A 268498-nucleotide genomic window follows, 5' to 3' on the forward strand; every position below is an offset into this window, starting at 1 on the left:
TTCCCCATTGACTTTCATTATTGGCGGATTTTGACTGATGATCGTCCATTGCATCTGTATTTGTGCGGATCCGCCAAAATTTTGGCGTCCGCTGAGATCACCGAACGGACCATGCAACGTTTTTTTGCTGTCCGGATCCGCATTTTCCCCTTTTAACCCTGAATGAAGTCTCGCTGCTGGATGAAAATTCTCTCTCTCTCTCTCTCTCTCTCTCTCCTTACCTGCCTCCTCAATTTCTCACCCGATCTCCAGCGCCATTTCTCACACCGCGCACTCTTCCACATCTCGCATCGCGTGATCTCCTCCCTCATGCTCTCGCATCGCGCGATATGAACGCTCACCGCTGATGCCCGCTCTCTTCCGGATGCCACTACATCCGCCGGTATTACTTTTGGATTTTTTTTTTTCTTTTTTCCCCAGGCGCGGTTCCTTTAAATTTTTACCATCGGCGGATCCGTACATCCGCCGATCCGCTGTCCCCCGTTTCTGTCAGTCCGCCTGCGGATCAGTTTTACACTATTTTAGCGGATTTAGACTGACAGAAAAAACTGATGTCTGAAACAGGCCTAAAGCGTCACCGATTTTGTGACGCAGCAGCGATATCGCTCGCAATATCACTACATGTGATACTTACCTCCGACCGGCTCCCCCGCTGGCTATCGCTGAACGCGCGAGATCATCCACGTCCATTTCTCGTCGTCGGCTTCCTGCTGGCGCCAACGAGCGAGCTATGGACGCGGGCAGAAGACGGCGGTCATGGCTTCGTCTGAAAGGTAAGTACGATCGCCGAGCATCGCTACATCGCTGGTGAGATCTGCCTGTGTGGCAGCTCACTAGCGACCATTTAGCGATGCACCAGCGATCCTGACCGGGTTGTATCGTGGTTGGGATCGCTGATGCATCGCTAAATGTAAAGGGGCCTTAAGGCAAGCAGAAATAGCCGCAACCTGGAATCTGATGGTACTAGGTTTAAGTCTTCTGTCAAATCCATCCTGCAAAAATTCCAAGATCTGTGGGATGGATGGTTCCCCAGAGTTGATGGATCTCATTGAGCACCAAGAGGAAAAGATTTTCTTTATCCCTGCGTAGGACCTCTTTGTTGCATCACTCGTAGAGTGCGGTAGCATATCCAACACCCTATTAGAAAAACCCTTAGTTTTCTGTATGGGGCGGTCAACCTCCATGCTGTCAGATTGAGAGGTATCAGGGTCTAACACAGTACCAGCCCCTGAGAAATCAGGTTCTGTTGGAGGGGGAGCTTCCAGAACTGGCCCTGGCTCATTGTCATGAGGAGAGTGAACCACCATCTCTTTGGCCAGAATGGTAGAATGACTATGACAGACACTTGATCCGGCCAGATATTCATCAATACCCTTGGAATCATGGAATTTGGTGGATAAATGTAGCTAGTCTGAAACTCCATGGCGTCTACCGCCATTGGTTTGTCCTCCAGATATAGGGAAAGAAATTCACAGTATGGCATTCTCCCTGGTCGCCATCAGGTTGATTTCTGGGTGACTCCACCTTAGTGAAATCAGTCTGAACACCTCTGGATTCAGTGACCATTATCCCAGAATAGATTCCGACTGAGTCTGTCGGCGAGGATATTCTGCTTCCCTCGGATATGAGTATGCGATAACCTGGTTACCGTTGACTCGGCCCACTGAAAAATTTGAGCCACCTCTGCCATGAGAGGGGGAGATCTTGTGCCGCCCTGCTTGTTTATGTAGCACACACAGGCCATATTGTTGGTGCGGACCATCACCGCTTGACCCATCAGGGAATCTGAAGTTTTGAAGAGCAAGGTAAATGGCTCTTAGCTACCTTACATTGGAAGCCATGAGGCATTTGGTACTGGACCAAGCTCCTGCGATGGTACTGCTTCCTAAGTGGGCTCCCCAACCTGTTCCTGAGGTGTCTGTCATTAGAATTATCCAGGCTGGTTCTTCCAGACTCATGCTGTCCGGAGCATGTTGCCACCAAGAGAGGGTTTGTCTCTTTGCCGTGGAAAGGACATGCATGGCATCCAAGTTGGAAAGATTTTTGTCCTATGCCCTTAGGACTTCCATCTGAAGGGTTCTCATGTGGGCTAAGGCCCAAGGAACAGCGGAAATTAATACCCCTAAATACATCATGAGATTACTTTGCGACTCTGAGAGAAAACGTGCTCCTTTGAGAATACACGTCTTCCTATGGGGGTAGAAAGATACAATTTCATCTCGAGAGAATTGATTACAAGCCCCAATAAGGATTTGGAGGTGTCCGAGAACAGATCCTACTTCTCCGTATTTATTATCCAGCTGAGGTCCGTAAGAAGGTCCAGGGTAATCTGTAGGTTCTCCAGAAGGAAAGGGCGAAATTCTGCAAGAATCAGCCAATCATCCAGATATGGAATTACTTGTATCCCCTGAATACGGAGCCTGGATATCAGCGTCGATAACACCTTGGCAAGGACATAGGGTGCAGTTGTTATACCAAAGGGAAGAACCATGAACTGTAAGTGTTGAAGGTTTCCATTGAGGGTGACTGCATTTCTTAAGTACTGTTTCTTCTGTGTGAGGGAAGTATCGGTGTATAAAAATATGCATCTTTCAAATCTATAGACGCCATAAGATCGCCTCTCTCCAGAAAGAATCTGATGGACTTGATAGTTTCCATCCTGAACCTTTCCTTTTGAATGAACTGATTTATATACCTGAGATCGATTATCAGACTCCACTTGCCTGATTGTTTCGGAACCAGAAAGACAGGTGAGTATATGTCTCTTCCAACCTGGCACGTTGTAACAGGTTCCAAGGCTGATAGATTTAAATCTCTGTAACTCCTTCTCTAGAATCTTCTGCCTGGAGGGAGGAAGAGTTTTGGACACCGAATATCTTTCTTGGGGATAAGAAATGAAAGGAATAATATAACCATTCTCTATAATTTTGATCACCCAGGTGTCTTTTATTAAATCTTTCCAGTTTTGCAAGAAAAGTATCAACCTTCCCCCACTGGTAACTTTTTGGCGTCAGAAGTGTTTTTTGATTGCTCTGTGGTTCCTATAAGCTCCCTGATGGGAAGACGCTGTTCCCCTCTTCTTCCACCATTCTGGTATCTTTCTGTAAATCTAGGTGGTTAAGTACAGGGTTGATCCCAACGGGACGAGGCGAAGCCACAAAAGGACCATCTTTGAGGAAATGACTTACCTTTGTTATCGGCTAGGTTCTCCATAATTGAATTGAACTTCTGCCTGAACAACCTTCCTGGAGAATATTTCAGATTACAGAGATGGTATTTGGAAGATACTTCACATTACCCTGGCTTAAGCCACAACGCTCTCCTCCCCAGAGTGGACAGGGCTATAGTCTTAGCCGCCAACTTTATCATCTGTTCCGAAGCATCACACAGAAAATCCACAGCTAGGTTCATATAATTAAACCCTTTAAGTAGATCTTGTCTGGAGACCCCGGACTCAATATCCTCTTCCAGTCTGGATAGCCACCATCTAAGGGCCCTAGAGGTTTTATGGGCTGAGATCCCAACGGAGGACTGTGCAACTGCCGAGGAATAAAATCTCTTCAAGGAGACCTCAATTCTCCGGTCCATAGGATCTTTAAGACTTGCAGCATCTCCGGAAGGAAAAAGTCTTTCTGGACAATCTAGCGATTGCTGTATCTACCTTAGGAGGAGACGCCCAGTCCTTAGACTGAAAAATATTCAGAATTGAGAGTCCTCAGTGGTTGATACCTTTTAACGGCTTACTGAAAAGATGGTAACAAATTGCAAGCTTTCGAGACTACTCAGGTCTCTTCATCAGGTATTGACTAATACAAAATCTGAAGAATCACATATTTATGCACAACACAGCACAAAAAAAATGCAATAGATAAGACAAGTGACGTGAAGCAGAATTATCATTATGGGAGAGGGATAGACATAAATATTGGAACAGTTCACAGATGAGGAGTCTGGATGTTTTATTGTCCTCTAATTGAGGTCTATTTCTATGTTGTGATGCCCCCACAAGGTCTTAGGAGAAAATTCCTTAATTGATGTAAAAAGACATAAATCCATGTGACACATTCATTCCAGCATTGTGTGTGTCAAAGGTCATCATGAGTTTGTACTCGCAGACTCTTCTGTCTCTCTGAGATGTGAAGTTACCTTTCAATACCAGTAATTTCATGTCCATGGTGCTGTGACCACCATGAAATTACTGGTATTGAAAGGTAACTTCACATCACAGAGATGAGGAATAGACACTTAAAATACAGAATTTCACATTATAATATGAAACAAGAACAGCGCTATCCCCCTCTATAACCTGAAAAGTCCACATTCTTGGAGGCACAAAATATCCCCTGGTTTCTCTGCAAGGTCCTTTTAAGATGGCAGTTTGTCTTGTAGTGTCCATGAAAACTCAGAATATTTAGGGAAAATATTAAAAATATGAATTATAAAATAGATATGGTGATACACAGCGATCAGAAAAGTCCATAAAAAATACATTCAGATCGTATTTGAGGAAATTTAGATTTTAGACATTTTCATTATATCTGTGAACTTGATCACAACGTCCGTTTCAACAAAGGGTGATGAACCCACTATCTGAATCCAGAGTCTTTGCCAGCACTTGGAATTTATTGGGAGGAGGTGGGACGGGCGGTAGATCAAAAATTTGCGCAAAAGGCAAGGATTTCATGTCGTCATCACAATTAGCTGGGTCAGTTTTAAATCTTTTAAGTTTCTTGCGGACTGTCTCTCATCCATCCAGATTTGCCTGTGGTTTAAAATCAGGGTCAGATTGTACAAATGGATCCCCAGTAGTTTCAGAACTACCAGTTTTGGGAAGGAAAGGAGGGGTGTTGCGAGTTCATTCTCTGGCTCACCAGTTGTGAGTTCCCCTTCTGGACTCCCTCTGGTGGTGACGGGAGGTGGTGCGGCTGGTTTGATCGGTGGAGATCTGCCACCTGAGAATGAGGATGACAATTGGATCTCAGGATTCTCAGATTGGATTTAAGACAGCCAACGCCCTATTCAGTTGCTGTTGATTCCTTCTGGCTTGTCAGCTCTTGGTTTTCAGCTCTGTTCCAGTCATCTAAAGCTAAGTTTTTCTGCTAATGTTCACACTTAATTTAGTTGGTCTATTCAGTTTTTTGTGTAGTCTGCCAGCCCCGTCTGGGGGCTGAGCTGAATTTACACTCTTATTTACCAGTATTTTGCCAATTGGCTTTTTGTCCCTTACTAGTTCGGTCTCTTTTTGCTCTGTCTCAGAATATTTCAGAGTGCTGATATAGTGGGAGAAGTCTAGTGACTTCAGGGTTAATTTTGCTATCAGAAGTGTTGGACATTATTTTTCTAGGGTTTTTTGCAGGTTGCAGTTTCTTCCCTTTCCTTTCCTGTCTAGTTAGTTTGGGCCCCATCATTTGCTCAGCCTATTTTCCTGCCTGTGTTTGTGCCTTCATCTTGTTTCACCGTCAATCCATGTGTGGGGGCTATCTATTCCTTTGGGGTCTGCTCTGGGGCAGTTAGTTTTTCCTTTTCCTGCTTTAGGCTTATTGTAAACTTTTGTGGTAACAACATAACAAACGTTGACCCCACACAATGATGTATGTATCTTTAAAATTTTTTATAAACTTTATTAAACATAAAAATACGACATGACATACAAATATACACAGTAGAAGTGCTGGAACACAAAATAGAAAAGGGACTTCAGTCCATGGAATCTCACATTACGGCATCAAAAATAACCACCCACCAAAGGGGGGTTATACAAGAGGGACAAAAGCCACTATTATTGTATCATCATTATCAAAATCAGATTACATGTATAAAGATACAACGTTGTAGTTATTTATAAGATTGCACCAAAACCGCAATTAATTGAGGCCAAATTGCCCACAATAGAATATCAAACTACACAAATTAGACCGCATAAACCCTATGGTGCCCCCTATAGCATAACCCCCATCGGAGGCCAGTTGTACACACATAGATAATGGCTAAACTCTTCCATACCAGAATATGCCGGTGGAGATGCCTGGACGTCCCTCTGCCCCGACGCGCGTTTCGCACTGCTTCTTCGGGAGGCAAAAAAACTCTTCAGGAAATCTATAAAACAAAGCTGCACAGAATCATGGGGATATTAGTGCTGATTTTCTTGTGCATGAACAGAAAAACACTAAGATTTTTAAATCCTCAGAAAAATTTACAATTCATTGTACATAATACACCTCAGCTGCTGCAGAACCTCATAATACACCTCAGCTGCTGCAGAACCTCATAATACACACTCAGCTGCTGCAGAACCTCATAATACACCTCGGATGAAACTTATAATACACGTTGGTGACTCCTGCTCCAGTGACCTCCGGTGTGCGAGCTGATAAAGTGTTCTCCCCACTTCCTCCCTGCATAGACATCTCTATGTACACATGGTTCCTAGTGATGACTGTGCAGGGAGGAAGTGGGAAGAGCACATTATCAGAGCGCACACCGGAGGTCACAGTGACTCGCCGGCGCCTGTGAAGAAGATCCCTGAATGCAGCACCCATAGAAGAGAGGATGAGGTCTGTATTTCTGGGGGAGTGCAGGGCGCAGGCGCAGGATTCCGGGGCCATAACTGACCCTGATGGGAGGGGGTAGTATTACACTGAGGACAGGGGGCAGGGATTTCTACCAGCACCACACGCCCCGGAGCCTGGAAGAAATGATTAACAAAGAATATAACATTTCTCATCAACAAGACCATTAGTATGAGGCAGACAGGTAGGACTAGTGTAACATTTCTATCACCTGTATGCCCATTGTGAGGGGTTGACACGCTTATCTCTTTTTCCAGGTAGACACAGGAACACTTTGGTAGTGAAACACCTGCTGGTTTATTAACCCCTTAATGACCTCTGCTTTTTTTGGTTTTGCGTTTTCGTTTTTCGCTCCCCTTCTTCCCAGAGCCATAACGTTTTTTATCCTTCCATCAATATGGCCATACGATGGCTTATTTTTTTTGCCGGTACAGAGGGCTGTTCACTTTCTTAGGGGGGGGACACCGCAAAACTTACTGGTCCCAAATATATGGAAAGAACAATCTGCACATTGTGAGTAGAGACCAGAACATGTCTGACCCTCTTTTCCTCACTCGCTATTCTTCCTCCCAGGTTTACGGTTAGGCTGGACCCACAGCGATCAACACATTTTCTTGGTTGTGCAGCACTCCTGTACATGCAAGCATAGTGAGAAGACATCACAACTCACAGCCTAGCCATCCAGATACGGAGAGAAAGCCATAAAATATTGAAAAAATGGTACAGATAGTGTGTGATGGCGCAGCGGGGAGGAAGACTATTGAGTGAGGAAGAGCGCTTCATATATGTTTTTTCAGGGCATCATGGTGATGTGAAGTGCGTTCGATATGGTTCTAATCACATTTCTTGGAGAAGTTTGCTGAAGCTGGTAAATTCATATTTTGGTCATCTGTATTCATTACCGCTTTTACATTTTTACACACACACCCTCACACACCTTTTCTGACCCTAGCTAGGGCTAGAGTTGGGCCAAGGTACAGGATCAGATAAAGGGCTAGTGACAGAGTATAAGTATCGTCTTTGTGGCAGTATTGCAATACGAAATTCATATGTAAAACTGATTAGTTGTCATCAGGACCCCCAGCATATGAACAGCCACTACACAATGTATGGAGTTGTGTTGTTCCAGCTCAGGACACTGAATGAATTCTGCTACCATGGACCTGCTAACATCCGACCTCTAGGGGTGTCTGTTGTCGGACCCCCAACTGATCTAAAATTGATTTCCTGATTTAATAGGTCATCAATATCTTCATTCCTGGACCTTCTATTTTACGGCTTAACATGCATAGGCAAATCAATCAAGTCAGTCCTGGATCATCATCCTGAGATGTCTACGACAAGAACCGGACAGTTACAGCGAGGAGCGGAGGATCTGGAGAGGTAAGCGATAAGGTGAATATAAGGATTTTGTTTTTTATATTTTCATGCCCCTTAATGGTTCTGCAAAATAACAGGCCAGACATTTTACTAAAGCAGTAACAAAAAAAAATCTACATTTTGGTGAATGTGGATCTTAGTAAAATTTGAGTAGTATTCCACTAGAATTTATTCTCTCATCTCTAGTGTGTAGGTACAATTTGTAAATGTTAAAAACTTGTAGGTAGTTACAATCAGCATAAAAATTTTTTTATAATTTTTATTTTAAGTTCTTATATAGATTTGGGGAATCTGTAGTTTTCTCCAGTCTGATAACAGTCCCAGTGCTTCATGTTGTCCGTTTTATTAGGTGTATTTAGACTTCTACTGACAGATGTGTCACACTGAAGTCTCGTAAAATATTACTTCCACTCTCTTCACTTATTCATAGATCAGGAAACTCTCTGTTCCAACTTTCACTGCTTTAACAGTTCTGATGCTCTTCCACTTGGTGCCCAGGATGTCAATGGCGCGGATACTTGCCTCATGCACCACTGGATTATATATCTTAGAATTGAGTCTTCTCAACCCTATAAACACGTCAGATAATGCTGACGGATAGAGTTCTTCATAGGATAACGCGTCTCTTATCATAGTGAGGTGTTTCATGACAGCGTCTACCTTATCTGCCCTATACGGCCTAATATATTCAATGCTGTGGATCATCATCCTCACAAGAAGGGCAGGTTCCTTTTTCCCGAGCTGTTCATATATTTTGTAGGCTTTTTCGCCATCAGCACATAACAGCTCTTGAACGTTCTTACATCCGATGTAAGGAAGACAATGCAGCAAGGCTGCAATACCGGATGCCTTATCCTGCTGGTTTTTACTGTGTAACTTTATCAGTAACTCAGGTAGGAATGTCCTGACGTGGCGGCTGAAGCCTCTCTTGTCCCTGTTGCAGTTCTTGGCGAGATCTGCAAATAGTGAAGTGGAGTATGTCCGAACCAGCGGGTTTGGGTGGTTTAGGTAGTCAGTACAACGCTGGACAATTCTCTCAAATTTACTGCCAAGTTTTGATCTTTTCAGCAGGGTAACAAACTTTGACATTGCTTTTAGGGATTCGATGACCACTTTTAGCTTCTGACGACCCACTAGTTTACTGTAAAGGCAGCGATAGATGAGGTCTTTCAGTTGATGCACCTGTCTTGGTGCACCTTTACAGGCATTTCCCATAGCTTCTATGGCATGACAGACCTCAAGCTCATCCGAGCTGTCCATCTTTGAAGCCATTAATAAGATTAAATCTTTTGCCATTTTCTCCTCCAGGAGCTCAGGATGATGGAGTAACAGCTCCGAGAAGATCATGACACTGATGAGTCTGCTCTTTCTGACTGCAGATCTCATTGCTATAAGCAGGTAATGGATGATCTTTCTTCTTTCCTCATCAGTTAAGACACATGTAATGTAACGGCACATCCCAGCCTGGGTTGTGTCTGTGTCATGGAGGACATCAGCGTCATCCAGGTGATTTATGAACCCATAGCTAGGGTGCAGGAGATGACAATAAAAATCAAAGCCAGCAGGTGGTCCAGCTTGATGTTGTGTAGGGGCAATCAAGTCATCCACTGTCAGTATATTTTGCGCTGCACTTCTCTCTTTCCAACCTGTGATGGTTTTGGTGGAAATGAGATCCAATGTCTTCAGCGCGCTGCTCTGTGGATGCTCCTCAACGCTTTCCAAGCGCTCCATGACGTCTACGAAGCGATACACAGCAATATTGGCCAGGAGCGTCATAGCGGCACCAGTTATTCCCTGATGTTTCTCACTTTCTGCTTTCAGCATGTGTTGATAGGTCTTATCAATGAGCTCATTAGACAGAAAGTTGTCAGCGTCCGCTCTGGCAGATGTCATGGTCGACAAGAACAGGATGACATTCACCAAATCCTGTCCATCCAGATCATGCAGATGATTTATTAGCATGCTGGTCATGGTCTTCATTTTTTCAGGCTCATATGATGTGACAATGCCTGGAATAGTGTCCTCCAGGAGTGGGACAACAAGCAGGTCCAACACGGCCAACAGGCCTTTATCCTGATCGCTGGATGCCATGCTGGAAGGCTTCATCATATAATCAGAAGAGCAAATCTGCCAAAAATGGAATATGATGTTAGAGGAAATGTCATGTAATGGAATTAATACTCATTATAATTAACAGTAATTTATTATTTCTACAATATAAATACAAATAATAATTATATTTCACATTACAGATGTTGTTTTAGATTCAAACTTCAATAATTTCTTACACTGATGTGTAATGGCAGAAGGCACAATACAATGTCCCAGGGCTTGGATACAGAGAACCTGGTGTTTTTATCTACATCTGTGGAGAACAGATGAGGATGCAGCCACCGCCATATTGGAAACATGCTGTTCACCTACTTAAGGCTAGTTTCACACTTGCTTTTTTTGCAGCGCGTTTTTCCCGCAAAAAAACACATTGAAAAAACGCATACAAAAGCATACAACTGCTGCGTTTTTTTCAAGCATTTTTATGAGCATACATGAAAAAAACGCAGCGTTTTTATGCGTTTGTATGCGTTTTTAGTGCGTTTTTACCGCGTTTGCGTTTTTTTCCAACATTAGGTGGCCCCTCACACTAACCCAAACCATGACTTTACTAACCCTAACCCTAACCCTAACCCTGACCCTAACCCTAACCCTGACCCTAACCCTTAACCAAACCATACTTAACCCTAACCCAAACCCTAAACCCTAACTAACCCTAACCCTGACCCTAACCCTAACCCTGACCCTAACCCTAACCCTGACCCTAACCCTTAACCAAACCATACTTAACCCTAACTAACCTTAACCCTAACCCTAACCCTGACCCTAACCCTTAACCAAACCATACTTAACCCTAACTAACCTTAACCCTAACCCTAACCCTGACCCTAACCCTTAACCAAACCATACTTAACCCTGACCCTAACCCTAACCCTGACCCTAACCCTTAACCAAACCATACTTAACCCTAACCCTGACCCTAACCCTGACCCTAACCCTTAACCAAACCATACTTAACCCTAACCCTGACCCTAACCCCAACCCTAACCCTGACCCTGACCCTTAACCAAACCATACTTAACCCTAACCCTGACCCTAACCCTAACCCTGACCCTAACCCTTAACCAAACCATGCTTAACCCTGACCCTAACCCCAACCCTAACCCTGACCCTTAACCAAACCATACTTAACCCTAACCCTGACCCTAACCCTAACCCTGACCCTAACCCTTAACCAAACCATACTTAACCCTAACCCTGACCCTAACCCTGACCCTAACCCTTAACCAAACCATACTTAACCCTAACCCTGACCCTAACCCCAACCCTAACCCTGACCCTGACCCTTAACCAAACCATACTTAACCCTGACCCTAACCCCAACCCTGACCCTAACCCTAACCCTAAACCCCCTTAACTAACCCTAACTCTAACCCAAACCCCTAAATTCCATGGTTAACCAAAAAAAACGCATGTGCAAAAAAACGCATACATGAGCATGCCAGTGCGCATGTATGCGCATCCATAGGCTATAATGGCCATTTTTAGCGCAAAACGTGCGCATATGTGCGCATGCGCTTTTTTGCAGGGCCAAAAAATGCAACATGCTGCGTCTGGAAAATACAAACGCACACCCCAAAAAAACGCAGCGCATGAAAATCGCATACATGCGCTTACCAGCGCGCAGGTATGCGCACCCATGTTAAATATAGGGGAAAAAACGCATGCGCACATATGCGTTTTTTTCCAGCGCAAAAAAACGCAAATGTGAAACCAGCCTAAGGGAGGACACCACCCGTCAGTAGTTTCTGATCTGCTGTTTATCACTTTTTGGTGAATCTTAGGAAAATCCATCAAAATGATGAGCTCATTGCTTTGTATTAGCCGAATAATCCGGCAAATTCAGCCTCTTATTAATTGTCCCCATAGCTGCTCCTGTTGGGAATAAACGGCACAAATCCGTCTTCCTCAGCACAGTGATTTCACAAATTAGGAGGGAAAGGAGGAGGAAGCACAGAAACATTGTCCTGCAAGATTCTAGCAGGTATACTAGCTTATACCAGAGGTGGATTCACAGCTATAATGCTCAGTACTGCTATATAGAGAGGGGGAAATAAGTTATTGATCCCTTGCTGATTTTGTAAGTTTGCCCACTGACAAAGACATGAGCAGTCTATACTTTTAATGGTAGCTTAATTTTAACATTCAGAGATAGAATATCAAAAATAAAATCCAAAAAAATCACATTGTATAAATTACATAAATATATTTGCATTTTGCAGTGAGAAATAAGTATTTCATCCCCTACCAACCGTTAAATGTTTTGGCTAATACAGACCAGTTACATGCTCCTAATCAAGTCATTACCTGCATTAAAGGTAGCTGTCTTACATAGTCACCTTTATAAAAGACTCCTGTCCACAGACTCAATTAATCAGTCAGACTCTAACCTCTACAACATGGGCAAGACCAAAGAGCTTTCTAAGGATGTGATGGACAAGATCATACACCTGCACAAAGCTCGAATGGGCTACAAAACCATACGTAAGATGCTGGGTGAGAAGGAGACAACTGTTTGTGCAATAGTAAAAAAATGGAAGAAATGCAAAATGACTGTCAATCGACATCGATCTGGGGCACCATGCAAAATCTCACCTCGTGGGGTATCCTTGATCATGTGGAAGGTGAGAGATCAGCCTAAAACCACATGGAGGGACTTTGTTAATGATCTCAAGGCAGCTGGGACCACAGTCACCAAGAAAACCATTGGTAACACATTACGGCATAAAGGTTTAAATTCCTGCAGTGCCCACAAGGTCCCCCTGCTCAAGAAGGCACATGTGCAGGCCCGTCTCAAGTTTGCCAATGAACACCTGGATGACTCTGAGTGATTGGGAGAAGGTGCTGTGGTCAGATGAGACAAAAATTTAGCTCTTTGGCATTAACTCAACTCACTGTGTTTGAAGGAAGAGAAATGCTGCCTGTGACCCAAAGAACACCTTCCCCACTGTCAAGCATGGAGGTGGAAACATTATGTTTTGGGGGTGTTTCTCTGCTAAGGGCACATGGGTACTTCACCGCATCAATGGGAAAATGGATGAATCCATGTGCCATAAAGTCCTGAGTGACAACCTCCTTCCCTCTGCCAGTACATTAAAAATGGGTTGTGGCTGGGTCTTCCAGCAAGACAATGACCCAAAACATACAGCCAAGGCAACAAAGGAATGGCTCAAAAAGTAGCACATTAAGGTCATGGAGTGGCCTAGCCAGTCTCCAGACCTTAATCCCATAGAAAACATATGGAGGGAGATGAAGCTACAAGTTGCCAAGTGACAGCCTCAAAGTCTTAATGATTTAACGATCATCTGCAAAGAGGAATGGATCAAAATTCCCCCTGACATGTGCGCAAACCTCATCATCAACTACAAAAAACGTCTGACTGCTGTGCTTGCCAACAAGGGTTTTGCCACCAAGTATTAAGTCTTGTTTGCCAGAGGGATCAAATGCTTATTTCCCCCATTGTAATTTCCTCCATGCCTCTGTGCTACCTGGGCAAAGAGCTAAAATACTTTTTGTGTGGGAGACACTGATTCAAAGACAATTTCAAATTAGAGATAGTGACTGTAGGGTGAAAACTGGAGAACAATGGAAAATACCATGAAAGCCATAATGGCCGGAAATAGTGATATTCCTCACATCCTGTTCACACATTACAACTTATGCTTAAATGACACATAAAAGTATCATTACCCTCTAACTACTTTACTCTTCTAGTTGATCCAAGAAATGTGATGTCAATAGTAATGCTACAGAATTCAGCTGGGATCTTGGTAATACACAGGGATCTTCTTGTCAAGATTTCAGCTCTGTAATCGTTTATCAACCCTAAAATGAGCAATCGATCCGTCAGATTTTATCCTTTTATTTTTAGGCAGGAAATGTTTGTTATAACCTCAGAATACTTACAGTAATAGCTGGTGAATTCCCGATGGAAATGAGATTTCTAATCCAAAACAAAGTTTAAACTTGGAGCTTTCAACGCTCCACAAGTAAAACTTTGAGAACCTTCCAGCAGTAGAGCGTTATTCCACCTACAATGTAAGGAACAGATTAGTTTTCACCAGTTCTGTGTGTACAGCGATGGTATACCCGATCACCACAAACCTCGTAATTCACACAGGTTTTATTTCACATCTAAACCAAATAATGCTCAGCTTTAGGCCACGTTCACACGCTCAGTGTTTGGTCAGTATTTTACAGCAGTAAGAAATGCCTCAATGGCCATCAGACACCCGACAATCAGCCAACAAGTAGCCGATTGATACTGGATAAATGCGGCAGGTTGTCCGGTGCAATCCTGGCCTAACTCAGTGGTCGGTGCCGACAGCCGTGGTCCGGCCTCCTCCACTTATATAATTACTGTAAGAAGAAGGACCCCGGAGCCGGCACCTCCGCCATTATACTCACTCTAAAGATGTCCGGCTCTGCTGAGTCCTGTACACGCTGAAGTTCTCTTCTCAGCTTCTGTAGGTGGTGACTGACGTCCCCTCTGTGGTCCTGGACCAGACAGAGTCAGGAGGGAGATCTGAAGGGGATGAGAAAACATTGGAGCCATGTTACATGGTGCCATAATCCCTGGTGCAGCTCGCTATGCCCCATACAGGTAGAGCGCTGGCTGCCATTATTATTACTAGTATTTATCTCTAAAGGGAACCTGTTACCTGATTCCTGCTGCCCGAGCCACGGGACCGTGAATTGCAGCAAGGTACATTATGTAGTATAAGAGCAAGCCGGGAACCATCGCCGGAGACATGACTAGTCCAGCACTGCACCGAGCTGTCTGCTTCCAGCTCTGCAGCTAGTGATTGACAGGTCTCTCCCTTGCATGTACATAAGGAAAGACCTGATAATCACCTGCTGGGGTGCTGGGAAGAGCCAGTCAGGTGCAGTGCTGCACTAGTCATGTCTCCAGCTATGGTCCCTGGCTAGCTGGAGTGTTTCAGAGAATAATATACCTTGTTGCAATTGTGCTGCCATCTGTGATTCATGCTGGCTGTGACTCAGGCAGCATGAATCAGGTGCCAGGGGTTGTCCGGTCTTAAACTTGAAGTTGGCAGTCACTCTATGTGATGGAGACTTATGAATTCTCCCATCACACGCACTGCGCGCTCTGCGGATTCTCCGGTGCCCGGAGCGGGGGGTCATGTGCTTCAATGTCTGTGATTTGCCACATTCCGACTAGACTGTATCTGACCTCAGTTGCATAAATCGAGGCTGCGACCATCTAGTCGGCTCGTGACCTCATGTCTGCAAATCACATCATTGTGGTCACCGCCGGAGAATCATAGAGAGACTGCAGACTTGTAGCTCAAGACCAGACAACCCCTTTAATTCCAGAGCGCTGCACATGTGAAGAGGGATTACATATATACATACAGTACAGCGAGAGCTGGAAGCACCTTTCCTCATTATCCCCCTGGTAAATAGCGGAGGGCGCATCTTACACATTATTACCCCCTACCCCACGTAAATAACTGGGGGCCATCAGCGTCCCCCCGTGTAAATAGCTGGACGCCCTTTCTGCACATTACCCCCCTCCCACCTTATAATGTGCATCTATCTATCACCCCTCCCCATGTAAGCAGATGGGGGCACATTTTGCATTATTGCCCCCTCCGTTGAACATGTGGTAAATGTTCTTTATTATCTATTTGTGAGCTATGACTACTGGTTTATGGCAGAAAAAGTCTAATTTTAGAAAATAATTAAAAAGGAAAAATAAGAAAGTCATGTCTGTTCAAAAAAGTGGAGAAAAAATAAAAATCGAAAAACTAAAATTGGCCTCCATCAAATGTTTTTCTTTTTTTTTTACATATGAGAAGTAAAAATGAATATTCTGACCAAGAACGGATGAAAAACAGACCGAGCGCACAGAGGAAGAGACAGACGAGGGAAAAATGGCGTCTAATGTTGGCCCAATCCTGACATTGAGATTTGCTCCCTGGTTTTCTATCGGTGATTCCTACTTTTATCACTGAGGACTGGATTTGTTTCATGATTTGCAAATAAAAAACAAAATTCACGAAAACGGTTTATCTGTTGTATTGTGCCATGATTTGTGCCGGACGAGTTATTCATCTCTAGGGGCAGTTGTGAATCTCCTTTATCGGCGTAACAATAAAAAAACAAAAATGTCAAAATTCCGTTTTTTTTTGGCCACCGCAACATTGTAATAAAATTCAATAAGTGGTGATGAAAACATCGTATCTGCCCCAACATGGTATCACTAAAATATCAGCACAGGGCGCAAAAAAATAATCCATTACTCAGCCCCAAATCATGAGAAAAACATTACGGGTGTTGTGCATGGGGGGCAAACTGCAGCCATCTTACTGTATATATGGGGCAAACTGCAGCCATCTTACTGTATATATGGGGGCAAACTGCAGCCATCCTACTGTATATATGGGGGCAAACTGCAGCCATCTTACTGTATATATGGGGGAAACTGCAGCCATCCTACTGTATATATGGGGCAAACTGCAGCCATCTTACTGTATATATGGGGGGAAACTGCGGCCATCCTACTGTATATATGGGGCAAACTGCAGCCATCTTACTGTATATATGGGGGCAAACTGCAGCCATCCTACTGTATATATGGGGGAAACTGCTGCCATCTTACTGTATATATGGGGGAAACTGCGGCCATCCTACTGTATATATGGGGGAAACTGCGGCCATCCTACTGTATATATGGGGGAAACTGCAGCCATCCTACTGTATATATGGGGGAAACTGCAGCCTTCCTACTGTATATATGGGGGAAACTGCGGCCATCCTACTGTATATATGGGGGAAACTGCTGCCATCCTACTGTATATATGGGGGAAACTGCGGCCATCCTACTGTATATATGGGGGAAACTGCGGCCATCCTACTGTATATATGGGGGAAACTGCGGCCATCCTACTGTATATATGGGGGAAACTGCGGCCATCCTACTGTATATATGGGGGAAACTGCGGCCATCCTACTGTTTATATGGGGGAAACTGCGGCCATCCTACTGTATATATGGGGCAAACTGCTGCCATCCTACTGTATATATGGGGCAAACTGCTGCCATCCTACTGTATATATGGGGGAAACTGCTGCCATCTTACTGTATATATGGGGGCAAACTGCAGCCATCCTACTGTATATATGGGGGAAACTGCTGCCATCCTACTGTATATATGGGGGAAACTGCGGCCATCCTACTGTATATATGGGGGAAACTGCGGCCATCCTACTGTATATATGGGGGAAACTGCGGCCATCCTACTGTATATATGGGGGAAACTGCGGCCATCCTACTGTATATATGGGGGAAACTGCGGTCATCCTACTGTATATATGGGGGAAACTGCGGCCATCCTACTGTTTATATGGGGGAAACTGCGGCCATCCTACTGTATATATGGGGCAAACTGCTGCCATCCTACTGTATATATGGGGGAAACTGCGGCCATCCTACTGTATATATGGGGGAAACTGCTGCCATCTTACTGTATATATGGGGGCAAACTGCAGCCATCCTACTGTATATATGGGGCAAACTGCTGCCATCCTACTGTATATATGGGGGAAACTGCGGCCATCCTACTGTATATATGGGGGAAACTGCGGCCATCCTACTGTATATATGGGGGAAACTGCTGCCATCTTACTGTATATATGGGGGCAAACTGCAGCCATCCTACTGTATATATGGGGGAAACTGCGGCCATCCTACTTTATATATGGGGCAAACTGCAGCCATCTTACTGTATATATGGGGGGCAAACTGCAGCCATCTTACTGTATATATGGGGGGCAAACTGCAGCCATCCTACTGTATATATGGGGGGAAACTGCAGCCATCTTACTGTATATATGGGGGCAAACTGTGGCCATCCTACTGTATATATGGGGGGAAACTGCGGCCATCCTACTGTATATATGGGGCAAACTGCTGCCATCTTACTGTATATATGGGGGAAACTGCAGCCATCCTACTGTATATATGGGGGAAACTGCGGCCATCCTACTGTATATATGGGGAAAACTGCGGCCATCCTACTGTATATATGGGGGAAACTGCGGCCATCCTACTGTATATATGGGGAAAACTGCAGCCATCCTACTGTATATATGGGGGAAACTGCGGCCATCTTACTGTATATATGGGGGAAACTGCAGCCATCCTACTGTATATATGGGGGAAACTGCTGCCATCCTACTGTATATATGGGGGAAACTGCGGCCATCCTACTGTATATATGGGGGAAACTGCGGCCATCCTACTTTATATATGGGGGAAACTGCGGCCATACTACTGTATATATGGGGGAAACTGCTGCCATCCTACTGTATATATGGGGGAAACTGCAGCCATCTTACTGTATATATGGGGGAAACTGCGGCCATCCTACTGTATATATGGGGGAAACTGCGGCCATCCTACTGTATATATGGGGCAAACTGCTGCCATCCTACTGTATATATGGGGGAAACTGCGGCCATCCTACTGTATATATGGGGGAAACTGCTGCCATCTTACTGTATATATGGGGGAAACAGCAGCCATCCTACTGTATATATGGGGGAAACTGCTGCCATCCTACTGTATATATGGGGGAAACTGCGGCCATCCTACTGTATATATGGGGGAAACTGCGGCCATCCTACTGTATATATGGGGGACACTGCTGCCATCTTACTGTATATATGGGGGGGAAACTGAGGCCATCTTACTGTATATATGGGGGCAAACTGCAGCCATCTTACTGTATATATGGGGGGGAAACTGCAGCCATCCTACTGTATATATGGGGGCAAACTGCAGCCATCTTACTGTATATATGGGGGGCAAACTGCAGCCATCTTACTGTATATATGGGGGGCAAACTGCAGCCATCCTACTGTATATATGGGGGGAAACTGCAGCCATCTTACTGTATATATGGGGGCAAACTGTGGCCATCCTACTGTATATATGGGGGGAAACTGCGGCCATCCTACTGTATATATGGGGCAAACTGCTGCCATCTTACTGTATATATGGGGGAAACTGCAGCCATCCTACTGTATATATGGGGGAAACTGCGGCCATCCTACTGTATATATGGGGAAAACTGCGGCCATCCTACTGTATATATGGGGGAAACTGCGGCCATCCTACTGTATATATGGGGAAAACTGCAGCCATCCTACTGTATATATGGGGGAAACTGCGGCCATCTTACTGTATATATGGGGGAAACTGCAGCCATCCTACTGTATATATGGGGGAAACTGCTGCCATCCTACTGTATATATGGGGGAAACTGCGGCCATCCTACTGTATATATGGGGGAAACTGCGGCCATCCTACTTTATATATGGGGGAAACTGCGGCCATACTACTGTATATATGGGGGAAACTGCTGCCATCCTACTGTATATATGGGGGAAACTGCAGCCATCTTACTGTATATATGGGGGAAACTGCGGCCATCCTACTGTATATATGGGGGAAACTGCGGCCATCCTACTGTATATATGGGGCAAACTGCTGCCATCCTACTGTATATATGGGGGAAACTGCGGCCATCCTACTGTATATATGGGGGAAACTGCTGCCATCTTACTGTATATATGGGGGAAACAGCAGCCATCCTACTGTATATATGGGGGAAACTGCTGCCATCCTACTGTATATATGGGGGAAACTGCGGCCATCCTACTGTATATATGGGGGAAACTGCGGCCATCCTACTGTATATATGGGGGACACTGCTGCCATCTTACTGTATATATGGGGGGGAAACTGAGGCCATCTTACTGTATATATGGGGGCAAACTGCAGCCATCTTACTGTATATATGGGGGGGAAACTGCAGCCATCCTACTGTATATATGGGGGCAAACTGCAGCCATCTTACTGTATATATGGGGGGAACTGCGGCCATCTTACTGTATATATGGGGGAAACTGCGGCCATCCTACTGTATTTATGGGGGAAACTGCAGCCATCCTACTGTATATATGGGGGAAACTGCTGCCATCCTACTGTATATATGGGGGAACTGCTGCCATCCTACTGTATATATGGGGGAACTGCTGCCATGCTTAATAGCTGTCTACAAATATCTAAAGGGCTGTCACATTGTAGAAGGATCAACTTTATTCTCATTTGCACAAGGAAAGACTAGAAGCAATGGGATTAAGCTGAATGGGAGGAGACACAGATTAGATATTAGAAAAAACTTTTTGACAGTTAGAGTGATCAATGAGTGGAACAGGCTGCCACGAGAAGTGGTGAGTTCTCCTTCCATGGAAGTCTTCAAACAGAGGCTGGACAGACATCTAACTGGGATGATTTAGCGAATCCTGCTTTGAGCAGGGGGTTGGACCAGATGGCCCAGGAGGTCCCTTCCAACTCTACGATTCTATGATTCTATGATTCTATCCTAGTGTATATATGGGGAGAAACTGCGGCCATCCTACTGTATATATGGGGGAAACTGCTGCCATCCTACTGTATATATGGGGAGAAACTGCGGCCATCCAACTGTATATATTGGGGAACTGCTGCCATCCAACTGTATATATGGGGGGACTGCGGCCATCCTACTGTATATATGGGGGAACTGCTGCCATCCTACTGTATATATGGGGAGAAACTGCGGCCATCCAACTGTATATATGGGGGAACTGCTGCCATCCTACTGTATATATGGGGAGAAACTGCAGCCATCCTACTGTATATATGGGGCAAACTGCTGCCATCCTACTGTATATATGGAGGAAACTGCTGCCATCCTACTGTATATATGGGGGAAACTGCGGCCATCCAACTGTATATATGGGGGAACTGCTGCCATCCTACTGTATATATGGGGAGAAACTGCGGCCATCCAACTGTATATATGGGGGAACTGCTGCCATCCTACTGTATATATGGGGAGAAACTGCGGCCATCCAACTGTATATATGGGGGAACTGCTGCCATCCTACTGTATTTATGGGGGAAACTGCTACCATCCTACTGTATATATGGGGGAAACTGCTGCCATCCTACTGTATATATGGGGGAACTGCTGCCATCCTACTGTATATATGGGGCAAACTGCTGCCATCCTACTGTATATATGGAGGAAACTGCTGCCATCCTACTGTATATATGGGGGAAACTGCGGCCATCCAACTGTATATATGGGGGGGAACTTCTGCCATCCTACTGTATATAAGGGGGACAAAATGCTGCCATCCTACTGTATATATGGGGGGAAACTGCTACCATCCTACTGTATATATGGGGAGAAACTGCGGCCATCCAACTGTATATATGGGGGAACTGCTGCCATCCAACTGTATATATGTGGAGAAACTGCGGCCATCCTACTGTATATATGGGGGAAACTGCGGCCATCCTACTGTATATATGGGGGAAACTGCTGCCATCCTACTGTATATATGGGGGGGTACTTCTGCCATCCTACTGTATATATGGAGGAAACTGCGGCCATCCTACTGTATATATGGGGGAAACTGCTGCCATCCTACTGTATATATGGGGGGGAACTTCTGCCATCCTACTGTATATAAGGGGGGCAAACTGCTGCCATCCTACTGTATAAATGGGGGGAAACTGCTGCCATCCTACTGTATATATGGGGGAAACTGCAGCCATCTTACTGTATATATGGGGGGAAACTGCAGCCATCCTACTGTATATATGGGGGAAACTGCTGCCATCCTACTGTATATATTGGGGAAACTGCTGCCATCCTACTGTATATATGGGGGAACTGCTGCCATCCTACTGTATATATGGGGGGGCAAACTGCGGCCATCCTACTGTATATATGGGGGGCAAACTGCTGCCATCCTACTGTATATATGGGGGAAACTGCTGCCATCCTACTGTATATATGGGGGAAACTGCGGCCATCCTACTGTACATATGGGGGGAAACTGCGGTCATCCTACTGTATATATGGGGGGCAAACTGCGGCCATCCTACTGTATTTATGGGGGAAACTGCTACCATCCTACTGTATATATGGGGAAACTGCTGCCATCCTACTGTATTTATGGGGGAAACTGCAGCCATCCTACTGTATATATGGGGGGAAACTGCGGTCATCCTACTGTATATATGGGGGGCAAACTGCGGCCATCCTACTGTATTTATGGGGGAAACTGCTACCATCCTACTGTATATATGGGAAAAATGCTGCCATCCTACTGTATATATGGGGGGAAACTGCTGCCATCCTACTGTATATATGGGGAGAAACTGCGGCCATCCTACTGTATATATGGGGGAAACTGCTGCCATCCTACTGTATATATTGAGGAAACTGCAGCCATCCTACTGTATATATGGGGGAAACTGCTGCCATCCTACTGTATATATGGGGGGAAACTGCGGTCATCCTACTGTATATATGGGGGGCAAACTGCGGCCATCCTACTGTATTTATGGGGGAAACTGCTACCATCCTACTGTATATATGGGGAAAATGCTGCCATCCAACTGTATATATGGGGGAACTGCTGCCATCCTACTGTATATATGTGGAGAAACTGCGGCCATCCTACTGTATATATGGGGGAAACTGCTGCCATCCTACTGTATATATTGAGGAAACTGCAGCCATCCTACTGTATATATGGGGGAAACTGCTGCCATCCTACTGTACATATGGGGGAAACTGCTGCCATCCTACTGTATATATGGCGGAAACTGCGGCCATCCTACTGTATATATGGGGGAAACTGCTGCCATCCTACTGTATATATGGGGGGGAACTTCTGCCATCCTACTGTATATATGGGGGAAACTGCTGCCATCCTACTGTATATATGGGGGGAAACTGCTGCCATCCTACTGTATATATGGGGGAAACTGCAGCCATCTTACTGTATATATGGGGGGAAACTGCAGCCATCCTACTGTATATATGGGGGAAACTGCTGCCATCCTACTGTATATATTGGGGAAACTGCTGCCATCCTACTGTATATATGGGGGAAACTGCTGCCATCCTACTGTATATATGGGGGGCAAACTGCGGCCATCCTACTGTATATATGGGGGAAACTGCTGCCATCCTACTGTATATATGGGGGGCAAACTGCTGCCATCCTACTGTATATATGGGGGAAACTGCTGCCATCCTACTGTATATATGGGGGAAACTGCGGCCATCCTACTGTATATATGGGGGGAAACTGCGGTCATCCTACTGTATATATGGGGGGAAACTGCTGCCATCCTACTGTATTTATGGGGGAAACTGCTACCATCCTACTGTATATATGGGGAAACTGCTGCCATCCTACTGTATATATGGGGGAACTGCTGCCATCCTACTGTATAAATGGGTAGAAACTGCGACCATCCTACTGTATATATGGGGGAACTGCTGCCATCCTACTGTATATATGGGGAGAAACTGTGGCCATCCTACTTTATATATGGGGGGTGAAACTGCGGCCATCCTACTGTATATATGGAGGAAACTGCTGCCATCCTACTGTATATATGGGGGAAACTACTGCCATCCTACTGTATATATGGGGGAACTGCTGCCATCCTACTGTATATATGGGGGAAACTGCTGCCATCCTACTGTATATATGGGGGAAACTGCTGCCATCCTACTGTATATATGGGGGAAACTGCTGCCATCCTACTTTATATATGGGGGAAACTGCGGCCATCCAACTGTATATATGGGGGAACTGCTGCCATCCTACTGTATATATGGAGGAAACTGCTGCCATCCTACTGTATATATGGGGGAAACTGCTGCCATCCTACTGTATATATGGGGGAACTGCTGCCATCCTACTTTATATATGGGGGAACTGCTGCCATCCTACTGTATATATGGGGGAAACTGCGTCCATCCAACTGTATATATGGGGGAACTGCTGCCATCCTACTGTATATATGGGGAGAAACTGCGGCCATCCTACTGTATATATGGGGGGCAAACTGCGGCCATCCTACTGTATATATGGGGGGCAAACTGCTGCCATCCTACTGTATATATGGGGGAAACTGCTGCCATCCTACTGTATATATGGGGGGAAACTGCGGTCATCCTACTGTATATATGGGGGGCAAACTGCGGCCATCCTACTGTATATATGGGGGAAACTGCTGCCATCCTACTGTATATATGGGGGGAAACTGCTGCCATCCTACTGTATATATGGGGGGCAAACTGCTGCCATCCTACTGTATATATGGGGGAAACTGCGGCCATCCTACTGTATATATGGGGGGAAACTGCGGTCATCCTACTGTATATATGGGGGGCAAACTGCGGCCATCCTACTGTATTTATGGGGGAAACTGCTACCATCCTACTGTATATATGGGGAAACTGCTGCCATCCTACTGTATATATGGGGGAACTGCTGCCATCCTACTGTATATATGGGTAGAAACTGCGACCATCCTACTGTATATATGGGGGAACTGCTGCCATCCTACTGTATATATGGTGAAACTGCGGCCATCCTACTGTATATATGGAGGAAACTGCTGCCATCCTACTGTATATATGGGGGAAACTGCTGCCATCCTACTGTATATATGGGGGAACTGCTGCCATCCTACTGTATATATGGGGGAAACTGCTGCCATCCTACTGTATATATGGGGGAAACTGCTGCCATCCTACTGTATATATGGGGGAAACTGCTGCCACCCTACTTTATATATGGGGGAAACTGCGGCCATCCAACTGTATATATGGGGGAACTGCTGCCATCCTACTGTATATATGGAGGAAACTGCTGCCATCCTACTGTATATATGGGGGAAACTGCTGCCATCCTACTATATATGGGGGAACTGCTGCCATCCTACTTTATATATGGGGGAAACTGCGGCCATCCAACAGTATATATGGGGGAACTGCTGCCATCCTACTGTATATATGGGGGGCAAACTGCGGCCATCCTACTGTATATATGGGGGGCAAACTGCTGCCATCCTACTGTATATATGGGGGAAACTGCTGCCATCCTACTGTATATATGGGGGAAACTGCGGCCATCCTACTGTATATATGGGGGAAACTGCGGCCATCCTACTGTATATATGGGGGGAAACTGCGGTCATCCTACTGTATATATGGGGGGCAAACTGCGGCCATCCTACTGTATTTATGGGGGAAACTGCTACCATCCTACTGTATATATGGGGAAACTGCTGCCATCCTACTGTATTTATGGGGGAAACTGCAGCCATCCTATTGTATATATGGGGGGAAACTGCGGTCATCCTACTGTATATATGGGGGGCAAACTGCGGCCATCCTACTGTATTTATGGGGGAAACTGCTACCATCCTACTGTATATATGGGGAAAATGCTGCCATCCTACTGTATATATGGGGGGAAACTGCTGCCATCCTACTGTATATATGGGGAGAAACTGCGGCCATCCAACTGTATATATGGGGGAACTGCTGCCATCCTACTGTATATATGTGGAGAAACTGCGGCCATCCTACTGTATATATGGGGGAAACTGCTGCCATCCTACTGTATATATTGAGGAAACTGCAGCCATCCTACTGTATATATGGGGGAAACTGCTGCCATCCTACTGTATATATGGGGGGGAACTTCTGCCATCCTACTGTATATATGGGGGGCAAACTGCTGACATCCTACTGTATATATGGGGGAAACTGCGGCCATCCTACTGTATATATGGGGGAAACTGCTGCCATCCTACTGTATATATGGTGGGGAACTTCTGCCATCCTACTGTATATAAGGGGGGCAAACTGCTGCCATCCTACTGTATATATGGGGGGAAACTGCTGCCATCCTACTGTATATATGGGGGGAAACTGCAGCCATCCTAATGTATATGGGGGAAACTGCTGCCATCCTACTGTATATATGGGGGAAACTGCTGCCATCCTACTGTATATATTGGGGAAACTGCTGCCATCCTACTGTATATATGGGGGAAACTGCTGCCATCCTACTGTATATATGGGGGGCAAACTGCGGCCATCCTACTGTATATATGGGGGGCAAACTGCTGCCATCCTACTGTATATATGGGGGAAACTGCTGCCATCCTACTGTATATATGGGGGAAACTGCGGCCATCCTACTGTATATATGGGGGGAAACTGCGGTCATCCTACTGTATATATGGGGGGCAAACTGCGGCCATCCTACTGTATTTATGGGGGAAACTGCTACCATCCTACTGTATATATGGGGAAACTGCTGCCATCCTACTGTATATATGGGGGAACTGCTGCCATCCTACTGTATATATGGGTAGAAACTGCGACCATCCTACTGTATATATGGGGGAACTGCTGCCATCCTACTGTATATATGGGGAGAAACTGTGGCCATCCTACTTTATATATGGGGGGTGAAACTGCGGCCATCCTACTGTATATATGGAGGAAACTGCTGCCATCCTACTGTATATATGGGGGAAACTGCTGCCATCCTACTGTATATATGGGGGAACTGCTGCCATCCTACTGTATATATGGGGGAAACTGCTGCCATCCTACTGTATATATGGGGGAAACTGCTGCCATCCTACTGTATATATGGGGGAAACTGCTGCCATCCTACTGTATATATGGGGAAACTGCTGCCATCCTACTGTATATATGGGGGAAACTGCTGCCATCCTACTGTATATATGGGGGAACTGCTGCCATCCTACTGTATATATGGGGGAAACTGCTGCCATCCTACTGTATACATGGGGGAAACTGCTGCCATCCTACTGTATATATGGGGGAAACTGCTGCCATCCTACTTTATATATGGGGGAAACTGCGGCCATCCAACTGTATATATGGGGGAACTGCTGCCATCCTACTGTATATATGGAGGAAACTGCGGCCATCCAACTGTATATATGGGGGAACTGCGGCCATCCTACTGTATATATGGAGGAAACTGCTGCCATCCTACTGTATATATGGGGGAAACTGCTGCCATCCTACTGTATATATGGGGGAACTGCTGCCATCCTACTGTATATATGGGGGAACTGCTGCCATCCTACTGTATATATGGGGGAAACTGCTGCCATCCTACTGTATATATGGGGAGAACTGCTGCCATCCTACTGTATATATGGGGGAAACTGCTGCCATCCTACTGTATATATGGGGGAAACTGCTGCCATCCTACTGTATATATGGGGGAACTGCTGCCATCCTACTGTATATATGGGGGAAACTGCTGCCATCCTACTGTATACATGGGGGAAACTGCTGCCATCCTACTGTATATATGGGGGAAACTGCTGCCATCCTACTTTATATATGGGGGAAACTGCGGCCATCCAACTGTATATATGGGGGAACTGCTGCCATCCTACTGTATATATGGAGGAAACTGCTGCCGTCCTACTGTATATATGGGGGAAACTGCTGCCATCCTACTGTATATATGGGGGAACTGCTGCCATCCTACTTTATATATGGGGGAAACTGCGGCCATCCAACTGTATATATGGGGGAACTGCTGCCATCCTACTGTATATATGGGGGAAACTGCGGCCATCCAACTATATATATGGGGGAACTGCTGCCATCCTACTGTATATATGGGGAGAAACTGCGGCCATCCAACTGTATATATGGGGGAACTGCTGCCATCCTACTGTATATATGGGGCAAACTGCTGCCATCCTACTGTATATATGGAGGAAACTGCTGCCATCCTACTGTATATATGGGGGAAACTGCTGCCATCCTACTGTATATATGGGGGGCAAACTGCGGCCATCCTACTGTAAATATGGGGGGCAAACTGCTGCCATCCTACTGTATATATGGGGGAAACTGCTGCCATCCTACTGTATATATGGGGGAAACTGCGGCCATCCTACTGTATATATGGGGGGAAACTGCGGTCATCCTACTGTATATATGGGGGGCAAACTGCGGCCATCCTACTGTATTTATGGGGGAAACTGCTACCATCCTACTGTATATATGGGGGAACTGCTGCCATCCTACTGTATATATGGGTAGAAACTGCGACCATCCTACTGTATATATGGGGGAACTGCTTCCATCCTACTGTATATATGGGGAGAAACTGTGGCCATCCTACTTTATATATGGGGGGTGAAACTGCGGCCATCCTACTGTATATATGGAGGAAACTGCTGCCATCCTACTGTATATATGGGGGAAACTGCTGCCATCCTACTGTATATATGGGGGAACTGCTGCCATCCTACTGTATATATGGGGGAAACTGCTGCCATCCTACTGTATATATGGGGGAAACTGCTGCCATCCTACTGTATATATGGGGGAAACTGCTGCCATCCTACTTTATATATGGGGGAAACTGCGGCCATCCAACTGTATATATGGGGGAACTGCTGCCATCCTACTGTATATATGGAGGAAACTGCTGCCATCCTACGGTATATATGGGGGAAACTGCGGCCATCCTACTGTATATATGGGGGAACTGCTGCCATCCTACTTTATATATGGGGGAAACTGCGGCCATCCAACTGTATATATGGGGGAACTGCTGCCATCCTACTGTATATATGGGGAAACTGCGGCCATCCAACTGTATATATGGGGGAACTGCTGCCATCCTACTGTATATATGGGGAGAAACTGCGGCCATCCAACTGTATATATGGGGGAACTGCTGCCATCCTACTGTATATATGGGGAGAAACTGCGGCCATCCTACTGTATATATGGGGCAAACTGCTGCCATCCTACTGTATATATGGAGGAAACTGCTGCCATCCTACTGTATATATGGGGGAAACTGCTGCCATCCTACTGTATATATGGGGGAACTGCTGCCATCCTACTGTATATATGGGGGAACTGCTGCCATGCTTAATAGCTGTCTACAAATATCTAAAGGGCTGTCACATTGTAGAAGGATCAACTTTATTCTCATTTGCACAAGGAAAGACTAGAAGCAATGGGATGAAGCTGAATGGGAGGAGACACAGATTAGATATTAGAAAAAACTTTTTGACAGTTAGAGTGATCAATGAGTGGAACAGGCTGCCACGAGAAGTGGTGAGTTCTCCTTCCATGGAAGTCTTCAAACAGAGGCTGGACAGACATCTAACTGGGATGATTTAGCGAATCCTGCTTTGAGCAGGGGGTTGGACCAGATGGCCCAGGAGGTCCCTTCCAACTCTACGATTCTATGATTCTATGATTCTATGATTCTATCCTAGTGTATATATGGGGAGAAACTGCGGCCATCCTACTGTATATATGGGGGAAACTGCTGCCATCCTACTGTATATATGGGGAGAAACTGCGGCCATCCAACTGTATATATTGGGGAACTGCTGCCATCCAACTGTATATATGGGGGGACTGCGGCCATCCTACTGTATATATGGGGGAACTGCTGCCATCCTACTGTATATATGGGGAGAAACTGCGGCCATCCAACTGTATATATGGGGGAACTGCTGCCATCCTACTGTATATATGGGGAGAAACTGCAGCCATCCTACTGTATATATGGGGCAAACTGCTGCCATCCTACTGTATATATGGAGGAAACTGCTGCCATCCTACTGTATATATGGGGGAAACTGCGGCCATCCAACTGTATATATGGGGGAACTGCTGCCATCCTACTGTATATATGGGGAGAAACTGCGGCCATCCAACTGTATATATGGGGGAACTGCTGCCATCCTACTGTATATATGGGGAGAAACTGCGGCCATCCAACTGTATATATGGGGGAACTGCTGCCATCCTACTGTATTTATGGGGGAAACTGCTACCATCCTACTGTATATATGGGGGAAACTGCTGCCATCCTACTGTATATATGGGGGAACTGCTGCCATCCTACTGTATATATGGGGCAAACTGCTGCCATCCTACTGTATATATGGAGGAAACTGCTGCCATCCTACTGTATATATGGGGGAAACTGCGGCCATCCAACTGTATATATGGGGGGAACTTCTGCCATCCTACTGTATATAAGGGGGACAAAATGCTGCCATCCTACTGTATATATGGGGAGAAACTGCGGCCATCCAACTGTATATATGGGGGAACTGCTGCCATCCAACTGTATATATGTGGAGAAACTGCGGCCATCCTACTGTATATATGGGGGAAACTGCGGCCATCCTACTGTATATATGGGGGAAACTGCTGCCATCCTACTGTATATATGGGGGGGTACTTCTGCCATCCTACTGTATATATGGAGGAAACTGCGGCCATCCTACTGTATATATGGGGGAAACTGCTGCCATCCTACTGTATATATGGGGGGAACTTCTGCCATCCTACTGTATATAAGGGGGGCAAACTGCTGCCATCCTACTGTATATATGGGGGGAAACTGCTGCCATCCTACTGTATATATGGGGGAAACTGCAGCCATCTTACTATATATATGGGGGGAAACTGCAGCCATCCTACTGTATATATGGGGGAAACTGCTGCCATCCTACTGTATATATTGGGGAAACTGCTGCCATCCTACTGTATATATGGGGGAACTGCTGCCATCCTACTGTATATATGGGGGGGCAAACTGCGGCCATCCTACTGTATATATGGGGGGCAAACTGCTGCCATTCTACTGTATATATGGGGGAAACTGCTGCCATCCTACTGTATATATGGGGGAAACTGCGGCCATCCTACTGTATATATGGGGGGAAACTGCGGTCATCCTACTGTATATATGGGGGAAACTGCTACCATCCTACTGTATATATGGGGAAACTGCTGCCATCCTACTGTATTTATGGGGGAAACTGCAGCCATCCTACTGTATATATGGGGGGAAACTGCGGTCATCCTACTGTATATATGGGGGGCAAACTGCGGCCATCCTACTGTATTTATGGGGGAAACTGCTACCATCCTACTGTATATATGGGAAAAATGCTGCCATCCTACTGTATATATGGGGGGAAACTGCTGCCATCCTACTGTATATATGGGGAGAAACTGCGGCCATCCTACTGTATATATGGGGGAAACTGCTGCCATCCTACTGTATATATTGAGGAAACTGCAGCCATCCTACTGTATATATGGGGGAAACTGCTGCCATCCTACTGTATATATGGGGGGAAACTGCGGTCATCCTACTGTATATATGGGGGGCAAACTGCGGCCATCCTACTGTATTTATGGGGGAAACTGCTACCATCCTACTGTATATATGGGGAAAATGCTGCCATCCAACTGTATATATGGGGGAACTGCTGCCATCCTACTGTATATATGTGGAGAAACTGCGGCCATCCTACTGTATATATGGGGGAAACTGCTGCCATCCTACTGTATATATTGAGGAAACTGCAGCCATCCTACTGTATATATGTGGGAAACTGCTGCCATCCTACTGTATATATGGGGGGGAACTTCTGCCATCCTACTGTATATATGGCGGAAACTGCGGCCATCCTACTGTATATATGGGGGAAACTGCTGCCATCCTACTGTATATATGGGGGGGAACTTCTGCCATCCTACTGTATATATGGGGGAAACTACTGCCATCCTACTGTATATATGGGGGGAAACTGCTGCCATCCTACTGTATATATGGGGGAAACTGCAGCCATCTTACTGTATATATGGGGGGAAACTGCAGCCATCCTACTGTATATATGGGGGAAACTGCTGCCATCCTACTGTATATATTGGGGAAACTGCTGCCATCCTACTGTATATATGGGGGAAACTGCTGCCATCCTACTGTATATATGGGGGGCAAACTGCGGCCATCCTACTGTATATATGGGGGAAACTGCTGCCATCCTACTGTATATATGGGGGGCAAACTGCTGCCATCCTACTGTATATATGGGGGAAACTGCTGCCATCCTACTGTATATATGGGGGAAACTGCGGCCATCCTACTGTATATATGGGGGGAAACTGCGGTCATCCTACTGTATATATGGGGGGAAACTGCTGCCATCCTACTGTATTTATGGGGGAAACTGCTACCATCCTACTGTATATATGGGGAAACTGCTGCCATCCTACTGTATATATGGGGGAACTGCTGCCATCCTACTGTATAAATGGGTAGAAACTGCGACCATCCTACTGTATATATGGGGGAACTGCTGCCATCCTACTGTATATATGGGGAGAAACTGTGGCCATCCTACTTTATATATGGGGGGTGAAACTGCGGCCATCCTACTGTATATATGGAGGAAACTGCTGCCATCCTACTGTATATATGGGGGAAACTACTGCCATCCTACTGTATATATGGGGGAACTGCTGCCATCCTACTGTATATATGGGGGAAACTGCTGCCATCCTACTGTATATATGGGGGAAACTGCTGCCATCCTACTGTATATATGGGGGAAACTGCTGCCATCCTACTTTATATATGGGGGAAACTGCGGCCATCCAACTGTATATATGGGGGAACTGCTTCCATCCTACTGTATATATGGAGGAAACTGCTGCCATCCTACTGTATATATGGGGGAAACTGCTGCCATCCTACTATATATATGGGGGAACTGCTGCCATCCTACTTTATATATGGGGGAAACTGCGGCCATCCAACTGTATATATGGGGGAACTGCTGCCATCCTACTGTATATATGGGGGAAACTGCGGCCATCCAACTGTATATATGGGGGAACTGCTGCCATCCTACTGTATATATGGGGAGAAACTGCGGCCATCCTACTGTATATATGGGGCAAACTGCTGCCATCCTACTGTATATATGGAGGAAACTGCTGCCATCCTACTGTATATATGGGGGAAACTGCTGCCATCCTACTGTATATATCGGGGGCAAACTGCGGCCATCCTACTGTATATATGGGGGGCAAACTGCTGCCATCCTACTGTATATATGGGGGAAACTGCTGCCATCCTACTGTATATATGGGGGGAAACTGCGGTCATCCTACTGTATATATGGGGGGCAAACTGCGGCCATCCTACTGTATATATGGGGGAAACTGCTGCCATCCTACTGTATATATGGGGGGAAACTGCTGCCATCCTACTGTATATATGGGGGGCAAACTGCTGCCATCCTACTGTATATATGGGGGAAACTGCGGCCATCCTACTGTATATATGGGGGGAAACTGCGGTCATCCTACTGTATATATGGGGGGCAAACTGCGGCCATCCTACTGTATTTATGGGGGAAACTGCTACCATCCTACTGTATATATGGGGAAACTGCTGCCATCCTACTGTATATATGGGGGAACTGCTGCCATCCTACTGTATATATGGGTAGAAACTGCGACCATCCTACTGTATATATGGGGGAACTGCTGCCATCCTACTGTATATATGGGGAGAAACTGTGGCCATCCTACTTTATATATGGGGGGTGAAACTGCGGCCATCCTACTGTATATATGGAGGAAACTGCTGCCATCCTACTGTATATATGGGGGAAACTGCTGCCATCCTACTGTATATATGGGGGAACTGCTGCCATCCTACTGTATATATGGGGGAAACTGCTGCCATCCTACTGTATATATGGGGGAAACTGCTGCCATCCTACTGTATATATGGGGGAAACTGCTGCCATCCTACTTTATATATGGGGGAAACTGCGGCCATCCAACTGTATATATGGGGGAACTGCTGCCATCCTACTGTATATAAGGAGGAAACTGCTGCCATCCTACTGTATATATGGGGGAAACTGCTGCCATCCTACTATATATGGGGGAACTGCTGCCATCCTACTTTATATATGGGGGAAACTGCGGCCATCCAACAGTATATATGGGGGAACTGCTGCCATCCTACTGTATATATGGGGGGCAAACTGCGGCCATCCTACTGTATATATGGGGGGCAAACTGCTGCCATCCTACTGTATATATGGGGGAAACTGCTGCCATCCTACTGTATATATGGGGGAAACTGCGGCCATCCTACTGTATATATGGGGGAAACTGCGGCCATCCTACTGTATATATGGGGGGAAACTGCGGTCATCCTACTGTATATATGGGGGACAAACTGCGGCCATCCTACTGTATTTATGGGGGAAACTGCTACCATCCTACTGTATATATGGGGAAACTGCTGCCATCCTACTGTATTTATGGGGGAAACTGCAGCCATCCTATTGTATATATGGGGGGAAACTGCGGTCATCCTACTGTATATATGGGGGGCAAACTGCGGCCATCCTACTGTATTTATGGGGGAAACTGCTACCATCCTACTGTATATATGGGGAAAATGCTGCCATCCTACTGTATATATGGGGGGAAACTGCTGCCATCCTACTGTATATATGGGGAGAAACTGCGGCCATCCAACTGTATATATGGGGGAACTGCTGCCATCCTACTGTATATATGGGGGAAACTGCTGCCATCCTACTGTATATATTGAGGAAACTGCAGCCATCCTACTGTATATATGGGGGAAACTGCTGCCATCCTACTGTATATATGGGGGGGAACTTCTGCCATCCTACTGTATATATGGGGGGCAAACTGCTGACATCCTACTGTATATATGGGGGAAACTGCGGCCATCCTACTGTATATATGGGGGAAACTGCTGCCATCCTACTGTATATATGGTGGGGAACTTCTGCCATCCTACTGTATATAAGGGGGGCAAACTGCTGCCATCCTACTGTATATATGGGGGGAAACTGCTGCCATCCTACAGTATATATGGGGGGAAACTGCAGCCATCCTAATGTATATGGGGGAAACTGCTGCCATCCTACTGTATATATGGGGGAAACTGCTGCCATCCTACTGTATATATTGGGGAAACTGCTGCCATCCTACTGTATATATGGGGGAAACTGCTGCCATCCTACTGTATATATGGGGGGCAAACTGCGGCCATCCTACTGTATATATGGGGGGCAAACTGCTGCCATCCTACTGTATATATGGGGGAAACTGCTGCCATCCTACTGTATATATGGGGGAAACTGCGGCCATCCTACTGTATATATGGGGGGAAACTGCGGTCATCCTACTGTATATATGGGGGGCAAACTGCGGCCATCCTACTGTATTTATGGGGGAAACTGCTACCATCCTACTGTATATATGGGGAAACTGCTGCCATCCTACTGTATATATGGGGGAACTGCTGCCATCCTACTGTATATATGGGTAGAAACTGCGACCATCCTACTGTATATATGGGGGAACTGCTGCCATCCTACTGTATATATGGGGAGAAACTGTGGCCATCCTACTTTATATATGGGGGGTGAAACTGCGGCCATCCTACTGTATATATGGAGGAAACTGCTGCCATCCTACTGTATATATGGGGGAAACTGCTGCCATCCTACTGTATATATGGGGGAACTGCTGCCATCCTACTGTATATATGGGGGAAACTGCTGCCATCCTACTGTATACATGGGGGAAACTGCTGCCATCCTACTGTATATATGGGGGAAACTGCTGCCATCCTACTGTATATATGGGGGAAACTGCTGCCATCCTACTTTATATATGGGGGAAACTGCGGCCATCCAACTGTATATATGGGGGAACTGCTGCCATCCTACTGTTATATGGAGGAAACTGCTGCCGTCCTACTGTATATATGGGGGAAACTGCTGCCATCCTACTGTATATATGGGGGAACTGCTGCCATCCTACTTTATATATGGGGGAAACTGCGGCCATCCAACTGTATATATGGGGGAACTGCTGCCATCCTACTGTATATATGGGGGAAACTGCGGCCATCCAACTGTATATATGGGGGAACTGCTGCCATCCTACTGTATATATGGGGAGAAACTGCGGCCATCCAACTGTATATATGGGGGAACTGCTGCCATCCTACTGTATATATGGGGAGAAACTGCGGCCATCCTACTGTATATATGGGGCAAACTGCTGCCATCCTACTGTATATATGGAGGAAACTGCTGCCATCCTACTGTATATATGGGGGAAACTGCTGCCATCCTACTGTATATATGGGGGGCAAACTGTGGCCATCCTACTGTATATATGGGGGGCAAACTGCTGCCATCCTACTGTATATATGGGGGAAACTGCTGCCATCCTACTGTATATATGGGGGAAACTGCGGCCATCCTACTGTATATATGGGGGGAAACTGCGGTCATCCTACTGTATATATGGGGGGCAAACTGCGGCCATCCTACTGTATTTATGGGGGAAACTGCTACCATCCTACTGTATATATGGGGGAACTGCTGCCATCCTACTGTATATATGGGTAGAAACTGCGACCATCCTACTGTATATATGGGGGAACTGCTGCCATCCTACTGTATATATGGGGAGAAACTGTGGCCATCCTACTTTATATATGGGGGGTGAAACTGCGGCCATCCTACTGTATATATGGAGGAAACTGCTGCCATCCTACTGTATATATGGGGGAAACTGCTGCCATCCTACTGTATATATGGGGGAACTGCTGCCATCCTACTGTATATATGGGGGAAACTGCTGCCATCCTACTGTATATATGGGGGAAACTGCTGCCATCCTACTGTATATATGGGGGAAACTGCTGCCATCCTACTTTATATATGGGGGAAACTGCGGCCATCCAACTGTATATATGGGGGAACTGCTGCCATCCTACTGTATATATGGAGTAAACTGCTGCCATCCTACTGTATATATGGGGGAAACTGCTGCCATCCTACTGTATATATGGGGGAACTGCTGCCATCCTACTTTATATATGGGGGAAACTGCGGCCATCCAACTGTATATATGGGGGAACTGCTGCCATCCTACTGTATATATGGGGAAACTGCGGCCATCCAACTGTATATATGGGGGAACTGCTGCCATCCTACTGTATATATGGGGAGAAACTGCGGCCATCCAACTGTATATATGGGGGAACTGCTGCCATCCTACTGTATATATGGGGAGAAACTGCGGCCATCCTACTGTATATATGGGGCAAACTGCTGCCATCCTACTGTATATATGGGGGAAACTGCTGCCATCCTACTGTATATATGGAGGAAACTGCTGCCATCCTACTGTATATATGGGGGAAACTGCTGCCATCCTACTGTATATATGGGGGAAACTGCGGCCATCCTACTGTATATATGGGGGAAACTGCGGCCATCCTACTGTATATATGGAGGAAACTGCTGCCATCCTACTGTATATATGGAGGAAACTGCTGCCATCCTACTGTATATATGGGGCAAACTGCTGCCATCCTACTGTATATATGGGGGAAACTGCGGCCATCCTACTGTATATATGGAGGAAACTGCTGCCATCCTACTGTATATATGGGGGAAACTGCTGCCATCCTACTGTATATATGGGGGGAACTTCTGCCATCCTACTGTATATAAGGGGGGCAAACTGCTGCCATCCTACTGTATATATGGGGGAAACTGCTGCCATCCTACTGTATATATGGGGGGGAACTTCTGCCATCCTACTGTATATATGGGGGAAACTGCTGCCATCCTACTGTATATATGGGGGAAACTGCTGCCATCCTACTGTATATATGGGGAGAAACTGTGGCCATCCTACTTTATATATGGGGGGTGAAACTGCGGCCATCCTACTGTATATATGGAGGAAACTGCTGCCATCCTACTGTATATATGGGGGAAACTGCTGCCATCCTACTGTATATATGGGGGAACTGCTGCCATCCTACTGTATATATGGGGGAAACTGCTGCCATCCTACTGTATATATGGGGGAAACTGCTGCCATCCTACTGTATATATGGGGGAAACTGCTGCCATCCTACTTTATATATGGGGGAAACTGCGGCCATCCAACTGTATATATGGGGGAACTGCTGCCATCCTACTGTATATATGGAGGAAACTGCTGCCATCCTACTGTATATATGGGGGAAACTGCTGCCATCCTACTGTATATATGGGGGAACTGCTGCCATCCTACTTTATATATGGGGGAAACTGCGGCCATCCAACTGTATATATGGGGGAAACTGCGGCCATCCAACTGTATATATGGGGGAACTGCTGCCATCCTACTGTATATATGGGGAGAAACTGCGGCCATCCTACTTTATATATGGGGCAAACTGCAGCCATCTTACTGTATATATGGGGAAACTGCTGCCATCTTACTGTATATATGGGTGCAAATTGCAGCCATCCTACTGTATATATGGGGGGAACTGCGGCCCTCCAACTGTATATATGGGGGGGAACTTCTGCCATCCTACTGTATATAAGGGGGACAAAATGCTGCCATCCTACTGTATATATGGGGGGAAACTGCTGCCATCCTACTGTATATATGGGGAGAAACTGCGGCCATCCAACTGTATATATGGGGGAACTGCTGCCATCCTACTGTATATATGTGGAGAAACTGCGGCCATCCTACTGTATATATGGGGGAAACTGCGGCCATCCTACTGTATATATGGGGGAAACTGCTGCCATCCTACTGTATATATGGGGGGGAACTTCTGCCATCCTACTGTATATATGTGGAGAAACTGCGGCCATCCTACTGTATATATGGGGGAAACTGCGGCCATCCAACTGTATATATGGGGGAACTGCTGCCATCCTACTGTATATATGTGGAGAAACTGCGGCCATCCTACTGTATATATGGGGCAAACTGCTGCCATCCTACTGTATATATGGGGGGAAACTGCTGCCATCCTACTGTATATATGGGGGAAACTGCAGCCATCTTACTGTATATATGGGGAGAAACTGCAGCCATCCTACTGTATATATGGGGGAAACTGCTGCCATCCTACTGTATATATTGGGGAAACTGCTGCCATCCTACTGTATATATGGGGGAAACTGCTGCCATCCTACTGTATATATGGGGGGGCAAACTGCGGCCATCCTACTGTATATATGGGGGGCAAACTGATGCCATCCTACTGTATATATGGGGGAAACTGCTGCCATCCTACTGTATATATGGGGGAAACTGCGGCCATCCTACTGTATATATGGGGGGAAACTGCGGTCATCCTACTGTATATATGGGGGGCAAACTGCGGCCATCCTACTGTATTTATGGGGGAAACTGCTACCATCCTACTGTATATATGGGGAAACTGCTGCCATCCTACTGTATTTATGGGGGAAACTGCAGCCATCCTACTGTATATATGGGGGGAAACTGCGGTCATCCTACTGTGTATATGGGGGGCAAACTGCGGCCATCCTACTGTATTTATGGGGGAAACTGCTACCATCCTACTGTATATATGGGGAAAATGCTGCCATCCTACTGTATATATGGGGGGAAACTGCTGCCATCCTACTGTATATATGGGGAGAAACTGCGGCCTCCAACTGTATATATGGGGGAACTGCTGCCATCCTACTGTATATATGGGGGAAACTGCTGCCATCCTACTGTATATATGGGGGAAACTGCTGCCATCCTACTGTATATATGGGGGAACTGCTGCCATCCTACTTTATATATGGGGGAAACTGCGGCCATCCAACTGTATATATGGGGGAACTGCTGCCATCCTACTGTATATATGGGGAAACTGCGGCCATCCAACTGTATATATGGGGGAACTGCTGCCATCCTACTGTATATATGGGGAGAAACTGCGGCCATCCAACTGTATATATGGGGGAACTGCTGCCATCCTACTGTATATATGGGGAGAAACTGCGGCCATCCTGCTGTATATATGGGGGAAACTGCTGCCATCCTACTGTATATATGGGGGGAACTTCTGCCATCCTACTGTATATATGGAGGAAACTGCTGCCATCCTACTGTATATATGGGGGAAACTGCTGCCATCCTACTGTATATATGGGGGAAACTGCTGCCATCCTACTGTATATATGGGGGGAACTTCTGCCATCCTACTGTATATATGGAGGAAACTGCTGCCATCCTACTGTATATATGGAGGAAACTGCTGCCATCCTACTGTATATATGGGGGAAACTGCTGCCATCCTACTGTATATATGGGGGGAACTTCTGCCATCCTACTGTATATAAGGGGGGCAAACTGCTGCCATCCTACTGTATATATGGGGGAAACTGCTGCCATCCTACTGTATATATGGGGGGGAACTTCTGCCATCCTACTGTATATATGGGGGAAACTGCTGCCATCCTACTGTATATATGGGGGAAACTGCTGCCATCCTACTGTATATATGGGGAGAAACTGTGGCCATCCTACTTTATATATGGGGGGTGAAACTGCGGCCATCCTACTGTATATATGGAGGAAACTGCTGCCATCCTACTGTATATATGGGGGAAACTGCTGCCATCCTACTGTATATATGGGGGAACTGCTGCCATCCTACTGTATATATGGGGGAAACTGCTGCCATCCTACTGTATATATGGGGGAAACTGCTGCCATCCTACTGTATATATGGGGGAAACTGCTGCCATCCTACTTTATATATGGGGGAAACTGCGGCCATCCAACTGTATATATGGGGGAACTGCTGCCATCCTACTGTATATATGAAGGAAACTGCTGCCATCCTACTGTATATATGGGGGAAACTGCTGCCATCCTACTGTATATATGGGGAACTGCTGCCATCCTACTTTATATATGGGGGAAACTGCGGCCATCCAACTGTATATATGGGGGAACTGCTGCCATCCTACTGTATATATGGGGGAAACTGCGGCCATCCAACTGTATATATGGGGGAACTGCTGCCATCCTACTGTATATATGGGGAGAAACTGCGGCCATCCTACTTTATATATGGGGCAAACTGCAGCCATCTTACTGTATATATGGGGAAACTGCTGCCATCTTACTGTATATATGGGGGCAAACTGCAGCCATCCTACTGTATATATGGGGGGAACTGCGGCCCTCCAACTGTTTATATGGGGGGGAACTTCTGCCATCCTACTGTATATAAGGGGGGACAAAATGCTGCCATCCTACTGTATATATGGGGGGAAACTGCTGCCATCCTACTGTATATATGGGGAGAAACTGCGGCCATCCAACTGTATATATGGGGGAACTGCTGCCATCCTACTGTATATATGTGGAGAAACTGCGGCCATCCTACTGTATATATGGGGGAAACTGCGGCCATCCTACTGTATATATGGGGGAAACTGCTGCCATCCTACTGTATATATGGGGGGGAACTTCTGCCATCCTACTGTATATAAGGGGGGCAAACTGCTGCCATCCTACTGTATATATGGGGGGAAACTGCTGCCATCCTACTGTATATATGGGGGAAACTGCAGCCATCTTACTGTATATATGGGGAGAAACTGCAGCCATCCTACTGTATATATGGGGGAAACTGCTGCCATCCTACTGTATATATTGGGGAAACTGCTGCCATCCTACTGTATATATGGGGGAAACTGCTGCCATCCTACTGTATATATGGGGGGGGCAAACTGCGGCCATCCTACTGTATATATGGGGGGCAAACTGCTGCCATCCTACTGTATATATGGGGGAAACTGCTGCCATCCTACTGTATATATGGGGGAAACTGCGGCCATCCTACTGTATATATGGGGGGAAACTGCGGTCATCCTACTGTATATATGGGGGGCAAACTGCGGCCATCCTACTGTATTTATGGGGGAAACTGCTACCATCCTACTGTATATATGGGGAAACTGCTGCCATCCTACTGTATTTATGGGGGAAACTGCAGCCATCCTACTGTATATATGGGGGGAAACTGCGGTCATCCTACTGTATATATGGGGGGCAAACTGCGGCCATCCTACTGTATTTATGGGGGAAACTGCTACCATCCTACTGTATATATGGGGAAAATGCTGCCATCCTACTGTATATATGGGGGGAAACTGCTGCCATCCTACTGTATATATGGGGAGAAACTGCGGCCATCCAACTGTATATATGGGGGAACTGCTGCCATCCTACTGTATATATGTGGAGAAACTGCGGCCATCCTACTGTATATATGGGGGAAACTGCTGCCATCCTACTGTATATATTGAGGAAACTGCAGCCATCCTACTGTATATATGGGGGAAACTGCTGCCATCCTACTGTATATATGGGGGGGAACTTCTGCCATCCTACTGTATATATGGCGGAAACTGCGGCCATCCTACTCTATATATGGGGGAAACTGCTGCCATCCTACTGTATATATGGGGGGGAACTTCTGCCATCCTAATGTATATATGGGGGAAACTGCTGCCATCCTACTGTATATATGGGGGGAAACTGCTGCCATCCTACTGTATATATGGGGGAAACTGCAGCCATCTTACTGTATATATGGGGGGAAACTGCAGCCATCCTACTGTATATATGGGGGAAACTGCTGCCATCCTACTGTATATATTGCGGAAACTGCTGCCATCCTACTGTATATATGGGGGAAACTGCTGCCATCCTACTGTATATATGGGGGGCAAACTGCGGCCATCCTACTGTATATACGGGGGAAACTGCTGCCATCTTACTGTATATATGGGGGAAACTGCAGCCATCCTACTGTATATATGGGGGAAACTGCAGCCTTCCTACTGTATATATGGGGGAAACTGCGGCCATCCTACTGTATATATGGGGGAAACTGCGGCCATCCTACTGTATATATGGGGGAAACTGCGGCCATCCTACTGTATATATGGGGGAAACTGCGGCCATCCTACTGTATATATGGGGGAAGCTGCGGCCATCCTACTGTATATATGGGGGAAACTGCGGCCATCCTACTGTATATATGGGGGAAACTGCGGCCATCCTACTGTTTATATGGGGGAAACTGCGGCCATCCTACTGTATATATGGGGCAAACTGCTGCCATCCTACTGTTTATATGGGGGAAACTGCGGCCATCCTACTGTATATATGGGGGAAACTGCTGCCATCTTACTGTATATATGGGGGCAAACTGCAGCCATCCTACTGTATATATGGGGGAAACTGCTGCCATCCTACTGTATATATGGGGGAAACTGCGGCCATCCTACTGTATATATGGGGGAAACTGCGGCCATCCTACTGTATATATGGGGGAAACTGCGGCCATCCTACTGTATATATGGGGGAAACTGCGGCCATCTTACTGTATATATGGGGGGAAACTGCGGCCATCCTACTGTATATATGGGTGAAACTGCGGCCATCCTACTGTATATATGGGGCAAACTGCTGCCATCCTACTGTATATATGGGGGAAACTGTGGCCATCCTACTGTATATATGGGGGAAACTGCTGCCATCTTACTGTATATATGGGGGCAAACTGCAGCCATCCTACTGTATATATGGGGGAAACTGCTGCCATCCTACTGTATATATGGGGGAAACTGCGGCCATCCTACTGTATATATGGGGGAAACTGCTGCCATCTTACTGTATATATGGGGGCAAACTGCAGCCATCCTACTGTATATATGGGGGAAACTGCGGCCATCCTACTATATATGGGGCAAACTGCAGCCATCTTACTGTATATATGGGGGGCAAACTGCAGCCATCTTACTGTATATATGGGGGGCAAACTGCAGCCATCCTACTGTATATATGGGGGGAAACTGCAGCCATCTTACTGTATATATGGGGGCAAACTGCGGCCATCCTACTGTATATATGGGGGGAAACTGCGGCCATCCTACTGTATATATGGGGGAAACTGCGGCCATCCTACTGTATATATGGGGGGAAACTGCGGCCATCCTACTGTATATATGGGGCAAACTGCTGCCATCTTACTGTATATATGGGGGAAACTGCAGCCATCCTACTGTATATATGGGGGAAACTGCGGCCATCCTACTGTATATATGGGGAAAACTGTGGCCATCCTACTGTATATATGGGGGAAACTGCGGCCATCCTACTGTATATATGGGGGAAACTGCGGCCATCCTACTGTATATATGGGGGAAACTGCGGCCATCCTACTGTATATATGGGGGAAACTGCGGCCATCCTACTGTATATATGGGGGAAACTGCGGCCATCCTACTGTATATATGGGGGAAACTGCTGCCATCCTACTGTATATATGGGGGAAACTGCAGCCATCTTACTGTATATATGGGGGAAACTGCAGCCATCCTACTGTATATATGGGGGAAACTGCGGCCATCCTACTGTATATATGGGGAAACTGCAGCCATCCTACTGTATATATGGGGGAAACTGCAGCCTTCCTACTGTATATATGGGGGAAACTGCGGCCATCCTACTGTATATATGGGGGAAACTGCTGCCATCCTACTGTATATATGGGGGAAACTGCGGCCATCCTACTGTATATATGGGGGAAACTGCGGCCATCCTACTGTATATATGGGGGAAACTGCGGCCATCCTACTGTATATATGGGGGAAACTGCGGCCATCTTACTGTATATATGGGGGAAACTGCGGCCATCCTACTGTATATATGGGGGAAACTGCGGCCATCCTACTGTATATATGGGGGAAACTGCGGCCATCCTACTGTATATATGGGGGAAACTGCGGCCATCCTACTGTATATATGGGGGAAACTGCGGCCATCTTACTGTATATATGGGGGAAACTGCAGCCATCCTACTGTATATATGGGGGAAACTGCAGCCTTCCTACTGTATATATGGGGGAAACTGCGGCCATCCTACTGTATATATGGGGGAAACTGCTGCCATCCTACTGTATATATGGGGGAAACTGCGGCCATCCTACTGTATATATGGGGGAAACTGCGGCCATCCTACTGTATATATGGGGGAAACTGCGGCCATCCTACTGTATATATGGGGGAAACTGCGGCCATCTTACTGTATATATGGGGGAAACTGCGGCCATCCTACTGTATATATGGGGGAAACTGCGGCCATCCTACTGTATATATGGGGGAAACTGCGGCCATCCTACTGTATATATGGGGGAAACTGCGGCCATCCTACTGTATATATGGGGGAAACTGCGGCCATCCTACTGTATATATGGGGGAAACTGCGGCCATCTTACTGTATATATGGGGGAAACTGCGGCCATCCTACTGTATATATGGGGGAAACTGCGGCCATCCTACTGTATATATGGGGGAAACTGCGGCCATCCTACTGTATATATGGGGCAAACTGCTGCCATCCTACTGTATATATGGGGGAAACTGCGGCCATCCTACTGTATATATGGGGGAAACTGCTGTCATCTTACTGTATATATGGGGGCAAACTGCAGCCATCCTACTGTATATATGGGGAAACTGCTGCCATCCTACTGTATATATGGGGGAAACTGCGGCCATCCTACTGTATATATGGGGGAAACTGCCGCCATCCTACTGTATATATGGGGGAAACTGCTGCCATCTTACTGTATATATGCGGGGAAACTGAGGCCATCTTACTGTATATATGGGGGACAAACTGCAGCCATCTTACTGTATATATGGGGGGGAACTGCAGCCATCCTACTGTATATATGGGGGCAAACTGCAGCCATCTTACTGTATATATGGGGGGAGCTGCGGCCATCTTACTGTATATATGGGGGAAACTGCGGCCATCCTACTCTATTTATGGGGGAAACTGCAGCCATCCTACTGTATATATGGGGGAAACTGCTGCCATCCTACTGTATATAACGGGGGAAACTGCGCCATCCTACTGTATATATCGGGGGAAACTGCGGCCATCCTACTGTATATATGGGGGGGAAACTGCGGCCATCCTACTGTATATATGGGGGGGAACTGTGGCCATCCTACTGTATATATTGGGGGAAACTGCGGCCATCCTACTGTATATATGGGGGGCAAACTGTGGCCATCCTACTGTATATATGGGGGAAACTGCTGCCATCATACTGTATATATGGGGGGAACTGCGGCCATCCTACTGTATATATGGGGGCAAACTGCGGCCATCCTACTGTATATATGGGGGCAAACTGCGGCCATCCTACTGTATATATGGGGGAAACTGCAGCCATCCTACTGTATATATGGGAGGGGGAACTGCTGCCATTCTACTGTATATATGGGGGCAAACTGCGGCCATCCTACTGTATATATGGGGGCAAACTGCGGCCATCCTACTGTATATATGGGGGGCAAACTGCGGCCATCCTACTGTATATATGGGGGGGCAAACTTCGGCCATCCTACTGTATATATGGGGCAAACTGCGGCCATCCTACTGTATATATGGGGAGAAACTGCAGCCATCCTACTGTATATATGGGGGAACTGCTGCCATCCTACTGTATATATGGGGGAAACTGCTACCATCCTACTGTATATATGGGGGAAACTGCTGCCATCCTACTGTATATATGGGGGAACTGCTGCCATCCTACTGTATATATGGGGAGAAACTGCGGCCATCCAACTGTATATATGGGGGAACTGCTGCCATCCTACTGTATATATGGGGAGAAACTGCGGCCATCCTACTGTATATATGGGGGAAACTGCTGCCATCCTACTGTATATATGGGGGAACTGCTGCCATCCTACTGTATATATGGGGAGAAACTGCGGCCATCCAACTGTATATATGGGGGAACTGCTTCCATCCAACTGTATATATGGGGGGACTGCGGCCATCCTACTGTATATATGGGGGAACTGCGGCCATCCTACTGTATATATGGGGAGAAACTGCGGCCATCCAACTGTATATATGGGGGAACTGCTGCCATCCTACTGTATATATGGGGAGAAACTGCAGCCATCCTACTGTATATATGGGGGAAACTGCGGCCATCCTACTGTATATATGGGGAAAACTGCGGCCATCCTACTGTATATATGGGGGAAACTGCGGCCATCCTACTGTATATATGGGGGAAACTGCGGCCATCCTACTGTATATATGGGGGAAACTGCTGCCATCCTACTGTATATATGGGGGAAACTGCGGCCATCCTACTGTATATATGGGGGAAACTGCGGCCATCCTACTGTATATATGGGGGAAACTGCGGCCATCCTACTGTATATATGGGGGAAACTGCGGCCATCCTACTGTATATATGGGGGAAACTGCAGCCATCTTACTGTATATATGGGGGAAACTGCGGCCATCCTACTGTATATATGGGGGAAACTGCAGCCATCCTACTGTATATATGGGGGAAACTGCTGCCATCCTACTGTATATATGGGGGAAACTGCGGCCATCCTACTGTATATATGGGGGAAACTGCGGCCATCCTACTGTATATATGGGGGAAACTGCGGCCATCCTACTGTATATATGGGGGAAACTGCGGCCATCCTGTTGTATATATGGGGGAAACTGCGGCCATCCTACTGTATATATGGGGGAAACTGCGGCCATCCTACTGTATATATGGGGCAAACTGCTGCCATCCTACTGTATATATGGGGGAAACTACGGCCATCCTACTGTATATATGGGGGAAACTGCTGCCATCTTACTGTATATATGGGGAAACAGCAGCCATCCTACTGTATATATGGGGGAAACTGCTGCCATCTTACTGTATATATGGGGCAAACAGCAGCCATCCTACTGTATATATGGGGGAAACTGCTGCCATCCTACTGTATATATGGGGGAAACTGCGGCCATCCTACTGTATATATGGGGGAAACTGCGGCCATCCTACTGTATATATGGGGGAAACTGCTGCCATCTTACTGTATATATGGGGGGGAAACTGAGGCCATCTTACTGTATATATGGGGGGCAAACTGCAGCCATCTTACTGTATATATGGGGGGGAAACTGCAGCCATCCTACTGTATATATGGGGGCAAACTGCAGCCATCTTACTGTATATATGGGGGGAACTGCGGCCATCTTACTGTATATATGGGGGAAACTGCGGCCATCCTACTGTATTTATGGGGGAAACTGCAGCCATCCTACTGTATATATGGGGGAAACTGCTGCCATCCTACTGTATATATGGGGGAAACTGCTGCCATCCTACTGTATATATCGGGGGAATCTGCGGCCATCCTACTGTATATATGGGGGAAACTGCTGCCATCCTACTGTATATATGGGGGGGAACCTCTGCCATCCTACTGTATATATGGCGGAAACTGCGGCCATCCTACTCTATATATGGGGGAAACTGGTGCCATCCTACTGTATATATGGGGGGGAACTTCTGCCATCCTAATGTATATATGGGGGAAACTGCTGCCATCCTACTGTATATATGGGGGGAAACTGCTGCCATCCTACTGTATATATGGGGGAAACTGCAGCCATCTTACTGTATATATGGGGGGAAACTGCAGCCATCCTACTGTATATATGGGGGAAACTGCTGCCATCCTACTGTATATATTGGGGAAACTGCTGCCATCCTACTGTATATATGGGGGAAACTGCTGCCATCCTACTGTATATATGGGGGGCAAACTGCGGCCATCCTACTGTATATATGGGGGAAACTGCTGCCATCTTACTGTATATATGGGGGAAACTGCAGCCATCCTACTGTATATATGGGGGAAACTGCAGCCTTCCTACTGTATATATGGGGGAAACTGCGGCCATCCTACTGTATATATGGGGGAAACTGCGGCCATCCTACTGTATATATGGGGGAAACTGCGGCCATCCTACTGTATATATGGGGGAAACTGCGGCCATCCTACTGTATATATGGGGGAAACTGCGGCCATCCTACTGTATATATGGGGGAAGCTGCGGCCATCCTACTGTATATATGGGGGAAACTGCGGCCATCCTACTGTATATATGGGGGAAACTGCGGCCATCCTACTGTTTATATGGGGGAAACTGCGGCCATCCTACTGTATATATGGGGCAAACTGCTGCCATCCTACTGTTTATATGGGGGAAACTGCGGCCATCCTACTGTATATATGGGGGAAACTGCTGCCATCTTACTGTATATATGGGGGCAAACTGCAGCCATCCTACTGTATATATGGGGGAAACTGCTGCCATCCTACTGTATATATGGGGGAAACTGCGGCCATCCTACTGTATATATGGGGGAAACTGCGGCCATCCTACTGTATATATGGGGGAAACTGCGGCCATCCTACTGTATATATGGGGGAAACTGCGGCCATCTTACTGTATATATGGGGGGAAACTGCGGTCATCCTACTGTATATATGGGGGAAACTGCGGCCATCCTACTGTATATATGGGGCAAACTGCTGCCATCCTACTGTATATATGGGGGAAACTGTGGCCATCCTACTGTATATATGGGGGAAACTGCTGCCATCTTACTGTATATATGGGGGCAAACTGCAGCCATCCTACTGTATATATGGGGGAAACTGCTGCCATCCTACTGTATATATGGGGGAAACTGCGGCCATCCTACTGTATATATGGGGGAAACTGCTGCCATCTTACTGTATATATGGGGGCAAACTGCAGCCATCCTACTGTATATATGGGGGAAACTGCGGCCATCCTACTATATATGGGGCAAACTGCAGCCATCTTACTGTATATATGGGGGGCAAACTGCAGCCATCTTACTGTATATATGGGGGTAAAACTGCAGCCATCCTACTGTATATATGGGGGGAAACTGCAGCCATCTTACTGTATATATGGGGGCAAACTGCGGCCATCCTACTGTATATATGGGGGGAAACTGCGGCCATCCTACTGTATATATGGGGGAAACTGCGGCCATCCTACTGTATATATGGGGGGAAACTGCGGCCATCCTACTGTATATATGGGGCAAACTGCTGCCATCTTACTGTATATATGGGGGAAACTGCAGCCATCCTACTGTATATATGGGGGAAACTGCGGCCATCCTACTGTATATATGGGGAAAACTGCGGCCATCCTACTGTATATATGGGGAAACTGCGGCCATCCTACTGTATATATGGGGGAAACTGCGGCCATCCTACTGTATATATGGGGGAAACTGCGGCCATCCTACTGTATATATGGGGGAAACTGCGGCCATCCTACTGTATATATGGGGGAAACTGCGGCCATCCTACTGTATATATGGGGGAAACTGCTGCCATCCTACTGTATATATGGGTGAAACTGCAGCCATCTTACTGTATATATGGGGGAAACTGCAGCCATCCTACTGTATATATGGGGGAAACTGCGGCCATCCTACTGTATATATGGGGAAACTGCTGCCATCCTACTGTATATATGGGGGAAACTGCTACCATCCTACTGTATATATCGGGGAACTGCTGCCATCCTACTGTATATATGGGGAGAAACTGCGGCCATCCAACTGTATATATGGGGGAACTGCTGCCATCCTACTGTATATATGGGGAGAAACTGCGGCCATCCTACTGTATATATGGGGGAAACTGCTGCCATCCTACTGTATATATGGGGGAACTGCTGCCATCCTACTGTATATATGGGGAGAAACTGCGGCCATCCAACTGTATATATGGGGGAACTGCTTCCATCCAACTGTATATATGGGGGGACTGCGGCCATCCTACTGTATATATGGGGGAACTGCGGCCATCCTACTGTATATATGGGGGAAACTGCGGCCATCCTACTGTATATATGGGGGAAACTGCTGCCATGCTACTGTATATATGGGGGAAACTGCGGCCATCCTACTGTATATATGGGGGAAACTGCGGCCATCCTACTGTATATATGGGGGAAACTGCGGCCATCCTACTGTATATATGGGGGAAACTGCGGCCATCCTACTGTATATATGGGGGAAACTGCAGCCATCTTACTGTATATATGGGGGAAACTGCGGCCATCCTACTGTATATATGGGGGAACTGCAGCCATCCTACTGTATATATGGGGGAAACTGCTGCCATCCTACTGTATATATGGGGGAAACTGCGGCCATCCTACTGTATATATGGGGGAAACTGCGGCCATCCTACTGTATATATGGGGGAAACTGCGGCCATCCTACTGTATATATGGGGGAAACTGCGGCCATCCTGTTGTATATATGGGGGAAACTGCGGCCATCCTACTGTATATATGGGGGAAACTGCGGCCATCCTACTGTATATATGGGGCAAACTGCTGCCATCCTACTGTATATATGGGGGAAACTGCGGCCATCCTACTGTATATATGGGGGAAACTGCTGCCATCTTACTGTATATATGGGGAAACAGCAGCCATCCTACTGTATATATGGGGGAAACTGCTGCCATCTTACTGTATATATGGGGCAAACAGCAGCCATCCTACTGTATATATGGGGGAAACTGCTGCCATCCTACTGTATATATGGGGGAAACTGCGGCCATCCTACTGTATATATGGGGGAAACTGCGGCCATCCTACTGTATATATGGGGGAAACTGCTGCCATCTTACTGTATATATGGGGGGGAAACTGAGGCCATCTTACTGTATATATGGGGGGCAAACTGCAGCCATCTTACTGTATATATGGGGGGGAAACTGCAGCCATCCTACTGTATATATGGGGGCAAACTGCAGCCATCTTACTGTATATATGGGGGGAACTGCGGCCATCTTACTGTATATATGGGGGAAACTGCGGCCATCCTACTGTATTTATGGGGGAAACTGCAGCCATCCTACTGTATATATGGGGGAAACTGCTGCCATCCTACTGTATATATGGGGGAAACTGCTGCCATCCTACTGTATATATCGGGGGAATCTGCGGCCATCCTACTGTATATATGGGGGGGAAACTGCGGCCATCCTACTGTATATATGGGGGAACTGCTGCCATGCTTAATAGCTGTCTACAAATATCTAAAGGGCTGTCACATTGTAGAAGGATCAACTTTATTCTCATTTGCACAAGGAAAGACTAGAAGCAATGGGATGAAGCTGAATGGGAGGAGACACAGATTAGATATTAGAAAAAACTTTTTGACAGTTAGAGTGATCAATGAGTGGAACAGGCTGCCACGAGAAGTGGTGAGTTCTCCTTCCATGGAAGTCTTCAAACAGAGGCTGGACAGACATCTAACTGGGATGATTTAGCGAATCCTGCTTTGAGCAGGGGGTTGGACCAGATGGCCCAGGAGGTCCCTTCCAACTCTACGATTCTATGATTCTATGATTCTATCCTAGTGTATATATGGGGAGAAACTGCGGCCATCCTACTGTATATATGGGGGGAACTGCTGCCATCCTACTGTATATATGGGGAGAAACTGCGGCCATCCAACTATATATTGGGGAACTGCTGCCATCCAACTGTATATATGGGGGGACTGCGGCCATCCTACTGTATATATGGGGGAACTGCTGCCATCCTACTGTATATATGGGGAGAAACTGCGGCCATCCAACTGTATATATGGGGGAACTGCTGCCATCCTACTGTATATATGGGGAGAAACTGCTGCCATCCTACTGTATATATGGGGCAAACTGCTGCCATCCTACTGTATATATGGAGGAAACTGCTGCCATCCTACTGTATATATGGGGGAACTGCTGCCATCCTACTGTATATATGGGGAGAAACTGCGGCCATCCAACTGTATATATGGGGGAACTGCTGCCATCCTACTGTATATATGGGGAGAAACTGCGGCCATCCAACTGTATATATGGGGGAACTGCTGCCATCCTACTGTATATATGGGGAGAAACTGCGGCCATCCAACTGTATATATGGGGGAACTGCTGCCATCCTACTGTATTTATGGGGGAAACTGCTACCATCCTACTGTATATATGGGGGAAACTGCTGCCATCCTACTGTATATATGGGGGAAACTGCTGCCATCCTACTGTATATATGGGGGAAACTGCTGCCATCCTACTGTATATATGGGGGAAACTGCTGCCATCCTACTGTATATATGGAGGAAACTGCTGCCATCCTACTGTATATATGGAGGAAACTGCTGCCATCCTACTGTATATATGGAGGAAACTGCTGCCATCCTACTGTATATATGGGGGAAACTGCGGCCATCCAACTGTATATATGGGGGGGAACTTCTGCCATCCTACTGTATATAAGGGGGACAAAATGCTGCCATCCTACTGTATATATGGGGGGAAACTGCTGCCATCCCACTGTATATATGGGGAGAAACTGCGGCCATCCAACTGTATTTATGGGGGAACTGCTGCCATCCTACTGTATATATGTGGAGAAACTGCGGCCATCCTACTGTATATATGGGGGAAACTGCTGCCATCCTACTGTATATATGGGGGAAACTGCTGCCATCCTACTGTATATATGGGGGAAACTGCGGCCATCCTACTGTATATATGGGGGAAACTGCGGCCATCCTACTGTATATATGGGGGAAACTGCGGCCATCCTACTGTATATATGGGGGGGAACTTCTGCCATCCTACTGTATATATGGAGGAAACTGCGGCCATCCTACTGTATATATGGGGGAAACTGCTGCCATCCTACTGTATATATGGGGGGGAACTTCTGACATCCTACTGTATATAAGGGGGGCAAACTGCTGCCATCCTACTGTATATATGGGGGGAAACTGCTGCCATCCTACTGTATATATGGGGGAAACTGCAGCCATCTTACTGTATATATGGGGGAAACTGCTGCCATCCTACTGTATATATTGGGGAAACTGCTGCCATCCTACTGTATATATGGGGAAACTGCTGCCATCCTACTGTATATATCGGGGGAAACTGCGGCCATCCTACTGTATATATGGGGGGGAAACTGCGGCCATCCTACTGTATATATGGGGGCAAACTGCAGCCATCCTACTGTATATATGGGGGAAACTGCTGCCATCCTACTGTATATATGGGGGAAACTGCGGCCATCCTACTGTATATATGGGGGAAACTGCTGCCATCTTACTGTATATATGGGGGCAAACTGCAGCCATCCTACTGTATATATGGGGGAAACTGCGGCCATCCTACTATATATGGGGCAAACTGCAGCCATCTTACTGTATATATGGGGGGCAAACTGCAGCCATCTTACTGTATATATGGGGGGCAAACTGCAGCCATCCTACTGTATATATGGGGGGAAACTGCAGCCATCTTACTGTATATATGGGGGCAAACTGCGGCCATCCTACTGTATATATGGGGGCAAACTGCAGCCATCTTACTGTATATATGGGGGGGAAACTGCAGCCATCCTACTGTATATATGGGGGCAAACTGCAGCCATCTTACTGTATATATGGGGGGAACTGCGGCCATCTTACTGTATATATGGGGGAAACTGCGGCCATCCTACTGTATTTATGGGGGAAACTGCAGCCATCCTACTGTATATATGGGGGAAACTGCTGCCATCCTACTGTATATATGGGGGAAACTGCTGCCATCCTACTGTATATATCGGGGGAATCTGCGGCCATCCTACTGTATATATGGGGGGGAAACTGCGGCCATCCTACTGTATATATGGGGGAACTGCTGCCATGCTTAATAGCTGTCTACAAATATCTAAAGGGCTGTCACATTGTAGAAGGATCAACTTTATTCTCATTTGCACAAGGAAAGACTAGAAGCAATGGGATGAAGCTGAATGGGAGGAGACACAGATTAGATATTAGAAAAAACTTTTTGACAGTTAGAGTGATCAATGAGTGGAACAGGCTGCCACGAGAAGTGGTGAGTTCTCCTTCCATGGAAGTCTTCAAACAGAGGCTGGACAGACATCTAACTGGGATGATTTAGCGAATCCTGCTTTGAGCAGGGGGTTGGACCAGATGGCCCAGGAGGTCCCTTCCAACTCTACGATTCTATGATTCTATGATTCTATCCTAGTGTATATATGGGGAGAAACTGCGGCCATCCTACTGTATATATGGGGGGAACTGCTGCCATCCTACTGTATATATGGGGAGAAACTGCGGCCATCCAACTATATATTGGGGAACTGCTGCCATCCAACTGTATATATGGGGGGACTGCGGCCATCATACTGTATATATGGGGGAACTGCTGCCATCCTACTGTATATATGGGGAGAAACTGCGGCCATCCAACTGTATATATGGGGGAACTGCTGCCATCCTACTGTATATATGGGGAGAAACTGCTGCCATCCTACTGTATATATGGGGCAAACTGCTGCCATCCTACTGTATATATGGAGGAAACTGCTGCCATCCTACTGTATATATGGGGGAACTGCTGCCATCCTACTGTATATATGGGGAGAAACTGCGGCCATCCAACTGTATATATGGGGGAACTGCTGCCATCCTACTGTATATATGGGGAGAAACTGCGGCCATCCAACTGTATATATGGGGGAACTGCTGCCATCCTACTGTATATATGGGGAGAAACTGCGGCCATCCAACTGTATATATGGGGGAACTGCTGCCATCCTACTGTATTTATGGGGGAAACTGCTACCATCCTACTGTATATATGGGGGAAACTGCTGCCATCCTACTGTATATATGGGGGAAACTGCTGCCATCCTACTGTATATATGGGGGAAACTGCTGCCATCCTACTGTATATATGGGGGAAACTGCTGCCATCCTACTGTATATATGGAGGAAACTGCTGCCATCCTACTGTATATATGGAGGAAACTGCTGCCATCCTACTGTATATATGGAGGAAACTGCTGCCATCCTACTGTATATATGGGGGAAACTGCGGCCATCCAACTGTATATATGGGGGGGAACTTCTGCCATCCTACTGTATATAAGGGGGACAAAATGCTGCCATCCTACTGTATATATGGGGGGAAACTGCTGCCATCCCACTGTATATATGGGGAGAAACTGCGGCCATCCAACTGTATTTATGGGGGAACTGCTGCCATCCTACTGTATATATGTGGAGAAACTGCGGCCATCCTACTGTATATATGGGGGAAACTGCTGCCATCCTACTGTATATATGGGGGAAACTGCTGCCATCCTACTGTATATATGGGGGAAACTGCGGCCATCCTACTGTATATATGGGGGAAACTGCGGCCATCCTACTGTATATATGGGGGAAACTGCGGCCATCCTACTGTATATATGGGGGGGAACTTCTGCCATCCTACTGTATATATGGAGGAAACTGCGGCCATCCTACTGTATATATGGGGGAAACTGCTGCCATCCTACTGTATATATGGGGGGGAACTTCTGACATCCTACTGTATATAAGGGGGGCAAACTGCTGCCATCCTACTGTATATATGGGGGGAAACTGCTGCCATCCTACTGTATATATGGGGGAAACTGCAGCCATCTTACTGTATATATGGGGGAAACTGCTGCCATCCTACTGTATATATTGGGGAAACTGCTGCCATCCTACTGTATATATGGGGAAACTGCTGCCATCCTACTGTATATATCGGGGGAAACTGCGGCCATCCTACTGTATATATGGGGGGGAAACTGCGGCCATCCTACTGTATATATGGGGGGAAACTGCGGCCATCCTACTGTATATATGGGGGCAAACTGCGGCCATCCTACTGTATATATGGGGGAAACTGCAGCCATCCTACTGTATATATGGGAGGGGGAACTGCTGCCATCCTACTGTATATATGGGGGCAAACTGCGGCCATCCTACTGTATATATGGGGGGCAAACTGCGGCCATCCTACTGTATATATGGGGGCAAACTGCGGCCATCCTACTGTATATATGGGGGCAAACTGCGGCCATCCTACTGTATATATGGGGGAAACTGCTGCCATCCTACTGTATATATGGGGGAACTGCTGCCATCCTACTGTATATATGGGGAGAAACTGCGGCCATCCAACTGTATATATGGGGGAACTGCTGCCATCCTACTGTATATATGGGGAGAAACTGCAGCCATCCTACTGTATATATGGGGCAAACTGCTGCCATCCTACTGTATATATGGGGGAAACTGCTGCCATCCTACTGTATATATGGGGGAAACTGCGGCCATTCAACTGTATATATGGGGGAACTGCTGCCATCCTACTGTATATATGGGGAGAAACTGCGGCCATCCAACTGTATATATGGGGGAACTGCTGCCATCCTACTGTATATATGGGGAGAAACTGCAGCCATCCTACTGTATATATGGGGCAAACTGCTGCCATCCTACTGTATATATGGAGGAAACTGCTGCCATCCTACTGTATATATGGGGAGAAACTGCGGCCATCCAACTGTATATATGGGGGCACTGCTGCCATCCTACTGTATTTATGGGGGGGAACTTCTGCCATCCTACTGTATATATGGAGGAAACTGCGGCCATCCTACTGTATATATGGAGGAAACTGCGGCCATCCTACTGTATATATGGGGAGAAACTGCGGCCATCCTACTGTATATATGGGGCAAACTGCTGCCATCCTACTGTATATATGGGGAAACTGCTGCCATCCTACTGTATATATGGGGGGGAACTTCTGCCATCCTACTGTATATATGGAGGAAACTGCGGCCATCCTACTGTATATATGGGGGAAACTGCTGCCATCCTACTGTATATATGGGGGGGAACTTCTGCCATCCTACTGTATATAAGGGGGGCAAACTGCTGCCATCCTGCTGTATATATGGGGGGAAACTGCTGCCATCCTACTGTATATATGGGGGAAACTGCAGCCATCTTACTGTATATATGGGGGGAAACTGCTGCCATCCTATTGTATATATGGGGGAAACTGTTGCCATCCTACTGTATATATGGGGGAAACTGCGGCCATCCTATTGTATATATGGGGGAAACTGCGGCCATCCTACTGTATATATGGGGGAAACTGCGGCCATCCTACTGTATATATGGGGGGAAACTGCGGTCATCCTACTGTATATATGGGGGAAAACTGCGGTCATCCTACTGTATATATGGGGGGCAAACTGCGGCCATCCTACTGTATATATGGGGGAAATTGCGGCCATCCTACTGTATATATGGGGGGCAAACTGCGGCCATCCTACTGTATTTATGGGGGAAACTGCTACCATCCTACTGTATATGTGGGGGAACTGCTGCCATCCTACTGTATATATGGGTAGAAACTGCGACCATCCTACTGTATATATGGGGGAACTGCTGCCATCCTACTGTATATATGGGGAGAAACTGTGGCCATCCTACTTTATATATGGGGGTGAAACTGCGGCCATCCTACTGTATATATGGGGGAAACTGCTGCCATCCTAATGTATATATGGGGGAACTGCTGCCATCCTACTGTATATATGGAGGAAACTGCTGCCATCCTACTGTATATATGGAGGAAACTGCTGCCATCCTACTGTATATATGGAGGAAACTGCTGCCATCCTACTGTATATATGGGGGAAACTGCTGCCATCCTACTGTATATATGGGGGAACTGCTGCCATCCTACTTTATATATGGGGGAAACTGCGGCCATCCAAGTGTATATATGGGGGAACTGCTGCCATCCTACTGTATATATATGGGGGAAACTGCGGCCATCCAACTGTATATATGGGGGAACTGCTGCCATCCTACTGTATATATGGGGAGAAACTGCGGCCATCCTACTGATTATATGGGGCAAACTGCTGCCATCCTACTGTATATATGGAGGAAACTGCTGCCATCCTACTGTATATATGGGGGAAACTGCTGCATCCTACTGTATATATGGGGGGGAACTTCTGCCATCCTACTGTATATAAGGGGGGCAAACTGCTGCCATCCTACTGTATATATGGGGGAAACTGCTGCCATCCTACTGTATATATGGGGGGGAACTTCTGCCATCCTACTGTATATATGGGGGCAAACTGCAGCCATCTTACTGTATATATGGGGGGAAACTGCGGCCATCCTACTGTATATATGGGGGGCAAACTGCGGCCATCCTACTGTATATATGGGGGGCAAACTACAGCCATCATACTGTATATATGGGGGGGAAACTGCTGCCATCCTACTGTATATATGGGGCAAACTGCTGCCATCCTACTGTATATATGGGGCAAACTGCTGCCATCCTACTGTATATATGGGGCAAACTGCTGCCATCCTACTGTATATATGGGGCAAACTGCGGCCATCCTACTGTATATATGGGAGGGGGAACTGCTGCCATCCTACTGTATATATGGGGGGAAACTGCTGCCATCTTACTGTATATATGGGGGGAAACTGCGGCCATCATACTGTATATACGGGAGGGGAACTGCTGCCATCCTACTGTATATGTGAGGGGCAAACTGCGGCCATCCTACTGTATATATGGGGCAAACTGCAGCCATCTTACTGTATATATGGGGGAAACTGCTGCCATCTTACTGTATATACAGTATGGGGGAAAACTGCGGCCATCCTACTGTATATATGGGGGGCAAACTGCGGCCATCCTACTGTATATATGGGGGAAACTGCTGCAATCCTACTGTATATATGGTGGCAAACTGCTGCCATCCTACTGTATATATGGGGGGAAACTGCTGCCATCCTACTGTATATATGGGGGGCAAACTGCGGCCATCTTACTGTATATATGGGGGAAACTGCGGCCATCCTACTGTATATATGGGGGAAACTGCGGCCATCCTACTGTATATATGGGAGGGGGAACTGCTGCCATCCTACTGTATATATGGGGGGCAAACTGCTGCCATCCTACTGTATATATGGGGGAAACTGCGGCCATCCAACTGTATATATGGGGGGGAACTTCTGCCATCCTACTGTATATAAGGGGGACAAAATGCTGCCATCCTACTGTATATATGGGGGGAAACTGCTGCCATCCTACTGTATATATGGGGAGAAACTGCGGCCATCCAACTGTATATATGGGGGAACTGCTGCCATCCTACTGTATATATGTGGAGAAACTGCGGCCATCCTACTGTATATATGGGGGAAACTGCGGCCATCCTACTGTATATATGGGGGAAACTGCTGCCATCCTACTGTATATATGGGGGAAACTGCGGCCATCCTACTGTATATATGGGGGAAACTGCGGCCATCCTACTGTATATATGGGGGAAACTGCGGCCATCCTACTGTATATATGGGGGGGAACTTCTGCCATCCTACTGTATATATGGAGGAAACTGCGGCCATCCTACTGTATATATGGGGGAAACTGCTGCCATCCTACTGTATATATGGGGGGGAACTGCTGCCATCCTACTGTATATATGGGGGAAACTGCTGCCATCCTACTGTATATATGGGGGAAACTGCGGCCATCCTACTGTATATATGGGGGGAAACTGCGGTCATCCTACTGTATATATGGGGGGCAAACTGCGGCCATCCTACTGTATTTATGGGGGAAACTGCTACCATCCTACTGTATATATGGGGAAACTGCTGCCATCCTACTGTATTTATGGGGGAAACTGCAGCCATCCTACTGTATATATGGGGGGAAACTGCGGTCATCCTACTGTATATATGGGGGGCAAACTGCGGCCATCCTACTGTATTTATGGGGGAAACTGCTACCATCCTACTGTATATATGGGGAAAATGCTGCCATCCTACTGTATATATGGGGGGAAACTGCTGCCATCCTACTGTATATATGGGGAGAAACTGCGGCCATCCAACTGTATATATGGGGGAACTGCTGCCATCCTACTGTATATATGGGGGAAACTGCTGCCATCCTACTGTATATATGGGGGAAACAGCTGCCATCCTACTGTATATATGGGGGAACTGCTGCCATCCTACTTTATATATGGGGGAAACTGCGGCCATCCAACTGTATATATGGGGGAACTGCTGCCATCCTACTGTATATATGGGGAAACTGCGGCCATCCAACTGTATATATGGGGGAACTGCTGCCATCCTACTGTATATATGGGGAGAAACTGCGGCCGTCCAACTGTATATATGGGGGAACTGCTGCCATCCTACTGTATATATGGGGAGAAACTGCGGCCATCCTACTGTATATATGGGGCAAACTGCTGCCATCCTACTGTATATATGGAGGAAACTGCTGCCATCCTACTGTATATATGGGGGGAACTTCTGCCATCCTACTGTATATAAGGGGGGCAAACTGCTGCCATCCTACTGTATATATGGGGGAAACTGCTGCCATCCTACTGTATATATGGGGGGGAACTTCTGCCATCCTACTGTATATATGGGGGAAACTGCTGCCATCCTACTGTATATATGGGGGAAACTGCTGCCATCCTACTGTATATATGGGGAGAAACTGTGGCCATCCTACTTTATATATGGGGGGTGAAACTGCGGCCATCCTACTGTATATATGGAGGAAACTGCTGCCATCCTACTGTATATATGGGGGAAACTGCTGCCATCCTACTGTATATATGGGGGAACTGCTGCCATCCTACTGTATATATGGGGGAAACTGCTGCCATCCTACTGTATATATGGGGGAAACTGCTGCCATCCTACTGTATATATGGGGGAAGCTGCTGCCATCCTACTTTATATATGGGGGAAACTGCGGCCATCCAACTGTATATATGGGGGAACTGCTGCCATCCTACTGTATATATGAAGGAAACTGCTGCCATCCTACTGTATATATGGGGGAAACTGCTGCCATCCTACTGTATATATGGGGAACTGCTGCCATCCTACTTTATATATGGGGGAAACTGCGGCCATCCTACTGTATATATGGGGGAACTGCTGCCATCCTACTGTATATATGGGGGAAACTGCGGCCATCCAACTGTATATATGGGGGAACTGCTGCCATCCTACTGTATATATGGGGGAAACTGCGGCCATCCAACTGTATATATGGGGGAACTGCTGCCATCCTACTTTATATATGGGGGAAACTGCGGCCATCCAACTGTATATATGGGGGAACTGCTGCCATCCTACTGTATATATGGGGGAAACTGCGGCCATCCAACTGTATATATGGGGGAACTGCTGCCATCCTACTGTATATATGGGGAGAAACTGCGGCCATCCTACTTTATATATGGGGCAAACTGCAGCCATCTTACTGTGTATATGGGGAAACTGCTGCCATCTTACTGTATATATGGGGGCAAACTGCAGCCATCCTACTGTATATATGGGGGGAACTGCGGCCCTCCAACTGTATATATGGGGGGGAACTTCTGCCATCCTACTGTATATAAGGGGGACAAAATGCTGCCATCCTACTGTATATATGGGGGGAAACTGCTGCCATCCTACTGTATATATGGGGAGAAACTGCGGCCATCCAACTGTATATATGGGGGAACTGCTGCCATCCTACTGTATATATGTGGAGAAACTGCGGCCATCCTACTGTATATATGGGGGAAACTGCGGCCATCCTACTGTATATATGGGGGAAACTGCTGCCATCCTACTGTATATATGGGGGGGAACTTCTGCCATCCTGCTGTATATAAGGGGGGCAAACTGCTGCCATCCTACTGTATATATGGGGGGAAACTGCTGCCATCCTACTGTATATATGGGGGAAACTGCAGCCATCTTACTGTATATATGGGGAGAAACTGCAGCCATCCTACTGTATATATGGGGGAAACTGCTGCCATCCTACTGTATATATTGGGGAAACTGCTGCCATCCTACTGTATATATGGGGGAAACTGCTGCCATCCTACTGTATATATGGGGGGGGCAAACTGCGGCCATCCTACTGTATATATGGGGGGCAAACTGCTGCCATCCTACTGTATATATGGGGGAAACTGCTGCCATCCTACTGTATATATGGGGGAAACTGCGGCCATCCTACTGTATATATGGGGGGAAACTGCGGTCATCCTACTGTATATATGGGGGGCAAACTGCGGCCATCCTACTGTATTTATGGGGGAAACTGCTACCATCCTACTGTATATATGGGGAAACTGCTGCCATCCTACTGTATTTATGGGGGAAACTGCAGCCATCCTACTGTATATATGGGGGGAAACTGCGGTCATCCTACTGTATATATGGGGGGCAAACTGCGGCCATCCTACTGTATTTATGGGGGAAACTGCTACCATCCTACTGTATATATGGGGAAAATGCTGCCATCCTACTGTATATATGGGGGGAAACTGCTGCCATCCTACTGTATATATGGGGAGAAACTGCGGCCATCCAACTGTATATATGGGGGAACTGCTGCCATCCTACTGTATATATGTGGAGAAACTGCGGCCATCCTACTGTATATATGGGGGAAACTGCTGCCATCCTACTGTATATATTGAGGAAACTGCAGCCATCCTACTGTATATATGGGGGAAACTGCTGCCATCCTACTGTATATATGGGGGGGAACTTCTGCCATCCTACTGTATATATGGCGGAAACTGCGGCCATCCTACTCTATATATGTGGGAAACTGCTGCCATCCTACTGTATATATGGGGGGGAACTTCTGCCATCCTAATGTATATATGGGGGAAACTGCTGCCATCCTACTGTATATATGGGGGGAAACTGCTGCCATCCTACTGTATATATGGGGGAAACTGCAGCCATCTTACTGTATATATGGGGGGAAACTGCAGCCATCCTACTGTATATATGGGGGAAACTGCTGCCATCCTACTGTATATATTGGGGAAACTGCTGCCATCCTACTGTATATATGGGGGAAACTGCTGCCATCCTACTGTATATATGGGGGGCAAACTGCGGCCATCCTACTGTATATATGGGGGAAACTGCTGCCATCTTACTGTATATATGGGGGAAACTGCAGCCATCCTACTGTATATATGGGGGAAACTGCAGCCTTCCTACTGTATATATGGGGGAAACTGCGGCCATCCTACTGTATATATTGGGGAAACTGCGGCCATCCTACTGTATATATGGGGGAAACTGCGGCCATCCTACTGTATATATGGGGGGGAAACTACGGCCATCCTACTGTATATATGGGGGGAAACTGCGGCCATCCTACTGTATATATGGGGGCAAACTGCGGCCATCCTACTGTATATATGGGGGAAACTGCAGCCATCCTACTGTATATATGGGAGGGGGAACTGCTGCCATCCTACTGTATATATGGGGGCAAACTGCGGCCATCCTACTGTATATATGGGGGGCAAACTGCGGCCATCCTACTGTATATATGGGGGCAAACTGCGGCCATCCTACTGTATATATGGGGGCAAACTGCGGCCATCCTACTGTATATATGGGGGAAACTGCTGCCATCCTACTGTATATATGGGGGAACTGCTGCCATCCTACTGTATATATGGGGAGAAACTGCGGCCATCCAACTGTATATATGGGGGAACTGCTGCCATCCTACTGTATATATGGGGAGAAACTGCAGCCATCCTACTGTATATATGGGGCAAACTGCTGCCATCCTACTGTATATATGGGGGAAACTGCTGCCATCCTACTGTATATATGGGGGAAACTGCTGCCATCCTACTGTATATATGGGGGAACTGCTGCCATCCTACTGTATATATGGGGAGAAACTGCGGCCATCCAACTGTATATATGGGGGAACTGCTGCCATCCTACTGTATATATGGGGAGAAACTGCAGCCATCCTACTGTATATATGGGGCAAACTGCTGCCATCCTACTGTATATATGGAGGAAACTGCTGCCATCCTACTGTATATATGGGGAGAAACTGCGGCCATCCAACTGTATATATGGGGGAACTGCTGCCATCCTACTGTATTTATGGGGGGGAACTTCTGCCATCCTACTGTATATATGGAGGAAACTGCGGCCATCCTACTGTATATATGGAGGAAACTGCGGCCATCCTACTGTATATATGGGGAGAAACTGCGGCCATCCTACTGTATATATGGGGCAAACTGCTGCCATCCTACTGTATATATGGGGAAACTGCTGCCATCCTACTGTATATATGGGGGGGAACTTCTGCCATCCTACTGTATATATGGAGGAAACTGCGGCCATCCTACTGTATATATGGGGGAAACTGCTGCCATCCTACTGTATATATGGGGGGAACTTCTGCCATCCTACTGTATATAAGGGGGGCAAACTGCTGCCATCCTGCTGTATATATGGGGGGAAACTGCTGCCATCCTACTGTATATATGGGGGAAACTGCAGCCATCTTACTGTATATATGGGGGGAAACTGCTGCCATCCTATTGTATATATGGGGGAAACTGTTGCCATCCTACTGTATATATGGGGGAAACTGCGGCCATCCTATTGTATATATGGGGGAAACTGCGGACATCCTACTGTATATATGGGGGAAACTGCGGCCATCCTACTGTATATATGGGGGGAAACTGCGGTCATCCTACTGTATTTATGGGGGGAAACTGCGGTCATCCTACTGTATATATGGGGGGCAAACTGCGGCCATCCTACTGTATATATGGGGGAAACTGCGGCCATCCTACTGTATATATGGGGGGCAAACTGCGGCCATCCTACTGTATTTATGGGGGAAACTGCTACCATCCTACTGTATATGTGGGGGAACTGCTGCCATCCTACTGTATATATGGGTAGAAACTGCGACCATCCTACTGTATATATGGGGGAACTGCTGCCATCCTACTGTATATATGGGGAGAAACTGTGGCCATCCTACTTTATATATGGGGGTGAAACTGCGGCCATCCTACTGTATATATGGGGGAAACTGCTGCCATCCTAATGTATATATGGGGGAACTGCTGCCATCCTACTGTATATATGGAGGAAACTGCTGCCATCCTACTGTATATATGGAGGAAACTGCTGCCATCCTACTGTATATATGGAGGAAACTGCTGCCATCCTACTGTATATATGGGGGAAACTGCTGCCATCCTACTGTATATATGGGGGAACTGCTGCCATCCTACTTTATATATGGGGGAAACTGCGGCCATCCAAGTGTATATATGGGGGAACTGCTGCCATCCTACTGTATATATGGGGGAAACTGCGGCCATCCAACTGTATATATGGGGGAACTGCTGCCATCCTACTGTATATATGGGGAGAAACTGCGGCCATCCTACTGATTATATGGGGCAAACTGCTGCCATCCTACTGTATATATGGAGGAAACTGCTGCCATCCTACTGTATATATGGGGGAAACTGCTGCATCCTACTGTATATATGGGGGGGAACTTCTGCCATCCTACTGTATATAAGGGGGGCAAACTGCTGCCATCCTACTGTATATATGGGGGAAACTGCTGCCATCCTACTGTATATATGGGGGGGAACTTCTGCCATCCTACTGTATATATGGGGGCAAACTGCAGCCATCTTACTGTATATATGGGGGGAAACTGCGGCCATCCTACTGTATATATGGGGGGCAAACTGCGGCCATCCTACTGTATATATGGGGGGCAAACTACAGCCATCATACTGTATATATGGGGGGGAAACTGCTGCCATCCTACTGTATATATGGGGCAAACTGCTGCCATCCTACTGTATATATGGGGCAAACTGCTGCCATCCTACTGTATATATGGGGCAAACTGCTGCCATCCTACTGTATATATGGGGCAAACTGCGGCCATCCTACTGTATATATGGGAGGGGGAACTGCTGCCATCCTACTGTATATATGGGGGGAAACTGCTGCCATCTTACTGTATATATGGGGGGAAACTGCGGCCATCATACTGTATATACGGGAGGGGAACTGCTGCCATCCTACTGTATATGTGAGGGGCAAACTGCGGCCATCCTACTGTATATATGGGGCAAACTGCAGCCATCTTACTGTATATATGGGGGAAACTGCTGCCATCTTACTGTATATACAGTATGGGGGAAAACTGCGGCCATCCTACTGTATATATGGGGGGCAAACTGCGGCCATCCTACTGTATATATGGGGGAAACTGCTGCCATCCTACTGTATATATGGTGGCAAACTGCTGCCATCCTACTGTATATATGGGGGGAAACTGCTGCCATCCTACTGTATATATGGGGGGGAAACTGCGGTCATCCTACTGTATATATGGGGGGCAAACTGCGGCCATCCTACTGTATATATGGGGGAAACTGCGGCCATCCTACTGTATATATGGGGGGCAAACTGCGGCCATCCTACTGTATTTATGGGGGAAACTTCTACCATCCTACTGTATATGTGGGTGAACTGCTGCCATCCTACTGTATATATGGGTAGAAACTGCGACCATCCTACTGTATATATGGGGGAACTGCTGCCATCCTACTGTATATATGGGGAGAAACTGTGGCCATCCTACTTTATATATGGGGGTGAAACTGCGGCCATCCTACTGTATATATGGGGGAAACTGCTGCCATCCTAATGTATATATGGGGGAACTGCTGCCATCCTACTGTATATATGGAGGAAACTGCTGCCATCCTACTGTATATATGGAGGAAACTGCTGCCATCCTACTGTATATATGGGGGAACTGCTGCCATCCTACTTTATATATGCGGGAAACTGCGGCCATCCAAGTGTATATATGGGGGAACTGCTGCCATCCTACTGTATATATGGGGGAAACTGCGGCCATCCAACTGTATATATGGGGGAACTGCTGCCATCCTATTGTATATATGGGGAGAAACTGCGGCCATCCAACTGTATATATGGGGGAACTGCTGCCATCCTACTGTATATATGGGGAGAAACTGCGGCCATCCTACTGATTATATGGGGCAAACTGCTGCCATCCTACTGTATATATGGAGGAAACTGCTGCCATCCTACTGTATATATGGGGGAAACTGCTGCATCCTACTGTATATATGGGGGGGAACTTCTGCCATCCTACTGTATATAAGGGGGGCAAACTGCTGCCATCCTACTGTATATATGGGGGAAACTGCTGCCATCCTACTGTATATATGGGGGGGAACTTCTGCCATCCTACTGTATATATGGGGGAAACTGTGGCCATCCTACTGTATATATGGGGGAAACTGCGGCCATCATACTGTATATATGGGAGGAAACTGCTGCCATCCTACTGTATATAAGGGGGGCAAACTGCGGCCATCCTACTGTATATATGGGGAGAAACTGCGGCCATCATACTGTATATATGGGGGGGAAACTGCGGCCATCTTTCTGTATATATGGGGCAAACTGCGGCCATCCTACTGTATATATGGGGGGCAAACTACAGCCATCATACTGTATATATGGGGGGGAAACTGCTGCCATCCTACTGTATATATGGGGCAAACTGCTGCCATCCTACTGTATATATGGGGCAAACTGCTGCCATCCTACTGTATATATGGGGCAAATTGCGGCCATCCTACTGTATATATGGGAGGGGGAACTGCTGCCATCCTACTGTATATATGGGGGGAAACTGCTGCCATCTTACTGTATATATGGGGGGAAACTGCGGCCATCATACTGTATATACGGGAGGGGAACTGCTGCCATCCTACTGTATATGTGAGGGGCAAACTGCGGCCATCCTACTGTATATATGGGGCAAACTGCAGCCATCTTACTGTATATATGGGGGAAACTGCTGCCATCTTACTGTATATACAGTATGGGGGAAAACTGCGGCCATCCTACTGTATATATGGGGGGCAAACTGCGGCCATCCTACTGTATATATGGGGGAAACTGCTGCCATCCTACTGTATATATGGGGGGAAACTGCTGCCATCCTACTGTATATATGGGGGGAAACTGCTGCCATCCTACTGTATATATGGGGGGCAAACTGCGGCCATCTTACTGTATATATGGGGGAAACTGCGGCCATCCTACTGTATATATGGGGGAAACTGCGGCCATCCTACTGTATATATGGGAGGGGGAACTGCTGCCATCCTACTGTATATATGGGGGGCAAACTGCGGCCATCCTACTGTATATATGGGGGAAACTGCTGCCATCCTACTGTATATATGGTGGCAAACTGCTGCCATCCTACTGTATATATGGGGGGAAACTGCTGCCATCCTACTGTATATATGGGGGGCAAACTGCGGCCATCTTACTGTATATATGGGGGAAACTGCGGCCATCCTACTGTATATATGGGGGAAACTGCGGCCATCCTACTGTATATATGGGAGGGGGAACTGCTGCCATCCTACTGTATATATGGGGGGCAAACTGCTGCCATCCTACTGTATATATGGGGGAAACTGCTGCCATCCTACTTTATATATGGGGGGTGAAATTGCGGCCATCCTACTTTATATATGGGGCAAACTGCTGCCATCCTACTGTATATATGGGAGGGGGAACTGCTGCCATCCTACTGTATATATGGGGGGCAAACTGCTGCCATCCTACTGTATATATGCGGGAAACTGCTGCCATCCTACTGTATATATGGGGGAAACTGTGGCCATCCTACTGTATATATGGGGGGAAACTGCGGCCATCATACTGTATATATGGGGGGAAACTGCTGCCATCCTACTGTATATATGGGGGAAACTGCTGCCATCCTACTGTATATATGGGGGAAACTGTGGCCATCCTACTGTATATATGGGGGAAACTGCGGCCATCATACTGTATATATGGGAGGAAACTGCTGCCATCCTACTGTATATAAGGGGGGCAAACTGCGGCCATCCTACTGTATATATGGGGAGAAACTGCGGCCATCATACTGTATATATGGGGGGGAAACTGCGGCCATCTTTCTGTATATATGGGGGAAACTGCTGCCATCCTACTGTATATATGGTGGCAAACTGCTGCCATCTTACTGTATATATGGGGGGAAACTGCTGCCATCCTACTGTATATATGGGGGGAAACTGCGCCCATCATACTGTATATATGGTAGGGGGAACTGCTGCCATCCCACTGTATATATGGGGGGCAAACTGCTGCCATCCTACTGTATATATGGGGGGTGAAACTGCTGCCATCATTCTGTATATATGGGGCTGGGGCCATCATACTGTATATACGGGGGTAACTGCGGACATCATACTGTATATATGAACGGGCTGAGGGGCCATAATACTGTATATGGGGGCTGGGGCCATACTATGTATATGGGGTGGAACTGGGACCACCATACTGTATATATGGGGGCTGGGGCCATCATACTATATACAGTATATGAGTGAACTGGGGTCATCATACTATATATATATATATATATATATATATATATATGAGAACTGGGGCCATCATATATATGGGGTGAGCTGGGTATATCTTACTATATATATGGGGAGAACTGGTACCTCCATACTATATATATGGGGCTGTGGGACCATCATACTTTATATATGAGGGAACTGGGACCATCCTACTATATACATGGGGGCCATCAATTTATTTGGTGCAGTGGGGACCTTTATACTATATTTACAGGGCAGTGGGGCCATCATACTATACTATTGAAACTAGAAGTGTCCATACACTATATAAAAAGGCACATCTGACCTAAAACGGGAAAGGTTTATTCTGATTTCATGTCAGATAGAGAAAAACATGCAGATTTTTATTTTTATACAGTATATAGTGGATATAAACTTCTGGTTTCAACTGTATACACATAGGGGGCAGTGGGGATTTCATACTATATACAGGGAGCAGTGGGGACCTTCATACTATATATAGGGGGCAGTGGGGACCTTCATACTATATTTAGGGGCAATGAGAATATCTTATTTTATATAGGGGGTATGTAGCCATTTTACTATATATAAGGGCTTTGGGGACCACCATATTGTATTTAGTGGTATGTAGGGCCTTCATTCTGTATATTCAGAGCTTTGTGGGCACTCAGTGGACATTATTTGTTATAAATGGGGAGATTGTTAGTTTTGATAGGGGCACTCAGGTTCCATTATTTTTTTCTTAGGGCTCGGTTCTGCTCACAAATCTCTGTAGTAAGCTCGGTTCTGTTCCCATATCTCTGTAGTATGCTCCATTCTGTTTCCATATCTCTGTAGTAAGCTCCGTTCTTTTCCCATTTCTCTGTGGTAAGCTCGGTTCTGCTCCCATATCTCTGTAGTAAGCTCGGTTCTGCTCCCATATCTCTGTAGTATGCTCCATTCTGTTTCCATATCTCTGTAGTAAGCTCCGTTCTTTTCCCATATCTCTGTAGTAAGCTCAGTTCTGCTCCCATATCTCTGTAGTAAGTTCGGTTCTGCTCCCATATCTCTGTAGTATGCTCCATTCTGCTCCTATATTTCTGTAGTAAGCTCTGTTCTGCTCCCATATCTCTGTAGTAAGCTCGGTTCTGCTCCCATATCTCTGTAGTAAGCTCCTTTCTGTTCCCATATCTCTGTAGTATGCTCCATTCTGTTTCCATATCTCTGTAGTAAGCTCCGTTCTCTTCCCATATCTCTGTAGTAAGCTTGGTTCTGCTCCCATATCTCTGTAGTAAGCTCGGTTCTGCTCCTATATCTCTGTAGTAAGTTCGGTTCTGCTCCCATATCTCTGTAGTAAGTTCGGTTCTGCTCCCATATCTCTGTAGTATGCTCGGTTCTGCTCCTATATTTCTGTAGTAAGCTCGGTTCTGCTCCCATATCTCTGTTGTAAGCTCCTTTCTGTTCCCATATCTCTGTAGTATGCTCCATTCTGTTTCCATATCTCTGTAGTAAGCTCCGTTCTTTTCCCATATCTCTGTAGTATGCTCCATTCTGCTCCCATATCTCTGTAGTAAGCCCGGTTCTCCTCCCATATCTGTGGAGTAAGCTCAGTTCTGCTTCCATATCTCTGCAGTAAGCTCGGTTCTGCTCCCACATTTCTATAGTAAGCTCAGTTCTGCTCCCATAGCTCTGTAGTAAGCTCTGCTTTGCTCCTTTATTTCTGTAGTAAGCTCCACTCTTTTCCCATATCTCTGTAGTAAGCTCGGTTCTGCTCCCATATCTCTGTAGTAAGCTCGGTTCTGCTCCCATATCTCTGTAGTAAGCTCGGTTCTGCTCCCATCTCTGTAGTAAGCTCGGTTCTGCTCCCACATTTCTATAGTAAGCTCAGTTCTGCTCCCATATCTCTGTAGTAAGCTCGGTTCTGCTCCCATATCTCTGTAGTAAGCTCGGTTCTGCTCCCACATTTCTATAGTAAGTTCGGTTCTGCTCCCATAGCTCTGTAGTAAGCTCCGCTTTGCTCCTATATTTCTGTAGTAAGCTCTGTTCTTTTCCCATATCTCTGTAGTAAGCTCAGTTCTGCTCCCATATCTCTGTAGTAAGCTCCAGTTAGTTTCCTTAAGCTTGGTTCTGGTCTCATGTCTATGTAGGGATTAAGCTTTCTTCTGTTACAGTATCCATATATATGCAGCCAGCTCCGTTATGTTCCCATATCTATGTACCAGCCTGTTATTAAAGCCTGTTATCTCTGCTTCTTTAATGCAGCGGCTAGAGATAAGCAGGGCAAAAGCACCGCAACTGGAGGGCCACTGCCTTGTGATTGCCCCCCAGGCTGAAAAGTGCAAGCCTGCCCCTGGAGCACATTAACCCAGCAAGGGACCCAGGATGGGACACATTATACCAGGATAATGCCCATTAACACAGGAACAGGACCAGGATGGGGCACATTATTCCAGGAAGGATACCAGGATGAAGAATATTATGCCAGGAAGGAGTCCAAGGATGGGGAACATTATCCCTTTAAGGGGCCAGGATGGAGTACATTATCCCAGGAAGGTGACCAGGATGGGGAACACTATTACTTGAGCAGGATGGATTATTTATTACTTTAAGGGGTCCAGGATGGCGATTATTATTACACGATGGGGAGTATTATTACATGTGAGAGCAAACAGGGATATCTTTATAGGATATAGAATGCAACAAGGGCCCATACATCTGACCAACAAGCAGTTGGGGGCGCAGGTTCTAATTAAGCTAAGAACTTGATAGCATCCTCTCCCACCAACCCCAAAAATAAACCCTCCCCTGATTTCATGATAAGGGCTCATACTCACTTGAGAGAAATCTCGGATGAGACTCGCCAATGCAAGTCAATGGGTGCGAGAAAAAAAATGGACAGCACTCGCTCCATGTGTCCTTTGAAAAGCTGGCAATTCATATGCGGCTATACAGTAAAATCACGCTGACATGTTATAATACAAAAGATAGAAAATATATATATATATATATATATATATATATATATATATATATATATATATATATATATACACACACACCTATTCTATCTATCGATACTGTGATACACCACACACATTATATATATATATATATAATTTTTTTTTAATTTTTTTCATAGAGAGATACATAGTATAAAAGCCAGTAATTCACTTGTCGGCTTTTGTGAAAACATTGCAGAGGCAGACAGGATAGGAGACATGGTTTACATACTGTAACCCATTGCAGAACAGTTGTATTTGTATATGTCAGTGACTAATAGTGTTAGTAGTATGTGTGTGTAAAATTTGGGACCTGTATGTGTGTAATAAAAGAATGTATTCACAGGAAAAAATTGTGTGGGCTCCAATTTTCTGCGCCAGAGAGGGAAAGCCAGTGACAGAGGGCAGATATTAATAGCCTAAGAAGGGACCATAGTTATTGGATTGGTAGTTTAATAAAGATGGGAAACCAGTGTGTTTAATTATTTCCTTAAAAGACTTTATTCTTAATGTGTTTGTGTTTTTTTTAACCCTTTCATACTATAAGATTAATAATGAATAGGTATCTTATTGACACCTCTTCATTATTAACCGGGCTTAGCAAGGTGACATTAACCTCTTATTACCCCATATGCCACCACTACAGGGCAATGGGAAGAAAGAGGCTAAGTGCCAGAATTGGCGCATCTTACAGATGCGACTTTTCTGAGGTGGCTGGGGGCAGATGTTTTTAGCCAGGATGGGCCAAAAACAATGGTCCCTTTCTAGGCTATTAATATCTGCCCTTGGTCACTGGCTTTCCCTGTTTGGCGGAGAAAATTGCGCAGAAGCCCATGCAATTTTTTTCTGTGATTATATTCTTTAATTTAACACCTACAGATCCAAAATTTACACAAACACACTAATAAAATTAGTAGTCACTGACATATATAAAACTCCTTCATATGCAATGGTTTACTACATGTAAACCATGACTCCCATCCTGTCGCCTTCTGCAATTATTTTACAAAAGCCAACAAATGAAATAATGGCTATTCTGCCATCTCTCTCTCAAATATTATATATTTATTACACACCTATACTATGTGTATATATCTTGTCTATCCATTCCATTCAAACTTATTCTATTTTTTACTGTACTGCAAGTAATACGGATGTTCTGTGGGGGGAGGGGAAATCGCACAGAAATCGCATTACACTTGCATAACACTCGTCTGTTTTTTCGGTCTGGAAATCGGACCGTTATTTTTCTTGCAAATGGGTATGAGCCCCGAGACCCTGATACCATCTTCTCCAAAACCCTAATTCCTTATGATGTTATGAGGGACTTATAATGATGGGAGCTTGGTGGAGCTTCACACATACACTGCACCAAATCTGCTGCTGTGTGAAGACATCAGTGACACAGAGCTGTCTCATTTACACAGCAGAGGCTTTGTCACAGAACAGATTACATCAGTGACTGCCATCCCCTGTGCAGATTAGAAGCTGCAGACCCCCATCACTGGCCATCACACAGTCTGTTCTCACTGCTGCCAGCAGCCGAGCCCAATCACTGCCAGCCCAAGCCCCATCACTGCAAGCAGCCTGGGACACTGAGGGAAGGAATCACAGATAATGAGTGAGTTATGTATTGTAATCATGGAGTGGCCCAGAATACAGGACGATTTTCCCTCCTCACTAGAGTTTCACTTTCCATAGATCACTGTTCAGTGTGTGTCTGGGGAGGAGCAGCTAGGTGGTTCTGCTCTCTGCACTGAGGCTGGTAGAGGGGGAGTATTTGTTACTGTGTGAGGAGGGCTTGTTCATGTGGACGGGGAGGGCCTGTTGCTATGGAGGGTGGGGTTGTTGCTATAGAGGGCAGGTTTTTAGTAGAGTAGGAGGAAACGAACAGCTCACTAGCGACCACTTAGCGATGCACCAGCGATCCATATCGTTGTCGGGATCGCAGATGCATCGCTTAGTGTAACGGTACCCTTAGCCACAATTTAAGTCCCCCAACAAGATGAAATGAAATCTGCCAGGAAAAAGTTAGGTTTCTCAAAGTTTTACACTCATTCTTTTTTTATTCAAACTCATCTCACTGAAAGAAAAAAAGAAAAAAAAAAACCATCGTAGAAATCAAACAAATCTACAACAGAACAATGTAGCATCAAGGATGGAAATAGACAACATTTACATGATGTAAAAGCAATATAATGCCCCATATTGTGACAACATATCTCAAACAGAAATGAAGTTATAAATATGGGACTGTTTACCTAGAATGGGCTTTTCAAGTTACTTCTATATTGAACAGTTATTGGGGAGAGGTGGGATGAGGCATTAGATAAAATATTTGCCCACTGGGAAAGGATCCCACATCATCAACACAACTAGCTGGGTCTACTTTAAATCTTCTGTTTCTTGAGGACCGTGTCCATCTGTCCAGATTTGCCTCTGGTGATAAATCAGAGGCACATTGTACAGACGTATCCCCGGTGGTTTCAGAGCTACCAATTTCAGGCAGAAAAGGAAGGTTGCTCATACTCCCGAGCAAACTGGAGGTGGCAAAATCCTTTTTTCTGTGCCGTCTCAGAGAGGCTGTGGTCCATAGATTCTGGCAGTAAGGTCTCCAGAAGTTTAGATAACTCTGCCTCTGGCATGATGGAGACGGGACATCGCCAGTTTTCTCTGGTGTATTGGAAACTTGAAGATGATCCTCAGATTGAGGTAGGAGATCTCCAGTCGCTGTCATCTGGGTATCAGGTTGGGTTCATTACGGTGATGCTGGAATGATGAGGTTGTTGGTATTTACTACTGTCTGTACTTCAGCTTTGCGTCTGCTGGCAGGATTCTTCTGGGGTTGTGGAACAGAGTGAGCCAACTGGTCGAGTGCCTGGCCCTTTGTCAACTCCATAACTGGTTCAGACATTGCAACTGTCCTCTGAGGTGACCAGGAAAATTGTGCCTCTTTCGGATCTGGCTGCATCACTGTCTGCCCAGCCCAATACCTTGGCATTCCGCATTTGTGGCAGCAACTATGTCGGGACCAGGAGTCCTGGGTGTGACTGAACTGAAAGCACGATCGACAATAATTTGATTGATTTCCCATTGAGAATATTAAACCTATTTCTCAATTTTGTCCCTTCTCTGACCAAACTGCAATATCTTTTTAGGAAGGCCAACTCTACAGAAGGATTATAGACGTAGATGGTCACTGGCTTTTCGACCATAGCAAAAATAGGCATGATGCTGCAAGTCTTCATCTGTGGGAGATCACTCATATCCCTGCACTTTTGGAAATCGTTCTGGTAATGTCCACTTGTCTCAAAAGAAACTTTATGAAGCCCTTGACCAGTATTTATCTTGAAAGAAAAAAAAAAAAGCTTCCATGAGAAAAGTCTCCAGTTCAAATATTCTATTGAAGTCCAGTTTAACCAGTAAACAAATGTTACTTACACCTGAGGCCTTGACACCAGCCATGATGAAATTTTAATAAACTCTTACCACCTGGGGAGATCTACCTTGTAGATCATTGCACCTCCCCTCCCAGGCAAGTATTTCACATAATGCATCACAATGGCAATGGCGATGGCCGGACAGCCTGAATGGTGTCTTGTGTGAAACTTCCCTTAGATGCCTTCACCTAATGGATTTTTTTAACCAGTTTCCCATAACACTAACAAAAGTCAGGAGACTGTCCTTTTTATATCCTGAGAAAATTAATTTCAGCTTTCTTCACATACTTTTGTTTTCCTGGTTACATATGACCCCCCACATGTACTATAAACTCCACTGAATGTGGTGTGGAAACTGCACCTTGAATGCCCATCAATTCTGCTCCATTTTGACTCACCCTTAGGGCACATAACTATTTGCGAAAAAAATAACAGTCCGATTTTCGGACCGAAAATGCTATGCGAGTGTCATGCGAGTGTAATGGGAACATCCGTATGACATGCATATGCAATGCGATTTTAACATAAGCTTTTACATACAGCAGTTCTCTGTTAAATCTTATATTAAAATAGCATTGTAAAAAAAACTGTACACAGTTTTAAAACAAATATCTCTATATCACGATTCTGCAGCACAGGACTAGGGTAAGAGGGGGGAAAACTGACCCTGCACTATGACTAGGCTGAAACCCTACAGTGGAGTGGGTGACCCATTCCTTGTGAATAGACCCACCGACGATCCTAGGTTAATGTGGCGCCCCTGAGGCTTCAGTCGCCACAGAGGTACTGCACCTTCTCCTAAGGTGTAGTGCCCCACCATCCAGGTAAGGTGGGAACTCCTGACCACGCTCCACACCTGCACCCCACACACAGGATAGTTCAGCAGGGGACCCATCCATGCTTTATGCTGGAAAGGTCATAGGGTGCCTTTTGTGGTCCCTGACTTCGTAACACGAGTAGTGCTGGGGAGGCGGGTGGAGTTAGATATAAAAGAGTGGGAAGAGTGACAGTTAGGAGTTAGTTGGTTAGAGGAGAGAGAAGAGAGAAGATGGGTGTCTGAAGGACGTGCTGCAGCAGGTCCCAGTGATTTGGGCTGCTGGCACGAGAAAGACCAGAGAAAGAGACTGATAAGATTGATAACCTAACCTTCCATAAGAGAGAGAGAACAGATCGGAACGAAGGAGAACAGAAGTACGGTGGGAAGTAGGTTGAGAAAGAGAAAGAACCCTTCCAGTCCAGCGAGCGCAAAGGCCGGGGCCGGGTCCCCGAGGTTGATTGGATCTTTATGTCCGGCAACAGACACCGGAGGAGTAGTGAGCCGCTAACGCCTTGCTCCCATCATAGACTTGGGGCACAACAGCAAATGAGTAGAGAGCCGGGACGTAGAGTGGAGTCCCCGAAGCAGGCTACAGCTGTCTGTCATACAAGTAAAGACTAGGAACACCTAGAGAGAGGCATTCCAGGGTAACTAAGTACTGGAGTGCTTCGCATCTAAAGGCGCTTTGGAGGAGTCGTTCAGAAAGGTACATGTTGGCGGAGTGTGGAACGGAGAATCCTATCCTGCCTGGAGGTTAGCTGGAGCCCTGACCTGGAGAACACAGTACAGAGGCAGGCAGTGGTGTGAACTGCAAACCGTGAGTAAAGCTTTGGAACCGCATACTCTGGTGTCCTCCAGTTATTCCAGCACCGCCACATCTGGGTAACAACATCCATACCATTCTGCGCCTCTCCTCATCCATTGCACCTACACTGCCCTGGGACTACAGCTCCACCTGTGGGGAGCTACACCATCTTTGCTGCACTACACCATCAGTCCTAGTGGATCTGCAAGCAGCGTTGGCTTAACACCTTACTTGCCAAACACCACGGGTGGCGTCACGAGCTATTCATATAAACTCTAACACCATTAACATCACCGCCATTGATATTGGCCGCCCAGGGACACGGATTGGGTAACCGCTGCTGTGACAGATTCCCGCCTTGACACCGGCCCGGTACCGAGTAAACCCCTCTGCCCTGGGCGAGCGTGGGCGACCCATTAATCTCCAGCGAAGACCTATAGATAGGGGGAGAGATCTAAGGACTGGGTACACAAACGGGTCACCTCCTAATAGAAAACAAAGAGAAGGCTGCAGAAACAAACTGAAAACATAAACTAAGACTAGCAGAACCAGAGATCCCAGCATGGCACTAATTAAACACATAGAAGGCAAAGCAAAGCTCTAAGCCAGAATACAAGCAGAATAACTGTTGTCCAGCAGGGAATGGGAGACAGGTGCAGGTTAATAAAGGGTGATACAATCACCTGACCCAAGACAAACCCAGTACCAGGGGAAAAAGACCAGCAGCCAGAACACTAAGAAAATGGCGGATAGTCACAAACTGAACAGATTCTAACAATATATAGCAGAATAGCCGTGAAGTCATTTGTTGGCTAGGTAAAATAATTGCAGAAGCCGACAGAATAGGAGACATGGTTTACATATAGTAAACCATTGCATATCAGGGAGATTTATATGCACTACCGTTCAAAAGTTTAGGGTCACTTAGAAATTTCCTTATTTTTGAAAGAAAAGCACAGTTTTTTCCAATGAAGCTAACATTAAATGATTCAGAAATACACTCTGTACATTGTTAATGTGGTAAATGACTATTCTAGCTGCAAACGTCTGGTTTGCAATGCAATATCTTCATAGGTGTATAGAGGCCCATTTCCAACAACCATCACTCCAGTGTTCTTATGGTACTTTGTGTTTGCTAACTGTGTAAGAAGGCTAATGGATGGTTAGAATACCCTTGAAAACCCTTGTGAAAGTATGTTAGCACAGCTGAAAACAGTTTGGCTGATTGGAGAAGCTATAAACCTGACCTTCCTTAGAGCTAGTTGAGAATCTGGAGCATTACATTTGTTGGTTCCATTAAACTCTCAAAATGGCCAGAAAAAAAGAACTTTCATGTGAAACTCGACAGTCTATTCTTGTTCTTAGAAATGAAGGCTATTCCATGCGAGAAGTTGCCAAGAATCTGAAGATTTCCTACAACGGTGTGTACTACTCCCTTCAGAGGAGAGCATAAACAAGCAGGCTCTAACCAGAGTAGAAAGAGAAGTGGGAGACTCCGCTGCACAACTGAGCAACAAGACAGGTACATTAGAGTCTGTAGTTTGAGAACTCTACGCCTCACAGGTCATTAACTGGCAGCTTCATTAAATAGTACATGCAAAACGTCAGTGTCAACGTCTACAGTAAAGAGGCGACTCCGGGATGCTGGCCTTCATGGCAGAGTGGCAAAGAAAAAGCCATATCTGAGACTGGCTAATAAAAGTAAAAGATTAATATGGGCAAAGCACATCTCCAAATTATGCAAGAGTTATTTATTTTTGTTTGGATCTTCATCTCCTGAGCCATCTCCTGCCCCCCCGTGCCTGACAGCCCCTTTCTGCCCCTCGTGATCACCCCCCAGCACCCCTGATCACCCCCCAGCACCCCTGATCACCCCCCTGCTGCTGCCGGCTCCTCAGCTGCCTCCTGTTCCTGACAGCCCCCTCCTGCCCCCGGTGATCGCCGCTCAGCCCCAGTGATCACCCCCATCAACCCCTGCCCCCCTGATTAACCCCTGCGCCCCTGATTAACCCCTGCTGCTGCAGGTTTTTATTTCCATCTTCATCTCCTGAGCCACCTCCTGCCCCCCAGTGCCTGACAGCCCCCTTCTGCCCCTGATGATCATCCCCCAGCACCCCTGATCACCTCCCAGCACCCCTGATCCCCTGATCACCCCCCAGCACCCCTGATCACCCCTCCTGCTGCTGCCGCTAGTTCCATCTCCACTTGCATCTCCTCAGCCCCCTCCTGCCCCCCGCGAGCCTGACTGTCCCCTCCTGCCCCCCCCGCATGCCTGACAGTCCGCTCCTGCCCCCCCACGCACCTGACAGCCCCCTCCTGCCCACGCACGCCTGACAGCCTCCTCCTGACAGCCCCTTCCTCCAGTAAAAAGTTTCACCAAACACTCGCACATACACATGCACACGTACACTATAATAAAGCTTTTTTACACACGCACACACACCACACGCACAATGTCCCGCTCATCCCAGTTATCCCAGTCCCAAAGGGTCTACTCAGTTGAGGAGGCATATGAAGTTATTGCCTCCGAAACTGATAGGGAGGATGAGGACCCCACCTTTCTCTATTTCTCCCACTCTTCCTCCTCCAGCGACACAGACTTACCACCACCGAGATGTTGCAGGACGCGAAATCGTCTGGAGCCCAGGGAGGAAGAGTCAGAGGCCTTAGAGGAAGTGTTGGAGGCCTTGGGAGGAAGTCCCACAGCCAAGTGTGAGTTTCCCCCAACCTAATGCTAGTCACACCCAACCTAGCACTAGTGCTCCCTCCTAGACCCCCATCCCTGAAAATTTTGCTCCACGGATTCCCGATTTCGTTCCCCAATCAGGAATCCAGTTTGAGACTGCCAGCTTCAGGGAAATAGACTTTTTCAAAGTCTACTTCTCGGAGTCAATCGTCGGTCTCATGGTGGAACAAACAAACTTGTACGCCCAGCAATTTTTTGCACAAAACCCAGTTTCATCATTTTCTGCTTGGAGTCCCGCTGACTCTGTAGAAATGATAAAATATTGGGGACTGATCCTTCACATGGGGATTGTGAAGAAACCAGAAATTCGCCAATACTGGAGTACTGATATTTTATATCAAACTCCAGTATTTGGCATGGTTATGACTCAAACGTTTTGAGGAGATTCATACATTTCTTCATTTCAGGGACAACACTGAAAGCCTTCCCCACGATGACCCGAATTTTGATAGACTGTTTAAAATTCGGCCAGTCGTCGAACACTTCAGCAACAAGTTTGCTGAAGTGTACATTCCCGAAAGGGAAATTTGTGTGGATGGATCCCTCATCCACTTCAAAGGGAGGCTTCAGTTCCGTCAGTACCTGCCCAGCAAAAGGGCAAGGTACGGGATAAAACTCTACAAGCTGTGTGAGAGTACCTCAGGGTACACTCTCAGCTTTAGAGTTTACTAAGGAAAGGACAGTAGGATCCAGCCCCCAGAATGTCCACCTGCTCTGGGGGTGAGTGGGAAAATAGTGTGGGATTTGGTCCACCCTCTGCTTGATAAAGGTTATCATCTGTACGTTGATAACTTTTATACAAGCATCACACTATTTCAATCCCTCTCTGCCAGAGCTACCGTCGCTTGCGGTACCGTGCGCAGAAACCAGAGGGGTCTCCCTTTGCTGCTAATTTAGCAGCCTCTCCGAAAGGGTGAGAGCCGAGCCCAATGTAGCGGCAACACGCTTGTGGTCAAGTTCAAAGACAAAAGAGACGTCTTTTTCTGGACCACAATCCATGGTCCCGGCACCACGGCCACCACCGTTCGAGGTACCCCAGCACAGGTCCACAAACCGGACTGTGCCCTGGCGTACAACCATCACATTGGGGGGGGGGGGGGGGGGGGGGAGTTGATCTTTCTGATCAAGTCCTCCAGGCCTATAGTGCCATGAGGAAGGCGAATCTGTGGTACAAAAAACTGGCTGTGCACATCAAACAAATGGCACTGCATAACGCATGCGTGCTATCACGATGTGCAGGCCAGACCCAATCCTTCCTTGAGTTCCAGGAGGCGGTGATAAAGGCCACGATTTTTGGAGAGGAGGACGGGTACTCCAATGTTTAGGCACACAGGGGCTCTCCAAACACGACATGGTGTCCGCTAATTATTGGAGCTAATTTTCCATTCAAAAAGTCAAATGGCGCTCCTTCCCTTCAGGGCCCTGCCATGCGCCCAAACAGTGGTTTATGACGACATATGAGGTATCAGTGTACTCAGGAGAAATTGCCCAACAAATTTTAGGATCCATTTTATCCTGTTACCCATGTGAAAATGAAAAAAATCGATGCTAAAAAAAAATGTTGGAAAAATTAAAATGTCCATTTTTTCCTTCCATGTTGCTTTAGTTCCTGTGAAGCACCTGAAGGGTTAATAATCCTCTTGAATGTAGTTTTGATCCCTCAGTGACTTCAAATGTGAGGTGGTCCCTAAAAAAAAATGAGTTTGTAAATTTTGTTGTAAAAATGAGAAATTGCTGGTCAAATTTTAACCCTTATAACTTCTAACAAAAAAAATTTTGCTTCCAAAATTGTGCTGATGTAAAGTAGACATGTGGGAAATATTATTTATTAACTATTTTGTGTCATATAACTCTCTGGTTTAACTGAATAAAAATTCAAAATTTGAAAATTGCGAAATTTTTAAAATTTTCGCCAAATTTCCGTTTTTTTTTACAAATAAACGCAAAAAGTATCGACCTAAATTTACCACTAACATGAAGCCCAATATGTCATGAAAAAACAATCTCAGAATCGCTAGGATGCGTTGAAGCGTTCCTGAGTTATTAGCTCATAAAGGGACAATGGTCATAATTGTAAAAAATGGCCTGGTCATTAAGGTCAAAATAGGCTGGGTCATGAAGGGGTTAATCCAGTACTATGAAAGCGTCAAAAATCAGGGGGCTCTTAAACAGCACATTGAGCATATTAATGAATTAGAATAGAAATGTGAAGATTTTGAGAACGGATCCCGCAGAGGTAACTTGCGCATACGAGGCCAGCCTGAGGATATTTCAGCCCTTAAAGACATGGCCACCACGCTTTTTGCTCATCCCACAAATAGATCCAGCTCTACTGCATGTAACTAGGATTCACAGGGCTGTGGGAAGGCCCCGATCAGACACTAACCCTAGAGATGTCATCAGTGTCGGACTGGGGTGACAAGGGCCCACCAGTAAGATTGACATTGGGGGGGCCCACTTTTCATCTGCATACAAATATTGCTCTACTCTCGTTCCCAAATGTACCTATATCTCTCTATAATAATAAACTGGGTAGTTTGGTTAATGAAGGAGATGCTGCTTTTTTATACACAGTGAATCAAGTGAATTACGCCAAGCACTGCCCATATGGTGGGGTTGGGGGCCCAGATCTGCACAGGCGCCCACCGGGGGATTCCCCTGTTACCCTATGGGCCAGTCCGGGCCTGGATGTCATCCTTAAACTACATTATGAGGAATCTCAGGACTTGATCTTAATGGCGACGAGGGCTTTCCACGTTGCCCGGGCTACAAAATACAGTTTGTATCTTTGCAGACATAGCACCTGCTACTCTCTCTAGGAGGAGAAATTTACTGCTGCCTTACAAGCTGCCCAGATTAAATATCAGTAGGGATTCCCTTTTGCTTTACTCTTTTCTACAAATAAGGCTACTTTCACAATAGCTTTTTTTGCGCTGCGCTTCGTGCGCACAAAGCGCTGCGCAAAAAAACGCTAATGTGAAACCAGCCTAATAAAACCTATATTTGCAGGTCATTAGAAGAAGGCAAGCTTGCCTTAAACCAAGCTGGTATCCCAGAGCCGGATGTCCCTCAATCACTGCCACCTGAACAATCAAGGCCTACGAGAGAATGGACAGAAGTCCGCACGTCAAGACGTCAGCACTCATGCTACTTGATCTACATCGAATAGCATATGGCTCTCTCGGGTGAAAACTATCCTCTTGGTTCCTAAGGACTTTCATGAGCTCAATGTAGCCTACAGGTTTTGGACATCTTGGTTACTGGTTATTTCCGTTATGCTTTAATAGTCTAACCCAGTGGTCCTCCGCCTTTTTGACCTTGAGCGCCACATTCAGCTTAGAGAGGGTCGTTAGCCACATCCAGCTCCCACCCCCTTCAAAGTAATGTCAACCAAAACCCCCATTACAGGTATAATGATAACCAAAGATTTTCCACAGAAATCACTCCAAAGCAGTACACTGAGATCCAGGGGTTCCCACAACACCCCCATTCAGTATTCTCCCATCAAGGACTCCCAGCACATTGTCACATCCAGCTTTGAGCACCTCCTCTATAGGTAGTATCATCCTCCAGCGTACCACACCTAAAACATCTCTAAACCCTTAAGACCAGTAAATGTGCATCCAGATCAGCTCTTCTGTGCAGGTCTACTCAAAAATTCACCATTTTGAGATGTACTCTTCATACCTGTTTGCTAGACTTGGACCTAATGCACCAAGCTGGCAGACAGTTGCGAGCCACAATTCATGGGACCGCGAGCCACATGTGGCTCCCAAGCTACAGGGTAGGGGCCCCTGGTCTAACCCATGGCGCACTTTTCCCTTATGGAGGCCGCATAAGGGTACATTGCCATGGATGACTAGCTAAGATCTATAGCAGATGACTCGCACGGGTCATTTTTGAATGTTAGCAGTTTTGGCTGTTTTGATCCGTTTATAATAATACACGCCAATTGTATTTGATTTTACTCTGTACTAGCTGAAGAGCCCGGTGCTGCCCAGGCATAGTAACTACGGTTAGTTACAACAAATTATAATAATTATATCTATATATATAAAACTGAGTATAGAGCCCCGCCCACTCCGCATAGCCACATTCACTATAATATCCCTCATCATCCCATCAGCCAGAGCCTCCAGACTACTACCCCTAATATCCCACATCATCCCATCAGCCAGAGCCACCGGACTACTGCCCCTAATATCCCACATCATCCCATCAGCCAGAGCCACCGGACTACTACCCCTAATATCCCACATCATCCCGTCAGCCAGAGCTACCGGACTACTACCCATTATATCCCACATCATCCCATCAGCCAGAGCCACCGGACTACTACCCCTAATATCCCACATCATCCCATCAGCCAGAGCCACCGGACTACTACCCCTAATATCCGACATCATCCCATCAGCCAGAGCCACCGGACTACTACCCCTAATATCCCACATCATCCCATCAGCCAGAGCCACCGGACTACTACCCCTAATATCCCACATCATCCCGTCAGCCAGAGCCACCGGACTACTACCCCTAATATCCCACATCATCCCATCAGCCAGAGCCACCGGACTACTACCCCTAATATCCCACATCATCCCATCAGCCAGAGCCACCGGACTACTACCACTAATATCCCACATCATCCTGTCAGCCAGAGTTCCGGACTACTACCCATAATATCCTGGCTGGCTTGGAAATTTAATATAAGCTGGGGCTTTTCTTGCATGGTTAATACATGTTGCCTAACTATAGTGAATTTTGGATTGCTCTCGTTAATAAGGGCTTCCAGATCACTATGTAAACTGGGCTTGTAGCCCATTTAATGTTACTGGTTTATTATTTGTTATGTGTCTTTGTCTGCTCTCCCACGTCTTTCACAATTGTTTCCTCACATGGACATTTAAACTCGTATTTATCATATTCAAGGCTGTCTTACGTAGGTTAGCTCAAGACTTCAGTTCCACATCCATGGGGAGAATACATGGGGTGCGTTACTGCCTAGCATTACAAGTTTAACCAAACGTGTAGGGTCTTATCACATAATGTCAGGGGTTTTAATTCCTCTTTAACACACAAGAAGGCCTTTTTGGAGTATCGAAAACATAATCCTGACATTCTTTGCCTCCAAGAGACCCATTTTTCTAACTCTTCGTGTCCGAAGTATTTTGACTCCACCTATTCTTGTTTTTTTTATATCCACCTGGGAACGCAAGACGAGAGGTGTAGCTATTTTCCTTACGTTACAGCCCGTAAGGTCTTACGCAGACCAAGAGGTTAGATTCTTTATTCTACAGGGGGTATTACAGGGACAGAATATTTGTATCGTGAATAGTTATCTTCCAGCATCAGCCCAACTCTCAGTTTTTAAGTTGATACTATCAAAACTCAACACGCTCTCATTCCATCACCTGATCTGGTGTGGCGATTTCAATTTTACTATTAACCCAACCTCAGATAGTAGTGCTGTGAGGCGCTCTGACATTGCTAAAGCAGAGAGGAAGAAAATCCTTAGCCTCGTGAGAGAGAACCGTTTAGCGGACCTGTGGAGGGAATTGAACGGGATGTCAAGGGGTTACACATACTTCTCTCCAGTACATAAAACATCCTCTAGAATTGATCAATTGACAACAGCTACCTCGCTCCCAGCAGTTCTACATACACGCCATGTACCCTCCGCGTGGTCAGATCATGGCGCGATTATTTCAGTCTTCGACTTCAAAGTCCAGGCTGTATAGATGGAGAATAAATGAGTCTTTATTGGCAGACCCGGTTAATATTACTTTTATTGAGGAAAATTTAGCTAACTTTTTTTAAATCAATGCAGTGAAGTCTTCACCTGGAGTGATTTGGCCAACACATAAAAAATACATTATTGGCACCTTGATCAAGTTAGTGGCCAATAAAAAAAAAAAGAAAAAAGGGACTGAGCTTCAGACTAGTTTGGAAATTAAACTTTTAAAACTAGAATTAGCAAACCAACTCTCTACATCTCCGTACTTAACTAAACAAATTCAAGATACAAAATTACAATTAGACGCAATCCTTACCACCAAGACTGAGAGACCCAACTTGGACTAAAGCCACATTTTATAAGCAGGCTAATAAACCCAAAAAGATATTGGCTTGTAAACTTAGAAAGAGAGCGACACTCAATATCATATCTTCCATAAAAAACCCTAATGGACAGATTTTGGCACACCCTGACGTCATTTATAATACTTTTCATGAATACTACTATCAGAACTTGTTCTCCGCCCCACAACCTCCCCCTCCTCTACTACTGAAGTCTATCCTCCGCAGCCTCCACCTGCCCAAGATTACTGAATCCACGGCACAGCAACTTCAATTAGACATTTCAGAAGAAATAGTTGCAACAGTTAAAAAATGAAAAAGAGGAAAGGCGCCCGGACCTGACGGTCTTACAGCACTTTATTATAAAAAAATTTAGTGAGACGCTTATACCATATATCAAAAGCTTCGGCAATTTGTTTCTAAATGGTTCGCAAGTACCCCCTGAATTTTATGTGGCGCACGTAACCGTAATCCCCAAACCCAAGAGATATCATCTACTAACAAAAAACCATAGACATATATCTTTGTTAAGTGTTGACTTAACATTTTTTACATCTATCATAACTGATAGAGAAGTATTTTGTTAATTTTATCTCATTTACCCGGGTCAGGTTGGCTTTATACCAACGAGACAGGCGCCAGATAATATAAGGCGGGCGTTAAATATCATTCACACAGCTAATCTCCACCGAAAGAGTCTTTTATTGTTGGCCGTGGACATTGAAAAAGCTTTCGACACACTATGTTGGTATCTTTTTACAGTCCTATCTGAATTCGGGTTCTCCCCTAAACTTATCACGTGTCTCAAATTGCTTTATGATAGGTCCGTGGTTTATTTAAAACTCCCATCAACACATCCTACTTCTTTAAATATTCAGAGAGGAACTAGGCAGGGCTGCCCTCTGTCTCCAGCTCTTTTTGCACTTGCAATGGAACCTGTAGCTGAGGCCATAAGTAGAAATCAAAACATATTGGGCCCTGAAGATCTGGGAGACCAATACAAGGTTAGCCTCTTCGCAGGTTATCTCCTCCTGACGCTAATTAGCCCTCATATTACACTCCCGCACCTATTCTCTCTTCTCCATGAATTTGAGGCAATCTCTGCCCTAAAAATAAATAGACAAATCTGAAGCATTATTTATTAATTCTCCAAAAGAGGGGCAAAACAACAACCTCACAATTTGGGTACTCAAGCAAAGAATATTATCTAACTTATCTGGCGATCAACTTAAGGGTCAATGGGAAGACTCTGTTCAAATGGAATTATACTCCATTGATTCAGGGTTTTCAAGCCGATCTAAATAGATGGTCATTCTCAAAGCTATCTTGGCTTGGTAGGTTGCATGCAATAAAAATGGTGTCATTACCTCGCTTTCTTTATCTCGTTAGATCCCTTCCGGTTATAATATCAACCAGAACGGTTTCCCATATACACTCGATAGTGTCCAAATTCCTATGGAAAGGAAAAAAAAAAAAACGTGGAAAGAAGGGGGAATATCTTTGCCTAATTTTGCACTTTACTATAAGTCTGCACAGATTGCTCAACTAAGCAATACTTGTTCATACAACAGTAAACCCAGATGGGTTCTCTTAGAATCCTTTCTCTCTAGGCCATCATTGCTATCAGGCCTAATGTGGTCTACAGAACGGTTCCCGTAAGGTCTGGTAGCTATGGCGCCCTTTATAGTTCACTCATTACTCCTCTGGAGGAAAGTGCGCTTTACATATAAGCTGCAATCTAATCCCTCCCCTCTGACTACTATATTGCACAATCCTATGTTTCAACCAGGCCTCAAATCACAATTTTTTTCATGGTGGACATTGAAAGGAATTTATATACTTCAGCACCTCTGCTCCCCATTCAATGTCTTACTTGATAGACAGGAATTTGTTCAAAAATATGAGCCCCCAGTCAGAGAAGCCATGCATATAAATCAGATATTCCACTTTGTCAAGCAAATTCTCCCAAACAAAACCCCTCTCCAGGCAGCGAGTTTTGAAAAAAAGTGTTTAAACGACCTGTTGGGAAAGGGAAAAATCTCACTGATTTATTCTATCACTAGTCCACCACATGCTGATAGAAAATTGCAATACACGTTACAATAGGAAGAGGTTCTAGGATTTAACATGTCAATAGATGAATAATACCACAGTTGTGATACACTGTCAAAAGGAAGTCACCAAGCGTCCCTTGTAGAGACCTCCTTAAACGTTCTTCCTAGAGCATACTACGTTCCAGACAAAATTCATAGCATCTAGCCAAGTGTTTCTGGTGAATGCTTTAGAGGATGCAGGGTATCGAGTGACATGAAACACATCTGGTGGCCTTGTACAGTTGTATCTGACCTATGGCAACGCCTAATGAAGCAAATTTTTGGTAGATCGATTGACTTAAAACCCTCTGCCTTTCTGTTGGGAACTAGACTTTCGCGATTTTCAAAAAACTCTCACAAGCATGTAAATTATTTGTCTATGGCCACCAAGATCCATATCATGGCGAAGTGGTAAACTCCCACACTATCGATATTTTTGATTGAACATCATGTTATATGAGCAAATAGAAGTAACTAGAACTGATATGTGGGACTCCTTCTTTGAAGTGTGGAACCCTTGGATTGGACTAAGCTTAAAAGCTCAATTGGACCTGGCTTTGCGGTTATCCCCTTAGTGATTCGAGGTCTGGAGATGGGTACATTCCGGATTAATACATAACCTTGAGGTCACTGGCTCTATATTTGTGATGGAACAGAATAACATACGGTATTATACTCTCCCTGAACTGGTTTGTGGTAATATTACTGTAACTTTATAACTAGTGATGGGCAAGTAGCATTGTTGCTCGGGTAATCTCTGAGTATTTTGGCGTGCTCGGAGATCTAGTTTTTGTCTCAGCTGCATGATTTGCGGCTACTAGACAAGCTGAATACATGTGGAAATTCCCTAACAAACAGGCATTCCTCACATGTATTCAGCCTGTCTAGCAGTCGCAAATCATACAGCCAAGATGACGAAAACTAAATCTCTGAGCACGCCAAAATACTCAGAGGACACCTGAGCATGCTCGGAAAAACCCGAGCAACGAGTATACTCACTAATCACTATTTATAACCCATGTGTAACTAGATTTGGAATTATTGTGATCCTGACCCTGTAGGTGTTGAACACCATTTATAGATGCAATGCATAATGTGGATTGCCTATTCATATTCCTGGTGTCCTACCCTCCACCTACCCTGGTTTTGTTTTCCCTTTTGATAAACAGTGATTGATATTAGATCGCTGTGATAATATGTGCTCCCTTGTATAGGAGAGATAGATTTAAAAATTACTTAATGAAATTGAATAGTTTACAACTGGCCGCGGTGCTATTGCTACCGGTCCAGCTGTAAACCACTACGGAATGAATGAAAAGCTGCCTGCGCAGCCTCCCTGCCTGACCGGACATGAACTCTATGGCGTGGGAAAGTTTCTAAACATTTTCCCACGCTGCCGAGTTCACCTCAGGTTGGGCGGAGCCTCTGGGCAGCCTCTGTGACGTCAGCGCCCAGAGGCCCCGCCTGACCCGAGGTGAACTCGGCAGCGTGGGAAAATGTTCTGAAACTTTCCCACGCTACAGAGTTCATCTCCGATCAGGCAGGGAGGCTGCGCAGGCAGCTTTTCAGTCATTTCGCAGTGGTTTACAGCCGGGCCGGTAGCATTAGCAATGCTCCCGGTTGTAAACTATTTAACCCCTTGAGATGGATTGCAGTGTGGGACTTGACTATGGCGGATAGGTATGAGATATTGTTGCTTTTTTATTTTAGATTTTTTTTTACAGGAAAACGAGGGATTCGCTTGGATTGGGAGTTTAATAAAGATGGGAAACCAGTGTGTTTAATTATTTCATTAAAATACTTTATTCTTAATGTCTGTGTTTTATAAACCCTTTCATACTAGAAGATTAATAATGGATAGGTGTCTTATTGACACCTCTTCATTATTAACCGGGCTTAATGTCACCTTACAGTAGCAAGGTGACATTAATCCCTTATTACCCCATATGCCACTGCTACAGTACATGGCAGTGGGATGAGAGGCTAAGTGCCAGAATTGGTGCACCTTACAGATGGGCCTTTTCTGGGCTAGCTGGGGACAGATGTAGGGGGCCAATAACAATGGTCCCTTTCTATGCTATTAATATCTGACCTCAGTCACTGGCTTTCCCTCTCTGGCAGAGAAAATTGTGCAGAAGTCCACGCAATTTTTTCCCGAGAATATTCTTTTATTAAATACATACAGGTCCCAAATTTTACACACACATACTACTAGTGTAAGGAGATAGACCGGACTGCGGGTACCTGCATGCTGGGTCTGGAACTGAAGGGGCTGAATCCTCTGTTCCCAGGGGGAAGCCTGAAAGGGGCAGACCTTCCCCTGAAGCCCAGGGCAAGCCCTAGGGAGATGGAACTTCCTGCTGACAGGAGGGGGTGGGGAGAGCCAGGAAAGGGTGCTCAGCAGCAGAGGGATAAAAGGAAAAAGTGCACGAAGGACTGCAGTCTGGTGCTGGCGGGGAACAGCGCAGAGAGCAGCACGCAGGAGAGTGGTGAGCAGTGTGTACAGCTTCCCCCTTCCTCTCTAGAGTTTACCATGGCAGTGACAGGCAGTGCTGTACCTGAAGAGAGACCGGGACCGCTGTGCTAAGAGTAGCCGTGATGAGCGTCAGCTTACGCTGAGTTGTTTTCCTTTTTAGAGTGGACCCTCTGGGCCGTGGCACCCACCCACCTAGGGTGAGCTGGCCTAGTGAGAATCCACCCCCTATACAGGGAGTGTCAGGGGCAAGACCAAGTGGGTGAGCCACCACAGCAGCTGGACCAGACGGCCGGCTCAGGAAGACACTATTGCGTGTCAGGCAACAGGGCGGACAGGATACGAAACACAAAGCGAAGTCACAGGGTTTCTTCTGCAAAACGTGGTTACACACTTTATTCAGGTGCAAGTCATAAACAGGGAATCAGGTGCAGGGCACAAACGGCAAGGTGTGTGCACGGGTACGCCAAATGTTCCAGACATAACACGTGCAGAAAACATATCAGGGTCCAGGGCAGGGTATGTGTTAGGGATCACACCAGAGTTCCTAGGAGGGATGAGTGCTAGGACACGCCAGAGTCCAAGACAGGGTACATGCTTAGGAGACACGCCAGGGTCCAAGGCAGGGTGCGATGGCATCGGACTCCGGACTACTGGCAACGACCGACAGGATCCAGGCATCAGGCTGCGGACATCAGCTCCGGACATCAGGCCGCAGTCATCTGGTTCCAGGCCTCTGGCAGCGGTCGACAGGTTTCGGGAATCCGGCAGGCAAACCAGGATACGAGGCAGGGTGCGTGATAGGTGACACGCCAGGGACAGGTACAAGGACGGAGGCCTGCGCGTGTAGAGGAGCACGCCAGGGACAGGTACAATACAAACAAGGACGGAAACCTGCACTTGTAGAGGGACACGCCAGGGACAAGTACAAGGACAGAGTCCTGCGAGTGCAGAGAGGCACACCAGGGTCAGGTGAGGCAGAGTCCTGCGTGTGCAGAGAGGCAAGCCAGGGTCAGGCGAAGCAGAGTCCTGCGCGTGCAGAGAGGCACGCCAGGGTCAGGTACAAGGACAGGGTTAGGACCTGTGCGTGCAAGAGGGCACGACAGAGTACATGGCAAGACCTGCGCGTACTTTTACGGAAGCACGGGGAGGTATGCCAGGGAGCAGGCGAGGGCCTGCACGTGCTTTAGAGAGCACATAGAGCACAGTGCAGAAACAGCGTGAGGTGCAAGGGAGCACAGAGAGCACGGCTGGGGCACTGGCTAGCTGATCGGGCTGTGGCACTGACACACGGGCAAGACTCCAGCGAACCCGGCTGAGGCATGGCAGGCGACGCAGCTGTCACTGACCGACGAGCACGGCTGAGGCACAAGCAGGCGGGCATGGCTGAGGCACAAACAGGAGGCTAGGAAGACCAGGTGCATGCAAAGCGCACACGAAGCAGCAAGGGAAGACAAGACAAGAAACCAGGCAGAGCTTAGGCAGAGTACGGAACCAGTAACGGAAGCATAGGCAGAAACATGGAGCAAGAACAGAGCTAGCAGCGGAGCGTAGGCCAGAGCCCAGAGCCGGACCAAGGGAGAGCCTTGGGACTAGACATGGAAAAGAGCACGAGAAGTCAGAGAGGAGGAATGGTGAGTGTGCCAGGGAGCACTACAGAGCACCATAGGAGAGAGTTAGGCAGAGCAAGGCAAGGTACGGAACAAGGAACGGAAGCAAGACTGAGGCACAGAACGGAATCAGAGCAAGGAAGGACTACAAGGCAAAGCATAGCAGAGACAAAACATGGCACGAAGGACAAACACAAGACAAGGCATGGGACAAGAGACGGAGTATGAGCACGGAGTGTGTGCAGAGACGCACGACAGAGCAAAGTGCAAGGGCACAGAATAGTATGAGCGACCAAGCAGCCATGCAGGGAAGCAACACAATACTCAGGCCCTGAGCATAGGAAGGGGCGGTCAGATATAGGGCATAGCACCTCCACTTCCAGGTCAGGACCAGGGGAGAACTTCCAGTTCAGATCCTCCAGGATCACAGGGAGCAGTCACATGATCAGGATTCCAGACATGCAGGGATGATTGCAGAACCAGTGCTGAAACCTAGGCAGGTCACATGATCAGAGTTCCAGACATGCAGAGATGAATGCAGAACCAGCCTCTGCTGGAACATAGGAAGGACACATGATCAGGGGTTCTAGACATGACGAGACTATCACAGAAGGCAGAGCAGAAACGCAGGCATCCCGCAGCTCAACAGTCTTGAGGTGAGTGTGCACACTGCTCTAGGGAACATGCAGGATAGACATGAGATGCGCGTGCACATCGCTCCAGGGGTCATGAGGCAAAACAGACATGGCGAGCATGACAGTAGCTGTGTGCTCAGCAGCAAGCCAGAGAGTGCAGAGCTGTGTGCCACCAAGCCAGAGAGTGCAGAGCCATGTGGAGCAGTGCAGAGTCGTGCACACAGAGCAGTGCCATGCAGACCATCTTCCACCGTCGCCCGCCACCAACAGTGGGAACCAGGGAGAGTGGGACGTACAGTGTGTGTCCAGTGACTGCCAGAGAACCGGGTGCTGTGCCCTACGTGACCGTGAGTACCGCACACATGCTGCACAAGAGAGACCGTATACCAGACTGACACTTGTGCCCTGACTGGGTCAGTAGATAGTTGCCTTGACAGTTTTGACCAGACTTTTCTTGTGAAAATAGTTGAGGAGCAACGTTGGGCTCATACAGGACTGTGGCCCGTGCCTTTAATTATCCACACTGATATTTGGAAAAGGGGCAGTGGAAGGTGCCAGAGACCAACCACTGTCAACAGAAGACAGACCAATGCCTACAGCGACCTCCAGGAGGAGGCGTAGCACCAGATGTTGTCGGCGCCATTGAGTATGCAGCAGAAGCTGCAGAGGCAGGACTTCCTTATTCGTTTGCCAATATTTGAACCGTTAAAGTGTACCATACCTTTAATATTATTTAACTCTACACCTCCCTGCATGGAGTATTTCCACTGTAAATAAATCCGGTTAACCCTTGCTCTGTTGCCTGTGTACCGTCACTGCATCCCGCTTTCCTGCTTGTTTGCTTTACAATAATACTATTAGTCACTGACATACATAAATATAACTGTTCTGCAATGGGTTACTGTATGTAACATTTACATTTTGGCGTAGTCGGCAGGATGCAGTCTCCGGACGCAAAGGTGGCAGACCAAGCAGTTGGAGGTGCATATTTCCAGTGCCTTCTGGGATAAGTGAAGAGTCTCCGCGAGCTCAACGATCACTGGGTTTTGGCCGTTGCAGCTGAAAAGAGGAAATCGGAAAACCAGGGGAAGAGTCTTGAGGAGATTATTTGCATATTTCCAGTGCCTTCTGGGATAAGTGAAGAGTCTCCGCGAGCTCAACGATCACTGGGTTTTGGCCGTTGCAGCTGAAAAGAGGAAATCGGAAAACCAGGGGAAGAGTCTTGAGGAGATCATTTGCATATTTCCAGTGCCTTCTGGGATAAGTGAAGAGTCTCCGCGAGCTCAACGATCACTGGGTTTTGGCCGTTGCAGCTGAAAAGAGGAAATCGGAAAACCAGGGGAAGAGTCTTGAGGAGATCATTTGCATATTTCCAGTGCCTTCTGGGATAAGTGAAGAGTCTCCGCGAGCTCAACGATCACTGGGTTTTGGCCGTTGCAGCTGAAAAGAGGAAATCGGAAAACCAGGGGAAGAGTCTTGAGGAGATCATTTGCATATTTCCAGTGCCTTCTGGGATAAGTGAAGAGTCTCCGCGAGCTCAACGATCACTGGGTTTTGGCCGTTGCAGCTGAAAAGAGGAAATCTGAAAAACTGCGCGCCTGTCGGCGCGCGAATTTTGGCTCGTCTTTCATCATTTTTAAGAAATCTCAAGATGGAAGAGGCCAGGAGCCATTTGGTGAGCTGCATTTCTTGCTACATGTTCACAGATTTACCAGTGGAAAAGCCAAACTTCACATGCCACAAATGCAAGCTTGTCTCCCTGTTGGAGGAAAAGTTGCAAAATCTCGAAGAGAGGTTAGCTACATTGAAGATCATTAAGGAAGGTGAAGAGTTCTTGGACAGAGCAGAATTATCTCTTCATGTTACAGAAAGAGAAGAAATTCGAAGTGCACCTGAAGAAACAGAGGAATGGAGACATGTGACCCAGAGAAGCAGGAGGATCAGGAGGCAGTCAGCACCCATACTGCTCAGAAACCAGTACCAGGCTCTCACGCAGGAAAACAATGAAGAAATACATCAGGATAAGACTTTGCCAACAAACAGCAACCTTGTACGCCTTCAGAGTCCTCCTGGATGGAGAAAGAAAAATGTTGTGAAGAAGAAACGGAGAGTGGTGGTCATGGGGGATTCACTGTTGAGAGGAACAGAGGCCGCTATCTGCAGACCGGATATAACTTCAAGAGAAATGTGCTGTCTTCCAGGTGCAAAAATTAAAGATGTGTCTGACAGGATATCAGGACTCTTCAGACCTACAGATGACTTCCCATTCCTGCTACTACATGTGGGGACAAATGACACTGCAAGAAACGACCTGGAAACCATCTGCAGAGACTTTGAAGACTTAGTCAAGAAAGTGAAAGAACTGGGAGCGCAGGTGGTCTTCTCTTCCATCCTCCCAGTGGATGGCCATGGAACAAGGAGGTGGAATAAGATTCTGCAAGTGAACAACTGGCTACGTCGATGGTGCCGTCAGCAACGATTTGGATTTCTGGATCACGGAGTGAACTACTTATACGATGGACTACTTGCTAGAGATGGGGTGCACCTTACGAAGACTGGTAAGCATGTATTTGGAAGTCGCCTTGCTACACTTGTAAGGAGAGCTTTAAACTAGAACAACATGGGAAGGGAAGCAAAAGACCAGAAAAAGCCATACACCTGACAAATGCTATTGAGAACTCTGCTATTAGAAGTGGAAAGGAAGAACAAAGACGAAAGAATCTAATTAATAAAAATATTGGAGAAAGAGAAACCAATCACAAACTAAAATGTTTCTATACTAATGCACAAAGCATGGGCAACAAACAAGGAGAATTGGAACTACTAACACAGGAAAAGAAATATGATGTCATTAGAATCACTGAAACTTGGTGGGACAATACACATGATTGGAATACAAGACTAGAAGGATACAACTTATTTGCAAGAAACAGACTTGATAAACGAGGAGGGGGTGTTGCATTGTATGTTAGAAATGCGTATATCTGCACAGAGATTGAAGCTTCAGAGACTGGGAGTTCTGTGGAAACTGTTTGGGTAAGAATAATGGAAAGGACACCATTGTAGGCATTTACTACAGGCCGCCTGTGCAAGCTGAAGATATGGATGAACTCTTTATGCATCAAATGGCCAAGTTCTCCAAAAAATATGACATAGTTGTCATGGGAGATTTCAACTATCCAGACATTTGTTGGGAATCTCTCTCAGGCAAAACTAACAGGTCAAGGAAATTCTTATCCTCTCTTGCTGACAACTTTATCTTCCAAAAGGTAGGGGAGAAAACAAGGGGAACTGCTACCTTGGATCTAATCCTTATAAACAGGGAGGAAATGGTTGAGGAGGTAAAAGTGGCTGGAACCCTAGGAGGTAGCGACCATGCTATTTTAGAATTTTGGATAACTAGAGGAGGAAGACCTGTGAAGACTCAGACGTCAAGGTTAGATTTCAGAAAGGCAGATTTTAAGGGATTCAGAAAGATAATTGGAGGGATCCAATGGCTGGATATCCTTAAAGACAAAAATGTCCAGGAAGGATGGGAAATCTTGAAAAATGAAATTCTCAAAGCACAGTTGTTAACAATTCCGAAAAGAGGGAAAAATAGGAAGCATTTAAGGAAACCAGGATGGGTGAACACAGAACTTAAGCACATGCTAAAAAGGAAGAAAAAAATGTTTATAAAATGGAAAGAGGGAGGCATATCTAAAGAAGAATATAATGCTGTCTGCAGAACGTGCAGGGCACAAATCAGATTAACTAAAGCTGACAATGAATTGAGGCTTGCAAGAGATGTCAAAAGCAATAATAAAGGATTTTGGGGATATGTCAAAAGTAAAAGAAAAGTCAAAGATGCTATAGGATTTTTACAGGATGAAAATGATGAAATGGTAAGACAGGATGTTGAGAAGGCTGAACTTTTAAATTCCTATTTTGCATCTGTTTTCTCTCAGAAAGGAAATGTAACACCAACTGTTATTCACTGTCCTATTAAGGGAATAGAAGAATCCAGGATATCTATAAACAGAAAGATAGTGAGGAAACACTTAGCTAACCTAAATGAATTCAAGTCTCCAGGTCCAGATGAATTACACCCCAGAGTACTGAAGGAGATAGCAGAAGAAATTTTTGAACCCCTCTCCATAATCTTTGAAAATTCTTGGAGAACAGGAGAAGTGCCAGAAGACTGGAGAAGAGCAAATGTTGTTCCTATCTTCAAAAAGGGGAAGAAGGTGAACCCAGGCAACTATAGGCCGGTGAGTCTGACTTCTATACCAGGAAAGATCTTTGAACAAATTATTAAACAACATGTATGTCAGTACCTGGATAAGAATGAAGTGATTAAACAGAGTCAGCATGGGTTTGTAACTAATAAGTCATGTCAGACTAACTTAATTTCCTTCTATGACGGTATCACTGATTTGGTGGATCAAGGAAATGCTGTAGATATAGTATATCTTGACTTCAGCAAAGCATTTGACAAAGTCTCTCATACAATCCTTATTGAAAAAATGACTAAGTATGGAATGGACAAGGCAACTGTTAGGTGGATTCATAACTGGCTTAGTGATCGGACCCAAAGAGTGGTCGTAAATGGCTGCACATCCAGTTGGAAGAATGTCTCAAGTGGGGTACCACAGGGCTCTGTACTGGGCCCTGTATTGTTCAACATCTTTATCAACGATTTAGATGAAGGAATTGAGGGTAAACTGATTAAATTTGCTGATGACACAAAGCTAGGAGGGATAGCTAATACTAGAGAAGAGAGAGAGAGAGGATTCAAAAAGATTTAAATAAACTGGAGAAGTGGGCAGCAACTAACAGAATGGTTTTTAACAGGGAGAAATGCAAAGTACTACATCTGGGCAATAAAAATGAAAAAAGCATATATAGAATGGGAGGAATAGGGCTAAGTGACAGCACATGTGAAAAAGACTTGGGTATACTAATAGATCACAGACTGAATATGAGTCAACAGTGTGATGCAGCAGCAAAAAAGGCAAATGCAATTCTAGGATGTATTAACAGAAGCATACAGTCTAGATCACGTGAAGTCATTATTTCCCTCTACTCCTCTTTGGTCAGACCTCATCTGGAATATTGTGTCCAGTTTTGGGCACCACATTTTAAAAAAGACATCAACAAACTGGAGCAAGTTCAGAAAAGAGCGACCAGAATGGTGACCGGTCTGCAAACCCTGTCTTATGAGGAAAGGTTGCAGGATTTGGGAATGTTTAGTTTGCAAAAGAGAAGACTGAGAGGAGACTTAATAGCTGTCTACAAATATCTAAAGGGCTGTCACATTGTAGAAGGATCAACTTTATTCTCATTTGCACAAGGAAAGACTAGAAGCAATGGGATGAAACTGAATGGGAGGAGACACAGATTAGATATTAGAAAAAACTTTTTGACAGAGTGATCAATGAGTGGAACAGGCTGCCACGGAGAAGTTGTGAGTTCTCCTTCAATGGAAGTCTTCAAACAGAGGCTGGACAGACATCTGACTGGGATGATTTAGCGAATCCTGCTTTGAGCAGGGGGTTGGACCAGATGGCCCAGGAGGTCCCTTCCAACTCTACGATTCTATGATTCTATGATTCTATGATTCCATTCAAAAAGTCAAGTGGCGCTCCTTCCGGGCCCTGCCGTGCATCCAAACAGTGGTTTATGACCACATATGAGGTATCGGTGTACTCAAGAGAAATTGCCCAACAAATTTTATGACCCATTTTACCCTGTTGCCCATGTGAAAATGAAAAAACTGAGGCTAAAACAAAATTTTTGTGAAAATTTTTTTTTTTTTTTTTTTAGAGGATCAATTTGTGAAGCACCAGGGGTTCAAAGTACTAACTATGCATCTAGATAAGTTCCCTGGAGGGTCTAGTTTCCAAAATGGGGTCACTTGTGGGGGAGCGCCAATTTTTAGGCACACAGGGACTCTCCAAACACGACATGGCAACCGCTAAATATTGCAGCATATTTTCCATTCAAAAAGTCAAATGGCGCTCCTTCCCTTCTGAGCCCTGCCGTACGCCCAAACTGGTTTATGACCACATATGAGGTATCCGTGTACTCAGAAGAAATTGCCCAACAAATTTTAGGATCCATTTTATTCTATTATCCATGTGAAAATGAAAAAAATGCTAAAACAATTTTTGCTGGAAAAATTAAAATGTCCATTTTTTTCCTTCCATGTTGCTTTAGTCCCTGTGAACTACCTGAAGGGTTAATAATCTTCTTGAATGTAGTTTTGAGTAGCTTGAAGGGTGCAGTTTTTAGAATGGTGTCACTTTTGGGTATTTTCTGCCATATAGACCCCTCAAAGTGACTTCAAATGTGAAGTGGTCCCTTAGGCTATGTGCCCACGCTAGCGTTTTTAAACGCTCAGGAAAAGGATCCCCTTCCCAGAAATCGCGCGTCTTTTTTTGCGTGATTTTTGACGCGTTTTTGATGCGCTTTTTGACACGCGATTTCTGGGATCATTGGGGATGGCTAAAAACGCTCAACAATGCGGAAATTAATGAGCATGCTGCGTTTTTAGCCGCTAAGCGATTCCTGAGCGGATAAAAACGCATGCATTGGCACAAAAAGCCAAAAACGCATGCTAATTAATTTGATGCATCTTTTAAGCGTTTCTGCAGCGTCTGAGCCGGCTCAAACGCTGCGGAAACGCTTAAAAAAAACGCATCGTGGGCACACAGCCTAAAGAAAAAAATGGCTTTGTAAATTTTGTTGTAAAAATGAGAAATCGCTGGTCAACTTTTAACCCTTATAACTTCCTAACAAAAAAAAAATTTGTTTCCAAAATTGTGCTGATGTAAAGTAAACATGTGGGAAATGTTATTTATTAACTACTTTGTATCACATAACTCTGGTTTAACAGAATAAAAATTCAAAATTTGAAAATTGCGAAATTCTCTAAATTTTCACCAAGTTTCCGTTTTTTTTCACAAATAAACGCAAAAATAATTAACCTAAATTTACCACTAACATGAAGCCCAATATGTCACGAAAAAACAATCAGAATCGCTAGGATGCGTTGAAGCGTTCCTGAGTTATTAGCTCATAAAGGGACACTGGTCATAATTGTAAAAAATGGCCTGGTCATTAAGGTCAAAATAGGCTGGGTCATGAAGGGGTTAATCCAGTACTATGAAAGCGTTAAAAATCAGGGGGCTCTTAAACAGCACATTGAGCATATTAATGAATTAGAATTAAAACGTGAAGATTTTGAGAACAGATCCGGCAGAGGTAACTTGCGCATACGAGGCCAGCCTGAGGATATTTCAGCCCTTAAAGACATGGCCACCACGCTTTTTGCTCATCCCACAAATAGATCCAGCTCTACTGCATGTAACTAGGATTCACAGGGCTGTGGGAAGGCCCCGATCAGACACTAACCCTAGAGATGTCATCAGTGTCGGACTGGGGTGACTAGGGCCCACCAGTAAGATTGACATTGGGGGGGCCCACTTTTCATCTGCATACAAATATTGCTCTACTCTCGTTCCCAAATGTACCTATATCTCTCTATAATAATAAACTGGGTAGTTTGGTTAATGAAGGAGATGCTGCTTTTTTATACACAGTGAATCAAGTGAATTACGCCAAGCACAGCCCATATGGTGGGGTTGGGGGCCCAGATCTGCACAGGCGCCCACCGGGGGATTCCCCTGTTACCCTATGGGCCAGTCCGGGCCTGGATGTCATCCTTAAACTACATTATGAGGAATCTCGGGACTTGATCTTAATGGCGACGAGGGCTTTCCACGTTGCCCGGGCTACAAAATACAGTTTGTATCTTTGCAGACATAGCACCTGCTACTCTCTCTAGGAGGAGAAATTTACTGCTGCCTTACAAGCTGCCCAGATTAAATATCAGTAGGGATTCCCTTTTGCTTTACTCTTTTCTACAAATAAGGCTACTTTCACAATAGCTTTTTTTGCGCTGCGCTTCGTGCGCACAAAGCGCTGCGCAAAAAAACGCTAATGTGAAACCAGCCTAATAAAACCTATATTTGCAGGTCATTAGAAGAAGGCAAGCTTGCCTTAAACCAAGCTGGTATCCCAGAGCCGGATGTCCCTCAATCACTGCCACCTGAACAATCAAGGCCTACGAGAGAATGGACAGAAGTCCGCACGTCAAGACGTCAGCACTCATGCTACTTGATCTACATCGAATAGCATATGGCTCTCTCTTGGGTGAAAACTATCCTCTTGGTTCCTAAGGACTTTCATGAGCTCAATGTAGCCTACAGGTTTTGGACATCTTGGTTACTGGTTATTTCCGTTATGCTTTAATAGTCTAACCCAGTGGTCCTCCGCCTTTTTGACCTTGAGCGCCACATTCAGCTTAGAGAGGGTCGTTAGCCACATCCAGCTCCCACCCCCTTCAAAGTAATGTCAACCAAAACCCCCATTACAGGTATAATGATAACCAAAGATTTTCCACAGAAATCACTCCAAAGCAGTACACTGAGATCCAGGGGTTCCCACAACACCCCCATTCAGTATTCTCCCATCAAGGACTCCCAGCACATTGTCACATCCAGCTTTGAGCACCTCCTCTATAGGTAGTATCATCCTCCAGCGTACCACACCTAAAACATCTCTAAACCCTTAAGACCAGTAAATGTGCATCCAGATCAGCTCTTCTGTGCAGGTCTACTCAAAAATTCACCATTTTGAGATGTACTCTTCATACCTGTTTGCTAGACTTGGACCTAATGCACCAAGCTGGCAGACAGTTGCGAGCCACAATTCATGGGACCGCGAGCCACATGTGGCTCCCAAGCTACAGGGTAGGGGTCCCTGGTCTAACCCATGGCGCACTTTTCCCTTATGGAGGCCGCATAAGGGTACATTGCCATGGATGACTAGCTAAGATCTAGAGCAGATGACTCGCACGGGTCATTTTTGAATGTTAGCAGTTTTGGCTGTTTTGATCCGTTTATAATAATACACGCCAATTGTATTTGATTTTACTCTGTACTAGCTGAAGAGCCCGGCGCTGCCCAGGCATAGTAACTACGGTTAGTTACAACAAATTATAATAATTATATCTATATATATAAAACTGAGTATAGAGCCCCGCCCACTCCGCATAGCCACATTCACTATAATATCCCTCATCATCCCATCAGCCAGAGCCATCGGACTACTACCCCTAATATCCCACATCATCCCGTCAGCCAGAGCCTCCAGACTACTACCCATTATATCCCACATCATCCCATCAGCCAGAGCCACCGGACTACTACCCCTAATATCCCACATCATCCCATCAGCTAGAGCCACCGGACTACTACCCCTAATATCCCACATCATCCCATCAGCCAGAGCCACCGGACTACTACCCCTAATATCCCACATCATCCCATCAGCCAGAGCCACCGGACTACTACCCCTAATATCCCACATCATCCCATCAGCCAGAGCCACCGGACTACTACCCCTAATATCCCACATCATCCCATCAGCCAGAGCCACCGGACTACTACCCCTAATATCCCACATCATCCCGTCAGCCAGAGCCACCGGACTACTACCCCTAATATCCCACATCATCCCGTCAGCCAGAGCCACCGGACTACTACCCCTAATATCCCACATCATCCCATCAGCCAGAGCCACCGGACTACTACCCCTAATATCCCACATCATCCCGTCAGCCAGAGCCACCGGACTACTACCCCTAATATCCCACATCATCCCATCAGCCAGAACCACCGGACTACTACCACTAATATCCCACATCATCCTGTCAGCCAGAGTTCCGGACTACTACCCATAATATCCTGGCTGGCTTGGAAATTTAACATAAGCTGGGGCTTTTCTTGCATGGTTAATACATGTTGCCTAACTATAGTGAATTTTGGATTGCTCTCGTTAATAAGGGCTTCCAGATCACTATGTAAACTGGGCTTGTAGCCCATTTAATGTTACTGGTTTATTATTTGTTATGTGTCTTTGTCTGCCCTCCCCCCTGTCTTTCACAATTGTTTCCTCACATGGACATTTAAACTCGTATTTATCATATTCAAGGCTGTCTTACGTAGGTTAGCTCAAGACTTCAGTTCCACATCCATGGGGAGAACACATGGGGTGCGTTACTGCCTAGCATTACAAGTTTAACCAAACGTGTAGGGTCTTATCACATAATGTCAGGGGTTTTAATTCCTCTTTAACACACAAGAAGGCCTTTTTGGAGTATCGAAAACATAATCCTGACATTCTTTGCCTCCAAGAGACCCATTTTTCTAACTCTTCGTGTCCGAAGTATTTTGACTCCACCTATTCTTGTTTTTTTTATATCCACCTGGGAACGCAAGACGAGAGGTGTAGCTATTTTCCTTACGTTACAGCCCGTAAGGTCTTACGCAGACCAAGAGGTTAGATTCTTTATTCTACAGGGGGTATTACAGGGACAGAATATTTGTATCGTGAATAGTTATCTTCCAGCATCAGCCCAACTCTCAGTTTTTAAGTTGATACTATCAAAACTCAACACGCTCTCATTCCATCACCTGATCTGGTGTGGCGATTTCAATTTTACTATTAACCCAACCTCAGATAGTAGTGCTGTGAGGCGCTCTGACATTGCTAAAGCAGAGAGGAAGAAAATCCTTAGCCTCGTGAGAGAGAACCGTTTAGCGGACCTGTGGAGGGAATTGAACGGGATGTCAAGGGGTTACACATACTTCTCTCCAGTACATAAAACATCCTCTAGAATTGATCAATTGACAACAGCTACCTCGCTCCCAGCAGTTCTACATACACGCCATGTACCCTCCGCGTGGTCAGATCATGGCGCGATTATTTCAGTCTTCGACTTCAAAGTCCAGGCTGTATAGATGGAGAATAAATGAGTCTTTATTGGCAGACCCGGTTAATATTACTTTTATTGAGGAAAATTTAGCTAACTTTTTTTAAATCAATGCAGTGAAGTCTTCACCTGGAGTGATTTGGCCAACACATAAAAAATACATTATTGGCTCCTTGATCAAGTTAGTGGCCAATAAAAAAAAAAAGAAAAAAGGGACTGAGCTTCAGACTAGTTTGGAAATTAAACTTTTAAAACTAGAATTAGCAAACCAACTCTCTACATCTCCGTACTTAACTAAACAAATTCAAGATACAAAATTACAATTAGACGCAATCCTTACCACCAAGACTGAGAGACCCAACTTGGACTAAAGCCACATTTTATAAGCAGGCTAATAAACCCAAAAAGATATTGGCTTGTAAACTTAGAAAGAGAGCGACACTCAATATCATATCTTCCATAAAAAACCCTAATGGACAGATTTTGGCACACCCTGACGTCATTTATAATACTTTTCATGAATACTACTATCAGAACTTGTTCTCCGCCCCACAACCTCCCCCTCCTCTACTACTGAAGTCTATCCTCCGCAGCCTCCACCTGCCCAAGATTACTGAATCCACGGCACAGCAACTTCAATTAGACATTTCAGAAGAAATAGTTGCAACAGTTAAAAAATGAAAAAGAGGAAAGGCGCCCGGACCTGACGGTCTTACGGCACTTTATTATAAAAAATTTAGTGAGACGCTTATACCATATATCAAAAGCTTCGGCAATTTGTTTCTAAATGGTTCGCAAGTACCCCCTGAATTTTATGTGGCGCACGTAACCGTAATCCCCAAACCCAAGAGATATCATCTACTAACAAAAAACCATAGACATATATCTTTGTTAAGTGTTGACTTAACATTTTTTACATCTATCATAACTGATAGAGAAGTATTTTGTTAATTTTATCTCATTTACCCGGGTCAGGTTGGCTTTATACCAACGAGACAGGCGCCAGATAATATAAGGCGGGCGTTAAATATCATTCACACAGCTAATCTCCACCGAAAGAGTCTTTTATTGTTGGCCGTGGACATTGAAAAAGCTTTCGACACACTATGTTGGTATCTTTTTACAGTCCTATCTGAATTCGGGTTCTCCCCTAAACTTATCACGTGTCTCAAATTGCTTTATGATAGGTCCGTGGTTTATTTAAAACTCCCATCAACACATCCTACTTCTTTAAATATTCAGAGAGGAACTAGGTAGGGCTGCCCTCTGTCTCCAGCTCTTTTTGCACTTGCAATGGAACCTGTAGCTGAGGCCATAAGTAGAAATCAAAACATATTGGGCCCTGAAGATCTGGGAGACCAATACAAGGTTAGCCTCTTCGCAGGTTATCTCCTCCTGACGCTAATTAGCCCTCATATTACACTACCGCACCTATTCTCTCTTCTCCATGAATTTGAGGCAATCTCTGCCCTAAAAATAAATAGACAAATCTGAAGCATTATTTATTAATTCTCCAAAAGAGGGGCAAAACAACAACCTCACAATTTGGGTACTCAAGCAAAGAATATTATCTAACTTATCTGGCGATCAACTTAAGGGTCAATGGGAAGACTCTGTTCAAATGGAATTATACTCCATTGATTCAGGGTTTTCAAGCCGATCTAAATAGATGGTCATTCTCAAAGCTATCTTGGCTTGGTAGGTTGCATGCAATAAAAATGGTGTCATTACCTCGCTTTCTTTATCTCGTTAGATCCCTTCCGGTTATAATATCAACCAGAACGGTTTCCCATATACACTCGATAGTGTCCAAATTCCTATGGAAAGGAAAAAAAAAAAAACGTGGAAAGAAGGGGGAATATCTTTGCCTAATTTTGCACTTTACTATAAGTCTGCACAGATTGCTCAACTAAGCAATACTTGTTCATACAACAATAAACCCAGATGGGTTCTCTTAGAATCCTTTCTCTCTAGGCCATCATTGCTATCAGGCCTAATGTGGTCTACAGAACGGTTCCCACAAGGTCTGGTAGCTATGGCGCCCTTTATAGTTCACTCATTACTCCTCTGGAGGAAAGTGCGCTTTACATATAAGCTGCAATCTAATCCCTCCCCTCTGACTACAATATTGCACAATCCTATGTTTCAACCAGGCCTCAAATCACAATTTTTTTCATGGTGGACATTGAAAGGAATTTATATACTTCAGCACCTCTGCTCCCCATTCAATGTCTTACTTGATAGACAGGAATTTGTTCAAAAATATGAGCCCCCAGTCAGAGAAGCCATGCATATAAATCAGAAATTCCACTTTGTCAAGCAAATTCTCCCAAACAAAACCCCTCTCCAGGCAGCGAGCTTTGAAAAAAAGTGTTTAAACGACCTGTTGGGAAAGGGAAAAATCTCACTGATTTATTCTATCACTAGTCCACCACATGCTGATAGAAAATTGCAATACACGTTACAATAGGAAGAGGTTCTAGGATTTAACATGTCAATAGATGAATAATACCACAGTTGTGATACACTGTCAAAAGGAAGTCACCAAACGTCCCTTGTAGAGACCTCCTTAAACGTTCTTCCTAGAGCATACTACGTTCCAGACAAAATTCATAGCATCTAGCCAAGTGTTTCTGGTGAATGCTTTAGAGGATGCAGGGTATCGAGTGACATGAAACACATCTGGTGGCCTTGTACAGTTGTATCTGACCTATGGCAACGCCTAATGAAGCAAATTTTTGGTAGATCGATTGACTTAAAACCCTCTGCCTTTCTGTTGGGAACTAGACTTTCGTGATTTTCAAAAAACTCTCACAAGCATGTAAATTATTTGTCTATGGCCACCAAGATCCATATCATGGCGAAGTGGTAAACTCCCACACTATCGATATTTTTGATTGAACATCATGTTATATGAGCAAATAGAAGTAACTAGAACTGATATGTGGGACTCCTTCTTTGAAGTGTGGAACCCTTGGATTGGACTAAGCTTAAAAGCTCAATTGGACCTGGCTTTGCGGTTATCCCCTTAGTGATTCGAGGTCTGGAGATGGGTACATTCCGGATTAATACATAACCTTGAGGTCACTGGCTCTATATTTGTGATGGAACAGAATAACATACGGTATTATACTCTCCCTGAACTGGTTTGTGGTAATATTACTGTAACTTTATAACTAGTGATGGGCAAGTAGCATTGTTGCTCGGGTAATCTCTGAGTATTTTGGCGTGCTCGGAGATCTAGTTTTTGTCTCAGCTGCATGATTTGCGGCTACTAGACAAGCTGAATACATGTGGAAATTCCCTAACAAACAGGCATTCCTCACATGTATTCAGCCTGTCTAGCAGTCGCAAATCATACAGCCAAGATGACGAAAACTAAATCTCTGAGCACGCCAAAATACTCAGAGGACACCCGAGCATGCTCGGAAAAACCCGAGCAACGAGTATACTCACTAATCACTATTTATAACCCATGTGTAACTAGATTTGGAATTATTGTGATCCTGACCCTGTAGGTGTTGAACACCATTTATAGATGCAATGCATAATGTGGATTGCCTATTCATATTCCTGGTGTCCTACCCTCCACCTACCCTGGTTTTGTTTTCCCTTTTGATAAACAGTGATTGATATTAGATCGCTGTGATAATATGTGCTCCCTTGTATAGGAGAGATAGATTTAAAAATTACTTAATGAAATTGAATAGTTTACAACTGGCCGCGGTGCTATTGCTACCGGTCCAGCTGTAAACCACTACGGAATGAATGAAAAGCTGCCTGCGCAGCCTCCCTGCCTGACTGGACATGAACTCTATGGCGTGGGAAAGTTTCTAAACATTTTCCCACGCTGCCGAGTTCACCTCAGGTTGGGCGGAGCCTCTGGGCAGCCTCTGTGACGTCAGCGCCCAGAGGCCCCGCCTGACCCGAGGTGAACTCGGCAGCGTGGGAAAATGTTCTGAAACTTTCCCACGCTACAGAGTTCATCTCCGGTCAGGCAGGGAGGCTGCGCAGGCAGCTTTTCAGTCATTTCGCAGTGGTTTACAGCCGGGCCGGTAGCAATGCTCCCGGTTGTAAACTATTTAACCCCTTGAGATGGATTGCAGTGTGGGACTTGACTATGGCGGATAGGTATGAGATATTGTTGCTTTTTTATTTTAGATTTTTTTTTACAGGAAAACGAGGGATTCGCTTGGATTGGGAGTTTAATAAAGATGGGAAACCAGTGTGTTTAATTATTTCATTAAAATACTTTATTCTTAATGTCTGTGTTTTATAAACCCTTTCATACTAGAAGATTAATAATGGATAGGTGTCTTATTGACACCTCTTCATTATTAACCGGGCTTAATGTCACCTTACAGTAGCAAGGTGACATTAATCCCTTATTACCCCATATGCCACTGCTACAGTACATGGCAGTGGGATGAGAGGCTAAGTGCCAGAATTGGTGCACCTTACAGATGGGCCTTTTCTGGGCTAGCTGGGGACAGATGTAGGGGGCCAATAACAATGGTCCCTTTCTATGCTATTAATATCTGACCTCAGTCACTGGCTTTCCCTCTCTGGCAGAGAAAATTGTGCAGAAGTCCACGCAATTTTTTCCCGAGAATATTCTTTTATTAAATACATACAGGTCCCAAATTTTACACACACATACTACTAGTGTAAGGAGATAGACCGGACTGCGGGTACCTGCATGCTGGGTCTGGAACTGAAGGGGCTGAATCCTCTGTTCCCAGGGGGAAGCCTGAAAGGGGCAGACCTTCCCCTGAAGCCCAGGGCAAGCCCTAGGGAGATGGAACTTCCTGCTGACAGGAGGGGGTGGGGAGAGCCAGGAAAGGGTGCTCAGCAGCAGAGGGATAAAAGGAAAAAGTGCACGAAGGACTGCAGTCTGGTGCTGGCGGGGAACAGCGCAGAGAGCAGCACGCAGGAGAGTGGTGAGCAGTGTGTACAGCTTCCCCCTTCCTCTCTAGAGTTTAACATGGCAGTGACAGGCAGTGCTGTACCTGAAGAGAGACCGGGACCGCTGTGCTAAGAGTAGCCGTGATGAGCGTCAGCTTACGCTGAGTTGTTTTCCTTTTTAGAGTGGACCCTCTGGGCCGTGGCACCCACCCACCTAGGGTGAGCTGGCCTAGTGAGAATCCACCCCCTATACAGGGAGTGTCAGGGGCAAGACCAAGTGGGTGAGCCACCACAGCAGCTGGACCAGACGGCCGGCTCAGGAAGACACTATTGCATGTCAGGCAACAGGGCGGACAGGATATGAAACACAAAGCGAAGTCACAGGGTTTCTTCTGCAAAACGTGGTTACACACTTTATTCAGGTGCAAGTCATAAACAGGGAATCAGGTGCAGGGCACAAACGGCAAGGTGTGTGCACGGGCACGCCAAATGTTCCAGACATAACACGTGCAGAAAACATACCAGGGTCCAGGGCAGGGTATGTGTTAGGGATCACACCAGAGTTCCTAGGAGGGATGAGTGCTAGGACACGCCAGAGTCCAAGACAGGGTACATGCTTAGGAGACACGCCAGGGTCCAAGGCAGGGTGCGATGGCATCGGACTCCGGACTACTGGCAACGACCGACAGGATCCAGGCATCAGGCTGCGGACATCAGCTCCGGACATCAGGCCGCAGTCATCTGGTTCCGGGCCTCTGGCAGCGGTCGACAGGTTTCGGGAATCCGGCAGGCAAACCAGGATACGAGGCAGGGTGCGTGATAGGTGACACGCCAGGGACAGGTACAAGGACGGAGGCCTGCGCGTGTAGAGGAGCACGCCAGGGACAGGTACAATACAAACAAGGACGGAAACCTGCACGTGTAGAGGGACACGCCAGGGACAAGTACAAGGACAGAGTCCTGCGCGTGCAGAGAGGCACGCCAGGGTCAGGCGAGGCAGAGTCCTGCGTGTGCAGAGAGGCAAGCCAGGGTCAGGCGAAGCAGAGTCCTGCGCGTGCAGAGAGGCACGCCAGGGTCAGGTACAAGGACAGGGTTAGGACCTGTGCGTGCAAGAGGGCACGACAGAGTACATGGCAAGACCTGCGCGTACTTTTACGGAAGCACGGGGAGGTATGCCAGGGAGCAGGCGAGGGCCTGCACGTGCTTTAGAGAGCACATAGAGCACAGTGCAGAAACAGCGTGAGGTGCAAGGGAGCACAGAGAGCACGGCTGGGGCACTGGCTAGCTGATCGGGCTGTGGCACTGACACACGGGCAAGACTCCAGCGAACCCGGCTGAGGCATGGCAGGCGACGCAGCTGTCACTGACCGACGAGCACGGCTGAGGCACAAGCAGGCGGGCATGGCTGAGGCACAAACAGGAGGCTAGGAAGACCAGGTGCATGCAAAGCGCACACGAAGCAGCTAGGGAAGACAAGACAAGAAACCAGGCAGAGCTTAGGCAGAGTACGGAACCAGTAACGGAAGCATAGGCAGAAACACGGAGCAAGAACAGAGCTAGCAGCGGAGCGTAGGCCGGAGCCCAGAGCCGGGCCAAGGGAGAGCCTTGGGACTAGACATGGAAAAGAGCACGAGAAGTCAGAGAGGAGGAATGGTGAGTGTGCCAGGGAGCACTACAGAGCACCATAGGAGAGAGTGAGGCAGAGCAAGGCAAGGTACGGAACAAGGAACGGAAGCAAGACTGAGGCACAGAACGGAATCAGAGCAAGGAAGGACTACAAGGCAAAGCATAGCAGAGACAAAACATGGCACGAAGGACAAACACAAGACAAGGCATGGGACAAGAGACGGAGTATGAGCACGGAGTGTGTGCAGAGACGCACGACAGAGCAAAGTGCAAGGGCACAGAATAGTATGAGCGACCAAGCAGCCATGCAGGGAAGCAACACAATACTCAGGCCCTGAGCATAGGAAGGGGCGGTCAGATATAGGGTATAGCACCTCCACTTCCAGGTCAGGACCAGGGGAGAACTTCCAGTTCAGATCCTCCAGGATCACAGGGAGCAGTCACATGATCAGGATTCCAGACATGCAGGGATGATTGCAGAACCAGTGCTGAAACCTAGGCAGGTCACATGATCAGAGTTCCAGACATGCAGAGATGAATGCAGAACCAGCCTCTGCTGGAACATAGGAAGGACACATGATCAGGGGTTCTAGACATGACGAGACTATCACAGAAGGCAGAGCAGAAACGCAGGCATCCCGCAGCTCAACAGTCTTGAGGTGAGTGTGCACACTGCTCTAGGGAACATGCAGGATAGACATGAGATGCGCATGCACATCGCTCCAGGGGTCATGAGGCAAAACAGACATGGCGAGCATGACAGTAGCTGTGTGCTCAGCAGCAAGCCAGAGAGTGCAGAGCTGTGTGCCACCAAGCCAGAGAGTGCAGAGCCATGTGGAGCAGTGCAGAGTCGTGCACACAGAGCAGTGCCACGCAGACCATCTTCCACCGTCGCCCGCCACCAACAGTGGGAACCAGGGAGAGTGGGACGTACAGTGTGTGTCCAGTGACTGCCAGAGAACCGGGTGCTGTGCCCTACGTGACCGTGAGTACCGCACACATGCTGCACAAGAGAGACCGTATACCAGACTGACACTTGTGCCCTGACTGGGTCAGTAGATAGTTGCCTTGACAGTTTTGACCAGACTTTTCTTGTGAAAATAGTTGAGGAGCAACGTTGGGCTCATACAGGACTGTGGCCCGTGCCTTTAATTATCCACACTGATATTTGGAAAAGGGGCAGTGGAAGGTGCCAGAGACCAACCACTGTCAACAGAAGACAGACCAATGCCTACAGCGACCTCCAGGAGGAGGCGTAGCACCAGATGTTGTCGGCGCCATTGAGTATGCAGCAGAAGCTGCAGAGGCAGGACTTCCTTATTCGTTTGCCAATATTTGAACCGTTATAGTGTACCATACCTTTAATATTATTTAACTCTACACCTCCCTGCATGGAGTATTTCCACTGTAAATAAATCCGGTTAACCCTTGCTCTGTTGCCTGTGTACCGTCACTGCATCCCGCTTTCCTGCTTGTTTGCTTTACAATAATACTATTAGTCACTGACATACATAAATATAACTGTTCTGCAATGGGTTACTGTATGTAACATTTACATTTTGGCGTAGTCGGCAGGATGCAGTCTCCGGACGCAAAGGTGGCAGACCAAGCAGTTGGAGGTGCTCTAAGGGCCAGTATACCGTTGGGGACAATTTTGAGTAATCTCCCCAAGTTCACAGGGAGCAATGTACAGTTATGGAGCTGGACTGAGCGGGTCAGGGGGGATGATGAGGATGTACCCCATGACTCCTATGTTAGAGGCGGAGATTGCCGTGATGGCCCTAGACGGAGAGGCAACGAATTCCGTCATGCCGCAACCCCCCCCAGGCACGAGACACCTTTAACAAAGTACTGAAAATACTTGAAGAGATGCACCGAGACCCCACGGACATAGGAGAATTACACACACATTTCTTCTGGTGTTTTCAAAGAGAGGGGAGACCATGACGCAGTACATGAACGCGCTACAGGAGCTACACACAAACTCTTAGACGGCATAAGCATAGGACCCCCCGACATAGTGCTGTGAGACCAGTTAGTGACAGGCCTGAGAGATGCGCAGCTTGGGTGGGCATTGCGTGAGCGCATGCGAGCTAACTCACGCTTAACTTTGGCAGACATTGGCGTAGAGGCACACATAGGCGAGCAGGAGCAGGGGGTTGCTGCCATGACAGGGATGGTCCGGTGTTGCAGAGTACCCACCCCGAACGAGGAAGAGCTGAAGTGGTCCTGCAAATTGCGGAAGAGAATGAGAAGAATTTGGGAAGAGGTCGAGGGCCTGAAGGAACCCTTGCTGCTGTCCTGGAGTACAGCATCCTACCCCTAGGTAATTCACGGCTAAAGGCAGAAGTCAGAGGGGAGGTGCAAAGCACAAAAGCAACTTTAGTAGCAGCTGCAGACTAACATTGTATCCTGGGGTGAAGACCGGAAGCAGAAGGGATACGCTTCCCACAGAAGCTGATGATCCAGACTGAGGCGCCCATCAGACAGATGCAGACGAGGGTGTTGGATGTGTGGAAGAATGGGACACCTGTCCAGAAGTTACCCTACTCAAGACAGATGGGGAATGTTTGCTCATCCCTCCAGAAGTCCTGTCAATTGGAGAGAACGTCATCCCTCGGAGAAGTGGTGTTAGGGTTGCTGTAACGGGGTCGATGAAGAACAACCCAGAAGTGGACCCTGAGCCCCCGAGGGCGAGCGGACCAGGTGTGACCACCCCCTATACAGAGATGTTAGGGGGCAGGCCCACGGAGGGTAGAACCGTGACGGCCGGAACCAAAGGGGAGACTGGGGTAAGCCTGGAGAGGATACACAGAGAGTTAGGGCTGTAGCAGAGACCGGCCTGGGAATAACGGAGGATGGGTTGCATAACGAACACAGCGGATGGCACAAGCGGGAGGCTGCAATAGAGAGTAGAAACGGATAAGGACACAGACTGAGAGACAAGGCAAGAGACAGGTGGTCAGAGACAGACACAGGAGACTGGGGTGGCAAGAAAAGGCAGAGAGACAGGGCGAGGGCGTTCAGCGATGGCGCGGCAGAGGCGCAGAGTAGAGGCACGGCCTGAGTCACAGTGAGCGCTGCAGGATACAGCGTCACCGAAGTCGACAGTCAGGCACCTTACCTGGCCTGACGCCGATCCTAAATAGCCGGTGGACGCCGCCATGTTGGGGGCAGCGCCACCGCGTCATAACTCCCAGGAGGTACAGCGCCGGGAACCCCACAGCGCACAGGCGCCCGACGCCGAGGAACACGAAAGCCGGGCGCGGGGACGCGCCAGGCCACAGGAGCGCGCCAGGATAGCGCAGTCGGGACCGTGACAGTACCCCCCCCTCTTACTCCGTTCCGGGACGAAACCCTTCCAATCAACCAAAAATAGGGTTTTTCCTCTGACTGGCTTCATGGCTAAAATGTCCTGCACGTCGAAAACATTATCTGAACTACAAGGTTGGGGAGTCTGAGCTGCTGAAGAGTGAAAATGATTGAATACTGCAGGCTTGAGGAGGGATACATGAAAGGTATTGGGAATTTTCAGAGATGAGGGCAATTTTAACTTATAGGCCACGTTGTTGATACGACTCAGGATCTCAAAGGGACCAATGTATCAAGGACCTAACTTATAGGAAGGAATTTTCAACCTGATGGTTGTTATAGGCAAATTCTGCCCAAGGAAGAAGAGAGACCCAGTCGTCTTGGTGGGCACTGGTGAAATGCCGAAGGTATGATGTGAGAACCTGGTTGACTCGCTCCACCTGACCATTAGACTGAGGGTGATAGGCTGAGGGAAAATCCAAAGTTATCTTCAACAATCTGCTGAGGGCTCGCCAAAAACAGAAGGTAAATTGGACTCCTCGATCTGAGACGATATGCTGAGGAAACCCATGGAGGCGGAAAACGTGGAGTAGGAAGTTCTTCGCCAACTCGGGAGCAGTAGGCAGGCTAGGCAAAGGAATGAAGTGGGTCATTTTGGAAAATCGATCCACGACCACTAATATCACTGTACATCTGGAAGATGGAGGCAAATCGGTGACGAAATCCATGGCAACATGGGTCCAAGGACTGGCAGGCACCGGTAGCGGATGCAGGAGACCTTATTTTGGGCACAGGAAGGACAAGAGGCCATGAAATCCAAGACGTCTTTGCGAAGGGAAGGCCACCAATAATGACGGGAGACGAGAGGGAGTCTTTTTAACTCCCGCATGTCCAGAAAACTTAGACGAATGACTCCAACGTAGGACCTTCACTCTGTCTTTACTTCGAACTAAGGTTTTACCGGACGGTGGGGACACCATGTTCAGTAGATCCACAGTAAGGATTTTGGCCGGGTTGATGAGATGTGCAGGACCCTCTTCCTTATCCACTGATAAGAACGACCGTGATAGGGCATCGGCCTTGATGTTCTTGTCCCCGGGCCGGAAGTGGAGTTTGAAGTCAAAACGTTCGAAAAACAGATACCATCTGGCCTGTCGTGGGTTAAGCCTTTGAGCGGATTGAAGGTAGGCCAAATTCTTGTGATCCGTGAAGATGGTGAATGGATGAATGTCTCCTTCGAGAAGATGACGCCATTCCTCGAGAGCCAATATTATGGCCAACAGTTCTCTATCTCCAATTGCATAGTTACGTTCAGGAGCGGAGAAGGCTTTAGAAAAGAACCCGCAGGTGAGAGTTCAGCCGGAAGAGGATTTTTGCATCAGAACAGCTCCAGCTCCCACTGAGGATGCGTCAACTTCGAGAATGAATGGCCTATTGGTATCCGGGCGAAGATGTACAGGAGATTTTGCAAATTCTAGCTTCAAAGCATCAAAAGCGTCCTGCGCATCAGGAGGCCAGAGGTTGGGATTGACTCCTTTGCAGACAAGAGCGGAAATAGACTTAGTCAAAGACGAGAAGTGGGGAATAAATTGCCTATAATAATTGGCAAACCCCAAGAAACGTTGAATTGCCTTTACACCGAGAGGGCGAGGCCACTTGAGAACTGCGGAGACTTTCTCAGGGTCCATCTCCGACCCCGAGACGATGTAACCAAGAGAAGGCAACGAAGTCTGCTCAAAAATGCACTTCTCCAACTTGGCAAAAAGGTGGTTTTCTCGGAGACGTAGGAGAGCTTGGCGAACATCTCGACGATGTGTGGCTAGATCGGGGGAGTAGACCAAGATATCGTCCAGGTAGACCACGACACAGGAGTAGAGGAGATCTCGAAAGATGTCGTTAACGAGTTCTTGGAACCATGCAGGTGCGTTGCAGAGACCAAACGACATAATCAAATATTCATAGTGCCCGTCTCGCGTATTGAACGCGGTCTTCCACTCATCTCCTGAGCGTATGCGAACAAGGTTGTAGGCTCCTTGTAGGTCGAGCTTGGTAAACACTCATGCTCCCCTCAAGCGATCAAAGAGCTCAGAGATGAGCGGCAGGGGGTATTTGTTCTTAATCGTGATGCGATTCAAGCCACTGTAGTCGATGCACGGACGCAAAGACCCATCCTTCTTCACAAAAAAGAAGCCTGCTCCTGCAGGGGACAAAGACTTCCGAATAAATCCTCTGGCCAGGTTGTCTTGAATGTATTCAGACATGGCTTGGGTCTCAGCCGAGGAGAAAGGATAAATTCTACCAGGAGGAGGAGTGGTACCTGGAACGAGCTCGATGGGGCAGTCGTAGGGACGGTGCGGAGGAAGAGTCTCCGCTTCTTTCTTGTCGAAGACATCCGAAAAAGCAGTGTAAGCCAATGGCAACCCGGAGGGAACAGGGAAAGGATGGGGGTTACCTACGGGACACACCGACAGCAGACACCGAGCCCGACAGGACTCCCCCCAGCGCAAGACGTTGCCACTATGCCAATCTAAAGTGGGCTCGTGGAGCCGCAGCCAAGGAAGACCGAGGAGGATAGAATGGGAGATACCCGCTAGGACATAGAATGTAACTTTCTCCCTGTGCAGGGCCCCGATTTGCAATTCTACTTCTTGAGTGACAAGAGTAACAGTTTCTTGTAGGGGTCGACCATCTACAGACGCAAGAACCTGGGGTTCTCCAAGGCCCTCACTGGGACAGAAAGTTTGTTAACGTCCTCAAGTCTAATAATATTTCCGGCGGCGCCCGAGTCCACATAGGCCATTAGAGAAGCCCGCTTCTCACCAACATGCAAGAGGACAGACAAAGTGAGGGGTATCACATACGCCTAGGGAGGCCTCTCTTACCTGGCCTAGGCGGAGAAGTTTTCCGGACACTCAGGACAAGATCGGAGAAAATGGGAGTTGCTGCCGTAGTAGAAACAAAAGTCCTGGAGACTTCTCTCCCTACGGCGCTGGTCAGAGAGCTTAAGGCAGTCCACCTGCATTGGTTCTGGCACCGAAGCAGGAGCGGGGGTCCTCAGTCGGGGACTGTGCGGTCTGCGAACCGAAGATAACGGACGGGGAACCCTTCTCTCCCGGGCTCGTTCCTGGAACCGGAGTTCAATCCGGGTGGCCAGAGAAATCAGATCATCCAGAGCTGTGGGGGTGTCACAACCAGCAAGCTCATCCTTAGTACGGCCCGAGAGACCTCGCCAAAAGGCGCCCACCAGCGCCTCGTTGTTCCAACCTAAATCAGAGGACAAGGTCCTAAACTGTATGGCGTACTGGCCCACCGTCAGAGAACCTTGGCAAAGGTTGAACAGCGCCTCAGTGGTGGAGGCAAGACTGCCCGGTTCATCAAAAACCTGCCGAAAAGTGTCCAAAAATACGGATAACTGAGTGACCACAGGGTCATCACGCTCCCAAAGGGGATTGACCCAAGCCAAAGCATCCCCCTCCAAATGGGAGATGATGAAGGCCACTTTGGCTCAGTCAGTGGGATACTGCTGGGGAAGTAGTTCAAAATGGAGGCGGCACTGATTTAAAAAACCCCGGCACAATTTGGCGTCACCGTTATACCGGCGTGGATTAGCTAGCCGCGGAGGCGGGTGAGAAACCGGAGCTGGGGGAGGAGCTGAAGCATCCGACTGCAAGGAAAGTAATCGGCCGTCCACAGACGCCATGTAACTCAGGATATGGGTCTGAGTATCACGCTGCTGAGCCAATTCTTGCTGTAAGCCCGCCAACTGGGTCTGAGGATTGGAGAGCGGACTGACGCGAGTCCATGGTTTTCATAAAGGACATAATGCGCGTCGGATTCTCCCGAAGGAAAACTAACTCCTTTTGCGCAGCTGAGGCTCCAGCGGGGTCCATGGCCTGACTGTACTGTTACGGTTGCTGTAACAGGGGCGATGAAGAACAACCCGGAAGAGCCCCCGAGGGCGAGTGGACCAGGTGTGACCACCCCCTATACAGAGATGTTAGGGGCAGGCCCACGGAGGGTAGAACCGTGACGGCCGGACCCAAAGGGGCGACAGGGGTAAGCCTGGAGAGGATACACAGAGTCAGGGCTGTAGCAGAGACGGGCCTGGGAACAACGGAGGATGGGTTGCGTAATGAACACTGCGGATGGCACAGGCGGGAGGCTGCAATAGAGAGGAGAAACGGATAAGGACACAGACTGAGAGACAAGACAAGAGACAGGCGTTCAGAGACAGACACAGGAGACTGCGGTGGCAAGAGAAGGCAGAGAGACAGGGCGAGGGCGGTCAGAGATGGCGTAGCAGAGGCGCAGAGAAGAGGCATGGCCTGAGTCACAGTGAGCGCTGCAGGAGGCAGCGTCACCGAAGTCGACAGTCAGGCACCTTACCTGGCCTGACGCCGATCCTAAATAGCCGGTGGACGCCACCATGTTGGGGGCGGCACCACCACGTCATATCTCCCAGGAGGCAGAGCGCCGGGATCCCCACAGCGCGCAGGCGCCCGACGCCGAGGAACACGAAAACTGGGCGCGGGGACACGCCAGGCCACAGGAGCGTGCCGGGAGGAGCGCGCAGCCAGGACCGTGACAAGTGGTACGGCGAAAAGAGAGGAGTCGCACCCAATCAGAGCCATGACAGCGGACGCCAAGAAAATGTGTCAACTGTCTACAGTGAGATGGCTGCATTGGTCAGGCGCATGGAGGCGAGCCTGGTGGAGCTCCAACTTGGATCCGAAGGTTCGGTCTGTGAGGCTCAGCCTGAAGAAAAGAAAGAGGCAGATGTCCCTGAAGCTCCCACTCCCACGGTTCTTGTTTGTAAGAAGGAAGAATCACTTGACTTGTCCTCTGAAGTGGACAGTTTGCCGGTCATCAGCTAAGGGGGCCCTGATCCAATGGAAGACCTGCAAGGTGCCACAGAGATACTCCCACCAGAAAACGGTATACTATGAAGATGAAAAAGGTCCTGAGACATTACCTCCGACAGCTCCCGAATATGAAGAGGCGAGTCCGGTGACACTCCAAACTGGGTCCAAGGGTGCTGTCCGTGAAGATCAACTTGAAAGGGAAGAAGTGTATTCGAATGATTCACCGAAGCCTGTCATGTCCCTGCCTGATACGGGAACCTGTAGAAAGGGAACAGGAGCCAAGTGTTCCCAGTACACCCACTTCCACAAATCCCGTTTGTGAAGAGGAAGAACCACCGGCTCCACTCTCTGAAGTTGAAGGTTCGCCGCCCGACAGCCCCGGTGAATGTGACCGGTTGGAAGAGACGAAGCAGCCGGGTGAAGCAGAGAGTGTGGCTCAAAAGCAATGCGAAGTGACACCTGCGGGACCCAGCGAGGATGATGAAGGGCCCGGTCTACATGATCTTAATTCATCCAATCTAAGTCCTGACAGGAGTGCGCCTGTCAAAGAGAGGGGGTGCTTTGGAGAAGAATTGCCAGTACCTAGTTCACAGACTGAGGAGTCCGAGCAAGACGTCGCTAAGGTTTCCAAAGAAGACAAGGAAAAGGACGAACCATCTGCTGGCAGCAAAGCTAAGAAGAGGAAAAAGAAGAAGAAAGGTGTGAAAGTGACTGATGTTGCAGAGAAATTGGATGAGACAGAAGATATGAGAAAAGCCACTAGAGTCCCTACTACTCCACTCGGGAGTTGGAGTGACCTCTACAAGTCTTACTGGGAGAAAATGGAGCCAGAAAGGCTGGAGGAGTTGTGAAAATTGTGGGCAGCTGTAGGCCCTCAGGTGACCATTCTGGAATACGACGACTCCTCGCCTGTGGAAGGGTTCCATGCTTTCCAGGTCCGGAACTGAAGGTTCTACATCCTCTGTTCCCGGAGGGGTAGCCTGAGAGGGGCGGACCTTCCTCTGAAGCCTGAGGGAAGCCCTAGGGAGACTGAGCTTGCTGCTGACAGGAGGGGTCGGGGAGAGCCAGACAAGGGCACGCAGAAACAGGGGGATAAAAGGAAAAAGCGTGCAAAGGACTGCTCTCTGCGGAGAGCAGCGCGCAGGAGACTGGTGAGCAGTGCGCACAGGTCCACCCTTCCTCACCAGAGCGTACCAGGGCAGTGACAGGCAGTGCTGCTCCTGAAGAGAGACTGGGACCGCTGTGCTGAGAGTAGCTGTGTGCTCAGCAGCAAGCCAGAGTGCAGAGTTGTGTGCCACCAAGCCAGAGAGAGCAGAGCTGTGTGCCACCAAGCCAGAGAGAGCAGAGCTGTGTGCCACCAAGCCAGAGAGAGCAGAGCTGTGTGGAGCCAAGCCAGAGAGAGTATAATCATGCACGCAAAGCAGTACCACGCAGACCAGCTTCCGCCGTAACCCGCCGCCAACAATGGGGACCAGGGAGAGCGGGACGTACAATGTATGTTTAGTGACTGCCAGAGAACCGGGTGCTGTGCCCTACGTGACCGTGAGTACCGCACACATGCTGCACAAGAGAGACCATATACCAGGCTGACACTTGCGCCCTGACTGTGTCGGTAGATAGTTGCCCTGACAGTTTTGACCGGACTTTACAGGTGGAAATAGTTGAGGAGCCACGTTGGGCTCATACACTACAGTGGCCCGTGTCTTTCATTAGCCACGTTGATCTATGGACAAGGGGCAGTGGACGGTGCCGGAGACCGACCACTGTCACCAGAAAACGGACCAACACCTACAGCGACCTCCAGGAGGAGGCTTAGCGACTGCCGTTGTCGGCGCCATTGAGTATGAAGCAGAAGTTGCAGAGGCAGGACTTCCTTATTTGTTTGCTAATATTTGAACTGTTATATTGTAACCGTACCGTATTGAACCATACCTTTAATACTGTTTAACTCTACACCTCACTGCGTGGAGTATTTCCCCTGCAAATAAATCCTGTTAACCCCTCCTCTGTTGCCTGCGTACCGTCACTGCATCCTGCGTTCCTGCTTGTTACCCTTTACACTAACACTATTAGTCACTGACATATATAAATCTAAATGTGCTGCAATGGGTTACTGTATGTAAACCATGTCTCCTATCCTGTCGGCTTCTGCAACGATTTTACAGAAGCCGAGAAATGAATTACCGGCTATTCTACTATGCATCTCTCTATGAAAATATATATATTATATATATATATATATATATATATATATATATACACACACACACACACACAGATACACACCTATTCTATGTGTATACATGTATTCTATCTTTTGTATTACAACCTGTCAGTGTGATTTTACTGTATAGCCGCATATGAATTGCAGGTTTTTCAAAGGACACCAGTGTGTAAAAATCGGACATCAATCGTATGGAGTGAGTGTTGTCCGATTTTTTCCTCCCACCCATTGACTTACGTTGGTGAGCCTCGTTCGAGATACGCAGCATGTGGAGTTTTTTTCTCAATCCGATTTCGGCTGAGATAAAACTCGCAAATGAGATGTCACCTATTGAATAACATTGGTCCAAGTGCAATGCCTTTTTTTTTTTTTTTTTTTTTTTTTTTTAATGGATTGCACTCATCCGTATTTCTCGCGAGTATGAGCCCTAATGCCACATTCAGTATTCGGTCAATATTTTAGCTCAGTATTTGTAGCCAAAACCAGGAGTGGGTGATAAATCCAGAAGTGGTGATGACGGGTTTCTATTCTACTTCTCCTCTGATTGTTCCTCTCCTGGTTTTGACTTACAAATACTGACCAAATACTGAACGTGTGAACATGGCCTTAATGGACTATTCTGATCTCGTCCATTTATGCCGTACCCGCGGATATTACATAATGGATAGCACATGCTGATATCACCATTGGGAGCCTCATCTGGGGAACGAGGCTCTGCTGCTCTTCGAGGAGAGTTGCTAAAATTAAATCCCTATACACATGGATGGAACTTCTGCCATCTCTCGGCTGAGAGCGACTCCTGTCATGGCCTCATTGGTGGGATCCACATATTCTAAACCTTCCTCTCAAGTCCTGTGGAAGCCATAAATGTACAGGAGGAGACTAGATGATGCAAGATGTAGCCGGCGCCCTGCTCTGCGTGTACTCAGGGCCGAAATACAGGCGGTAAAGGGGATTGTACAACATTAAGAAACAATCTCGGCTTTCCTGCAAAATAAAGTGTCTTCTCCTTATATCGGACGTTACCTCTCGGCTCCACTGAACTGGACAAGCCGAGGTGCAGTACCACACACACACACCATGAGGACAGGGGGCGCTGTTTATAGAAGATTATATTGGCATGGAATAAACCCCTCAATAATCAGTCTGGGCTCACACCAGTTTACCATGTGTCAAATAAATCTTCAGGAAATCTAAAAAAAACAAACAAATCTGCACAGAATCATGTGGATATGGGCGCAGATTTGACTCGGAAAAAAAAACTAAGATTTTAAAATCCTCAGAAAGATCTTCAATTCATTGTACATCATACACCTCAGCTGCTGCAGAACCTCCTAATACAATGATGGCAGCAACTTCCATGCCTCCTTACCACATCCCGCTCACCATGCAGTTTCTGCTTGCAGCAGGCTGTTTAAGCTTATTTCTTCCTACAGAACTGCTCAGCATGGTTTTCTATCTGATCCTAGGAGCATGTGGCTGGTCTCTGCAAGAATTTAACTCTGCTGTGTCCTGCAGAGATCTGGCTCCCCAGCCAATCCCATTAGAGTAGGGTCTATTTAAGGCAGCTTCTCCCACCAGTCCTTGCCTGAGTGTTAGTGTATACTTACTCGCCCACAGAGGCCGTGGGGTACTCAGTGCCGGCCCGTTGATTTCAATGGGAGATGTCACAGTGGCGGTGACCCGGCCCGTGGCCTCAGGCGGTCAATGTAAAAGGGGTAGAGTGATGGGGATAAAGTCATTGAGATGATTCGTGACGCCACCTGTGGTTTCTGGTCAGTATGACCAGCGCTGCAGGGTTGCTTCTCTGGGACAGATGGTGTGGTGCAGCAATGATGTTGTAGCCCTCCACAGGTAGGACTGTAGTTCCAGGGCAGAGTAGATGAGGTTGGCAAATGAGGAGATAGTGAGGAGAAATAGATGGTGCAGGGTTAGGCACAGAGATGTAGCAGTGCTGAGTGGGTTGGCGCAGGAAGAAGGCAAGGAGACAGATGAATGCAGTTCCAGTTCTTTTACTCACGTTCTCAGCACAAGCAAGTGCCCGCTTCAATGCAGCGGTCTCCAGATCAGGGGCTCAGCCAACTCCCAGGCAGATGGAATTAACCTTTCCAGCTCTCCCTTTCGTGTGCCTGTTCTGAACGTCTCCTCACTAGCGCTTATACTGAAGTACTTGTAGTTGAGTGTTAAACCCAAGTTCCTGCTCTCAGATGTTCCTTGGAACTGAACTCGCACGACAAGTGACTGTAGCCTGCTTCGGGGCCTCCATCCATCATGTCCCGACTCACACATAGGTTGCTACCGTGTCTTCGAGTCTTTTGTGGGAATAGAGTGGTCACAGCTCCTCCGGTGTCTGCTGCTGGAACATTAGTTTCACAAACCGCCTCGGGGACCAGACCCCGGCCATGCGCTTCAATCTTGAGGAAGGGCTCTGCTCTGACCCTAGTCCTTAGTTCTCTTCTCCTTACGTTCCGTACTAAACTATCTTCCTTCTGAAGAATCAGGCTTTCTAGTTCTCTTTCCCGTGCCATCAGCTCCAGGTCACTGAAGTCTGCTGCAGCACCTCCTTCATTCCACCCCTCTCAGGGGATCCTCTCTCACAGACTGACTACTTCCTAATATTCTCCGCTCTCTGGTGCAGTCTAAGCTCCACCCACCTCCCAGCACTCTTCGTGTTCCAAGCAGGGAGCCATGAAGGTTGCTCTGCTACACTACTGTGTTTGTGTGGGGTGCAGGTGTTCCATCTTAGGCCAGTTTCACATTTGCGTTTCAGGGCGCAGCGACGGCCTGCGCACGGCCGCCGCTAAGCCCCGCCCCTGCAGTGCCTCCGCCAGTAGTTTCGCCTACCGGCGCATGACGCTGCATGCGTCCCCTATCTTTATCACTGGGGATGCAGGCCGTGCGCAGTATGCGTTTGGCGGGCGCATGCGTCCTTTTGACGGTGAGCTGAGCGCAACCAAATTGCAACAGGTTGCGTTTGGCGCTGGTCAAAAGGACGCATGCGCCGCCAAACGCATACTGCGCACGGCCTGCGTCCCCAGTGATAAAGATAGGGGATGCAGGACGCATACAGCGTCATGCGCCGGCAGACGGAGCTACCGGCGGAGGCACAGCAGGGGCTTAGCGGCGGCCGTGCGCAGGTCGTCGCTACGTCCTGAAACGCAAATGTGAAACTGGCCTTACCTGGAGAGTGGGACACTACACCTCAGGAGGAGGTGCAGTACCTCTGTGGCGACTGAACCCTCAGGGGCGCCACAATACCCTTGTTGTTTATGTGTGTATTCTGGTTTTGGTTATGGTGACCGACCCAGCTAGTTAGGACTCTTTCACACTTCAGTCTTCAAAGTCATCAAAGTGTGAAAAAAACGGGTCCAGTGAAGATTGCAAATAAACTGATGCACCGGATGCGTTTTTTTGACGGATGCGTCAAAGCTGCAGCTTCTGGAATTTAAATGAACAGGATTCTAGAGAGAGAGAATTTTTTTGTGCCAAAATGGAAAAAGCAGGCATAGGGGTTAAAATAAAGACACAAAATCTTCTGGGCATGCTCAGTTTCACAAGACGGAAAAAGTCACTGGACTCCCTTTTTTGACGGACAGCGACAGATCCTGCGCCCATAGGCTTCCATTATAGCCAACGACGGATGGCGCTGGATTCGTCGCTGTCCGACTTTTCGACATACACAAAAAATGTAAGGCATGCTAGGGGGAGCACTGTGCCTGCTAATATAAGGCACGCACCCCGAAAATAAGGCATACCTTGTTCTGTGCATGGGGCATGCAGTTGTGTCCCGCTGTCCGCAACTGCAGCCGCGCTGTTCGCAGGAGTTAATCACAGCCTCGGAGCTGTGTGCCGATCTCCGCCCATGAGCCCTGCGCCAATCACAGCGCAGGAACCATGGGCCAGCTGACATCATCCATAGCCTCTAATTGTTCCTGGGCTGTGATTGGCCCAGGGCTCCTGCACCACCAAAGCACTGAAAGCAGCACTGGAGGAAACCAGTAAAAAAGTGAAAGTGTGTGTGTAGGGTACACACATGGGAGGCTGCAGTGGAATGATGGGGGGTTCTGTATTGTGGACTGTTAAGGGATGATGAGTTATGCAATGGGATGATGGGAATATTTGGGGCTGCAAAATGATGCTGGGGCTGCTACGGTAAAGGAACTGCTGTGGGTGACTGTTACGGTAGCAGTACAGTGTCCAGAAAGTGTGTGGGAGCCATTTTAGAGCCCTTATGTTTTGTGGCCCTGTGTGGGAGTCAGGCAATTACAGGACCGTACCGTAGTGTATTACTTTGATTTGTTGTCTGCTTTTCTGCTGAACGGTCTATATATCTGACTACTGGTTTTACGCTACAGAACGTTCCTTATGGAAGGGTAGAGCGCGCTGGAATGTTTCTCATGAAAATAAGACACCCCCCCCCCCAAAAAAAAAAAGACATGGTGCAACTTTCGGAGCAAAAATTAATATAAGACGGTGTCTTATTTTTGGGGAAACAGGGTATGTCCGTTGTCTCCGGCCGACGGATAAAGATATTCCTACAGATCCGTCGGACAACTGATAAAACGTGCGGCCATCCAAAGCAATCCATTGCTAATACAAGTCTATGAGAAAAAAAACGGATCCAGCACAATCATTTGCTGGATCTGTTTTTTTGACAAAATGACGGATTGTGACTGATGTCAAAAGACTGAAGTGTGAAAGAGGCCTTGTCCAGGCTGACCTCTTCTGACCCTGGCGATTCATACTGATTGTGAGCTGCCATCCCTGACCTTGGACTGTTTGATGCTCTGCCCTCCTGTACTGCACCTCTGACCTGGGGACTGCCTGCTGCCAAGCCTAACCTCACCACCAAAGGTTCTAGTGCAGGGTTCCCCAACTCCAGTCCTCAAGGCCCACCAACAGATCATGGTTTCAGGATGCAATTATCACCTGAGCAATACAAAGGAAATCCTGAAAACATGACCTGTTGGTGGGCCTTGAGGACTGGAGTTGAGCCCCCTTTACATTTAGCGATGCACCAGCGATCCCGACCATGATATGACCCGGTCAGGATCGCTGGTGCATCGCTAAATGGACGCTAGTGAGCTGCCACACAGGCAGATCTCACCAGCGATGTAAGCGACACAGCAGCGGTCGTTACTTACCTTTCAGACGCGGCGATGAAGACGTCCTCCTGCCCATGTCCACGCCAGCAGGAAGCAGCCGACGAGAAATGGACGTGGGGGAGCCGGTCGGAGGTAACTATCACACATAGCAATATCGCTGCTGCGTCACAAAATCGGTGACACTTTAGCGATATCGCTATGTGTAAAGCCCACTTAGGGGAACCCTGCTCTAGTGAACACCAGGTAGTTGCATAATCTTGCATCTTCAGGATAAGCCTGGCCAATGCTGCAGTGGGTCCACACCCACCAGCATTGCAAATGCGCAGCTCAGCTGCTGCAGAACCTCATAATGCACACTTCAGCTGCTAAAGTTGAATTAAACTGATAGAATTCCTTCATTTCCACATTGAACCATTACATGTGATCTGCAGACAGCAGTGACGCCATGTAATGTATGAGGCCACCAATGTTATTTTGCCACATGATAAGGAACATAACAGCTGATTCTACTACACCACCCCTGGGCCACAGGAATCAGACATTGGCTCCATTATTTCAATCGTAGAACGCAGTGATTTTGGAAGCAGCGCAGGTGAGCTTCGTCCAAACACTATCCTGGATCTTGGGCACATGCCATGTTTCAGATAAAGCATATATGTAATATCCCACTATGGATGATGTGACCAGAATGACTGCCTAAGGCTGGTCCCAGCGTCTTCTCCTGCTCTGCTCCCCTAGATGGACAGCTGTCTCCTGTGTTTGTAATTTTCCAAGTTGATATTGACATGCTGAGTCCTAAAGGTGTGTAATATGCGCTCTGTTAGAATTTTTCACTCTGCTTGCTGATTCGAGTAGGTGACACACTTCATTGCTCACAAGTGACTTCAAGACTTAGGCTATGTGCACACGCTGCGGATTCACCTGCGTTTTTTTCCCCGCAGAAACGCAGGTAAAACCGCAGGTAAAGTGACCTGCGGTTTTGCTGCGGTTTCACACCTCTACTATGTTAAAGGTGTGAAACCGCAGCAGAATCCGCAGAAACAATTGACATGCTGCGGAAAAAAAACCGCAGCTTTTCCGCAGGTAAAAAACCGCAGCGTGAGCACTGCGGTTTTGAAAACCCATAGGCTAACATGGTGAAGTACCATGTCTGCGGAACTGCTGCAGTTGTGCAGGGCCAAAACCGCAGCAAAAACCGCAGCGTGTGCACATGGCCTTATAGTTCTGTGATGACTGATGTTCCTCCTGGTTCTATCAATAGAAAATTAGAACCACAAGAGAAGACATTAGTGCAAATCGCACGTGAGCCCATTCAACTATTAAGCTCTTATAGTCAGTGGGGTCATCCTCTCTCTATCCTCTCGAGTGTAAGCTCTTATGGTCAGTGGGGTGAGAATTGGGAGGGTCGGAGCGCTGTTTGACTCTTGTAGAACAAATTTGTCCACCAGAAACTGCTCCCGCAGCTTCTGCTTCTGTCACCAGGCGCTGCCGTATTCACTCTGCGGGAGGCGCTGGTGAGACAGAATCAGAAGCTCTGTCCAGCCACTATGGTTAGGGTAGCTGAGACCTGTAGTGCTCTCCATTTTGGCAGTATGGGTGTGTGTGCTGTCCAGCTGAAGTCATCAGCTCCTTGCTTCAACCTATTGGAGTGCACCACACCCTACTAAGGCTTCCATCTTGTTGCTGGAATCTACCAGATATAGTTTAGTAGGTCCTTGGCTAGGTGTGCTTTGTTAGTTGTGGTCATATACTGAGCCTGGCTTGTTTTTGACTATTCTTCCAAATCCTGATTTTTTTTGTCCTTGATGTGGCCTCTCTAGCCGGACCTTGCTTGGTGACCATTCTACCTATGAACACGGCAGTCCTTCCATGGCAGCTTTACACTGGGTCCTATTGTAAAACCAGATCCCTGTACAGGGGTTAAAGGGTATTGGGATTTCTCTGGAGTTTGCCAGTCGGAGTGGCTTATGCCGAGTCTGTCCAAAGCAGCTTTTAAGCCTATACCTAGAGGCAGATGTTACATTATAACTGCACTAAACAAATCATGGACCCCTTCAAATGGTCGTGGATCAAATGCAAAATGTGGCCCATTTAATCTAAGCTTTTGCAGAGCGGACTCAGCATCAGGAATCCACTCAGGCCCTTGCAGCACCTCCCTTGATTTTTCTGGAGCCCAAGGTAAACCTTCCTGAGAGGTTTTCAGGCAATTTTTTTTTTTTTTTTTCCTTGAAGGAAAGCTGTCACCTGTGTTTCAGGTTCCACCCACATTTGTTTGGTTCTGAGACACACAGTTTGGGACTCATCATCTCCCTGCTGCAGGAAGATCCCCAGGCTTGGACCTTCTCCCTATCCCTTGACACTCCAGAACTCTCCAATGTAGACTTTGTTTTGTATTTTTTTCTCGACCCTGACCGAGAAGCTTTTACTGAAAATAAATTAACTGCACTTCATCACGGGTGATGTCATGCTGATTATTATTGTACAGAGTCCTGGTGTTGAGCCACCAACTCACAGTGGAATGATTCTGTGACTCTCATGCTATTTCCATGTCTCTGGCTATCCGTCTTGATGGCCATTTGCACGAATACAGACAGGAACGCAATGCTGGCTCTATACCTTCTCGTAAGACTTGTGCACCTATTACCCTCACTGAGGAATCCATGCAGATTGGGGTGACTCACTCCCATCACCTTCAAGGGATCAAATAACACAAGCCGGTTTTTGGTAACCACTGTGGAAAGTCTGGACGTCAGAGGTCTTCCTGCCCAAGACCACCGCCACTAGAAAAACTTCAGCGTCTGGGTGGGCTTGAGGATGTCCACCTAGGCGCACAGGTATTTCTTTATGATTCTGCAAAATTGTTACCTGTTTATCTTAACAAGAGAAATCTTTGGGGCTTCAGGCCTTTGATTGCGGTTGTGCAGCAAATTGTGTTGATGCCAAGGTGGTAAAGGATCTTGGTTTACTCTTGCTAAAATCGTGTTCCTCTGATCACTGCTATTTATGAAATACCTCTCACGAGGTGTCACTGCTTGTTGTTGCTTGTTACACTTTGATTCTGTCAATTTATTTTTTTTTTTCCCTCTATAACTTGTCCATGGCTGTGGTCTGGGGCATGACTCGGTAATGTAAACCCAACCCAGTCATTGACTGGCACCAGGGTGATATTGGGCGACGGAGCCCTTGCTGTCAGCACAAATGTGTGTCCTTCTCTATCAGGGTAAACCATTGGTTATGGCTTTAAACAATGTACTCAGAAATTTTTATAATGTATTTTCTGTCCAAATCTGAAAAACTACCCCTACACAGAAATTGTCTTGTAGACCTGGTACCCAACGCCCATCTCCCTAAAGGTAAAATATATAATCTTTTTGGTACAGAACATTAGGCCACTGGACACTCTGTTTAAAAAAAAAAAAAAAAAAAAAATTCATCAGACCAAACACATCACCAGTAGGAGCTAATTTCTTTTTTTCTTTTTTTTTTTTTAAATGAAAAAAGACAATGGTCTTTTGATCTTGTATTAACTATGGCAAACTTAAGTCAATTACTGTAAGTAATCGGTAACCTCTGCTAATCATCCCTGATCTCTGTAATTAACTGCTCGGAGCCCGTCCGTTCACCAAACTTTATATCGGTGGTGCGTATAGCTGGAGTCACACATAGCGACGTACCAGCGATCCCGACAACGATATCAACGTGTCAGGATCACTGGTAAGTCGCTATGTGATCGCTGGTGAGCTGTCAAACAGACAGCTTCACCAGCAATTAGCACAGCGACGCCGTGCTCGTTAGCGCTGATGCCATATTCATGTCAAAAATAGAATTAAAATATAGTTATTCTCAACTTCTGACGTCCCGCGCAGCTTCCCGCCTCTCTCCACGCTCCGGTCCCAGTAATCCTTTGCAAGAATTACCGCGATGACGTCCGTTCTTGCGGGAGCGCGAAGTCTCGCGGTCATTCTTGCAGAGGATTACTGGGAGCGTGGAGAGAGGCGGGAAGCTGCGCGGGACGTCGGAAGGTGAGAATAACCATATATTTTATTATTTTACAGCTGATCGCTGGTCTCCCGCCTGTCACACGCAGCGATGCGTTCTGGCCAGCGGGAGATCAGCGACGAAAAAATGTCCAGAGGTTTCTTGCAGCGATCAGTGATACCAGCAGGGGGGCCAGTTGCTGATCGCTGTCACACACAGTGATCTCGCTTTTTTTGTGCGCAGCACATCCATGCGCATGCGTACCTATGTTTAACATGGCGTACGCATGGTCTTGCATTTGCATGCATTCGTCAACGTTTTCGTGCACGTGCGTTTTTTCCAGGTGCGCGTCTAGACGCGCCAGACGCAACATGTTGCATTTTTGGGTCCGCCAAAAGGCGTAAAAACAAACAAACAAACGCTTGCACATGGAATGCGACAAAACAATGCATTACAGTCTATGGGAATGCAGGAGTGTGCATGGACATGCGTTCGTCTGCATTTGCGTACGCCTGCGTTTTTTGAGTAAACATGTCTAGACACTGGTTTCAACCACCCCCTACACACAGAAACATTGTTTGATGTCACATTGGTGGAGTCTGTTTCAAGGATTTTCCACCTGTGAAATGTGACACCGAGAGACACATGTGCATAAAAACCGCAAACGTAATGTGACACCTAGAGAACACATGCGCACAAAGACGCAAATGTAAAACTAGCCTAAGGTCCAACCCATTAAGAGGTGGGTGAAGCCCAAGTCTCTGAAAGCTTTGTAGCACTTTCTTGGGTTTGCTAACTATATTAATGTAAATTTATTAGAAAAAAAAATGCCAAGATTGCCGAACAACTCACTGACTTTACCAAGAAGGGAGCGGATGTGATTAATTGGAAGCCTAAGGCAATCCCGCCTTCTGAGTTAAATACATTTTTTTTATTCATTGTTCTGTCTGACCCTATATTGGTTCAGCCAGATCTTGAGTGTTCTTTTATTGTGGAAGTTGTTGCCTCTGAGGTTGGCGTTGGAGCCGTGTTATCGCAGGGTTCCCCATATCTCTCAACTTCGTCTGTGTGCGTTCTTTACACACAATTTTCATCCGCCAAGAGAAATTATGGCGTTGGCAATTGTGTCTTTGAGGAATGGCGCCACTTCCTCGAAGGTGCCCAACAGAGTTACTGTTAACACAGACCACCAATCTGACTTATTTGAAATTGGCCAGGGAGATGGGCTTTGTTCTTTTCTAGATTTGACTGTAGTGACGTTCAGACCAGGCACTAAGTTCCTAAAAGCTGATCAGAGTCGGACTTGACCACCTTGGGCCCTCCAGAGTATGTAGCTACATAGAAATAAATACCAGACCGCCAATTGTGCAGTAAAACACGCTAATATCAGGGTATAATATAAGGTAGTAAAGTTTAAAAAAAAAAAAAGCTGCAAATGTTGCAACGTTGTTTTTCGCTGCGTTTTTGGTGACTAAAATGAACTTTATTAGACATGTACTGTAAACAGAATGCATACTGTAAAAAAAACAAACAAACAAAAAGCCAAAGCTCTAAATGTGTGTCCAGTCAGTAAATGCTGCAGGTCGGCTGCTGTATACTTGAACAGCGTCCAGATGTTACAGCATAGTGGATGGGATCTCAAGAGATTCCATGTCCACTATGCGTGCACATACGCTGGCACCTCACCCGCAGAGACGGACATGCAGCGCGTCTCTCCAGACCGCAGCATGTCAATTTATCTTGTGTAGATGCGAGTCTCTGCAAGAGAAATCCCACCCCTATGATGTATTGGGTGCGGTGATTCCGCACGGTGCAGTGACCACATGCGGAATCACCTGCGTTCAAAAGATGGCAGCGCTAAGGATGGAGCACATGTCCGCTGCGTCCAAAGTGCTGCCATTTCCGGATCGTCTGCACATACCCTAAAAAATTGGTTATGAAAGCATTATTTTTACTGCCAAGAGAGGCTTTGGCTGCAAAAAAAAAAAAGGCACCAGAAATGCTGATTCATATGCACACCTGTACTATATATGTGTATGGCTATGTGTGAACAAGAAAAAGAGACCTATACACCAGGGATCACAAAAATGTACAAATAGTATCAAAAGATTCTTTATTCAGATTGTCATAGAAAAACCCACACCCCAACAAATAGTTTAAAAGCAGGACAAAAAGTCCCCATAAGATGTTATAGTCTAAACCCAAACCGGTCAATCACATATATAGATCCTGTACAGAGTGAATGGAAACCCCACATGTATTGGCATGGTAAAGGAACACAATGGAGAGAGCACTTATGAACAGGATAAACAGGATGATTGTGGATAAACAGATAAATACTGCAAAAATAGTGGTAAAAGCAATAGTATCACAATAAATGAGAGGATTTCACCCCCCCCAGAGAACTAGCAGGGAGGTGTGCCTCCAATGATCCACATTGCATAAAAAAAAAAAAAGGAAATTGAGAATTCCAAATTAAGACCTGTTGATATAACGAATGGCCACTAGGTGGCTATGAATCCTATATGAAAGTCCATACCTAGAATGCCTTTATATAGAAGTTAAAGTTCCATGCATACAGCGTGGAGAGAGTTACAACAGTTAACACCTATGAAGGTAAAATGGAAATTTCAAAGACCAAGCATAATGGATTGAGCATGACCAGAATGTTACCAGACTGGAGGACCAGGAGGCATGTGTATGGTTTACCCTTATTATTTCACATGGGAGTTCATTTATTTCTATATAATCCCCTGATTCAGCAGACAATATCCCTGCCTTGTGTCATCCAGACAGTAGTGACAGGAGGTCGCCCTGTCACATTACAAGCAGTGATGAGTGACTGTGCTCAGAGCCCATGCTGATCGCTGCTGTATGTGGCTGTGAATCCTGATCCTACAGCAATCAGCACAGAGCTCCGGACCACAGTGAGGAAATCACTGCTCTCTGACTGTGCTGTTCCGTATAAGTTATGATTATATGGTTTCATTGTATTATATTACCATTCTTTGTATAAGTCTTGCATTTGGTCTGCTGCCACCTGCTGTCCTTTTTCTGTATGGCAGCTAATTAATTCTAGTACAAGCCTTCGACTTCCGGGTCAGGTCACTCCTCTTCATGCTTGCAACCATTCTTAGTTTCGCTTTCACCCGGGAGAGACGCGCCTGTACCGAGCTGTGAAAGGCATCAGTTTTTTGACCACACACACATTGCTGATCCACCTTGCTTCACAAATTTGCTGTATCACCTTGGTTGTTACACCTGCATTTCTGGAGAAGTATTGGATTACTAATCATACAATGTATGTCCAGATTTCCAAATAGTAGAAACTGAAAGAAAAAGAGCGCAATATGGTCTTACCCGAGAAACTGAGAATGTAAAGTAATTCGTTATACTCGCCTTATGTAGGAGAGTATCAGACATAAAGGAACAAAGGTCAGCTTGCTGCACATCCAAATGACCACGCCGTGGCCATAAATCATCAGATTCAAAGAAAAGAACTTTTATGGATTAAGCGTGCGCTGCCAGACCATCACTCCTCACAAGTGGTGTGCTTTATACATTTATTACCAACGCGTTTCAAAGTTAACAACTTCTTCCTCAGGGGATGACAGATTTCCAAATAAAGAAGTCTGGACTTCAAAAACTCTGGTGTGCATCATCTCTCAGGATGCTGAACAGCAAAACGGCATCATGGTCCTGTCTGCTCTGCATTGAGGAAACGGAAGGTAGGAATCTCTCCCAGCCCCAATCAACTACACCTCCATTCGCCTCATGTGGGGACAGAACACTGACCTGTTATTGCTGTTCTTACTTTTGCAGCTTCACTTAGGCATATGCATTCTCAGGACAGTGCTAGGAGCAGCCACAATGAGGACTCAGGAGGAGACACACAGAGCTGCAGGCATCTTCCTGGCTGGCCTGGCTCTGACCTCCTGTTTTCTGTGGTGTAATCGGTCCCTCCCCCTCACTCAACTTTTAACCTCACTGCAGGGATAAAGAGACAAGGGGCTTAAGGGGGGGTTTGCGAGAGATACTCCGGGACTACAGAGCAGTGCACAACATTATTCACTGCTGTACACCCTCTGGGCACTTCATAAAGGGGCTGCAGATGCAGGGGGCCCCCTTTGTAGGTGGAGGTCCCAGGCATCTGCCTGGTCAGCCTGCCCCAAAGCAGCCCCCCTATAGAATATAATAAAAAAACACAAATTGAGCTTGGTTTGAGTTGGTACACATGCAGCATATAAATGCATGTTCACATGGCCAAAAAGCATACAAAACCTACAAAAGACAAAATGAAAAAAAACCCTGCTATAATTAAGTAAAAAAGCAAAAGTGCATTTAAATCAGAGTTCTTAGTAATACTGTATTTGATCAAACGTAGCATAAAAGCCGTCCCACCATCGACAAGGTGACTGTGGTCGGGGCGGTCCTACACTGTCTAGTGTCCCAGTGGTGGGATGGCTTTTATGCTATGTTTGATCAAATACAGTATTACTAAGAACTCTGTATGATTTAAATGCACTTTTGCTTTTTACTTATTTAATTATAGCAGGGTTTTTTTCATTTTGTCTTTTGTAGGTTTTATAGAATATAATGTAGCCCCCTCAAATACTATAATGCAAACAAAAAAACACTGCTCACTTCTCCCTTGTTCCCCCTCTGATCCCGGCTCTCCTCCGGTCTCAGCAGCTGCACTGTCGTCTATCCGGTACGCAGCATGGCGTGTGATGAAGTGGCGTTATCGCACATCGGCTGTGGCAGAGGGAAATGATTGGGGAGTAAGCATCATATGACGCTCTACTCCATTATTGCTTTCAACTGTATCGGCCTCTGAGGCCAATATAGTTTAATGTGGCGTGCGCTGAGGGGGCTGTAGGGGTGGAGCAGCGGGAGGCAGGAGCCGGCTGCTGCGGCTAAAGCCTGTGCCCGCTGCTAAAGAGAAATGAATATTCACCGCTCCACATGCCCATGGGGAGCAGTGACTATTTCTCTTTAGCAGCAGGCACAGGCTTTAGCCGCAGCAGCCGACTCCTGCCTCCTGTTACTCGCTGCTGCTCCACTGGGCTGGACGGACCCACCTGAGTCAGGGGTTCCATAGCAGCTGCGTAGTCTGCCGTTATTAGCAACACGCCACTGGCTGGGAACCTCTGGGACAGCGGGGGCCCTAAGCAGCTGCCGACCCTGTATGCCAGCACATGTCAGTGCCTGGGCCCACCGGAGAATCCTGGTTCTCTGGTGGGCCAGTCCAACCCTGAAGCTGGTGCACTCTCCTGGAGTTTCTATCCTTCTCATTCTGAGGATTCTGAACCAGTTCATATTGTAGCTGAGATCCATAGACCCTAAGAGAGAGCCCCTGACACTACTCCTACCAAAAAAAAAAAACATTTATTCTGACTATGTATTCTTCTGGAGACTCATGGATGTGCTTGCAGGTCACCCGCGTATAAACAGAGCCATTCTGTGTTCGTTTTTTTTTTTCCATATTTTGTAGGGCATTCTGTAAAAATATCATATATTTTTTTAATCATAATATTGAGGGGTTTTTTTTTTTTTTCTTACCAACCACCCAGGCTTGGACTGGCCCACAGGAGACTCCTCCGGTGGTCTCCTGTGCAAGAGTGGGCCACTACCCTTGTATATGAGCAGTACTTGGCACTACATACGTGAATCACTATGTACATGTAACAAGACCACCCGGGGTGGTAGTCCCAGCTGAGTCAACTTGGGAAACAGTCAGTGAGCACCCCGGGTACCTTGTACAGAGATGGATTCAATTAACACAATCCACAGGCACGGTGTATAGTCCAACAGGGAACAAACTTTTTGATAAAGGGGAAAAAAAAGAGCGATAAGTACAACACAAGCTTCCTGCTCTTTCCCTGGCGCTGTCCACAGCCATACCCACAACAGCCACGGTAGCCAAGATTTCACAGGTAGTCCTTCACGCTGGGATCTGGACGCTTAAAGTCCCTTCAGGAGGGGCCCTTCCAAAGTCCTGAGGCTCTTTCTGCAGTCCTTAAATCTGTGGTCCGTAATCCAGGGCAGCAGATCCTCTCCCTCCTTGGGAGTCTGGCAATGCCCCAACTGTAGTTGCATCTGCCCTCAGCCTATGTGGCTGGGCTACTGACAGCAAGCAGGAGCTCCCTGCTCCCACACGGCTGCTGACTCAGCCCACAAAATTAACTCTTCACTATCCTTAGGCTAATGCAATACAATTTAAAGGGAAACTTCACACAATAATACATTACAGGTTAATACACACATAAAAGACATTACAAACAGAGCACATTAATACATATAAGTGGTAAACTACACAGGCCTGGCACATGGGAGAGAGGGGGCAGATGAGGGTCTCTGCCACCTCCTTACTTACAATCTACCCAGTATAAACTTGTGATTTGAGGATAATGTCAAATTTACATGTAGCTTAAAGTGGGGGACTGGTGTTGGTTAGTAGTGGGCCCTTAACACCCCAGTCTGACACTGCTACCACCTAGAGGCCAATGGTCAGACAGAAGGTACTAATCAAACACTCAAGCAATATCTTCGGTGTTGTGTATCTGATCATCAGTCTGACTGGGTGAAACATCTGCTGTTAGCTGAATGTTATGATTTTGGGTTCAAACTGTTGAGCCTGTGTTTTGTGGTCGGCTTCTCTATCAGCCAAGAAACAGCAGACACACCTTTTCTCTGGGTGTTTTGTTTCTGTTACCCAAAAGAGACTGCAGCAAGGATAACTGGTGATTTCACATACCATAGAAGAGAAAAAGCAGGACAAAGGCACAGCTGTATGACCTCGGGTTAATGAAGCTGCACACACATCAGGGAACACGGGTGCCACTTCCAAGGAAAATAGTCTGTATATCCATAGAGAAGAAGGTGGATAGGCACATTCCGTCCTGTGCAAAATAATCCTATAATCGTTTCGCGCTTACATTGCGCTTCAACAGGTCATCTGTTGACCTGTTGAAGCGCAATGTAAGCACGCAATGATCGTCTGTACTTGCTCCATGGTTTTATCTGCCTGCTGTTGGTAACTTGATGCCACAATAAAGGATAATTTTGCACGGGACGGAATGTGCCTATCCACTTTCTTCTCTATGGACAACTGCTGTTTATAGTTACTCATTTTTGTCTGCCTTATCACCTGTCGGGTGCAGCTTTATATACTTTTCCACTGCTGGTATTTCCTGTTGGTGAGTCTCATTTCCATGACCAGCCATACTGCTGTTTAAGTTAGTGAAAGACCAGCTGGGGTATATCTCTTTGCTGTTTTATGTTCTTTACTAGGGATGAGCAAACGTGCTCGGTGATACTTGGATATTGCACCAGTATTTTGGTGCTTGGATGTGCTCGTTACTTAGCATGCATTGGGGGTCCTAATTTCAAATTCGAAACTCCACCCCACGTTTGGTACCTGTTGCACAGCTAATAAGCATGTGCTTATTGTCTGCGCATCTTTTTAATGCCATAGTCATTTTGGTAGTGGCATTACAGTGATTGGCTGTGTGACATCACCAAGAGTTATAAAAGAACTGGCCCCACACAGCTCTGCAAACCTATGCCATTGCACAGCTCTGTGACAGTTAATATTGGAGGGTGTGTGGGTGGGGCGGCCAGGGTGGTAGTTGTCAATGGCCTGTTCTGTTCCCACACCGTGGTACCCCACAGATTAGCTACAATGTCCCTTCTACTGTGTGCAGTAGAACACTCACGTCAATTTCTGGAGTCCTCTCCACGTCTGTCACTCCAGCTTCAAATCCACGGTTCTCATGTAAGGGGGACGACTGGACCACGGGTACATGTATGCCGGGTCCGAAAATGAAAAGGCTGCATCACCTGTTTCTTTTTGGGGGGGGGGGGGGAAGCTTTAGCAAGCGGTACCTTCCTCCTGACCTAGGGGGCATGGCTAAGTGTTTGCAGGGGCAGCGCGCAGTTACAGACTGAGTTGGCGGGAAGGTTCAGAGCGCGGCTGAGGAGAGGGAGAGCTCCGGCTTCAGGGACCATTGGTCGTGGAGATGTGCGCCCGGCCGTGAGAGAGACCGACCGCAGAGACTGTCGAGAAGGCTGCTGTGTGCAAGTTGACTTCCAGACATCTAGGTGCCAATCGCTCTGTAACAGTCATGTGCCACCTGACAGACTGAGATGTTGACCGGGTACTGCTTCCTCAGTCTGGGGGGAGGGGATATTCATCGAGCCTCGCTTAATTTTGGCAGGACTGTGGCCTGTACATTCCCGGCCACCGATGTCTCTTTACTGAGGACTCCACAGGACGATTCAAAGGCTCAACTTTGCCAGTCGGGAACGTATCGCCTTATTCAGGACCCCATCGGATCTACGTTGTACCGACGGCTGTTGGTGCCGTCATCTGCTCCGTGACCTATTCTGACAGGAAAACATCTCATAAGTGACTACTTTTAGAACAGTTTCACTCGTTATCCCTACGTTGATTTCCCTTCAACCAAACTCCTGTATTCCCTGTACTGCACGTTATTTACCTTTTCATTAAAACCTGTTAACCATTGATCTGCCTCCTGTCTGTCACAAATCTGCCAGCCTGCTCACACTCAAAAAGCACTCCGGACTCCATAGTCATGGTCAACAATTCAGCTTTACCTAATGACAGAGTTTGCATTACAAGGGTGGCACATTTCCTTTGCAAGGGCAATCCTGATACTTTCCCTGGCAGTCTCTGGTTCTTCCGGCCTTCTCGGCCCCTCTGGACAATCTCTGTCCTGCTTTTGGACAATCCCGGTAGATGATACTGGTGCTGAACCATCATACTCGCATACATTCTGCATTTAGTCGAGGTAGGAGAAAGTTTGAGGAGCAGGAACAGTTGCACGCAGGGACTAGGGCTGTGCAGTCTCTTGCAAAATATATCACTGCAGCATTAAATTACTCACCCATAGAATATTCCATGGTCTAGGATACTTTTTGATATTTAATATATAAAGCTCAAGTGTATGTCCGGGATAGGCATCCGCACCGTCACAGCTACAGCCACAAAATTTGGCACAGTCACGTCTGGACCCCGAGAGTGTCCTAGGCTATGTTGTTAGGCGCAATTTTAACCCCGCGCATTCCAATTCACCAAACAATTTTGCCCCGATCTACATAATCGGGGGGGTGTTTCAAGCCCCACCCCTCATTATGATGTCATAATGGTTGCCATAGCGACGCTCATGTCGTCATAGGTTGACTATGGGATGGAGGATGTATGATGGGTATATGGGCACGGGACTATGGGATGGAGGATAATTATATTATAATTTGCTATAACTAACCACAGTTAGTTACTATGCCTGGGCAGCGCCGGGCTCTTCAGCTTGTGTATGTGTGTGTGTGTATATATATATATATATATATATATATATATTCAAAACTTTTGTTGGGTTAAATTTCTCACCCATACAGTATTCCATCGTGTGAAGTACATTTATGTGATATCTAACACTTCCAATAAGATTTTGTGAATTTTCTGGATTTTAATTCCTCATCCATACAGTATTACATTGTCTGTGGTACAAAACGTTGGTATTAAACGCAATAAGAAAACTGTAGCCGTGACCACTTTTTCTTCTTTATATATTAAAGAAAATTGTGTCAACAGATATGACAGTTACAAAATGTGTAATGTGCGCGGTAAAGGACAGGGAATTGGAAGTGCTGATGATGCATGCAGATACCGATGACGTGGGCAGGTGCGACTATGCCTTTTTGCTGGAACACAAGAGACAAGACCATTCACGACACGCAGATTCCTGTCCAATTTTGCAGGGAGGCATGGTACACTACTTCTGAAATCATAACAGTGCAAACAGGTAATTGGTTGGGTAGCAGGTAATGCTTCCATCACCACTAAGTCTTCCACACGGTTCAGTCTCACTAGCCAACAGTCTGGACAACTTCATCCTCACCCTGATCCTTCTTGTACCCACCATGTTATGTCCCAGGAGACTAGTAATTCCACACTAGGACACGAGGAGCTCTTTACAACATTTCTTGATTGTGGCCAATCACCATGCATGTTCCAAGTGGGACAGGAGGACATGCTGTTTAGTGATGCACAAACTTAGAGCAACTACGGCCACAAGGACATGACAGTGGGGAATGGCAAATTTTGTCTGAGGAAGGTAGCGATCAGTCACAGTTGCTGATAAGTCAACTTGTTGTCAAGTCACAGAAATGGGCAGGAAGAGGCACTAGTGTGACCAGAGGGACAGGGCGAGCAACTGTTCAGCAGAGCACCGACACTCATGATTTTCTCTGTCAGAGGTCTAAGACCAAAAAATGGTAATTTACAACCTGTGTCATGCAAAGATCAGCATGGGCTTGACCACTAAACCTAACCACCACCAGCATGATCATGCACATCTCATCTAAGCACCCGACTCGGTGGCCTGAATGCCTGGGTCCACGATTGTGTGGGGAGGAGGACTCCCAGACAGTGAATGGGCAGGTACCCAGGGGACCGCCATCAGGGTTCCTGAGGGAACGATACTGGGAGGACAGTAAAAGGAAAGACTTGACTGAAGTCAGGGAAACGGGGGGCGGGGCAAGCTTAAAAGGAGCAGGGGGCGCGCTGAAGTGGCAGTTGACAGAGAACTGGACAACAGACAGGAAGCCGTGTGAGACAGAGAGGACTGAGGGAGCTGACGGTGTTGTGGAGAGACCGACAGGGGCGTGTGAAAGGAAAGCTGTGGACTCACCGACAAGTGACACGTGAGAGCTTTTCACCGCTGGCTGCTTCCCGCATACAGCTGCCCCCGCTGTTCCTCGCTCTGTTGTAACAAGTCCACGACCTCCACTGACGGCTGCGATGACAGACCATTCCTTTACAGCGGTCTGGATACTGCCCCCCTGCCTTCTCCCACAGCTGCGGCCTGGTCATCACCGGCCCCAGGGGGCGCCACCTCGCTACAGGCGGCAGTAGAGGCCTCCGTCCGGTTTGCTAAGGGACCCTGAGCATAGGTTGGTGAACGGTTATATTTAGAGACTGCATCATAACTCCACGGTGAGACGTGAGCCGCAAGAAGACTCCTGTTGCGCCCCACCGGCACCGTTTCTTCCGGGCCTGTTGCGCCCCACCGGCATGGTTTCTTCTGGGCCTGTTGAGTCCAGTTCCTCCCCGGAATATTGAGGCGTCAAGGCAGCCGCATCAGTGACCTCTACGCGGCCATGCTTGTGATCCTAACAGACCCCTGGAAGGATAAGTTTATTATAGGAGATAAGGACCCGTAGTTTGGTCATACGTGGCCTATAGCACCCGGGCAAACCGGGTTATTCGCATTTATAGATAGTAGAGTGTTCTTAGGATTGTTGAGTCCCTGCGTGGGCTGGTTATTGTTTACACCTTTGGTTAGCTCAATATAGCCCCAGCTGCTACAGTTTATAAAAGTTTATTCCACAAACCTCACTCAGTTTCGTGTCTCGTCACTGCATCCTGCGAACCTGCTGAACCCTACAATTGGTGCTATTGGGTCACACCACTGCCTCTTCTGTGCTAGGTGCTTACAAATCCTCTGTCCATAACCCAAGCCCCTGTTCTTGCACATTCTGACTTGCCATCATCTGGCACTTCCAAATCCTTGTCCCAGCACAGCGTTCAGCTGTCCCTACCCCAGACCTTGGAACGAAAAAGAATTGATGCTGAGAGCTCTTCTAAAATGTTGCTATACCAGAAGGCCATTGTTGAAAATGTTAAGAAAACTCCCATCAGACAATGCTAGCAGCAGGGGGAAAGCTTGCACATTGCCCAACAAAGGAGCGGCAAGGGAGACACACAGCAGAGGTACACTGTCAAAGGCCTGGGCCAATTTCATGACGCCATGTCAGCCTCCAGGGCCTGTTGACCGGGTATTTTTGACAGAGGGAACAGTTTTTAAAGATGGTCAAGTAATACCTAGCCAACCAAACCAGCATAATCCCTAATTCCTCTGATACTTTCAATTATTGGGTCTCAAAGCTGGACACCTGGCATGAGCTGTCCTTCTATGGCTTGGGTGTTGTGCTGCCCTGCCACTAGCTTCTAGTCTGAGTGGGTTTGTAGTGCCACCAGGTGGGAGGGTCATAACACAGGCGCTTTAGCCTGTCAACTGAGAATGCAGACAGGCTTATTCTCATAAAAATGAACAAAACCTGGATTAGCCCACACTTTTCCACACCTACAGCAGCACATAATGGTTGTAATTAAAATCGTTATACATGTAAATGTCTTAACATTTTTTTTTTTTTCCTGTAAATTCCCAATTTCTCATTGATTTTGAATGATTTAATGTCTTTTTAGGAAGTAGGAGGCATGTCTTCTAACAGTACTTAATCCTTTTATTTTGTATTTCATGGCTTATTTTACTCACTCTGGGATCTTTTTTTTTTTCCTATTTCAGCACACTTTTTTTCCCATCTGTAGGTAATTTTACACTCTGCTTGTCCCAGCTTCTTTAGGAGGAACGTGAAGTGTAGACGGCCTTTCAGGTAGCATGGGTCGGAGTTGCCATCGTCCACTCTAGTCTGTGGTTTGAGGTGTCTTGGCTCATTCAGGAACCACTAAGAACTGCAGTGTCAGGATCTCTAGCCTGTACAGGAACTGGCAGGGTCACTTGCAGTTTTCAGCTTTACCTACAGTATTTTCCCTACAGAGCTGCTACACTGTCAAAACACTGAATTTGCTATTAAAAAAAAAAATGTTAAGAATCCATTAAAAGTACTTTATTTTTCTGTAATCTAGGATAGGTTCCTTGTCAACCACTCATTTTCTAGAGGTTGAAAATCTGTGGATAAATTAAGTTATCTGGTCTGAAGTCAGAGAACTTGAAAAGGGCTCAGTGCGATCAGACCTCAGTTGCTATCAAGAAACGTTCTAGAAGCCCAAGATTTGGAGTTGGATACAAGATATAGTTGTCCATGAAAAATATCAAGCTTAAGATTCCTTCTGCCCAGCTGGGTCTCAGATTTCTTGGACATTAGGAGATATATTTCCTAAATCCCTCCTCAAGCCATATCATTCCCTGGTTCACCTAGTCAGAAATGCACCTCCTTCTGTTCTAGCTAAAGGCAATTTAGAGTAGGAGGTGCAGGGAATCCTGGATTCTCGTGAGTCTGTACAATGTGATGCATTGGAGGGGTTATGGTCCAGGAGAAAGATCCTGATCAGATTTTTGGCATTGATATTACTTGCCGGGGACACAGGAAGTTCCATCTTCAGTTTCTTAATAAGCCTGGTTCTAAGGGGAAGAAGGCCCCTCATAAAAGGGAGGGTACTGTCACATCTCCACCAGAATCTGCTTCGGTGATTTTTGCTTCTGTCGCTATGCGCCACCGTATTCACTCTGTGGGCGGTGCTGGTGGTATAGCTATCAGAACCAAAAGCTATAGATGACATGCTCTTCCAGACACTAAGGATAGTGTGGCCTGCACCTGTAGTGCCATCCAGTCTGCCCGTATAGGTGTGTGTGCTGTCCAGCTGAAGTCATCAGCTCCCTGCTTCAGCCAATTGGAGCAATTATGATTTTGTTTGGTTTAATGTATTCTTGCTCTGACCCTGGCTTGTTTCTGACTATTCTTACAGATCCTGGTTTTTGCCCATGACGTGTCCTCTGCTCTGACCCTGCTTGGTGGCCATTCCTACCTCTGGACGACAGCCCTTCCATGGTAGCATTCCACTGAGTCCTATTGTAAATCCAGATCCCTGTACAGGGGTTAAAGGGTATTGGGATTTCTCTGGAGTCTGCCAGATGGAGTGGCTTGTGCTAAGTTTGCCAATACAGACTTTTGAGCATGTGGCCTCAGGCAAACCTTACAAAATTATCTAGAATAGTTTGCGGACTTGGCATACAGAACCCCTAAATGGCAAAAGAGCAAAATTGCCTCTCAAATTACACAACTTTGGAAATTGCACCCCTATGGGAAATTATCTACAGGTGTAGTAATTATTTTGACTCCCTTGATGTTTTCCACAAACAAGCAGCAGTGGATGCTACAGAGTGAAAATTGTAAATCTTTCATTGTATTTCTCACACTTTGTACCCAGCTCTTGCTTCTGGAGACATGCACCCAGTAAATTAGACTGGCCCTCATCACTACAGAAATGCCAAACATGTGGATGCTATATGTGGTTTAAGCACACAGAGACTTAAAAATAGAGGGGGGCATTTAGTTTGGGAGTGCAGAAGTTGCTGGATTTTTTTTTTTTTTGGGGGGGGGCTGACAATTTTTCAGTACCTTTGCATTACGAGTATCGTGGAAGCCCCTTTATATTAACATTGACAGATGATAAACCTAAGTGGGGACTGTCTTGTTTTGTGGATTGAGTTGAAGCTTTTATTGGGAACATTTTACATGGCATTTTGGATCACACTTATCCGGCGCTCTACGCGGAGTACTTATTTTGGGGTTTCCATTGAAATCTCCGAGACATGAATCAGATGAAATGCCCCGACAGGTCTATTTACTATGAGATGGAAGTTACCCTTGACTGTCTGGTGTCTGTTCAGCGTTGATCTTCTTTTCAGAGGTGCACAAAACTGTGGCTAACTATACTTTTATGTGTGGTTAAAAAGACACACTGCTGAATCATCCACAGTGCCTCCATCTGCCTCATAAGGAATCTATAAGCGCTCAGTGACGAGCGCAGGATAAATGTGAGCCGAGTGTTACTGTTTTCTTTGAGGGGTAGAATAAACAAAAAAGGTGAAGAATTGGTTTTATTTATATTTTCTACGCCAATCCTGTTTGATCGCATCATTTCAGGGTTAAAGTGCCGGGAACGGTCACAGACAGCTCCTGGCACCTTGTGCCTGGAGTCGGCAGTCATAATCAGCTGACACTCAGCGGCGATTGCAATGATGTAATATTCTGTCCCTGGTCAAATAGGCCCAGGGCACATGAACCAAATATTACATTTGGTGTCAGAGAGGGGTTAACCCCTTTGCTACATTGGATGTAATATTCCGTCCATGTGACCTAAGTCCCAAGAATGGAATATTATGTCACAGGCGATCAGCGGCGTTCACGGGGGGAGTGTAGCTGATCGCGGCCGGGTGTCAGCTGACTATCACAGCTGACACCCGACACTGTCAGGGGCGGTCACGGACTGCCCCTGGCACACTAACCCCTGACACACTGCGATCAAGCAAAGCTGGTTTGTGTGCAAAATTTGGGAGTTGTAGTTATTTTAATGGGTTAATTCGTTTATAAAAAATGCGTGGGCTTCCCATTCCCCCTTAAAATAACAACTACAACTCCCAAATTTTGCACACAAACCCTCATCTAATTATTAGTCAAGGACATATAAAAAAACATGAAATGAAATGCTTTACTGAATGTAATCCATGTGTCATTTCATGTCGGGTTGGGGAAGGATTTGATAGGAGCCGGCAATTTAATTAGCGGCTATTCTGCTATGAAGAACTCTGTGAAATATATATATAGATATTTGTCACAATGACACGTGTGTGTGTGTGTGTGTGTGTATATATATATATATATATATATATATATATATATATATATATATATATATATATATATATATATATATATATATATATATATATATATATATATTGTGTGTGTGTATATATCTATTCCTTTGTTTCTTTATTAAAACTGTCAGTGTGAGTTTACTGTATAGCGCACTGAATTGCCGGCTTTGCTAAAAGACACCGGGTGCGTACTTCTCGCAAGTCACATGTGTGGTCCGTGTGTAATCCGTATTTTTTGTGCACCCATAGACTTTCATTGGTGTATTACGGCCGTAGTACGCTGACAATCGCAGCATGCTGCGATTGGCACGGACCGTAGAATACGCCCGAGAAATATACGGCTGTTGGGAGCTGCCCCATAGAGAATCATTGGTCCGTGTGTAATGCGTGCTTTTAGCGCCTCTCACTCGGCCGTATTCCTCGCCAGTGTGACCCCGGCCTTAGATTGACAGAATTGATGAGATGGAAAAAATGTCTTCTCCATTTTCTCTTCTGAGACAATCAAATCACGCTGTGATGAGAGAATATGCGTTCGTCTTCACCTGACCTTAGAATGGATCCAGCAGCGTTCTGTTGGTAAAAAGTTGTGCAGACAAAACTATTTTTGTCCCAAGAAAAAAAAAAGATAGATTAAAAACTGGATCCATTTTTTAACATTAGATCCATTGGAAAGGGATCTTTGAAATAGCCATATATTTTTATTTGAAAATATTTTTTTGTATTGGTTTCAAATGGAAGAAAACAAACGGCCATTTAATGGAGGACTTTTTCCAAGACTTCAAGATTAAAAAAAAAAAAAAAAAAAAAAAATGGATCTAGTTGAAATCAGGGTCTTTTCGTGTTTTTTTTTTTTTTTTTTTTTTTTTTTTTTTTTCCGGACAAAAGTTGTTAGCAAAACACTTTTTGCTAATGGATTACTGCTTTCTAACAGAGGATCACAGGACATGTTGTGAACACACTATTAGAGACCGCTCAGTTTCACATTCGCTCTATGAAATCTGCTTGTGCCTTGAAGCCAACCTTCACCCTTGCTTCCTAAAAAATGTTAACTTCTATCATCCAGTCCAACCATTCACACACACATTTCCAAAATCATCCTTCTGCAAAATCCTCTTTCGGCCTACACCTCTCATCTGGAGCATTGAAACCCGTTTCCACTTTCTGGTTCTCCAGCATACTAACTTTCAGCTTCCAGACTCCTTTTCCATACTGTCCTCCCCCTCCAAATCACATTCACACCTCACACACTCATGGTCTGAGTAAGCCACAATTCAAGTCCCCCCACCCCCAAACAAGACGAAAAGAAGTAATCTACCAGGAGGGAAAAGTTACATTTCTAAAACGAAGCTGTTAACTTTTTTCTTTTAAACTCATTTTATTGAAGGAAGAAAAAAAAAAATTGTACAAATCAAACAAGTTTACAATAGAATAATATAGAATCAAGGATGGAGATGGGCAATATATATTGATCATCTATTGTAGGGTGGGGCTTAGATTAAAAATTTTCCCACAGCGAAAGGATCCCATGTCCCCATCACAACTAGCCGGGTCTGCTTTAAATCTTTTAGCGTTCTTGTGGACGGTCTCCCATCCATCCAGATGTGACTGTGGTGCCAAACTAGGGGAAGACTGCATAGACGAATCCCCAGTGATTTCAGAGCTACCACGATCAGGCAGAAACGGAGGGGAGCTCGTACTCGTGAGCCTGCTGGGGGTGACTCAGTCATTTTTTCTGTTCTGTCTCCAAGAGGCTGTGGTCCACAGATTCTGGCAGAGAGGTTTTCAGGGTGTTAGATGACTCAACTCCAGTTATGGTGGAGATGGGGGATCAGAGGTGCCCAGGAAAATTGGGCCTCTTCCAGATCTGGCTGCAGTTATGTCTGCAAAATAACTTGGCATCCCGCACTTGTGGCAGCATCGTCCTCAGGACCAGGAGTCCTCGGCATGACTGAACTGAAAGCACGATCGACATTACTCCAGTTGCCCTGGGTAGACCAGGTAGCCACGATTGCTTCCCAGGGAAAAGGTAGCTGGGGAGTGGGAAACTCCTCCGATGCCATCCAGATCTTGCTTTAAGCAAACCCAGAAAAGTATTTTCCCATTGGGAATATTAAATCTATTCCTCAATTTTGTCCCTCCTCTTACTAAACTACAAGATCTTTTTAGGAAGGACACTACAGGTGCCAGCTCTATGAAAGGGTCGTAAAGGTGGATTGTCACTGGCTTTTCATCCATGGTGAAAAGGGGAATAAAGCTGCAAGTCTTCACCTGTGAGAGATCACTCAGATCTTTCCACTTCCGGATAATATTCAGGAAATGTGCTTTTGTCTCAAAATAAACTTTATAAAGCCCCTGACCAGCATTGTCTTGCATAACATTAAAGAACTTCAATGAGAAAAGTCTCCAGTTCAATTCTCCTATTGAAGTCCAGTTTACCAGTAAACAAATGGTGTTACTAATACCTGAGGCTTCTGCACCAGCCATGATGAGATTTTAATTAACTCTTATCACCCAGGGAGATCCACCTTATAGATCATGGCGCCTCCCCTCCCAGGTAAGTATTGTTTCCCATAATGAATAACAATGGCCAGAGTCAGCCTTGGCCTGAATGGCGCCTTGTGTGAGACTGTCCTTTGGTGCCTTCATCCTGTTGATTATTTTACCTGGTTTTCCATAACCTTACCAAGGGCAGGAGACCCTTTTGTTATATCCTAAGAAAATTGATTTCTATTACCCCCAAATATAGTTTGAGTTTTAATCTATCTCATTTAGATAAAATAAGACACCAATATTCTAAAGTTTGAAGACTTCATTTATCAAACCATAAACAGAATCGGACACAGGACATTTCAGAATGATACTAATACAAAATATAATTGCGTAAAATCAGAAACACTGTTATTATTGAGCAGCACCAAGCTACACATTGTACACACACACAGGCCCAAATTCATCATTTGCATTTTATTTTTTTTAAGTCTTGCTTTTGTCTTGTGATATTAGTTGCAGGTTTCTGGTGTCAAATCAATGAAAATGACGCTTACGATCCTTGAATTTGGTGTGTAGTAAAAACGGTTTCTTTCCCATCTTGAACTTTTTATTTTTTGTGTGACTTTTGGCACACATGTTCAATGGAAACATGTTGGGGGGGGAGGATATCGGTCATCATGGTGTTCCCGCTAATGTCCCATCCCCTGATGACTCCAGTGTTGGGCAGGAACGTGCTGTATGTTTGGTTTTACCTACCGAATATTTCCCTAATATGGAATTTTTTTTTATCTATTACTCTACTAAATGAATTATTTAATATATTCCATTAAAGGATCTGCTGTAGTCACCTGTTATACAGGGGTAATATTTAGTGGGGTCTTGCCCTTTTAGGTTCTTGATTTATATGGTTATAATGCTCCCACGTAATTTAATTTCCATGTTTGTACATTTGAAATTCCAATTCATATGAAATGGACCTAAAAAAAGGCACAAATAGAATAATTGGGTGCAAGCAAAAGTCACAAAACTAGACAAAAAGGCAATGGTGAATCTGGGCCAATCTGTAACATCAGTCACATTACCGTATACCAAAGTGAAAAAAACACATGTTGGTCTTTGTGCCCGCCTGTGATAAGACAAGAATTAGGCATTTTTAAAATGAGTGCCAAAAATTTGGTTACTCCATTATTGGTCATGCTTATATATTTCTTGTCCAATATAATGTTAGTTGCCGCACTCCTAAAAACTGTATCAAAGTTTGTAAGTTCTCTCCTCCCCCTCATCACTCAGCGCCCGGGCCTGTGTTCCCCTCCGTCCTTAAATTTTATTTGGATTTAATTGTGAGATTCCCAATTTGGTTCATTGGCAGCCCCTTTTTTTGGATAGTGATATTAACGTTATTCTTTTTGATAATATCGGTCATAATACATATGTCCAATAATACTATTCTCACCTCTTATAGCTCTCGAGTATAAAGTATAGGTTTAACTTTTTTACTACCCGTATAAGAGACTCCCCCGTGTTATACCTAATAATGGGGAATGCATAGAAAAAATTTGGCACGCAAGTAGTGAAAAATCAAAGGTTTCATTTATTGCATGTAGGCACTATTCCAATGTTTGTTGAATGTGTTCGGACCACGCTTTGGCCCTTTATCAGAATAATTTTTAGTCCGGAAAGATGATATATATATATACATGAGGGAAACATAAAGAAAAGGAGGGAATGTCATATGCATAGGTATACAAATATTAAATCAAAGCAATGTCAAGAACCGGATATATCATGTAATAGTTGGTGTATACCATAATGAATTAACTCCTAAGGTGTGAGCAAGAAAAATGCAAGAGTTGTAACACATGTAAATAATTCCATGTTTATGACCTTATATCATATATCTAATGCCAAAGCCATAAGGAAATGGATAAAGCTGGAGAAGCCTATAAAGTGAACAACTGTGCTCATTGTAAAGGATATAGGTGATCAATGTTAGAGCGAGAAAGTGAAGTTATCAATCGGCACCTGTAAAAGGTGTAGCAGATTGGATAGATCTATCCGCTGTAATATGGCTTCCAGCGGGCTAATGTATAGGTGCCTAGAGGATGAAAATCAACATGCATTAGTCATTACAGTCTTGGTGCCGACCACTTGTTAAAGGTGGTTAGGGACAAACTATAACATGAACTTTATAGCCATTCATATGATATCATGCTAAGAGCTTAAGTGCAAAAACAATGTTGATGTGGACCCATTATGCCGGTATGACGGAATAAATATTTATACCCGGTGGAAAAATAGAAAGTGACGTTCCGAGTACATGTCGGATGACAATGAGATGGTGATAAAAAAAGGATTACTTACCGGTAATACTCTTTTATAGAGTCCACGACAGCGCCCACTGAGAGGGGATCCACCCCTAGGAACAGGAAACCTACAGAGAGGTAAAAGGGGCGGTCGCCCCTCGCTCCCTCAGTTGGATTACAGAGAACAAGAGGGAACCGCCATACATGTTTTAGTCAACGGCTTAAGCAAGCGACTCATATTTACACATTCTACCAGCTTGCTACACACATGTATACAATAACCTATAACTTTACTCTCTACCATCAGAGATAACCCCGTGTCAATTAAGGGAGGGAAGTGAGTGGGTGCTGTCGTGGACTCTATAAAAGAGGTATTACCGGTAAGTAATCCGTTTTTTTTTCTCTTCGCCACGACAGCACCCACTGAGAGAATTTCAGAGATAATCACCTGGGAGGGCACACCGTGTTTAATACGGATCTGTTAAAGGCCAAGTCCTCGGTAGAGGACAAATTTAGCCTATAGTGACTATAGAAGGTGGATGGAGAAGACCAGGTTGCAGCCTTACATATTAGCTCAATTGGGACATTCGCCCTCTCGGCCCAGGAGGATGATATGGCTCGTGTCGAGTGTGCCTTTATGCCCTGTGGAGGGTCTTCTCCTTTTGCCGAATATGCCATTGAGATCGCATCCCTGATTCACCGGGACAGTGTGCCTCTCGTGACTCTAGACCCCTTCTTGTTACTCTGGAAGGAGACAAAAAGAGCCCTGCTCTGCCTCCAAGGACTGGTCCTATCTAGGTAGGCTAGGACTGCTCTCTTCACGTCTAATGTGTGATATCTATCCTCCTCTGGTGTTGTTGGGTTGTCATAGAAGGAGGGTATTGTGAGGAAAGAGGGAGACACAAGCGCAATATAGGGTCTTATCCCACAAATAAAGTAAGCGGTTTGACAAACTGCTCACCTGGTAGTAGGTATTCACAGCATGTATAGATAAGGGCTGCTGCAGATCCACAAGTCGGTCACCGACTATCTGAAACAGAGCTCTGCAAAGGAATACGTGGATTTCGTCTGCGCTGCCCAAATGATGAAATTCCTGATGGTTGATAAAGTTTGACAGTAGTTTATTCTATGCGTTTCAAGGTTTTTTGCAACCTCTTCAGGAAATACCACATGAAGCATACATGTGGTGCATTAAGTACACACAGATTTAAAAAAAAAAGAGCTCCAAACTGTCAGATGACACATGTCAAAGTTCATAGTTAGCAGACAGTATAAAAATTCATAGTAACAGTTAGAAGCTCTTCTTATATCGACATGTCTATTTTAATTTCACAGGTTGTTGAACAAAAGGAAAAAAAAAAATATATAAGGAAAATTAAACACATACTGAGCAAGAAAAGCAAATCTCGGACACGAACTAATATGCCTCAGCTTCCTCCAGATCCGCTGCTTGACAGTTAGACCACTCGGCTGTGCTAACAGGTTCCTGCAAGTGCATCCAATGTGGAAGAGACATATGTTGAAATAAACCATTAGTTAAAATTTAAATTACAAGGATCTAAATCTTAATCAATTAAGAATAAATGTTTTATTCATAAAAAATATGGAATATATATATTTTATTCCTATTTAATGATGAATTAGAATAAAGGGAAAAGAAAAAAAGGGGGAATCCGTCATCTGCCAAAGCTCAGTGGCAGAGTTGGAAGGACAATGTGCTCCACACCTGCAATATTGCATACACCTTCAGGATCGTACCACAGGAGGAGCACACAGCGCATCTCCAAATACCACATGGCTGTTAAAAACTCCAGCACAGAGTCAAATTATACAGTGACCAGTGCTAGTATAAGTCACATACCAAAAAAAAAATCACTCCTTCAGCAGCGTTAACGCCACCTGAGGATAGCAAATCATGTCAGAGGATGATTTCTTTAGGACAAAGGAATGATTGGTTATATACAATTATTTCTGAGAGGAATATAATTAACAAACTTAAAAAAAAAAAAAAAAAAAAAAAAAAAATATACCAGTATTTACTTTACTGGGGCCAAAGACAAGTCCAGAAAGAGGAGAGGAGTTAATGCTCTGTAGAACTGCTATTTCTCTGAGTGAAGATAGAATAGAAAAAATTGAAAGAGGGGGGAAAAAAAAACAAAAACAGGGTGTAGGTTACTGTGGAGCACTAATAGTTAATAAGTCTCTAAATTTAAAGGGCTTACTAGACATAAAGGAGTATGATGGAAATAAATATAAAAGCACATTAAAAATACTTCCCTTTATATTACATGAATAAGATCTTTTGTACCAATTAAATAATCAACCCATCAGGTATTTCATGGTGAAATTCTTTAAAAACTCCCACAGAAAAATAAATATTAAAAAAAATGTATAAATACATATAATGAACTCTATTAATAAATTAAATAAAAACCTCTGTGGTTTGAGGCTTCTTAATTTATAAATCCAATATACCGGTACCTCTTTCCTGTTTAATTTCATAATCCTATTTGGGATATGAGCAGGGATATGATCAATAGGAATAATTTTTAACTTATTAAAATCTTTATTATGAACTAAGGTATAATGTCTCGAAAGACCATGGGTAAGAAGACCTTTTGTTATGTTGTGTCTGTGGGAATTCCGACGGAGATGAAGTTGTTGTGTAGTTCTTCCTACGTATTGCTTTCCGCAGGGGCATTCAGTCATATAAATAACAAATTCAGAATTACAGTTTAGGAAGTAGGGTATATTGAATTTCTCTTCAGTGGAAAAGGAGATAATATCCATCATCTGATGCCCAATACTCTGGCAGCATAAACAGTTCTTAGTTCCACATTTAAAAGCCCCTTTAAGGCTATGGGCCAACATAGCGTTTTAAAACGCACAGTGAAAACCGGACTCCTTCCCAGAAGTCGCGCGTCTTTTCCACGCGATTTCACAGCGATTTTTGCCGCGATTTTCTCAAGCACTTTCCAAGCGATTTGAAGCATCGCTTGGAGAGTGATTGACAGGTTGGTCACACTCATCAAACATAGTGTTTGACGAGTGTGAGCAGCTTTTTACTATTGAGGCCGCCTATGAGGCCTCAATAGTAAAAGATAGAATGTTAAAAATGATAAAAAAAATTGGGGTATATTTACCTTCCGACGTCCCACGCTGCATTCCCGGGCCTCAGCATTCCCAGTAATGCCTTGCGAGACCTGTGATGACGTTGGTCTCGCGTTACTATAGCGATCTCGCAAGACCACGTCATCACAGGACCTTGCCGCAAGGCATTACTGCGAATGCTGTGGCCCGGGAATGCAGCGCGGGACGTCGAAAGGTAAATATACCCCCGGGTTGTTTTTTTTTTTTTTTCCCCCATTCAGGGGTATGGTACCCAGGGCCTGGAGGACAGTCTCCTCTCCTCCACACCGTGGGTACCAACCGCACATGAGACGCTTAACTTCCCGCATGGTGGGCATAGCCACATGCGGGAAGTAAGCGATTCTCATGCATTCCTATGGGTGCGGAATCGCGGCAATTCTTTGCGATTCCGCACAAAAGAATGATCATGATGCGATTCCGCTGTGAAAAAAAGCGCAGCATTAGCACAGCATGTGCGGAATGCCATAGGAATGCATGGGGGGCGTTCTGTACACGATTTTTAAATGTTTTCACGCCGAAAATCGTGGCAAAAACGCTTAAAAATCGCATCGTGGGCACACAGCCTAATAGTGTTTGAAATATGCCTCTCATGGCTGTTGGTTACTGGCTTGAGGCGACTAGGTGCTATGAAGCTCCTGATAGTAGGTGCTCTACGGTACGTTATTCCAGGATTTCTTGGGAGGATTTTACTGAGGACAGGGTCATCAAGTAGGATGTACCAATTTTTCTGTAAAACCTCGTGGATTTCCTTGTGTTGATTGCTATATTGAGTTATAAAATTCATGCAAAATTTGTTAGTACCATTTTTAACATTATTCTCTAACAGCGCTGTCTGTTTCAACTTCATATAATTTTTATAGGCTCATTTTACCAGATGCGAGGGATATTTCTGGGTTAAAATTTTTTTTTCTGAGAATAGCAGACTGGTGTTTAAAATCAGTATCACTGGTACAGTTCTTTCTGATATGGCGAAATGATTGGGGATATTTTTCAGCCATTTAGGATAGTGCCCACTGCTGAAGTGGATAAAGCTATTAGAGTCAACTTTCTAAGGCTGGTTTCACATTAGCGCTTTTTAAGCGCACGCACGGCCGGGGGTAGCTCCGCCCCCGAGCCGGCTCTCTGCCCGGCGTGCCCGCCCCTTGCTTGTAGCGCCGCCTCCTAGCGGACAGCGGCGCCTGCGATCGGCGCACCCTATCTTTAGCATAGGGTGCGCAAATCGTGCGCAGGCCGTGCGCTAGTTGCGCTTTGACCTGCGCTGCGCACTTTTGACGGTGCGCCGTGCGCGCCAAAATCCGAAAAGTTCGATTTTGGCGCGCACGGCGCACCGTCAAAAGTGCGCAGCGCAGGTCAAAGCGCAACTAGCGCACGGCCTGCGCATGATCTGCGCACCCTATGCTAAAGATAGGGTGCGCCGATCGCAGGCGCCGCTGTCCGCTAGGAGGCGGCGCTACAAGCAAGGGGCGGGCACGCCGGGCAGAGAGCCGGCTCGGGGGCGGAGCTACCCCCGGCCGTGCGTGCGCTTAAAAAGCGCTAATGTGAAACCAGCCTTAAAGGTTTTACTACAGATCTTATTTTCTATGAAAAGAGTGACATCTAAAAAGTTAATGCTAAAAACATCATAAAAAGCAGTAAAGGAGATACTCCAATTGTTCATTTGTTGGATAAAATCTTCATTTTATCATTTTCTATATCGTCCCAAATAAAAAATAGGTCATCAATAAATCTCTTATAAAATACAATATATTTTTGCCAAATTTCATTAAAAACAAATATTTCTTCAAAAGCCCCCATAAAAAGATTCGCAAACGTAGGTGCTACTTTTGAGCCCATCGCGGTCCCATTCGTTTGATGGTAAAACTCATTTTCAAATGAAAAATAATTATTTTTTAATATAAATTCGAGTCCCTTGGCTAAAGTTTTTTTGTAAAATAGAGAGTCTCTCATCAAATTTAAGAAAGTAATAAAAACAAAGTAGTCCCACATCATGTGGGATATTAGAATATAGCGATGCTACGTCCATGGTTAAAAAAACATAACTGGTTTTCCAAGGGATATTTTGTAGTAGTGCCAGTAGTTAATTAACTTCCAATTTGGCACAATACATTGATAGAACCATGCTAATACATGTTTTTTAACCTCAAGAGTCATCTTCGAGACTCCTCATCTACTGGCACTATACAGAATTCTAAAATGGCTGCAATAGGTACTTCGCTGGAAAGCGTTGCTGGGTAAAATGCTAAGAATTTTTTCCACACTCTGCTGTAAATCTTTGTCGTGGATTCCTTTCTACTCTGTAGAAGGGTGTCAATGAGAGTATTTGAGAACCCTCTCAGCTTTAATAACCCCCTTTCAAATTCCATGCCGCTAGGAGCAGGGCTTTGACCTGAGGGTGGTAACAGGGTCTTTGTAAGAGACGGTCCCGACGTAGTGGGAGAATCCATGGGTCGGTTATCGACATGGCTCTCAGCCATGAGAACCATGGCCTCTTGGGCCAAAATGGGGCTATTAAGATGACCTTTGCCCCTTCTTCCCTTATTTTTCTGACCACTGTGGGCAACAGTACCATTGGAGGGAAGGCGCAGGCCTGTCGGAATGTCCAGGGTGCTTGGAGGGCGTCGAACAAGTCTGGATTGTCCTCTCTGTATAGAGAAGCAAACCTTTCTACACGCCTGTTGGCTCTTGTCGCGAATAGATCTATTTCTGGTCTGCTCCATTTTGCCGCTATCATCTCGAAGATGTGCCGGCTGAGTACCCACTCGCCTTGATGCAAAGTCTGGCGGATGACAGAATCCGCTCTGGAATTGTCCACTCATCTGATGTGGAGTGCAGACAAGGAGCGGAGATGCGATTCGGCCATCTCCAAAAATTTTTCTGCGATAGACATGAGCGGCCCTGATCGCGTACCTCCTTACCGATTTATATAGGCTACTGAGGTGGTGTTGTCTGATTGGATTCTCATATGGGTTCCTCATAGCTGTGGGAGAAATTTAGATATAGCATAATATATCGCTGTTAGTTCCCTCATATTAGATGAATTCCCCATTTCAGGCTCAGACCATTGGCCTTGTAACATATCTTCCTCTAGGTGGGCCCCCCACCCCGAGGTGCTAGCATCTGTAGCGACTATGTTAGAGGGGACAACCCACCATGGAACTCCCCCATTCTTGCAAAATGGCCCATTGTACTTTCCTGGAATGGAATTGGGCCCACTGAACAGCCGGAATGTATGATATTAGGGTCCCTAACAAGGACATGGCTTCTCTTAAGGACATCGTGGGTTTATCAATTGCCCTTCGTACTTAATTATTAATTATGGCTCGTGTTTTTGTTCCTGGCAGGAAGCATTTTTGAATTGGAGTCTATTTGAAGGCCCAAGAACGCCTTACAGGTTACTGGCTGTAGCCTGGACTTTTCCCAGTTGATCAGCCAGCCTAGTGTCTGCAGAGATGAGATAACATCAGCTATTCTGCTCTTGCATTGGGAGATGGATGACCTGCTCATAGTAGGAAATTCTAAGTACGGAGTTATTAAGGTGTCTTTCAGCCTTACATATGACATCACCTCTAGCATTAGCTTGGTAAATACGTGGGGTGGATAATCCGAACGGCATTGCCGTAAACTGGAGATGTCGTATCCGGCCCTCTAGCATGACTGCCACTCGTAGGAACTGCTGGTGTTCCTTGCATATAGGGAGATGGTAATAGGCATCTTTTAGGTCCAAGACTGCCATATAGCACCTAGGAAACAAGAGTTTTATTGCTGAACGTACAGATTCCATTTTAAAGGACCACACCCTCAAAAACATATTAAGCTTTTTTAAATTATGGTCCTAAACAAACCGTCCGGTTTTGGGACTAAAAACAGGAGAGAATAAAACCCCCTAACTCTTTCGTTTCTTGGAACGTCTATCAGCACGTTTTAGATAGGAGGCCCGTTAACTCCAATTCTAATGCTTCCTGCTGCTCCAGAGACTCCAGAGAAGTCAATAGGAAGGAGTCCGGTACAAATTCTAGTCTTAGGCCTGATGTAAAAATATTAATGGCCCACGGGTTAGTCATTATTTCTTCCCATTGGTGGCTGAATTTTAGTAGCCTGCCACCTACCGGTTAATTGGTGCTACCAGAATCTGTCCCCAGATCTGAAGGGACGTTTCACAAATAGACTGCCTCTCTGCTTGGGATCTTTACTGCCCCAGCGGTCTTGAGGCTTGAAATCCATTTTTTTGCCGAATGAAGGCTTTCTGAAGGCCCTCCTGTTGAAGGGAACGTACGGGTTAGGGAATACCTTCTTTCTCTCACCCTCTTTTGTCAGGATCTCATCAAGCTCTGTGCCGAACAGGTACTTACCCTGACAGGGCATGGTGCAGAGTCTGGTTTTTGTCTGAGTGTTGCCCCTTCAACCACAAGGCCCGCCGGGCTGCGTTGGTTAATCCTGCCGCTCTGGCAGATAGGTGGAGGGATTCAGCTGAGGCGTCAGATAGGAAGGCTGCTGCACCTTTAATCAGGGGAATAGAGGAACGGAGCTTGTCTCTAGACATGCCATTTTTTTATTTTCTCCCTCACCCATGACAGCACCACGGAGAGAGGGGGTCCGCCCATCAAGGACAGGAACCTACAGACAAAAGAGCGGCACCTCTCCTCCGCCCCCAGTTGGGTTCCTGTCCTTGACGGGTGAACCACGGCAGCAGGAGCGCAGCGCTTACCGGAAGGTGAAGATCCGGGACCGTCCCGTCCGCGGTCAGACAGCGGGAAGGCCCCTGTCGCGGCGGGGTCGGTTGCCGAAGCCGCCACCGCTGCAGCTGAGGGGCTGTCCAGGGTGAGCGGGCGGGGAGGACCGGGCCGCCGCTCCGGGAGGAGTAGGGGCCGGGGGACGCCGGTATAGGGGTAGCGCCGGGTACAGAGGTGTACCAAGATGGCGCTGCCCCGGAAGTAGAATGAGTAACTTCCGGGTCCCCGCGGTCGGCACATGCGCAGTGCGCACTCCCCGGGGGAAGCAGCGGTGCAGGTCGGGAAGACAGGTGACGCCAGGGCGGCTTATTTAAATTGAGAACGCTAAAGCAGCCTCAGGGCTGGAAGCGTTCAGGCGCGATGGATAGCGACCAGCATGAGGAGCTACAGCAGCCTAAGCAGCAGCAGCAACAAAGGCAGCATCACCAGCGCCGCCAAAAGGATAAAGACGGACGGGGGAGCAGGTCCAGCAGCCACTCCACGCAGCAGTCTACTGCAAGGAGCAAGTCACCTGCCGTGGATCGCCCAGTGAGGGATTTGGATCCACTTCCAGAACTGGTACCTGCAACCGCGCATGAGGGGTAAGTGGATCTTCGTGAATGTTCCCCATTGTAATAGACTTCTTTCCCTTATCAGGGAAAGAAGAAAGAAAAGACCAAGAACAGGGAATGCCCCACCTGTGGGAAACCATTACCAACGCCCTGGGAGAAAAAATTGTGTGACTCCTGTATACAGGAGGTCCTCGGCGGTGAAACCCCGGATCATGCCGCAGACCTAAGGGCGGTAATCCGCGCAGAAATTCAGAGTGCCCTTTCATCCAGAAAACGGGAAAGGAAGGGAAGGAAGGGGGACGTGGTGATAGTCCCAATCAGACAGCTTATCGTCAGGGGAAGTCACCTCCCATACTGTAAATACCGACTCGTCATCCTCCGATGAGGAGACGGAAGGTCGTCATTGTTTCCCCCTGGACGAAGTGGATGCCTTAGTAAAGGTGGTAAGATCCACTATGGGGGTGGAAGACCCCCGGACTGATAGATCAGTCCAGGACATTATGTTCGGGGGACTGAGTCAAAAGAAACGGAGGGTATTTCCGTTAAATAAGAACGTCCAAGGCCTCATAGATAAAGAATGGGAAAAACCGGATAGGAAAAGCTCGACGGTTCCTTCCATCAAAAGGAAGTACCCATTTGAGGAGGAAGCATCCACATCATGGGATAAGGCCCCCAAACTAGACGTGGCGATAGCCAAAGCTTCAAGAAGGTTTGCACTCCCCTTTGAAGATATGGGTACCCTGAAAGACCCGTTAGATAAAAAAGCGGATACCCTACTTAAGGGCACCTGGGAATCAGCAGGGGGAAACATCAGGCCGGCGGTAGCGGCAACCTGTACCTTCAGAGCTCTTATGGTATGGATAGACCAATTGGAGAGACAGATAAGGGAAGGGGTTCCCAGAGATAAAATCCTGGAATCCATGCCAATGATAAGAGGGGCGGCAGCCTTCCTGGCCGACTCTTCGGCTGATTCGATAAGATTGTCATCTAAAACAGCGGCCTTGTCGAATGCAGCTAGACGAGCTTTATGGTTAAAATGTTGGCCTGGGGATCTCCAGACAAAAATAAAATTATGCGCCATTCCCTGTGAAGGAAAATTCCTCTTCGGGGAAACCTTGGATGACATCCTCGAAAAGGCAGGCGACAAAAAGAAAGGCTTCCCAAACCTAGGACCAGTGACCGCCACAGGCTTTAAACGGTCCTTTCGGAACAAAAAGTTCTTCCAGAGGAGACCCCCGAGAGACCAAAAATGGGAAGACAGAAGAAGGGACAGGGGGTTCATCTTCGGTAACTCGTCCCGGGATAGAAAACCCGCCAAGTGACTGTGGGCCCAGGGTGGGAGGGAGACTAAGTTTTTTCCTCCCAGCCTGGGAGAAAATATCCAACAATCCCTGGCTGATAAATCTTGTAAGATCAGGATTAAGGATAAACTTTTATTCTCTCCCGCCGCAAAAATACATAATTACCCCGATAAGGTCGTCAAAAAACGAACAGGACGCCCTCGAAAAGGAGGTTCTGAGTATGTTGGACAAAAAAGTCCTACAGGAGGTTCCCCCACAGGAGAGAGGCAGGGGGTTCTACTCGCCTCTCTTCCTGGTAACCAAACCAGACGGCACCTTCCGCACCATCATAAATTTAAAAAGACTGAATTGCTATATCAAGAACGAAAAATTCAAGATGGAATCGATCAAATCGACCATCAAAATTCTCTTTCCTCAATGCTTTATGGTGGTCCTAGACCTCAGCGATGCCTACTACCATGTCCCCATTCACAAAGAATCCAGGCAATACCTCAGGCTAGCAGTCTCGATAGCAGGAGAAATAAGAGAATTCCAATACAAGGCCCTGCCATTTGGGATCTCAGTGGCTCCACGGGTCTTTACGAAATTGGTGGCAGAGATGATGGCTCACATAAGAGAACAGGATGTTCTGATAGTGCCTTATTTGGACAACTTTTTAATAGCGAGCAACTCAGGCCAGAAATGCACAGAACAGAGGGACCGAGTGATGAGCACTCTAAAAAACCTCGGGTGGCTTCTGAACCTGAAAAAGTCAAGGCTGGAACCAAAGAGAGTCCAGGAGTTCCTAGGCCTGACACTGGATTCAAACATCCAAGTGTGTTACTTGCCAGATCACAAAAGGGACAGAATTATTCATATGGTACAAAAAGCGAGGCAAAACCCCTCTATGACACTAAGACGAGCAATGTCCCTGTTAGGGTCCCTCTCTGCATGCTTGCCGGCGGTCCAGTGGGCACAAATACATATGAGGGATCTGCAGTGGGATATCCTGACCAACCAGCGGACCTTAGGAGACCACTTGGAACATCATATTACGCTAGGTTCAAAAACTATTCTTTCCCTAGCCTGGTGGGAGGACAAAAACAACTTGTCCAAAGGGATCCCCTGGGAGGCCAAAATCACACATGTAATTACCACCGACGCCAGTCCTGTGGGATGGGGAGCACACATGGGCATCAGCGTGGCTCAAGGGGGATGGAGAAGTCAAGAACTAAAAGCCTCCTCGAATCAAAAAGAACTGCTAGCAGTAAATTATGCCTTGAGTCACTTTTTGCCAGCATTAAAAGGCCATCATGTCCGGATATTCTCGGACAACCGAGTAACAGTGGCCTATATAAACCACCAGGGGGGAACCAGGTCCAGAACGCTAATGGAGGCATCCTTCGAGATATTCGGGTTAGCAGAGAAAAACTTACTGTCCCTATCGGCGCTACATATACGGGGAGTAGAGAACCAAACGGCAGACTTTCTGAGCCGTACCCAACTACATCAGGGGGAGTGGGCTCTAAATCAGTCCGTTTTTCAGAAGATTGTGGAAATGTGGGGAACCCCAGACATAGACTTATTTGCAGACCACAAAAACAAAAAAGTGGAAACATTCTGTTCTCTAAATCCCAAAGGGAATCCTCACACCCTGGACGCATTTATGCTCCCATGGACACGGGGTCTACTGTATGCCTTCCCACCGACCATTCTCCTTCCGGCGGTGATAAGGAAAGTCAGGGAAGAGGGGGCTCGGGTAATACTTATAGCCCCTTTCTGGCCAAAAAGAACATGGTTTTCATGGCTCAGAATAATGTCAGTAACCGACCCCTGGGTTCTACCAGATCTCCCCGACCTTCTATCGCAGGGCCCGGTGCTACACCCCCAAGCAGTGAACCTCCATTTAACAGCATGGAATTTGAAAGGTCACTGCTGAGGGGGAAAGGATTTTCAGAAAATCTAATTTCCACGTTACAAAAAAGTAGAAAACCAGTTACAATCAAAGCCTATGGTAGAACCTGGAAGAAATTCCTATCCAGTTCGGGGGCAAAGGTTCAGGATGGAATACAAATGGATAAAATCCTGGAATTCCTCCAAAGGGGGTTAGAACAGGGACTAGCGACTAACACGCTGAGGGTACAGGTAGCGGCCCTGGGCGCCCTCTATAATCAGGAGGTGGCGAGCGACCCTTGGGTGTCACGGTTTATGAGGGCTGCAGCCAGGTCTAGACCAATAGCTACCCAGAAAGTACCATCATGGGATCTGAACTTAGTGTTGTCAGCCCTAACAGGACCCCCATTCGAGCCTATTCAGTCAGCTCCACTAAAGACCCTATCATTAAAAACGATACTGCTAGTGGCCCTAACATCGGCCCGCAGAGTAAGTGACATTCAAGCCTTATCGGCATTACCCCCATTCATTAAAATTATGGAGGATAGAATTATATTGAAACCTGACCCTGCATATTTGCCCAAGGTAGCAACACACTTCCATAGATCACAGGAGGTAGTCCTTCCTTCTGCCCAAACCCTACGAATAGAGGAGAGGAGAAATTTCACACATTAGATGTGAAGAGGTGCTTAGTGCACTACCTAGAGGCCACCAAGGGATGTAGGAAGGAAGGATCTCTTTGTGTGTTTCCAGGGACCTTGTAAGGGGCTCGGGGCGTCCAAAAGTACCCTGGCAAGATGGATAAGAGACGCGATTGCCCTGGCATACTCATGCAGCGGGAATACCATCCCGGAGGGTCTAAAAGCCCACTCTACAAGAGCAATGGCGACCTCATGGGCAGAAAGATCAGAGGTATCAATAGAACAGATCTGTAAGGCGGCCACCTGGTCAACACCTTCTACCTTTTTCAAACACTATCGCCTAGATCTAGCCTCTGCGTCTGACCTGACCTTCGGGAAAAGGGTCCTTCAGGCGGTGGTCCCTCCCTAAGCTACCAATCTCTGAAATTCTCTCCGTGGTGCTGTCATGGGTGAGGGAGAATAGCTTAGTTACTCACCGATAACGGTGTTTCTCGGAACCCATGACAGCACCCGCTTAATTCCCCCCCTTTTTCACGTGTGCGGTGAGCACGATTTAATGTGTGTAGAGTGTGTTCTTAGACACGAGGTTTCTCTATAAGTATACAAATTATAATGTTATGTATATACTTTTGTTATTAACTAACCGGGAGACCCTCTGATGCTCTGTAACCAACTGGGGGGGGAGGAGAGGTGCCGCTCTTTTGTCTGTAGGTTCCTGTCCTTGATGGGCGGACCCCCTCTCTCCGTGGTGCTGTCATGGGTTCCGAGAAACACCGTTATCGGTGAGTAACTAAGCTATTCTCCTCCAACTTGTCCAACCATATCATTATAGACCTCCCTGTGCATATTGCTGGCTTAAATGCCCCTGTGCATGCCTCCCAAGAATGCCTGAGGAAGGTATCCGCCTTGCGATCTAATGAATCAGATAATGTTCCCGAGTCCTCCACGGGCAGGGAAGATCGGTGAGAAGTAGAGGCCACTGTCTTTAAAGACTGACAAGGTCGAAACGCGTAGCCTCTGTCTGTTATGGCACCTGTGGAGAGCGCATAAGCTATTTGTGCATTTTAATACGTTTTTTCAATAAAGAAAAGGATTTTATATGCAGCTGGAACCAATTCTTCCTTTGCCTTGTTCGTTTCCACGTTTCTCTGCACGGGGTTCCAAGGATCTGCGCAGGTGGCTGGTGAGCTGGCTTACTTTTCATTTTGTCTTCCATAAATTCCCTGTCTGTGTCACATGACCTGTCTGCGTCATAGCGGTCATGTGTATGTTCCAGGCACGCATGCGCTGTGAGCCAGGAGAATACTTGTACATGTGTAGTACTCGCAGGTACGCGGGATGCAGTGACAAGGCGCGAGACGGGTTGAACTTTAAGGTGTAATCATCATCTCCCGCCTCGACTACTGCAACATCCTTTTCTGTGGTCTCCCTGCTAACACCCTCGCACCTCTCCAGTCCATCCTTAACTCTGCCGCCCGACTAATTCATTTCTCTCCTCGCTACTCCTCCGCTTCTCCCCTCTGCAAATCTCTTCACTGGCTCCCATTCCCTCAGCGTATCCAGTTCAAATTACTAATTCTGACCTACAAGGCCATCTATAACCTGTCTCCCCCATATGTCTCTGAACTAATCTCCCGATACCTTCCCTCACGTAATCTCCGGTCCTCCCAAGACCTCCTCTCCTCACCCAACCGCCTCCAAGACTTCTCCCGAATAGCCCCTATTCTCTGGAATTCTTTGCCCCAACAAGTCTGACTATCAACCACATTTGGATCCTTCAGACGGAACCTGAAAGCCTACAGCCTGCAATGACCCCGCTACCTCCTTCTCTCTCACCACTACCGGTGATATCACCTCCACCAACACCGGAAATGCTGCAACCCACCAACCTACTGTCTCCTTCCCCACCATCCTGTAGCATGTAAGCCCGAAAGGGCAGGGTCCTCTCTCCACTCTGTATCAGTCTGTCATTGTTAGTTTGTTTACTGTAAGTGATATCTGTAATTTGTATGTAACCCCTTCTCATGTACAGCACCATGGAATCAATGGTGCTATATAAATATATATATCATCACACATCCTCCATCCCATAGTCAACCATTATGACATCATAATGAGCGGCGGGACGTGCAACCTATGAGGACATCAGCATCGCCATGGCAACCATTGACATAATGAGGGGCGGGGCTTGATACACACACTTTTTCCCTAGTATGTAGATGGGAGCAAAAGTGTTTGGTGAATTGGAACGCGCAGGGTTAAAATTTTGCCTCACAACATAGCCTAGGACGCTCTCGGGGTCTAGACGTGTGACTGCCAAATTTTGTGGCTGTAGCTGCGACGGTGCGGATGCCTATCCCGGGGAGAGACACACTCACTCACACTCACTCACACTCACTCACTCTCACACTCTCACACTCTCACACTCTCACACTCTCACACTCTCACACTCTCACACTCTCACACTCTCACACTCTCACACTCTCACACTCTCACACTCTCACACTCTCACACTCTCACACTCTCACACTCTCACACTCTCACTTCACACACACACTTGAGCTTTATAGATATATTTATATTCTCTACCTATTCCTGGTACGACTACTTGCCAAGCCGTTGCTGATGTCATCCACGATACTGCATTGCGGTACAACAGTCCCTTTCTGATTACTAATTTCTCCCATTGGCGTAGCATTAACAACGTGTCCTGAGTCAAGTTCTGCCTCTGGGAGTCGTTAGGTATTTTGCCGGTGGCCACCCATTGGCGCAGGGGTCCAATCTCTCCATCTTCTTGCTGTTACTGGATCCATTTGTCCCGGGATTGTTATAGCATGCCCCTAGGGAGTCCTATATGGGATTGTTCTCAGGTGATTGCTGTGAGTCCGGCGGGGGCCAGAGCGAACGACGTCTCTTCTCCTTCCAGTTTGTCGTCTCAACTTTGCCCTGGGGATGTACACCGGATCCTGGAGAGGGCGTCAGCATGTACATTCTCCGCTCCCCTTTTATAGATGATCTTGTACTTGAACTTGGCCATCCGGGCCACCCATCGTTGTTCCAGAGCCCCTAGTTTGGCATTTTCGAGGCGGGCCAGCGGATGGTTGTCGATCCGTACCACCACCTCAGAGCCCGCCAGGTACCCTTCGAACCGCTCAGTCATGGCCCACACTACTATGAGGAGCTCGAGCTTAAAGGAGCTGTAATTGTCGGGATTATGTTCGGAGTCGTGGAGTGATCGACTGCCGTAAGCGATCACTTTCTCCTGGCCGTCCTGGACTTGCTACAATACAGTAAGCTAACACCGAGTCCGAGTGCGGCTTTGAGATTTCGGAAGGCCTCTTTCTGCGGTTCTCACCACTGAATCTTCCATCCATTCGCTCTGGCAGGGGCTCCCTTCAGCAGGTCTTGCAGGGCTCGACGTGCAAAGTTCTTTACGAAGCGACGGTAATATCCGGCCAGCCCCAGGAAGGCTCGTACATCCTTTACCGTCTTGGGAGTAGGCCACCCTTGGATCTTGGTCTAACTCCTTCGGCGGAGATGGCATGCCCCAGGTATTCGATCTGTGTATGAAAAAGGTGGCATTTCTGGGGCTTTACCTTCAACCTGTACTTCTGCAGCTGCCCGAGCACCTGTCCCAACTGCCGCAGGTGATCCTCAAATGTGGCGGCATAGATGATTGTTGTTCCGGTGTATCAGCGTGGCCTCGAAGTTGAGATCTCCTCCCAGACAACGCTCCATCAGCCGTTGGAAGGTTCCGGGGGCGATGGCCAGCCCGAACGGCACACTATTAAATTCGAACAGTCCATGGGGAGAATGAACGCGGTCTTGGCACAGTCTTCTTCTGACATAGGCACCTGCCAGTACCTGCTGGCCAGATCTAAAGTCGAGAAGTATGTCGCTTTCCCCAGGGCGGATAGAGACTCCTCTATGCGGGGCAGTGGGTACGAGTCTTTGATGGTACAAGCGTTCAGTTTTCGATAGTCCACACAGAACCGCAGGGTGCCATCCTTCTTGCCGACTAACACGATGGGGGCTGCCCAGGGACTCTGGCTTTCTCGGATAACTCCTTTCTGCAGCATTTGGCCCAGTAATGTTTTTACTTGTATAGTTGTGGGGGAATCTGTCGCTATCGTTCCCTGATGGGAGCCATTCCTGCCATGGGTATGCTGTGCCTAATGGCTGTGGTACATCCAAAATCATCCTCATGGTTGGCAAAGACCTCCTGGTACTGGCCCAGAAGCGTTTCTACCTGGAGGATTTGGGCCGGGGTAAGGCCAGAGTTCAGCTCGCATTCTCTCCAGGATGGCTCGGCCCTCTTCTTCGGTGGAGGACCCGGTGTTCTGGAGAGACCGGATAGACACAAGGGTCCCCTGCCTGCACTTTTAGTTGGAACGCAGGGGTTGGAAGCGCCTCTTCCAAGGGCCTCACCAGCTTCGTCATTTCAGCCCATGGCTTCAGGATGATGTCTTGGTCTTCTAGGTTGACACAGCGCACCAGGACGGTCCCTCTCCGCACAGTGGCCAGGGTGCGGGCCACCAGGACTCTAGGGGGTAGGTGCTCTGAGAAGCATGGCTCCACCTGCATCTCCACTCCCTCCAGGCAAAGTGGCCTAGTTCTCTGCATTCATAACACTTCCGGGGTCACGAGGTCCGACAGCCCCTGGTATTGCGGGGCCCCCAGGCTGTTCACTGGTGGCCTCGGTCCTTCTCTTCACCTCGGCCAACTCGCCCCTGATGTTCTTCAGCTCCTGTTTTATTTCTTCGCCATTGGAGAGCCCCAATGGGTGGTTCACAGAGACCTACGTGCTCCGGACCTTCCCCACGGGGACCGTCGGCCCCTGTTCCCGCTCCCGTGTGCGCGCCTGGCTCCCCACCTCAGATACAGCCATACGCGGGTTTACCCGGACTTGTAATGCCTGCTTTGTCAGAGGGTCTCGGAGTCCGGTCACTAACAGGTCGTGTAGGGTGATGTCGATGGGTCCCACACCTACGCCGTCCTTTCGCTCAATGGCCATGTATAATTCCTGAAGGACATTCATATACTGGGTGACAGTCTCCCCCTCCCCTTGCATACGACTGAACAACCGGGTCCTCAGCTCCCCCGCATTCGTTGGATCCCCATGGGTCTCCTCCAATATCTTTAAAACCCTAACAAAGGTGTTGTGATGTCCTGGGGGTCTCAATATTACTGAATCACGGGCCTCCCTGTCCAGTGCCATAAGGGCCACACTTCTGCTTCTAAGTCGGGGGTCATCGGATGCATTCTGAAGAGCCCTCGCATCCGTTCCGTCCAGCTCCACAGCATGGTATTGGTGTTTGTCCTCGCAGGGATCAACACAAGAATACACTGGTAATGCAAACACGACTAACCCGGCAAAGACCGGTCACTATAGGGCCGCGGTATGGCTGACTACGGGTCCTTAGTTACGTGTCACTTATCCTCTCTGACATCTGGCACAGTACTGATCGGCAATACTTCGGCATTTCTGCCGCTGGGCCCAGCCGACGAGGATTTGGCGAAGACTTCGGGTGTTCCTATGCCCAGGCGAGGTGGGGGCACAGCAGGCCCCTGGAGAGTTCCTTGGCGTAGTGTCCCCCTGCGGAGGCGGTGTGGTGTCGCCTGGGGGCCGGAGAACGGAGGCCACAGCCCCAAGATGGGAATGGGCAGCGGCGACCTCGAGAGGCTGCAGACAGGCCGCAGTAGCATCCCGGAGCTGTGCTATGGAGACCACGGGTGGCAACTGACAGGCCGCGGGCTGGGGTGCGACGGTGGTGATAGCGGCACAGGCCACAGCCATGGGCTGAAGTGAGGCAGCGGGCAGGTCGCAGCCGCGGGCTGGAGTGGAGCGGTGACAGCGGACAAGACGCGGCGGGCGGCAGCAGACAGGCCACGACCGCGGGCTGAAGACGGGTGGTGGCGGCTGCTGGGAACGCGGGCGGCCGGCCGGTGTTCCTCTGCTGGACGGCTCTGTGCCGTCTCCCTTCTGCCCACAGTGAGTCTCCGGGAGTCTCTTGTCTCTGCAGGCTCTTGCTCTGGCTCCCTGGTGCCGTCTAGCTTCCTTGCTTCTCTCCTGCTCCGTCGACTGACCCCTGCAGGCGTCCTCAGCCCCTTTTATATTAGCTACTCCCCCAAACCTTTCTAGAAGTCTCTACGGTCCGTCCCCTAATTATGTCCCTCGGAAACATTCCCCATAGGAACCTTGGTGATGGCCCCCATGGTTCCGGCCCAGACACACAGTGGGGACTCCTCCTCCTGCACATGCTCATAGCGGTCGCATGTGAGTTACAGGCGCTCACGCGCCGTGAATAAGGAAAATTACTTATATGGGCTAATACGAACTGGGTAAATACAGGCTGTACATTGAAGAGGGATGCAAATAAACCCCAGCGTTTGTTGGAGGTATCTCCAATGATAGCACATGTAAGGAAATAATTGGGTGACCATATTTTTAAAGGGATGAACAGTTGGGTTATATGAAATCTGAAAAATGTGAAGAGTGAATACTCTATCATGGATGAATAGAGGTGCCCAGGTGGAAGGCATGAGGGACATTTGAATGGTTCTAATAGGAAAAGATAATTAATTATATCATGGTCTATTCGTTCACATACATTTCTTATTAAAAACCTAGTACACATTCTACAAAAAAGTCTCAAAGTCTCTGTTAAGTCCATTCGGTTCAAGGGTCTGCAATTTTCACGTTTCAGAACGCTTCTCTTCGTTTGAGGAACTTGATTATGTTTTGAACCCATCTACAAAAGTCAGTCTGCTCCAGTACCTGTAATCTGAGTTGGGCTACATTGTGTTTCATTGCACTTACACTGTGCATACACATTAACTTACTTTCTCAGTTCAGATTTGTTTTTTATTTATTTAATTGTGCATTCAGTGCATATATGGGTGTGACCGCCCTCTTTCTGAGCTGGGAAAACCATCCTGTCTGGCCTAAGCTGTAACTAGTGGTTCAGCCGCTCGATCCTTATTCACATTCAGGTCACTTGGCAAGTGAAAAGGTTTTAAATACTAGAGTAGGGACTGTCCCACAAGGGTTGCCGTGACGTGGCGGGATGGCTTGTACATTATTTTGATCAAAATTATGTTTACTAAATACCCTTATTATTACCTTCATGCATTATTTGCAGTATATTTTTTTTTACTTTTTAGTTCAGGACATTTGTGTTTTTTGCTTTCTGTTTTCTCTGGTTAATGGTCATGTGTTAATATGCACTTACATTGTGCATACACATTAACTTACTTTCTCGGTTCAGATTTGTTTTTTGTTTTGTGTTTCATATTGTGGGAATGGTATGGGAGGGGCAAATGAGTCCTATTGCATCTAATGTTGGACTTGTGTTGGGATATCCTGTCTCTTATAGCTTGTGTAGTTTCTCCTACATAGGCCAGGCAGCAAGGACACTTAATTATATAGATAACAAAAGATGACTCGCATGTGAAGAAGCCCTTTATTGGAAAGCCTTGTCCTGTGTGGGGATGAAATACTTATGGACCCTTCTGCACGTTATTCCATTGTAGGCAATTAAGGCAGGGTAAAGTCCCCCACTTTTGTTAACGTAAAAACGTTTGTTTAGGTAAGGACATCTTGGTACCCTCATCAGCTCTTACCAGCCTATCTTTAAGATTGGTTGGATGGCGATAACAGGAAAGAAATGGCTGTTGAAATTCTGGGACGTCTGGATAGCTTTTGCTCAGAATGTTCCAGTGTCTATGAATGGAGGTCTGTATACATCTAGAGAAGGGTTGATGGGTATTTACAAAAGGAACTTGTTTATTAGTATCTGTCTTTGTGGTGGGTGAGATCTTCTTGGCCGCTGCCAATAGCTTTGAGGGATAACCCCGAGTTATAAATTTGTTCTCCATCTGGGTGAGCTTCTGATCTCTCATGTTTTCTTTAGATACTATTCTTACCACCCTCTGAAATTGGGATTTGGGAATTTCTTAACCGCGGGTGGATGAAAGTTAGTAAAATGTAGAAGACTGTTACTATCCATTGTCTTAGTAAAAATATCTAGAGAGGGCCCCGTCCTCATCTTTGTAAATCATGGTGTCCAGAAAACTAATTATAATTTTATTATACTGTAGGGTGAACTTGCGTTCCGGCCAAATGTTATTCATGCGTTTGTCAAAGAGGAGGAGTGTCTCAATGGGTCCGTTCCAAATGCAAAAAATATCCTCAATGAATCTGTGCCATATAATGGAGTGTTGATGGAATAGGGGATGGGTATATACCTAGTCTTCCTCAAATGCCGCCATATAGGCAACTGTGTAAGGGGGATGCTACATCAGATCCCATCACAGTGCCCTGTCTCTGTACATAGAAGGTATCTTGGAACATGAAGAAATTTTCATGTAGGATCAAATCTAGTAACTCAGAGCAGAAGTGTCTGATTTGGGGGTCTGTCCCAGCCTCACTTAATAATCTATCAGTGGCCCGTAACTGTTATGAATGAGTCACCGAGGAGGAAAAGCAAGCTAAGCCACAGAAAACCAGAGAGGTTGGTAACTAAGCAGATTGCAGACCCCTGATCCTATCCAAACAACTAGCAGTAGCCATGGAGCGTACCTACGATGATCCTAGACGCCTCGTCACAGCCGGAGAACTAAGTAAGCCTAAAGCAAGAAAAGGGGAAATCTGAACTGCCCCAGAGCAGACCCCAAAGCAATAGACAGCCCCCAAACATGTATTGTCAGTGAGACAAGATGAAAACACAAACACAGATAGAAAAATAGGCTGAGCAAACGATGGGGCCCACACTAACTAGAAAGGAAAGGAAAGATGCTGTCTGCAATCACGCACAAAAACCCTGCCAAAAAATGTCCAACACTTTCTGATAACACAAACCCTGAAGTCGCTAGACTTCAATTCCCTATATCAGCACTCTAGTATATTCTGAAGACAGAGCAAAAAATAGACCAATCTGATCAGGGACAAAAAGCAAACTGGCATAAACAGAGACATAAGAATGGAAATTCGGCACAGCCCCAGCGGGGGCTGGCTGACCACAAAAACTGAGTAAACCAGACCAAATCTCAAGTGAAAAATAGCAGAGCACACTTAGCTTGAGAAGGCAGGAACAGAACTGGAAACTAGAACCTCAGAGCAGGAAAATGACAAGCACAGAATTAGGGAGTCAGCCGTCTTAAATCCAGTCGGAGACTCCTGATGTCCAATCACAGTCCTCCTCCTCAGGTGGCAGTTCTCTGCCATTTAGATAAGCTTCATTACCTACTGTCACCACCAGAGGGAGCCCGAATGGAGAACTCGCGACTCCTCTGTCAACACAGCCAGCTCCACCACCCTCACTAGAAGCCAGAGGTAAACCAGAAAATGAGTTCACAATACGTAACCCTTTGTCATGTGTAATGGATGTATATGAACTACTTTCATCCCAAGTTGTAAGTAGTGAAGAGGGAGGGGACCTAGTGTTCTGATAAGTCCAATGAATTCATTGGTGTTAAAGGGAATCTGTCGCCCATTTTTAGTGATATCATGTAAAGATATCATTCAATTGTCACATAAGGATTCTATTAGGACTTTTGATTCTCCCTGACCCCGCACCTTTGATGCATAAATACCTTTTATCTTGGTTGAGATGTATGTAAGTCGCCGCGGGGCTTATTCACTTTCTTTTTGTGAATATCACAGATGCGGTAGTTTTTCCATGCTTGTGCATTGAAGAGGCCTCCGGCGCTTGCGCAGTATGCTTTGCCCAACTGTGGGCAAAGCATATAATCGGTACTGCGCATGCGCCGGTATTTTTCAGTGCCATCTATGCCCCGGAAGTCTTCACATGCAGGACACTCTTCCTGGACGCCGGATGCATGCTGTAAAATACCGGCGCATGCGCAGTACCGATAATATGTTTTGCCCACAGTTGGGCAAACCATACTGCGCAAGCGCCAGAGGCCTTTTCAATGCGCAAGCGCGGAAACACTACGTGAACACAGGAAGAACGAAGAAATGCGTAGAGCAAGACAGGAAGCGGGGGAGAAGGCAAATAAGCCCCGTCCATCGGACTGCACCGCAGTGATTTACATACATCTCAACTGAGATAGTATTTATGCATCAAAGGTGCAGGGTCAGGGGGAATCGAAAGTCCTAATAGAATCCTTATGTGACACACAATTGAATATCTTTACATGATATCACTAAAAATGGGTGACAGATTCCCTTTAAGTAGGAATGATTTGGTTCACCTCACCAGAGGTGTGAGTAGCTTCATGACTAGAGTTGAGTGAATGGAGTCCGTTGAAGATACTGTCGGGTGTCCTGGTGGATTATAAAGACTTTTGTGTATCTTGGGTAATACGTAGAAAACAGGTATCATAGGGTCTGTGTTAATGAGGAATTCCCTGAGTTTGTCTATGGTACCTTGTTGTGGATGGTGATCCAAGATTGATTTAATTTTGGGTGCTATGGAATTGGTGGGGTTATGTGGGATGACCTTATATACTTCTGCATCATTAAGTTGTCTATGGATCTCTGATAGACTACATATCGCCCCACCCTTGGCCGCTGGTTTTATAATAAGGGATTTATCAGAAACTAATCTATCTAGAGCCAACCTTTCTGCCTTTGTGAGATTGTTCTGGTAATGGTACTTCCCTTGTTTGACCTCATTGTTATATGCATTGACATCATTTGAAGGGATTTGAAGGTTTCTACAGGGGGACTAGCTATAGGGGGGCATATAGGAACTTGATGAGCAAAGACGCAACTCTTTAAGATTAATTAAAGCGGGAGAAGCATCACCCTGTAAATCTGTCAGATGGCCTTTTGGAGAAATGGACCCTTAGTTGAAGGTTCCAATAGAACCTTTGTAAGTCCATGTTAAGTTAAAAAAAAAAAAATTAAACTTGTAAGCTGGACAAAAGGACAATCTCTTTTGTAGGAGAGATAGTTGGTGAGTATCTAAACTCCTGGAGGAGATATTACCAGCGGGGGTTGCATACCTGAGATCTGGTTGCCACTTGAGTTCTGTTGTCCATGGTGACACTGGCCCCCCCCCCGCCTCATCTTCCTCTTGTCTGGCCTTGGCCCCTCCCTAATAAAGAAGTGGTAGTTGCAGCATTGGTCGACCCAGGTCTGCTGAGCCGTAGGAGCTTTGTGAGGTTCGCCGTCTGAAAGAACAGAGGCCCTCATGTGATACCTAATAATGGGGAATGTAATGGTTGAATCACACGGCATGGTGAGGACAGCTCACGTGATGAAGACATCGAATTACTCGCAATGGTGGATGGTATATTTAACTTGGCCATTATCTACATAAATGTTTCCCAGCCCCGAGAAATTCCTGTAGGGTCACTGCATGACTCTGTAGTATATACCAAGTCCATCACGTTACACCCGGAAATTACAGAAACTTTGAACATTTCAAATCATGGGAAAATACATTTGTAACGCTGATGTGTTTGGGAAACTGACAGTTACCAAAATGACAGCTTGTTTCCTAAAAAAAAAAAGTCCTTGTATAGAATCATAGAATGGTAGAGTTGGAAGGGACCTCCTGGGCCATCTGGTCCAACCCCCTGCTCAAAGCAGGATTCGCTAAATCATCCCAGTTAGATGTCTGTCCAGCCTCTGTTTGAAGACTTCCATTGAAGGAGAACTCACCACTTCTCGTGGCAGCCTGTTCCACTCATTGATCTCTCTAACTGTCAAAGTTTTTTCTAATATCTAATCTGTGTCTCCTCCCATTCAGCTTCATCCCATTGCATAGTGAAACTTGCTTGACTAAAGGGTACAGCTGTTACTCCTAGCTTTTTTTTTTTTTCTTCATTCCTATCATCTGCTGATGGGAACAAGTGGATCACAGTAATGTAAAGTAGTGTATGTACATCTTTTATATATTCTTTTGTGCACATGTTTACTATGTACATGTGTAATGTGTAAATGAGGATGTGCATATACATGTAAATGAGCTTGTGTTTATATGGGTGGGGATTGATGGTGGGGGACCAAGTCACAAGTCCTGCCCAGGGGCCCTTCACTGTCAGTGTCCTCTATTTTAAAAGTAATTCAAAACCATTTGGAGTTTAGTTGCTCCAAAAACACGAAGAGATCCATTCACATAATATAAATTTATTAATTCCATTTAAATATATATCCACAAAAAAGGTGACAAAGTAAAAGTAGAGTGCCTCACAAGGAGAACACCATATATTCCCAATAATTCCTATAGGAGATGAACTCCCATATAAAAGTATACGCAGAGGTAAAAAATTATATATAGACCAATAGATAAGGAAGGACTAAAATTGCAATGTATAAAGCCCAATAATACTTAAATAACAGGAAGTACACAAAATAATATCCCTGTATGACAGTAGGTAGCAAATGACAATAGGTAGAAATTGGCAGTAGTCCAAAACATCCATGCCAAGAAAGTAGACGGAAGAAGCCAGTGGCAAAATGCGCGTCTGGCTTGGGAGACGCCATCTCTATTTGCATGAAGTAATGACTTGAACTTGTTTGTATGTGCTGCGTGTTTTTGGATTTGTAACTTCTCCTCATGGTGGGATAATTGCCTATGGGTTACTGGGATACAGCGACACACGTGCTTGCGAACCTCTCAAGTAGTCGCCAGGAGCAGAGCGAGTCAGATTATCTTTCACTGAGAGCAGGAAGGAGCCATCCAGTAAAGGAAGGTCTGGGGACAGCCCAGTAAGGACACTGTCAGTGGGAAAGTCAAACCGCTGGGAGATAGATGACGAGTTAGCAGTTGAAGTGGGGAGGGAGTCAACCTTTTCCTTATTCTCCTGTTGCCTTCCCACCAAATCTCCCTCGTTCCTGCTCTCAGCCCCTTTTATCTCCCCCACGCCCTCTGCTGTCCAGTGCAAGGTCCTCCCCACTCAAAAGAAGCGTCCCCCGGTAAAAGTGGTGACAGTCCTGATAGTTCCGGCCCAAAAATGTAACAGGAACTGCTCACTCTGTCCTGGCTCCTCTTCTTACATACTCTGATCTGCATGCTCGGCGATGCTCCCCAGTTTTACTGCCCCTGCCCTTTTCTCTGTTGCAACAGGAGGTTCGACCCCAAAAATCCAGACCCGGCTCTTCTGCATCACTCGCAGCTTGGTCATCCCTTCTGCACCTGCGCTACACCAGCATGTTGCAGACATCACCTGAGAAAAATCTGTCTGACAGAGGGCATTTCGCCATTGACACCTGGACAAGCAAGTATGGGCAGGGGTTTTAAATCTCGCTGAGTGGGCCCTCGGTGACTGGTGGCTGCAGGGGCAGGCAGGAAAGGGGCTTCTCCACAAATTTTGAAATCCCAAAGGCATGCAGGACAAACCTCCTATATGTACCAATTCCTCCACTGCTTTTGCCTCCTCTTCCTCTAGGGACTCCACCTGCACCCTCAACCTCTCCCTTAATGAGACATACATTCCAACAGTGCAGAGAAAATTTCCACCACCTCCGTACTGCGCAGCTATGGCTCACCACAATCGTGCAGTGTTCAAATTTAATATGCCTTGTAGAATGCAGTCACACAGTTCAATAGTTGTAGACAGGTATCCAGGCTAAATTTGAGCATTAGCTGTCTCCACTGAACCTGGAGCCAGGGAAGACCGTGTGCGATAACGGTGGAAAGCTGATGGCAATCTCACGCACGTGCCTTGCATGCTTCACATCCTTAACTTTGGTGGTACAGCGATTTCACTGCCACAATCCCGGCCTGGATGCGCTGCTGCAGAAAGCAGGGGTGCACCCCTTCTGAGGAAGAAATTCGAAACACGCGTCAGGGGGTACTTTGTGGTGGCCTCTGGACATCTGGTAAATATTTGCACCTCGATTTTACTTTTTGTATAGCACTTAGCATTATTTATTTGTTCCATTTGCATGGATTTTCCAAGCATGTTAGACCATGGTGTGCAAAAAAACGGACTTATAGGCTGTGTACTATATTTATGAATAACGACTGGTGCAATCTTTATTTTGCAAATCTGCATAGACATTGAACCTTGGCCAGGTGTCCTCTTGGATTGGTTTTGTGCCCTTAGCTATGATTTGTAATTTTTAGACCTCAAATATCTGTATTTGCATTATTATATACTTATTGGAAAAAATTATTTTGGATTTTGATATCTATCAGCACATATAGGGCAAAAAAACTTTTCCTCTCCGCACAAAGTTTTGCATTTATTTTTTTCCGTATGTCATCATCCCTTTTTTAAATAAAAATGGGAAGCGCACATAGGGTGTATCGTCTATTAAGAAACCGCAATGAAATCCCCAATCAGTTAGACTCACCTGCTATAGTTGTGAGTCACAACAAACTGGGAATCACTCCTAGATATCCTGTCGTCGCTGGTGTCCCGCTGGTAATAAATGAAAAAATCCAAAGGAATGGAAAAAAAGGCCGGGCTTCTTAAAACCGCGCTGACCAGAAACACACCTTCTGCAGCAGAGGTAACAGAAAAAATCCTTTAATGAGCCTACGCGTTTTGTGGCTTAAACCAGCCACTTTATCAGGGCCTCAGGAATAATCACAAGTTATATATATATATATATATATATATATATACACAGACATAAAACATTACAAATACACCTTCCTTTGACATCATTTCCTGTGAAAACGCCCACATATCTAAAAACAATTGTATATATAAAAAAAAGCTGCTTATACATGCTATTAGGCTCTAAAATCCAATAACACTTCATCAATTTCGTGAAACCTTAATATACCAAAAAAAATATAAAAAATGAAAAAAATGTAAAATACGTGGAATTGAACCTGCCACATCAAACGGGCTCAAAAATATAATTCACATGCACTAACCCTCTAGACTACACCGACTTCAGAAATGTTTCAGAATTATTAACCCTAAAAACCATACTCATAGATTGCTATTCAAATAATTCCCCAAATATATCTAAAAAAGGTCACTAATTTCATTTAAACCCATTGGTTGCAGTGTGTTTAATTTACAAATCCAATAAGTTTCTTTTCTCTTAAGATTTTTTATTCTATTCTGGGTATATTCAGATGCATGATCAATTTGAAGCACTGTCAGGGATACAGAGTCTTGGTGGCTCACCGTGCAATGACGGGACAAACCATGCTTCATAAACCCCTTGCGAATATTACATCTATGTGAGTTAATCCTCTTATGTAATGGCTGAGATGTCCGACCAACATATTGTTTCCCACACTTACATTGGATCAAATAGATGACTAAACTAGTCATACAAGTCATCCTATATTTGACCTTAAATTCCCCACTAGGATAACTAAAGGACTGAAATCAGTAGCATTGATGATAGATCTACCAGAAAGACAGCCTTTCCTCTTACATTGAAAGGCACCTTTTTTGCCTACTACTATTTAATAAAGTATCCCTAGAGGTTATGACACTAGGGGCTAAGAGGATTTTAATAGTTGGGGCCCTTCTAAAAATCACCCCCGGCTTCTGATCTACCACCTTATTCAGAATGGGATCATTTAATATAATTTTCCAATGTTTTTCCAATATATTACGAATCTGACAATTTTGCACAGAAATGTAGTAATAAAATTCACATTAGTCATCCACATTTTTTTGTACCTTGCAAGAATTAATCAAATCATTCTGAGTCAGATATTTGACTGATTTTATATGCTCTTTTTATCAGTCTAGATGGATAATTTCTTTCCCAAAATCTATTTAATAGAATTTTACTCCCTTCCTCAAAGGTTGTATCAGAGGAACAATTCCTTCTAATCCTAGAATATTGGTTCAAAGGAATATTCCTAAGCCAGGGCCTATAATGGCCACTGTTATAATGAACATAGCCGTCGGCATCGACCTTTTTAAAATGATTACTGGTACAAATCCTGCCAGAGTCATCTATATAAATAGTGAGAGCCAAAAAAATTACTCTCTATCAATCTGTGGGATTAATTCTATACCCCAACAATTATTTGTCACCCTATCTAGAAATATTTTTCAACAGCATTCCCCTCATTATTATAAATGACAATAATATCATCGATAAACCGTTTGTATAAAACCAATTTAACCCCATAATCACCACGGAGGATATGCCAGGACTCGAAGACAGCCATAAATAAATTGGCATACGTAGGTGCTGCCCTCGAGCCCATGGCAGTCCCCCGCGTCTGATAATATATAGTATTACCGAAACAAAAATAGTTATTTTGTAATATAAAGGCCATACTCCTAATCAAAATTTTTTTTGGGTGTTATAGACAGCCGACTCCCTATTCACATGCATTTCAAAACAAGCCAAACCAATATTCTGTTCAATGTAGGAATATAATCCTGTAACATCCATAGTGATGAACACATATTCATCTTTCCACACAATACCCTGAAGAATTTGTATAAGGTGAGTAGAGTCTCTAAGATAACTCCCCAACTTTTTAACAGAGTTATTCATAAAAGAATCAACATAGGCAGCCAAATTAGAAGTTAATGAATTAATCCCTGCAATGATCGGGCGCCCAGGAGGGTTTAATAAATCCTTATGTAATTTCGGTAGATGGTAGTATATGGCCATAGAAGGATTTTTTATATTTAGATAATCTTTTTCATATTTAAAATCCCTGTTTTATCAACATATCTAATTCCCTATAGTCCTTAACTGCATTATCATATTCATATGTATTAGAGATGGCATACGTGGTCCCATCAGACAAAATTCGATTTGCTTCTTTTAAATACACATCTAAATCCTGTATGACAACCCCACCCCCTTATCAGCAGATCTAATCACTATATTAGGATCATTCCTTAAAGATGTCAAACCATTTATTTCTGCAACTGAAAGGTTACTCATCCTCTTCCTTTTCAAATTCAGGGATTCAAAATCCTTCAAAACCAAATCAGTAAAAGTTTTTAAATGGTGGCCCTTATTATGAATAGGGTAAAAAATTAGGTTTACCCCAAAGATGAGAATGAACTATCCCATCCTCTTTCATCTCCCTAGGTTCTCCCCTAGTATGATCCATTATGAAGTGACGCTTAAGCGTTAATTTTCTCACAAAATGCTGTAAATCCATATCTACATCAATATCTCTAGAAGTATTCGTTTATAAAGAATCAAAATTTCTCCCTCTTTGAGTATGTTTAGCAGTATTAAAAATATTACCAATTCTTATAACACTATGTTCAGAAGTACGTATCCCATTAGTGCTCCCAACTTCAGAATATCAATTTTTTATTGGGGCGGTCCTGATTTTTTGTTCGTTTTTTATTTTTTTTTTTTTTCCTCGAGTTACCCTCCTACATTTTTTTCTTTTTTGAGGTTTTAGTGTAAGAAATCTCCTTATTGTAATTTTTTTGTTCTATAATCTTGGGTAAAAAGGATGCCGATCCGGAGGCAGAGTTATCTATTATACTCCCCTTTCTTGTCCGGTCGGCATTTATTTTTTTCTGTATGTCATCATCCCTTTTTTAACTTGTGTAATGACCTTGTTTAATAAAAATCTATTTTTAAAGTATAAAACCTCTTGGAGGGCCTGTTTTCTTACATAACCAGATAACTGGTTGATGTGCAATGTTCCGACACTGTGAAATTCCAATCTGCACATGTTACAGCGACTGCGGCAGCAGCGATGAGCTCTGATGGAGTGTCATTTTGCGTAGCCTGGGTCAACACAGTACGGATGTGGAGCAAATCACCCTTGCGGGGTTGACGCAGAAGGACCTCTGCACCCTTCTGCACAGTTTTGAAACTGCATCGTAAGTGCTAACCATCTTAATAGCCATCATAGCCATCCATAGTGTGGATTACAGCTATCGAGGGGGGCTCGTGGTACCAGACAAACTGTTGGTGAAGTTTCAGGAGCCAAAGAACAAATTGAGGAGGAAGAGGTGATGGGCGCGCAACTGTCAGGAGATGAAGAGGATAATGATCCCCCTCTATGTTAACTGTAGTTTCTGGGAGGGGACGAAGGAAGCATGCCTGAGTGTTACTCCTCCACCAACACACCATGGTCTTGGGTCTCATGGAAGTGTCCAACACATGAGCGCCTTCTTGCTGCAGTATCTGCAACATGATGCCCGTATTGTTAAAATAACAGAGTGCTGACTACTGGGTTGCCACTCTGTTAGATCAATGGTACAAGAGAAAATTTTGCTAGATACACCCCCCCACTCCCTCCGCGTGCATTCTGGAGTATCGGGTCTCGCTGTACAGGTGCAGCCGTGGTGTGGAGCGGGGCAGTGGTGGCTGAGGGTCTCGCTGTACAGGCTGCGGGTCTCACTCTGTCTCCCCCTCGAGCAGCTCGGCACTGTCCTCTCTCCCGGTCAGGTGAGCTTCTGTCCCCCTGGTCTTGAAAGTGCTGACTCTCTCTCCTTCTGGGATGCCATCTAAGCTCCTCCCTCCAGTCTCTCCAGCTGATCCCCCTCTGCTTGTCTTGTCGTCACCCCGCCCTCTTTCTTTGTCCCACCCCCACATTTCATGAGACTGTGGGTCCTTGCCTGCTATTCTTTCCCCCGGGAACATATCTCCTGGGAACCTGGGTGACAGCCCCCTTAGTTCCGGCCTGGACACGGTGGGCCCTTTTTACAGGGGTTCTCTCCCCTACACCATTTTTACCGGTGCACCAAAAAACATACCAAAACATATTTTGCTTGGAAATATGTTAAGGAACATCCTTTCCAAGTTAATGACTTGTATATAAGGCAAAATAATTAAGCCCAGACCAATATGTTCCTCCACCACTTGGGCTATGTTCAGACGCAGCGTTTTTGAAGCGTTTTTCAACTTTAACATTGCTTTCAACTAATACTAATGCATTCACTGTGAAATGTCATTGTAACCTTTAACAACCCTAGCTGACCATGTATTGTGTGACACATAAGGAGACACATCTTGTTTCATTTCTGAAGGAGGGACTGTTAAAATCACAAAGGCTATTTTTAGAGGGGAATCAGGTGGCTTTAATCTGCTTAAAGGGCCAATATTAAACAGTGTGTTTCCTATGCTGTTATTGCCTATGCAGTGAGTGGCTGGGCTGCTAAGAATTATCGCACCCCATTACCACTTTCACGAGAGGTACAGAAGGGCCTCCTGAAAAAATGTTGCATTGAATGGAAGGTCTGCCCTGATATCAAGTCATATGCCTTTGAACCCAGATACTGGAAGGAAAACATGAAAACCCACTTCAGTCTTCAGTTGGTCCTGCCATACAGTTTTCTTATGCATTGAATGCAAGAGCCGTCTTGACCCAAATTTGCACGCACCCCAATCCCCCCTTGGACGAAGCATGGAGGGAGGGCCTCCTTTTAAAAAAAAAAAAAAAAAAAAATGTCCCATTACAAAGGAGCGGGGCTCCTAGACTCGTCATGCCCATACAGTAAGTGTATGGGCTGGCAAACATTTCCCCATGGGGGGTGCATTTTTTTTTTTAAATATACTATGGGCATCAGAGACGCACTTAGCAAAAATTGGACTGGCTGTAGCAGCACAGAAGACGCTAACCCTGGTGATCTACTGGCGGAGAATGAGGAGACATTGATGAAGGCCACATCAAAACCTAGGCCCATTGTAAAGGAGTGGGTCTCCTAGACTTTTGTAATGCCCATACATGCAGTGAATGGGCTGACAAACATTTCCCCAAAGGGGAGGGTACACATTTTTTAAAAGTATACTTTGGGCATCATAGACACCGTTGCCAAAAATTGGACTGCCTTTGGCAGCACAGAAGACGTTAACCCTGGTGATCTAGTGGTGGAGAATGATGAGACATAATAAGAAATCAGACTGAAATCAAACAAATAAAAAATGTGAATCCACCTATGAAAGAAAATAACAAAAGGGAGGGGCGAACACAGATTCATAGATATGAAGCCAGAATGTGTCCAACGAGATATGTTTATCCCTAGCAACAGCTCAGACAGGGATATAAATAAAAAAGTGACTTTTGCATCATGAAATACGTTGACCCTGGTGTTCTACTGGTTGTGGATGATGAGGATAAGGAGGAGGATAACGTCAAACAGACCAAATCAGGAAGGGGATACCCATGTGTGATTTTGAAGAGGTGCATGAGAATATACCTCCCCAACCAAGCAAAAAATAAATTTGAGGTTATGTTTCAATGTTTTCATTTGGGGGTGTACAGAAGTCTTGCCCAATCCTGCACTTGCTCATTTTTTATGAGTCCGCCTCTCAACATTGTCAGTTGACAGGCGGATGCGCTTATCTGTTAGAATTCCTCCAGTGGCACTAAAAATCTGCTCTGACAGAACACTAGCAGCATGGCAGGCCAGGACCTCCAAGGCGTAGAGAGCCAGTTCATGCCACGTGTCCAGCTTGGATACCAACTAATTAAAAGGCACAGAGGAATCCAGGAGGATGTTTGTACGATCTGCAAGGTACTCACTCACCATGTTCCCAAACATTGCACTTCTTGTGACACCACCCCTTGCCTCTGTGGCGGGACGATGTGAAGGTCTGAGAAAGCTGTCCCAGAACCTTGACATTGTTCCTCTGCCTGAGCTGTATTGGACTTCTTTCTCTCTCGCTTGGGACTCCTTGATTGTACAACAAACTCTGCCATCTGCTGCCAGTATTCTCATATGGGAATTTTTTCAGTAATTCTGCTACAAGGGCCCTATGGTACAGCAACATTGTTGTACACCTCTCTGCTTCTGGAAGAAGAGATTGAAAGTTCTCCTTGTAGCGTGGGTCTAGAGGTGTCACCAACCAGTAACGAGTGTCCCCAAAAATTTTTATAATGCGAGGGTCATTGGAAACGCAGGGCAACATAAAGTCAACCATGCATGCCAGACTACTAACAGGCAAGTCTTCCATGTCCTCACCAACAGGATGACTGACCGTCATGTCCTCCTCCTCCCTGTCCTCAGGCCATCCCCGCTGAACAGACGGTATGACAGCTGTGCTTGTAGTACCATCTATAGCGCATTAAAGTAGCTCCCGTTCTTCCTCCTCCTTCTCCTCCTCCTCCTCATTGTCTACCAATCCACACTGTGACGACATGAGGCTGGGCTGAGTGTAATCACCCTGTATGGTTCCTTGCTCCATGTCCTCATGCTCTGCCTGCAATGCATCCTCTTTTTTTGTGAGCAGAGAGGTTTTCAGAATGCTGAGAAGCTGGATGGTGATGTGTTGGGAGTTCATTTTCTGGTCCACCAGTTGAGTTCTCCTTCCATGCTCCCTCTGGTGGTAACAGGAGGTAGTGAGGCTGATTTAATCAGTAGAGATCTGCCACTTGATAATGAGGATGACAATTGGACCTCAGGAATCTGACTGGATTTAAGACAGCCGACGCCCTATGCTGGTGATTCCTCTGGCTTTTCAGGTCTAGGTTTTTAGCTCTGCTCCAGTCATCTCAAGCTAAGTTTTTCTGCTAATGTTCACACTTGATTTTGTTGGTCTATTCAGTTTTTTGTGTGATCAGCCAGCCCCGGCTGGGGCTGTGCTGAATTTCCACTCTTATTTACCTGTATTTGCCAATTTGCTTTTTGTCCCTTATTAGATTGGCCTCTTTTTGCTCTGTCTCAGAATATTTCAGAGTGCTGATATAGTGGGAGAAGTCTAGTGACTTCAGGGTTAATTTTGCTATCAGAAGTGTTGGACATTATTTTTGTAGGGTTTTTGGCAGATTGCAGACAGTGTCTTTCCTTTCCTATTCTTTCTTGTTAGTTTGGACCCCCATCGTTTGCTCAGCCTATTTTCCTGCCTGTGTTTGTGCTTTCATCTTGTTTCACCGTCAATACATGTGTGGGCGCTGTCTTTCCTTTGGGGTCTGCTCTGGGGCAGTTAGTTTTCCCCTTTTCTTGCGTTAGGCTTATTTAGTCCTCCGGCTGTGACGAAGCATCTAGGATCATCGTAGGTACGCTCCACGGCTGCTGCTAGTTGTGTGGTTAGGATCAGGGATCTGCAATCTGCATAGTTACCAACCTCTCTGGTTTTCTGTGACTTAGCTTGTTTAGTTTTTTTTCCTCCTCGGTGACCCATTCTTAACAGTGATGCTAATGATGACGTCATCGCCGCTCACCATCTTGGTGCAGTCCACAAAGTTCTGGAGGATGGTACATATGTCTGACATCCATGTCCACTCCTAAGGTCTTATCTGCGGTGTCTGAACTGAATATCGACGGCTGTTGTGAGTTCATTTTCCCCTTCACTACTGAGGCCCGAGGAACTCCCTCTTCTGGTGAAGAAAGGTAGTGAGCCTGATTGTCAAACACCTGGGGCTGATGATGATGACTGGCTGAGTGGAGTTACTGACTGGATATAAGGCTGCAGACGCCCTTCTGGCCTGCGGGTGATTTCTCTGTGGACTTCTAGGAAACCAGTCTGATTCCTGCTCATCTAAAGCTAAGATTTCTGCTTTGCCTTTTTGCATTAGTGTTTTGTTTTCCTTGCTTTTCTGAATCTCCTGTTGCTCTGTCTTCAGAATATTCCTGTGTACTGACATAGCCTTTTTTGAAGCCTAGCATCTTCAGGGCCTTTTTTACTGTCAGTTTGTTGGCTCTTTTTTTTTATAGGTTTTTTCACGGATTGCAAACAGCAGCCTTCCTGTCCTTTCCTATCTAAGCTAGCATGGGCCCCATCTTTGCTCAGTCTATCTTTCTGTCTGTGTTTTGTTCTTCTTGCTTCACCATCATTATATGTGGGGAGCTGCCTTTTGCTATGGAGTCTGCTCTGGGGCAGTTTAGATTTCTCTTTCTGTCTTTAGGCTATGTAGTCCTCCGGCTGTGATCGAGGGGCCTAGGGCATCGTAGGAGCCCCCCACGGCTACTGCTAGTTGTGTTGATAGGTTCAGGGGTCTGCAATCCGATAGCTGCCAACTCCTCTGGTTTTCTGGACTTAGCTAGCATTTCTATTTTTGCCTCCTACAGTGACTCAATCATAACAGACGGCCTTGTTGATGCTGGTATTCAACAACTGCCCTCTTCCACTCACAAATCCTTTCCAACCTATGCAGTGTAGAGTTCCAACGTGAGGGGACATCACACACCAGTCGGTCAACCGGAAGCTGCAAGGGTGGCTGAAGCTGTAGCTGACTTTCTAAAATGGGCAGACAGATGGCGTACTTTCACTAGCAGATCCGGCAGTTCTGGGTAGCTTTTCAGAAGATGTTGAACTACGAGGTTAGACACATAAGCCAGGCAAGATACGTGTATGAGCTCACCTTGCCTTAGAGCCGCCACCAGGTTCCGGCCATTGTCACACACGACCATGCCTGGCTTTAAGTTGTGCCATGTCAGCCAAATATCTGATTGCTTTTTCAGCACTGTCCACAACTCTTCTGCATTGTACGGTTTGTAACCTATGCAGATTAGCTTCAGCCCAGCCTGTTGCCGCTTGGCTGAGGCAGTGCTTCCAGCTTCGGCGTGATGTGTTCATTTCAGAGATGGAGGATGAGGTGCAGGAGCTGTAGACTGTGCGGGTAACCCTCATTGACATAGGGCCTGCAATCCTCGACGTGGGGAGGATGTGTTCCATCCCAAGGTCCGACAGGGTCCCAGCTTCCACTATATTAACCCAGTGTGCCACCAGTGAGATATACCGTCCCTGCCCACAGGCACGTGTCCACGGTTAGGTGGACTTTCCCAGTAACAGCATTGTTGAGGGCATGGGTACTGTTGTGGGACACATGCTGGTGTAATGCAGGTACTGCACAACGGGAGAAATAGTAGCGACTGGGGACCAAGTATGTTGGGATGGCCGCCGCCATCAGGTTGCGAAAAGTTTCCATCTCAACGAGCCTGAAAGGGAACATTTTGAGCACAAGCAGACGAGAAATGTGTGAATTAAGTACTGTGGCCTGTGGGGCATTGGCTGCGTAATTCCACTTGCGTTCCAATGACTGGGGTATAGATTACTGAAGGCTGAGCTGGGACAAAAAATGTGAACGGGCTTGATGATGGTGCTGGTTGACTGTGGGCAACAACAGGTGCAGGGCGCGAGGCATATTCACAGGCACGGTGAACTAGGGATTGACTTGGACGCGAAACAGTGGAAGAAGCAGTGTTGTCACCTGCAGACAGTGTTCCTGCAGCCTGGGGTTCGGCCCAGTCAGGTGCTTTGCTACCATGTGCCTGGTCAGGCTGGTAGTTTTGCTACCCCTGCTTAAGCGGACATGGCAATTGCTGCAAATGGCCTGTTTGGGATTATCAGCAGAGTCTTTAACCCCTTCACCCCCAAGGGTGGTTTGCACGTTCATGACCGGGCCAATTTTTACAATTCTGACCACTGTACCTTTATGAGGTCATAACTCTGGAACGCTTCCATGGATCCTGGTGATTCTGACATTTTCTCGTGACATATTGTACTTCATGTTAGTGGTAAAATTTCATTCAAATAACTTGCGTTTATTTGTGAAAAAAATGGAAATTTGTCAAAAATTTTGAAAATTTTGCAATTTTCCAACTTTGAATTTTTATGCCCTTAAATCACAGAGATACGGCACACAAAAAACTTGATAACTAATATTTCCCACATGTTTACTTTACATCAGCACAATTTTGGAACCAAAATTTTTTTTTGTTAGGAAGTTATAAGGGTTAAAAGTTGACCAGCGATTTCTCATTTTTACAACACCATTTTATTTTTAGGACCACATCACATTTGAAACCACTTTGAGGGGTCTATATGATAGAAAATACCCAAAAGTGACACCATTCTAAAAACTGCACCCCTTAAGGTGCTCAAAACCACATTCAAGAAGTTTATTAACCCATTAGGTGCGTCACAGGAATTTTTTTGAATATTTAAAAAGAAATGAACATCTAACTTTTTTTCACAAAAAAAATACTTCAGGTTCAATTTTTTTTATTTTACCAAGGGTAACAGGAGAAATTGGACCCCAAAAATTGTTTTGCAATTTGTCCTGAGTAGGCTGATACCCTACATGTGGGGGTAAAACACTGTTTGGGCGCATGGCAGAGCTTGGAAGGGAAGGAGCACCATATGACTTTTTCAACTCAGAATTGGCTGGAATTGAGATCAGACGCAATGTTGCATTTGGAGAGCCCCTGATGTGCCCAAGCAGTGGAAATCCCCAATTCTAACTCCAACCCGAACCCCAACACACCCCTAACACTAATCTCAGCCCTAACCCTAGCCCTAACCCTAATGGAAAAATGGAAATAAATACATTTTTTTTTTTTTTTTTTTTTTCCCTAACTATGGGGGTGATAACAGGGGGTTTGATTTACTATTTATGGCGGTTTTTATTTTTGGCAGCTGTCGCACGCTAAAAGATGCTTTTTATTGTAAAAATAGTTTTTGCATCACCACATATTGAGAGCTATAATTTTTCCGTATTTTGACCCACCGAGTCACGTGAGGTCTTATTTTTTGCGGGACGAGTTGACGTTTTTATCGGTACCATTTTCGGGCATGTGACATTTTTTGATCGCTTTTTATTCCGATTTTTGGGACGCAGAATGAACAAAAACCAGCGTTTTATGAATTTCTTTTGGGGGAGTGCATTTACACCGTTCCGCGTGCGGTAAAATTGATAAAGCGGTTTTATTCTTCGGGTCAGTACGGTTACAGTGATACCTCATTTAGGTCGTTTTTTTATGTTTTGTCGGTTTTATGCAATGAAAACTATTTTTTATATAAAAAATAATTATTTTTGCATCGCTTTATTCTGCGAGCTATAACTTTTTTTTATTTGCTGATGATGCTGTGTGGCAGCTCGTTTTTTGCGGGACAAGATGACGTTTTCAGCGGTACCATGAATATTTATATGCGTCTTTTTGATCGCGCGTTATTACACTTTTTGTTTGGCGGTATGATGATAAATCATTATTTTTTGCTTCGTTTTTTATTTTTATTTTTTTTAAGGGGTTCGCTAAAGGGGTTAACTAATGGGACTGTTTTATAGGGCGGGTCGTTACGGACGCGGCGATATCTAATGTGTACTTTTATTATTATTTAAATTATTTTTACTTTATTTTTTTTTTACTTTATTACATAGTCCCAGGTGGGACATCACTGTCCTGTGACAGATCGCTGATCTGTCACATCACAGATCACTGTGACAGATCAGCGATCTGTCACAGGCAGTGCAGAAGGCTTCCTCATGCCTGCGCTTTGCAGGCACTGAGGAAGCCAGCTTCCTGCAGGCCCCCGTCGCCATCTTGGATTCGGGGGCCTGCAGGAAAGGAGACCCCGCAGCAGCGCTGCACATTGCGCTGCCGTGGGGGGCTCAGGGAAGCACGGAGGGAGCCCCCTCCCTGCCGATGCTTCCCTTTAACTTCCGGTACACCGCGATCATGTTTGATCGCGGTGTGCAAGGGGTTAACGTGTCGGGGGCGGTCCGTGACCGCCCCTGACACTGTGCCGGGTGTCAGCTGTGATAATCAGCTGACACCCGGCCGCCATCAGCGGCGCTCACCACGTGGGCGCCGCTGATCGCTGAGACGTACTATCCCGTCCATGGGCATAGGGGCCCAGGTCCCATGGACGGGATAGTACGTCGGATGGCAGGAAGGGGTTAAAAAATAACCAGACACGGGAAGATCTAACTGAAGCAATGGCCACTTCCATCCTGTTGGTGTTACGGGGAACGGATGCACGCCTTCTGTCTGCGGCCACCACACTGCTTCTTCCAAAACTGTTGGGGTGATATGCCTCCTTCCCCATGTGTGCTGCTTTCCTCGCTCTGCATGTCCTCCTGCCAGGTTGGGTCAGTCACTGTCATCCACCACCTCACCTTCCACATCCGCACCCTGCTCCTCCTTTCAGGCAATTGTGTCTCATTATCCACCTCAGGTGACCGTGGCTGCTCGAAGACTTGTGCATCGCTACATGGAATATCATCTTGCTCTGCTTCCAGTGTAGTGGGTGAGAGGCACGAATCCTCCAAATGGATAACTGAACAGCTCTTTAGAGTGTCCGAGTGTGGTATCAGTTGTCTCAGGCACTCGGCATGGTGGGAGGAAGGAGGATCAGGGGGAGTAATATCCGGTCCACAATCACAGCTACTTAGACTTGACCGTGTGGAAGACATGGTGGTGGTGGCTTAGTGACTGGAAGCATTATCCGCTATCCAACCAACAACCGTTTCACACTGCGCTGGATTGAACAGTGGTGTGGTGCAGTCCCCTAGAAACTGTGACAGGAAGGTCGAGCATGCAGATGTGGGTCTTTGATGTGGCCCACTTTCTTCTTGACCACGGCCTCGTCCTCTGTATGCACCATCAGAATCACGTCGACTACCCCCGTCCCTTGCCTTGCCCATTTTTAAATGGACTACTGAAAGTTTTCAAAACCTCAATACAAATGGATTTCATGGAGGAAAAATTAGATGTGATAAGTATGCCTGCAAAACAAACCATTTTCCACCACAGATACATCAGGCCTCAGCCTGAGATAACAGACTGTATTAATTTTTTATCATTTTTCACCACGCACAGATGAGAGTTGGCACATAGATACCAAACCAAAAAATGGGTGGCCTTTTTTTTTTTTTTTTTGTCCTAAATCCTTTATTTAAACAAAACTAACAGCCAGACAAAAAGAGAAAAAAGCCATAAACTGGCCAAAATTTCAGCATGCACAGATATGATATATGCAATGCTCTATATACACACATACAGTGCCTGCAGGCCTTGCACTGATGTGTATACAGCGATGTACATTCCCCAGCCAGCCTAACACTGGAACCTATGTACTTCAGAATTAGTCTTTTACAAGGACTGCTGGTTTAGCTGGATGTGAGTACGTAGGATGGTAGACCCCACACTAACTGAGAAATGCCCAATTCTAACCCTATCAAGGCAGCCGCTCTGTTGTGAATTCTATGGATCTGTTTTCTGAGTCGGGGCTCCCTCTGGTGGTTACTGCGGGTAGTGGAGCTGGCTGGGTTGCAAGTCTGCCACCTGATGACGATGATTGAAAATCAGGGGTTACTGACTGGGAGGATATAAGTGAGCAGGTTTCCTTAAGTGGTTGCTGGTGATTAGTTCTTCATGTGCATCTTAAGGTCTGCTGTCTCCTGCCTGATCCTGCATTTTTCATTTAAGTTGTTCATTTGCTAATCCATTGCATCTGATCTGTTTTTGTCTTTCTGCTTTGCCGTGAGGGTTCAGCTTGCTCCCTGCTGGGGCTGGGCTGGACCCTGGCTCCATATGTTACAGCTTGTCAGTTTGTTCAGTCCCCTGTTATATTAGTCTCTTTTGCTTTGCTGCCAGTTCACACCAGAATGCTGATATAGTGGGGGAGAGGTCGTGAGATCTGTGTTTTTTGTACATCAGACGTTTTGGATTTTTTAGGGTTTTTGCGTGATTGCAGACAGTGTCTTTCCTTTCCTGTCCTATTCAGACAGTTTGGGCCCCATCATTTGCTCAGTCTATTTTCTGCCTGTGTTTGTACCTCATCTTGTTTCACCGACAATATATGCTTGGGGGCTATCTATTTCTTTGGGGTTCTACTCTGGGGCAGTTTAGATTTCACCTTTCTTGCTTTAGGCTTAATTAGTTCTCCAGCTGTGCCGAGGCATCTAGGGCATCGTAGGTACGCTCCATGGCTACTGTTAGTTGTGTTATTAGGACTAGGGGTCTGCAATCCACTAAGTGACCAACCTTTCAGGTTTCCTGGTGGCCTCGCCTATTTCTGCCATCCTCCTCAGTGACCTGTTCATAACAGCTCTCCCTACACTCTCTCAATCCGGAGTTGAATGCGCCGAGCTGGGCGGCTTCTGGTCCCTTATACCCCTGATGATGCTGTGCGGCCAGCCAATCACTGTAGGACCACAAGAAAGATGGCCATTGCGTTTCATGGCCTGTCAGACAATCCCTGCACCGTGATTGGGTCTCTAAAGTCCACCAAAATTGCTGGGTGGAGACCCTAGTCCCCCCCCCCCCCCAGTGATCCCGGAAATACTCGGTCCTCACAGAGTACACCGAGCACCACGATACTCAGGCAAGTAACGAGTAGTGGCGAGCACATTCGCTCATCACTATCCTTAGATGTTCCTAAAAATAGTAGTCTACAAAGCTGATGTTTGTGTCTCCCGATTGTGGTTGAGCAGAAAAGCAATTGGAGCCGTTGCATGAGGTATCAAAGCTCCCAGCACAGCAGGTCTAAACCAGTTTCTCACCCACCTTGTAATTTCAAAGCTGTATATGCTGGCTCAGACCCTGTCTTATAATGACTCAGAAGTCGGGCATGGTAAATGCATAACATTTCTACTGTGGGTCAACTTTCGCCACTTTTCCTGGTGTCTGCCCTTATTTTTAGAAATGTTTGAACTCCAAGTTGGGTCTCCTTCATGTGCGTTGCCTGAATTTGGCAGGGGTCTCAGAACACCAGCCTACAGCTGTAACTCATCTACCTGGATCAATATTTAAGGTAGAAATGCTGGTCCAAGAGCTGTCTCAAGCCCTGTCCCATGCATTCATGCTGCAAAATTATACTGGGTCAATTGATGCCATTTTTCCTGGTGTCTGCCCCTAATTTGAGCTGTTTTGGCAGCTTTTGGGCCCCCTTAAGGTGTTTATGCGTTTTGGTTTTGCCTCCCATTGAATTCCACGTTTGGATCGTAACAGAACCTTAAAAGGTTTGCTTCTCTCTTCTCCACAATGCACACGCTGGGAAGGCTTTGTGACCGGAAGAGACCAGTTGAGTACCAGCACCAACACTCCAATCGGTATTCTGGTCAGCCTCTGCATGTAACTGAATAGTGGGCATGTATGTTTAACATTTGTTTGGTTCTCTAAGACTTTGAGGACACCACAAAGATGGTGAGTGGTGATGATGCCATAGTCAGCAAAACTATCCTGTTTCTTTGCCTACTTAAACAGTCACTGCTCACAATTAAACATTAAGTTTTGCATGCAGACCAGGTAGCGATGGAGGAAGACAAAACAGATTGTAGCCAGCCCAGCCTCATATCATCTACTCAGTGTGGATTTGGTAACAATGAAGAGGTGGATGTTGAGGAGGAACAAGAACTGGTGGCTAGAAGCCTCACAACCTTTGTCCTGTCTCGCCTATTTGGAGAAACTGAGGATGGGAATGAGGAGGGAGTAGGAGGAAATGGAAAGTAATCACCATGGTGGAGACAGACATGTTGGCTGTATGAAGCTTGGCACATATGGCTGACTTTATGTACAGTTGCCTTTGCCTTGACCCCAGTGTTACATTCTTCTCAGACAAAAGAAGTACTGGTGGTTCACGCTGCTATACCCACACTACAAGGAGAACTTTGCATCTCTTCTTCCTGAGGTGGAGAGGTCTTCTAAAATGGTGCTATACCTAAAGGCCATTGTGGAAAATGTTTACAAAAAATTCCCATCAGACAACGCTAGCGGCAGGGGGCAAGCTTCCTTGTCCAACTAAGGCTAGTTTCACACTAGCATTTATGAGCACAGCGACGGCCTGTGCACGGCCGCCGCTAAGCCCCGCCCCCTGCCGCGCCCCGCCGGTAGCTCCGCCCACCGGCGCATGACGACGCATGCGCCCTGCGTCCCCTATCTTTATCACAGGGGGCGCAGGCGGGGCGCAGGCCGTGCGCAGTATGCGTTTGGCGGCGCATGCGTCCTTTTGACGGATGCGCCGCCAAACGCATACTGCGCACGGCCTGCGCCCCCTGTGATAAAGATAGGGGACGCAGCGTCATGCGCCGGTGGGCGGAGCTACCGGCGCGGGGCTTAGCGGTGGCCGTGCGCAGGCCGTCGCTGCGCTCATAAACGCTAGTGTGAAACTAGCCTAAGGAGGAGAGGCCAAGGAGACACACAGCAGAGGTAAAAGGCATGGTCCAATTTCATGATAACAGCCCAGAGCTTGATGCCTAGGTATTTTTGGGAAGGAAGTAAGTTTTTTTGAAAGATGGTCCAGCAATACCTATCAGACCAAACCAGCGTACTCCCTAATTCCTGACACTTTCAATTATTGGGTCTCAAAACTGGACACCTGGCATAAGTTGTCCCTCTATGCCTTGGAGGTGGTGTGCTGCCCTGCCACTAGCGACATATTTAGAGCAGGTTTTTAGTACAGCCGGAGGGTGTCATAGCAGACAGGCCTATCAACAGATCATGCAGACAGGCTCACTCTCATAAAAATAAGCCTGGATTAGCCCTCACTTTTCCACACCACCAGATGACAGCAGCACATAAAGTGCTGGTAATATTCAATAATTTAATGAGGCCTGCCAGTTGTTCAGGGGTCTATGGATAACCCTCCTTGTAATTTCCGTATGGGTTTGCACTTTCTGCAAAGCCTTTATGGCTGTATAAGTACATCAACTACACTTTCAAAATATTTTCTTTCAAAATATATTCATTCAAAATATTTTTATGGATTCAATTACTCATCCATACAGTGTAAACCTGTTAATGTTGCATTATAGTGGTATTTATAACAAACAAAAAGCATATAAAAATATATTGGGATTAGATTACTCATCCGTACAGTATTGTCATTGTCACATTTTTTTTTTTTTTTTGCTTTTTTTGTTCATAATTCTTACCAATATTCTATCTTGTGTGTTGTGGTATGTTTGTGACATAGAAGACTCAAAAAAAAAAAACAAAAAACAAAAAAAACAAAAAAAAAAAGATAACCCCTTCTTGACATGCTCCGTGCATGTACTGTGCATGTTGTCTTTCCCTTTGATGTGGGCTCCAGCACTGAACCCACATCTTTCCAGTCACATGTCAGCTATTTTGAACAGTTCACATGTGCCCCTAAAAGCCGCAGGTGGATTCAAGATGCACTCGCGGCTGTTAACCTGTTAAATGCCACTGTCATCTCAGAAGCACCAAAAGCGTGTCACTAATCCCATGCATCTCTTGCAGGTCGGATCAGGGGCTTATCTACAGAATTATAGAATGCTGTAGATGAGCCCTGAAAGGCAGTGGTCGTAACTTGTATCGGCCAAACCTGGTGGCAGGTTCCCTTTAAAAAATGTAGGCTGTGTGCACACGTTGCAGACTTGGTGAATTTTTGTGACACAACCTAATGCCAGCTAAGTGAATGAGAAGCCTGACATGTCATGTACTCGATGAGTATTTTTGACTTGCAGATTTGGTGCAGAAAATAATCTGCTGAATGGCAATTCCCTGTGCATTTTTGCCCTGCGTTTTTTCACCATTGACTTCACTCATCTCTTGGCAGGAAAAACGGCTTCAAAAATGGGCACCAGCGTTTTTGATGGATTTGAGTCTAGGAGACCAATACACTAAAATTTGAACAATGTATGAGGACCTCCTTTTCATCTAATACAGGGTGTATGTGAGTCCCTTATTTTTAGCACTTCTTGCTTCCTTCATAAATTGCACTGACATTTCCTTTTTTTTTCTTTATTAAATCTTTTACTTATTGTTTATTAAATTATAGCTAATCTACATGTAATTATACAGGAAAAAATGTTTCTTAATTTTTTTTTTTCCTGTAATATGCAATTTCTCGTCTGTTTGGAATTTTTTATTGTCAGTCCTTTAAAGTGAAGTAAAAGTGTGACCCCATTGTTCTCAGCAGCGATCTGGGAGTCAGAGATGCTTCCAGGACTCTTCCCAATGCTGTTCTCCTTCCATTCTGCCAAAAAACAAACAAACTTGGCTTTCCCATTAACTCTCATTATGGTAGTTATCCTAAGTGAACCTGCGAGTATTAGGAATTGCTTGGTTTGAGCAACGGGCACCCGAGCATTTCAGTGTTCGCTCTTTTCTAATCTTTAGTGGTGAGCGAGCACTAAAATACTTGGGTGGTCGTTGCTCGAACTGAGCAATTCCTAATGCTCGTCTCGAGTAAAGCGTACAATGGGAAATGCAAGCATTTTTCGGCAGACCCTACAAAGAGGTCTGGGGGGGCAGTGAGAAATGTTGAAATGGATGGGAAATGTGGACACACTTTTCTAGGGCACTAGCACATGGTATTAATATATTTTAGAGGTTTGTTTTATCATCTAGAGAGCACAGTAGGTGCAGTAATAAGGACACATACGGCAGCATCGGCTCAGTGTTGGGGCATCAGCAGGATGAGGAGGATCTGCAGGTTGGGGATAGATGAGGACGGGCATGAAATGTGAGGAGTCAAATGTGTCGTCGTTGTAATTTCTGCAGCCGAGTCCTGGCTGGAGAAGTTGTCATGTAGGTCTGGGCCAGATGGAAAAGACGGGAAAAGTGACTCCATCAGAAAGAACGTCAGCTGTAAGACAACCTCTGTACCTGTACTGTAATCTTGCATGTTCTGCAGGACTGCTCGCTACCATTATATGGTCACTATATGGCGGTAATATCAGTGTTGGTCTTTGTATAGAGATTTTCATTAGTAACAGCGCGGTCATCTGAGGTTCTCCTACATCCACCATTAGACTTATGGTCTGAGTAAGCCACAATTAGAGTCCTCCAACAAGATGAAAAGTAATAATCTACCAGGAAGGAAAAGGTTACATTTCTCATACAAAGCTTTACCTCCATTCTTTTCTTTTTTTAACTCGTTTTATTGAGAAAAAGAACAAAACATTGAACACATCTACAATAGAATAATATGGCATCAAAGATGGAAATAGTCAATATTTGTATGATATAAAATCAATACAATGCAGAACATTGTGACAAGATACATAGAAATAAACCTATGACCCAGCTTACCTAGAATGTGCTCCAGAAGTTACTTCTATAATGGACAGCGCGAGTAAGATATGGAATCGGCACAGGTCAACGAGAATGAAGAGACTTCATGTAATCAGGTGTAGATGACTATTCCATCAAATCATGAATGGAACCAGCCAACTCTCGGGATGATGGCACCGATACATCAGAGCTTTACACTGACCTCACACATGATGGAACATATCAGGACATTTCCTATGTATATAAACCAATCTTTAAGGCTATGTGCACACTGTGCAGATCCACAGCGGAACTGCAGGTGATGTACAGTAGCATTCTAGCCTATGGAAAAATGAAACCGCTGTGCAGACTGTGAGGAATTTTCCACGCGGTTTTGCCTGCGGTTTCAAATCCGCAGAAAGAATTGACATGTCATTCTTTTCTGCGGATTCCGCTGCGGTTTTCCATCTCCTCCATTGTGGAGGTGATAAACCGCAGGTCTATTGACCTGCGGATTTACCTACGGATTGTGCAAAAATCCACGCGAAAAAATCTGCGGGTGAATCCGCACCGTGTGCACATAGCCTAAGAAGAGCTCACAGTATTTAAGTCTTATCCAAGTTTGACCTTTTATACTTCAATTAACTGGTTTCATAATTGGGAGATGCAACTTTAATCTTTTTCTTGATAAAGACAGTTTAAAATACAGATTTTCACACCTGATGATAGTGACACAACTGTATAAGAATCTACAGTAAAGTTATGATTTAAAAAAACTGATCCCAACCCCATCAAAACAACTATATGGCCTCTCCATAAGTCTACATAAGAGTTCCTGGGTTCCCTGGAAAGTCCACGTTCTTGGAGGCGTAAAATATCCTTCTGGTTTCTCACCAAGATCCTTTTTTAAGATGGCAGTTCATCTTGCAGTGTCCTGGAAAACCCCAAACATTTATGGAAAAAACTGAAAATGTGAATTATCAAATGGATATGGTGAAACATGGCAAAGTCCATGCAACGAAAATATTCAAACAGTATTTGAGGAAGTTTAGATTTTAGACACTTGTAGTGCGTCTGTAAATTGTCAATGTCCCTATCAAGAAAGGGTGATGACTCTCACTGTCGGACTAAAAAATCTTTGCCAGTGCTTGGAACTTACTGGGGTAAGGTGGGAAGGGCGTTGGATCAAAAATTTGCGCACAGGGCAATCTTTTAGATTTCTTGTGGACAGTCTCCCATCTCTCTAAATATTCCTCTGGTTCAGAGTCATGGGCAGATTGTGTAGACTAATCCCCAGGAGTTTAAGAGCCACCAGTTTTGGGAAGGAAAGGTGACTCGTACTCACAGGCCCATTAGAGGAGACGGTCATTCTTCTGTCCTGTCCGCGAGAAGCTGTGGTCCATACATAGAGACATAGCTGTCACGAGGGATTTAGATGACTCAACTCCGGTAAGGTGGAGATCACAATGTCTCTGGTGTTCTCATTTGTGTGGGAAATTAGCAGTTGATCCTCAGTTTGAGATCTGGGGTCACTGTCATCTTGGTTAAGGTAGACTTTGCATCTGTCTCACCCGAGAGGTCCTGAAATATTGTGCCTCTTCCAGATTCAGCTTCATCAGTGCCTGTCCTCTGGCATCATGCAGCAGAGGCAGCATCTATATAGAGTGCAGGCGTTCTGGGTGTGACCGAACTGAAAGCATGATGGACAATACTCCGGCTGCCCAGGGTAGACCAAAAAGCCACGATTACCTCTCTCAAAAAAGGTGGCTGGAGGGTGGGATATTCCCCCGATTCCATCTGGATCTTGCTTGAAGCGAACCCAGAAAAGAATTTTCCCGTTAGGGATATTAAACCTGTTCTTCAATCTTATCCCTCCTCTGACCGTACTGCAGTATCTTTTTAGGAAGGCGACTATAGGCGCCAGCTCTATGCTATGGTCATAGAAACGGATCGTCACTGGCTTTAAATCCATAGTGAAAAGAGGAATGAAGCTGCAAGTCTTCACCTGTGGGAGATCACTCAGATCCTTGCACTTCTGGAAAGCATTCTTGTCTCAAAAGAAACTTTATAAAGCCCTTGACCAGCATTGTCTGGTGGGAAAATAAAAGGAATTCAATGAGAAGTCTCTGGTTAAATTCTTCTCTTGAAATCCAGTTTAACCAGTAAACAAATGGTGTTACTTACCCTGAAGCTTCTGCACCAGCCATGATGAGATTTTAATTAACAATTACCACCCGAGGAGATCCACCTTAGCCATGTTATACCCCTTTTTACATATAGTTTCATGGAATAAATGGCGCTATAGTAAATAATACATCCACAGTAAAATCCACATACAACCAGTTTTATATTGTCCACTAGTATGTGGCACGTTATTTTTGGTGCATTTTTTCAAAGTTCAAAATTGAACCCATAGATGTGGGACTGGAGGTGGTAATATATAAAATAAAACAAGGACACGGCAATCAAACTTATATTTTTTTCTATCAAAATACCCGTGGCTTTCGATAGATGAAAATGATATGTTTGTTATTCTAGCTAAGGTTACCGTAAATTTTCAGTTTCACCCTGAAGTTGATAGTCTGAATTTTAAAATTTGTTTTTTCAGCATTTTCTTTTTCCGCTGTTGTACAAACTTGTCATAACACTAAGGTGAACAGCAACTATATTTTGAACAAATTTATTAAATATAAAAATTTACTCTCCTTTCACACACAGAAAATGGGGGGGGGGGGGGCGTATTTCACCCCTTCACCCCCCAGTGTAAACTATTAGTAGTTAACTACAAAGGAGTAAGATGGATGCACAGCTGTCTATTGTAGTAGTTTTTGATAATCTTTTTTTGTTTTACCTTCAGGGGCATATATGAAAAGAGATTTTAGCTTACCCACCCTACAGCAAGCAACGTAGAGTTGACAACGTAAAAAAACACGGGCTCTGCAAATTAATGCCGACTACTTTAAGTGATTTTGACCTTGTGCTTTGTTGAGTCATAGCTAGTGATGAGCGAGCACTAAAATGCTTGGGTGCTCGTTACTTGGCTCGAGCAGATTTGAATGCGAGGCTGCTCGACCCGAGCAACAAGCCTAATGTAAGTCTATGGGAAAACCGAGTAATTTGTACGGCAACCCCAACCGGGGGTCCTTCTAAAGTCTAATAACGTCTGAAAATGATGGAAACAGTGCTCAAATGCCATGGGAACATCATGGGGAATGCCTCCTGGAAGCATTTCTGACTCCCAGGTCGCAGCTGGGAAAAATGTTGTCAGAGTCTTACGCCATGTTTACAGGCGCACCAAAAAAACATACAAAAGCAAAACCAAAATGGATTTTCCTGGTAAATATGTTAAGGTACATCCTTTCCAGGGTAATGACTTTTATATAAGGCAAAATAATTAAACCAAAACAGATGTTCCTCCACCACTTGGTCTATGTTCACACGTAACATTTTTGCTGCATTTTTCAACTTTAGCATTGCTTTCAACCAAGACAAATGCGTTCACTGGGAAATGTCATTTGAACATTTTACAACCTTATCTGGCCATGTGGTGTGTGCCATATCATCAGACACATCCTGCTTCATTTATGAAGGATGGACTCAGTCACAAAGTCTATTTTTAGAGGGCCAGGCACTCAACTTAAAGATGAATTTTTTGACACTTTAATGTAGTCGAGGCAAAACGTTTCGGCCACATTTGGCTTTTCTCAATTACTACAGAACAGAAAAAAATACAAATAGTCATTACTGAATTCATAATGAAGACAACCAAAAGCAAGTATATACAAAAATACATAATGATGGTCCGAGTCTGATATATATAATACTGACGTATAGAGGTCCAAAATACATTGTTCAAAGTAACATCTACATACATAATTGCCTTGTACCTTTTTCATTTCCGTCTGGATGTCCCCGAATCCCACAATCCACCGCGCTGACCGGAAGTACGCCGAACGCCATATTGAAATACCCAAGTAAGGAGTATTTCAATATGGCACCCGCTGGTGGTGCCAGGCCCTTCCACAGTACCACCAGTGGGACACCGCCGAGACCCCCCCATCGCCGCTGGACCCCACCACCGGACTCGCCACCTCCATCACAGCTGGCAGGAAAGTCAGCGGCTTGTGCACAGACCGCAAACAGCAGACTTTCCTGCTGGCTAGCCGCCGCTAGGACCCCACCCGCCGCTGGACCTGGAGCTGCCGCTGCTGACCACCCCGCTGGACCTACCGCTGCCTGCCCACCCACCTCCATCACAGCCGGCAGGAAAGTCGGCCGCTTGCGGCCTGTGCTCAAGCCGCGGACTTTCCTGCTGGCTGGCCGCCGCCAGGACCCCACCCGCCGCTGGACCGGCCGCCGCTGGCTACCCCGCCGGACCCAAACGCCGTCGCCGCTGCTGGCTACCTGCCCACCCGTCGCAGCCAGCAGTAAACACCGTGGTTTGCGGCCTGAGCACAGGCCGCAAGCCACGGACTTTCCTGCCGGCTTGCCACCGCCAGGACCCCACCTGCCTCTGGACCTGCCGCCGCTGAACCCGGACATCATTGCGATTGCAAAACCGCACTCCTTAAATCATCATTACTACTAATGATAGTGAATGAAATCGTATGTTGACTTACGGGTTGCAGTGTGACTACATTCATTAGTTGTAAATTAGCAGTGCTACGTTGCAGCATTATATTTACGCCTAGCCCTAGATTCTCTGTGCGGCAAAGCCTGCCCCCATCGCCCTCGCATCGGGCCTCCATCTAGTCTCTTTATCAGTTAAATGAGAAAAGAGAAAAAGGAACATACCAAACTGTATAGGAGTGTCAAGGATTCATGGAAATCCTGTAGATATTTAGTGAGGCACGTCTCTATGGTGGAAATAAATATTACTATTATATGGTGAACAAGGGGCTAAATACCCATTAAGGGAGAGTAATAAAAAGAGTGCCTACCGGTATGGTCACTTTCACATGAATGTGGGGTATTGTTAGAGGAAAACCCCAATGGTTAACAAGCCTGGTGGGTAAGAGAAGTGCCGGTCAAGCATGGGCTAATAGTCTAGATACTTAAAAAATAGTGCTAACAGAGCAGGTAGTGGGTTATGGAACTTACCAGGGAACCTGGATGTGTGCTCATGCCTGGAATTAGACGCGGCATCCGCTGCTTGTCAGCTCGTCTGGGGAGCAGTGAGATGAGTAAAAGTGGATGGGTGGGATTAACTGTGTAAATTCAGCTTATCACTGTGATGGGGAGGAAGAGAGGGAGCAGAAAGCGCCAGGCAGCGTGTTTCAAGAATCTGCTTGTTGCGTGTCAGTGACTGTGAAGGACGGAAGTGACGTCAACAGGAAGTGCCCGCCTTTTGTGTTCCAGCAGCCATTTTGTTTGCGTTGCACCATAGGAATCTATATTAAAGAGATACCAAACTATGACATCACTCGCATTTTTACTGATATAGAGCAGCGATGGTGAAAGGTTCAATGCCAATCCAGAAGGAAAGATGGAGGCGGAAGGGGTCAATATAACCGGCTCTAAAAGAAAAGGACATAGTTGCATATAATGGATAAAAAGAAATATAGCCATATATATCGCCTATGTACAATAAAAAGTACACCTTATATATTAACATAGTGTAAGGTAAATCAGTGGAAATGATGAATACATGATCCAGAGTCATTATATGTAATTCCAATCAAACTGTAGTAATACACAAAGGAATATGTCCCAGGGATTAAATGATCCCACGTCATAGTCCCTATTTAAACCTCTCGGGTGTAGGGTACCCACTCTGTGAATCCAGAAGGCTTCACGTTGTTTTAATCTTTTAATGCGATCACCCCGTCTTGGAAGTGGGATCTGTTCAATGACTTGAAAACGGAGTTGAGAGATTTTATGGTTGTGAGTAATGAAATGATGGGGGATTGGTAATAGGTTTTTGCAGCGGATGGTAGATTTGTGTTTAGGGATGCGTTCTTTGATGGGCTGAGTGGTTTCTCCCACATAGGCTAAACCGCATGGACATTTTATTAGGTAGACCACAAATGGTGTGGTACAGGTGAAGTACTTCTGGATTTTGTATTTCTTGCCTGAGTGGGGATGGTGGATATTCTCTCCTTTAAGTTCGTTGTCACATTGGGTACAATGTAGGTGTAGGGTTGGTGGGCCGGGCTGGGGGGGTGGTCCCTCTGTATACCGTGCAGTGACGTACAGACACAAGATGGAGGCGAATTTCGGGTGCAACAGGTCCAAGTTTAATTTTCCGCCGTCCGACCAACGGCCTCAGTGGTACACCACACTATCTTCACGGCCCTCCGTTTCCAGGCCCGCTACACACACCGTACTTTTACACCAGCGACGTATATACACGTACCATCCCTTTCTCACTTAGTGACGATCCTGTCAGCTCAGTCACTGTGGCCGCCTTAGGCCGGTACACCAACAGCACTTTTACTGGTCAGTTTCATCTTCAATACGGTATGCTTTTCCCAGTTGTCTCGTCTGCACTGCGGTACTCTGTCAGGACCACCCCCCTGACTACTTCTCTCCTCAGTCCCCTGGATTGGCTCTCCTCACAGCACACACTGTCACAGACTTCGGGTCTCTTGAGCACCTCCCGGGGACTGGAACTTTCTGGAACGCTCCTGTCAAATTTATAACTTTCCCGGTTCACTGTAACTCCGCCCCCCATGACCAACGGTTTCTAAATCCCTAAGCTGCTGTCAAGTCCTGAACTCACACTCCTCCCTGCCATCTTGTGGTCAACCCCAGGTACTGCACGTCACCTACACTTTCCTAGCTGTTTCCCCACTGTCATAACTGCTATCTGCCTAAAATGTGCAAACCCTCCTTCCTACTTGCTGACAAGTCCGTCCGTCAGGTCGCCTTCCCTACATGGGCATGGAAATGTACCACATCTCGGGGTATGTGGAGTGAGTTGATTGAAGTTGGAAGTGGTTGTGCCGATATCTGCACGTACAAGACAGTCGCTGATATTGGGTGCGCTTTAAGCACGGGAGGAATGGTTGTTGGAATTCATAGATTCCTGGGTAGGCTTCATGTAGCAAATGCCAATGGGATAAGAGGCGTTCCAGCTCCTAAAATCCCTGTATTTGTTCATTCAATAAAAACTTGATACACAGATGTACAGTGGTTGTGCTATAACAGCATTGAGGTAACCAGCAATGCGTTTTGACCCTGTAATTGGTCTTTGTCACAGCTTATTACTAACTGTTACCCATAATACTTATAGCTTAAAAGGACCAATGAATCTATTTGAAATTAACACATGATCTTTTTCAGAAAGGTCCTACCTTAGATAGGTGTATATAACACATCGTGCTATGTAAATATATTCAACCATTGTAACATGAAAAATAAGAATAAAAATATGTACACAAACATTTAGAAAAAGAACAACCTAATAGTGATACATAATTTCACTTTTTATTCAAACCCTTAGGATGTATCGTACCCAAATTAAAGATCCAGAATGCCTCCCTAGTTAGAAGGCGTCTTTCAGTATCTCCTCCCCGTTTAGGATTTTTTAAAAATGTTCAATACCAGTAATCTGCAACGATTTTATATCACCTTGAAGTGTGATAAAATGCCTTGAGGCCATAGATATATTTCTGGTTCCCATACTATTATTTTCTATATCTCTATGGTGTTCAGAAATGCGTACTTTCAATTTTCTGGTTGTGCAACCTATGAAAATTAAACTACATTCCTTACAAGAGATTTAGTATGTTATATTAGTATTACAATTAATTGTTTTATTTTAAATACCTGTGTATTGTTAGCGTTATTAAAAGTTTTAGTATTCTGGGCAACTTTGCATGTTTTACATTTATGGCACCCGCATTTAAAGACACCTATAGTTTTTAACCAATTATTATTTGGTGATTTTGATGAAAAAGAACCTGGGGAGATAATGTCTCCTATTGTGGGGGCATGTCTTGCAACCACATTGACACCAGATTGCAGAATTTTTGCTACCGTATCGTCTTCATAAAGACTAGGTAGACATTTGTATATAATTCTTAAACTGCAGACTGTACTGTAGACTGCCCATTTTTATTTTTTTTTTTGTAAGCAAATGCCAATGTTAGAGTATGAACCTGTGTATCCGATATGTAAAAGGGTGGTCTGAAAGGACGAAAGGAATTGTTTCGTTGGCATTGGTACGAGTGGTGGGCCGTGTCGCTTGTGCTTGCATTAGGACAGATGGTGGGTAACCTCTGTTTTGAAATTTAGTATGTAATTCATTGACCTGCTGTTACTATGCGGTTAATTCTGTGTCTGAGACTTTGAGATGGATTTTTTTTACCGACACCAGATGGAAACTTTGGTAGTGTAATAAGTTATTCCGGTTGGTGCTTTTTATATACAGGTCTGTTGTTAATTTGCCTTCCGTGTCTTTTAGAACTAGGGCATCCAGAAAATTGCTTTCATTTCTATTAGAGGACTTTGTAAAGAATAGGTCTGGCCAGGAAGAGTTTAGTAACTAAAAGAAGAGATGAAGTGATTCAACCGTTCCTTGCCAGATACAGAAGATATCGACAATAAAGCGTTTCCACACTAAAACGTTATCTTGGTATAACTGGCTGGCATAGATCAAAGTGCTTTTGTAGTCTGCCATGTAGTAAATAGTGTACGGTGGTGCTACGTTCGAGCCCATGGCGGTCCCGCGATTTTGAAGATAATACCTATCCTGAAATAGGAAATCTTTTTAGTAAGAACAATAGACAAAAATTCCAAACAGAGATTGGCCTGGTCAGGTATCATACCTGAATGTGATAGTGGTTTGTTGACTGACTTGATACCATGTTGATGTGGTATAGACGTGTAGAGTTCTTTCACATCAAAAGGCACTAAATAGGACTCTGTGGGGACCTTATATATTTTTTGGATTGTTTTTAATAAATCACCTGTGTCTAGCAGAAAGGAAGGTGAGGTTTGAATCATAGATGTTAGAATCTTCTCTAGGAAGATTCACAAAAGAGAGAGAGAGAATTAATTCCGTATCGACTGTACTGTCACTTAGTTGTCTAAGGATTTCAGACATGTAGAAAGTTTTGTCCATTACAACTAAGGCACCACCTTTATCTGCTGGTTTGATCAGATCAGGGTCCTCTCGTATTGATTTAAGAGCCTGTAGATCTGAAGCAGACAAATTGGCGGGGTAGTGTAAAGCCCCTGTCTCACATAGCGAGATCGCTGTTGTCACCGATTTTGTGACGCAACAGCGATCTCGCTACGTGTGACACATAGTGGTGATCGGGCCCCTGCTGTTCTGTCGCTGATCGTGCTCGAATGTCCTGGGCCATCTTTTGATCGCTGGTGTCCCGCTGGCCAGCATGCATCGCTGTGTTTGACAGGGACAACGACGAACGACCTCAATACTACAGGTCTGAGAGACAGGGTCCGAACGACCGTCGTATCGTTGCTGCGTCGCTTGTGAGATCTGACTGTTTCACATCACACCAGTGACCATGCAGCGACGCACCAGCGATCCCTACCAGGTCATATCGTTGTCAGGATCACTGGTGCGTCGCCAAGTGTGATGGTACCCTTTAAGGGCCTGTCACACTAAGCGATATCGCTTGCAATATCGCTATAACTTGTGACATTATAGTGATATTGCTAGCGATATCGCTATGTGTGATACTTGCCTCCGACCGGCTCCCCCGCTGGTTATCGCTGATCGCGCGAGAACGTCCTGGACTGTTTCTCGTCGTCAGCTTCCTGCTGGGCTTCCTGTGGAGAGATGAGCGACGAGCGTGGAGCCAGGCGGGAGGACGTCAGGATCGCCTCGTCTGACAGGTAAGTAGCGACCCCCGACCGCTACGATGTCGCTGGTGAGATCTACCTGTGTGGCAGCTCACTAGCGACCACTTAGCGATGAACCAGCAAACCTGACCGCGTCATATCGCTGGTTGGGATCGCTGGTGCATCGCTAAGTGTGACCCTTTTAGACCTCGATCAATATCTGAGCAAAGATCTGCAAAAGATTTATTTACAAAGTCTATAAAGGCCTCCAGGGTATGGGAACCCTGTGGAGGTCTAAAGCTGCTCTTGTTTGTAAGCCCCAAACTGGCTGCAGAGAGTAATTTATTACTCGTGTTAGGCTCAGACATAGGAGTATCAGTCAGGGGAGACTGAGAAAAGTATACTTTAAGTCTCAGATGGCGAAAAAAATGGTTGGAGATCCATCTCCTTATTTAATGTGCTAAAGTTATAAGCAGGGGAGAAGGAGAGACCCTTCTGTAACACGTTATACTCAGATATCCCTAGCGTCTTTGAGGAAATATTTACAACAAGTGGCCAGGTACCTGTGAGCGTGTTGTGCGGGGTTGATCGTGGTTCCGTCCTGTCGCCACGGTCTTGTCTAGTTCTTTTCTTCTTTGCGGTCTCCTCCGTTGACCTAAAAAAACACGGCTGGTGGGTGGAGGATCTCTTCTTCTCAGCTTCCGAGCCAGAGGTGGGCAGTTCTGTCGAGGACCGGACTCCGGATCTTCTGTGTTGATCGATGTTATTATGGATCTGCGTTTTAAGTTGCCCAGTTCCTCTGCGGTACTTGCTAAGGCTAGTTGTGTCTCGATACTCTTGATTCTCTCTGAACTCGTTTCAATCGCTTTATGTAGATGCACTATAGTAAGGGTAATGAGATCAAAGGAACACTTTTATTGTTCTAAATTTGAGAAATTATTAGACGATTCGCTAAAAAGGGTAGGGCGGAGAGGCACCCTAAGACCTCTGGGGATACGTTGTACTTTCAAATATTCAGTGAGGGTTGCACAGTGAAGTTCTATATTCACATGGTGGCGTCTCTCCCTCTGGTTTCTCTTGGAGGAACCTTCAGGAATTCGCTGGAGATAGTAGATTGAGCAATGATATTGGACGTCTCCTCTGCGTTGTAGGAGAAGTCAAGTGAAGAGTGAAGACATGACAAAAAAAGTGTGCAACACGTAAAGGTTATTAATAGTATTAGTAGAGGATAGTGTGCACTACTAGTGAAGGTGCTGTACTAGGATCCCACACCATGAAGTAATTAAAATAAACTAGGCACTCAACTTGAAGATGAATTTTTTGACTTTTTAATGTAGTCAAGGCAAAACGTTTCGGCCACATTTTGCCTTTATCAATTACTACAGAACAGGAAAAAAATACAAATAGTCCATTATTGAATTCATAATTAAGACAACCAAAAGAAAGTATATACAAAAATAAGTAATAATGGTCCGAGTCTGATAGATATAACACCGACGTATAGAGGTACAAAATACAATGCTCCGCTACATCTCTATATATATATATATATATATATATATATATATATATATATATCTGTTAAATGAGAAAAAAGAAAGAAAAGGGAACATGCCAAACTGTATAGGAGTGTCAAGGATTCGTGGAAATCCTGTTGATATTTAGTGAGGCACGTCTCTATGGTGGAAAGAAATATAATTACTATTATATGGTGAACAAGGGGCTAAATCCCCATTAAGGGAGAGTAATAAAAATGCCTATCGGTCACTTTCACATGAATGTGGGGTATTGTTAGAGGTAAACCCTAATGGTTAACAAGCCTAGTGGGTAAGATAAGTACCGGTCAAGCATGGGCTATTGGCACGATTTTTTAAGTGTCTAGACTAACAGAGCAGGTGGTGGGCTGTGGAACTTACCAAGGAACCTGGATGTGTGCACGTGCCTGGAATTAGATGCAGCTCCCCAGACGAGCTGACAAGCGGCGGACGCCATCAGGTTCCGGCCATTGTCACACTATCTTGCTTGGCTGTAGGTTCAGTGGTGTCGGTCACACATCTGCTTGCTCTTTCAGAGCTTGTCCACAACTCTTCAGCATTTTGCGGTTTGTCACCTAAGCATATTAGCTTGAGTACAGCCTGTTGCTGCTTGGCTGAGGCAGTGCTTCCTACTTGTGACTGATGTTCATTCAAACTAGAGTTGTTGGTATTAGTGTGGGCCATGACTGAGAAGTTTGCCGAATACTTGCCTAGCTCCGAAGTTCTGGTACGCACTTGTGGCGCCCCTGAGGGTTTCGTTGCCACAGAGGTACTGCACCTCCTCCTGAGGTGTGGTGCCCCACCATCCAGGTAAAGTTGGAACTCCAGACCACGCTCCAACACTCGCATCCCACACAACACAGTAGTTCAGCAAAGCCACATTGCGGCTCCCTGCTTGGAGTGTAGCAGAGCACTTTTGGTGGCTCCCTGCTTGGAGTACTAAACGTGCTGGGAGGTGGGTGGAGTTTAGAATACCTAAAACAGGGGGAAGGTTTAGCATTTCAGGGAGTTTGAGGTCAATCAGTCAGAGAGAGTCACTCAGAGAGGAGTGAGGAAAGGAGATCCCTGGAAGAGGGATGGAGGAAGGAGTGCAGCAGCTGCCTCAGTGATCTGAGCCAGCTGGCACAGGAAAGGAAAGAAGGAGAAAGACATTGAACTGAAACCTGATCTTCCATAAGAAGGAAAGAATAGTACGGAACATAGGAGTAAAAGGGAACAGAGGACGTGGGTTAGAGGAAGAACCCTGCCTGGAAGTTCTTAGCGCAAGGCCGGGGCCCAGTCCCCGAGGTTGTATGGACACTAATGGTTCTGCAGCAGACACCGGTGGAGTAGTGAGCTGTAAATGTGGGTCGCCCCCCCCCCCAGGGCCGTGGGGTACTCGGTACCGGGCCGGTGTCAGGGGAATGTGTCACAGCAGCGGTGATCCGGTCCGTGGCCCTGGGCGCCAAATAGCAATGGCGGTGGTGTTAGAGTTTATAGGTATAGTTCGTGACGCCACTCGTGGTATTTGGCAAGTGAGGTGTTAGACAACGCTGCGTACAGATCCTCTGGGACTGATGGTGTGGTGCAGCAGAAATGGTATAGCTCCCCACAGGTGGAGCTGTAGTCCCAGGGCAGTGTAGGTGCAATGGATGAGGAGAGGCACAGGATGGTGTAGATGTTCTAACCCAGGTATAGCGATGCGGGAATAACTGGAGGACACCAGAGCTTGCGGTTCCAAAGCTTTACTCACTGTTTGCAGTTCACACAACTGCCTGCCTCCGTACTGTGTTCTCCAGGTCAGGGCTCCAGCCAACCTCCAGGCAGGACAGGACTCTATAGGCCGGTGAGTCTGACTTCTATACCAGGAAAGATCTTTGAACAAATTATTAAACAACATGTATGTCAATACCTGGATAAGAATGAAGTGATTAAACAGAGTCAGCATGGGTTTGTAACTAATAAGTCATGCCAGACTAACTTAATTTCCTTCTATGATGGTATCACTGATTGGGTGGATCAAGGAAATGCTGTAGATATAGTATATCTTGACTTCAGCAAAGCATTTGACAAAGTCTCTCATACAATCCTTATTGAAAAAATGACTAAGTATGGAATGGACAAGGCAACTGTTAGGTGGATTCATAACTGGCTTAGTGATCGGACCCAAAGAGTGGTCATAAATGGCTGCACATCCAGTTGGAAGAATGTCTCAAGTGGGGTACCACAGGGCTCTGTCCTGGGCCCTGTATTGTTCAACATCTTTATCAACGATTTAGATGAAGGAATTGAGGGTAAACTGATTAAATTTGCTGATGACACAAAGCTAGGAGGGATAGCTAATACTAGAGAAGAGAGAGAGAGGATTCAAAAAGATTTAAATAAACTGGAGAAGTGGGCAGCAACTAACAGAATGGTTTTTAACAGGGAGAAATGCAAAGTACTACATCTGGGCAATAAAAATGAAAAAAGCATATATAGAATGGGAGGAATAGGGCTAAGTGACAGCACATGTGAAAAAGACTTGGGTATACTAATAGATCACAGACTGAATATGAGTCAACAGTGTGATGCAGCAGCAAAAAAGGCAAATGCAATTCTAGGATGTATTAACAGAAGCATACAGTCTAGATCACGTGAAGTCATTATTTCCCTCTACTCCTCTTTGGTCAGACCTCATCTGGAATATTGTGTCCAGTTTTGGGCACCACATTTTAAAAAAGACATCAACAAACTGGAGCAAGTTCAGAAAAGAGCGACCAGAATGGTGACCGGTCTTCAAACCCTGTCTTATGAGGAAAGGTTGCAGGATTTGGGAATGTTTAGTTTGCAAAAGAGAAGACTGAGAGGAGACTTAATAGCTGTCTACAAATATCTAAAGGGCTGTCACATTGTAGAAGGATCAACTTTATTCTCATTTGCACAAGGAAAGACTAGAAGCAATGGGATGAAACTGAATGGGAGGAGACACAGATTAGATATTAGAAAAAACTTTTTGACAGAGTGATCAATGAGTGGAACAGGCTGCCACGAGAAGTGGTGAGTTCTCCTTCAATGGAAGTCTTCAAACAGAGGCTGGACAGACATCTGACTGGGATGACTTAGCGAATCCTGCTTTGAGCAGGGGGTTGGACCAGATGGCCCAGGAGGTCCCTTCCAACTCTACAATTCTATGATTCTATGATTCCACACTCCGCCAATATGTACCTTCACTGAACGACTCCTCAAATGCGCCTTTAGGTGCGAAGCACTCCAGTACTTAGTTACTCTGGAATGCCTCTCTCTAGATGTTCCTAGTCTTTACTTGTATGACAGACAGCTGTAGCCTGCTTCGGGGACTCCTCTCCTGAGTCCCGGCTCTCTCTCCGTTTCGCTGTTGTATCCCAAGTCTATGGTGGGAGTAAGGCTTAGCGGCTCACTACTCCTCCGGTGTCTGTTGCCGGATATAAAGATCCAATCAACCTCGGGGACCGGGCCCAGGCCTTTGCGCTGAGAACCTATAGGCAGGGTTCCTATCCAACCCACTCCTCCTCTCTGTTCTATCTCTCTCTTATGGAATCTGTAGTCTTCAGTCTACGTCTCTTTCTCTTTCTCTTCCTTCCCTGACGGATCCTTATGGATATAATGTTATTCTCGGGCTTACTGTGCGCTGCTTGACCAGAATGAAATCACCACAATATGAGAAATTTGACCATTTAATTCCCTACGCGTTTCAAAGTGTGAGCCACTTCTTCAGGGGATGACATCCTCTGAAGAAGTGGTTCACACTTTGAAATGCGTAGGGAAATAAATGGTCAAATTTCTCATATTGTGGTGATTTCATTCTGGTCAAGCAGCGCACAGTAAGCCCGAGAATAACATTATATCCATAAGGATCCGTATTGGAGGTCACGCAGTGGACCTTCGGGCGTGCAGCAGGCTGATGGCAGTTTTATATGCTTATATCTCTCCTGGAGAGGGTGAGTAGACCTTTGTCATATTTATCTCATTACCACCAGATAAGACCCTATTGCGCTTTTCTGTTTCCCTGTTTCATTATATCTTCCTTCCCTGAGAAGCTCGTTCCACTAAGACCAGTTCTCAGACTCTCCCGTCTGACTGCCTTCCTCCGCCTTGAGCTCCTCTCAGGCTGACCTGCTGTCAGCCTGCTCTCTCTCTCTCAGACCCTCGTCTGCTGACTCCTTCTGGGTCTCTCCCAGACTGCACTGAAATCCTACACTTTCCCTCTCTTTTATATCATCTAACTCCACCCGCCTCCCAGCACAACTCGTGTTACGAAGCAGGGTTCCACGAGGGGTCCTCTGCTAACCCCCAGTCTGAAGCTGTTAGGTGTCCCCACTGAACTATCCTGTGTGTGGAATGCAGGTGTGGAGCGTGGTCAGGAGTTCCCACCCTACCTGGATGGTGGGGCACTACACTTTAGGAGAAGGTGCAGTACCTCTGTGGCGACTGAACCTTCAGGGGCGCCACAAATGCACTACTCCCATCTAAGACTTGGGGCACAACAGCAACATTGATAGTGAGCTGGGACTCAGGAGTAAGGAGTCCCCGAAGCAGGCTACAGCTGTCTGCCGTACAAGTAGAGTCCTTGGGAACATCTGTCAGGAGGAACTCCAGTGTAACTCAGTACTAGGAGATCTTCACACTTAAAGGCGCTATAGAGGAGACGTTCAGAAAGGCACATGCTGGCGGAGTGTTGGAAGGGAACGTCCTATCTTGCCTGGAGGTCGACTGAGCCCCTGACCCGGAGGACACAGCACGGAGGCAGGCACCTGTGTGCACTACAGACTGTGAGTAAAGCTTTGGAACTACAAGCCTTGGGGTCCTCCATTCCTGTGCCAACACACCGGGTACCGCTACATCTGGGTACCAGCTTCTACACTGCCTGCGCCTCTGAGCTACCCCTACATCTACACTGCCCTGGGACTACAGCTCCACCTGTGGGGAGCTTCACCATCTTGACTGCAACACACCACCAGTCCCAGTGGATCTGCATGCAGCATCGGCTTAACATCTCCCTTGCCGAACACCACAGGTGGCGTCACGAACTATTTATCAATTCTATTTCATTGCTCATTCATCCCCTTTTGCCATGGAGCCCCAGGGCCACGGACCAGGTCACAGCTTCCGTGACAACTCCCATGGAGATCAACGGGCCCGGTACCGAGTACCCCGCTAGCCCTGGTCGGGCGCTCCACACTGACAATAACTCTTTAGCTCATCAGGAAAATGCAAAACTAGGGGCCCTGGAGCAGCGCTTGGTGGCTCGGATGGCGAAATCTTGCTATAAATGTCACCGGAGAGATCACGTGCCACTTGTGTGGGTGCCATCGTTGGGACCTTCAGCTCTGCAGCCAGGAAGCCAGCAGACTGATAAGTTAACCCTTTCCTGAACTGTTGCTTTACTTCATACCTCTCCTTACACCCATACCATGCCCATATCACCCCCCATACCCCCTGCTTAACCCATTATCTCCCTGTGTGGAGTATACCGCTGTTAAAGAAAAAAAAAAATTTAACCCTTGTTCTGCTTCGTGTCAGTCACTGCATCCGGCAACCTGCTCACAGGGGTGTATCTAAATTTGGAGCAGGCCTTGTATTCACTTCATGGGCAAACATTATGGAAGTAGCAAATTATTAAAAATGTGAACTTTGGTTTCATGTGGCCATCCAGTACGTTGGTTAAAAGGGGTATTGGAGTGCGTCTAAACTTGGTGCAGGGCAGGCCTTGCATTCAATGCACAGTCAAACAGTGTGGCAGTACAAAATTTCTAACAATGTGAACTTGTCCTCCTCCTCCTGGGCCTGCCCTCTGCCTTTGACACAGTGGACCATTCCCTATTACTGCAGACCCCCTCATCTCTTGCTATCACAGGCTTGCTCCTATCTTGAATTGCGTCATACCTAGCAGACCAGACATTCAGCGTCTCCCATTCGCACACCACCTCCGCACTGCGCCCCCTATCCGTCGGAGTCCCGCAAGGTTCAGTCCTAGGTTCCCTGCTCTTCTCCGTTTACACCTTCGGCCTCGGACAGCTCATAGTCTCATGGCTTTCAGTATCATCTCTATGCTATTGACACACAGCTCTACATCTCTGCACCAGATATCACCTCCCTACTGAACAGAATCCCTCAATGTCTGTCTGCTATTTCATCCTTCTCCGCAATATTTCTAAAATTTAATATGGACAAAACAGAATTAATCATCTTTCGCCCATCTCACATGACACCCCCCCCCCCCCCCCCCAACAGACCTATCCATTAAAGTAAATGGCTGCCCACTCTCTCCAGTCCCACAAGCTCGCTGCCTTGGGGTTATCCTTGACACTGATCTCTCTTTCAAACCACATATCCAAGCCCTTTCCGCTTCCTGCCGACTTCAACTCAAAAATATTTCGCGGATCCGTACATTCCTCAACCAAGAATCTGCAAAAACCCTAGTCCATGCCCTCATTATCTCCCGCCTTGATTACTGCAACCTCCTGCTCTGTGGTCTCCCCTCTAACACTCTCGCACCCCTCCAATCTATTCTTAACTCTGCTGCCCGACTAATCCACCTGTCCCCCCCCGCTATTTCCCGGCCTCTCCCCTCTGTCAATCCCTGCACTGGTTCAAGACTCCAGTTCAAAACCCTAACCATGACATACAAAGCCATCCACAACCTGAGTCCTCCGTACATCTGTGACCTAGTCTCCCGGTACTTACCTGCACGAAACCTCCGATCCTCACAAGATCTCCTTCTGTACTCCCCTCTTATCTCCTCTTCCCACAATCGCATACAAGATTTCTCCCGCGCATCCCCTCTACTCTGGAACTCTCTACCACAACATATCAGACTCTCGCCTACCATGGAAACCTTCAAAAAGAACTTGAAGACCTACCTCTTCTGACAAGCCTACAACTTGCAGTAACCACCGATCCACCAAACCGCTGCATGACCAGCTCTACCCTCGCCTACTGTATCCTCACCCATTCCGTTGTAGATTGTGAGCCCTCGCGGGCAGGATCCTCTCTCATCCTGTACCAGTCGTGACTTGTATTGTTTAAGATTACTGTACTTGTATGTATTATGTATACTCCTCCTCACATGTAAAGCGCCATGGAATAAATGGTGCTATAATAATAACTTTGGTTTCATGTGGCCATCCACTACGTCGGTTCAAATGGTTATTGGGGTGCGTGTGACTTTGGGGCAAGGCAGGCCTTGCATTCAATGCAAGTGCAAACATTATGGGAGACTCACTTTGTTATAATGGGAACATTTTTACATGAGTCCCTCCTTCATAAATGAAACAGGATGTGTCTGTCACACACACCACATGGCCAGCTAAGGTTGTTAAATGTTAAAATGACATTTCCCAGCGAATGCATTTGTCTTGGTTGACAGCAATGCTAAAGCTGAAAACACATAAAAAATGCTACGTGTGAACATAGACCAAGTGGTGGAGGTACTTTTTTTTTTTTTTTTTTTTTTTTTTTGGGGGGGGGGGGTTTATTTTGCCTTTTATATATGTCATTACCTTGGAAAGGATTTTCCTTAACATATTTCCCTGGAAAATCCATTTTGGTCTCCTTTTATGTATGTTTTGGTGTGCGCCTGTAAAAGTGGCGTAAGACTCTGACAACATTGTTCACAGCAATGAACTAGGAGTCAGAAATGCTTCCAGGGGTCTTCTCCATGATGTCCCCTTGTCATCTGAGCACTGTTCCCATAGATTTCCAGGGGGGGGTGCGGCAAGAATGCTTGGGTTTCCCTTAGACTTGCATTGGGCTCGTTGCTTGAGTCAAGTACCCGAGTATTCCAATTTGCTCGACCCGAGCAACGAGCACCTGAGCATTTTTGTGCTCGCCCATCACTAATCAGAACCAGAAGCTCTGGATGACATGCTCGGTCCAAACACCAAGGATAGTGTGACCTGCACCTGTAGTGCCGTCCAGTCTGCCCGTATAGGTGTGTGGGATGTCCAGCTGAAGTCATCAGCTCCCTGCTTCAGCCAATTGGAGCAATTATGATTTTGTTTGGTTTAATGTATTCTTGCTCTGACCCTGGCTTGTTTCTGATTATTCTTACGGATCCTGGTTTTTGCCCATGATGTGACCTCTGCTCTGACCCTGCTTGGTGGCCATTCCTACCTCTGGACGACAGCCCTTCCATGGTAGCATTCCACTGAGTCCTATTGTAAATCCAGATCCCTGTACAGGGGTTAAAGGGTATTGGGATTTCTCTGGAGTCTGCCAGATGGAGTGGCTTGTGCTAAGTTTGTCCAAGACAGCCTTTTGAGCATGTGGCCTCAGGCAAACCTTACAAAATTATCTAGACTAGTTTGTGGACTCCGCATACAGAACCCCTAAATGGCAGAAGAGCAAAATTGCCCCTCAAATTACACAATTTTGGAAATTGCACCCCTATGGGAATTTATCTACAGGTGTAGTAATTATTTTGACTCCCTTGATGTTTTCCACAAACAAGCAGCAGTGGATGCTACCGAGTGAAAATTGTTTCTGGTAAATTAAGCGGGCCCTCATCACTATAGAAATGCCAAACACGTGGATGCCATGTGTTTTAGGCATACAGGGGCTTAAAATGGAGGGGGGCATTTGTATTAAGGAGTGTTGAAGTTGCTGGTTATTTTGGTTTTTTTTGGCGGGGGGGGGGGGGATAAGGAGCCATGGCGTTTTTCCAGATCATTTGTATTACGAGTGTCGTGGAAGCTCCTTTATATTAACAATGACAGATGACGAACCTGAGTGGGGACTCTTTTTTTTTTTTTTTTTTTTTTTTTTTTTCTCCTCCTTTTTTTTGGATTGAGTTGAAGCTTTTATTGGGAACATTTTACATAACAGTTTAAATCACACATATCTGGCGCTCTACGCTGAGCACTTATTTTGGGGTTTCCATTGGAATCTCCGAATGACCTAATTCAGATGAAAACCCTGACAGATCTATTTACTATGAGATGGGAGTTACCCTTGACTCTGGAGTTGTTCAGCGTTTAACTTTTCAGAGGTGTACAAAACTGTGGCTAACTATACTTCTATGTGCGCTTAAAAAGACAGACACCGCTATATCATAAGTCAGACTGCATCCACAGTGCCTCCATCTGCCTCATTATAGGGAATCAGATCAACATATGTCCGATTGTACCCACTGCACTTCACAATAATGCAACAACCAATCCCATATGTAATATATATAAAGGAAAAAAGAGATCCCAACAATGATGATAAAAAACAATATTAATCACTATTAAAAATACATATAAAAAAGCAAAATGCCGTAAATGACGCCAGAGAACACCAACAGAAAAATCTGTTCAAGGGAGATTATAAACTGTACTACAATAAAGTACTCCATAAATGGAAAGAGACCTGAATATACCTATGGTCCAAAAATTAAATAATGACTTATAAGAATTATTGATCGCAGCAAGGCTGTAATAGTAACCAGTAAAAAACCCTCCAAGAACAATAAAAAACCACATGGTTGCACTAAGTGCATAAGTGATAAGGTATAAACCAGATTGCCAAAGTGAGAATACGATGTCCCTAAGCAAGGTGACTAGGGAACACATGAGGGATAAATGGATTAAGTGAAATCAATGTCACCATATAATACCCAGTGTACATAACCTGTTCAAATATGCAATCAATTAAATATCATGGCATACCATTACCTTATAATAGTGGTGTTCACGGCACTCCCTTACCCTGACGCGCGTTTCGCCGCCTGCTTCTTCCGGGGGCGTGTCCATTTATTTATATAAGTGCCAGCCGGTATCCACGGCGCATCGCGTGTCGACCCACCTCCTGTGACATACTTCCTCACGACGCTCAGTGACACAAAAGACGAGGTTTGCGTGTCAATATTAGAGCGTCATCGGAAGTGACGGAGGCCAGGACAACCACGCATGAGCACCTACCCAGCGGCTTCTCCGGGTTACAAAAGAGTAACCGTGTGTATTTAAGCAATGAAGTAATGGAGTAATGTACGCGGAACAGTCCCATGGAACCATGAATATACCGTGCTATATAGTGAGTTGTGAAGTGAACAAATTACATCGTGATCGTTATATGTAATATAATAGAGAAATAATGACCCCATAACCAGAGATGTGGGCTAATGACGTGCTGTAAAGTGAAATAACGAGTGATGGATTACATAAGAGGGAATATTTATATAAAATACCTAACAGTAAAGGTGCTTAAAGTGACAGTGCCTAATGTAAACATATAAAGATAAGTAATCGCCTGTATCCAACCTTATATAATATGATATTGCACAAAATATCAGGTGAATAAAAAATGTGTAAATCCACAATGGAATAAAAATGTCCATAGTCTAAATAATTATATAATATTGTAAAATAATAATGTGCAAATACTAAACCAGCCATATTCAATAAATATACTGTGAGGTAGCGCTGTCATTCAGTTAGGGGATCCTCGCTAGGCAGCGAGCAAAACACATCCGGCACCGGGTGTTTCATAAACCAAAACAGTCCATGCAGTTTATTCAGCAGCATAAACCCATAGAAGCAACATAAAGTTCATATAACAGCATAGCGTCCATTACAGAGCTTCACTCTGGTTATCCTTATATCACACAGGTTAGCAAATGTCCATTACACAGGCTCTTCAGCCTCAGTGTTATCTCACCCACGTCAGGGTCACTCATGGTTCCTTCACCATCATGCGGCAGACGTCTATTCCCTCCAGGGATTTACCAGGCACATGCAGCCATTAACACAGCGTTCACTAGCTGTCAGAAGGCAGCCCCATCTCACTCAGACGGGACCTTCCACACTGGACCAACCAGATCCCAGCATTCACCCCATGTGACCTACCCTGGCCACATTATATGGTCCATAGCCACGCCCACCGGGTCACATGACTATGACCTCATCACAGGTCCTTCACACACCCATATACACTTTACAATAGCGTTAATAAACACACCCCCTGGGTGGGTTTGGAGGTAACTAGTTCCTGACACATTGAACCAGCACCTCAGCAGTATCACTGCTGATTAACACACACAAATCTCCATCTCAAGGCCACCCACCTTGAGATACATAACGGTCATTCTGTATTTCGCCATTCATCCACTCTCTCCTGGGACATCCATACAGCGCCCCCTAGCGGACACAGTGGTTACTACACCACAATACCTATACATACATTAGTGTCTGAATAAATCCCATAAATAGCCCCATTCCAAAGCCCATCTAGCCTAAACATATACCCATGGATAATTACAACAAAGGGGTGCAATAAGAACTAAGACTAAAACGAAAATGAGGAACAAAAGGAATAAATCCAGGGGAAGGGGATCAGTTTTTCGCCAGAGAACCCCAGTCATAGGTGTAAATTGGAAAGGATGACTTCTTTCCTGTATCAAGAAACACATGGACCGTAATCTTCAAATGAGCGACTAGGGAGGAATAGATTAGATTAGATTAGATTAGATAAACTTTATTGATCCCGGAGGAAATTACAGTATTACAGCAGCAGAACAAAGATCAAGAACATTACAAGAACAATACACACTTTACAAAATAAGTCTATATGGACAGCAGATGCGGATAGACTGGTACTTGTAACTCACCAATTCCCCCCATACACTTTGAACTTCATTTAGTCTTGGGATGCTTTACACTTATACATTTGTTAAACATCCCCACAGCTGTCGGAACAAACGATTTTCTATATCTTTCCTTTTTACACATTAGTTGGAGTAGACGCTTGCTGAATGTGCTCTTTTGCTTCGCAAACAGTTCATAGAGCGGGTGTGTATTGTTGCTCATTATAGCCTTGCATTTCTTAGTAATTCTATCCTCTAATACCTCCTCGAAAGTCCTGAGTTGTAGACCCACCGCCGCACTAGCCTTCTTGATAAGTTTATTCAGCTTATTCGCGTCAGCTGTGCGCACACTACTACCCCAGCATATAATTGCATCAAAGATTGCACTCGCCACAATGGATTGGTAGAACATTTCAAGCATTTTGCTACACACATTAAACGACCTTAACTTCCTTAGGAAGTAAAGTCTACTCATCCCTTTCTTGCAAACCTTCTCCATATGGCACCTCCAATCAAGCTTGCTGTCCAGGTGAACCCCCAAATATTTGAAATTCTCCACCATCTCCACATCCTGACCATCAATAGTGATAGGTAAGCAATCCTTCATGCACCTTCCATAACTCAACACCAGCTCCCTGGTTTTCTTTACGTTGAGTTCTAAATGGTTAGCCTGGCACCAGTCAACAAAGTCCAAAACCACCCTTCTGTATTCCTCCTCCCCCCGGTCTCTCTCAATACCTCCGACTATCACTGAGTCATCAGAGTACTTCTGAAGGTGACAAAGGTCTGATTTATACTGAAAATCAGCTGTGTATAACGTAAAAAGGAATGGCGACAGCACCGTTCCCTGAGGGGCTCCAACACTACTCCGCACACTATCCGATACGGCCGCCCCCAACCTCACAAACTGTGGCCTGTCCGACAGATAATCAATGATCCAATTCACTAGTCCCTCATCAACCGCCATTTCAACCAGCTTTTTACGTAATAATAGTGGCTGTAAGGTGTTGAATGCACTGGAGAAATCGAAGAACATGGCACGCACAGTGGTTCTATCATTGTCCAAAAAGGAATGTACTGTTTGTAGTAGATACGCTACAGCATCGTCCACCCCCAGACTCTGCCGATACGCAAACTGAAGGGGGTCCGTAAAAGCAGACACCCTCGGACACAAGTAGGCAAGTACAATTCTCTCCAAGGACTTCATCACATGCGATGTTAAGGCCACCGGTCTATAGTCATTATGGGAGCTCGGGAAGGTAGTCTTGGGAACCGGCACCAGGCAAGAAGTCTTCCATAGAACTGGTACTCTCTGTGATTGTAAGCTCCAGTTAAACAGGTGCTGGAAGACAGTGCACAACTGATTCGCACACACTCTGAGGACACGTGGACAGATACCATCAGGCCCTGCTGCTTTACCCATGACCAGCTTACTAAACTGTTCCCTCACATCATTTTCGGAGATCAAGAAAGACTCCGACTTCCTCCCCCCAGTTGATATTGCTCGTCTCTCCCCGGCCCTCTCCTCTGTTGACATGGCACATTTATTGTTGAATCTGTTGAAAAAAACATTCATTTCATTAGCCATGATCAGCCCCCCCCCCCCCCCCAATAGCAACTCGTATACTAAAAAGAAAAGAAAGTTAAAGTCACATAAGACCAAACACATGACTAAAATAAAATCTCGGAACACCTCCCCCCTCCCCCCGCAAAAAAAAAAAAAAAAAAGCAACCCATAGAAAGATGCTTGGCTAAGAATACCCAAACGATATATCCAGCGACACTCCATTTGCGCAAGGATTTAGCCAGCATCTCCACCTCTGGTCCCTAAATCCAGCTGCTCAATCACCTTAACATATGTTGCGGGAGTTGCATTTGTTTTTTTAAATGGCGGGGTAAGGTTTTTAAAGGGACGTCATTGTCAACTGTCGAGGCCTTCTCTATGTCCAGTACGTGTTCCCTCACTCTGAATTTCAGTTCTCTTGTGGTTAGGCCAACTTACACCTTTCCACAAGGACATTCAGCATGATACACCACCCCCCTGGAGGTACACTTGAGATACGGATGTCATATTCACATGATAAAAAAAAAAAAAATTCAAGAACTTTGATGTAAGATTTAAACAGGCCTTGCATAGGCCACACGGAAAAAATCGGGGGGATAGAATATTTTTGGGGTAATGACTATGCACCAATAGATCCTTAAAATTGGCCAAACGTCTAGGTGCACATTGGAGGAAAGAAGGAAGGGCTTGTCTCAAAATCGGATCCTTGAGGAGGACTTTCCGGTGTCTATCACTTCCTTCAGGTTATGCCACTGACTATTAGGCTGTGTGCCCACGTTGCGTTTTCTATGCGTTTCTGCCGTGTTTATGCCGCAGCAGAAACACTTAAACGCTAATAAAACGCATCCCCATGGAATCCTATGGGATTCCGCAGTTGCTGTGCCCATGCTGTGGATTTTACCGCTGCGGAATCGCATAGCGGTAAGATTCGCAGCATGTTAATTATTTCTGCGGAATCGCGGTGATTCTGCCGCCATAGGATTGCATTGAAATGCTCACTTTACGCATGTGGCTATGCCCACCATGCGTAAAGTGAGTGCTTCATGTGCGGATGGTACCCAGGGTCTGGAGGAGAGGAGACTCTCCTCCATGCCCTGGGTACCATATCCCTGTAAAAAAACAATTAAAATAAAAAATATGGATATACTCACCTTCTGATAGCCCCCGGAATCCTTCTGCCTTTCTGCCACGCTGTCAGCATCTTCCGTTCCCAGGGATGCTTTGCGCGAATCACCTGAGATGACGTCTCGGTCTCGCTAGTGTGACGTCACCAAAGGTCCTTCGCGCAAAGCACTTTTTAACTTATTATTTTTTGCATCCTATCTTTTTACTATTGATACAGGATAGGCAGCATCATTAGTAAAAAGTTGGTCACACTTGTCAAGCTGTATGCTTGACAAGTGTGACCAACCTGTCAATCACTTTTCCAAGCGATGCTTTAAATAGCTTGGAAAGCGCAAGCATTCTGCAAGCTAAAAACGCTTGTAAAATGCTTGTGTTTTGCAGGAAAACGCATGCGAATTCAGCTTTCTTTTTACCCGCGGCAGGGAGTTGCGGAAATGCTGCGGACATTACCTCCCCTGGGGTTAATTCCAAATACCTCAATTATCATAAATTTAATCTCATTAAGATCCCCTTTATGGTGGATTTTCATTTGTCTTGCCAGCTGGATGTCCCTGTTGCGTATATCCCCCAAATGCTCACCCACCCTTCTCCTAAATTCCCTCCTAGTTTTTCCAGTGTAGTCTTTAGGGCAGGAACAGGTGGCCATATAGACTACTTCAGTTTTACAGTTGGAAAAGTCTCTTTGGTAAAAGATTCTTCCGGTTGAGGAGCTTTGGAAAGACTTATTTGGCTTCATCCACTTGCAAAAATGACAACTGCCACTTTTGTAAAAACCACAGGGTTTCCTACCAAGCCATGTTCCTTTTTCCTTTGGTCTTTTATACTGGCTATGTACCAGCATATTCCTTAAGGATCTACCTTTTCTAAAAGTGATATTCGGACGTTCACTTATAATATCTTTCAGGTCAGGGTCCATACGAAGAATATCCCAGTATCTGTTAAGTATTTCCCAAACCATGAGATGTTGTTGGTCGAAAGTAGCCATCACTCTTATGGCCTCAGGCAAGGTGTCCCTGTTGCATTTCTGCAGAAGATGTTGCCGATTCTCCCTTGTTGCAAAATCAGATGCTGTATCCACCACATGTTTGGGGTATCCCTTCTCTCTAAATCTATTGCACATATTCCCTGCCTGACTATGGAAGGTCCTCAAATCGGAGCAGTTCCTCCTGAGTCGCAGGAACTGCCCCTTTGGGATTCTCCTTTTTAAGGGGTATGAAGAGGAGGATGAATGAACTCATGGAGATCAACATCCGACACTGCGGAGACACCATCACGTGTTTCTCAACGCAGTGATTCTAGAGCACTGCCCCCATCCCTTATGGGAAATATGTAAAACATGCAAAACAGAAGCCGCGGAGACACCATCACATGTTTCTCAACGCAAGCAATGACCAGCCAGGTCTTTGTCCGGGAAGGAACAACCACGGGAAGGGCAGTCTCCAATGAAGGAAACCACCTATGCCAAAACATGGTATCCATCCACATACAGCTGTTTCGGGGTATTGCCCCTCATCAGTGTGGAGTAGGAAACTGGCTGGTAGGAGCAATGCCTAGTAAAAAGACTATGAAGAGGAGGATGATGACTCTGCCAGTGTAGGAGGCTATTGGTGCTGGTAGGCTTACGAAAAATCTTGGTGGCTAGTCTTCCATTTTGTTCTTTCTCGATCTTCTTATCCAGGAAGGCTATTTCATCATTTTGTATTTCTGACATGAAGCCAAGGCCAATCTCGTTGATATTTAGTTCAATAATGAACCTCTCAAATTGTTACTTAGTCCTCGTCCAGACAACAAAGATGTTAATAATAAATCTTTATTTTTATGTAGCGCTAACAAATTCTGCAGCGCTTTACAGTTTGCACATATTAGGATCGCTGTCCCCGATGGGGCTCACAATCTAAATTCCCTATCAGTATGTCTTTGGAATGTGGGAGGAAACCGGAGAACCCGGAGGAAACCCACGCAAACACGGGGAGAAACATACAAACTCCTTGCAGATGTTGTCCTTGGTGGGATTTGAACCCAGGACCCCAGCGCTGCAAGCCTGCAGTGCTAACCACTGAGCCACCATGCCACCCAGATGTTGTCTACATACCTGTACCATATAGACATCAGGTCTTGCTACCTACCACTTGATATCACCTCCAAAAAACACTGTCTCCTCCTACCAACCCAGGAACAAATTTGCATATGATGGGGCACAAAGACTCCCCATCGCGGTGCCCCCTGAGCTGGTGGTAGTGTTTGCCATTGAAGGTGAAGGTATTATGTGTGGGTATAAATTCTAGAAGAGATAAAGCAAACTCATTATGCTCAGAAGTTGCAGATCTCTGTTTTAAGAAGTACTCAACACCCTTTAAACCAGCGGCATGTGAAATATTTCTATAGAGAGCCTCCACATCGATTGATGCCAACCACGTATCTTTTTCAATGTGGAGACCCTCCAATTTTAGCAACAGGTCGGCCGTGTCTCTAAGATAAGATGGAATCGATATTACAAAAGGGTGAAGAATTTGATCCAGATATACCATCTTGGAGGATAGTGTAACACATCTTGCAGAAATCAGAGTGATCCATGGTTACGAAATTTCCCTCTTTATCTGAGGGTTTTGTCATTATCTGATCATTTTTCCTCAGCCCCTCAAGGGCTATTCTTTCCCCCTCCAATAAATTATCCTCCAAGCACTGATCAGACCTTCCTATCTTCCTTCGATCTTTCTCAACTAGTTGTAAGAAAATATCGATGTTACTAGTGCCACCCTGTGGTGGCATCCTGTGACTTTTTTTTTTTCTTTAAATTTATAAAAGGGCCTTTACCTCCATCTAAGGCTCTATCATTCTCTTGGAGGGGACCAACCAATGCCTGATATCCCTCTAAATCCTCGTCATTAAGACCTTGTTGGTAGCATTCCTCATGACTTATGTAGAAAATATTTGCTCCAATTTTCCTTTCTACAAAAGAGGTTAAGGTCTTTTACCCATTCAAAACAGTTCGTGATTCGTAGGTACAAAGTTTAGACCCCTTTATAAAACACTGTAATCGTCCTTGGAGAGGGTGAGTGAGGACAGGTGAATAATCTGTCCACTCACTAATTGAACTTGGTTCTGAGGTAGTATCCTGTCCTCGCACCCAGCTCCTAAAAAGAAGAGGTGGAGGATGAGGCCGGCGTGGACACTGTTGTAGGTGCTAAGAAGGAGGTCCCTGCAACACCATCCCCATTCCTGTATCCTCCTCTCCCCCTCCTTCCAAATTTTCCTCTTAAATATTGCCATCTCTGTTTAGGTATGGCCTCCCTGAATGAATGTGTCCCCCTATTGGATGTATCAGTCCTCTCCGTGTCTGAGGTATCAGTATCTAAGGAGGAGGGTTCTGGGGCCGAGGGGTTACTCGGAACCAGGCTGGCAACTTAAGGGTGAAGTGTCACAGTGGCAGTGACCCAGTCCGTGGCCCCAGGCGGTCATGTAAAATGGCAGTATTGCTAAGAATAAAGTTTATGTAGAGATCCGTGACACCACCTGTGGTATTCTGGTCAGTGATGACCAGCGCTGCAGTGTTGCTTCTCTGGGACAGATTTTATGATGCAGCAGAGTTGGTAAAGCTCTCTACAGGTAGAGCTGTAGTCCCAGAGCAGTTGAGAGGAGTTTGTAAATGATGGAGTAGTGTTGAGTAGAGGATGTAGCAGTGCTGAGTTGAAGATGCAGGAAGAAGGTAGATGACACAAATGCATATAGTTCCAAGGGCTTTACTTACAGTCTGGTCCACACAGATGCCCACTTCAGTGCTGTGCTCTCCAGGTGAGGGGTCCAGCCAACTTCCAGATAAGATGAAGTACACCCTTCCAGCACTCCCTGTCAGTATATACCTTTCTTGGCCGTCTCCACACAATATGCTGCTTTACTCCTTCCTTCCTTTCCAGCACTTGAAAATTATCCTCCTAGGCCAGCAGCTGCGAATCCTGCCAGACAACGCCCTGCCGTTTCTGTGATCCTATATAGCTGCCTTTCCAGTGGGAATAACTGTGGTAGGGGAGATGGTCCATAAAGTAACCAAAGCTATCGGCTTGCTAGTAGCGCCCTGAGTACACTCACTAGGCTAGGGGCCGTGACCCTTTGCGACCAGTTTCTACCTCCACCTGACGTCAGTCAGCGTGGATAAGAGACCAACAGGGAGTATGCTCCAGCCGTGTCTCAGAAGAACCATCTTTCCGTTTTGGGAGCTTTCCCATAATCCAACCCGTCTAGCAGCCTCGAATCTGTAGAGCTGCTGCAGACACGTCTTTCTCCTTCCCTCCCTCAGAGGGAATCCTAACCTTCCTATCCTTATCCTGATCTCAAACTACGCTCTGCCCACCTCCCAGCACTCTTCGTGTTCCAAGCGGGGGCCATAAACGGTGCTCTGCTACACTACTTGTGTGTGTGTGTGTGGGATGGAATGATGGTCAGGTGTCTCCACCTTACCTGGTTGTGGGATACCACACCTCTGGGTGTGGTGCAGTACCTCTGTGGCGACTGGACCCTCAGGGGCGCCACATCTCTGAAAATTAAAGATGTTATCACTGAAGTCTTTCAGGTCCCTTTTGAAACTGTAATTGCTACCTTTCCTTAAGGAGGGCTTGACACCTTTCTACCAAGGTCTGTAATAGCCCCTCCCTTCAATTAAAATCAGGATCCGATTTACACTCTAGGATACGCTCAATCAATCTGTTCAGATTACTAGTAGATTTTTCAAATAGTTTTTTTTTCCTCATTCAATAAAATTTGCATGAACCTCAAAGATGATTCAATCAACTCTTTGACCCATAAATTCATTAATTCAGGGGAAGCAATTCTTGGGGAAGGGTTAATATTTATTCTCAACCCCCTTGGAATAATGATTTTTTTTTTAATTTCCAATTTTCTAATCTCCCACCAAGATTTCAGATAATCCTTGTGTATGGAAGATATTTCATTATAGAGGTTTTTCAAGGTAAGGGGGCCAGTACCACTGTCCTGTGTACCACCAACACTAAATGCCTGATTAGCATCCTCCAACCACAACTCCGAATTGACAGGGCCCGAGAGAAAGCTAGCCATAACAAGCTCGAATATCAATCAAATATCAAGTTCTAGATATATTCGCGGTATCAAATAGAAAAATCTTGATAAAAAAACCTAAAAATTTACTTTATTGTTTAAAGGGAACCTGTAACCCCCCCAAGCGTTTTTCAAATAAAAGAGCCACCTTGTGCAGCGCTAATGTTGCATTCTGTCAAGGTGGCTCTGTTACTTAGCCTCCGTTCCACCGCAGAAATCGTTTATAAAATTGTTCATTAATTCCTGAAATTTTACAAGGGGCAGGTCTTTCCCCCTCTGACAGACTCCTCGCATCCATCACTCATTTCGTAATTGGCGCCGCCTCCTCAGTTTTCTTTTGAAATGTGGCGCCTGCGCTGTACTATATCTTCTTGGGCATGCGCAGTCTGCGCTGCCCGTGCTCTCAGATCACATCCCCACCTTCATATCGCGTGGCCACAGATTCCGCCCTGCAGTTGCTTATGACTTATTCACACTGCGGGGCTGGGAATCTTGGGCATGAGAGCCACAGATAACTACTGCGAATGCATGATCTTTTTAATGACAACTCTGCTTTATGGTCTAGTGGGTCCTGCATCTTCTACCGGAAGAGTAGACTGTTTAGAGGTAGAGGCCACAACTGCGTACACCTTAGGAATTTTTTTCCATTTTAGCAGTTCTTCGTCACGAAGGAGGTATTTCCTTTTTTAGGCTGATGAGAGCAAACTTCTCTGGTCTTGATTCTCCCATTCTCTCTTAATCAGGGCCTTAATTGCTGGGATTACCGGAAAGGCTCTCCTTTTTCTCTCAGCCAAACCCGCAAACATTATATCTTGCGTGGTTTGAGTGCCCTTTGTCTCCTCACATCCCATAGTTTCTTACAGACTTCAACAAATTATCTACACTATCCAGGGCAACCGGACTCCTGGGGTGTCACACATGCGGACCAGGTGGAGATAGAGGAACATATAACCCAGAGAGATTGTAGACAACCCAGCCTCCTCTCATCTGCTCAGCAAGGATTGAATAAAAATGAGGAGGAACAGTAGTTGGTGGCTAACTCAACAAAGGCTAGTAGTAACACAACCTTCGTCCTGTCTCTCCTGTGTGGATGGGCTGAGGATGGGATTGAGTAGGAGAAGGAGAGTCGTCATCATGGTGGAGACAGGGAAGTTTTGGCTGTAGGGAGCATGGCACATATGACCAACTTCATGTACTGCTGCCTCTGCTGTGACCCTCACGTTCTTTTTATCTTGGCCAAAAAAGATTACTGGTTGTTCACCCTGCTAGACCCACACTACAAGGAAAATTTTGCATCTCTTCTTCCTGAGGTGGCAAGGTCCTCTAAAATGGTGATATACTAAAAGTCCATTGTGGAAAATATGTTGAAGAAAATTCCCATCAGACAATAATTACTGGCATGGGGAAGCCTCCTTGATCAACTAAGGAGGAGCGGCCAGGAAGACACAAAGCAGAAGCAGAGGTACACGACTAAGAGTGGGCCAATTTCATGACACAAGCCCAGGGCCTGATGACTGGGTAGTTTTGACAAGGAGGGAAAAGTTTTTAAAGATGGTCAAGCAATACCTAGGTAACCAAACCAGCATACTCCCTAATTCCTCTGTTACCTTCAACCATTCGATCGCAAAGCTGGACACCTGGCATGAGCTAGCTTTTTGTCTTTGCGGGTTTTAGTGCCGCCAGGAAGTTCTGTCAACAGAGAATACATATAGGCTCACTCTCACAAAAATGAACAAAGCCTGGATTAGCCCATACTTTTTCACACCATAAGATGACAGCAGAATATTGTGTTTGTTATATTCCATATTTTAATGAGGCATGCCAGTTGTTGCCTTTCAGAGGTCTATGTATGACACTACTTTCTGTCTTTGAACTATCTGTAAAGCCGTTATAACTGTATATAACTACACTTTCAAAATATTGCTGTTAAAAATGTTATGGATTCAATGACTCATCCATACAGTTTAGCACTGTTACTGTTGCATTACGTTAGTATGTAAATCGTACAAAAAAGTAGAAAAATTGTTCAGGATTAGATAACTCATCCATCCAGTATTACATGATTTGTAACATCTTTGTGGCATATACAGTAACAGTAGAAAAGTGTTTGAAAATATTGCTTGTGTCTTCACATTTCTTACCTATACAGTATTCAGGTTTCTGGGATACATTTTTGTGATATAAGATTAAAAAAAAATTGCAAAATTTTGCTAGGCAAAATTTCGAACCATACGGTTGTGTTTTTGGGTACATTTTGTTGCTATGAAAGCCACAAAAAAATTGTTCAAATTTATCGGTAATATGTTGCTTGCCCTCAGGGTAAATGAAAACTTGATGACCGCAACAACAAGGTGCATGAGAAGCCTGAAGTTTCATGCACATGTTAAATATTTTTGACTGGCACTTTTGGTGCAGAAAATCTGCAGCATGTCAATTTTTTTGTGCATTTTTAACCAGTCACTTTACTCAAATAAAAACACAAGGCATAAAAGCACCAAAAATGTGTTTTTCCTGCCAAGAGATACAGAAATGGTGCAGAAATTTTACTGAACGTGTTCACATACCCTTATCAGTATTGCATTGATCACCTATAGACTATTCCATGGCATATAACAATGAAAATTGCATAGTCTTCAGGAGACCAATACATGACAATGTGAGCAGAATGTATGAGACCCTCCTTTATTTTTAACCCCTTTATAACCGGAGGTATTTTCAGTTTAGCGTTTTCATTTTTTGCTCCAATCCTTTCCAGAGCCACAGCTCTTTTTATTTTTCCGGCAATGTGTCCTTGTGAGGGCTTGGTTTTTGTGGGACAAGTTGTACTTTTCTAGTACATGAGATGGTAAAACCAATGGTGTCATTCAAGCTGGGAAAAAAAAATCCTAAGTGCGGTGAAATTGCAAAAAAACCATGCCATCCCACACTTATTTTGTCTTGCTTTTTTACTAGGTTAACTAAATGCTAATACTGACCTGCCATTATGATTCTCCAGGTCATTATGAGTTCATAGACGCCAAACATGTGTTTTTTTTATCTTTTATCTAAGTGGTGAAAAAAATTCCAAACTTTGTTTAAAAAGAAAAAAAAAATTGTGCCACTTTCTAATACCTGTTGCTTCTCCATTTTTCGGGATCTGGGGTTGGGTGAGAGCTTATTCTCTGCGTGCCGAGCTGACGTTTTTAATGATAACATTTTGACACTGATGAAATCTTTCGATGGCCCGTTATTGCAATTTAATTCAATGTCATGGCGACCAAAAAATACGTAATTCTGGCGTTTTTACTTTTTTTTCTCGCTACGCCATTTAGCGATCAGGTTAATAATTTTCTTTGATTAGGCTAGTCCGAATGCGGCAATACCAAATGTGTTTGATTTTTCTTTTTTTTTTAAAAAAAACAAAACAGCATACTCTTTAATTCCTGACACTATGAATTATTGGATCTCAAAGCTGGACACCTGGCATGAGTTGTCCCTCTATGCCGTGGAGGTGCTGGACTGCTGCTAGCGACATATTTTGAGCAGGTTTTTAGTAATGCCGGAGGGGGTCATAACAGACAGGCCTATCAACAGATCATGCAGACAGGCTCACTCTGATAAAAATGAACAAAGCCTGGATTAGCCCCCACTTATCCACACCACCAAGTGCTGGTAATATTTAATAGCTTAATGAGGTCTGCCAGTTGTTCTGGAGTCTATGGATGACCCTCTTTTTAATTTTTGTATGGGTTTGCACTTTCTGCAAAGCCTTTGACTGTAATTACATCAACTACACTTTCAAAATATTTTCGTTCAAAATATTTTTATGGATTCTATTCATCCATACAGTGTAAGGGTGGTTTCACATTTGCGTTTCCAACAGCGTCGGCCTGCGCACGGCCACCGCTAAGCCCCGCCCCCTGCTGCACCTCCTCCGGTAGCTCCGCCTAGGGGCGCTTGACACTGCATGCGACCTGCGTCCCCTATCTTTAGCACTGGGGACGCAGGCAGTGTGCAGGTAAGCGTTTGGCGGCGCATGCGCCCTTTTGACGGTGCGCCGACGGTGCCAAACGCAATCTGTTGCAATTTGGTGCGCTCGGCACACCGTCAAAACGATGCATGCGCCACCAAATGCATACCTGCGCATGGCCTGCGTCCCCAGTGCCAAAGATAGGGGTCGCATGCAGCATCATGTGCCCCTAGGCGGAGCTACCGGAGGAGCCATGACAGGGGCGGGGCTTAGCGGCAGCCGTGCGCAAGCCGACGCTGCTGTTGGAAACGCAAATGTGAAACCACCCTTACACTGTAAATGTTGCATTATGGTGGTATGTGAAACATATAAAAAGCATATAAAAATTTTTTAGGATTAGATTACTCCTTTGTAAACGTGGTGACAGCGTCCCTTAAAAAATGTAGGCTGTGCGCACATGTAAAGGGGTCGACGAGACCGCGGGTACCTGCGGACCGGGTCCGGAATTAGGCTGCATCCCCTGTTCCCGGGGGGAAGCTTTAGTGAGGTGGACCTTTCCCTGTTGCCTGGGGAAAGCCCTAGAGAGGGGGACCTTCCTGCTGACCGAGTGGGGCGGTGAGATAAAAGGAGGAAAGCACTGCGCTTTTGGCGCGAACCTGGGGCAGCGCGTGGTGAGAGGAGCGCTGCGCCCCCCTCCCTCCAGACAGTACCATCGCTGCAACAGGCCCCACTGCCTGCAGAGGGGCCACAGCACAGCGTAGGGCCAGGCGTGCTGCAACTGACCAGGAGGAGGAGGACTGCTGCGCTGATAGGAGTGATGTGTCCAGCAGCTGCAGCAGCCAGGCAGAGGAGTGACCCATCTTGGGAACATCAGAAGCGTGCAGGCCAGTGTCCGCCATCTCCCGCCGCCAAGAGCAGGGACCAGAGAGGGAGAGGAATGTGCAGTGTGTGCCTGGTGACTACAGAGAGGTGCAGTGTTTGGGTGACTACTAGAAAGCAAGGCACAGAACACACAGTGTCCGGGAGTACAAAACACGTGCCCCATAAGACTGACCAGGAACAGTACAGACACTAGCACCCTGACTGTGCCAGTAAATATTTGCCAAGCCACGTTGGGCTCGTACAAGACTGTGGCCCGTACCCTTGTTAGACACTGCAGCAGGGACCAGGGAGAGCTTTGGTCCCAGAGCATCCTGCTCTGCATTTAGTTGCGGTCGCCGCATTGTCAAAACGACACATGGTCTGCGTACCCAGTGTTAAAGATAGAGTATGCTCGCGTAGGCAGAGCTGAACAGAGGAGGTGTGGCAGTGGGCGGAGCTTCACAGAAGAACTATGCAGCACCATCCGCAGCTCTGACATCCACAAATCTGAATCTAGCCGAATACATTAAAATTTGAACAGAATGTATATAAGAACCGCCTTTTTGTCTAATGCAGGGTGCATGCGAGTCCCACATTTTTGGCAGTTCTTGCTTCCTTCATAAATTGCACTGATATTTCTTGTGTTTTTTTTTTTTTATTAAAAAATAATTTTGTTAAATTTATATATTTTTTAAAATCCCTTTTAAATTTTGCCTAACCTACAAGTCATTGTGGAGGAAAAATGTTTCTTAATATATATATATATTTTTTTTTTTCCTGTAAAATGCAATTTCTCGTTGGTTTGGAATGTTTTCTTGTCAGTCCTTAAAGTGGAGTAAAAGTGTGACACCATTGTTCTCAGCAGCGATCTGGGAGTCAGAGATGCTTCCAGGAGTCTTCCCAATGCTGTTCTCCATCCATTCTTCTGGGAAAAAAGCTTGGCTTTCCCACTGACTCTCATTATGGTAGTCAGGGCTGGCACTAAAAATTTGGGGGCCCCATACTGGCAAAATTTATGGGGCCCCCTTGAGACTCCGCCCAAGCTCCACCCCCATTTCTGCCTCCACCCTAGCTCCTCCTCCACCACGTGAGCCTTCCAAAATCGAATCCAATAACAATGTATATATAAGTACAATCACGTACTGAAATGGTGGACAAACGAATATATGGACTTGTTGTTTACTCACACAGCTGGTGTTGCCGCCACACCCACCACCCAGTCAAGAAGAATCTAATGGTTGTCTCGGCCTGCCCACCGCTGCCGCCTCAGCCTGCCCACCAAATAAATGGAAAGTGTATATTACTGCATATATAATGACTGATTATACTCTACAAAAAATTCTTTATTGGCATTTCTTAAAAGCCGGTAAATTATAGAACATATATACACCTCAAAACATAACTCTAAGTGATTATGTAAAAAACACAAAAAAATAAAATAGGAGTCAAGATTAAAGGGCTAATCACCCCATTTATTTAGTTTACTAACTTTTATACAGTGATAATTTCCAAACTCTTTAGGGTATGTTCCCAAGGTCAGTAAACGCTATGGTAAAGTAGACCACTTAAGGAACTTATCTAGATGTGTGGTGAGCACTTTGAACCCCCAAGTGCTTGACAGAAGCTTATAATGTAGAGCCATGAAAATAAAAAATCTTATTTTTTTTAAACAAAATTGATCTTTTCACCCCCCATGTTTTATTTTCACAAGTGTAACATGAGAAATTGGACCCTAACAGTTGTGCAATTTGTCCTGAGTAGGCTGATAACCCCTATAGGACTACGGGCTGAGCTGCAGGTGGAGACTGTGGAGACAGTCAACAATGTGCCTACTAATCATGGATGCTGGAGATTTGCCCCCTGAGCCCTGGCTCACCCCATCATCAGTCGGGCCCCCTGGCTCCCCCAGACCCCTATCAACAGCGCTGCCGCCACGGAGAGAGAGAGACTACTTACCTTATTCTGCTCGCTCGCCGCCTCGACTCTGCTTGCCGTCTGTGCCTCGCTGTCCTGCCTCCACAGTCTTCCGCCACCAGCGCTCCCAGTCCCACATGGCACGCACACACCGCTGTGCTCCGGAATGAGGAAGTGGAGCAGAGCAGTGTGTGATGTCACGTGAGGGCGCAGCACTGGACCATGGTGTACCGGGGGGGAGGAGGGGCCCTGCAGGCGCTGCGCAGGGTCATCAGGCTGGCTGAGGCTGAGCAAAATGTAGGGGGGGGCCTGGCCTGGGGCCCGAGCACGGACCGGGCTGTCAGCATGCTCGGGCCCCCCCTAATCACCGGGCACCATACACCTGTAAGGGCTGTCATGCCCTGATGGTAGTTATCCTAAACGAGCCTGCAAGTATTAGGAATTGCTAAGTTTCGAGCAACGGGCCCCCGAGCATTTCAGTGCTCGCTCTTTTCTGATCTTAAGTAGTGATGAGCGAGCACTAAAATGCTTGGGTGGTCGTTGCTAAAACTGAGCAATTCCTAATGCTCGTCTCGAGTAAAGCGTACAATGGGAAATGCAAGCATTTTCCCGCAGACCCTACAAAGAGGTCTGGGGGGGCAGTGAGAAATGTTGAAATGGATGGGAAATGTGGACACACTTTTCTAGGGCACTAGCACATGGTATTAATATATTTTAGAGGTTTGTTTTACCATCTAGAGGGCACAGTAGGTGCAGTAATGACACATACGGCAGCATCGGCTCAGTGTTGGGGCATCAGCAGGATGAGGAGGATCTGCAGGTTGGGGATAGATGAGGACGGGCATGAAATGTGAGGAGACAAATGTGTCGTTATTGTAATTTCTGCAGCAGAGTCCTGGTGAAGAAATTGTCATGTAGGTCTGGGCCAGATGGAAAACACAGGAGAAATGAATGACTACATCAGAAAGAACGTCAGCTGTAAGAGAACCTCTGTACCTGTACTGTAATCTTACATGTTGTGCAGGACTGTTATCTACCATTATATGGTCACTATATGGCGGTAATATCAGTGTTGGTCTTTGTATAGAGATTTTTATTAGTAACAGCACGGTCATCTAAGGTTCTCCTACATCCACCATTAGGGGGGACACCATAGTTGTAATCAGAGTTACCTGGTTAGGGGAACATTCAGATGTCCCCCATCCCCCCCCCCCCCGCCCCCAGAACCAAACCTCTAGCTACGCCTCATCTCACACACTTGTGGTCTGAGTAAGCCACAATTCTCATACAAAGCTTTACGTCAATTCTTTTCTTTTTTTTTTTTAACTCGTTTTATTGAAGGAGAAAAAAACAAAACATTGAGCAAATCTACAATAGAGTAATATGGCATCAAGGATGGAAATAGTCAATGTATGATATAAAATCAACAGGGCGGCACGGTGGCTCAGTGGTTAGCGCTGCAGCCCTGGGTTCGAATCCCACCAAGGACAACATCTGCAAGGAGTTTGTATGTTCTCCCCGTGTTTGCGTGGGTTTCCTCCGGGTACTCCGGTTTCCTCCCACATTCTAAAGACATACTGATAGGGAATTTAGATTGTGAGCCCCATCGGGGACAGTGATGATATGTGCAAACTGTAAAGCGCTGCGGAATATGTTAGCGCTATATAAAAATAAAGATTATTATTATATAATGCAGAACATTGTGACAAGATACATAGAAATAAACCTATGACCCAGCTTACCTAGAATGTGCTCCAGAAGTTACTTCTATAATGGACAGCGTGAGTAAGATATGGAATCAGCACAGGTCAACGAGAATGAAGAGACTTCATGTAATCGGGTGTAGATGACTATTCCATCAAATCAAGAATGGAACCAGCCAACTCTCGGGATGGCACCGATACATCAGAGCTTTACACTGACCTCACACATGATGGAACATATCAGGACAATTCCTATGTATATAAACCAATCTTTAATAAGAGCTCACAGTATTTACAAGTCTAATCCAAGTTTGAAGTTTAATTGACCTTTTATCCTTCCATTAACAGGTTTTACATTTGGGAGATGCAACTTTAATCTCATTCTTGTTTTAAAAAAAAAAAAAAAAATTATAATACAGATTTTCAAACGAGACAGTGATACAACTGTATAAGAATCTACAATTAAGTTATGATTTATGAAACTGATGCCAACCCCAACAAAACAACCATATGGCCTCTCCATAAGGCCACTAAAGAGTTCCTGGGTTCCCTGGAAAGTCCACGTTCTTGGAGGCACAAAATATCCTTCTGGTTTCTCTAAAAGATCCTTTTTAAGATGGCAGTTCATCTTGCATTGTCCTTGAAAACCCCAAACATTTATGTAAAATACTGAAAATGTGAATTATAAAATGGATATGGTGAAACACAGGAACCAGAGAAGTCCATGCAAAGAAAATATTCAAACAGTATTTGAGGAAATTTACATTTTAGACATTTGTAGTGCGTCTGTAAATTGTCAGTGCCCCTATCAAGAAAGGGTGATGACCTACACTGTCTGAATAAAGAATCTTTGCCAGTGCTTGGAACTTACTGGGGTAAGGTGGGAAGGGTGTTGGATCAAAAACTTGCGCACAGGGCAATCTTTTAGATTTCTTGTGGCCAGTCTCCGATCTCTCTAAATTTTCCTCTGGTTCAGAGTCATGGGCAGATTGTGTAGACTAATCCCCAGGAGTTTAAGAGCCACCAGTTTTGGGACAGAAAGGGGCGCTCATACTCACGAGCCCATTAGAGGTGACGGTCATTCTTCTGTCCTGTCCCAGAGAAGCTATGGTCCATACATACAAGCAGAGAGTCACAAGATGACTCAACTCGGGTAAGGTGGATATCAAAATGTCTCTGGTATTCTCATTTGTGTGGAAAATTAGCAGTTGATACTCAGATTGAGATCTGTGGTCGCTGTCATCTTGGCATAAGGTAGACTTTGTCTCACCCGAGAGGTCCTGAAATATTGTGCCTCTTCCAGATTCAGCTTCATCAGTGCCTGTCCTCTGGCATCATGCAGCAGAGGCAGCATCTATATAGAGTGCAGATGTTCTGGGTGTGACCGAACTGAAAGCATGATGGACAATACTCCGGCTGCCCAGGGTAGACCAAAAAGCCACGATTACCTCTCACAAGAAAGGTGGCTGGAGGGTGGGATATTCCTCCGATTCCATCTGGATCTTGCTTGAAGCGAACCCAGAAAAGAATTTTCCCATTGGGGATATTAAACCTGTTCTTCAATCTTATCCCTCCTCTGACCGTACTGCAGTATATTTTTAGGAAGGCGACTATAGGCGCCAGCTCTATGCCATGGTCGTAGAAACGGATCGTCACTGGCTTTAAATCCATAGTGAAAAGAGGAATGAAGCTGCAAGTCTTCACCTGTGGGAGATCACTCAGATCCTTGCACTTCTGGAAAGCATTCAGGCAATGTCCACTTGTCTCAAAAGAAACTTTATAAAGCCCTTGACCAGCATTGTCTGGTGGGAAAATAAAAGGAATTCAATAAGAAGTCTCTGGTTAAATTCTTCTCTTGAAATCCAGTTTAACCAGTAAACAAATGGTGTTACTTACCCTGAAGCTTCTGCACCAGCCATGATGAGATTTTAATTAACTCTTACCACCTGGGGAGATCCACCATAGAGATCATAATTAGGGGACTAGGAAGCAGAAGAAAGCAATTAAGGTTTTATCCCATGGTAAACATATACAGTAGATATAGAAAACTTGCTCACTTGGTGAGGTTGTGATAATTCACATTTTTTGAGCAATTTAAACCAGTTGCTGCAAGACACGGGTTAAAAAACCCCCAAAATTATAACCAAATAGGACTTGTAGGTCATTTTTTCTGCATTGCTGATAAAGATGAAACCAGAACAGGCAGGATGAAAGAATAAGAAGTTTTTAATCTACGGGTTTTGAAGTTATCCAACTTCTTCATCAAGATTGTGAGCCCTCACGGGCAGAGTCTTCTGTCCTTCTGTACCAGTCATGACTTGTATTATTTAAGATTATTATACTTGTTTTTTATGTTCACCTCTTTTCACATATAGAGCATCATGGAATAAATGGCGCTATAGTAAATAATACAACCACAGTAAAATCCACATACAACCAGTTTTATATTGTCCACTAGTATGTGACACGTTATTTTTGGTGCATTTTTTCAAAGTTCAAAATTGAACCCATTGACGTGGGACCGGAGGCGGTAATACATAAAACAAAACAAAGACACAGCAGTCAAACTTATTTTTTTTACTATCAAAATACCCGTGGCTTTCTATAAATGAAAATGATATGATATTTTGTTTGTCATTCTAAATAAGGTTACCGTAAGTTTCACCCTGAAGTTGATTGTCTGAATTTTTAAAATTTGTTTTTTCAGCACTTCCTTTTTGTTTGGTGTTAACCGCTGTTTTACAAACTTGTCATAACACTAAGGAGAACAGCAACTATATTTTGAACAAATTATTAAATATAAAAATTTACTCTCCTTTCACAAACACAAAAAATGGGGGGGGGGAGCGTATTGCACCCCTTCACCCCCCAGTGTAAACTATTAGTGGTTAACTACAAAGGAGTAAGATGGATGCACAGCTGTCTATTGTAGTACATTTTGATAAACAACGTCTTTCGTTTTACCTTCAGAAGCATATATGAAAGATATTTTAGGTTACCCACCCTAGAGCAAGCAACGTAGAGTTGACAACGTAAAAAAACACGGGCTCTCCAAATTAATGCCGCCTACTTTAAGTGACTTTGACCTTGTGCTATGTTTAGTCATAGCAAATGCAAGTCGGATTGGGAACTGCAGACTCTTTAGGCTATGTGCACACAATGCATTTTCACGGCGGTTTTTTACGTGCGTAAATGGTCCAAAACGGCAAAAGAATACTTATGCAAGGCAATTCAATGACAATCCTGAGGTGTTGTGCACATGATCCTGCCTGCCTGTGTGTCTGCCTGCCTGTTTGTATATACTGTATATGTGTGTGTGTGTGTGTGTGTGTGTATATGTATATATGTGTGTGTGTGTGTGTGTGTGTGTATATATATATATATATATATATATATATCTATCTATTCACTTATATTTGTTTTGTGTGTAAACATTATAAATTTGAACATGGTATGTAATATTATGGTCTTCAATTCCAAAATGGAGCTTGAAAAAGATGTTGAACAAGGAAATTACATTTTTTTTAAAAATATCTTTATTTAGCTCTATGGATTTACAAAAACGCATGCAAATGTGGCGCCCCCAGGAGTACGGTCGCCACAGGGGCATTACCTCCCTCCTAGGGAGTGTGATGTCAAGCTTGGAAGCAATGAAAGGGTCTCTCGATCAGGTAAATCCAGCACACAGCACAGTTCCTATTCTGGGCCAGCAGAGGGAGCTCTGAACCTAACTGCTGAGGAGCTGCTCTCTGTGGTCGGGAGGAAGGTAGTTAGTGAGTTCGTGCAGAGAGACGGAAGGATGGAGACGAGCTGGGGATTGAGCAGGAGTCAAGCTCACCCCTAAGCTGGAGCACATTGACCGGACCCCGGCGTCCGAGGCTGTGTGGATACTGAAGGTCCCACAGCAGAAACCGGAGGAATAAGAGGCTGTAAATGCTCTGTTCCCACCTAAGACTCGAAGACATAGCAGCAATGTGTGTGAGCCAGAGAGAGAGAGAAGGCTACAGCTGCCTGCCATGCAAGTGGAGTTCTAAATGAGAGCAAGAAAGAGGAACTGGAGTGTAATCCATAACTGCAAGTACTTCAGAATTGTGCTAGAAAGGAGACTAAACAACCAATCTGCGTAGAGAGATTCCCAAGTTGCTTCCAGGCTGACCAACTCCTGTTCCATCTGTGATCTGAATCCTGGACTGTACCTTCAGTAAAAGGTAAAAGAAACTGCACTCTGTCGTGTTCTTTGAATCCTTCCTGCAACCCCTTCAGCACTGCTACATCTGTGTCTAAACACTACATCCTCTACCTTAACATCTACTACTACTGCCCTGGGACTATGGCTCTACCTGTGGAGAGCCTTGCTGGCTCTGCTGCATCGCACCATCTGTCCCAGAGGATCTGCACTGCAGCGTCAGCTTAACACCTTCATTGCCACAGGTGGCGTCTCAAATTATCTACTGTACCTGTAACCTTTATTCAGCTTCATTCCACCTATTTTGCGTGGACGCCCGGGGCCACGGACCGGGTCGCCGCCGCCGCGACACATCCCCCTAGGACACCGGCCTGGTACCGAGTGGTCCCACGGCCCTGGGGGTGATCCACAAAAAGGTGCATATTTTCTGCTGGGTTTTTCTGCCAAGAGATGCAGAAACCTTGCAAAAATTTCTGCAAGCAAATTTGCAACGTGTGCACATCGCCTATAATGGAAGGTCATGTCACTTGGCAGCAAGGGTATAGGCGGAATGTAAACATTTTCTCTCTTGGTGTTTCCCAGAATAGTAGCTTCAATAACGTTGGCATGAGACACAACACACAACTTTGTGCCATTATATCGTTTAGATGGGTCAAGATTAGAGTTGAGCGAAACAGGTTGGTCGGATTAAAAAATCGCCGACTTTCGCCAAAGTCGGGTTTCGCCGATCAAAACCCGACCATAGCGTGAAGTTGGCCATGAGGTCGCCGATCAGAGTGCCAAAGTCGCGTTTCAAATTATGCTTTCAGCGGCTTTTCTCAGCCAATGATGGAGGATGCACACTGTGGGCAACGCGATGATATGCGCAGCGGCCACCACCATCTTAGAGAAGGGCATTGAAGTAATTCACTGGCTTTGTGAGGTGTCACAGTGGGTATAAAGGGCTGTGACCGCCGACCGCCATCTTACTTCTGCCGATCTTACAGTAGGGAGAGGTGCTGATTCTGAACAGGGAGAGTGTTAGGCAGGGAAAAAGAGAAAAAAACCCACTTCTGCTGATAACGCTTTTCACTATACAGTTAGTGTGCAGTGAAAGGGGAGGATTTTTGCTTTTGTGCAGCAGCGCTGGTGATGATTAGGCTGCCTTTTAAGGCTACTTGCTAGCTGCATTGCTGTATGCACACTGCTGTTCAAACTGCTTTTTTCAAAGTACTCCAACTTTTATTATTTTGTCCTGGTGAGTTACTGAGCATTCATTTTTTCACACACACCGTATAGCGGTGTACGCTCCTCACACACTACCATGTACCAGCTGGTATCATGGACAAATAGAAGCTATCTGGGTATGACTCTGGAAGAAAAAGCCGAGGAGATTGTCCATTTTTCCAGACCTACACCTTATAGAGCTGTCCGCTTTTCAAACAGTTTCGTATATCTGCTGTTTGATTACGGTCAAAACTAGACAGACAGTGTGTGTCAGTCCCTATACAACTAGACGGAGATTGACAATTTTCCATATACACACCGTATAGAGCAAGAAAAACAAACCGGCTGGACCTATTACAACCAAACATCAATAAGAAAAAACAAGAGCAGGGCTGTGTCAGGTTCATCTCGACTTTTAATGGGGGATGGAACCAAATGAAGGACATACTTACCAAACATTGGAACATTTTAAGGACGGAGGTCTCATTGACGAATATAATTTCTGAGCACCCGCTCATGACATATCGTAGAAGCCCCAATTTGGGGGATATGTTGGTACGTTCACATTATGTCCCACATATCAAAAATCCTTTTGATTCTCGTGGTCCTCCTCTGGGATGCTACCCTTGCGGTAATTGTATCGCATGTAAAAATATCGTACGGACATCGTCCTTTCAATCTGTAGATGGAACAAGAACGTATTCAATTAGACAACACATAACTTGTAATACTGCACAGGTCATCTACTACGCCACGTGTGGGTGCCCGAAAGTGTATATAGGCCTTACGAGCCGCCAATTTAAACTACGTGTCCGTGAACATGTCTGTGACATCTTGGCGTCCAAAATAACAACTGATTTGACACAGCTTAAAACGATACCTAAACACTATAAACTTGTACATAATAGCGACCCCAAATCTTTTTTAGTGAGAGGCATCCAACACGTCAAAAGTGGTATCAGAGGCGGTGACATCAAACGCCTTCTTGCACAGAAGGAATGCAGATGGATCATGGTTCTTGGGACCATGACACCACAAGGGCTGAATGAATCACTCAGTTTCGCGCCATTTTTGTGATCTATAGTTTTATTAATATTTTTTCTGCCTGCCATCTCTAGATAGGTATCTTCCGCTCTCTCCCCGTTTTAATTCTTCACATGTTGTTTTTAGGTTATGAGTGTTTTTGGATTGTTGCACTCATTTTTAATTTGTTATTTGCCTGGCTATAGATAACACATTTCTTCTGTTGATGTCCTGTATTGGGAATTTTACTATCTCGCAATCAACATGCGGCATGTTGATCTACGTGGCAAGCTCATCACTGAACTCACGACAATATATGCCTATGTCTTGGCACATTATCTACAGAAAATAGAAAAATAGAGGACTCGGTGCGAATGGAAGAATATGTCTTATGGTGATATTTTATTACCTCCCATTTTGCCTCTTATTGCATTCATCCTTCATTGGTTGTATTGTTATATGTGCCATTCTGTTTTTTGCTTTTTGTTCTTTGATTATTATTTTTTTTTAGTAGACACCATTTATAGGCAGCACACGCATGGTTGACTAGCTTAATATTTCTTCCCATTCATTCATATTTCTTTTCTCTCCCTTTCCCATCCTTTCCTTCTTTCCAAAGCCCCCCCCTCCTCCTCTCCCTCTTCCTATTCCTTCCCTTATACCCTCCCCTTTTTTCTTATTTATATGGGTTTTGTCATCTGGTTGCCGTGACCCTGTTATGGCTGAGTTCACGCGCGCCATACATGGAGAAAAAAACATATTGGACGGACGCTGCCTGTGTGGCGGTCTAGCGCCGGCCGCCCTCACGTGGCGTCTGTTTACTATGTTCGCCTGTCCTGGCGGTTACCTAGGTAGCGGTCAGATGCTGGCCGCTTTTGGATGACGCCAGCTGACTGATAAGTGGCGTCACAGATACATATGCGCATGTGTGGGGCTCGTTCCATGATAGGCTCACGGTAGTCAGATGACTTCTCCCAGCCGGTCATATAACTGGGATGTTCACAATAATAGCCACGCCCCCCGAGGAAGCGGTCCTGCATACCGCGAAACGCGCGTAGGGGTACACAGGTCGGCGCCTATCCAGCTTATTTAAGCACACTTTGTCTTTTTCCACATATGTCATGTAGCTGAACCCTGCATAGATCAAGTGGTGGAATATGCCAGCTTGTTTACATCTAGTGCAGTTAATATTGGTATCACCAGTATTATTTATCCGGGCTATACGCATGATATAATATTGCCCAAGGGAAATTATTATTTTTTATCGGTGATCTCTGCACTAATATATCCTACTATATACCCTTTTGGCTGGTAGAATAACTACATTTCATTGTTCAATTATTTTACATCATTAATTTTTGTGGTACTGACTCTGGATATCCATCCCCATCACAGGCTGCCCACCTGTTTGTTTTTCTAGTATCGGGCCTTATGTGATTACCCATTTTATTGGATTTTGTAATATCCTGTATCTCTGATATGTGTCCTTCTTTTTGACAAATAAATTTATATATGTTTTGCAATGGAAATGGATTCTATGTCCTCCTTTTTCTCATGATATTGAGAATCGTCTCCATTATATTTGACTTCATGAGGCATCATTAAGGTATTTTACTCTTGTATGTAATAGGATGTTCCTTTGGAGTTTTTTTCACGTATACACCGTATAGAGCTGTCTGATTCTCAAACAGTATTGTATATCTGCCATTCACATTACAGTCACATCTATACAGAGTCAGTGTGTGTCACTCCGTAAATACATATATACGGAGGCTTAGTTACACACAAAACGTATACAGCTGTACACTTCTGATACAATTCCGTATATCTGCTTTTTGGATTACGGTCCAATGCATACTGTGAGAGCGTCTGTGACTAACAAAATGTATACGTAGATTTAATTTTTTTCATACACCTTACACAGCTGGACGCTCCTCATACAGTACAATCTCTCTGCTGGTATTTTTGGTACATTTTCCCAAACATGAGGAAGTATGGTGGAAGAGTCCGCGGACGTGGGCAGGGGGGGCGCAGCTGGTACTGATGGTGGTGGTGGTGCATCGGCTGGTTCTGGCAAAAGCACAATAGCAGCTAAGGCAGGAGGTGTTGAGCCTGCGTCATCCTCTGGCCCAAGAAGGCCTGTAAGGTTGCCTTTTCTTGGAGTAGGAAAACCGCTTTTAAAGCCGGAGCATCAGGAACAGGTTTTGGCATACATTGCCGAAACAGCCACCAGCTCTATTGCCTCCTCTTCTGAACGTTCGAAACATGCAAGCACAGAGTCAGTGCAGGGTTCTGGTCAGGAAAAACACATTTCCTTGTGTCCTTCACTCTCACCAAAAGTTAAGGATGCAGCAGCCCAAACTTCAGATTACTCTATGGCGCTCTTTTCACATACAATGCCTGGGTTATCCAGTCAAATCCAGAATTCCCCAGTCCAAGTTGAATCTGACATGGAGTGCACTGATGCACAGCCACTGCTAGATGATTCTGCTGATACATCGACCCAGAGCACTACATTGCCCTCGCAGTCTATTGAGCCAGAATCTGACCCTAATGAAACTCAGGTGCCCCTTCCCGCATACTATACCACCTTACACGGTGACAAAGAGGAAGGTAAAGAGGAAGGTGCAGGTGACTTTGAAGAGGAGGTGATGGATGACGCAGTTCTTGACCCGGATTGGCATCCATTGGGGGAGGAGGGTGGTGCTGGCAATAGTTCAGATAAGGAGAAGGATCCGCAGCAGGCATTGACATCACAGCAGCAGTTATCTGGTAGACCCGTAGCTGTCCAAAAACGTGGACCAAAAACTAAGAGTTGCAGGACAGCTTGGCCAGACGGTCAACTTAGCACAGCGTGCAAGGCCAGAAAATGTATACCATAGTAGGAAGAGTGCAGTGTGGCACTTTTGTCCAAAATCCTACTGATGAGGCAAAGGTTACCTGTAAGAAGTGCGGAAGGACCTTTAGCCGAGGTAAACAACTCAGATTTGAATACCAGTTGCATGCTTAGACATTTAATCAACATGCACTTGCAAGCGGGGACGGACTACAAAACCTCAGGTAGCACATGTGCACCTGCTCCGACTCAAGGTAGGCAGCAACGCCCCATCGCTTCCCCCACTGTAAGACAACCGCCACCGTTAAGCACACCACCAGCACTAAATGGTGTCGTCGCAAGGCCAAAGCACTCAGGGAATCACAATGGTTTTGCAACACAACACTGAATCTAGGCCATCACCACCAATACCATCACCAACCCCCTCTCACTCTGTCCGGTCCACCGCTACTTCCACCATATGCAGCTCTTCAGTCCAGCTCACCCTACCAGACACTCTGAGTAGGACAAGAAAATACTCGTCTCATCCGCGTACACTTTGAATGCATACATTGCCAAACTAATCTCATTAGAGATAATGCCCTACTGTTTGGTTGAAAGTGAAGCTTTCCACGACCTCATGGCCTACGCTGTCCCACGCTATGACTTACCCAGTCGGCACTTCTTTTCTCAAAAAGCCATCCCTGCCCTCCACCGGCATGTGAAAGACCGCATTGTCCATGCACTTCAACAGTCAGTGAGTGGAAAGGTGCTCCTCACAACAGATGCATGGACCAGTAGGCATGGCCAGGGCTGTTGTGTCCATCACTGCGCACTGGTTTAATGTGGTGGATGCAGGCTCCACTAGGGACAGCGGTGGTAGAACAGTGCTGCCTAGCCGACGGTATAGGAAACAGTTGGCTGTAAGCTTTCGCTCCTCCTCCTCTATCAGCAAAAGCTTGCCCACAGAGCGCAGTCGCACGAGCACTCCATCCGCAGCTGGCAGTGCTGCACACAAGGTGTCCCACTATCGAACAGCTAGTGGAAAGCGTCAGCAGGCTGTGTTAAAGATGATGTCTTTGGGCGACAACAGACACCGCGGAGGTACTGGCCGACTACTTGCAGCGACAAACTGAGTCATGGCTGGAATTCAATTCAAAGAAAGCCCAGATGAACGGCACCAAGGCTCTAATCCACCAACAACACTGGTGGATTAGAGCCTTGGTGCCGTTCATCTGGGCTTTCATTGAATTGCATACTTGTTTTGAGAACTGAGCACAAGGCCCATGCTTTTTGAGTTTTCACCTGTGAATTTATAGCAACATGGATTTGAGTGAAGTCACTATGGATCAGGCTGAACACAGTGCAACTAAACAAGGACTTTTAGCTGGCAGAGAGGATGCGGTGGGTATTTTTTGCTGACTAATTACAAAGAAGAGTTGCATATCATTAACACTAAGACCCTGGATTCTAAAATCTCTTCCCTTGCTGAAAAGGAAATCCGGTTGTTTTGGACTATTAAGTCACTTAAATCTTACATTGAATGTGAGTACCAAGAGGACTTCGAGTTTTCAAGGAAATTTCACAGTTCAATAATGATATGGAATTTTTGAAAGAATGGCAACTTATTCATTTGGATTGTTCTCAAATGCTATTAAGATTAATCACAAGACAAAGTGAAAAAGAATATGCGGTTTTATGTGAACAGTTGGAGAAAGCAAAAAAGGAATTATCTTCACGTTTAAGTGAAAGTCAAAACACCAATTTTTTGAATAAATTAGAAAGGAAATTAGTGGTCATTCAAATGGAAACTAAACAAAAGAAAAAAGAAGAATTTCTGCAGGATAAAATGGATTTTGATCCTGGACATATTTTTTCATGGAATTCTAAAAATAAAAAGAGCTTTTTATAATAAAAATAGATCTTTGAGATTAAGAAAGAAAAAAGTTTATTCTGATGGCTGGATCACGGACTCTGATTCTAGCGCTACGGAGGAGATGATAGTTTGTCCAAAAGAAGCAGCAGGATCGTCAGCCCCTTTAGAAAAAAGACAAGAAGAGGGGGCAGAATTCGGAAATTCCAAGAAAAAACGCAAACAAGTAATGTGGAGGAAGCAATAGATGCGTGTGATGATCTACAAGTTCTGAATTTATCTAAGAGAACTTTAACAGAAGATCACCTGTCGGTGCTCTCCAGGGGACTGAATTTCTGCTTACCTGAACCATTCGATTTAACGGACTTTAAAATTGAGCTTTTTAAATCAATTAGAAAGTTACATTTACATAAATCTTTTGTTAACGTCAATAACAACAAAGTCAATAGTGATCAGATTAAGGAGAATCCTGTTACTATAGGAACCTTAGGTTTCTTGTATCAGTCATCTGACGTAATAGATGTTAATGATATTGTTACTCTGAGCATAGCTGATCCGTCAGTGAGTTAGGCCTCTTTCACACTTCCGTTTTTTAAAATCAGTCAAAATCCGCCAGGATTTGAAAAAAACGATCCGCAATTTTTTTTTGCTGATCCGTTTTTTTCCCCATTGACTTTCATTATAGGCGGATCTTGACGGATTGCCGTCCGTTGCATCCGTTTTTTTGCGGATCCGCCACAATGTTGCTGTCCGTCAACATCCTCAAAGATTTCCAAACGGAGCTTGCAATGTTTTTTTGGCCGGCGGATCCTCCAGACACTGATTTAACCCGAAATTCTGTCTGGGTGCCGGGCAAAAAAATATTCTCTTTTTCTCTTTCTCTTTCTCTCTCTCTCCATCCCGGCCAGCGGTTCCTTTAAATTTCCTCATTTTCCGGATCCGTCAAAAAACGGATCCTGTGGCATCCGTTGACATCAGTTAAGAACGGATCCGCATGTCTGCCTTTTTGGCGGATTTTAACTGACACAAAAAAACTGAAGTGTGAAAGAGGCCTTATGAGTCAGTGAGCAACACCAATTCTTTAATCTCTGTAGAACCTTTCACAGGAGGGGTAAAATCTAATTACATGCCCCCAATTTCTCCAGGTAATGTCATCGATTTATTTCAGGATTTAGTAATAAAAGATGTGGAAGCCGTTTATTATGATACACCTAGAAAAAATTTGCTGGATAAGAAGTTGAAGGCTTCACGTGATATACAAAAGTGGGATGATGTAGTAATCCGCAAAGCGGATAAAGGAGGAAATATCGTTCCTTTAGATAGGGATTACTACATAAAGGAAGCTTTGTCCCAATTGGAGGATAGATCGACCTATGTCTCTTTGGATTGCAATCCGACAAAGATTTAAAAACAAATTGAGAACTTTTTTTGAGAAAAAATGTTAAAAATGGCGTTTTATCAAGAGAGCTGAAAATCTGATTCCTGATTTCCCAGAGATTGCTCATTGGTACAGCATTCCAAAGATTCATAAGTCTATTACGCAACCCCCGGGTCGCCCCATAATATCGGGCATTAATTCATTGACAGAGCCGTTATCACAATATTTAGACTGGCTCCTTAAACCATTACTTTCTCAGATTCCTTCCTACGTAAAAGATTCAGGGGATTTTATCTCCATTTTAAAAAAACTTTGATTGGCAGTCAAGTTTTTCTTTAGCCACAATTGATGTAGTGAACCTTTTATACACGGATTCCTCAAAAAATGCTATTGAAGCTATTCAAAAAATTTTGATCAATTCTGACAAAAGTTCTGATTGGATTGCGTTTATTTTAGATGGATTGGACTTTGTATTATCTCGTAATGCATTTAAATTTCTGAACCAATGGTATCTTCAGAAAACCGGTACCGCTATGGGGACGCCCGTAGCATGTGTTTTTGCTAATTTGTTTCTAGCAGCATTTGAAGAAAAATATATTACAAATATTTCCAATCCTTTTTTAAAACACATCCGCATCTTCCTGAGATTTGTGGATGATATTTTCATCATATGGGATGGTTCTCAGAATGATTGATAATTTCGTTAAATATCTAAACGAAATCAATGTGGATAACATGCGATTTACTGTACCTCCTGCTTTGGGCAAAAAAATATAGAATTTTTGGATGTAAAAATTGATATTGTTGATGGTAATATGATCACCAGGGTACATAGAAAACCAACCGCGACTAATTCACTCTTACACTTTAATAGTGCACATCCCATGCACACTAAAAAAGGGCTTCCTTTTAGTCAGATGGTTAGATTAAGGAAACTGAATAATAACGATGATATCTGTAATAAACAAATTGAGGAATTAAAAACACATTTGTTGAGGAGAGGTTATCCCATTGATGTTCTGAATGAAGCTCCTGAACGGGTTAAAGCTATATCTCAAAGCGATTTATTAAAAAGGGTCACTAAACGCCACAAAAAGCAAATACATAGTGAAATAAATCCGCAAAAGAGATTTTTTTCTTTAGTTTTAAACATAGTTCCATTGATAGGGTTATACACACAGCCATCAGAGAAAATTGGCATGTTTTGCGCTCTGATAAAGATTTGCAGGAAATCTGTACTATGGCTCCGCAATTTGCATATAAACGCACTAATATAGCTGATCTTATGGTTCATAATCGTTTACCACTTGATAAAAACTGGTTGCAAAAAAATTCACCAAAAGGGAACTTTAAATGCGGTAACTGTAATTACTGTCACTTACATAGGACTTCCAATCCTTTAAAAATCGGACCCGTTCAGCATAGAGTAAAAGATTTTATTTCTTGTAAAAAGTAAATTTGTGGTATATATTTTGTTTTGTCCTTGTTTATTTTTTTTACATACATGTTCCGTGAACATTATCATTCGATTAGTACAGGAAAAGGGTCTTTGCGCTTAAAAAACTTATGCAAGAAAAACACAATTCCAACCCTGAATTATTACACTTTGCTGGTTTAGAAATTGTAAAATTTCCACCACAAGGTGGTAATCATAATAAATTGTTGATGAGACACGAAGCCAGATGGATAATTAAATCTAAAGCGCAGGGTCCTTTAGGACTGAATGATAGTTTGGATCTGTTTATTTTTTTTGTAAAGAGGAGAAAAATGTTTGTAAATTTTTTCGGTAAAGAAAATTTTGGCAAGGATCTTTATACACTCCTTCTGAAAAAATTTCTTGTGATTGCTCCTGCAGTCAGCATAAAGATGTAATGATGTTACTTGTTTTTAATTGAAAATGTCCATTCATGTTTTTTTTAAATCTTCACCTGTTAGTCATAGACCTATTTAAGGAAATGACATCCCGTAATTATACACCAGGACCTGTTGAAGCGTCTGGGTACGCGAAACGGCTGTCGTCCGTCTTTTTCCCCGCATGCCTCATGTTACCTGCCCGTCCTTTATTGTGTGACCTTTTATGGTTGAATAAAGAAACACTGCGCTGCAAATCTGGGTGAGTGCCGCATCTTTCTTCTTTTACAAATTTAGCATGTTTTTTCTGGTGCTGAGCACCGTTATTCCCAGCAGTGTTTTACACACTGTGTGCCTGTGATTGATCCTCGACTTGTTGCTGGTGGATTAGAGCCTTAGTGCTATTGATCTGGGCTTTCTTTGAATTGAATCGTCAAACATAGTGTTTGACGAGTGTGACCAACTTTTTTCTATTGAGGCCGCCTATGCAGCTTCAGTAGTAAAAAGATCTAATGTTAAAAATAATAAAAAAATAAAAAATTGTGTTTTTCTCACCTTCCTGATCATCGTGATGGTCCCGTTCCCAGTAATGCTTTGCGACAATGAACTTTGACGTCGCAGTCTCGCTACGGTGTCGGAAGGTGAGAATATGACGATTTTTTTATTTTAATTCTATTTTTTACAGGGATATGGTACCCAGAGCCCGGAGAAGAATCTCCTCTCCTCCGGACCATGGGTACCATCCGCAAATATTCTGCTTACTTTTCGCATGGTGGGCACGGCCACGTGCGGAAAGTAAGCAGAACAATGCATTCCTATGTGTGTGGAATCCCCGAGATTCCGCAAGATTAATGAGCATGCTGCCTATTTTTCCGCGCTGCGATTCCGCCGTGGGAAAATCCGCAACATTAGCACAGCATTGCGGAATCCCATAGGAACGCATGGGATGCTTTTTCGCAGCAAAAACGCGCGTAAAAAACCACCGCGAAAACGCGAAAAAACTGCAACTTGTGAATGCAGCCTAACTGTGCACACTGTGATTCTAAAACACATTAGAAAGGCGGCTTATCTTCTGCAACAAAAATGCATCAAATATGGGGGAAAATGCATAGTCAGCAAATTTGCATTAGCCAGAGAAGAATGCTATTCCTTAGTTGGTGTGGACACCTGCATAAAACAAACACAGTATTTACGCTACGTGTGAACGCGGCTTTACAGACGCCGAAAAAACAGCTGTCACTTAAGGGTTCTCTCGCGCTCTCTCTCTCGTGAAGCTTAAGCTCTTATGGTCAACGGGGTCCTCTGTGTCTCTGTCTCGAGTTTATTTTAAGAGCAATTACACACTTTACTCTATAAAATGACATTTTAACAGTAATAAACTAGGGATGAGCGAGTAGTGACGTATTCGGACTCGCTGTACTCGTTATGAGTACCTCCTAATACTCGGGTACTCGTAACGAGTAGTGAGTCCAATGTAAGTCTATGGGAAATGTGAGTAATGGGTGGGGATTGTGCGGGGACTGTGCTGGGCTGTGCGGGGACTATGCCGGGCTCTGTGGGACTGTGCCGGGCTCTGTGGGACTGTGCTGTGCTGGGCTGTGCGGGGACTGTGCTGGGCTGGGCTGTGCGGGGACTGTGCTGGGCTGTGCGGGGACTGTGCTGGGCTGTGCGGGGACTGTGCTGGGCTGTGCGGGGACTGTGCTGGGCTGTGCGGGGACTGTGCTGGGCTGTGCGGGGACTGTGCTGGGCTGTGCGGGGACTGTGCTGGGCTGTGCGGGGACTGTGCTGGGCTGTGCGGGGACTGTGCTGGGCTGTGCGGGGACTGTGCTGGGCTGTGCGGGGACTGTGCTGGGCTGTGCGGGGACTGTGCTGGGCTGTGCGGGGACTGTGCTGGGCTGTGCGGGGACTGTGCTGGGCTGTGCGGGGACTGTGCTGGGCTGTGCGGGGACTGTGCTGGGCTGTGCGGGGACTGTGCTGGGACTGTGCTGGGACTGTGCTGGGACTGTGCTGGGACTGTGCTGGGACTGTGCTGGGCTGTGCGGGGACTGTGCTGGGCTGTGCGGGGACTGTGCTGGGCTGTGCGGGGACTGTGCTGGGCTGTGCGGGGACTGTGCGGGCTGTACAGGTACTGTGCGGGGACTATGCCGGGCTCTGTGGGACTGTGCTGGCCTGTGCGGGGACTGTGCGGGGACTATGCCGGGCTCTGTGGGACTGTGCGGGCTGTGCAGGTACTGTGCGGGGACTATGCTGGGCTGTGTGGGACTGTGCTTGCCTGTGCTGGGCTGTGCAGGTACTGTGCAGGGACTATGCTGGGCTGTGCAGGTACTGTGCGGGTTTGTGCTGGGCTTTGCAGGTACTGTGCGGGGACTGTGTGGGACTGTGCTGGCCTATGCTGGGCTGTGCAGGGACTGTGTGGGGCTGTGCAGGGACTGTGCGGGACTGTGCTGGACTTTGCAGGTACTTTGCGGGACTGTGCTGGGCTGTGCCGAATATTGTGAGGCGAGTAGTAAAATACCGCATTACTCGCCGAGTACCAAATCCTAAAGAGTATACTCGCTCATCCCTATAGTAAACTTGTTATCAAAATACGATTGGTGTGTAGGAGACAAGATGGTTTCTTCTGCTGCTCACTTGTTTGGGTTAGTATGTTCATCAAATGTTCAGCAAGTCCTGTAAACATTAGAGATTACAACCATTACAGACGGACGAAGGTAGGTAATTTAGGAATAATGCCTCTGGCTTACTGTAATGCTCTATTCTGTAATAATAATTCTCTATTAGTACTGTAGTGTTGAAACCATATTGTTCATCAAATATCAAGGTGAGAGTTGCTTCACCTCCATTAAGTCCCATCAAACTATCACCGCTGTAATGTATCACCTCGCTTTAACATGCCCTGTCAGATAGTCCAAGCCAGCTAATTTTCCCCATCTCTAGCAATACATATCAGATTGTCCCTGTCCATCCTTTAATTTGACATTTCCATTGTTTTTATAGTGCCATTTGTCATACACGTAATACTTTATGGCCCTCCCCTCCTATCCTATAAGCTGCTGGCACCGCCATCAGGGGCTTATCCACAGCATTCTGTAATGCTGTAGATAAGCCCCTCATGTAAGCTGAAAGATAAGAAAAGTTATATTATACACGCCGGGGGGTGCGGTCCGGTTGGTGTCGCAATCCAGGTTCGGCACCTCCCATCTTCTAGCGATGACGTCCTCTTCCTTGCTTCTGAACAAGGAAAGAGAAAAAGACTATGCATGTAAGTGGGATCACCATGCCAAAAACCAAATATTGATATAAATATAGTTTTTATTATAGAAAACACAAAAGCAGCAAAAGAGCAGCAAAAGACAACACACATAAAAACAATTAAAAAATCTAGTCAAATTGTAGACCGCTGGCTGCAGAACGTAGAGGCACCAATATAGAACAATAACATACTCCATGTCATAGCATATAGTACAGACAGTATAGTGGGGATACAAGTAGCACACAAATGACTGGACAGTATAATAAAATCCTGTACCTATATATAAAGTGCATAGTACATGACTGAGAGTGACACTCGATACCTCCTGGGAGGAGCCCTATAATGTTTGGAATAAACCTAATAAATGGAGTATAAATACATAGTATAACTCCCAATGAGATGAAGTCAGTAGCCCAAGAAAGTAACCAAAGTTACCAAAAGGAAAAGGGCTGATAATGTATGTCTGTTAGAGACCCCAAACTGGAGTATAATACATCACCCAAAGGCATAACAGTCCGTAAGTCCAGTCAGAGGTCGCCCCAGCGTCTGTGTATGGTGCCAGCAGCCACCGCGGAGTACAATGACTATGTGTGTTGTCTTTTGCTGCTCTTTTGCTGCTTTTGTGTTTTCTATAATAAAAACTATATTTATATCAATATTTGGTTTTTGGCGTGGTAATCCCACTTACATGCATAGTCTTTTTCTCTTTCCTTGTTCATTTGTCTAGTTAACTTGCATGTGGTGATCCCTGCATGAGTATTTACTTGGTTGGTGCCCACTCACCTGTTTTCTCTTCCTCGCTTCTGTCGCGGCTCCTGTGCTGGCGTAATTCTCTAGCCTGTTGAGGGCCAAGCAGATTACTGCAGTACTCTGCTCTACCCCCAACAGGGCAGAGAATTACGGACCGCGACACCCACCGGACTGCCCACTCCGGTGAGTATAATCTAACGTGTTTTTCTTATCTTTCAGGTTACATCGGGGGCTTATCTACAGCATTACAGAATGCTGTAGATAAGCCCATGATTGAAGTGCCGGCAGCTTATGTGCGAAAAAATAGGCGACAGATTCCCTTTAACCCCCCACTCATAAAGTTGGGGTTTTAGCCTCTCATCTGCATAAAATAGTCACAATATTGTGAAAATTAAAAAATTAATTTACTAAGTACAAATCTGACACAGGACATTTCAGAATACGCAAACTCTCAAACCACATCAATTGTCCTCATTGTCTTACGAGTCCCTACACTACTGTAGGATAAAAAGCGCAAAGAAAGCAAAATAAAATTAAAAAATTCTCAAAATAATTGAATTATAGACATAACAAAAAGCATTTACCAGCCAAGGTTGCAAGGAAAATGCATAAAAATAACAATGTGTTGCATATAATTGTACAGATGTAAAGTCATGCAGCACTATAAACTACTTGCATGACTGACTTACACTGCTAGGCCCCGGGGTTTGATAACTAAGTGGCGCATTCCACACCATGCTATTATGAATGTGCATCTCGGAGACACAGGCATTAGTAGTAATCTGCCACAGATCGGTGGGCTTTTTCATTTAAAAGTTGTTTCCTGAGTTTACAAAATGTTTGCACTGTAAAGAAACAACGGACAAAAGGCGCATAATTCAGTACAAAGAAGTAATGTTTTTTTCCTAATCAGTAGAGCTTGGCAAGCCTGATTAGTAAAGTTCTGGGTCTGAACTGAACACTTGGTGTTTGTGCATGGACCCTGAACACTGACTTCATCAGGAAGACCTTGTCACAGTTTGGGTTCGGCACCCCTAATATTGGCTGTTTTCCATGCTGTCATCTGCATGACAGCTCTCCGGTAGCACTGACTGGCAGTAAAATAATTACCGCTAGTCAGAGCTGCAGTTCTAACCAGTCGCAGGTGTCTGCTGATGAGTATTCATCAGTCAGCGCCTGTGCATTATAAATAAAATAAAAAAAAAATGCTGTGGGGTTTCTTCTATTTTTAATAACCAGCACAGGCAAAACTTACAGCTGTCAGCTTTACCATTGCTGGTTTACCATTGCTGGTTATCAAGAATAGAGGGGTCCACAATGACTTTTTTTTTCTAATTGCGTAAATAAAAAAAAAAAAGGCATGGGAGATGTAAAGATGAGTACAACTGCTTTTTTATTTAATATAAATCTCATTTCAAGTATTTTATTCTGGCTGTGGGGCGTGTTTAATTGGTGTCTCTTATTACTAAATTGTGTGTTTGATTTCAGCGGCCACCACATCGGGGCAAGTGGGAAGGGGGGGCCAAAGCTCCAGAATTGGCGCATCTAGTAGATGCGTGTTTTCTGGGATGGCTTAGGGCTGCTATTTTTATCCTGAGGGGGAAATATCCATGGCCCCTTACCAGTCTGAGAATATCAGCCCCAATCTGATTACTTTAGCTTGGCTGGTTGTCAAAAAATGGGGGAGAGGGGATGCAGTTGTTGTTGTTGTTTTTTTTTTTTTTTTTACATTTAATAAAAATGGTTGGGACCACTCTCTTCTTGATAACCAGCACAGGCTGCAACCCTCAGCTGTCAGCTTTACCATGGCTGGTTATCAAAAATAGAAGAAATATTCTATATAATTAAAAAAAAAATGTATTTATAGCGCGCTGGCTGATAAATACACCCATCAGCGGCACCTGGTCTTGCTGTTACCAGTGGAAGGAGGCATAGACTGATGGGAGTAGTACTCTCTCATCAGCAGAAGCGTGTGACCGGTGGTAACATTTTTACTGCCAGTCACAAATGCTGGCTCAAGATGTCATCTGACAGCCTGGGAACCGCAGCTCTCTGACCGGCACTAATATAACTGCTGATCAGAGCCTATGCTTGCTGCGCTGTTATGCAGATGACACCATAACAAACAACGGATGTTCCATTCATGTGAATGGGGTTCAGGTTCAGTTTTGGGTACTGTTCTGATACCAGAACCAAACTTTTCAGATGTTCTGACTAACCCACCGGACCCAAACATCCATGGGTTCACCAATCGCTAATCATCAGTTATGTCTTGCCTCTTTTAGACTGCTGTGCCAAAATTCTTGGCTTTTTTTGCTTTTTCAGGTGCTTTAGAACAGCTGATGCTTTCTATCGCAGGCTGCATATTAACCCCTTCACCCCAATGCCTGTTTTCACCTTCATGAAAAGGCCAATTTTTTTCAATTCTGACCAGTGTTGCTTTGAGGTAGTAACTTGAGAAAGCGTCAATGGATCCCACTAACTCGTTTGTTTTTTTTGTGACATATTGTACATTATGATCATGGTCGGACTGGCCCACCAAGACACCGATGAAATGCGCGGTGGGCCCCAGAAAGGAGGAAGAATAGGAGGAGACAAAAAAAAGTTTAAGAAAAGTTGTCTCCAGCACCACAAGAAATATGATTCTTAAAACTTGATGTTTATTTGATCATCATATTAAAAAGCACAGATATGCAGATATGGGCAAGGAAAATCCTACATGTTTCGACCTACATGGTCTTAATCATGGATTACATCTCAGAGTAACAGACATATATGCATACAAGAAAGTCAAAGGGAGTGGTAAGACAAGTTGATTAGTTCAAATTAACTAGTCAGTGCCCTTACTCAATCCTCCTTGGACATCTGAAAATAAGTAGTATACACATACAGTACAAACAATGTATCATTAAAAAAAAAACATACATCAGGATAATCCAGAAACGTCACACAGTATAAACATTTTACCGTAACAAAATTGTATAGAAAGAGACTTGGTCAGAGAACATTAATTGTATTGCAGGATGAGATCTTGCCTAATGTTCAGACCTAATGGGACCCTTGAGCACAATTTAAAGCTCCAAAATGACTCTTGGTTTAAAAATTTGCATTGGAAATTACCACGTATTGAATATTACAAGCCACACACTATTAAGTAAATGACGCCTGGGGTATTGCAGTTGATAAAACTCTTAATTGAAAAACTTTTTTTCATTACTACCGAGAAAAATTTTTTACTTTTGATTGCGTGGCTGCAAGAAACACACTGTGTATGGCCACAACCAAAGAAACCACTGCAAAAGAGCCATGTTAGGCTAGTTTCACATTAGCGTTTACGGCCGCAGCGTCGGGCTGCGCACGGCCGCCGCTAAGCCCTGCCGCGCCTCTGCCGGTAGCGACGCCTTCGAACGCATGACACTGCATGCATCCTGCGTCCCCTATCTTTAGCACTGGAGACGCAGGCTGTGCGCAGGTATGCATTTGGCGGCGCATGCGTCCTTTTGTATTTTATAACCTTTGTTATTTCGTTAAATTGAGGTGAAAAATCGGTGGAAAAAGTAATATTCCCTTTCTTCATTGATTGACCTGGAATACTATTATGTAATTTTTTGTTATTTAATAGTTTTTCTATCAATTTTTCCACTATTTTTCTAGCCCTTGTCAAACTCCAGGTCGGCTAACCCCTTTTTGATGCAATCTAGATATGACTTTAGCAGCCTCCTGATAATACAAGTCATTGTCTGAAGAATTTCGTTTTGTTCTGATCAGCTCACCCACTGGCAGTCATGGACTGGGGCTGAAATTCAGTCCTGGCATTTGAAATCACACAGGCCCATGTTGTGCTGTGCCGTCCCCAAGCACCAGATGGGATATATTACTACTAGGAAGGCAAGATTTACTACAAAACCAATATTTCTGATGATGCCCATGGCCTGCTGGAGTAAGTGACGGTCAGCAACTTTGTGCTCCGTAACAACTCTTAACAGTATGGGTGTCTTGAGAACATCGATTCTGCTAACAACGTAGCAGACAGGGCAGCCCATTACCAGACAGGCCCTTCTGGCATTTGTCAGAATTGCCAAATGGCCAGTCCGGCCCTGCCCACCGGAATATTTTTGATAACGTGCCGAGTGACAGGATGTAGCCTCCAATATGGAGTTAGTATCCGTATCTTTACAATATGGCAACACCATTATTGTATCCTCTATACCTTTTAAAGGTGACGTCAAGATAATTAATGTCAGGCTTTTTTATGACAAAAAGTAAATTTTAAGTTGAAAGAATTTTGATTTAAATATTCTACAAAACGAATGCCATCTTCTTCGTCACCCTGACAGATAAATATCAGGTCATCAATATAGTGTCCGTAAAATTTTATTTTTATTTTGAAAAACATTCATGAAAAATGCATTGCTCCTCAAACACGGCCACCACCAAATTTGCTAGGGAGGGAGAGAATTTACCTCCCATGCTCACGCCACACCTCTGCAGAAAAAACTTTGTCAAAAGAAAAATAATTGTGCCCAAATAAAATTGATTGCAGAGATGAGGATTGATCTTAGATTATCAGGATAGGAGCTGTGCCTGAGTAGAAAATATTGCATTGTTTCAATCGCTATATGATGTGGAATGGAAGGATATAAGCTTATAATGTCACACGTCAGCCAAGAAAAACTACCGTATTTTTCGCTTTGTGAGATGCCCTTTTTTCCCTCAAATTTGGGGGGAAAATGGGGGTGCATCTTACAAAGCATACATGCCTTACCATAGACCGTGATCTGGGGGTGTCCGGCGGTTGCTGGCCGATGCTGCCGGTGCCTACGGTGCCCAGTGGTGCTGCGTGTGTCCGGCGCTGCCCGGGGCTCTGCCGACATTTTGCGACGGGCCACAGCCCCGGCTTTTCCACAGTTCCCTGTGTGTGCGCAGTGGTTCCGGTAAAAATTTGCCACCGGTATATGCGCAGATGTGATCTCGGGACCAAGATCTCGAGAGATGAAATTTCAGCTCGCTGAAAATTTTTTCTTGTTTTTCTCCTCAAAATTTCTGCTGTGTGGAGGAGCAGTACATGGAGGCCTGTGATGTGCTGTATGGAGGAGCATTACATGGAGGCCCGTGATGTGCTGTATGGAGGAGCATTACATGGAGGCCCGTGATGTGCTGTATGGAGGAGCATTCTATGCGTCCTGTGATATACTGTATGGAGGACTCTGCTGCCCATATACTGTATGGGGGACTATGTAGAGCCCATATTTTGTAGTATACCTGCATTTATCTGTGCATCAGGAATCATGGCATGTGTTGAAAGGACCCACTGATACTCCTTTGCCCGTGGCCCACTAAAACCTGGAGCTGGCCCTGGCGACTATGCACATCAAGATGAATGCCGACTGCAGCTGTGACAGTAGAAGAAATATCAATTGCACACTCCTTTTGAATGCAAACAAGATTACTTTTATTAAAGTTCAATACATAAGAGCAACCTTTGAATGTCAACGCATTTCGGCCAGAATACAAAAAGATTGACGGCACTCCAGGAATAAAGAAAAAAATATATTTTATTGTGGCAAATTAAGCCATATTAAAATCAAGTTGCCTGACGTGTTTCGAGTGCCTGGTGTGCACTCTTAGTCATAGGATACATAAAACTGGTACAGCCACAATTATATATACATAAATTAACCAATGAAAAAACACACAATCATTAAAAACACAAATGCAAAAGACAGAAAGTGAGAAAGCACCAGAGACAAATTAATGGGTTAAATCACAGAGATATGGGGAGAAAAATTATGTAAAAAAAAAATATATTTTTCTTCCCACCATGCCATGTATAGTATGGCCAGGGAAGGGGGGAATTTTAAGCCCATCGGGGCACCAAGTATCTGCAAAAAAACCTTACTATTAAACATAAAATTATGTTTGAGCAAATATGTAAGTGCATCGATCAAAAAAGATTTGAGTTCCACAGAGTAATTACTGAAACAATCGGCCTTTTTCACGACCATTGCACTCAGTATTCTCTTCTAGAAAGGGATTTCTCTTCCCTGGAAGTGCGATTTGTTATGTCTGGAAGGTATTGCTCATGAAACATCCCTGAGTAGGTAGATGAATGTGGAAAGCCTGTATTTCACATGTCACTGTCGGTGTGGTTGCTTTATTGTGCAATTGATATTTATTCTACATGATCTACGAGGGATCTCATCAATCCCCTCAATTGGCACCTCCATTAGTGAAACTCAGAGTGCACGCCAATATCTAATTTTCATGCAGCTGTGACAGTGGGCTCTGTGACAGGCCATGCGTCAGCGTCACATAGCAGTTAAGTTAAATGACTGCAGCCTTTGATAGGCCGGCGGCCTTTCAATCTTATTGCTATGTGACGTCAGCGTGCGGCCTGATATGAAGCCACAAGAGGACACCGGGGAGCACAGGAAGGTGAGAATCCCCCCCCCCCCCCCATGGTTGGGCAAGGTAGTGGCCATAGGGGCTGACATGGTGGCCTAGGATGGGGACATTATTACTAGAAGAGGATAAGGATGGGGACCTTATTAAAGTGGACATTGGGGTCCAGGATGGGGACGTTAAAGGGGCCCATGATCTGGCACTTTATTAAATAAAGGGGTGACATAATTACTGTATGGAGGTCAGGATGAGGAACATATACATTTATTGGTTTATGGTGGCAAGTGGGGACATAATTACTGTAGGGGACATTATTGATGCTGTATTTAACTTTTGTTTTTTATTTACATAAATGTGTTTATTGGAAATATATATTTTTTTTCTTTAGAGATTTTTTAAAAAATATTTTCTTTTTCTTGTTTTTATTTTACATTGTCCCATCACTTTATGGTGTCATATCGCTGGCGCTGCAGAGCTTCACGTGAGCATCTGACAGGCAGGGAAGGAGACATGTCAGCGCAGGAAGGGCTCACAAGTCAACTTCCCCGAAGGACCATCTTGAAACCTGGGGTCTCCATGGAGATCATCAGGACAACATAATCGTATTGTGTTGTCCTGATGGAAGCATGCAGGAACCTCCTTCCCAGCGCGATGCTCATTTATGATGCTGTCATTACCTACAGCGCCATCAGAGTGGTCAAATGCTTGTGATCGGTGCTAGCACCCATCGTGGGCATTGCTGCAGGGTGTCTGCTCTCACACAAAACTGACACCCACACCTGATGGCCGTGGTGCTCAACGAGAGGCCGCGTGATTGGTGCGCTGTACCGCTACTGCTGTTTGTTGGAAAGCAACTCCCGCAGAGCAGTACAGGTACGGCGCATGTCGGGAAGGAGGTAAAGAAGAACCTTGAACAAGTTACACCTTTTTCAAATGATGTGCATTAAAAAAATTATGTTATGGTACTGTGTTAGACTGATAAAATTGAGGAGATGGAGAATTTTTTTTTTTTGCCCCTTTTCTCATCAATCAAGACTGCCGTGACCCCTAACCAAAATCCCAATCATATCTCTCACCCTCCCCTCCCCAAAGCTACCTTATCAATAATGAGACAAACACAAGTAATTGCTGGGTGAGGGTCACAGCTTTTAATTTCTTTTATATAAATATATATAACAATAGCAATAAAAGGAAGCGCTTTTAAAACTCGCAACGGCCAGTAGCCAAATGCCCTGCAACATCTGCAGGCAAGTCAGCCTACTTAGCCTCACTGTTCCATTGCTCCTTTTGCTGAAACAGCCAAGGAGGATCCCGTGTAGTCCTACACGGGACTCCGACCCCCACCCAACAAATACGCTTGTTCTATCCCATCTTGGAGCCCCGACAACAGGATATCTAAACCAATATCAGTGAGATGGACACCATCTGACCTCAAGAGAGCTGCATTGTCACCCTCCGGCAGGTGGTGCCTCACCACCACACCAAACTTATCCCGCACAAACTTGGACATACGTGCGTTGATGGTGCCTTCTAGTCCGCTCCACTGCCATCCCATCCCGGGCACTCTGCCACACTGCACTGGGAACAATTTCTGACCAGACTAGAACAAGCTCGGGAAAAAACTTGGGAACCTCTCCAAGTCAGACCTCATCATGGTCAGCAGCTCAGTCACTTTGTAGGGACCCAAGTCATTTCCACCTGCATGTAAAACTAAAATTACTGGTCCAACCACATCCCTCCCAATATCAACCATCTCCTGCAACACCTGAGGCCATCTCAGACCCCCGGATACCCCTCCAATTTACTTCCATACCCTGAAAACCCAAAGGTCTTCCACCAGGACGGCATTCCGCTCTCTGAGCTGCCCAGAAAATATATGAATGGCCTTAGAGCCACACCGTTGGCCTGGAACGACCTAAAAGAGCAACAGATTAAATTAATAAATCCGGTCTTATATACCTGGAATTACAAGCGGATCTCCATTGTCCAATCCTTTTAACCTCTGCCTCTGGTAATCCAGCTTTTGCAGCCTCAGTAGCGACCCCTATGCGGAAGGAATGTGTACCTTACTCTCCCGCAGAAACCTCCAATGCCTGTAAGTCCTTACGAAAAATAGACTGAAATTTGAAATTTTGTCAAGGGTGTAAATCATGTCCTGGTAAATGGACAAATCAGAACACCGTTCTGGATGTTTTTGGCCCATGACACAGCCCAAAACCGCAAAAGCCTGTAACCAATTATTCATGCTTTTTGCGACCACCTGTCTGCTCCTATCGAAAGGCCTCTCAGTTAAACGCCTTTCCTTATCGACCGTATGCTGGTTAACCGATACTAAAGACCATATATCTATATAATCATTTGACCATATTTTTTCTTTTGTTTCGCTATCTAAGTGAGAACCAAGCGGACTAATACCACAATAAAAGGAATCTTTAAATATACTGGCTAACGGTGTCTCAACTCTACTTCCCGAGAACCTTTGCTTCACTTGTGTATTACCAACCGGTGTTGAAAATTTCTCAATCAATGCCCTAAGGGCCGGTAACAACTCAGAATCATCCATTTTTTCCCTTCACCCATGACAGCACCACCTGAGAGAGGGATCCGCCCCGCCAGGACAGGAGCCTACTGAGACATAAGGGGCGGCACCTCTCCCCCGCTTCAGTTGGGTTCCTGTCCTGGAAGGAATCCCACTGTGGCGGTGCCTGTCATGGGCGAAGAAAAAGATAAGACCCAGGCCCGTCCCGGCGCGGGAAGAACAGGTAGCTTACCTGTAGCGCCGGCCGTCGGGTCCTGGAAGCGCAGTCCCCGGGGTCCCTGGGGCTCCGGGTTCGTGCGGGCGTGGATGGGATTCCGGTGGCTCCGGGAAGCCCCCACCGCGCCGCCCTCCCCTCGCGCACGCCGCATCTCGATCCCCGTGGTAGGGGAGAGACGCTGGCGTCTTCCGGCCGCTGACGTCAGCGGCGCTTGGAATGCTGGGTGCGCCGGCTGACGTCAGCAGAAGGCGACGGTGTAATGGCGCTGGGTGCGACGCCGGCCGGCTTCTGAAGCGCTGAGCCGGCGGTCGCAGGGGGGAGGGGAGGAAGACGCTCACCAGGCGGAGGCATGCAATTTAAAAAGGAGGAAGACAGCTGTAGATCGGCGGTGCAAAATGGAGTCCGAGCAGGAACGTTCAGCGTCCCTGCCTCCCTCACAGCCCTCTGGCAGAAAGCATGGAAGCCATTCAAGCAGCAGTCGCCCCAGCCGCAGGTCGGGGCACTCCTCAAGGTCCAAAGAGCGCGGGTCAGGTGCTCCGATGCAGCCTCCAAGTCCGGTACCCTTGATTACGGGTGGTGAGTGATCTTCGTGAATGTTAACAGTATATTAATAGGGGTTTTCTATTGTATGCTTCACCCTGTAGGAAAGGCCCAGAAAAGCGGGAAGCAAGAAGAAGAATAGGGATTGTGCTATATGTAAATCTCCCCTAGCAAGAGACTGGCAAAAAGATCTCTGTGCTGCGTGCATTCAGCGGACTATGGCGGAGGAAGCGCCTAGTTTCGCTGCCAATCTAATATCTGCCCTCAGGTCAGAAATGGAAGGCTCAATTAAGTCCTTATTGAAAAAAGGGAAAAAAAGCAGGAAGGATTTCCCTAGTTCCCCCTCAGATTCCGCGTCAGTATCATCTCAGGCGGAAAAATCATCCTCCTCAGACTCCTCAGATAGTGACACAGGGGGTAAGCCATGTTTCCCTGTAGAAGATACAGATGCCCTCCTAAAGGCCATTAGAACCACAATGGGCCTACAGGAAGAAAGGGCGGCTAAAACCCTAGAGGACGTCATGTTTGGGGGGCTTCAGGAGAGGAAAAAACGAACCTTTCCAGTAAACGCGAAAATCCAGGCGCTTATTGAGAAGGAGTGGAAAAAGCCTGAAAAATCGGGGGCCCTTCCATCCGCCTCTAAGAGACGATACCCCTTTGAATACAAGGATACGGAGGTATGGGACAAAGTCCCAAAAATAGATGCAGCGGTGTCCAGATCTTCCAAAAGGTCGGCCCTGCCCTTGGAAGATGCAGGGGTTCTTAGAGACCCGCTGGACAAAAAAGCGGACTCATATTTGAGGCACGCATGGGAAGCGACAGCAGGAGGTCTATAGCGGGCACCTGCACGGCACGCTCCCTTATGATCTGGCTGCAGCAGTTAGAAGAGAAGCTGGCGTCAAAGGTCCCAAGAGAGAAGATCTTATCAGACATGTATCTCTTGCACGGGGCAGCGGCTTTTTTGGCAGATACCTCGGCGGACTCTATGCGATTGACAGCCAGAGCAGCGTCACTATCAAATGCTGCTAGACGCGCGTTATGGCTTAAGGGCTGTCCGGGTGACCTTCAGTCCAAGGCCAAATTGTGCTCTCTCCCCTGCGATGGTCGATTCCTGTTCGGCAAGAACTTGGACGATATTCTGGAGAAAGCAGGCGATAAGAAAAAAGGCTTCCCCAGATTCCCTATGGATCAGAGGAGACAGCCCTTTCGGAGGGGGAGATTCAATAGAGGGCGTCCTCCCGCTGACAGGAGAAGATGGGAGGATAAAAGAAAGAAAGAATCAGGGTTTATGTTTGGTGGAGGCACCTCCACCTCAAAAAAGTCACCACAATGATGCCGGTATTCCAGTAGGAGGGAGAGTGGCACTCTTTTTCCAGGCCTGGAAAAAGATCTCCTCCAATACCTGGATTCTGAGCATCCTAAAAGAAGGCCTGAAAATCCCCTTTATTCGTCAGCCAAAACCCGTGGTCGTCATCACACCTATCAGGAAGATGACCGAAGAACAACTGGCCTTAGAAACAGAAATCCTGAGCCTGATAGACAAGCGGGTACTGTCCGAGGTGCCACGCTTACAGGAAGGAAAGGGGTTTTATTCACCCCTTTTTCTAATAAAAAAACCGGATCAGTCGTTCAGGACAATCATAAATCTCAGACGCCTCAATCTTTGGATAAGAAACCCGACCTTCAAGATGGAATCAGTGACTACGGCAGTGAAGCTGCTACATCAAGATTGCTTCATGGCCGTAGTCGATTTAAAGGATGCGTATTATCACATCCCTATCCATCCAGATTACCAGAAATACCTGAGGGTAGCGCTTTATATTCAGGGCACACTAAGGCACTTTCAGTTCAGGGCTCTTCCGTTTGGCATATCCATAGCCCCGAGGGTCTTCACCAAGGTCATAGCGGAAGTGACAGCCTTTCTCCGGATTCACGATACGGTCATAATACGATACCTGGACGATTTTCTTATAGTGGGCAGTTCAGAGGACCACTGTACAGCACAGTTGACTCAGGTGATCAACACCTTGCAAGAATTAGGGTGGATAGTCAATTTCAAAAAATCGAAATTACAACCCCTAAAGAAACAGACCTTCCTAGGATTTATACTGGACTCAGAAAGGCAAGAATGTCTGCTCCCAGAGTCCAAGATAGAGAAGGTACAAAATCTGGCCTTGGCGGGCCGAAACCAACCATGTATGACATTAAGAAAAGCAATGTCCCTACTAGGTACCCTAAAAACCTGTATTCCGGCGGTCAGGTGGGCTCAGTTTCACACCCGGCAACTCCAGGGGGAGATACTAAGAGCACAAAGATCGCTAAGAGGGCGTTTGGAAGGGAAGCTGGAGCTTTCCTCAAAAACCAGAGACTCTCTCAACTGGTGGTTGAACGGGACAAATCTGACCTTAGGAATACCATGGGACAGACAGGCGACAGATATAATTTTAACAGATGCAAGCTCCTCGGGGTGGGGGGCACACCTAAGGGGCCTCATAGGTCAGGGTTCCTGGAGACCTCAAGAAAGGAAGGCATCCTCCAACCTGAGAGAACTGTGGGCAGTGGGCAAGGCCCTAAGCCACTTCATTCCGCTACTCCAGGGTCGAGACGTACGCATCATGACAGACAACAAGGTAGCAGTGGCATACATCAACCACCAAGGTGGGACAAAATCACACTCCTTAATGGAAGCAGCAACAGACATTCTGAACAGTGCAGAGGAACACCTACACTCCGTGACAGCCCTACACATAAAAGGGGCAGAAAACATAGAGGCAGATTTCCTGAGTCGCAATACCCTGAGGCAAGGAGAATGGGCGCTAAACCGGTCCATTTTTCAAAAGATAATTCAGCTTTGGGGGGAACCGGTGATAGACCTCTTTGCAAACAAGCACAACAGGCAAACAGAAAGGTTCTGCTCTCTAAACCCGAGGGAAAATCCATGGGCAGTGGACTCGTTGCACATCCAGTGGAACTTCAGACTGGCTTACGCGTTCCCCCCCCAGTAGCTCTGATCCCAACTGTGGTAAGAAAAATCAGAAACGATCAAGCCAGGGTGATTCTAATAGCTCCATTCTGGCCAAAAAGGCCCTGGTTTGCTCTGCTACGGAAGATGTCCCTCTCCGATCCATGGGTTCTGCCAGAAATCCCGGACCTACTAGCTCAGGGTCCAATATTGCACGCTCAGGTCAAAGGATTCCATCTGACGGCGTGGAATTTGAAAGGTCGCTTTTAATGGATAGGGGGTTCTCCCCTGGGCTGGTGGCCACTCTGCTAAAAAGCAGGAAACCGGTGACTACTAACATCTACGGCAGAACATGGGATAAGTTCCTACAGTTCTTGGGTAAGCCGTTAGGAAAAGAACCCCCGATTAGGGCCATCCTAGAGTTCTTACAATCTGGGTTGCAGATGGGGTTAGCAGTAAACACACTTAAGGTTCAGGTGTCGGCACTAGGGGCGCTCTACAATTGCAAACTGGCATCAGATAGGTGGATAGCCAGATTTATTAAATCCTGCCATAGAGCTAAGCCTATTCCAATACCCAGAATAGCCCCCTGGGATTTAAACCTGGTGTTAGAAGCCCTTACAAAAGATCCATATGAGCCATTACATCAGCTACCCCTAAAGTTCTTGACCCTAAAAACAATCCTGTTAGTAGCCCTCACATCAGCCCGCAGGATAAGCGACTTACAGGCTCTCTCAGTAAATCCTCCTTACACGCAAGTCTTTCAGGATAGGGTAGTTTTAAGAACAGACCCCAGTTATCTGCCCAAGGTAGTATCAGATTTCCATCGGAGTCAGGAAATTGTCCTTCCATCCTTTTGCGAAAATCCAAAAAATCTGGGGGAGGAAAAATTCCATAGTCTGGATGTTAAAAGGGCTCTCGTAGAATATATATCTGCCACTAGCCAGTGGAGGAGGTCACAGTCCCTATTCGTAGCTTTTCAGGGTGCCAGGAAAGGCTATGGGGTTTCAAAAGGGACTATTGCTAGATGGATTAGGGAAGCCATTAGTGTAGCCTATTCAGCTAGTGGTATCCCGATTCCTGACGGCATCAAGGCTCATTCCACCAGAGCCGTGGCGACCTCCTGGGCTGGAAAGGCAGAGGTATCAATCGAACAGATTTGTAAGGCCGCTACCTGGGCCTCACCTTCAACCTTCTTTAAGCACTATAGATTAAATCTATCCTCCTCTGCTGACTTAACCTTTGGTAGAAGGGTGCTGCAAGCGGTGGTCCCTCCCTAAGGTGTTTCGAAGTCTCCAAAAATCTCTCAGGTGGTGCTGTCATGGGTGAAGGGAAAACCACCATGGTTACTTACCGGTAGCCGGTTTTTCCGGAACCCATGACAGCACCCGTACATTCCCCCCCTTTTTCACTGTATGGGTGTGCACAATTAGTAGGGTGTTTTGAGTGTTGTGGTGTTGGATTAAACATGTAACTAACCGGGAAGTCCTCTCAATGCTCTGTAACCCAACTGAAGCGGGGGAGAGGTGCCGCCCCTTATGTCTCAGTAGGTTCCTGTCCTGGCGGGGCGGATCCCTCTCTCAGGTGGTGCTGTCATGGGTTCCGGAAAAACCGGCTACCGGTAAGTAACCATGGTGGTTTTTCTGCAAAAGAAAAGTTGCACTCACCCACTTCAGCCACAGGAGGAGGGACTCCACTTGAAGGAGGAACTCCGGCACCTGGACTGACATCTGGATGAGTGAGGGCCAGGCTGGCAGCCCAGGATGCCGCTCTCGGCTCAGCCAGGCTGGATGCCCTGGCAGTATCTCTCAGCTCCCGTCTCTCGCCATGAGAACGAGACCGATAATCGGGACTCACCGATGCGCTGGAAGACTCTGAAATTGATGGAGAGCACCATCTTGAGGATCATGATCTGCGACCCCTCCTGTGAGATCTAGACCTCCGATGTGCATGTGTGGAATGCCTGCTACGCCGGCGTGAGGAGCGGCGTCCATAATGATGATGGCGATGGGATGAAGTCAGTGAAGACCCA

General features: G+C 45.8%; 1 long non-coding RNA gene across 1 annotated transcript; it reads left to right on the plus strand.

Annotated features, from left to right (window-relative positions):
• The first annotated feature begins 126794 nt into the window (after positions 1-126794).
• Positions 126795-243409, plus strand: LOC141084522 (uncharacterized). The gene is made up of 3 exons (XR_012231016.1): positions 126795-127009; positions 194999-195115; positions 242093-243409. It is a non-coding gene; the product is annotated as an uncharacterized lncRNA (long non-coding RNA).
• Positions 243410-268498: the final 25089 nt, after the last annotated feature.

The sequence above is a fragment of the Dendrobates tinctorius genome, unplaced genomic scaffold (genome assembly GCF_039654945.1).
Source record: "Dendrobates tinctorius isolate UK_male_01 unplaced genomic scaffold, ASM3965494v1 ptg000023l, whole genome shotgun sequence".
Lineage (NCBI taxonomy): Eukaryota > Metazoa > Chordata > Amphibia > Anura > Dendrobatidae > Dendrobates > Dendrobates tinctorius.